This window comes from Convolutriloba macropyga, chromosome 9 (genome assembly GCF_964194025.1).
Source record: "Convolutriloba macropyga chromosome 9, txConMacr16.3, whole genome shotgun sequence".
Lineage (NCBI taxonomy): Eukaryota > Metazoa > Xenacoelomorpha > Acoela > Convolutidae > Convolutriloba > Convolutriloba macropyga.
Window position 1 is genome coordinate 37,165,375 of NC_134476.1, and position 276,811 is coordinate 37,442,185.

Below are 276,811 nucleotides of genomic sequence, written 5' to 3' on the forward strand. Positions count from 1 at the left end.
CATAAGCAATTCTGAACGCACGAAAGTCTTGAAATAGACAATTTTGTACGCACGATAGTCTGGACATAGGCAATTTTGAACGCACGAAAGTCTGGTCATAGGCAGTTTTGAACGCACGAATGTTTAAACATAGGCATTTTTGAACGCATGAAAGTCTGGACATAGGCAATTTTGAACGCACGAAGGTTTGGACATAGGCAAATTCGAACGCACGAAAAGTTGGACATAGGCAATTTTGAACGCATGATTGTTTGGACATAGGCAATTTTGAATGCACGAAGGTCTGGACATAGGCATTTTTGTGCGCACGATAGTCTGGACATAGGCAATTTTGAACGCACGAATGTCTGGACATAGGAAATTTTGAACGCACGAGAGTCTGGACATAGGCAATTTTAAAAGTATGAATGTTTGAACATAGGAAATTTTGAACGCTCGATTGTTTGAACGTAGGCAATTTTGAACGCACGAATGTTTGGACATAGGCATTTTTGAACGCACGAATATTTAAACATAGGCAATTTTGAACGCACGAATGTTTAAACATAGGCAATTTTGAACGCACAAAAGTCTGGACATAGGCAATTTTGAACGCTCGAATGTTTGGACTTAGGCAATTTTGAACGCACGAATGTTTGGACATAGGCAATTCTGAACGCACGAAAGTCTGGATATAGGCAATTTTGTGCGCACGATAGTCTGGACATAGGCAATTTTGAACGCACGAATGTTTGGACATAGGCAATTTTGAACGAACGAATGTTTGGACATAAGCAACTTTGAACGCACGAAAGTCTGTACATAGGAAATGTTGAACGCACGAGAGTCCGGACATAGGCAATTTTGAAAGCATGAATGTTTAAACATAGGCAATTTTGAACGCACGAAAGTCTGTACATAGGAAATGCTGAACGAACGAGAGTCTGTTCATAGGCAACTTGGAACGCACGAATGTTTGGACATAGGCAATTTTAAACGCATCAATTCTTGGACATAGGCATTTTTGTACGCACGATAGTCTGGACATAGGCAATTTTGAACGCACGAGAGTCTGGACATAGGCAATTTTAAAAGCATGAATGTTTGAAAATAGGCAATTTTAAACGCACGAAAGTCTGGACATAGGCAATTTCGAACGCACGAATGTTTTGGACATAGGCAATTTTGAACGCACGAAAGTCTGGACAGAGGCAATTTTGAACGCAGGATTGTCAGGACATAGGCAATTTTGAACGCACGATAGTTTGGACATAGGCAATTTTGAACGCACGATAGTCTGGACATAGGCAATTTTGAATGAACGAAAGTCTGGACATAGGTAATTTTGAACGCACGATAGTCTGGACATAGGCAATTTTGAACGCACGAAAGTCTGGAAATAGGCAATTTTGAACGCAAGAAAGTCTGGACATAGGCAATTTTGAACGCACGAAAGTCTAGACAGAGGCAATTTTGAACGCACGAGAGTATAGACATAGGCAATTTTGATAGCATGAATGATTGTACATAGGCCATTTTGAACGCACGAAGGTCTGGACAAGGGCAATTTTGAACGCACGAATGTTTGAACAAAGGCAAGTTTGAACGCACGATAGTCTTGACATAGGCGATTTTGAACGCACGAATGTTTGGACATAGACAATTTTGAGCGCACAAATGTTTGGACATAGGCAATTTTGAACGCACGAATGTCTGACATAGGCAATTTTGTAAGCACGATAGTCTGCACATCGGCAAATTTGAACGCACGAAATTCTGGACATAGGCAATTTTGAACGCACGAGAGTCTTGACATAGGCAATTTTGAAAGCATGAATATTTGAAAATAGGCTATTTTGAACGCATGAATGTTTGGACATAGGCAATTTTGAACGCACGATAGTCTGGACATAGGCAATTTTGAATGCCCGAAAGTCTGGATATAGGCAATTTTGAACGCTCGAATGTTTGGACTTAGGCAATTTTGAACGCACGAATGTTTGGACATAGGCAATTCTGAACGCAGGATTGTCAGGACATAGGCAATTTTGAACGCACGATAGTTTGGACATAGGCAATTTTGAACGCACGATAGTCTGGACATAGGCAATTTTGAATGAACGAAAGTCTGGACATAGGTAATTTTGAACGCACGATAGTCTGGACATAGGCAATTTTGAACGCACGAAAGTCTGGAAATAGGCAATTTTGAACGCAAGAAAGTCTGGACATAGGCAATTTTGAACGCACGAAAGTCTAGACAGAGGCAATTTTGAACGCACGAGAGTATAGACATAGGCAATTTTGATAGCATGAATGATTGTACATAGGCCATTTTGAACGCACGAAGGTCTGGACAAGGGCAATTTTGAACGCACGAATGTTTGAACAAAGGCAAGTTTGAACGCACGATAGTCTTGACATAGGCGATTTTGAACGCACGAATGTTTGGACATAGACAATTTTGAGCGCACAAATGTTTGGACATAGGCAATTTTGAACGCACGAATGTCTGACATAGGCAATTTTGTAAGCACGATAGTCTGCACATCGGCAAATTTGAACGCACGAAATTCTGGACATAGGCAATTTTGAACGCACGAGAGTCTTGACATAGGCAATTTTGAAAGCATGAATATTTGAAAATAGGCTATTTTGAACGCATGAATGTTTGGACATAGGCAATTTTGAACGCACGATAGTCTGGACATAGGCAATTTTGAATGCCCGAAAGTCTGGATATAGGCAATTTTGTAAGCACGATAGTCTGCACATCGGCAAATTTGAACGCACGAAATTCTGGACATAGGCAATTTTGAACGCACGAGAGTCTTGACATAGGCAATTTTGAAAGCATGAATATTTGAAAATAGGCTATTTTGAACGCATGAATGTTTGGACATAGGCAATTTTGAACGCACGATAGTCTGGACATAGGCAATTTTGAATGCCCGAAAGTCTGGATATAGGCAATTTTGAACGCACGAAATTCTGGACAGAGGCAATTTTGAACGCACGAGAGTCTGGACTTAGGCACTTTCCGTCTGGGAGTGTGTGGACAAACCGACTTTCGGTCTTGGATCTCAAACTGGGAACAGTAATCTTGCAGAAACTTTTAATTGTTCTTTATTTTGCTAATTAGGAAACTCAGAGGACAAGGTGTTATTGAAAGTTGAGAAAGATATGAAACTGATTGATATGAAGAATGATGCTTTGATATGTGAAAAAAATATCACAGAACACAATCAACTGAGCGCAGTCGTTAAGTCGGCCCGGTTTAGCAAAAGTGTATAAAAACGCTACGAATTTGCGCCCCCATTTGTCCAAAGCAGCTAGTAGCTGTCAAAACTTTAATAAATTTTGACTCAATTGTTTTTGAGAAAGTCCCGTTAAGGAACATAAATTTCTCAATCGAACAAGTCCGTGAAATATTAAATTACAACGTGTTAGAACCTTAAGAAAGTGAATGAAACATTGTCCATCTGGAGGTAAAGGGATTTACAATAGCTTCCGTGTGAGCGAATGAGTCAACATGGCATTAGAGAACACTATTCAGCAGACAATATGCTCCAGAAACAGCAAGATATACGATGAAATTTCTCTTGAAGCCAGCTGTGACAAATTTGCGAATGAGGGGAATAGATAATTCAATTTGTAAAAAGCATGATCGTGGTGTGGCATAATCAGTTTTCTGGCAATAGTTCTCAAAAACATCGCGAAAAAATCTTTCGTGGACCGTTTAAAGTCTAAAGAGAGATCGTAGTTGAACGTCACATGTCAGCAATTGAATTTTGTCAAGAAAGCAACCGTGAATCACTAATCGTGAAAAAGAGGAGTTGCCTCCACGAGAAAGGACATCTGGTATCACGTAAATTGTCAAAATATCAACGTCAGTTGCGTGTTTCATTTGAAAGACACGGCTTGGTTTTGAAGGACACGGCTCTATATAAAAAATACAAAAACTGAAACGCTTTTAACCAAAAACTCAAAAAATACAAAAACCGAAACGCTTTTAACAAAAACTCAAAAAGTACAAAAACTGACATAGGCAATTTTGAACGCACGATAGTCTGGACATAGGCAATTTTGAACGCACGAAAGTCTGGAAATAGGCAATTTTGAACGCATGAAAGTCTGGACATAGGCAATTTTGAACGCACGAAAGTCTAGACAGGGGCAATTTTGAACGCACGAGAGTCTGGACATAGGCAATTTTCAAAGCATGAATGATTGGACATAGGTCATTTTGAACGCACGAATGTTTGGACAAAGGCAAGTTTGAACGCACAAATGTTTGGTCATAGGCAATTTAGAACGCACGATTGTTTGGACATAGGCAACTTTGAACGCACGAATGTTTGGACATAGACAATTTTGAACGCACAAATGTTTGGACATAGGCAATTTAGAACGCACGAAAGTCTGGACATAGGCAATTTTGATCGCAAGAAATTCTGGACATAGGCAATTTTGAACGCACGAAAGTCTGGACATAGGCAATTTTGAACGCACAAAAGTCTGGACATTGGCAATTTTGTACGCACGAAAGTTTGGACATAGGCAATTTTGAACGCACAAAATTCGATACATAGGCAATTTTGAACGCACGATAGTCTGGACATAGGCAACTTTGAACTCACGAATGTTTGGACATAGACAATTTTGAACGCACAAATTTTTGGACATAGGCAATTTAGAACGCACGATTGTTTGGACATAGGCAACTTTGAACGCACGAATGTTTGGACATAGACAATTTTGAACGCACGAAAGTCTGGACATAGGCAATTTTGAACGCACGAAATTCTGGACATAGGCAATTTTGAACGCACGAAATTCTGGACATAGGCAATTTTGAACGCACAAAAGTCTGGACATAGGCAATTTTGTACGCACGAAAGTTTGGACATAGGCAATTTTGAACGCACAAAATTCGATACATAGGCAATTTTGAACGCACGATAGTCTGGACATAGGCACTTTCCGTCTGGGATGGTGTGGACAAACCGACTTTCGGTCTGGCACCTCAAACTGGGAATAGTAATCTTGCAGAAACTTTTAATTGTTCTTTATTTTGCTAGTTAGGAGACTCAGAGGACAAGGTGTTATTGAAAGTTGAGAAAGATATGATGCTGATTGATATGAAGAATGATGCTTTGGTATGTGAAAAATATATCATGGAACACAATCAACTGAGCACAGCCAGTTTAGCAAAAGTGTATAAAAACGCTACGACTTTGCGCCCCCATTTGTCCAAAGCAGCTAGTAGCTGTCAAAACTTTAATAAATTTTGACTCAATTGTTTTTGAGAAAGTACCGTTAACAAACATAAAGTTCTCAATCAAACAAGTTGGTGAAATATTAAATTACAACGTGTTAGAACCTTAAGAAATTGAATGAAATATTGTCCATCTGGAGGTAAAGGGATTGTACACTAGCTTCCGTGTGAGTGAATGAGTCAACATGGCATTAGAGAACACTATTCAGCAGACAATATGCTCCAGAAACAGCAAGATATACGATGAAATTTCTCTTGAAGCCGGCTGTGACAAATTTGCGAATGAAGAGAATAGATAATTCAATTTGTAAAAAGGATGATGGCGGTGTGGCATAAGGAGTTTTCTGGCAATTGTTCTCAAAAACATCGCGAAAAATCTTTCGTGGACCGTTTAAAGTCTAAAGAGAGATCGTAGTTGATTTTCATATGTCAGCAATTGAATTTTGTCAAGAAAGCAACCGTGAATCACTAATCGTGAACAAAAGGAGTTGCCCCCACGAGAAAGGACATCTGGTATCACGTAAATTTTCAAAATATCAACGTCAGTTGCGTGTTTCATTTGAAGAACACGGCTTGGTTTTGAAGGACACGGCTCTATATAAAAAATACAAAAATTGAAACGCTTTTAACCAAAAACTCAAAAAATATTAAAACTGAAACGCTTTTAACAAAAACTCAAAAAGTAGAAAAAAACTGACATAGGCAAATTTGAATGAACGAAAGTCTGGACATAGGTAATTTTGAACGCACGATAGTCTGGACATAGGCAATTTTGAACGCACGAAAGTCTGGAAATAGGCAAATTTGAACGCATGAAAGTCTGGACATAGGCAATTTTGAACGCACGAAAGTCTAGACAGGGGCAATTTTGAACGCACGAGAGTCTGGACATAGGCAATTTTGAAAGCATGAATGTTTGAACAAAGGCAATTTTGAACGCACGAAAGTCTGGATATAGGCAATTTTGAACACACGAATGTTTGGACATAGGCAATTTTGAACGCACCAATGTCTGGACATACGCAATTTTGTAAGCACGATATTCTGCACATCGGCAATTTTGAACGCACGAAATTTTGGACATAGGCAGCAATTTTAAAAGCATGAAAGTTTGAAAATAGGCAATTCTGAACGCATGAATGTTTGGACATAGGCCATTTTGAACGCATGAATGTTTGGACAAAGGCAAGTTTGAACGCACGATAGTCTTGACATAGGCAACTTTGAACGCACGAAAGTTTGGACATAGACAATTTTGAACGCACAAATGTTTGGACATAGGCAATTTAGAACGCACGAAAGTTTGGACATAGGCAATTTTGAACGCATGAATGTTTGAACATAGGCAATTTTGAACGCACGAAAGTCTGGACATAGGCAATTTTGAACGCACGAAGGTTTGGACATAGGCAATTTTGTACGCACGATAGTCTGGACATAGGCAATTTTGAACCCACGAAAGTCTGTACATTGGAAATGTTGAACGCACGAGAGTCTGAACATAGGCAATTTTGAAAGCATGAACGATTGGACATAGATCATTTTGAACGCACGAATGTTTGGACAAAGGCAACTTTGAACGCACGATAGTATTGACATAGGCAACTTTGAACGCACGAATGTTTGGACATAGACAATTTTGAACGCACAAATGTTTGGACATAGGCAATTTAGAACGCACGAGAGTCTGAACATAGGCAATTTTGAAAGCATGAACGGTTGGACATAGTCAATTTTGTACGCACGATAGTCTGGACATAGGCAACTTTGAAAGCATGAATGTTTGAACAAAGGCAATTTTAAACGCACGAAAGTCTGGACATAGGCAATTTTGAACGCACGAATGTTTGGAAATAGGCAATTTTGAACGCACGAATGTCTGGACATAGGCAATTTTGTAAGCGCGATGTTCTGCACATCGGCAATTTTGAACGCACGAAATTTTGGACATAGGCAGCAATTTTTAGAGCATGAAGGTTTGAAAATAGGCAATATTGAACGCATGAATGTTTGGACATAGGCAATTTTGAACGCACGATAGTCTGGACATAGGCAATTTTGAATGCCCGAAAGTCTGGACATAGGCAATTTTGAACGCACGAAATTCTGGACAAAGGCAATTTTGAACGCACGATAGTCTGGAGTTAGGCACTTTCCGTCTGAGAGGGTGTGGACAAATCGACTTTCGGTCTTGCACCTCAAACTGGGAACAGTAATCTTGCAGAAACTTTTAATTGTTCTTTATTTTGCTAATTAGGAAACTCAGAGGACAAGGTGTTATTGAAAGTTGAGAAAGATATGAAGCTGATTGATATGAGGAATGATGCTTTGATATGTGAAAAAAAATATCACAGAACACAATCAACTGAGCACAGCCGTTAAGTCGGCCCTGTTTAGCAAAAGTGTATAATAACGCTACGACTTTGCGCCCCCATTTGTCCAAAGCAGCTAGTAGCTGTCAAAACTTTAATAAATTTTGACTCAATTGTTTTTGAGAAAGTTCCGTTAACGAACATAAATTTCTCAATCGAACAAGGCCGTGAAATGTTAAATTACAATGTGTTAGAACCTTAAGAAATTGAATGAAACATTGTCCATCTGGAGGTAAAGGGATATACACTAGCTTCTGTGTGAGCAACTGAGTCAACATGGCATTAGAGAACACTATTCAGCAGAAAATATGCTCCAGAAACAGCAAGATATACGATGAAATTTCTCTTGAAGCCAGCTGTGACAAATTTGCAAATGAAGGGAATAGATAATTCAATTTGTAAAAAGCATGATCGTGGTGTGGCATAATCAGTTTTCTGGCAATAGTTCTCAAAAACATCGCGAAAAATCTTTCGTGGACCGTTTAAAGTCTAAAGAGAGATCGTAGTTGAACTTCATTTGTCAGCAATTGAATTTTGTCATGAAAGCAACCGTGAATCACTAATCGTGAACAAAAGGAGTTGCCCCCACGAGAAAGGACAACTGGTATCACGTAAATTGTCAAAATATCAACGTCAGTTGGGTGTTTCATTTGAAGGGCACGGCTCTATATAAAAATTACAAAAACTGAAACGCTTTTAACAAAACTCAAAAAATACAAAAACTGAAAGGCTTTTAACAAAACTGAAAAAATACAAAAACTGAAACGCTTTTAACAAAACTCAAAAAATACAAAAACTGAAAGGCTTTTAACAAAACTGAAAAAATACAAAAACTGAAACGCTTTTAACAAAACTCAAAAAATACAAAAACTGAAAGGCTTTTAACAAAACTGAAAAAATACAAAACTGAAACGCTTTTAACAAAACTCAAAAAATACAAAAACTGAAAGGCTTTTAACAAAACTGAAAAAATACAAAAACTGAAACGCTTTTAACAAAACTCAAAAAATACAAAAACTGAAAGGCTTTTAACAAAACTGAAAAAATACAAAAACTGAAACGCTTTTAACAAAACTCAAAAAATACAAAAACTGAAACGCTTTTAACCAAACTGAAAAAATACAAAAACTGAAACGCTTTTAACAAAACTCAAAAAATACAAAAACTGAAACGCTTTTAACAAAACTCAAAAAATACAAAAACTGAAAGGCTTTTAACAAAACTGAAAAAATACAAAAACTGAAACGCTTTTAACAAAACTCAAAAAATACAAAAACTGAAAGGCTTTTAACAAAACTGAAAAAATACAAAAACTGAAACGCTTTTAACAAAACTCAAAAAATACAAAAATTGAAAGGCTTTTAACAAAACTGAAAAAATACAAAAACTGAAACGCTTTTAACAAAACTCAAAAAATACAAAAACTGAAACGCTTTTAACAAAACTGAAAAAATACAAAAACTGAAACGCTTTTAACAAAACTGAAAAAATACAAAAACTGAAACGCTTTTAACAAAACTCAAAAAATACAAAAACTGAAAGGCTTTTAACAAAACTGAAAAAATACAAAACTGAAACGCTTTTAACAAAACTCAAAAAATACAAAAACTGAAACGCTTTTAACAAAACTGAAAAAATACAAAAACTGAAACGCTTTTAACAAAACTCAAAAAATACAAAAACTGAAAGGCTTTTAACAAAACTGAAAAAATACAAAAACTGAAACGCTTTTAACAAAACTGAAAAAATACAAAAACTGAAACGCTTTTAACAAAACTCAAAAAATACAAAAACTGAAACGCTTTTAACAAAACTCAAAAAATACAAAAACTGAAACGCTTTTAACAAAACTGAAAAAATACAAAAACTGAAAGGCTTTTAACAAAACTGAAAAAATACAAAACTGAAACGCTTTTAACAAAACTCAAAAAATACAAAAACTGAAACGCTTTTAACAAAACTGAAAAAATACAAAAACTGAAACGTTTTTAACAAAACTCAAAAAATACAAAAACTGAAACGCTTTTAACAAAACTGAAAAAATACAAAAACTGAAACGCTTTTAACAAAACTGAAAAAATACAAAAACTGAAACGCTTTTAACAAAACTCAAAAAATACGAAAACTGAAAGGCTTTTAACAAAACTGAAAAAATACAAAACTGAAACGCTTTTAACAAAACTCAAAAAATACAAAAACTGAAACGCTTTTAACGAAACTGAAAAAATACAAAAACTGAAACGCTTTTAACAAAACTCAAAAAATACAAAAACTGAAAGGCTTTTAACAAAACTGAAAAAATACAAAAACTGAAACGCTTTTAACAAAACTGAAAAAATACAAAAACTGAAACGCATTTAACAAAACTCAAAAAATACAAAAACTGAAACGCTTTTAACAAAACTCAAAAAATACAAAAACTGAAACGCTTTTAACAAAACTGAAAAAATACAAAAACTGAAAGGCTTTTAACAAAACTGAAAAAATACAAAACTGAAACGCTTTTAACAAAACTCAAAAAATACAAAAACTGAAACGCTTTTAACAAAACTGAAAAAATACAAAAACTGAAACGCTTTTAACAAAACTCAAAAAATACAAAAACTGAAAGGCTTTTAACAAAACTCAAAAAATACAAAAACTGAAACGCTTGGACACGGATTGGTTTTGCTCTACAAAAAAATACAAAACCTGAAATCTAAAAATAAACAATTACAGAAAGATACTTGGAAAATGCCAAATGAACTAATTCTGGCGAGTCAGCAGAACCAATTATGCGAGTCAACTTTAATTGTCCAAGAAAACCAGAGCGAGTTCACAATACAGAAAGTTGATCTAAATGATAATCTTAATTTTTGAATGTGCAAATTGAAGTAGGTAGCGATAAGATAAACTGTAACTGGTACCAAAATCGACTGAGACGATGGTTCCACTAGTTTTTCCTCAGCTCAATTTAGCACAAACATATCTTTAAAAAAAAACTGTTCATCAAGTTTTCAAAAGTACAAGCGCATAAGCGGCTTTTAATGAAGTAAGCACAGCAATTATGGTTTGATTTTGACAAAAAATAATTATTGTCGAGACTGGACATCAAGAACTGTTAATGAAAAACTGATAACCCCGTTCTTTCTCCAGTACAGGTAAACATTTTTTAAACTTCAAAACAAACCGTCAAATTCTTGTGACATTTCTCCGAATTTCACTACACGGAAATTGAGAACCCGACTAACCTCAGAGAAGTCACCTCTTGGAAACGTTCTAAATTATCACGTAACAAATGAAAATAAGTGGTAGTGGGCAAAATTACAGACCGCTCCCCTGAAGCGGAACGGCTAATGACGATTGAAGCCTCGAAACATAACAAGCGTAATCCAGTCTTCAACACTTTCAGACATTTGACCTTTTCACCTCATTCCAACGAGTTTTGTATATCAATTTATTTTTTCGTAGACTGAAAAAATAAAATTCAGATAAATGATTTTGTAGAATCGTAAACTTGGTGCTGAAATTTACTTTTTTTAAATTAATCACTTGTATAGTTTTAATAAAGCATTCCTGATGATGCGAGAAAACGCCCAAGTGTTCCATTTGATAATCTAATATTGTGTTCATTGACGTTTTACTATGATTATAATAATAGCATGAAAATTAGAGAAGTGGTTGTTGTTACTAATGGAAAAGCACATTTTGAGATATACTTTTTGGCTGTGGTCCAGCTCTCAAGTTTGCAACTATTATACTTTCGTCATTGGATTTATGGCAACAAATTTCAAAAACACGGACATTCAGTGTCTTTCTTCATATTACCACATGGAGCTTTGGAATTCTTGATAATTATTGGAAAAACCTTATGAAATTCGATCAGCACCCAGCTGTTTTGTGATGTTTCTTTTTTTAAAAAAAAGTTTGTTATAAAATACTAGATTTGATTAATCGAATATTGCTTGACTCGGAGAGCTTCTCCTGTAAGGTTTTCTGCGTTGATCAATAGACCAAATGAATTCCTCTCCAAACTGCATCACTAGCGATTTTCTCTAATTTGATGATCTCCGGATTAAAATTTTGCTTCACTCTCTTGATGAGGTTCGAATAGACAAATGCTATTCACATGGAGACCTAACTTCATGCAGATGTGGTACATACAAGTCTGAGAAGGTTCTTCGGTGAAAAAAATTTGTTTTGGACTGAGATTGCTGTTAGGTTAACAAAAATTTTATCCATTTTCAAATCAATGACGTTTTTAAACAATATGTATTATGTACTCATATTTGCAGTCAAGTAAAATAAACTGAATCTACCAAACGATTTTAGAGTTTGTTATGTATGTTCGACTTGACTCAGCAATACCGGCGTGACATCATAATAAAAAGAATCATTTTGAAATGAACATAATGATTTCTTCGATGGCGTCAGAAACTTTTTGGTATGCATGGAAAGTGGCCATTAGTTTGAGATTTTCTACCAAAGGAACCAAAACAGTTTGTTAATACTCCACTCGAATTGCCAAATTGGAGCTGTAACGTGACTAACGTGGTCAACATTTTCAAGGTCCTTTCACAATATAAGTCTTTGGAACGTCCCTTTGAATTGCATCGAGCAACATTAGTAGCACTTGAGCTCTATAGAGAAATAAGTTTAGAATTCTGAGGAGTTTTGCGCTCCTTGCCCAAAGTCTGTCATCGGTTTTTTATACAATCTCTTCTGTGAGGTGGTAGTGGGTGTATTGTCAACTTATGCAACCTGCATATCTGTAGATAGTTATATTTCGTTATGAAATACTTCGTGACAGTTCTTTTATTCTTCAATTGTTGTGCCTTTCTCAATAGTTCTCATCTCATCGACAAATTAAATATTAACAACGATGTTGATATAGACGTTTTAATTAACGGGGTAATTTTCAACGGGTATTTTTTAAGCTTTGATAAAACTTTGAAAAGTTAAACAGTTGAAATTGTAGAAATGTAATAAGAGTGCTATTTTTTGTTCATGTACATAATCATTTGTATAGTTTTAATAAAGCAACCCTGACGATGCATGCAGTTGACAAAACGTTCGGTTTTAAAATTCAAATGTGATTTTATTGTCTTTTGTACTAAATTTTACCATTAAAAGTCGGGGAATTGGTGCTCGGTACTCATGAAAAATTGCTGTTAATGCTAAAGAATAACTTCTTACGTTCATGGTGCTTTACCGCCTTTTTTATAAATTGATTTGTTGTAAAACCGGAAATTTTGTTCTTGCTTAAAATGCGTAACTTGAAACAAAACATGTGCAACCCAACTAATTGAAACTTAAAGCTAAGACTCAAGATAGATAGCGACCTACCCCGTTTCCAATGCGGACCAGCGGAGCCATGGCGTTATCATTTTGGCGCTTCTTGGGAACTCAGTGAGCGAACCTAGGACCTCTTGCTTAAGTTATTTTGAGTGGTATGTGCTACATGGAAATGAACACAGATGGACAACCATTGAGATGGACAAAAATTAAGATGACAAAAAGAGATGGAAGAATTGATTTGAGCACCTTCAACGACAACATCACTGAGGGCTGTAATTCAGATGAGATTATGCGCAATCTCAGAGAATTGTTATAGTAAATTTTTTTTGTCCCCCGGGTCCTAAGTTCTCCAACCACCAGGGATAAGGAGCTATCTGATTATTTTCCTTTCAAATGTTTAAATTTAGCCAAATACTGAAATTTGAAACCTTACATCAGTGCCGTTGTTCTAAATTATTTGAGTCCCATTGATCAACAATTCTTAATTGAAACGAACAATCACGCGAAGTAGATCTTCCTGGTTATTTTTCAACAAACAATTTCGAAAAAGTTTTGGTTAGTAGCAACGTTTAAAAACAATTCAACAACCACGCGTAGCAGCTTGTCAAGTTTAGTTTTTGTCAAACAATTTCAAAATTGATTAGTTGCAAGACCCGATGAAAAATTTTACCGAGTTTTTATCAACAAGCAAAACGAAGAGGATGTCGACAGCCCGCTCAGGCCAAACTGAGTCAGCAGCAGCTGCACGAAACAACCTCTAGTGTTCTGCCGGAAAAACCAGCTTGCACTAGAGCCCCACTACAGCCCTTCAACAGCAAGCCATTAACAAATTGAAAAAAATTCTTTGCTACCGCATAAAAAACCAAATTTCTTTTTTCTATAGTTTCTGCTAAAAGGAGCTCTGGTTTTAAAATCAGTTATCAAAATAAAATTGCAACTGAAACTTTGAACCTTGCCATTTTCAGTCGGCACTAGACTATTTTTAATTACTCTGGCAAAACAAAACAAGTTGCCAGGGACGTTTAGCTTAGAACAATTTTTGTATGAGACAGAAAAATCAATTTTCTTTAAACTTCTTGCAAGAAAACAAAATGGTTTTCTTGCAAAATTTTGGCAGAAAGCTAGTTATCTCGTAAGATTCTGACAGAATGAGCGGTTATGTTGCAAGAGTCTGGCAGAATGTTGCATGATCATTCATAATCTTGCAACATTCAGGCAGATTCTGACAGAATCCTGCAAGATAACCAATCCAAATCTACTGATGTTGACACAAATTTTGCCACTAAACCACAAAATATTGGGGAAAGCAGCTCAGGTTCACTCCAAAAAAGAAATAAATCTTTTGAAAAGTTTTTTTTCTCTTTATTCATCGATATTACGTATGCCAATTACTTGATTTTTTTTGAAAAAGTTGTGTCTATTTATGTTGCAACTCCACGTTACTTGTCATTTTGGATAGAACCTTGATACAATTATCATTCATATAAATTTAATATGCCTTGTAGTTAGCTGTTTTTTGTTCCAGAGGATAGTTATACTGTCATAGTTATTTTCAGTTTCTAAGAGCGTAAGTCACTCCCACAAAGAGATATCCTTGCTTATGCTCCGAAATTGATGTTCAACTAGAAAAAAAGTTGTTCATTTTTGTTCATTTTTTTGTTTTGTAAATAAAAAAAGACACCGGAGAAAAAGACGAAGTGGAGTCATAAATGTCAATTTTTTTTTTGTCATTTTAAGAAACGATTACTTTATATTAAGTAAAGTTTGTCAGAACTATTTTCTTTGCCAGCGCACCCAAATTTAGCGCAAATTTTGCACACACAGGCTAATTGAATAACTACATACAGAGATAAAGAAGCCAAAAACAATACTAGCGTCACAGGAAAAAAAATTGACAACTTTAAATCTCTTTTTGGAGAATAAATTTAAACATACACAAAGAAATTAACAAGGGTGATAACTTACTTGGATCGAGAGTAAGAATTTTATGGAGCACCGAAGAAAATATGTATTTCTTCACAAAATAGAAATTTGAAGTTTTTCAAAGTTACCAACTCTGACTATTAATTATTTTTCGGCAGACTGGATTTTAAAGTTAAAGTTCTTAAGACGATCGAAGCCAACTGACTTCAATAGTTCTCTCTGGTGACCCGTTCTATCGAGAGTTCCTAATTTTTCCTAAATTTCTATCTCCGTTTTTTCGAAAAAGTGAACCCGGCTCTTGTAACCACAACACTGCTCAGCCATTGTTATCTGATTCTTCACAATAATCTGTGACAGAGACAAGTATAATTTCATTCTGTTTTCAAGTTTATGGAATCAGGGTTATACATAATGTTGACAAAGCCCAATTCGTTCACTTCACTGTTGTATCTTTTTGAAAATTAGATTCCAAGTGACGGAAGAATTGATTTTTCAAAAAAAAAACCGACTATCAGTTTGTTATTACAAAGGTCGAAAACGTAATTATCGTTTATAGCAGTTCCAGTGTCCCCGTATTGTAAAATTTTTCATACAGTCAGCTTTTTCTTAGCTTTTTAGTTAAGCACAAGCTTGTGGAGTTCATTTTACCAGTGCTCTTTTCAACCCAGTCGAAAATAGTGGAGGATTTACAAAAAAAATCATCACACAAGAGATAGAGACTTGAAGCGCATGTTAAAATAAATTGTCAAGTCCCGATTTTGAAAATATGTTTTTCTTTTCGTCTCTGTTAGATGGTCTACAGTTTTACTAAGAGTTTCAATTTTCTTCCTCTGAATGGCAATTTGTTTCAATTAGAGTCTTTCATTCTTCAAAAAACTAATGCATGACTTCCTATAATACTCTTTGGTGTCAAAACATTTATGAGTTGAATAGCGCCCTAGATTGAGAATCTCGGCTGATCATTTTTCTCGGTCTTGTTGAACATCTCCACTTTCCTTAGCATCAAAAAACCCTGCAGTAACTGGTCTTTTTCCAACTTCAGGCTTTCAAAACCCACTTACATTTCCCTAAAATGTATTCGACGTCTGATAATTTCTCTTTTTCCAACTTTAAGTTATCTATTTTTAACTAAAGTCCCCGAAGAATTGTTTCAGTTTCTTAATGAGAGGTTATCAGCTGACTGGCATTTTGTCAGTGGGAATAGCAAATGCAGTATTAGCATTTTATGGCACCGATGTCCGAGCAATACTTCTCTCCTGCCGTATTAATTATCTATCTTTCTCTGGATCACGAGAGTCAAGTTTCAAAACATTAATACAATGAGGTAAATGTACGTATGATAGCACCAATTCATTCGCATCACCCCCAAAAGTGATGACTAATCTCTCGTTTTGCAAGATAGTCTTTCAAACAAAGATAAAGTTGTTAGCGGCTCAGCGCAGGTTATAACTTAAAGTCCGTATATACGTTGTGTTATGAAATTCCTTCTCTGCTCTCGTCCCCGTTGAATTTGAAGTTGGTTGTCAAATTAGTTTGTCAAATTAGGCACTCGTTGACCACTCAACCCACCATCAAGAAGAATACGTTTCGTTTGGAGTGGTGTCATGCTCAGTTCAACCTTTCGAGAGGACGGCTATCTCTCCCTCTCTCTCTCTTTCTCTCTCTCTCTCTCCATCTCTCTGGAAGTCTTTTTCGTTTTATAAATGGAATATATTTTGACAGTGTTTGACTTTCGTTGTCAAACATTTTAGTTGACTCTTTATTTTGCCGATGTTGACATTTTTGGGTGTATCATTGTCAGTTGAAAATCAATGGTTTGAGAATCCCGGAAAAATACTTTTGTGTTCACACAGATCAATAACGTTTGCTTTTTCCGTTGGCAGCATCTCAAAAACTCTAAGACCGTTAAGAGTGTTTAGAAAATTTTGGAGTCTTCAGATTAAACCTCTTTGCAGTTGAATGGAAATCAGAAGCAAAAATGCGTGTCAACTCTTTAGTACAACAAACTTTTTTTTATCCCTCTTAGGGATTAAAACAACCTTATGCGTACGTTGACTACTTTACCTATGATGATGTCATCGTTCCACTGCACCTATGAAGACATTTCAGTAAAATCAAACCTCAACCTTACATTCGCTCCTTTTGAACAAACTTTAAAAAATGTATTCTTAGAATTTAAATACAAAGAATAAGAGTTTTGAAACTTGAAAGGCTGGTATGCTTTTTTAAATTATCAGACTTCAAGCAAGCGGTGGAGTAAAATCTACTTTTTCCGAGATGGAAGTATTGTTTTTCAGAGAAATATTGAAGAGATGAGCGAATGAAACTGAAGTTGGATAGGGGTAGCCTGCATGCTGGATATTTAAATTCCGCACAAATATTTCGTGGCGTGACTGCACATTCTTGGTATGCCACGTGCAATCTCTGTGATCACTAATGTAGGCCGACAATATTTTGCGAAAATTCCCTTTGACAATAGCAACACATGTACTATTCCTGATTGTACTGGTTATGTGCCTCAAAAGTTTTGCAACATGATAAGAGAGTTTAAAGGTTGTTTTTATACTAATGCTTGTAGGCAGAAGAACTTGAGTGCTTTGGAAGAGAACGGAAATATTTTTTCTCAACTTGGAGAAAGCAAGCGGAGAAGGATGTTGGCTGAACGTCAACAACCACAAAAGTATCAATTCCAATTTGTCAGCTACCGTTTTGCTGGGAACAAACTGCCGTCTGCATACGTTCGTCTATATTGGTCTAACTGAGGACACTTTTTGGTTAATAAATTGCATGCATAAAAAACAGAATAAGTCCGCCCGCATATCAAGGCACAAGCTAACCAACGTAGCTTTGTGTACGTCATTCTATGAGAAGGAGCACGAGAAGTCGTAATCGATCTTGCATTTGGAACAATGTTTTAATCCTTGCAGACAGGGCCAGCAAAATATTCATCAAGGATGTTCTTTTTTTATGTGGAAAACAAAGCTTCTATAGCAACAAATAGTTTATACTTCTTATGGTGAAAAACTGAGTGGTGTCATTGTAGGTTCACAATAAAATGGGCAATAGGGAAAAGTGTAAACTCCCTAATGATTGCGGTCATTCTGAGCTATTCATAATCGAAAGCCAACACAACACACTTCTTGCATGCAGCCTGTTTTAGATTTCGATAAGCATAACGGCCTTCTTTGTTGAGCATAAAGGGCAGTAGAGAACAAATCCGTAATTTTGGTGTTTTATATCCTAACTGATCAAGAGTCTTTAGGAGGATTTTTATTGAAAAGTGGTGAAAGATTTGTTGAGCTTCAGGGTATACCGTGAATGTCAACTTTGGCTAGGAAAAATCCCCTTAGAGTTTATCGGGGTACACAACTGTTCTGTTATCGACAAATGTAAATTCTTGACACCAGTCATTGACGGCAATCATCAGAGGGAATTTTTCCAATATCTAAAAAACACCTCTTGAGACGTGCTATTTATATATTTTTCTATTAATACAAAAAAAAATTGGTAACAGCAAGTTTTAAAGGTAATCAAAAGAATGGGGGACTAAATCTGGCGCGGCATCTAAGAAAACAAAAAAATCAAATTGCTGAGTCAGGAATTACATGAATAAAACCTTCGTGGGTTAAAATTAAAAAATCAAAGTAAACAATAATGGTTGTGAAACATGATTTTTTGTTGGGTAAAAAATTGAATAGATTTTTTGCACGTGGGTTATGGCAATTTAGGTACCATGGAATTTGAATATAATGGCAAGAAAAATTGTTTAGTTATAAGGACTTCTGATTTCATATGGTGGGCGAGACAACAGTGTTTGTTCAAATAGAAAATAAAAAACCTCGATTAAATCGAACTGGGATAAAAAGACATTTCACCAAAATTTTCTTAACCTATGGAACAAAAATTAACTAAATTAAAAACTTGATTCCGGCTTTGCTTTGAACGTTATTTTGGAGCCAAAGAATTCAACAAATGATTATTCACATTTAGGCACATTCAACTTGTGCATATCTTTGCAGCAGGTTATCAAATTTATATAAACATAATTACGCTATAAATATAATTGCTCAAAGGATTAGGAAGAAAAGCAATGTTCCAAGGTGCTAAAAAGCTAAGTTTGCGAATGCGGAAATGTTCACATTAAAAAAAGATAATAAAGGTATAGCATGGAAGCAACAACCAAAACTATTGTACTTAATTTGATCTTTAGAAATTTATTGGAAAAAAAATAGATTATTGACAATATAAGGATAATTTGATAGAAGTAAAATATAGGAAAACAGCGTTTTTGTAATAGATTTTTTCAAGATGTTGGATTTGAGACTCAGGGACTCAGGGAAAAATATCATTCTGTTTATAATACTTATAACGGAAAACTGAAAGCAGAGTCGGATTGCTAATATTGCAACAAAAAATGCAAACACACAATTTCGGTAAATTTTTTTAATTTTAGAAAAACATTCGGAAATTTTTCAATACCCAGGAAGGAGTTCGTTTAATTAGGAGGGGATGCATTGAAAAAAACTAAAAAATCAATGTTAGATATAAAATTTGACTCCTGATTTCTTTTATTCTGATAGTATCTCACTCTTAGGGTTGATAATTATTGAATGTTTACAATTTGATTTTAGATTAAGAATTAATTCCTAGTGAAATCTTAGTAAAAACGCTTTCAAATTTGAATCAAAATGCAGTCGGATTCCAAAAGTTTTATTAGCAGATCAAATCTGGCGTTCGATGCAAAAACAAGGACGTCGCAACGTTAAAATATCTTTCACTGATAAATTTTACCCGTAGATGAACAAGATGTTCTGAAAGATGGATATAATATGACGAGACATTAGAAACAAATTTCAACAACCGCACATATTATTTGGCAGATGGACGAAGGAAAGTAAAGGAAGCAGATGGGTTAAATCCATTAAAAAAAGAACTTTGAAGGAATATTGGGCCAATGGGCATTTTTCATCAGCCTGAGTTCTTGATTCGACATGAAGTACATTTTCACTAAACTTATCATGTTCTTCGTACAAAATTAGTTCGTAAAAAGTTTCTACAGTTTGTTTTGTTTCAGAACAAAAACCGAAGCCTAGTTTAACTTCAACAATTAAAAGAATTGAGTTTCTTGATGAGGGAAGATGAAAGGAGGCAATTTTGTTTTGATAATTTACAAATTCAGCATCAAAATCTAAGGCATAAACAGGAGTAGAAAAGCCGATGAGCATATGACCATTTGCTGATTTGTTGTGCCTTTTGGAGTCGTTGAAGAAACTTGGAAGTTATCGTCGTTTTGAAAACAAATTTAGTTCTAAATTGTGCTATGCGATGTTCATAGAGCATGACTGTGACTCCTTAATCGTTTCTCGGGCAAAACGTCAGACGGATAACCGTCATTTAAGAAAATCGAAGAAGAAAAAGAAAAATCAGATGTGGTATCATTAAAGGAGCAATTTGACATTGATTCTCAACATTTACGTCTTAGGTACAATATCTTCGTGCTGCAAGTATTTTTCAAATTTTAAAAGTTCTCTTTACTTCATGGTACAAATACATTTTTGGGTTCACGAAAAAAATTACTCACAAAATTGTGGAAACAGCGGAGTCTAAGTTGATTAAGACTTCTATTTGGACGTATTTTCCCAAGGGAGGTATAAGCAACAATACTACCGATAAATGAGCAGATACAGAGAGCAAACTTTTTAGTCAAAGATGTTAAACCGATGTCCCTGATAACCCCCATTAACCAATGAGGTGAGTAATCTCCGACATTTTGGGTAACTGAATCGAGAAGATAATTTTTATGAACTAACAAACTGAAATCGTAATTCATCAAATATTAGAAGTTTTAAGACTTTCAGAGTAACCTTTTCTGATGATTAAATTTTTCTCTGACGACTGGATTTTAAAATTATTGTTCTTTAACCGTTCAAAGCAAACCTGACTTCAATAGTTATTACTGTTGTTCTGCTCTACCATTTTTGCTTCTATATTTCTACTTTCGTATTTAGAAAACTGAATCCAGTTTTTGTAATCACCACACTGCGCAGCAGTAGTTATCTGATACTTCGCAAAAATTTGCGACACCGACAAGTCTCATTTCATTCAGTTTTCAAGTGTATGGAATCACACTTATGCTTGATATTAACCAAGCCCAATTCGTTCAGTTCACTGCTTTATCTATTTGAAAATAAGATTCCAAGTGACAGTAGATTTGATTTTCTAAAAAAAGTCCGACTATCACTTTGTTGTTACCAGGTCTAAACCGTAATTATCGTTTATAGCGGTTCTAATGTCCTCGTATTGTAAAGTTTTTAATGCGGTCAGCTTGTTCTTAGCTTTCTAGTTCTTTTTACCCGTGCTCTTCAGTAATGTGTACATGGCTACCTCCGCACCACGGCGCTGCAGAGGTAGCCATATACACAATAATCCATTACTGAATTTCCCTTCTTATATATAATTACATATATATATATATATATATATAATATATATATACATTTATATATAATATATATATATATATATATATTATATATATATATATATATATACACATATATATCCACTAATATAGCACTCTATTTTCCCTTGAAATATTTAGTGCTGAAGGAAAGGATAGTGTTGAAAATATTTGAAGGGAAATTAGAGTTCTATATCAGTATATATATATATATATATATATATATATATATATATATATTTATATATATATATATATTTTATATATATATATATATATATATATATATATATATATATATATATATATATATATATATATATATAAGAAGGGAAATAGACTAATGTGTACATGGGTACCTCCGCAGCCCGGTGGTGTGGTGGAGGCAGGCATATACACATTATTCTCTTCTCAATTAGAGTTTCGATTTTCTTCCTCTGACTTGCAATTTGTTTGAAATAGAGTCTTTCATTCTTCAAAAACTATTGCATGACTTTCTATACTGTTCTTCAGTGTCAACACATTTATAGTAGAATAGCACTCTAGATTGAGAAGCAGTGCTAGTTTCCTCTTGTAAAATCTTAATCTGGTCTGCTTGTTCTTAGTTTCCTAGTTGAGCGATGGCTGGGGGGCGTTTTACCCGTGTACAAAAAGACAAATAATTAACAGAAGAATTTTTTGTCATTCGGTAGTTAAGTCTTATTACTTCACGTCTTGTGCAACCTCTCTTGAATCTTGAAATTTATAACTGGGTTTAGTTTAACGAAATTTTAAAAAGACTGATTGCAAGCTAAGCACCAAATCAAAATTTATTTTTGCCTGCGTTCAGATTGGAATCAAATGCCCACAAAACTAATAATAAAGAAAGATTGAGGACCAATGTTTTTGTCAACACCATTATTTTGCAGTAATGTTTTTGTGTCAAAGTGCAGGTGATGATAATCAGTCATCTGAGATCATTTTCTCAGCTAGTTCACTAAGTTTAAAATATTTCGGTTATTTACAATTTGGCTTCATCATTCGAAATAGCTCAAATAGGATCCGATGCAGAAGCAAATGAGTCAGAGCTTTTCTGAATTTGAGTCAGGATATTTGGTTCTATGAGTCAAATTACCGCTTCTTTGCCCAAAATAGACGACTTATGTTTCAACATATCGGGATTATGACTCGAATAAAAGCGACATTAATTTTCGGGTCATATTTCAGCCACAGCTCTCAGGGTAATAAACGGAAGGGGGTGTGGTTCTCGACAGCAAACCATTCAATAATCATTTCTTAATTTTCTGAAGTATACAAATAAATTTTAGAAAAGTTTTCACATATATTAAATTTTTATAAATACAAAATGATTCCCGACTTTTAATTACACCGATAAAAATAGTTTTAAAAGTATCACTGGTTCCAGCAACAGTTGTCAACCGTGCAGCTGGCCGCAATCTCCGTTCTCCATTATAACCACCACGGACATTCTGGCGATCCTATTTTGTCCCACACTTCTGAAACAAAGTCCAGCTTTCACTTAAATGTCACCGCTATCGATCATTTTCCTTCACTTGACTCTGATGCTGCGGTTGTAACACTGGTTTATGCGTCAGAAAAATCAGCTAATTGTTTGGTGAATGAAGTACAAAACCAAGAGGTGATCTATGATCAAAAAAAGTTGCAGTGCACGCTAGCTGAAAAAATCTGACGGAATTGGAACATGTGATCAAACCAATTGAAGAGAGATTTTCCGCTGATTGTTGATTGTTTGGATGATTACGTGATTATCCATTGCAAAGTCTTCTATGTCGTTCGAAAGCAATATATACACACATACTCACTCACCTCACACACACACACACACACACACACACACATATATATATATATATATATATATATATATATATATCCAAAAGCGCAATTGGCTGGTCTGCTACCTAAGTACAAGTCGGCCAGGTGATATTTCTTCTTCTGGATCTTTTTCTCCCTCATCATCTTGAACTGGTAGTAGTTCTGGTCCACCCAGTCTAGCTCACAATCTCCATTCTCTGGAAGTTTGACCCCGTCATTAAGGGCACTATTGTAGATTCGCATGTTTAGGGCAAACACATCACGGTCTGACAACACAGCATAATTATTCATTTAACATCATAATATATTTCACTGACGATTTCCGAATGTCCTCACTTAATTCCTATCCCGCAAGGACTCGCTGAAAAAAATGTTGGCAATAATCTTACAAAACAATTTGCTTAATTTGTTCACAAGCGCTGTAATTATGAAAAACATTCAAACATAAGAAATTGTCAATTTTCCTTGATTTTAATTCAACAAAAGCGTTTAAAACTCTTAAGAGCTTTTCGTCGCTTCACGCGCTTTTCTTCGTTTTGAAAATGACAATTAACAGTTTTTGTGGGCTTTAGAATGTAAGAAGTCATATCCAGTTCTCTGAAAAAACCTGACCGCCAAGAAGAGAGTCGCTTGCTATATGACAATAAAACTAAATTTTTTAGGCTTTCAAAGAGGGTTAAAGGATGCAAGACTGGGCCAACAGCAAGATATTTCAAAAAAAGTTTTCAACCAATTTTCTCTGAATTTTTTTTAAAAAAAGAGGATCTTTTCCGTTTGTGCCCCTCCCCCTCCCCCCAAGCTTACTGGGTGCAAATTATTTGCACCCCCAGACGCACGTGCCATATTTTTACCTAATGATTTACCATGAAATAACACGTGCTCTGTAATTGGGGGGAGCATAAGGTACTGGGGGGGGGCACAAACGGAAAAAATTCAAAAAAGCATTCAATGAAGCTCGTTGAACGAAAACTGGATATATTGTGCTAATATTTATGCCCACAGTCTGGGGGACGAAACAAAATAGATCCCATTTTTTTACAATTCTGATTCGGTGGCTTGCAATGAGGCCCTGTTGCTATAACGAGCATTTTAGAAAGAAATGAAAATGATCAAAATTAGAGCAGCTACTAGCTCGTTAGGTTGATTCTATGTCAACCCAATTATAGAGATAGGAAAGTTTGGAAAGTCTTACTATGCTCTCTTATGTTAAGCTAGCAATTCAAGCTCCAACTTGCAATCACGACTTAATAACTAGAGTTTATAGTCTAACACACACTCGCTAACTGGTCCAAAATGCAAGACTCTGACTTAGTTCTCTTATATAGAGCTATTCTCTCAAGTTCCATCTTATAATCGCGGCTTGTTTACTAGAGTGAAAACTCGAATACAAACCTAAAGCTGTGCATCGTGTCTCGACACTTAAATTTTATGGTTAAAGTTTTATGCCGGTCCCAAACCCTATATGGGTAACTCCTAGCTTGACATGTTGCTTCTATGTCAACATCGATTAGATGATAGTAAATTTTGGGACTTTTGTGGGTTGCGAGCTCCACAATCTAATAACTGATTGCAATCTTGTGCTCACCGCTGAGCCAACTGCTCTCAGCAGCGAGTTTTACTATGATCTTTCATATTCAGCTATCATTTCAAGCTCCATTTCTTGATTACAAATTACTGACTGTTACCTATACGCTTATAGAACGCCTGAATTTGTGCATCATATCTCCTCACTTAAAACTTCTAGTTAGAGCGTTATGCTGGGCCCATATATTATTAGAGCAATTACTAGCTCGTTATGTTGTTTCTTTGTCAACATTATTTTATTGAGATTAAAGTTTGGGACAGTTATGGGTTGCGAGCACCACAATCTGTTTTCATTGTACTCCTGTGCTCTCCACTGAGCCATTTGATCCACACTGCGAGAGTCCTACTATGCACTTTAATATTAAGCTACCATTTCAAACTCTATCTTATGATCACAACTTACTTACTACAGTGTATATTCTAAACAAGTGTGTACGAGTGTATACTCCGATATTGTGCATCACATCTCCTCTTCTAAAATTTCTGATTAAAGCAATAAGCTGGGCACCGAAAGCAGAATGAGCGTGTGCTGAATGATTTACGTTCAGCACAAGTTCTTTTTCACGTTACGGTGTAAAAAAACAACAAAGTTAATGTTTTTAGCGTGATTTACCACTCAGTACGCTCTTGTTCTGATATCACACTGTCTGTTCAATTTTTAGACAAGGTTTACTCTGTTTTAACTGTGAAACTTTGGGTTTACTCAAAATTTTCCTTGGCTTTCAATATTAGAATATTGTCGCATTCCTTCGATTACACAAGACAAAAGCACAGGATGGTAAAGATTATTCTTGATGGCAAAGTCTCTAAAAATTTTAGGCTCTGCGTCCTTCGCCAGAAACGAATAAAAACGAATAAACGAATAATCGTAAGAAACACATTTTTACAAAAAAACTTATTACAGGGAAAACGAGTAGCAGAGCTCCCTAAATCTATAAAACTTAAATTTGGTAAATTCAATTTTAGCTTGAACGCCATAATCCATTAATTTCTAAAGATTGACTTGTCTATGTGCGTATTATGCAACTATTGAAGCCCAAAGTCATTATCCAATGACCTCTATAGACTGACACTACATATTGATAGCTTGTCCGAATCGGCTGAATTTGAACAAGTTTGGAGGACAATGATGACTTCCGTGAATGGCTCTAGGCCCTCACAGAGTAATCGCTCAAATGATTCTATGTTAACACGGAACAATTAAACGTCGCATTTTGAAGAAACCTCTAACTTAAGGTTAATGGATTCAAAACACGGTCAATTTCAGAGTTACATTTTCATTGTGTAGTGTTATGGGTTAATGAACAAAATTCTAGCAAGAAAAGTAAAGCACTAATCAGTTAGTATCTGTTTCCAAATCAAAAGCAAACAATTGTATTCAAAGTTTATTATATCAGTTGGTTATGTATCGCTAGTTATAGCCTAATTAGTAATTAAATTTGAAACTAGCTATTAAAGTTTTAGATTTCAGCGAGTAAAGAAGAAGAAGAATTTATTTCTCCAAATAAAGCAAAAATAAGTATATCACATACACTAACAAAAACAATTTTGAAAAAAAATTACACTGACAATGTGACAATATGGAGATAACAACGGAACCACTGTGGCTCTCAATCGTTTTCCCTGAAATAATTTAATAAATGAACTATTTATATATTTTTTAAAAAATTAGGGGAAAATTTTACTAAATGTTTTTGATATCATGGGCCCAAAAACGCCAACAACTCGAATTCTAGAAGGCTTCGGACGCTCTTATTTTGCATGAAAAAATTCAAGTAAAAAATTAGTGTAGGCCCCGAGGGGCCTGCACCGCCAAAATAACATTTTTTTTAAATGTAAATTTTACCAGCTGACGATTATCCAAAATGTAGGAGTATTTAATTTGATGATAAAATGAAGAGATAAATTGTTGTGATACGCTTGTTAGATCATCAGTAATAATGCCTTGACGTTTCAGGATGTTGTACAGTCGGGTTGCTCTATACGACATGGAGTATCTTTTGATTTTTGTTTTATAGAAAGGCTCTTTAAGGAGCTGCATATTTACGAATCGCGTTACACGAGATAGACTTTCAAAACAAAGCATATCTTTAAGGTAACTCTTAGAACGTAGATTTTTTTTTAATGTCTTGAGGGTAAAATTCAAGAGATCGCAAATGTGCATTTCATATACCGTAAGTAACTGATTAGTAAGGAAAAGCTCCGACGACGAATCGAGCCGTTTTCTGAAAAAATCAGTGTAACTATTTTTTTCTGAAGTATATGAAGTCACTTCAAGCGAAAAAACCTGCAGCAGCCGTACACCAGGATAGCGTACTGTATAATTGAGCTGAGTGCTCAACTGCATACAAAGCCCTCAGAACAGTGTTAGTTGAGAGACAAAAACATGAAATCTTATATACTTCGCGAGACTAAAGACCATAGGCTGACCCATCACGCACTTTCCGGTTGACTTATATTTGTTGAACACTACACAAATTCATCTTCAATATATCGTGATCCAGAAATTGTATGTTGACCAATCACTGTAGAACATTTTTTTTCACTACAAAAAGGAGAAGGGCGAATTTGACAAACCTCCTAAAACGGTACATGCAAAAAATGCATAGTTCAGAGGAGCATATTGTCTGGCATAATTTCATAATTTCACATATCTTTTGCGTGGGTCGGGCAAAAGATATTGCATTTTTGGCCTGAGCAAAGTTCATTACATCTTTTTTGGTTGGCTAAAACTCGGCTCAGGGAAAAATTTAAAACCTATTGAGCCAAAAAACATTCAGAAGTGTAGTTTGGCTCAGGCATAACTTCTCCGAGCCAGTTTTTACCAGCGCCAGTTTTTAAATTCCCATCAGTTTTTTCACGAACTAATGTTTTCAATGGCCTGTCGTTTTGGTTAGTATTCTCCACTCTCTATTTTAGTTTTATCAAAAAATCTTGCCATGATAGAGGAGGTTATGGTCCATTTCAACGCTTAAAATGTCTGTGCGTAATTCGAATATCCAGACTTGTGTATGTTCAGGGTTCATTTGCTTAAACCCAATTCCACGTTTATTTCACTTCATTTCACTTTATTGTTTCCATACTTCTTGAGAAAAAAAACGGAGAACTTTTATGCTAGCCCCACTTTTTTTCAGACAATTTTTTCAGAGTTTTTTTAGGGCATCCCAAGTCAACCGTATGTGGTATCAATTTGAAGCTCTCTGCGTCTATGTTTTCAGCTAAGGAAGAAAATTCAGGAATTTTTTTTTAGAAAAAAATTTTACAGCATTTTCTATCCATAACTTCAGCCAAATTAGCCTAATTTTTGATCAAACTTAACAAAAAAATGGTCGAAACACAATAAATTACAACAACTACCGGTTTTTTTGACGGTGAATTTTAAAAACAAGTTTTTTATTGTCTCGTCAATGTCTCCAAATAGTACAGAACTAGAATAATAAAAAACGTTTTTTTAGAAAAAAGTTGCGACAATTTTTTATTCGAAACATGCATTTTTATGAAAATTTAGGCAATCCTTCGCCTTTGTTCGCCATACCTTTCATCCAACGCTCAGTTTGTTTCAATTTCTTGATAACGTTTTAATAAGCAGGGAGAAAATCATTTGAGATCTGTCTATTGATGGTTATTTACAAAAAAATTTTTGTAAAATTGAAAAGTTTTTAAGATAATTTATATCGAAACCGAAAAACTAATCAATTTTTAGGTTTAAAAGATAGCCTGTAATTTGTATGCAAGCACAATTGCTTGAATGCTATTCAACAATGACTCATTCTGCATTTTGGACTGTCTTGGACTACACAGAGATTTGAGACGAAATAAGATATTTTTTCGTCCATTATTAATTTTTGATCAACTTTTCTAGCCCTAATATTAATATTTTCATGTTTGCGTTCTGCATTGAAACAGCAACTTGTGGATAGCTCCACGTACTCAGTGAACTCTTATTGAGTTCCTTTTTTGTAAAATACATATTGCTTTGGGTGCAGTCTATTTTGAAGAACTCTTCACAGTTTTTAGTGACCTTGATGTCAATTAGATGTCCAATTTGAGGAAACAAATCAAACAGCAGAACGTGAATTCACACCGAAAACATCATTCTTCAGGGCGTGGACGGTTATTTTATTGAATTGCTGGGCTTTGATGACTGCTTTCAATCCTTTTTCAATATCAGAGTTCTTCACGAATGATATTAAAAAGCAACAAGTAATTTCCATTACTGATTAGCTCCAACTACATGAATCAGTTTTTATGAATCTGAAATTTTTTTTTGAATTTGAAAATACTTATTTTGAAAATAACGTTACCATTTTTAATTTTAGTACTCCTAATCATTGTCTTTTTCGACAATTTGCCTGATTATCATTAATGATGACAATATAAATAAAACACAGGCAGTTGCAAGTGATTCAGTGTTTCATTTATGATCAAGCAGATCACATGCTTTCAGAAGATACGTTCTTCAAAACAGTACATTATACTTTTTAAAATCTGTTGACTTGTGTTCTTTCTATGGTTCTGTTGTCCTGAGTGCTGCTGATAGTTTTGTCGAGTTTCAGATTAAAAACAGTTTAAAACAATTCTATCCTCCACTGTCCCCACTCTATACGTTTTTGCTAATTCTAACGTTGTTACTTCAGTAATCGAAAATTAACTAAGGTTAAAAAAATTAGTTGGCTATTGGTTAACGTTTTATCCTTCAGTCCGAAACAAAATGATTTGAATAGTATTAGATGCTGTCTGGTATAAAATATCGTTTTTTACCCATCTTGTAGGTAGCTTATGCTTCTATCAAACTAGATATTTTTATTTTGAGAATCTGAATTTTGTAGATTTGATGCTCATATAATAATAGTATATTCCTTCTCGGAGTGTTGAAGCGAAAACTAAATCATAGAACTTTTACCATTCATTAGAGTTCCAAAAAAGATTTTTAAGTTTAACTTCAAAGGCACATAAGCTACCAAAACCTTCTTTGATTTCAGTGTTGTCACATAGAGAAACATCTCGCAAGATAAGAAAAAGAAAGCTGAGATTTCTAATATAACTAGTATATTTTCTGCTATTACTTTCTTCCTAAATTAGTTTCATATTTTTTTAAATTTCGTTTTTTCTCACCTTTTTGTCAATTTTACAGCTATAAAACTAGCTAGTTCTAGAATAAGTGAATTGCCAACTGTTTTGAAATTTCAAATCACATTTGCTAATTTTGCCAGCTCTTCGCCTCTCCACGGTATTTTTTTTGTTCTAACTATTTTATCAGGTAATGTGATTGAATTATTAGGGTTCTTAGCTTTACCAATGTATAAATTTGGTTTTTTTAAATTAATTTGTAACCACATGTTTCAAGCAGGCCTGACATTTATTTCCCAATTTGGTAAACCCCTTCTGTTTTATCGTTAGCAGAACACTTCAGTAGTCATGAAACCAATTAGTTAATCAGAGCTTTATTTTTGTTGTTTTTCCTTGCTGGGATTTTATTCTAGGGCATGTCCTGCTAGGTTGATGAAATTCTCAATCTGATGGATTCTTTTAATCTGTTTTCGCCGTTTGTTTATACAATTGCCCAAAATTTTGACTTGTGCGTGTTGTTTTATACTTTTGTTTTAGCACACCAACGTATAGGGATGTTGCAATAATAAACTTGGGAAAAATTGAGACACTTTTGTCCCCTTGATAATGTAAGCCAACAAGTCAAAGTAAATGCGACAATTATTTAACAAAAGTTTCAGTTTCGTATTTTGCAAAGTGTTACGGTACGGCTAAAGCAAGCTTGATAAGTGAAGGGTCTTACTGATTACATCTGACTTGGAGCTTTTATTATTTAATGAGTTCTGTTTTTTCATTAGCTAGATAAACCATTTTTTGTTAAAACTATTGTAGTATAACTTCTGCAGCCACATTTACTAATGTTTTTGACGAATATGTTCTTGCTGAAAACAGAAAAGTGTATGGAAAACAGTTAACGTTGATTTATAAGTCATCACTTTGACTTAGAATTGTAACAAAATCATTAATTTATCAAATAGTTATAGATAAAAACTGTTGAAGCTCAATCAAAATGGTATATAATGCAAAACAGTTCAAACTTAAAGGTTTAGTGTAAGTTACAACACGTTTTACGAAAACTCTTTTGATAATTTTTGTCATAATTTAAGTGCAATTAAGTAGATCGTAATTCAAGGTTTGTTAGTCAGGTTTTATGCTTCCTCTGAAAACTCAAATATTTTTCCGTTGTGTTTCTGTTTCAAACTTCAGCTAAATAACTTTAACCTTTTTCTTGGCAGCTTGCTGAAAACAATGTTTGGTGTTGAAACAGACGTTTCTGAAATATTTATTTCGTTATATTGATTTGATATATATTATGATTTCAATTGCGAATGTATGCGAACATCCTGTGCCACGCACAGAACAAGCGAACCTTCTTGTTTCACCTTCGTTTTACAACCTTCTCTCTTTCCTTTCTTTTCATATTTTTTAACGGTGAATATCAAGACTCAGAATATCTACTAAAGAACGCTGAGTGCGCCTAATGCAACGTTTTTCTGCATATTCTGACAATAAAGCCGAGAAAATTATCGTCCTCGCCTAATCTCTGCCTATATTGCTTTCTTCGTGGCATGTATTCAGTAGGAAAAGCAGGATTTTAAAAAATTCTGCTATTCTCGACAAGAAAACGAGCAGTTTTACAGAGAAATTGAAGTCTGCTGTTAGTACTGCAAAAAGGACACAAATTTTATCATGACAATTGAAGCGCACTGTGGTTCAATTGAGCTTACGCATGCATATGATCCAGTGAGGATGGGCACATGGATAGTCATCCAGGCCATTGCCCTTCTTCAGATGGGTAGTCCCAAACTCCTTCCTGCACAAACATGCCTCTTCTCCACTCTCACCCAATACTAAACACAGAAAAATGTTCAGAATGTAAATATAATATAGAATGTTGGTGGACTGGGTCCTGCCCGTCATTCTGGGTAACAAATATCAGAGCTAAAACTATGAAAGAATGAATGAACCATTATGTGTAAATTTGCACCAATTCTCCTCTATGCTAAGTTTCAGACATTGCTGTGAGTTTTAACAAAAATGCGGAGAAATCAAAGTCTGGTGAGCAAACAATTCCTAAAAAAGAGAGAGAAAATGGTGAAATGTAAATTAATGTTTCCTGTTTAATCACTAAAACATGTTTGTTAAAATTAGAACAGCGAATTCTGAATTATTATCTTTGGTGTAACGAAGCAAATGATTTTCGTATTTGGTCCTGCAATGCAATGAGAACAACGTTCACATACTTAACGTACTTAAATACGTTCACGTACTTAACGCCAGGGCAAAATCAGTACTGGGCTATTGCATGTCTTGGTATTAGAAGATTAAGAGCTATGATCATAACATTGCGGTCACACGTTTCCAAATTCAAATCGTTTTTTAAAAACTATTTCATAACCATTCTTTTTAATTGTTAGTGGATAGATATCTGATCTTTTGTATCCAATAATCTACATCACTGCAAGCAAAACTGTCATTCATACCGACTATCGCGTCAACAGTTTGCAAAAAACTGGGTGTGACGTCAATTGTCCAATAAGAGGTAGTATTTAACAGTTGAATTTATCGTATGATGACAAAATTGAGGACTCCAATAATTTTTAGTCCACTGTGTTAAGTTTATGTGATAATCCTACAGACAAACAATAATGTCACTATATTCAACAAAATTGCTTCGTTTTTTGACACCCAAAACACCCAAAACTGAAAGAAATTAATTTGGGACCGAAAATCTGTACACCCCCTCCCAATTGTCGAAGGGAAACCCGGAGCAACCAAAGTTGTTCCCACGTGGTTATGGCAACCTCTAAGTTATCCATGAACCCAACGAATATAAGTGCATCACATCCACAAGTGTGGCTAATAGCACTTATATGGTGCGAAAGTGGACTTTTCCAAATTTTATATGCTTAAAATAAAAAATCAAAACGTGTTATTTTTATGATCATTCAGGCATTCGTTTACAGTCAAAGGCCACAGAGACGATTAAACAAAAGCCTTGCAAATACCATCAACACAAGGAGCACTTGAAGTATTTGGCGAAGTTACTTGACATTTGGTATGAAAACAATGACTTTAATTAACCAATCAGCCATTAGTTAACATTATGTTAGATATGATTTTTAAAAAAATTTCACTTTCAGCGAAATGAACGAACAGAGCGCAAAGATTTTATCTAGAGTAAATAGAAACTGTTAAAAACAGTTGGATCTCAGATTGATTAAAATTTGGTTGTGAAAAAACTGGCATTTTTTGTGGTAAGTTTTACCAGATCGTAGTATTGTTCCTAAGTTAGCTGAGCTTTCTTAGAAAGTTCCTGCAACAATATTATAGTTAACTGAAACTTAATAATTTTTACAACGAGTTTGAGCGTAGTTCATCACTCAGGTTATTACTAAATTCAATTAGCTAAGGTAACAGTCCTTTAATACGTCCGACAGACTAATGGCTTGACTAGATGATTAGTCAATTGGGTTTAGTAAAGAACCAGGCAGGCGTGAATCTCAACAACCAGGCTGTGAACATTGGTTTTCACCGCGACTCTGCAACAGCCGCAAGATTTGAACCCCAGACCTGGACATCCACATCCATACGATTAACAACGAATCTTCTATTCGATTTGCTGGACCGAAACAACACAACAGCCCAAAGATCAACAATCATCCGGACATCAATTCGGACAAATTTGAAGCGCAGCAACTTTGGAAAAATAATTTAGGAGAAACAGAATCAACGAAAATTAACATCGAGATTTTTATGGTAAGAACCTACCAAATATCTCTAGAAATCAAAATGTCAATAATAACCCGGAAGCAAAACGATTTACGCAAGCAAACGATAAAAGTTTTGGGCCAAAAATATTACCCCGATTACTACTGTCATAACAAGTTCAGAAGAGAAATCGAAAACAAAACAGATTGAAGCAAGGACCACCGCTTCAATTTAGTGAGCAACGCTTTAAAGCAGCATTTACTGAATCCAACAAAGAATTACGTACAAAATTTGAGAGCAATCAACTCCTAAATTTAGCCTAGTGAACGCCAATTTGCAAAATGAAGCAAACCACTTTTGACTCAGAACAAGTGCAAAATAAAACAGTTTTCTTCACAAAATGGTTTAAGATTTTTAAAACTTCCCGTTTTAAAGAATGAGCTTCAGAAGCTACAAAATCCGTCAATTGTCGCTAACAGTCAGGAACATGTTTTTGATATTCTGCTGGAACATAATGTTCTTGCCGAAACAAGACAGAAGGATGTTCAAAAGGAACGCAAAATCACTGTGGACCAACAGTCAAGCAACTGCGAAACATAACGAAAAGTGAGTCCATAGAAGAGCAGATTGCCTACCCTGTTGTCTGCGTATCTCGGAAACCCATCTTATGCATGAGAGAGAGAGAGAGAGTATGGGTTGATTAACCACTTCATCTTCACTGTGATGAGTGAATAACAAGACTTTCAGAATGAAAAAATTATAAAGCAACATTGTTCACCAGAACCAGTTAAAAAACCATTGCGGAGAAAAATGAAACAATTTCTGCAAGCAGTCCCTATAAATATTTGATGCGAGTTTTGAAGCCAGAAGAAGTTTCCAAAAATGAGGAATATACGGTGGAAGGAAGCTCATAACCGCAAAGAGGGCTACATTAAACCAATTATTGACTTTTGAGACAATATAGTGAATCCAAAGCAGAGTCATTCCGAAAGACATGAACTCATCAATGAAAACAATATTTCCAAAACGGAAAAAAATTGTTTTCCGCTACGAAAACAATATACCAGAAGTTCGCAGTGCTGGTGACACCCTGTCAATTGCTGGTGGTTGTAATTTGTTACTCTTTAAAAAAATATAGCTCAAAGGACGGGCCGGCGTCTATATTAGGCATAAGACATCAAACAGCAGCCACATACAAAATTTTTTTAAATAGCTTCATGGAGGCCCCCTTTTTTAAATGTACTTGCAAACCAATCGAAACTGCGAATATATTTGAATTTTGAAACAAACTGCTTCAAGTGAAAACTACTTAGATCTGGAAGCTTCTTCCAAAAAGACCCTATCATATGCCGAAATGATCTGGAAAAAAATGGAATTCGGATTATTCTCCACAACGGAATCAGAGGTCAAAATGGTCGCAAAGAATGCGCAACCAAGAATGCGAATTATTGAACAAAAAACTTGGATTTTACGAAAACTCGAAAGAAACACAGAACTAAAAAATTCTAAAAGTTGGGACCGAAGACACCTCGTATTTTTGGAGGGGAAAGCCGAATCGACGAAAGTTATTAATTGATTAGGGTTACCTCCAGGCCAACCATGAACCTAACGAACAAAATTGCACAGTAGTGTGCACAATTTCCCAAAAGTGTGGAATTATCTCTTGATATGATGCAAAAGATGACTTTTTTTCTGTCCTTCAGAAAGTTTTTTCAGTCAAAATGTTTATAGTGTTATCTTTGTGATATCTTAGACGTTTCTAGCAGTCAGAGGTCATTTATAAGTATATACATATATATATATATATATATATATATATATATAAATATAAATATATATATATATATATATATATATATATATATATACATATATATACATATATACACATATATATATATATATATATATATATATATATATATATTTATGCATAAATAGATATGTATAATATATATATATATATATATATATATATATATATATATATATATATATATTTGTATATACGTTTATGTATATATATATATATATATATATATATATATATATAATGCACCTATACCTTAGCAGTTAAAATCAATGTTTAAAGCCCTTGAAGTATTTATATGGCGTACATGTATTGTACTTAGAACCATTCGCAGATGTTACAAAGAGTATTTGGTTATCAGCTCAGCATGACCATAATTTGTTCCCTAATCGGGTTTGGTCTTGTGGTGTTAAATATTGATATATCATGGTTTTGGCGAAGTTGCTATGTTATTTGCGTTTTTTTTCTAGAAGTTAGCATTATTGCTATCGTTACCTGAAGCCCTAAAAATTTCAGTACGAGATTGAACTTTATTTATCACTTAGCAACTTCGCCAAAACTTAAGGTACAGTCCTTTAAAACGTTCGAGCGACTAATTGTTTGGCGGGATTATCAGTCAGTTGGGTTGAGTTAAGAACCAGACCAGCGTAATAATGGCAAACCAGCCTGTGAAAAGTGTGTCCCTCCGAGATTCTTTTGCAGCCACAATGGATGATGTTCTTATTTTGAGGCACATTCGCCGTGAGAGTAATTTCTTGTTCGTCGGAGGGAGTACTTAGGTGATAACAAAAAGTAACCACTTAGTAACCCTCTAGCGTGAGTGTTCTACAGGTCGCGTTTCAATTTTTCAAAATCTTGTTCTATCGAGAAGCAGTAATCTAATATGCAATTACAAGCCTGATTTGAAAACACTGGAATTTGGATAAAACTGTACGAAACACTCTTAATCAGGTTAACAGTTTTTAGAGCAAAAATTTTTCGATATTTCTTTAAGTTTACAGATGGCGTATACTTTGTATTCGTTTATAGAGCAGTGCAATGACTAAAAATAGTCAATATTACTAAAATGACGTCAAAAATCTCTGAACTGTTTCTGGATAATTTGCTATCAATCAAATGATATGTAATTTTACTGGACAGTTTGCGTATTCTTCACTATTAAAGAGCAGTTTTGTTCGTCGGTCAGTGGATTGTGTTCTTTTTAAACTATCGAGAATTTTGAGTAGCTTCCATCCAGCTCTTGCTTTCCCCCTCTCTCGTGACTACCTCAACCCCCCCCCCCCCCCCGCGACTCAATTTGATCTGACCAGAGCTGGCTTCGGTCGCGTGCCTCAGCCTGGGTACTGCTTTTGACACTTTGAATTAGTCTTTTCACTCAGCCGTACATAAGGGCATCGTTCCAATACATAAATAACTTGGTGCTCAATAGTCTTATTTTTACTTAAACACTGGTTTTGAAGAGATTATGATTTGGTTCAGGACAAAGCCCTCGATCCTAAATAACTGTGGTTTTAGGGCAAACGCAAAAACTGTTGAATTTTTAACGACTGTTGTAGATTTCAAAGTAGCAATTTGCATCAAAGCCAAACCTACATAAGTTATTTGGCTGCGAGTGTCGAAAGAGACTTTTGTCGATCGCATCTCCGGAGTACATGTTCACGTAGGAGTCCTTAGCTGACCCGTACTTTCTAATGTAGCCAGTCCAGAAACCCAAGGCATCCCAGTACGCCGAGTCATTCTTCATTTGTTCTCCATACAGTTTGAAGAAATGGTTTCGAAGAATTTGCTGAAAATAGCAGATATAGCCTTGAGTTATGTTCCACAAATTTTTATGTAATAAGACGCATCGCAAAAAAGGCTTGCTTATCCAGGCTTGCAAAGGCTTGCAAAGGCTGACTTCTCATGGTAGACCGAAAAGTAATAGATTCAGTTACCAAAAAGTGTGAAAAATGCAAATTCATTTCATTTGAAATTTACTTTAACTTTCTTAGAGTTCTTTTTTTCCATAAAACTTTGTTTGTTCAGTATTTTTTCAGGGAACATACACCTGCTGATTGCTATACCACCACTAATTCTGGTATTTTATCGCAAAAGTAAAAAAAAACCACCGAGTGTCTCTAAAACTGGAAAAAAAGTAAATTGTCTTTTTTTCAAAAGCCTGTCTTTTTTGTAACCTTAGCCCAATTTAAAGTCTTTCATTTTGAAGAAAAAAAAACTAACATTGACTAACTTTACATATATGAGCTGCTTTGCAGAAATTTGATATTCATCACCAAAATTCTAGTAATTTCTCTCGTAAAATTATGTTAACTCCCAAAGTGAAGAATGATTTTTGCAGCAGTACCATTTCACTTTGCATACAATTTTTATATATGTCCAAAAAATAGCATTTAGTATGGAAAACAAGGGACAAAGGAAACTGAAAAAAAGGTTGAAAATGGATGTTTTTACAGGTATTTTGTTAAATTTCTACTCACTGCCCTAAATTTTTTTTAAATGAGCAAAATTGGACAAATAATTATGACAAAAGAGTCTTACATATGATCAACGTTAAAAACTATTCTCAAATTAGTTTTGCTACCTTTTCAATCAGAATATTGCTGCATTTTCTGCACATATATTACAAAAACAACATCAACAGTGAGAAAATGTTAAATTTTAAATGTCATAAAAGGAAATTTTTCATGCGTTGGGTTAAGAGATTATTGTAATCAGGAAACCATTTGCTGACAATAATGGGCTATATGTTGAAAAGCTGAATGGAATCAATTGACGCTCTCATTAAAAAAAAGCGCAAACTCTTTTGTCAGATTCACAAAAACTATCAAATTATTGAACATTCTTTGAAATTTATCTGCAAATGCAAATGTTTCCTAAGACCCAACAGCAGGATTTATTTATTTCTTCCAAAAGATTAGAAATCATAAATAACTGTTCCTCAGACAAAATATGGGAGCCATAGTAATCATACATAGTATTTTATGTCAATATCAACGAGGAGAAACAATTGCATCAAAAACTGAACATATTTTATAGAAAACTGACAATTACTGGAAAGAAAATCAACTCACTTTGAATGCTGATAAAACAGAACTACTTTATTTTTCTACCAGGGACGAATTAAAACCAAAAGTTATTTTTAACTGAATTTTAATGAAATCTGCTGAGAGTTGTCGTTATCTAGGAATACACCTTGACTCAAAATTGACCTTTGAAGCACATCTAAATGTAGTTCTAAGAAAATGGCGACCGCCATTCGCTCAGAATATCTGGTAAGAAACCATATACTTTTGGAAGTAAGGCTGCAAGTTTTCAAACCTTTAGTCCTGTCTCATTTGTCGTTCAGTGGAGTTTATTTACAAACATTGTCAGCATAAAGCTAACAGCGTATAAATCGACAAATTAATTGGGGAATAAAAGTGTGTTATATGCGTCGTAAATTCGATCCTTGTCAAATCGCATGTCCTACCAGCTGAATTAATGATTTCAAAGTTTAGTATTTTCAAACTCCACCTAGACCTGAATCAGAGGATAGTATCAGAAATAATTAAAAAATGTACAAACCACCTACAGTTAAAACAGAACAAACGGACAAAACAGCTGATAATAAGAACGCAAAACTATACAAAGCAGAGTAAAAGATCTTTGATCTTGAAGAGCATACAAAAATGGAATAAGTTACCCTTTAAAGTAAGAGTGATGGAGAACAAAACTCTTTTAAAGAGAATTTTAACAGAGTTTTTTCAACGTCAGCATGAAATTTTTCCAATAGCGAGACAGTTAGGATCATTCCTGTCTTATTTTTATACATAGTGGAACGAACAGCTTCATGGGTAACGTCAATTAATAAACAGAAGATTAATGTATAATTTTTGATTAATTCAATAAATATTCCTGACTTTTCTGAAGGCACGTAAACTTTAACCCTTCGGTTATATTATTAATTTACATGTTTGAGAAAAAGCAATTTAAAAACAACAGCAACAACAAAAAAAATTAATCCAGTTCCGTCTACCGAAAATTTGATTTAAGAAAATTAATATGTAACTCCAATTACACATTTTTTGACGCCTTGCATGAGACTTAAAATTTTCCAAAGAAAATTAATCCTATGATATTATTCACATATGTTACCATTTACTCAAGTTATTCCTCTATGAATAGAGATATGACATTACTGACAACAGCAAATATATTTCAAAACAATCTTCAAAAACTTTACCTCACAGCCCGGGCAACAAGCACGAACGCTTGGAAACTCCTAAATATTAGGGTCCTTTTCAAAACAAAAACATTCAATAACAAAAGATATCAGTAAAGACAGTGTTCTGTTCAAACTTTGCCAGACAATTTTTTGCCGAATGGATTAAAACAGTAAAAAACAACAAAAAACACGTCAGATTAAAAATTGAAAAAATTTAAATAAACATGTTTTGTGAAAATGTTTCAATGCGAGTTTTAACTAGTTCGTATAACAGTTCACCATTGATAAGGCCAAAATTGAAAGTTTAAAAACTTTTACTCTGCTAACCAAACCTAACGCAAAACTGAGTTTTTAGTCGGTATAAGGTCGTGTCTTGAAAACAGAACAGACACTTAACAGATAAGATGCAGTAAATTTTGTACACCCCAAGTGGGTTACCGAATTCGTGGAAACCATTTTTGTTTAATTTATTAAAATTTTGTCTAGGTACAGATTTTCTTTACTTTCAGATTTTAAAAGAATAAACAATATTTGAAGTTAATATACTACAACAATTATCAACTTTTTTACAATGTATATTCGACACTCAATTATTTAACGTTCGAAAAACTCATGCAATGTCAAACCTTTTTGATACCTGACCTGCGTGATTATAAAAGTAATTTTCTATATTGTGGAATTTGGGAAATCCTACTTTTCTCACAAAAATGTTGCAACAAAAATGGATTAAACTTCAAATTTAAAAATCGGTCCGCAACAAGTTGTTAGCATGTATATTGGGTGGCGTTTGAACAACATTTGGTGAACCAAATGTTAGTGAGACAAATAGATGTGGATCTAAAGGTTGAGTAGGAAAGAAAATTTGTTTCTCGGGAAGTTAGTTTTATAAACCTTGGCTATCTCCCAGCATAAACGGCCAAAAATGTGTGCAGTTTTCAATCACTGATGGATCCTTATGTTGAAGAAATTGAGTTGGAGGAGGAAACTAGTACACGGGCAATTGTTCATTTTGAAAGTAGCAGAGGCATAGTCCAGAGATTCCGAGGGAAAGATGGCCAAGATAGATCTCAACTATCTTCGAGGGGTTATGGAGAATGTCTGTATTGGGATACAGCACGAGTTTTTGAATTGGACGAAACAGACACGTCGACTGCTGACCGGAACGAGGTGTTTGACAAAGCACTTCACTTCGAGAACGAGGGCAGCAACACGAACTGAGGCTCCAATGGTGTTGTGTCGTGGGAGACAGCTGAGGTGTTCAAGATACAAAAGCCAACAAAATAGAACGCCCATTGGATTTAAAAGCTTGACCACTGCATATCGCCAGAAAAAATTACTCAGAGGACCATTAACGAATTACAGAAACGACCTCAATTGGTTTCGATGGCGAGAACGGAAAACTTTTAAAGAGTGTTTGAACATACGGCACCAGCGATCAGGATCGAATTAAAGTTGGGCAAGACTCGTTATTTGTTTTAAGAGATAAGGGCACTACAGCTTTAAACGTGTTTGAAACAGTTGATTTATTGAAAAAGATCCAAAACAGGCAGAGCTTGAGATACCATTGTGATTGGGAGTGTACATTTGTTTGTCCTCGAGTTGAAACAGCATTGGCGTTGGTTAATATGTTGACAGACATTTTTCGCAGCTATAACGAAGTAGTAGACACTATTAGTCAAACGCATCTTGGGGAAGGAGGAGGCAGTGATGTCTTGGATGAGCGAGTGCGTGTGGAGTCTTGGTATCATTTGTCGGTTTTCAGACATCAGTTGAAAACGTTTAGAGTTGGTTAGAGTTCGAAAAAGTCGAAAAAAGTTAATGATTCACGGAACCCAGCAGCAAAATCGAAAAATTGGAATCAGCAAGACCAAATTTTATGATGTTCTTTGGTAGAAACAAACGAGTTGAGACAAGAACCAGATTTGAAGGAACTCAAGCAAGTGTTTAAAGATTGCGTTTCAAGGTCTGAAAAATGTCCATTAGTTCCGGAAAGTGCAATAAACATATCAAAATTTTCTCTGCGTAGTGAAAATATGCAGTGGAAAAATGTCCTCAAGAAGACAAAAATGTTTAAAGTTCAGTAAATGCCGAGCATACAAAAAGGTCCTTGCGGAAGTGTGAGAAGTTGAATGAAACAAACAGAAAGCAGATTGAGCTAGGCAAAAGAAGGGAACACTCCAGTACTGAGGAATTGATGGACGATACAGAAGTAGAGGAGGCGCAACCAGACCTGAAAACCCGTGTGTTGTATATGATCACAACCGAAGTGTTGGACTTTTGATCTACTCTTGACAGTGAAGCTGGAAGTTCCGTGGAACAATCAAGAACCATTAATGGCATGACCTCAGATAGAGGGGAGGGCAGATACGCGGAACCGAAATTGAATAACGGAGTCGAGGGAATAGAGGAATGTCAGTGAATTAATGAGGGAGATACAAGGCACAACAATATGTGGATGGTTGAAAGAGACTCCGATAACCAATGGTTTCAATTGGGAGCGACGTTTAACTGCGTTCGTCAGGGCCAAAGCCATAGAAAATAATGTAATCAATTCTCTTTGGGGTCTTCAATCGACTTTGAAAGCAGAAGCGAGGAAGTCAATGCAATGCCTATTATGTTGTCCCCACCTGTTGATAGCACACAAGATGTAGTCTACAACAGAAGGGGGACTCTCAGTCAGTAGTCGATTTGATTTATGCGTTGATGGGATCGACGGGCGATGTCCACAGCAGAAGGGAGGAGCTCTGTCAGAAAGGATTCTGTTTCAACGATAATTGAGACTCAATGTCACAAGGGACAATGTGGCTTCAGACAATTTGGAAGGAGAGATGGAGCAGGACATTCCTTCAAGCATCGAAGAAAGAAATATTTTGAAAAAGTACAAACAGTTTCCTAATCTTCAGCACAATAGCTTAATAATTTAGTATCTAGTTTTGTGTTTCAAATTAGTTTCTGTGTCTAACAAATGGTCGTTAAAGTGATAGAGTTAGATTGAAATATTAGTTAATGGTAGTAAGATTGTTTAGGTGGCGAAAAAATTGCTGGGTATTGTAATCCAAACTATAACGGGTAGAGGTTGCATGGAGTATCAGTTGTTAAACACAAAAACTTGGTTTTTGAATATTAGGTAGAGCTCATTAGTTGCATAGTTTACAATATGAACTTCTTGACACGTCTAGATAAGTGAGTTGAACCAATTTAATTGAATTTACAGTTACTAAATCCTTCAAACAGAATTCTTGTTGAGATGGCCGGAGTAAATGATGAAAAGATTCGATGTTTCAAATAACCAGTTATTGTGTAGATAAGACGTAACAGAAAGTTATATTGAATTGCCTATTTATTAATTGTTATTTTTGTTTTATCTATAAACAGAGACAAATTTTTGACTTGCGTAATCCTTCTGGTAGCTTTAGCCATTTTTGTTCATTTGAAAACAATTGATGTAAATTTGATAAACGTTCTAGAGTAATACGTTGGTGCACTATTCACATTTAATTGTAGATAACGACTGTTCAAAAATTGTTCTATTAGGCCTAATAATATTAGACTAATTTAAGTGAATAAGTCTGATGTGATGGGTTGTGGAACTAATAAAGAAAAAGTAAGGTATGCATGAGGAAACATCTACTGACAAGGGAGACTAGAAGTATCAAAAGGACAAGTAGAATATTTTTAAGATTAAGGTTGGTTAAATTTATGTCAAATGCCAGTTAGCAATTATTCGGGTGAATAATGATCTAGAAGGCAGGCGTGCAGAATTTGGCAAATCCTACTTTTCTAAAAAAAACGCAATAAAATTGGATACAAATTGAAATCCAAAAATCGGTCCGCAACAATTTGTTAGCATGTATATTGGGTTGCGTTTGAACAATTTTTGGTGAACGGAATGTCAGTGGCACAAATCAATGTGGATCTAAAAGTTGAGCAGGTAAAATAATTAGTTCTTCAGGGGGTTAAATTTTATAAACCTTGGCTATCTCCGCGTTTTTGTCGTAGCGTGTTTCAACATAGTAGAGTATTAGGCCATACATAGGAGTCATATTATTCGTTGTCACTTTTGGAAAATTTTTTCTAGAAACCATAGGGGACTTAAAACTTCCAAATAAGGCTTAAACTTTTGATTTGAGTGGCTGACCGATTAATTAATTGGTAGCATCGCAAGTCTGATACTGCTTTTGTTTTAGTTTGAAAAGCTTGAGTAGAAGTCAACAATGTGTATAGAAGGCGATCAAGCCATTCAATTGTTCTTTTGAAGTTGTAATAAACACTACTTCAGAACGTCATAACTAATGTGGTCCACAATGCGAATTGAATAGATACGTTTGTTAGAAATTTCTTGTACGTTGTTGCTTGATTAGTTACTAAGGAGTAAAACAACTTCACAAAAACGTAACCATAGAAACAGCTGTAGCTTAGGAGTCGACCTGTAGAGATGTTGTGAAAGCAAAAACATTGTTGAGAGAGTTGAATTGACTTGATAAAACCAGAACGCAGGTTTGCGCCACTGGAAATCAGAACACCGAGAACACCAGAGAACCGCAGTTAGATCAAGTGTCTATATTGAGATCTGGTAGAATTGAGAGAATGGTAGCTCTTTAGTTGTGAGTTTGGTTACAAAATTAAAGTTGAGAACCATCTTTCATAATAAAACCCTGATTGATTTTTGATTTGATTTTGTGATCTTTTACATTTCTTGTTCATTCATTTGATGTTATTTGATTACTTGAATCATCTTATTATTGCAACTAGAGTATCTTACAGTCGACAAGAGCAGAGTGGGGACAAAAGAACCCTTTGTTAGAGGTCTGAGAGCCATGAAAAAATCCCTTTCAATTTGCTAGAGTTTTGGGCGCTAGGCAGTCCCCAGCTAGTCAGCCTAAGCGAAGTACAAAATTCTACATATATTAAAACCTATCCCGAAATGGTAAAACCTGTCCCTTTTACACTTTTCAGCCTTACGGTGAAATTTTACCCAAAAGCCTCTAGAGTAAAAAGCAAAAATTGGACCGCATAACATGTGCATTAGAAACAGGACACGCAGGATCAACACAAGCTGCATTTCCGTTCTTATAGTCAGAAGTTACGCCGTTATGTGAAAAACTTAGAAAAAATTAATTGTACGGGGAGCAAAAAATTCACTATTAACTATGAACACAGACAAATTTTTGACTTGCGTAATCCTTCTGGGAGCTTTAGCCATTTTTGTTCATTTGAAAACAATTGATGTAATTTTGATAAACGTTCTAGAGTAATACGTTGGTGCACTATTCACATTTAATTGTAGATAACGACGGTTCAAAAAGTTTTCTATTAGGCCTAATAATAATAGGCTAATTTAAGTGAATAAGTCTGATGTGATGGGTTGTGGAACTAATAAAGAAAAAGTAATGTATGCATGAGGAAACATCTACTGACAAGGGAGACTAGAAGTATCAAAAGGACAAGTAGAATATTTTTAAGATTAAGGTTGGTTAAAATTTAGGTCAAATGCCAGTTAGCAATTATTCGGGTGAATAATGATCTAGAAGGCAGGAGTGCAGAATTTGGCAAATCCTACTTTTCTAAAAAAAAAACGCAATAAAATTGGATACAAATTGAAATCCAAAAATCGGTCCGCAACAATTTGTTAGCATGTATATTGGCTTGCAATTGAACAATTTTTGGTGAACGGAATGTCAGTGGCACAGATCAATGTGGATCTAAAAGTTGAGTAGGTAAAATAATTAGTTCTTCAGGGGGTTAAATTTTATAAACCTTGGCTATCTCCGCGTATTTGTCGTAGCGTGTTTTAACATAGTAGGGTATTAGTTCATACATAGGGGTAATATTATTCGTTGTCACTTTTGGAAAACTTTTTCTAGAAACCATAGGGGACTTAAAACTTCCAAATAAGGCTTAAACTTTTGATTTGAGTGGCTGACCGATTAATTAATTGGTAGCATCGCAAGTCTGATACTGCTTTTGTTTTAGTTTGAATAGATTGAGTAGAAGTCAACAATGTGTATAGAAGGCGATCATGCCATTCAATTGTTCTTTTGAAGTCGTAACAAACACTACTTCAGAACGTCATAACTAATGTGGTCCATAATGCGAATTTAATAGATACGTTTGTTTGAACTTTCTTGTACGTTGTTGCTTGATTAGTTACTAAGGAGTAAACAACTTCACCAAAACATAACCATAGCAACAGCTGTAGCTTAGGAGTTGACCTGTAGAGAAGTTGTGAAAGCAAAAACATTGTTGAGAGAGTTGAATTGACTTGATAAAACCAGAACGCGGGTTTGCGCCACTGGAAATCAGAACACCGAGAACACCAGAGAACCGCAGTTAGATCAAGCGTCTATATTGAGATCTGGTAGAATTGAGAGAATGTTAGCTCTTTAGTTGTGAGTTTGGTTACAAAATTAAAGTTGTGAACCATCTTTCATAATAAAACCCTGATTGATTTTTGATTTGATTTTGTGATCTTTTACATTTCTTGTTCATTCATTTGATGTTATTTGATTACTCGAATCAACTTATTATTGCAACTAGAGTATCTTACACTCAACAAGAGCAGAGTGGGGACAAAAGAACCCTTTGTTAGAGGTCTGAGAGCCATGAAAAAATCCCTTTCAATTTGCTAGAGTTTTGGGCGCTAGGCAGTCCCCAGCTAGTCAGCCTAAGCAAAGTACAAATTTCTACATATATTAAAACCTATCCCGAAATGGTAAAACCTGTCCCTTTTACACTTTTCAGCCTTACGGTGAAATTTTACCCAAAAGCATCTAGAGTAAAAAGCAAAAATTGGACCGCATAACATGTGCATTACAAACAGGACACGCAGGATCAACACAAGCTGCATTTCCGTTCTTATAGTCAGAAGTTACGCCGTTATGTGAAAAACTTAGAAAAAATTAATTGTACGGGGAGCAAAAAATTCACTATTAACTATGAACCAAAGCGTAATTATTTATTGTATTCAACCGATCCCGAAAAGTAACTTTTGACTAAAGACGAAAACGGCTCAGAAAAAGATAATAGGAAGAAGAAAATTGGTTAGAAAATAAATGTGATGAGTAAAGTTGCATACATCGTCTCCTTTATGATCGAAAGTGACGAGAGTGGCACCCTTCTCGAATCCACAGGCAGCCACACCCTTGTCATGACTCACAGGACCCAAATCAATTAACAATCGATAGCAGTGCTTCAGACCTAAAGGGCAATCTAATATGAAAACTACAACACATTAGATTCACGGTACAGCGAGAGAATTCACACTTATTTTGAGCCCGGACCCAAACGAAATTAAAATTTTTTAAATTTAAAACCTCGTACTTCAGGATCCTAAAAGTCGAAACAGTGATTAACTAACTGCGCACGAAAATCATCCGAGTTTGAATTTAAACTTTTGGATTAAGTCCGGATAAATGTGAGTTAATATAAAAAAACAAGGGGGCTCGGTAACGTGCGATTGCACATAAGGTTCCGACCCCGCTTATCCACAATTTTGGCATAATTGTCTAACAAATGAGGAACAGATAGAAAACCCTAAAAATTCAAGTATTTTTCGAAAAAGAAAATGGTGTATGAACGAAAAATAGCCTCCAAAACAAATAACTCAGTTGAGTAAAAAATGATACATTAGATCGATGATATATGCCAATATTAAGAAAACGAGTCAAGACGACACCAAATTCAAACAATAACAGCAAACATTAATTGCATCGAAAAGATATGTCCGTTTTAAAAACAAAACCTAATAGTAAAGTCAAAATAGCGTCAGATAAAACTGAAACTAAACAAAAAAACTTGTAAATCACCAGAAAAGATATGGGACCAGTCGATAATAAAGCTTGGTAACAGTTAGATAATAAAGAACAAAAACAGTAAATTTGAAAAACTCGCTAATTTTTTTAAATCAATTAAATTCAAAGTAATGAAAACCATTAAAAATCAACCAAAAAACCCCATAGGGTTACAATTACCAGTGTTTCTAAAGATGGGAATTGAGAACTGTCGGTATTCAATTTTTATGCGGTTACAAAAAAAACAGTAAATAGAAAACAAACAGTAAACAGTTAATTTTTTCCAGAAAACGATTTCGCAGCCGTAAAGCCATACTTTGGCCCTCAAAATATGTTCGATTGCACCTTCTTCGAACACCAATAATTTATTATGTGACCTCTCATTAATGAAACCAGGTAACAAATAGACAAAAAAGAAAAAAGGCAAAAATAAAAAATACTTGTTTTTTTTTTTCAAAAAAAATTCAATTCCAAAGACATGAAAGCCATTAATTACAATATGAAAAAATTAAATGGATTCGTTTATTCTTCTAAAAGAAACCCTTGAGACTATACACTAGATACAACAATCTGGAGCCATTTAGGAAGCGAATTGGAACTATCACTAGTGAGCTTTTTAATTGTTCTCTTATTTAAATAATATATAAGAAAGATCGAATTATTTTTATAAAAAAGACCGACTCATTACAATTCGAATTGTTTTTGGATTGTAACAGTCCAAGATTGGTCCAAAACTAGCTCTGCTAACGCTGTTCGTCCATTAAGAACACTTTATTTTGTGAATGTTATTGATATAGATATTTTGTTAGTTAAAAAATAAAATTATGCTGCGTTTTTGATAATCAACAAGTAAATTTAGCAAAAAACGGCAAAGTTTTAATTACGGAGCACTCCTAATGGAAATTGAAGTAGGAATAGCCCATTTGTAGCCTACAAAGATTGTTTTAATGGTGTTTGGGTGTGTAGTTTCTGCAAATTTAATCAAAGTGGACTGAGAGAAACTTATTTCGTGCTGTTTTTGATGAAAAAGTCTGAATTTTGAAATATTTAGCCAGAATTTTTGACAAAAATATTTTTTAAAAAAATAGCCGACAAAATTTTTTAGTCTTTAACAATAAGATTAACAACACTTTCTTAAAAAAATTTAACAGACTTCAGCAAAATTAGAGAAAATTGAGTCAAAAATTCCGGAAATTGTGAATAAAATCAACGGAATTCACTCTATTTTCTCAAAAATTTAAACCTCGACAACTCCCTTTTAAAAAACGAAAATAAAAAAAATCTTTTTAATTCCATATTCTACGCTGGACAAGCTTTGTAATGATACCAGTCTCAACTCTCTACAATTAATATATCGATCGGCCAAAATTGACTGAACAAAAAAAACATTTGAGTATATAGTTCCTCCACCCCTCAAGAGGGGTCGGAACAATTAGTTGTTCCGGGACAATCGTTTTATTTGAAAAATGACTAAATAACCACATTTACGGTAAAAAAAAGCTACCAAAACAGTGATTGACTACCCAAAAACATCATCCGAGCTTGAATTTTAGCTCCCGGATCAACTTAGAAATTTTATTCCTTTCTGTAAACAACATGAAAACTACTATTACGACAGATGGCTCAAACAATCAGCTGAATTAGCAACAAAATGGCAACAATTTTGCGTAAAACTGATCCGTAGCTTAAATTCCGTTGAGTAGGTTACCCACCATGAATTACTTTTCAGACGATTTCGGGCTTTCCTAAGCTACAACATAAACTAGTTGAAGATCACTGGGTGAAAAACACTCAAATTTAAAGAGAGAGAATTTTCAGGAAGTCAATTTGCTAATTTGACAACAGTATAGTGACAGTAAGTGAAAACTTTAATTTGAAAAAAGGTCTGCAATTGCAAGTTTTTTGCAATCAATTGGCAAAAAGCAACAGTTGAGTATACAAGTTATAAACACACATAAATGTCAGCATAAACTTTTCGTCTTTAAAATGGTAACAAAAACACATGATTAGCTAGCAGATATCTACTTCATTCAGAACATGCGCTCTAAGTACATTTCTGCCTTAGTTCTAAACATGTCTCATTGAAATTTGAACCACTTTTTCAATTGTTTTTCTTACCAGGTTTTATCACAAACATTGTAAAATATATAAATTTTAAAGTACATTGCAATAATCAAGAAAAGCTGCCACTGGTTTTAAAAAGAAGCAAAATGGTTGAAAGTTGTCAAATTGAAGAATATATTAGCCAAAATTGACCAAAAATGAGAAAAAACGCACAATACTTTTTCAAAAACTTTTGTTTTTGATTTTTCATGACTTTGATTTTTTCAGAGAGCAATAAAAAGGATGCTACATATTTTAATGCAAAAATTGATTCAATTTTGATTTGAATTGGCCGAATTTATATCGAAGGAGGAAACAAATCAGAAAATTGACGAAATGAATGCAGCAGTAGTAATCGATTTATTTTTGTTTCTGTGGCCAGCAGTGAAAAATGGGCAACAACTTATCCATAATTTTATCACAGTTTTTGAGAAAGGTTGCTTATGCATTCCCCTGTTTTTGACACAAAGTCAATTGCTCCCCAAAAATTAAAAAAATTTAAAGCGTTTAAGCGAAAAAATTACGTGGCTCTCGAAGGCCAGTTAAAGCATTTAATTCCCATATTGAATATAAAAAAAAGAAGTTAATCAAATTTTGAAAAGCGAAACATTAAAAGATTCTTTATTGCTGGTAGCAACATACTTTTTCACATTAAAAGATGCTGACACAAAGTGTTCGGAACATATTATTAGCGCTCTTTGAGATTGCAATCATATTAGTTTTCAGCATTGTTTTTTTTGTGGAAAGAGGAAAAGTCACAAAATTGAGAAATTTAGGCAGAAGGAAGAAACAATTTTATAATTTATTTTGTTTAAATAATTGCATTTTTTAAAAAATGCTCGTTTAGTTCAATGCTCAAAGAGTAAATGGTACTACTTATATTGGTCCGGGATGCCCTCAGAAGCCGAAAATAGTTGTTCAAATGAAGCTACTTTTTTCTCAGAACAAATTCAAAAGACGACATTTTAGCCAAATATCTTACAAACAGCAAAAATGTCCGTAAAACACCGAGAGCTTTTCCAAATTGGACCGAAATTGGACGAAAATGGTCGACAAATTATGTTCATACTAACTTTTTCAAAATAAAGGTTTCTTGAAAAATCTCGCTGTGGTGAAATTCTACTGGAAAATCTTTAAATTAATACGACATTTTTGGTCTGGAAAGCACTCCAACAAAGCGAGAAGTTTTCTGTACAAAAATGGGGGGAGGGGGGTGGGGGTTGGCAGTTACGAAATATTTGATGTTGATATGTAAGCTGGTGGTTACTTTACTCACCATGGACACGTTGGAAGCCCAGTGGACATTCTAAAAGAAAACTGAAGTTACCGACCTCATTGAATTGATGATAGGATAATAATTTAATTGATTAACAATATTATAAGTGTATACAGTTAAGAAGCGAAAATATGATGAAGCTGATAGAGATGCACCAGCGCTGTTTTACTGTTCTGAACTTTTTATTTTTTCGGCAGCATCAACTGTCTTTTGTTTGAATTAAATATTTGGAACCAAACCATGATTGTTTTCAATGAAATTAAGCAATTATTAATCTCACAACTCAATTTAAAATGAAGGCAAGCGTAACATAGGCGTTAAACTCACTTTCTTTGCAGTCCTTTGCGCTCCTGAAATAAATCTATGGTATTAATTCTTCCCATTGGAGCTTCTATCAAGAATTTGGAAACGTGGGAAAAAAATCTTGGTGAACTCAGATGAACTTTTCCAAGAATGTACATAATCATAACTATTTTTGAAAGAGCAGCTTGAACTGTATAAAAAAATCTTGATGAGCAGACTCCAAGGTCATGATAAGGCTTGAAAAGTTGTCTTCAAGAAGTATTTCAAAAGAAATCTAAAAATCGTTTTAGCGTAATGAAAAGCTGAAGCCTGCAGCGTGCTATAAATGCTTAAAATGCTATAAACCAAAATGCGTGAAATGCTATCAGTTTTTATCCCACCTCCACCCCAACCCCACACCCAGCCCTATCTAGCCGTTATTTTAGCAACCCCACAAAATCTAAGTTTTTGCGAATTGTAAAAGTGGTAATTGAGTTTCATTGAAACAAGAGTGTCCAAGTAGATTGAAGGCACTATTAGAATAGTTCCCTTTAAAAAATGAGAAAACCGAGCCCTTCTTGCATTCGGTAACGCAAAAAAAGATATAATACAGAAATTTTTATTGATGCTTGTATTATTATATCGTTAAAATATTTTCAAACTATAGCTGAGCTACTTTTCAAAAAAGCACATTGCAAATATATGTTTATGTAGACCTACGTAACTATAACAGTATGTTTAAACATGCATAAATGATGTGTGGAATACTAAGCGGCGGAGCGCTAGCAGAAAAGATCCTAAAATTGTTTCTCTCCAAAAACCATCAACTTTGAATGACTCTTTGCTTAATTTTCATTAGTTTATAGCACCATTGGAAGCGGAGTATAGGAGAAGTGTTTTTAGGAGTATAGAAGACTCGAAGAGATGTTGAGCTTTTCTGTTTTTACAACTCGAAGAGGTGCTATGGTGTTCTGTTTTATTTTGTAAGTGAGCGAGCTAAAAAAGGAAATTCAGGGAGAATATGAATTCAAGGAATAATATGATCTAGTGGCAAAGTCTGAAGAAACGAGATAAAAACGATTATTTTGTTCGTATCTTTTGTTCATATCCTTTGTCCGTTGAATCAGAGCAGTAGAATTTAGATGCAAAAAAAATTTGCTAAGCGAATGAATTTATTTTTTCACACGACAGTTTCAGAGTTTTTATTTTGTGGTAACAAGTTAACGTAACGTAGACTGAAAAAAATATCCAGGATGTTTGATACCTTTTTCTTTTATTTACTGGGAATTTAAGTCTAATTTGACTCTTTTTCAACTATTTTGCAGCTTTCTATGTCTGTTTTTGCGATATTTGGCCCATTGCATCTTTTATTGAAATCATTGGTAATTGAATTGAAATCTAATATTAGTTACACTGTTTAATACAATTGGATAGATTTTTCGGTGCAAATTTTCTTTTTTTCTGTGAAATTTGAATTTTTCATTACAAAAAATTTGAATTTTTTAATACAATTTTTGTTCAAAACAGATCTCTGTGAATTCAATATGTTCGTATATTTAGTTTACTTTCAACATAAGAAAAATGAAATAAAGTTTCCACACTTTTTATATTAATTTAGTTTGGCTAAATTTTCTTGGGTTATTTTTCTGTCTGCTTTGATGCCTTTTGCAAAGAGATATTAGCTCATTGAGAAACCATTTGTTCGCGCAAAGAGAACTTTGGTTTGTTTTCGAATTTCTTTTTTGCGAACGAGCAAAGAAACCGAAAGACAGGGAGTGAATAAAGTTCGCAGAAGCTGTTATGTTGAAATTTGAACAGCAGATAAAAAAGGACTGGGTCTTTTGTACAAACCTTCATTTGAAAGTGCCAGAAATGTAAGTGTGCAAATTTTACGCAATGTGAGTGAATTTTTTAAAGCTGTTTTTTGGTTTTGAATTTCTTGTTTTATCTAAAAATTAATTGTATTATGTGGTGATATTACTCCGTTTCCTTTGATTGCTTTTCCAGTTTTTTCGATAATTGAGGGTGCTGTTATTGTAATTTGGAGACTTCTCTCAAATGATTTTTTTTCTAGGCAATTTAACCAATATTTCGGCAACCACCTATTTCTATTGCATTTTTTGCAAATAACTTAATATTGCTTATTTTTTATTAAGCTATTACAGTACAATTGGATTTATGTTTTAAACGGTTTTTATAAAAAATTTGTCTAAAAATTTTCTTTTCAAAGTTAGGGTTGTTAGCAATCTTATAATGAATTGCGTATTATTGTTTAGGCAATTTCGTAAGTTTTATTAAATGAAAGAAAAATGATCGTTTAGGAGTTTAACACTACTGTATAAAAAAAAACAAATGCTTATAAGTACCTTTAATTTTTGGCTATTTTTTATTTGATTTGAAGATTTAACCGTTCGTGAAGATGTAACTGATTTCAAGTTAATTTTTAGGAATATTTATAGAAAACTGAGACAAATATACTTAAACATTTAGAGGTTTATCCATGTTTCTTGTTCGCTGTCCAATTTTCAGCCATTTTGCGGTGAAGTTTCTTCTACTTTGATCAGTGTAATTCAAATTTTTTAGTATCACTTATCTTAGGATAATTTACTATTGTAATAATAAGATAAAAACATTTTTAATTGTAGTTGCCTAAACCTTCACAATTATCATGTTTATTAAAAATCATTTTCAAGCTTTAAAAAATTTCAATATGTTTCAATATTCGACTTGAAGCAGTTTTTTGTACACTTACAAAACTTGGTTGTTCTTTGTATTTTTGTGCAATTTTTTAAAAAAGAAAAAGACTCGGTTGACAATTAGGCAATAGTAAGTAGTGTGCGTTGAGAGCTTATGGATTGCAAAATTATTAAAAATACTGCAAGACATTGTTTCTCTTCGAAATGTAATTTACTTTCTGATCGTTACATTCTCTTGAATAAAGAACAGACTATATGGAATGGTTTGGCAACAAAATTTTCGTTTTCAATTGTCAATGTAAAACTGATTTAAAATAAAGGAGATTACTTAAAATAAAAATGCATAACTCTTGAAAATGAAATATAAGCACGATAATTTTGCACCATTTTTTAAGTTTTTGGTATCGAAATTTAACATCAACAGAATTGTCATTTTTTCATTATAGTTGAATCACAATAATGGTCCATTTTTGAATTTCCCTTAAAATGCCTGTCCTCCAACTATCTAACCATATGTTTTTGGTCTAATGTAGAAAATTCCAGATTCCAGGCTGTTTATAGAGGTGACTCATGTTTTAAAAATTTGATACGAATACGACTCTTCTTAGAATGAAGGTTCCGATTTCTTTGTATACCTGAGCAATACTTGAAAAGCAGAAGTTAAAATTCTTGTTATCAGTTTGTTGTGCTAACAAACTCATTTGAATGCATTTTAAATAGACGTGGATTTGCTTTTAAAATTTGAATAATTCAAAAAATTATTTGAGTTGGAAACACGAGTTCTCGTCAAAGACGAGAGAGTGGCTATGAGAGGTACTATCAGCTTGGCAATATGAAATCTATTTTCTAGTGCCTTTTGGGCTAAAACATTTGACAAAAAAGTTATTTCTGATAAACCATTCAGCGTGCCGTTGTGAGTTCATCCAGCTAGGTTTATTTGTGTATTTAGGAAAACGAGAAACCTTTTTTAATAATCCATAAACTGACTAGAGCGCCTGTGTAATCGCAGCCAATTTAGACAAACGGCGAATATGGGGGGATTTCATTTCACAATGATTTATGTTAATTTCTTGCCTATGCAATTACTTTCTGTACTCATTTAAAATAATTTCTATATTTATTTAATATAGCGTAGCCATTGATTAGCATGAAAAGAGAACTTACGTGATCGCCGCGTCCAACAACAACACAAAGAATGCTGGAATAATTTTGAAATGTAGCATTTTTCCAGGAAACAAAGCTAGTTAGACAAAAGTATCTGTCCCGTTTTTCACTACTAGATTTTAAATTTCAAAGTTTTTCAATCGAAAAAGCCTTCTAGTTCTCATCAGTGCAAAAATAATTATGGTCTGAGCTCTATTTAAACAGATGTGAAGTCCTTCAATTGCCAGCTCGTCATTATAATGAATACGATAAATAACCGACGTTTATAACCATTATAAATATGTCTGATCAGCTTGTGCCGCCTATCGAGTGTAGTTTTCTTGGTCTATAAACAATGCACTACTTTTATGGCCCGGTGAAAAAAGTTTATCAAAGTAAACTTATCTAACCTGTCTAAAAATCGGGGCACTAAAGTCCAAATTAACGCGTTTCTGCCGTTACATCAATTCTAAAGACCCCTGCATACTTCACTTAAAATACATTAGCAAGTTCGGTGATATATAAATATAGTTGCTGATTCGTCCAGGATTCATTTTTCAAAGAACTGGCTAGTCTTAAGTACTCTTGTTTTCTAAAAAAAATTAACTTTGAAAACAGTATTATTATGGAGTGCAACAGAAGAGGCCACCAGACGTTTTTTGCTTTATCCCATTAAAAGTTTTGTGATAATCGAAGACAGGATCGCAGATGCTTATTTTTTGAATTGAGATTTTCTTTAAATGCACCAAAACCTTTTAGCGCACCATTAGTTATAGCTGTATTTAATTCAGTTTCCTGATGTTGCCTATACTACACGCACTCAGGAGGCAAAAAGTTTTATTACTAAAAAAATTTAAATCTGTGCAGTTTTAAAACTTTAACGAGCGTGCACTGTAATTAAACGCAGATGTAAAATATGGCAAACAAAAACAACGGTTGCGAATTCGACGTCTTATTTTTTTATCGAATTCACATCTTTGAATTAAAAAAAAACCACGCGCTTCGAGCCTAAAGTGTAAATTAGTCTGCAGTTTTTTTTTATGTATCGAGTTCTCTGTGGGTTGAAAGGAGGCCGCAATAATCAACAATGAGTTCAAAAAACAGTAGTCTATCTAATTCACAGACGTACATGATCAGACAGCATCCAATAACTCAACTATCCACCATAAATTAACAACTATAAATTAACTGCCCAATAACTCAACTACAGTAGATCTACAGTATTTTAATAGATTTTGAGCGCTTACTTTTGTCAATGAATGCCTGTATCTACTAAAAAAAGTCGCGTACAGTAAAATGCATCTGTAAAATAATTGGAATTAAACTACAGATGCACCTGACGTTTATATTAGTTTGACTACAAAACTTTTGGCAACTTCAAACCCGACGATATACGTTCATGTCTGTCAAAATAGGGGAAAAAACTATGATCCGGAATTAACTCTGGAAGACTTGAAACGGGAGCGATTCTCCCCTAGGCGAACACCCCTGAACTCTGTAGTGTTATTAACTCTATTGTTATGAGCCCGCATGTATGGAACACGTGCCATCGCATAATAAATCATCTTAATAAATCATCACATAGCAGTCATAATACAGCCCAAGAGCTGGGGTGCGATTAATATGCGCACTTACGATGTAATTGTGAAATAGACTAGGTTTATTGGTAAAAATCTCCTTGCGTGAACCTATATTGACCTTGAAAAGACTTAGAGTAACCTCGTCGCTTTAATATTGGTGTTAAAAGTTGAGAGATGTCGCTGATGGTCAAAAAATCATCACACAATTCAACTAAAACGTACTTCTAATGAGTGTAAGAAACACAATCACGAAGAAAAACTCATTTGGAGAGCGGCATAAAAACATGATCGAAATAACTGTCTCGAGGTTTGCGGCGTAGAGCAATGTAGTACGAAAAAATAATCATGAGACGAAACAAAAACCAAAACAATCACAATTTAGCTACACTCAGCTTATAACTCTAAGAATAGCTTGGAAAAGACTGTTTTCACATTCGCTAATTGTCTGAATCACAATATATAAGGATTTTTTATGATATCTTACCTATAAATAGGTCTCTATTGTACGGAACGCAAGCAAATAAAAATCGCAAACAAATAAAATCGCAAATAAATATCGTATACCTTAACCAATTAACGTCGAAAGAATTAATCTCTAACTACTAGTGAGCTTGTAAAAAATCGATCGGAGCGTTCTTTAGTGGGAGGGGGTGTAACTAAAGTCACTAGGGGCTTCAAATTACGTCATTAGAGGTTATGATATATCACTTTAAACAGTAATTAATCTTAAACTGAAAAATCAACATCAATTTTGGCGCGCCTTTCAATTGACTTTTAGTAGTGAATTGCCGCCACATGCGTCTTGCGGTGACACTTGTCGCTGGTGACACTTGTCATTTAAAAAAATGTAGATAACGCAAAACCAAAAAGTCAAGAGTAAAAAACACATGAGGATGAGTCAAAATCACTTGTTGAGTCAGATTTGTAAAATCTGCAATGTCTGCTTCAAGCTCATCGTCACTGTAAACACGCTGGTTGAGACCGGGATCAGGCGGAGACCAGACTTCTGCTGACATTGGGGGACCTGTGTATTGAGTGGTTGACTTTCTGGCGTTAGTGACTCGGCAACGAGTACAACAGTTTCTTCCTCATCACTCGAACCCCAATCTGGATCCTGTACTACGTTACGCATGAACATTTCCTCGCGCAGAGCGTGGTGGCCAAATGGTAGAGTTGTGATCTTGTCGTTTAAAATAAACCGCTTGTCATCGTATCCCGAGAGTGACTTCTTGTTGCACACAACTGTCATTAGTCGGTGTTTGCTCGAAGCAATTCTGGTGTTGATAAGTCGAACAGTTTCTCCTCCTGTGAGAACCTGTTTGTATAATTCATGTGTCATCATGCGCCTGGCGTCTTGCGTCACACCTTTGGCCGACTGCTTTGCAAGACCTAAAATAGAAGTTCGTGCATTCTAGTTTTTGTTTCACCTTTTTTCCCTTTCGTTTTTTCTTTTAAATACTTTTGGAAATTTAATCCTAGGTCTCTTTTTCTTACTTTTTATCCGGTTTTTCTTTAATCATTCTGCTTTTTGTTGTTTTCTTGACTTTTTTAGGTTTTGAAAAAAATTGACTAACCATCTGCCAGTTTGATGAAATACAGCTTCGGCTTCAACCCCACAAACTCTGAAATCGTCTTGCCTCCCGTCTCATCTTTGAATTTCAATGTCACCCTTGCGTTGCTTCGGTCATACATGTCGTGATTAGTTGGAAAGTTCGAGAAATCAAGAGGTCCTTCTCTGCGGTCTTCCGCTTCAAGTCTGCGAAGTCGTTTGAGAAAATTTCATAAACAAACGAGTCCGTGTCCGAGTACAATAGTTTACAGTTGAAGTGTTTCTTCATTTTATTGTAGTGGAAGTCATACATGAATTTCTTCGAAAGATCTAAGATCCATGCACCTTCGATAGTTGGTTTGCGCCACTCTATTTCAGTCTGAGTCAAGCTGATCGTTGCGAAGTTCTCATCAATGATTTTGAACGAGTTCAGCCGTGGAGCGCTGGTCCATTTCAATGTCTCCTCTTCACTGCGAGCCAGTTTTACTTTTAGGCGATTACGTTTCCCCTCGCACGTTTTCCCGAATGCGCTGTTCACAATTAGTTTATAAAAGTTTTCCTCGAACTTGTTTTTGGACTGTTTCCGCTTCTGAGTGTTCAATCTTACATATGGCGCTAGCCATTTTGACTGGTTAAAAGCGAGTGATCGAGGTAATTTTTCGACTTTTAACCCCAACTGCACGTAGAGCTTCAATGTTTGATAATGTAAAATATAGTTCTTTTTGGGGAACAAGGTCTGGATCAATTTGTTACTCGAAGGCGGCGCATTCATCCGCATATCATTCAAAAGCTCCTCCTGATAGTCACCCAGCCAGCATGCATCAACTTTGTTTTGTTGGGGCCAAGGGAAAATCTGAATGAAGATCATGAAGTTCATCTGGGTACGACAATTCCACTTCTAAAAAAAAGAGTATACTATAGTATATATTATACAATGGTGCAGTATAATCCTCTTGACCACCCTGATTCGGTCGTTGAGTAGTTAATTTGAGTCTCCCCGCTCATTGGGTGAGACAAGGAAACAAAATTACTGATTGCTTTTTCGCTTCATTTTCGACTAGATTTAGATGATTCAAAACTCTCCTCTTTGGTAGAGTTTCTGTGAACACAAATAGGGCTGTCCTTGGGCTCTAGCGAGCATCATGAAAGCAGTTCCGCGGATACAAATTTTGGAAATTGACCAGTTCAATTTGTTAAGGGCAACTGACAGACCCTTAGAAAAGCACCATAGAAAAAAAGCACCTCAAAGACAATGCGTCTTTCTGAACAATTACTTTAATCTGCCCATTATTGCGCTCGTCTGCTGCTTCAAGAGCATGTACAGCATTCAAAGTAGCATTTGCATTTGAATTGGTTTGCAAAGATAATTCGAAGTCAAGTCGAAGGGAGACGGCCTATTTGCTTGCCGAGATGAATCATGGATGTTTCCTCGTCATGAGTTGTTGTTTATTTTCAATTCGGGGCCCAATTCTGCGACGCTAGCTGCAAAAACATTGCAAATTCTATCATGCCCGACAGTGGCATCGCCACATCCGTGTCATGAAAAATATCCAAATAACGTCGGGCAAATTGCTCTCAAACAACCGACGAGCGGTTCCGTCGTCCGTAGTGAGCAACGATTAAGAGAGTCTAGCTTTAGCTTTATTGAAGGGACCTGATGTGAGCCTAGCGGGGGGGGGGGTTGGGGTGCACCGGAGGATTCATAGGGGCAATGGGTGGTGGTGGGGGATCTTTAGCTGCACTCGGACACATCCTGACGGCCTGAACAATGCGCAGAGGTGAGGATTGGGGGGCTGATGTGGGAGAAGGGTGAAGTGGGTGTACGGGGGAGTCAAAATCTAAGAACCGCCCATCGTGAGTATATCTCACCAAAACTTTTTCTGTGAATCGCATAATTTGAAACTTTTCAACTGAAAGACTCTAAAAGAACTTAATTCCCTCTAGGCGCTTCCTGGTCATCCGGTTTTTGAGAGCGAAAGTCAAATGGGTCCGACGAAAAATCGGTCAAGCAAAAAATCACATTCAAAAGACCACAACACTATTATGAAAGCTAAAAATTTTGTTTGAGAGCAATTAAACAGGGTGGTCAATATGAATCTCCAGTATCCCAGTTTTGCGGTACGGACAATTCCTGGCTCCATTATAAACAGGCACACCTAATCCGTACTATCCGCATACTGGAAATTCATTTGCAGTCAAGCGAAAACCGAGAGCGTGTATGGGTGGTGCAGATAATCATGCTCCCGAATAACATAGAGACAATTAATGCAGTCTGCTTTTCAATTAATGCTTCAAACTTATTGTCGAGAATTTCTCGAATTTTCTTCAGAGATATTGCAAAAAATAAACATAACCGACTAACGTCGGGCTAATTGCTCTCAAATGATCGGCTGGCTTCGTCAGTAGCTAACCAGGGTTTAGTGATGCTAACTTTAGCTTAATATAAGGGGCGTGAGATGAGCGCAGCGAGGTTAGGGGGTTCACCGGGCTGATGGGGGGTGGGGCGGGCAGCAGTTGTGAGGAGCGGGGGGGGGGGGGGGGGGCAACGGTTGGAGGGGGGTCTTTGGTTGCACGGGGCCCTTACGACATGAACGATGTGCAGGGGTAGGGTTTTTTTGAGGGGGGTGAGAGGGGTCAACTTCCAAGGACAGCCCTTCATACCATAAGTATAAATCTCCAAAACAGTTTGTGAATCTCATACTTGGAGACTAGTGAGCTCAAAAGCTCTAAGGGCACTTACTTCTCGCAGTGCGCTACCTGTTTATCTCGTTTTTGAGGACGAAAAGTCAAATGGTTGAGACGAAAAATCAGTCAAGCGAAAAATTGTAAAAAAAAGACTGACAGGACTTGTATAATTGCTACAAACTTCGTTTGAGAGCAATTAAACAAACTGTAGGTATGTACCGAAACGAGCACAAAGTGAAGAATATTTTAGAATCTTGAAGCGCCAATAATGACACATTTCTCCGGATCTCAAATAATGACACATTTTTCCCATTGTTCCCCTTTACCCAGAACACTTAAAGTCATAATGCATCACATCAATGTCCGAAAACATTGTGCCTTGCGAACGAAAAACGCAGTCGAAGACTCATTGCTCCTCTTGAAGCAGTAAATATAGCGTCAAAGACAACTAAATGATGGCAGCTATCTCTTGGTTGCTTTTAACAGAGGCAGAATCTTTCTGAGTCAACGTCAACTTTTTGCGGCAACATATCTCCGTAAAAATTTATTAGTAAATACCAAATGCAACAGTATCAAAGTATCATTCTATAACTGTACTCATCAGTCCTAAAAGTCCATTATTACAGCGAATGTTTCAGTTTGATTAACCGTATATTTGGTACTCATAATTATTAGTTTTCCATCCATTATTTTTTGTTCTTGTTCAAAGTATACACGTGTCGTGAGGTTAATGTCCGTTCGTTCAAGTACTATTGGAGTTTTATTGAATTGGTTAAGCCCTTCTAGATTTGTATGTACCCCATCCTACAATAAAACAGGGTAGGGATGAGACAGTGGCGCAGAACAGGCAAGCCTTAGTTAGCATTCCCCACTTGCTGCCAGTCTTGAATGGCAGTGTTTCGTTAATACCATCAAGGTAAGCCATGCCTCGTCTGGTTCTAACTACTCCACCGGGTGCTCGTTTAGCAGAGGTTGCCAATAGACATCTACGGAATCCTTGAGAGCCTATCATCGTCGCTTTGAACAACTTCCGTCCGAATTTGAACAATTTGATCTGAAATTATAACTCTTGTTTATTTCAAATTTATTCATTTTATCTACAATCAATTTATCGGAGAACATTTAAACAATTAACCACCTGGATATATTTAACCAATTAACCACCTGGATATATTTAACCAATGAATCTGTCACATCCTACTCTTCTGCACAAAACTAAACTTTTAGGTTAAAGTGCACAAGCAAATACAATTCTAAAATCTTATCTAGAAAACCGTGTGCAAAAAGTCAAATTCTCGAAGTATGAATCAAATTGGATAGCACTTAACCGTGGAGTACCACAAGGTACTGTGCTAGGCCCACTGCTTTTCAACATATATGTAAATGATATGAAAGATGATACTGATGTGAATTCTAATATAATCCAGTACGCTGATGATACTTTTATCTTTTGCAGTGGAATTATCTTTTGCAGTAGAAAAACTATTTCTGAATCAACGTTACATCTTGAAAAAGTATTGCTAAACTCATTCTCTTTTTCAGGAAAAATGAGTTAAATGTAAATGAAAGCAAAACCGAATTCATTATTTTTAAAGCCCCTAAAAGAAACAAAATCGAAGAAATAGTTGCTAACGGATGTACAGTTCTCGAGCAAAAAGTTGTGAAATACTTGGGAGTTCATATTGACTGTAATCTTTCTTTCGATGAAGAAATAAAAAATGTACTAAGAAAAATGGCTGTTGGCATAAAGGTCATTTACTCCATCAAAAATATATTTCCTGAAACTATATCTGCTTTACTGAACGCTCTTGTTTTAAGTCATCTGCATTACCCAATTGTTCTGTTCTCAGGTCTTAAAAAATCACTTCGAGTTACTCTAAATAAACAATTGAACTGGGGAATAAAGGCATGTTTCAATAGAACCAAATTTGACAGGACCACTGATCTCAAGATCAAACAAAATCTTACCAGTAGAATACCTCATAAAGTATCGGGTAATTATATATTTTATAAAGCTTCTAAAAGCAGATCTACCAGCTTTTGATGAACTCAAGTTAGCCACCCTAAGTGCTAAAATGAATGACCGTACAAACAAGCTGTCATTTGGAGCAAACCAAAAAACAAATATAATGCAAAACAATGTTTTTCAAAAAAAGCAATTGACTGGTATAACGATTTGCCTCTCACCTTGAGGCGCAATATCCCTAAAAAGCGGGCTCTCAATACTACAATAAAAAATCATTTCTGGAATGAGTTTCTAAAAGACCCAACGGTTTCTGAATTGAATTCTAATCTCAAATCTTTCAAGTTCAAATCTTAATTTGATTTAGTTTTAGGGCGTCTTTTGGTCTTCTATGAAATGTTAATTGGAGGATTAGCATTTTTAAAAATATTCTCTTTTCTCGAAAATGTTAATTGTAGAATTAGCATTTTCAAAATTTTTCTCAATTATAATTCATCTCTCTTAATTTGTCGATATTTTAGCACATTGTAAATTTAATACAATTTAAAACTTTCACAATATGTGACGTTTGTTTCATTTATACTTCTTAACACTACAATGCCTTTAAACTATGTTCTGTATTTTATAGTTCATACTCAAAGGAATTAACAATGTTTTCTTTTTTTTCTGAATTTACATGTTTGGAACCAAAAAAAAACCTATTATTTAAGAAATGAAGTTATACTCATTGAGCAAGCTGCGCACACGACAAAGAAGCCTTATTGATAGCAAATTGTCAGAAAATAATTAAAGAGAGCACTAAAGAATCAAACAAACCAAAATAGCAAGAAAAATTAAATTTCTACCCATATTTATCTGTAAAACACTCCAATACTTTCGAAAAAAAACACGAAAATATTCCTCTGACTCATTTTTTAATTTAACACTGAATAACGGGTACATATTTGGTCTTCTTTTATCCATACATTCCAATAATACAATCAGCGTCAAAATCTCTAGTTTAACGAACTCTTTCTAACGCTACCTTAACCATTTACAATTTCCTAAACCAAAACACAAATATGTACAGAGAAAACATCGAGCAACAGCAAGTCTTCTCGATTTAGCGCTTGAATATAACTGAGAACACACCACCAAAACAGACGTCTTGCATCAAACAAACTTCAACAATTTTCTCAATGATTCCACAAATAAGTGTTCCAGAAATGATTCCAGAAACAAGCAAAATAAAATTGCTTACAAAAAATATCTCGAGTACCTGCAATTTTGATTGCCCTGCTTCTTAATAAGATAGACGGAACAGTATCGAAACCAATACCAACTAGGGATTATGGCTTTTTAAGGTTTCAAGTCGGAAGATAGCAGCGATAGATTCCCATGACGCCACCCCGTTTGGGATAGAAACAAGCAAAAATAAAATTGCTTCTTACAAAAAATATCTTGAGTACCTGCAATTTTGATTGCCCTGCTTCTTAATAAGATAGACGGAACAGTATCGAAACCAATACCCACTAGGGTTTATGGCTTTTTCACGTTTCAAGTCGGAAGATAGCAGCGATAGGTTTCCATGACCCCACCCCGTTTGGGATAGAAACAAGCAAAAAAAAAATAAAATTGCTTCTCACAAAAAATATCTTGAGTACCTGCAATTTTGATTGCCCTGCTTCTTAATAAGACAGACGGTACAGTATCGAAACCAATACCAACTAGGGTTTATGGCTTTTTCACGTTTCAAGTCGGAAGATAGCAGCGATAGATTCCCATGACCCCACCCCGTTTGGGATAGAAACAACAAAAAATTAAAATTGCTTCTTACAAAAAATATCTTGAGTACCTGCAATTTTGATTTCCCTGCTTCTTAATAAGATAGACGGATTAGTATCGAAACCAATACCAACTAGGGTTTATGGCTTTTTCACATTTCAAGTCGGAAGATAGCAGCGATAGATTCCCATGACGCCACCCCGTTTGAGATAGAAACAAGCAAAAAAAAAAATAAAATTGCTTCTTACAAAAACTATCTCGAGTACCTGCAATGTTGATTGCCGTGCTTCTTGATAAGATAGACGGAATAGTATCGAAACCAATACCAACTAGGGTTTACGGCTTTTTCACGTTTCAAGTCGGAAGATAGCAGCGATAGGTTTCCATGACCCCACCCCGTTTGGGATAGAAACAAGCAAAAAAAAAATAAAATTGCTTCTCACAAAAAATATCTTGAGTACCTGCAATTTTGATTGCCCTGCTTCTTAATAAGACAGACGGAACAGTATCGAAACCAATACCAACTAGGGTTTATGGCTTTTTCACGTTTCAAGTCGGAAGATAGCAGCGATAGATTCCCATGACCCCACCCCGTTTGGGATAGAAACAACAAAAAAATTAAAATTGCTTCTTACAAAAAATATCTTGAGTACCTGCAATTTTGATTTCACTGCTTCTTAATAAGATAGACGGATTAGTATCGAAACCAATACCAACTAGGGTTTATGGCTTTTTCACGTTTCAAGTCGGAAGATAGCAGCGATAGATTCCCATGACGCCACCCCGTTTGAGATAGAAACAAGCAAAAAAAAATAAAATTGCTTCTTACAAAAACTATCTCGAGTACCTGCAATGTTGATTGCCGTGCTTCTTGATAAGATAGACGGAACAGTATCGAAACCAATACCAACTAGGGTTTACGGCTTTTTCACGTTTCAAGTCGGAAGATAGCAGCGATAGGTTTCCATGACCCCACCCCGTTTGGGATAGAAACAAGCAAAAAAAAATAAAATTGCTTCTTACAAAAACTATCTCGAGTACCTGCAATGTTGATTGCCGTGCTTCTTGATAAGATAGACGGAATAGTATCGAAACCAATACCAACTAGGGTTTACGGCTTTTTCACGTTTCAAGTCGGAAGATAGCAGCGATAGTTTTCCATGACCCCACCCCGTTTGGGATAGAAACAAGCAAAAAAAAATAAAATTGCTTCTCACAAAAAATATCTTGAGTACCTGCAATTTTGATTGCCCTGCTTCTTAATAAGACAGACGGTACAGTATCGAAACCAATACCAACTAGGGTTTATGGCTTTTTCACGTTTCAAGTCGGAAGATAGCAGCGATAGATTCCCATGACCCCACCCCGTTTGGGATAGAAACAACAAAAAAATTAAAATTGCTTCTTACAAAAAATATCTTGAGTACCTGCAATTTTGATTTCACTGCTTCTTAATAAGATAGACGGATTAGTATCGAAACCAATACCAACTAGGGTTTATGGCTTTTTCACGTTTCAAGTCGGAAGATAGCAGCGATAGATTCCCATGACGCCACCCCGTTTGAGATAGAAACAAGCAAAAAAAAATAAAATTGCTTCTTACAAAAACTATCTCGAGTACCTGCAATGTTGATTGCCGTGCTTCTTGATAAGATAGACGGAACAGTATCGAAACCAATACCAACTAGGGTTTACGGCTTTTTCACGTTTCAAGTCGGAAGATAGCAGCGATAGGTTTCCATGACCCCACCCCGTTTGGGATAGAAACAAGCAAAAAAAAAAATAAAATTGCTTCTCACAAAAAATATCTTGAGTACCTGCAATTTTGATTGCCCTGCTTCTTAATAAGACAGACGGAACAGTATCGAAACCAATACCAACTAGGGTTTATGGCTTTTTCACGTTTCAAGTCGGAAGATAGCAGCGATAGATTCCCATGACCCCACCCCGTTTGGGATAGAAACAACAAAAAAATTAAAATTGCTTCTTACAAAAAATATCTTGAGTACCTGCAATTTTGATTTCCCTGCTTCTTAATAAGATAGACGGATTAGTATCGAAACCAATACCAACTAGGGTTTATGGCTTTTTCACGTTTCAAGTCGGAAGATAGCAGCGATAGATTCCCATGACGCCACCCCGTTTGAGATAGAAACAAGCAAAAAAAAATAAAATTGCTTCTTACAAAAACTATCTCGAGTACCTGCAATGTTGATTGCCGTGCTTCTTGATAAGATAGACGGAATAGTATAGAAACCAATACCAACTAGGGTTTATGGCTTTTTCACGTTTTCATTTATAATTTTGATATTGACTCAGCTCTCCTTAAATGCTTCGCTCAGCAACAGCTTTTTAAATGAAGGCTAAGCAAAATAACAAAATGCCTGAGACAACGCAAAAATAATATAGGACAACTATTCAATTCATTGTACTCTAAAATTCGAAAAAAATGACTAAATAAAGATTTTCGTGATAAATCTCCACAATTTGCAACTCGAAATCAACTAATCTTGCAAATCAACAGACCTTACAAAAATAGACAAAAAGAAAACATTCAATGAGATGAAAACAACAGACCCAGAAGATAGTATTCATATCAAAGTACGAACATAGAGAACTCTCAATCTTATCTCAGTCAACGATAAAAAAAAGCTTACCATAAAACCTATTCCAATCACAAAATTAGGACTGCAAAAACAGCCTGTTGAAACTGATGAAGAAACTGCTAATAATACATGACTGACGTTGTATTTAAGGGGTAAAAATTGTTGCATACTTTTTTAGCAGTATTGAGGTGAATTGAGACTAACTTGACGAGGGAGCATAAGCTTCAGAAGGTGATTATATAAAGGAGATTATATATAAAATTTATTTTAATCGGGTATGTTTTGAAAACTTTTAGCACTAGTAAAAAAGTTTGATTTAGCAGTTGTGTTCAGTAATAAGATTTATATCACGTCAATTCAAGAAATCAAGCGTATATAAGGACAAACGGAACAAGTTGAGTGGAGCACTTAAATGATTAAAAGCCGGAAGTAGCCGCCATTCCCATAACCCCAATTGGGATTGAAATAACATACAAGAAATTTTAATTGTTGTACAAGCAGTGCGAGATATTTGATCAGACTTTGTAGTTAGACATATTCCTGTTTCTTAAAGAGATTATCAAAAGATTAGTATCAATACAAATAACATCCTTTCATTATGATTTCATCCTTTCATCCCAAATCTGTCCATTTTAGGTTAATTTCTGCGCAACTGCTCTTTAAAGCACTTTAAGCAACTTGAGCGAAGAATGAACCTACCCTAGAGAAGTCAAAACGATATCGCGAAAAATGTTGAACAAGCTGTGAAAAAGGTGCAGAAAGCCAAAAAGATTATTGACGACGTAAAAAAATCATTACAGCAGAAAGTACTGAAATAGTGTCCAAAGCACCGGATGAAAACTGTTACACGTCTCGGCCTAGTCAACCGACCGACCCAACATTACGAGACAAACACAGCTTCAAAAATTGAGAAAAATATACTAATAGATCTAAAACGTATATACTTTTACAATCCGCGTGTTGAATACCAAAGCAAGAACAAAAAAGTTGACATCTAAGAACTCGCTTGAAAAATAAAAGCCAAGCAGGGGCAGGCGAAACAATAACATTTTAAAAACGAGAAATTACGCAAAAAATAAATCTCGAGATCCGCAAGGTGTCAACCTCAAACCAAAACTGCAATGATTAAATCTAGTTATGATCGCAACACCAAGCTCAATAAATGCTTTACTGGCGAGTAGATCGAGAAAATTTCAAATGACACAAAAAACTCCGAAAACTTAAAAACACTGAAACAATTGAAAATTTGTCTAGTATTTTCTTCCAAGCCTATTCAGACCTTTGTAATCTGCATAAAAACACATTTTCAAAAAAGAGACAAACACGACAAAAATTATTAACGTATTTGCAAAAATCAGCCGAAAACTAATAAAAAAAAAGTTTATAAAGTTGAAGCTGATGTCAAGACTAATGTTTGCGGCTCAAAACTGAGCTTTAACCCACGCACAAAGACCCACGCACATTGGCCTCTAAAAGCAGAAAAGACCCCAAAAACATACCCGGAAGATTGCCGGAAAATAGCGGCCGTTGATTCCAATAAGCATGATTGGGATTGAAATAACAGAAGATATTGAAAAAAAATGATTTTTGTACAAAATAATTTTTTAAGTCCGATTTATTTTGATGGCATTTCGTAGTTGAACATACCTCTCTTTCTTAGAGAGAGGCTACAGGGGCTACTGTCAATAACAATAAGCATTAGAGATGGTAAAAAAAACTTATAGGAACGACGTTCAAATAGCGGGCCTCTAAAATTGGGCTTTATGGGTTTATCCTTTTTCTATTTCTGACATCCATTTTTGTACTAACTCTGTTCATTTTGAATTGCTTTGCTGAGCAACTGATGTTCAAAATCACTGTTAACAGAATGAGAGAAGAGAGAAACTAGCCTAGAGAAGTCAAAAAGATTTCACGCAAAATGTTGAAAAGGCTGCAAAATGAGGTAAAGCGAAACATTTTTTAATTCGACGAAGTAAAAAACATAGCAGGACAAGTCCTGACGTACAATTCAAAGAATTTTTATTGACTTAACAAACAACAAGACCTAGAACGGACAATGAGTGAATTGAGAAAACCAATTTAAAAAAATCAGATGAATAAAAAAACAAAAAAAAAACAGAAAATCAATGTCAAAATGCTGCTAGGGAGAACAAAAAACCACTAGTGAGATATGTAATTTTGATTCTAACAAAAAACTAGGTCCAGAATGAGCTGTGAATGGATTGGGAAAACTATTTAGAAAAAAATCCGATCCAAAAAATCGAAAAAACAGTAAAAATCAGAGTGAAATTGCTGCATGTGAACAAAAAACCACTACCCAGAACCCTAATTTTTGTTCAAACACCGCTTTCTCACTCTACTTTAAAATTAGAGCAAAAAAAATTCAGGCCGCAAAACCACTCGCTTTTTCGCTCCATTTCCTGTTTCGGCGTGACCAAAATCACCACTCCAATTTGACTTCAAAAATCATGAAAACGTGTGAACAGATCTTAAAAAAAAACATAGCCGGCAGATTGCCGGAATAGCTGCGAAAGAATAGACCTGCATGCCATATAATAGAGATAGAAACAGATACAGATCTAAATTGAAAAAAAAAATCGACGCCGCGCAAAAAACTAGGTAAAAAACATTCAGCGATAAATTAATAAAGCTTATTAAAATTCATTCCGCAGAAGCCTCTTATTAGGGACCTTTACTGCACAAATGAATTCCTTTGACCTTAAACAAATTCAATTTAAACTTAATTTTTAAAGTGCAAAAGTCATTTTATTGAGTGAGGTAAGTCACGTATGATCAAAATCTAATCACGCAAATAACCTAAAAACTTTTGCTAAAGCGATTGAGAAATGACGTCACGCGCGCAAATGCCGTTAGTGAGAGGAAGAAGTCATTCAGAAAATTTGACTTTTTCAGCTTTGCTGTGTGAACAAATGTAAAACGAAAAAAGAGCGTCAGACGACGAAACAAAAAAAAAATAGCCGGAAGAATTCCGGAAGCGACTCGAAGCGTCAAAAATTCACAAACAAAACCGTAATTGCAGCGGTAGCCATTATCTTTTGTATTAAACTAATAACTCACTCTTTCAACAGGTCTGCTCTAAAAATTGCTGAAACTTAAACCGCTGTCACCAAGAGAACCAAAATGCAGCAAAATTTTATATTTTTGAAAACGTTTGGTAACGTTAAAAAATCCGAAATAATCTGGTCAAAAAAAACTGATAGTCTGAAAAAAGCCATCAATTGCCCTCAAATAATTCATGATTCTAATCAGGAACCCAAAAGACCAGACATCGCTGCGACAGCTGAACTGGTTTTTGGTAGAGAAAAAGATCGAGAAAGCAAACGGCAGATAATAATCTTAGAAACTAAGTTAAATCTTTTCAAAAGAAAGCTCAAACTTAAGAATAAGAAAACACCTATAATTACACTTCTAACAACTGCAACAAAGACAAAAAACAACACACACTTGTTCCTTGTTGTACATATGCTAGACAACATGATTTCATACTAATTCAAAAATTAAACTGATCATAGAAAACACATCAGCAGAAGAATATTGAAAGGCAAAAAATCGTTTAATATAATACCAAGGCCGGGAGAAAGTAGCAGTAAACAGTCATAAGCGGAAATTTTGGAAAGGGCTTGCTATCAAACTCTCAGTACTGCCTTATGTTGAAAGAAATCAATTGCAAACCTAAGAAATGACGAAAATTTAAGAAAAAGCTGAAATCATTCATTTTATACAACTGAAAAAATCAATTTACCGAATATAAATGTAGGTGCCAGGACAAAGCTGGAATGATACTAACTAGATGGTGAAGAATATGGGCACAATGTAAGGAACACCGTAACAAAAAGACATTCTTGATTTTTGAAAGTTTAAAATCAGTTAAAAATCAAGAAAAACAAAAAAAAATTTCTTTGTTCAGCATTCCAAACATAGAAAAGATAAACAGTCATCCGATACAATGAATCATCCTTCTGAAGAGAACACAAAAAGAGGAAAAAAAGAATTCAAGCATACGAATCATTAAAACAATTTGCAAAAACATGGTCAAAAAACTTTGAAGACTGCATTTATTAAAAAGTTTTGACTGTTTTTCAAAAACTTAACGCCAAAAAATGATTGAGTTTTGCTAAAGCGATTGAGAAATGACGTCACGCGCGCAAATGCCGTTAGTGAGAGGAAGAAGTCATTCAGAAAATTTGACTTTTTCAGCTTTGCTGTGTGAACAAATGTAAAACGAAAAAAGAGCGTCAGACGACGAAACAAAAAAACATAGCCGGAAGAATTCCGGAAGCGACTCGAAGCGTCAAAAATTCACAAACAAAAACCTTAATTGCAGCGGAATCCATTACCTTTTGTATCAAACCTTTAACTCATTACCTCCCTAGGTCTGATCTATAAATTGGTGAAACTTAAAACACTGTCACCGAGAGAAACAAGATGCAGCAAAATTTTATATTATTGAAAACGTTTGGTAACGCCGAAAAAAGTCCGTAATAGTCAAAATGGTCAAATAACTGCTCAACTGAAAAAAACTAACAAGGCCATCAATTGCCCTCAAATAGCTCATGATACTAATCTCAAAAAGATCGCGAAAGCAATCGGCATATAATAATCAAGAAACTACGATAAATTTTTCAAAAAGAATGCTCAAATTTAAGTACCAGAAAATCACTACAATTAGATTTCTAATCACTGCATTTAAGACAAAAACAACACAAACTTCTTGCTTGTTGTACATATGCTAGACAACATGATTTCATACTAATTGCAAAATTAAATAGATCATAGAAGACATAAGCAGCAGAATATTCAAGGCAAAAAATCGTTTGAATTATTACCAAGGCCGGAAGAAAGTTGCAGTAAATAATAAGAAGTGGAAATTTTTGAAAAGGATGGCTAGCAAACTCTCAGTACTGCCTTATGTTGAATGACAACAATTGCAAAACAAAGAAATTACGAAAATCTAAGAAAAAGCTGAAATGATTCAATTTTTTAACAACCGAAAAAATCAATACACCGAAAAAATTTAGGTGCCCGGAAAAAACTAGAATGATACTAACTAGAATGTGAAGAATATGGACACAATGTAAGGAACACTGTAATTAAAAGACATTCCTGATTTTTGAAAGTAGAAAAAAAAAAATTTGAAAATCAAGAAAAACGAATACATTTCGTTGTTCATTATTCGAGACATAGAAAAGATAACGAGTCATCCGATGCAAAGATCTATTCTCCTGAAGAGAACAAAGAATAAGAAAAAGCAGAATTCAAACATAAAAAAAAATTGAAACATTTTGAAAAAACGGTCAAAAAATTTATAATACTGCATTTACGAAAAAGTTTTAAGTGTTTTTCAAAAACTTAACGCCAAAAAAAGATTGATACTGTATTGAAACAAAATTAAAGTCCCTCATATTGTACAAAAAGATTATTTCTTGTGATTAAAACCAAAAAACAAACAAAAAACGGACAAAAATCGGGAAAAAAACTACCAAAATCGGATTAGCAAATGTACAATTTTATAAAACAAAATTACATCGAGGTAGAAAGAGGCGTTGAGTATATGAATTGTCAAAAGGAAGTTGCCATATTATCTGATTTTTGACAAAAAGACGGTTAAAAGATCCAAAAATGAAGAAATTAATAGAAAAAAGCCAAAAACTAACAAAAAATCAAGAAATATGTTCCAATTTTGAACTTGAAACTCATTTTCGGAATCTGCAAAACACTGTGGTATCAATTTCTGAGATTGAAATTTCAATATAGCATCGAATAAAATTTATTTCTACAAAAAACCAAATTACAGGCAAAAAAACTGGGCCACTTAGACGAAAAAACGGCTAAAAACGGTTATCTGTATGTGCCATTCAGTCAAAAACTACTTTTTAAAGTCAAAAAGTCATTCACTAAACGCGGCGCATGATCAAAAAACTTTTCTCGCTCAGAAAAAATTAGTTCACACGGCAATTTTACTCACTTTTGCTTTTAGGTCAAAACAGCGTCTGAACGAATAGCATTTCCGGTAAAAAAAAAACCTTAAGAAAACCAATACTCCTCTTCGAGTCGTAAAAAACCAAGAGCACCGCAATATAGCTTCGCTCAGCTCACAGCTATAAAAAAGAATAGGAGCGCTATAATAGCCGGCTGAGAAGATGAGGGCGGCTATTAATAACAAAAAAAATTGAAAACAGCTTAAAATCAATTTAAGACCGAGCGGCTTAACAATGACAAATAATTGTAGCAAACTACGAGTTCGAACCCTGGTGGAGCATCAAACCTACATTCGGCACATAGAATAGAATTTTAAAAACTTTGTTCAGTAGTTTCAACTTGAATTCGACTTCAAGCTTCGATCCTGCATGCTAACACCAAAAGCAAAACAATTTCAATAAAAAGATTAAATTAATAGGTAAAATTGGGATTCGGTAAAAATTAACTTAATATATCAGCTAAATCTAAAAATAGGAGGCAAATAATTTTCTCTATTAAATAACATCGTGCAAAACACTCAATCAATCAATTGACCAATAAATCTCCCGAACATTTTAGAAGACACAATTAGAATTTTCATTCAATCATTTCAATCTTTTAACATCGTTGTTCAGCATAATCAGTAATAGCTTCATCCATTATACCATTGCTTAATATTGACAGTACCGACGTTGCATAATTACACCCCTCTTCTGCACATCGTCTCAATTATGAAACCCGCTGCTTTTATTTAGGACATCAGGCATCCTCCCGTTCGTAATCCTTTACGTATTATCAGCTGTTTTTACATAGTAGCGTCGTCATTATTGCCGTTAAATAACTCCAAACAGGTCAAACACCCAAATAATCAATGAATCGGATGGTATCTTCCAACTTCAAATTTCCGAACCAGCTGCCTGCATTTCCTTTAACTAACTGTATTTTGAATAAAACGTTTTATTTCAGAACATGTTGATAAAGCCTTTGATACAGACGAATGCAAATCGTTATGGCGCCAGTGGTCCAGCTCCCGGAAGCAACACTGGGAATGTCTTGACATGCGTTGGCCACTGTGTCGACACCTAAACACAAAATACAAGTCATCATCGTCGTATATCATATTCATAACAAACCAAACGCGCCCTTTCTCTCCATATTCGAAATTGCGGTAAAGTCAGCATACTCTTCTTTGTTATTTACTGTTGTTACATTACTGTGGTTTTTAAAATGGATATTTTAAACTCATTTTTTAACAAAAAATATAGCCCACAAATTGCAGGAAAATAGCCGTTGATCCGCTTGAGGCACATTAGATTTGAAACAGAAAAAGAACGAAAGAAGAGATGGAAATTGACCAAATTTTTAGCTGCCAGATTGCCAGAAAATAGCCGCAATAGCTTCATAGATCTGCAGTCTAAAAAACAGTAAAAAGACAGACCAAAAAATTAGTCTTTCCTTTGAAGGCCGAGATGTTAAATTTTGATAAAGAATCTGTATAAGTTATAGCTACCTCTATTAGCTAGTCTCATATAACCTTCAATTAGAACGACACGAATTCACTTGACCTTAACTCTTTGAAAAAGAGTAAAGAAAAGTCAACTTCAAAGTGAGGAAGTCATTTTTGAGAGTGAGGTAAATGGCGTGTGACCAAATATTTAATCACGAGAATGAACAAAAAAATTCAGTCCACTAAGAGCGCAAAATGACGTCACGCACGCACTTCAGCTGCAATTGCATGAACGAATGAACAAACAGCGGATTTGAAGTGGTTGTGACATCATATGGTCGTAACAAAAATCATTTAGAAAAAAAACAATCCAAAAAATTGAAAAAACATTAAAAATCAAAGTGAACTTGCCGCATGTGAACAAAAAACCACTAGCCAGAAAGCGAACTTTTGCTCAAACACCGTTTTGTCACTCTACTTTAAAATTAGAGCAAAAAATTTCACGCCGCAAAACCGCTTGCTCTTTCACTTCCCGTTTCGGCGTGACCCAAATCACTACTTCAATTTGACCTCAAAAATCACGAAAGAGTGTGAAGCGATCTTTAAAAAAAGACAGCACCCATATACAATTCAAAGCCTTTCAGTTGTAAAAAACCAAGAGAAATCCGATAATAGGTCCAGCTATCGCTGTGCGGCTATTAAAAAGTGTTCTAAAGAGGACTAACTGTACATCTCGTAAAAAAGAGAAACCGATAACATTCTCTAAAAACTGAGAAGCCTCAATAATTGTTAGACGTTAAATAGTTAAGTCAATTATAAAATTTAAGGTAAAATTATTCTATTTACAATACAAACGTTTCAGCTAAATCTAGCATCATCAGGTAATATGCAATTTAAAGTTATTCTATTTAAAGTAAAAAACGATTTAAACTCATATAATAAAATAAAACAGTAACATAAGAAGTGCTCGGTATATCGTTTATCGGTAAAAAACAAAAATTTCTGAAATTTCGTTTTCCAGTTCGTTTTGAAGTTTTTATTCAAGATTGTCGAATTTGTATTTTTTGAAGTTCTTAATGATTTTCTAACGTTTCCGCTGGCTCTTGGAACATTTCAATGCTTTGATTCGCTAAAATGTAATTTTCGAATTGAGCAAAAAGACAACTCGGGACCAGTATTTCAATGTCAGCTCTTGGCTACGGTAATCATCGCGCGTGTTCAACATTGGCTTCCTTTGTGCTATATGTAACGCTTCGAGAGTCATGAGTTTTGTGGCACATTGCACTGATCTAGTATACGCCAATCAAACACGCGTGACAACATTCGCTTACATGCTGACCTACTGGTGAGTCCTTTTTTTAATGTTCTGCCGTCCGCGTGGTTATACGTCTGCCAGTTTGCCCAACATAGGTGGAATTGCATCCACTACATGTTATTTCGTATACCAAGTTCGATTTTACATGCTGGTCAAAACTGAACTGAACAGATTTTCAGTTTCCGTGTTGTGTAAATCACTGAAAGAAACGTTATCTTTTGCAGCATTTCCTTGAGTCTAATGCCTAATTGGCCTCTATACTGTAAGAAAAACGTAGGTATGTCCTTCTGCTTAAGCTTATTGTTTGACTTGTATTCCGCTGCTGTCTTCGGTCTTTTTATGGTCACCTAAAATTTTTCCAATTGTGTGATTAACAATGCTTGACGACCAATTTTCCGGATTTCTAGTTTGGTTATCAGTTGTTGAGTTTTCACAATCAAAGAACACCCCCCTTTTTTTCCTATTGCTCCTTGCATTTCCAAACAACACCCCCCTTTTTTCCTATTGCTCCTTACTGATATTTTGATATTCGATGTGATACCAGTTCTCATATTTTTCACTTTCGACCATATTGCTATTGCAAAACCCCTTTCTTATGACAGACGGGATATTTTTGCTTAGAGTTTTTTGTTTCTCCCAAGCTCCAAAATAAACCGACAAATAATGAAATTCAAAACAGAAAACTAAAGCAAAAATTGTTCAAACTTAGCCTATTTTCTCCAACTAAAAAAGGCCATGAAAACAACAAACAAAAACTCAAACAAAAAATACCCCAGCCACTAAAATCAAACATAACCGACTAAACGTCGGAAGAATTGCTCTCGAACTAGTGGGAGCCCTAATCAATTGCAACCTGCTTCAGTCGAGGGGGGGGGGGTGAAGGGAGCCTAAATGGGACTAAGAAGTTCAATAGTGGGCTTCAAATAACCATATTAGAGGTTAAAATATATCACTATTAAGATTCAAAAAGAAAAATGGCACCAGTTTTGGAGCACTTTTTATTTGACTTTTAGTATCAAATTGCCGCCAATTGAGTTCAGCTTCTTGAAATTGTGATTGAGAGAGAATTTTAGATCACGCGAAACGCAAAAAGTCAAGGGCGTAAAAGTCACTCAAAAATTCAAAACCGTCGAGCAAAAATTTTGCATAAAAAAGACACACGTTTACAATAATTGCTTCCTACGAGAGCAATTAAAAAAAAGAGTACAACCGCCGCTAAAAGAACTTTTAAAACCGCAAAATCGCAAAAATAGCTCAAGATTGCATTAAAACTATTATGACTCATATGGTCAAAATTCTTCCAAACGTACAGTTACTTTTTAACAGGGTTTAGACAAACCACTTTACACAAAACATAAACGGACTAACGTAGGACGAATTGCTCTCACACGACTGGCGAGGCAAGCAATTTAGAAGGGGGCAGAGGCTAAAGTAACCTTTATGGTGCATAACTCATAGCGAAAGGGTTTCGAACCCACGACCGCTCGGACAACCGTTCACATTAACCGCTACACTACAAGTGATTTGCATGCTTATAGCCCACAACTGGTTTTACTCACCAACATACTCAAAAAATCAGAAAGTCAAGCGTGGAAAATTCACAAGAATGCAAATCGAAAGAATGTTCAAGAAGAAAACGGTAAAGCAAAAATTTTTCATAAAAGATACACACGCTTACAGTAATTAAGTAATTACTTCAAATTTCCTTCGAGAGCCATTAAAAAGTAAAGTAAAATTGAAAAACTGAGTGTTTACGTGACCAAAAAGATTTGCTCGCTTAGCGAAAATCTTTTCACACCTCGCTCTCTCTCTCCAAAACGCGGCATGAACTGAAAATCACTGCCTTATTTCTCTCCTCATTAATTCGTCCAGCCGTTTGACCTTAGTCTTTTACTTAGTTTTCACGCGCGTCATTGACTTTTACATTCTGTTTTAAATACGCTAAAAAAATTTATCGATCAAAAACGACGCACATAAGACTTTAAAAATCACAAGAGCAGTAGTGTAACCTGGAAGAATTTGATCATAGGGTACTCATTGGTGGCAGTGGCATCATCATCAATGACCACACTCATGGCAGCAGAAGAGGGCGCTTTGCATGAACAGAGTAGCCTGGTTACACCCTCAATCTCCACCACTCTGTCACTCTGTTTCTCCCTCTCCTTCTCCCTTTCTTTGTCCTTATCTTTGCTTTTCTTGATCTTGATCCCAGAGATCCCTCTCTTCTTCTCACGAGTTGAGAGTTGGACTGAGAATCCACTGAGAGATACACGTTGAATGTGCAGCGCCTGCATCAAAAATGAACTACGCTAAGTTTAATTAAATGACAAAGCAGGCAGATTGCCAGAAAACAGCTAACATCGCTTGGCAGACCTGCATTGCAAAAACTCGAGATAAAAGATGATCAAAAGGTAAAAAAAATAGTTTTCCGGTCAGGTTTTACGATTTCTGAGAGATTGGCTGATGCATAAATGATTTCAATAACGTGTCGTCAAATGCCTCTTTTCAAAGCAAACTCTTCATTTTGAAAGTAGTTTGTGATCGCTGATTGAAGAGAATGAACAAGTCTCACTCCACTAAGTATGACATTACCAAATGCCAAGAGGAATGATCCCGAGCAAAGTTTGATTGGAAATGTCCATAATTAACAATAGTTTATTCATTTTGTTTAAAGAGAGTGATATAATAATGTTTTGATGATGCTTTGTTATTTGTGATCACTTTTGCCTTTCTCTCGCCACCACAACACAACAACAGGCGTTAGCTTTAATTCAAAACTTCGTTAGAAAACTTCTCTTTCTCTCACTTGCAGCAAATGAAGTTGCGCAACAATCCGAAGATTAAATAATTTAAACTGCGAGTGTTTTTTTATATACATATATCTTACATCGTGAAAAGCAGTGAAGCCAAACCTGCATTCGAAACTAACGCAAAAACTGAAACTGCAATGTGGGAGAACTTACCGACCGGTTTACCAACCAAAGCAAAAGAACTCAATTTCAAACTTATGGGTATTTTATCATGTGACCAGTGCTACAATAGTGTGTCTTCTGAAGAGTTTACAGGGCGGGGAAATGAGGAAAAGCAACCTGAATGGTTTCTACCGTAGCTTTCCGTGCCAACAACAGCAAATAGTTAATGAATTCCAGAGCCCTATTGTCTGGAAGACCATGGACTATATTCATTTGGAGAAAATGGAAAATTCGCGCTCGGTGCTCTAAAACTGGAGGGGAAGTTTTTTAAGGAGGGTTGTATGACATTCTCAAATGTCAAGAGTACTGATCCCGAGCAAAGTTTGATTGGAAATGTCCATAATTAACAATAGTTTATTTATTTTGTTTAGAGAGAGTGATATAATAATGTTTTGATGATGCTTTGTTATTTGTGATCACTTTTGCCTTTCGCTCGCCACCACAACACAACAACAGGCGTTAGCTTTAATTCAAAACTTCTTTAGTAAACTTCTCTTTCTCTCACTTGCAGCAAATGAAGTTGCGCAACAATCCGAAGATTAATTAATTTAAACTGCGAGTGTTTATATATATATATATATATATATATATATATACATATACACACACATATATATATATATATATATATATATATATATATATATCTTACACTAAGAACAAAACCTAGCTCACGGGCGAAATCCCAAGATAGAACCCGAAAGTGATTCTACGCTGCGACAACTATTACCATACTGTCAACGATACCCCCAAAATATCTTGTCATCAAAACTTTGAGCTCAAAACTAAAACGAGGGGGAAACAGACAAAACAAATTCTTCAGAGAATTGAGTACAGCCCAAAAGTGAGAGCACTGTGATTGATACATAAACAAGAGCAGATGCACTCAAGAACATATAGAACATAGCAGAAAGGTAAAGATTATTTGTGTTCATATCTTCAGAAGTAATGCTCAACAGTAATGCAAGCTACTTAATGCCAAAAATGACAGAACCCAGCCTCTAGCTAAAAGTGGTTTGGACAACATGAACTCGAGAAAAAACAAAATAAAAAACATAAATGCCAAAATCATTGCTAACTTTACTACTTTGATACTTTGAAGATTTCAAAACAAATTCACTGCTAGCAGAACCCAAAACAAAGCCAAGCTAACCTACAGTTGAACAGTACAAGTTAAGAAAATCAGAAGAGGTCACCAAATTCTTTTATCGCCATGGAACATGAAGACTCAGACTAAAAGAAAACAAAATAATTGCTATCTATTATTAGAATGAACTCAATTTTGATTGGAAAAGTTGCTGCAAACCGATAATCTCTCAAAGACAACAAAAAACATATCGAAACATACAGAGAAAGCAGCGAAGGGCCAGCTAAATAATAACACAATGAACCACAACGCAAAGTATTGGTTTCCAACCCCAGAGACAACTGAAGATCCACCAAAACTCACAGGAATAGAAAAACGAATTCACGAAGATTTCATTCGCTTCAAGAAGAGAGAGTCCATTCGACCACTGGTCCACTCTTGGAATCCTTTAATTGCCACGGAAGTGTAATAACAGACGAAAAAAAGATAAAGACAGAGAATCTCCTATTGGAGCTCAACGATATATTTTCAAGACATCGCCTTGACATTGGCTACACCTCATAATTCTCAGTAAAACTCACGCCTGATACTGATACACCAGTATATTAAAAACCAAAGAGTTTCCATCTACCTCAAAGACAATCTCCTAGTAGAACTCGCCTTGTTACAATACTACGGCAGGATTACAACGTTGATATTCAGTATAAATTGATCACCAATCTTCGCAAACCGAATGGAAAACTACGAACATTAATAGATCTGCGCGAAAATCAACCACCTGATTCGAAATGACTCCAACAACAATTTCCCAAAAGCAACCCTGGCTGACACAGGAAGCCATCTTGCAGGCAAAACGCTCTTTTGCAAAATGGATAGAAGACATGGATACTACTCCGTGCCAATGGCCCACGAGCAATCCATTCAACTGATCGCCTTCAATTTTTCATCGCCAACAAACGCATTTAAAGATAAGCACAAGAACTGAGCAGAAGTGTTAGCGCTTTCAGCTCATTCATGCGCCAAAATCTTGATCCCGTAATTACAGCTGAGAAATGTTTTCAATATGTAGAAGATATTGGAGTAGCTGCCCATGATCTCCAAGATATGCTGGAAAAACTATCAGCAGTTTCTACGTGCATAAGAGAATCCGGAACGAAGCTAGCTACAGATAAAAGCGCCTTTGGTCTGAAGGAAATTCAGTTCTTGGGGAAAACGTTAACTTCAGAGGGATTGCTCTCCAACAAACAGAAAATTGCGACGCTTCTCAAAACATTCAATATGCCGAAAAACATTAAGCAAACAAAAGGATTGATCGGTTTCTTCAACTTTTATGACGCTTTCATATTAGAGCTTGGAGAAAAGCTGCTACCCTTTAATAGATTACTTAAGAAAGAAACAGCCTTCAAAATAAACGAGGAACACAACAATGTTAATGAAACTAACAAAGGATCCAGAATCAGGCTGCGAAATATCACTGAGATTACCGATAACCAATAGACAAAAAGTCATTATGACCGATGCATCAATCTATGCTGCCGGATTTGTATTAATGATCGAGGATTACACCCAAACGGCAAGCGGAACGTCTGAAAACAAAAATTATGCACCTGTAAGTTTCGGTTCACGTATTTTCAACCGAATCAATTCAAGATGTCAATCTACGCGAAAGAATTTTTTTACCGTTCATTTAGCCCTTGATGTTTGCAAACATCCTTTGGGGATGCGAGAAACTAGAACTAATCCTACGAGACAACAGAGCTCTCACCAGATTCTTTCAGACAAAGACCAATCCACCAACGCTGTCCAACGCATTGGATCTCGTCTTGACTTTTAATATAATACTAGGACATATCCCAGGAAAAATCAATCTCGAGGCAGACAACCTCTCAATGATACACATGAACCCGAAAAAAAACCCTCAATTATTACACTTCTGCTCGAAACATCTGAGGAAAATACAAGGAAACACTACCTCTTTCAGACAGTCAACGAAACAGATCAAACAGATATCAAAGAAGAGGTTCATATCCAACAAATCAGACCGGCGCAACACCAGGCAATAGACAAACACAATCCAAAGGATGACTTTAATACAACCGGACACTCACAATTAAATCTATGAGCCCACTGTCAACTGGCCAATTTCTCTCAACAGACTTGAAAAATACGTGAAACAAAACCCAAGAGTCGCTATGTTTAACGGAGTGCTACACAGAATGTTCTACAACCATACAAGCAACAGCTTTATCAAAAAATTACGTGTTCCAATTCACTTGCCAAAAGAAGTACTTTTCCGCATTCACAACAGTGTCTGGAGCGGACACAGAGTGTCGCGTACCATAGCCGGATTTCAAAACGATTCTATTTCCCGAATTTCACAGAAACGCTCACTAACTACATCCGAAATTGCGTGACCTGTTTACATACAAAATCTAGGCCAACAGCAGCTTTAGGACCACCCCAACAACCAATGTCTCCCTTAAAAAATTATCCTGCAGATGCACTGCTCATCGACATTGTCGGAAAAAAAGAAACCCTCATCCTTCACTTACGTATTATCGGGAATAGACGTCTTCCCAAAATATCTATTCGCAATACCTCTGATGATAGGTGACGCGAACATTGTAGACCCGGGCGCTTATATCTATCTTCTGAAACATTCATACATTCCATTACAAATAAGCTGCGACCTAAGGACGGCTTTTACATCACACTTAATGAGCGAACGAACTTGAAAAAGTACGTGAAACAATACCCAAGAGTCGCTATGTTTCACGGAGTGCCACACAGAAAGTTCTACAATCATACAGGCAACAGCTTTATGAACAGAAGAACTCTTCTGCATCCACAACAGTGTCTGGAGCGGACATAAAGGAGTGTCGCGTACCATAGCCGAATTTCGAAAACGTTTTAATTTTCCAAACTTCACAGAAACACTTAATGACTACATCCGAAAATGCTTGAGCTGTTTACAAACCAAATTTAGTCCCATAGCAGCCTTAAGACCACCTCTACAACCAATGTCTTCCTTGCAAAAATTTCCCGCAGATGTACTACTCATCGACGTGTTTAGAAAAAGCACCCCTCAACCTACACTTACAAACTATCGGGAATAGACGTCTTCTCGAAATATCTATTCACAATGCCTCTGATGATAGGTGACGCAGACACTGTAGACCGGGCGCTTATATCTATCTACTGAAACATTCATACATTCCATCACAAATAATCTGCGACCTGAGGACGGCTTTTACGTCACACTTAATGAGAGAACTCGCCACAATTCCTGAGACTCAGCTCAGACACTGCACATTGAAGAACGCACAAACAATTAGATTAGTGGAAAAAAATCACGCTCCACCCAAACAAATTTTGCTAATCAACGAAAACCAAACGTCTTCACACTGGAATAGAAACGTTGATATTGCAGTATTCATGCACAACACTATCTACGCTCCGGCACTAGGGTGTACGCCATCAGACATATTTCACGGACGCAAACCAGTCATTTCACTTAGACCTACGCTCTCAAAACCAAAGTCTCTGGCAACACAAGCCAAAAGTGGAATGCATAAAGGAGATCCAGGATAAAGCATTTGAGCTATTCGCTTTAGTGAAAAACCTGATCCATTACCTCAAATACAGGAAATATTACGACAGGAAAGCCAATGCATCTCCTCTGAACGGACAAACTTACTGCCTCATTTTGGACCCAAAAAGTACAAAAATCGCAATTATGAACAAACAACAGAGCAGATGGATTCCTATGTACCGAGTTAAAAAACTACAAATGCCAACTATATCGTGCAAAAAATTAACACAAACTATACACAATGTGTAAACAGAATGTGATTGCGACCAAAAAACCACAACATAAAATCAATCGATCTTAGTAACTTTGAGGCCCATCTTGCAATCCCAGAAAATGAACGAGAAACTCAGTTCTTTGATAACCAGATCGAGAACCACATCAAACAAGAAGCAATTACTCTACCCAGAACAGTCCCAGAAACGAGATCAATCAGTCTTAACCAAAATGTACAAACAGCGAGCTTCAATAAACCATCAACAAATACAACAGGAACCTATATACGATGAAAACGCATTCTTTGTGAAAGGCTCAGTCCCGTCTGAAGCCAGAGAAACACTAGAAATAAAAGATGTGCGAGACTACGACTTTTCTGCAAACAGTAACTTCCCTCAGACAGATGCCCGTACTGGCTCACAAAGGCCCTACAACCTGAGACGCGGCGACAACATTTTATTGGCAAGAGAGCACTCAGTATATAACAGCTTACAAGCCGCCGAAGAAGATCCTTAAGTGAAAGTGATCGCTTACTTCCCACTCAGTCATTACCCGAACCTGACCTCTCAATTGCTTTCAGTGATGTGGACAATAGCGAAATAAAACATTTTCTTTTCAAAATCGCAGCAACGACTCGGCAGAAAATAACCGAACGAGATTAAAACAAGGAAGAACTGTCTAACGATTCAATATTAGACACAACAGAATCCGACCCAGATTTCATCTCCCCAGATCCAAGGCAGTCATCGCCACTAAGGCATCGGGTGCCTCCCAAAGAATTTGTAGAAGTAGGTCCGAATCTTACCGAATAGAAGGCGGGTCATTCCACTTACTCTCCACAGACAACAAATTGGTGGTAATCTCCACAAAATCTGGACTATGCAGCAGGCAAAAATTTTTCACTATGACGTCAATACCTTACTGCTGCTTCCTTATTGGTTATAACTTCGTCCAATGACAATCGATTGCACTCACTATATAAACCACAAAAATTAACCAAAAATTCATTCTTCAATTTTAAATACTTCAAAATCAGCAGCATTCCGAACTTGAAAAATAAACCAATTCAATCATCAACAATGTTCAGCTACCTCCCAAAACATGCAACAGCCAGCGTGAAATTTTACTTGTTGACAAATACCCGCAATGGCAACTAAAGATGGTGTACTTTTTAACTTACATCAGAAAGATTTGTAAAAACAGAAACCCTGGTCCCTTACCCAGTCTACAATAAAACAGTAGAGTCAAAACTTACTTATCTAACTCGAGAGCTGGCAAATATGAGGACTTCAAATAATTTTGGTTGCCCACTCAATTATACTAGCATGACTGAACCAACATCTGACTTAAAATGGATTGCAAAACAAGCTATTATGGAAAACGAACTCCTACAAAAAACATCGAATCGTAAAAAATAGGAACGTCACAAATGCTTCGCTCACATGCCGGGACCGACGCAACCTTTTCTTGCAAGCCAAGAACTCTGCCGATGCAACAGCAGCCGCTGCAGTGTTGGGAATAGGCGCTGGAGAAAAATTACTCTGCTTCATCAAATCAGTCTTTGGTGGGTGCGCCCAAAGAAAAAATGAAACCAAAACATTAGACCAGCTAGGGCTTATCTCAAATACCTAACAGAACATGTCGAGCAAATCACCAATAAAGAAACTAAAGTTCTTTAGAGAACTTAAAGCCATAAAGGAGGCGCAAGATGAAATCATTAAAACACAAAAACTGTGAGCTAGCCGAGGACCAGTTAACTCGGCTTCGTCAAAATGTACACCATATGAAAAACTGTACAGTATCTCTATGTGCGGGAGTAAATTAAACAACATAGTCTTGTTTTAAGCAACATTTTTTAAACAATCTGGGCCAACATCAAAACCTAGCGAGCAGCATTGTACACCTTTCGCATTAATGCCCTGAACTCACTTAAACCACAAATGAATCCGCTGTTACCGATGTCAGCTGTTCCCTGTCAGCAACTCCATGATATTCTCACAATGGAAAACTTACAACATAATGGGCTACAGGACCGATTGTCTTCCGCCGTACCGATCCACGACATTCTTTCGTAGTACAAGACAAAATTAATCACAGGTTGAAGCAATTGAATCAGGTCTAATCTCGACACTGGCCATACCGATGGCATCAAAAAGGCAGTCAAAAACTGCTACATGCCATTCCTATCCCCAAGACGAGGATACAAGCAAAGCAATAGTTTGGCGCCTAGAAGCCAGATACATGACCCTCTCCGACGACGGAGAGGAACTCGCGTTCATCGATTACAAAGAGCTCGAAAATTGTATTGGATCCCCGATACACGCCAATTGCACAAAAGCCACACCTTCCGAGCAGACTTATTAGTCCTTCATGGCTACAGGTTTATACCACGACGACGAGCTACTTGCATTACAATACTGTCAATTGGATGTAATTGAATTGCCATTGACTGAAAAGGCTTGCAATCTTCGCTTTGGTCGTTGGTTAATTACGTAGGCAAGTGACGAGTATACACTCATCGAGAGCACAGGTAATGGCAGCAATCCTTTAGAAAAGATTGTGCACCCTGGATGCAGAGTTTGCATCATCACATTAGTTATGGAAAACAATAACGTGGATCAAACATTCACTTACGATCAGATCTTACCGCTTGTGATACAGTACCGGCAATACGACTTCCAATTACCTGACCCAGTGAGTACCATTTTAAAACTCCTCCCGCCACTTACTTGAAATTTTACCAAGTTTCTCATCAAGATCAGAAGCACATATTCAAAATCTACATCAGATGCAGCCACAATTCCAACAATTTGATCCAAGGAAAACCAACACACAAACAATCGGAAAGATAGCGCAATCAATTCTGGTGAAAAATCATGCACTGCAGCCCAAGCTTCAAAACAGACTGAAGGAATACATTCCATGGCAGATGTTATTATCATTATCATATCTTTCATTCCTGATAATTGTTTTTCTACATCTCACATACCCACAATTCTTACATTAATGAGCAAAACTACACCGCAACTTTCCTTTCCGGAGTGAAAAGGATTAAAACAAAGCCAGTGCAAGTAGTTGCAATCAATGACTAGGAATATCTACAAGCGCATCCTGAACACCCACTCTTAAAAAGCTCACCTGTTCTGCCTTTGGAAATTAAAAGAAATTGACACCCCATCAGGACACCGATAGCTCAAGATTACGCACACCGTGCACCTTTTTGAGGGACTACATCAAACAACAGAAAAGATTGGAAGAGCCCATACTAACGTTTAAACATATTAACAGACCTCCACCCGTAACTTCCCAACCAATTTACACTCATATACCAGAACATGCACAACCAAAACATCGAAGTCCAGGAATTTCCCCTTGGAAAGACTATCTTTGAAAAAAAATTACTAGTGTCAAAAAAATTTTAAATTTAAAGTGCGATATCTCGAAAACTGGAAGAGCTACGACCCTCAAACTTTCAGCCGAAAATCGGACTAAAAAATAACGGTTCCCCGGGCTCCTCGTGTCAAAAAATGAAACTTAAAAAAACAAAAGAGAAACTATTACATTACATTTCCAATCACTTTATCCTCTATAGTGTGGTTTAATTATCAGTTCAAGCGCCAAAGAAGTTAACGCCTAACTAATCGCAGTCCAGCTTTCGTATAAAAACCAAAGGAAAAACACGCGAAACAGAAATTAACAACACTCTTAAAGTTCGAGGATATGAGATCTATCAGTTTCCACAATTTTCGAATTCCAAAAAGAGGATAGCAGGGACCATCAAACTCTAGCACCGAAACAAAAACCAAGGAATCACTGCTATATACGGGAAAAAATGATAATTCAACTTACCTTCCACGAAAAAGAATCAAATAATAATAACTTAAAACATAACGAAATCAAATACAGTATTAACCTCACCGAGGGAGCGAATTTGTGAAATGCAACACAATTTCAGACCCCAAAACCGAAAAAAATACACGAATTACAAAAAGTTAAAGCGAAAAGGAACTGAATTCTCAACCAATCACAATACAGAAAAAAAATTCAAAGATCTACATACTGAACACACACAAATTTAATGTTCACCTGTTCTGCCTTGGAAATTAAAAGAAATTGACATCCAACAGGACACCGATAGCACATGAGTATGTACACCGTACACCTTTTTGAGGGACAACATGAAACGACTGAAAAAAAGGAAGACCCCACACTAACGATTGAATATATTAACAGACCTCAACCAGTAACTTCCCAACCAACTTACACATGTATACCAGAACACGTATAACCAAAACTACCAACCCATTACGGGGCTTACCCACTCAGAAGCATGAACACCGCAGTCCAGCTTTAGTATAAAAACCAAAGGAAAAGCACGCAAAACAGAAATTATGAACAATATTTTTATTGATCGAGGAAATGAGATCTATCAGTTTCCTCAATTTTCGAATCCAAAAACCAGGATAGTAGGGACCATCAAATTCCAGTACCGAAACAAAAACCAAGGAAGCACCGATAAATAACGGGAAAAAATGATCACTCAACCTACCTGCCACGTAACAGAATCGAAAAAAACTTAAAATAATGGAAAATTTGTAGACAGAAACCCTAGTCCCCTACCCAGTCTACAATAAAACAGTAAAGTCAAAACTTACAAAGCTCACCCGAGAACATGCAAAAATAAGGAATTGAAAGAATTTTGGTTGCCGACTCAATTATACTAACATGACTGAATCATCATCCGGCTGACAAGGGATTGCAAAACAAAGCAGTTATGGAAAAAGAACTTATGGAAAAAGATAAGACATCGAATCGTTGAAAAAAGAAATGTCACAACGCCTTCACTCACATTCCGGGGCCAATGCAACCATTTCTTGCAAATCAAGGGCTTCCGCCAGTGCTGCAGCTGCCGCTGCAGTGTTGGGAATAGGTATTGGCGCTGGAGACAAATAACTATGCTTCATCAAATCAGTCTTTGGTGGATGCGACAAATGAAAAAATGAAGACAAAACATGAGACAGGCTATGGCTTATCTCCAATACCTAACAGAGCATGTCCAGCAAATCACCACCAAAAAAAACGAAAAATTCTTTAGTCTCTGGCGAACATAAAGCAATAAAGGAGGCGCAAGATGAACTCATTAAAACACAGAAACTGTGAGCTAGCTGAGGACGTTAACTTGGCTTTGTCAAAATGTACACCATATGAGAAACTGTACAGTATCTCTATGTGCGGGAGTAAATTAAACCACATAGTCTTGTTTTAAGCAACATTTTTTAAACAATCTGGGCCAACATCAAAAATTAGCGAGCAGCATTGTACAACTTTCGCATTAATGCCCTGAACTGACTTAAACCAATAATGAATCAGCTGTTACCGATGTCAGCGGTTCCCTGTCAGCAACCCCATGATATTCTCAGAAAGGTACACTTAAAACAAAATGGGCTACAGGACCGATTGTCACTCGCCGTACCGATCCACGACAGTCTTTCGTAGAACAAGACAAAATTGGTCACAGGTTGAAGCAAATGAATCAGGTCTAATCTTGACGTTGGCCATACCGATTGCATCAAAAAGCAGTCAAGAACTGCTACATGCCATTCCTATCCCCAAGACGGGCATACAAGCAAAGCAATAGCTTGGCGCCCAGAAGCCAAACACATGGCCGTCTCAGACGACGCAGAGGAACTCGCGTTCATCGATGACAAAGAGCTCGAAAATTGTATTGGATCCCCGATACACGCCAATTGCACAAAAGCCATACCTACCGAGCAGACCTATCAGTCCTTCATGGCTACACTTTTATACTACGACGACGAGCTATTTGAATTGCAACGCTGTCAATTGGATGTAACTGAATTGCCATTGACTGAAAAGGCTCGCAATCTCAGCCTCGGTCGTCGACAAGCGACGTGTATACACTCATCGAGAGCGCAGAGAATGGCAGCAATCCTTTAGCGAGGATTGAGCACCCTGGATTCAGAGTTTGCATCATCACACAAGGTTGTGGAAAACAATTAGGTGGACCATACATTCTCTTACGATCAGATCTTACCTCTTCGGATTCAAGACCGGCAATACGACTTGACTTCCAATTACCTGACCCAGTGAGTACCATCTTTTCTTTAAACTCCTACCGCCACTTGAAAATTTAGCTGACCCAGTGAGTATCATCTTTGAACTCCTACTGCCTCTTGAAAATTTACCAAGTTTCTCATCAAAATCAGAAGCACAAATTCAAAATCTACATCAGATGCAGCCCCAATTCCAACAAATTGATCCAAGAAAAACCAACACAAAAGATCGGAAAGATAGCGCAACCAATGCTGGAGAAAATTCAAGCACTGCAGCCGAAGCATGAAAATGGGCTGAAGGAATACATTCCATGGCAGATGCCATTATTTGGATTTCTTTTATTCATGATAAGTGTTTTTCTGCATCTCACATACTCACAATTCTCATATAAATGGGCAAAATTACACCGTAGGTTTCCTTTCTGGATAACAAACGAAAAAAATGACCAAAACAAAGCCAGTGCAAGTAGTTGCAATCAATGACTAGGAATATCTACAAGAGCATCCTGAACACCCACTACATAAAACCTCACTTGTTCTGCCTTTGGAAATTAAAAGAAATTGACAACCCATCAGGACACCGATAGCTCAAGATTACGTACGCCGTGCACCTTTTTGAGGGACTACATCAAACGACAGAAAAGATTGGAAGAGCCCATACTAACGTTCAAACATATTAACAGACCTCCACCAGTAACTTCCCAACAAGTTTACACTCATATACCAGAACATGCACAATCAAAACATCCAGGAATTTCCCCTTGGGAAGACTATTTTTGAAAAAAATACAAGTGTCGAAAAAAATTTCAAATTTAAAGCGCGATCTCTCGAAAATTAGAAGAGCTACGACCCTCAAACTTTCAGCCGAAAATCAGACTGAAAAAATCACGGTTCCCCGGGCTCCTCGTGAACCCGGATCAAAAAATGAAACTTAAAAAGACAAAAGAGAAACTCTTACATTACATTGCCAATCACTTTATCCTCTATAGTGTGGTTTAATTATCAGTTCAAGCGCCAAAGAAGTTTACGCCTAACTAATGGCAGTCCAGCTTTCGTATAAAAAGCAGTTTCCTCAATATTCGAATCCAAAAAACAGGATAGTAGGGACCATCAAATTCCAGTACCAAAACAAAAACCAAGGAAGCACTGATAAATAACGGGAAAAAGTGATCACTCAACTTTCCTGCCACGTAACAGAATCAAATAAAAATAACTTAAAATAATGGAAAATTTGTAAAGACAGAAACCCTAGTCCCTTACCCATTCTACAATAAAACAGTAAAGTCAAAACTTACAAATCTCAGCCGAGAACTGGCAAAAATGAGGACTTGAAAGAATTTTGGTTGCCCACTCAATTATACTAACATGACTGAATCAACATCCGGCTTACAAGGGATTGCAAAACAGAAGAACTTATGGAAAAAGAACTCGCATAAAAAACATCGAATCGTTAACAATAGAAATGTCACAAATTCACTCACATTCCGGGACCGACGCCAGCTTTTCTTGCAAACTAAGAGCTGCCGCCGTTGCTTCAGCAGCCGCTGCAGTGTTGGGAATAGGCATTGGCGCTGGAGACAAATTACTCTGCTTCATCAAATCAGTCTTTGGTGGATGCGACCAATGAAACCAAAACATAAGACAGGCTATGGCTTATCTCCAATACCTAACAGAGCATGTCCAGCAAATCACCACCAAAAAAAACGAAAAATTCTTTAGTCTCTGGCGAACATAAAGCAATAAAGGAGGCGCAAGATGAACTCATTAAAACACAGAAACTGTGAGCTAGCTGAGGACCAGTCAACAGGGCTTTGTCAAAATGTACAGCATACGGGAAACTGTGTACAGTACCTCTATGTGCCGGAGTGAAGTAACCAACATAGTCTTGTTTTAAGCAACATCTTTCAAACAATCTTGGCAAACATCAAAATCTAGCGAGCAGCATTGTACACCTTTCGCATTAATATCCTGAATTAACTTAAAGCACTAATGAATCAGCTGTTACCGATGTTAGCGGTTCCCTGTCAGCAACTCCATGATATTCTCACAATGGTACACTTACAACAGAATGGGCTACAGGACCGATTGTCACTCGCCGTACCTATCCACGACTTTCTTTCGTCATGAAAAAATTGGTCACAGGCAAAACACATGGCCGTCTCAGACGACGGAGAGGAACTCGCGTTCATCGATGACAAAGAGCTCGAAAATTGTATTGGATCCCCGATACACGCCAATTGCACAAAAGCCACACCTTCCGAGCAGACTTATTAGTCCTTCATGGCTACACTTTTATACCACGACGACGAGCTACTTGAATTGCAACGCTGTCAATTGGATGTAACTGAATTGCCATTGACTGAAAAGGCTCGCATCATCACTAGGTTGTGGAAAACAATTAGGTGGACCAAACATTCACCTACGATCAGATCTTACCTCTTGGGATTCAAGACCGGCAATACAACTTGACTTCCAATTATTTGACCCAGTGAGTACCATCTTTAAACTCCTACCGCCTCTTGAAATTTTACCAAGTTTCTCATCAAAATCAGAATCACAAATTCAAAATCTGCATCAGATGCAGCCCCAATTCCAACAAATTGATCCAAGAAAAACCAACACAAACGATCGGAAAGATAGCGCAACCAATGCTGGAGAAAATTCAAGCACTGCAGCCCAAGCTTGAAAACGGGCTGAAGGAATACATTCCATGGCAAATGCCATTATTATTTCGATTCCTTTTATTCCTGATAAGTGTTTTTCTGCATGTCACATACTCACAACTCTTATATAAATAGGCAAAACTACACCGCAAGTTTCCTTTCCGGATGACAAACGAATAAAAAATGATCAAAACAAAGCCAGTGCAAGTAGTTACAATCAATGACTAGGAATATCTACAAGCGCATCCTGAACACCCACTCCTAAAAAGCTCACCTGTTCTGCCTTTGGAAATTAAAAGAAATTGACACCCCATCAGGACACCGATAGCTCAAGATTACGTACACCGTGCACCTTTTTGAGGGACTACATCAAACGAGAAAAGATTGGAAGAGCCCATACTAACGTTTAAACATATTAACAGACCTCCACCCGTAACTTCCAAACCAATTTACACTCATATACCAGAACATGCACAACCAAAACATCGAAGTCCAGGAATTTGTCCTTGGAAAGACTATCTTTGAAAAAAAATTACAAGTGTCGAAAAACTTTTTAAATTTAAAGTGCGATATCTCGAAAACTAGAAGAGCTACGACCCTCAAACTTTCAGCCGAAAATCGGACTAAAAATAACGGTTCCCCGGGCTCCTCTATAACCCGGATCAAAAAATGAAACTTGAAAAAACAAAAGAGAAACTATTACATTACATTTTTCAATCACTTTATCCTCTATAGTGTGGTTTAATTATCAGTTCAAGCTCCAAAGAAATTAACGCCTAACTAATCGCAGTCCAGCTTTCTTATAAAAACCAAAGGAAAAACACGCGAAACAGAAATTAACAACAACACTCTTAATGTTCGAGGATATGAGATCTATCAGTTTCCACAATTTTCGAACTCCAAAAAGAGGATAGCAGGGACCATCAAACTCCAGCACCGAAACAAAAACCAAGGAATCACTGCTATATACGGGAAAAAATGATAATTCAACTTACCTGCCACGAAGAAGAATCAAATAAAAGTAACTTAAAACATAACGAAATCAAATACAGTATTAACCTCACCGGGGGAGCGAATTAGTGAATTGCAACACAATTCAGACCCCAAATATGAAAAAATATACACGAATAACCAAAAAGTTAAAGCGAAAAGGAACTGAATTCTCAACCAATCACAATACAGAAAAAAATTTCAAAGAGCGGAAATATTTGGGAAACGCATAAAGTTTCTTATTCTTGATTTCACTACAGCAAACAGACACTATTAGCATCTTGCCAGATTGGGACAGAAAAAAACTTCGAATTGCTGAACCAATTGAATTCTTTATTGAAATACCAAACCCCATTTTTACCTCCTTCAACCATTAAAATGCAATCATCGACCGTAACAGAATTTAATTTTTTTTTAAAATTAAGAACCAATTATTCAACTTAATATCCGCCAAGAATTCATCATTAACGAAACTGTAGCCCTCCACACGTACACTGTAGTAATTGAAAACTCATCAACTGTATGGTCTGAAATTCATATATGTATAAACACAAACACCCAAAATGCGAACACAGATTTCACACTGCACACCCCCATCCCCCAAATCCCATCCCTGACACCCCAGAATCTTCTGATGCACATTTCCGACGCACCTTTAACCCCTTCCCCAACAACAAGTTACCCCTTCAGCAAACCCCCTTCTTCGCTATAAACAACTGCAAACCACCCCAATTACATCAATGTCCAGGTCCTTTACTCCTGAATTTCTATCCCTAAAACACTTTGAAGAAACCATCCCTTATTTTGATTTTGTACTCAAACGATTTACCTTAGAATGCACATATAACATCTACAAATAATAAAACCTCAACTCCCAAAAAGCCCAAAAGCTCCCCTGCTAAACCAACTGAAATGCTCTCGAAGACAAAATCAAAGAGCAAGAGTATTTTCACGTAAAATTTCGGGTAAACAACAAAAACATTGTCTTTTCTCACGGCAAAACCGTCAAACTTTCTAAACAAAACTTTAGTACTTAAAACAAAAATCCATAAAAGACAAAAAGAATCACTGTTTCTCTTTACAGGAAAAAGTAATTCAACATTCCTAACAAAAAGACAAATTAACAATTTCTAACAAATATTTTTACCCAACACCCCAAAACCATTAAAACACCTCTTTTGCACACCTCTTATGCACATTAGTTTACCTCTTATGCACATATACTTTATTGTTTACCTAGAAAGGACAAGAGGCCACGGGGCAATTATTTATACAAATATCCTACATCAAACCGGGTAAGTCGAATTGAAAAGATCGATTTCATTTCAAAATTATTATGCGACTGAATTTGTATCAAACTATTATTGTCCAACCATATTTGTACACGTACATCACAATCTTAACTCGGAATAACAATCTCTAAATGGTCGGGTAATTACTTTTACATCAACATTCACACCTGCCGTAACCCAGACGATTGGAACTTCTTCCACCTCGTCCACGTTTCTCGTTTTACCCAATTCCTTAGACTTACGCGCACCCCCCCCCCATTTAACCCTTTTCTTATATGGTCTCTTAGTCATAGTGAATTCTTTTTTTTACTAAAGATTGTGTATGATCCGTAACATCCGAGGAGCCACCGACGTCCTTATCTCTTTCACCGACGTTCTTTAACCATCGACGTCTTTAATGCCATAATAAAGCGCCGCTTCCTTGCCTTTGAATTTCAAAACGTTCTCATCTCCTTGCTCATTTCGTGCCCCTAACCCAAAAGAAGTAAATGTCCTTTAGGCAACTCTAGAATTTGGTAAATCATGTGCTTCCAAGCCAGTAACTAGGGAGACTCTCAATGACATTGTTAAAACGGCATAAGCACAGAGTGATGGCTGACATAAAACGCTAGACTTGTTTGATAGATAGAACCAAATATCACTCGGTAGCTCACTAGCTTTAGGACCACGTCTAATTAACTCTAAGAAATACTGGGGTGTTCCTACAACATTATCAAATGCAATGGACGTCGTGTAGCTTCCACAAATGGGAAAAAGTTTTTCTCCTACAATTGTCTTCGATTTACTATTACTTCCACCTATTTCTATATGTGATCGTGTCCACCAGGAACCAAACTGAATTATTGCATCTCTCCTATTACAATCTAAAATGGAGGGATCTTCTCCGCTTAAAACTCTTTCAATGTTAAATGTCCAGCCGACTGAGCCATACAAATATTCATAGACTGATACCTTCGTAAAAATGCGTGATTCATCAGGGTAATTTGGCATATCAATAAAATTTTCAACTTGGTTGATTTCAGCAAGCGCTTCCGTTTCTCTACTAAAATCTTCCGTTAACCCGACTATTTCTTCATTTCGAATCTCGAAAGGCAACTTCGGCCAACCGTTTCTAACTACTATTGACCCCCTCCCCTCTTCAACTAACTTAGCCCTTAACTGATGCCAACTCTTCATCCCAGAACCGTCAACCCAGGGAACTTCTTACCACCAAAGCTCTTCTAACTTACCTTTCTTTAGATACTCCTTAAACTTATATATATCCCCCAATAGATCACCTTTGCCGGGTACGCCTAAACAAGGCCATATTAATTTTTTTTATAAAATGAATAAAAATCAAAACTATACAAAAAACAAATCTTTCTGGTTGTGTCGATAGAATATTTGTCACCTTAACCCAGTAAACTGTCGAGCCATAACACTTCTCTGAAATAATATTTATAAACTCGACAAACAAAACAGTCGAAAAACATCTAATTAAAACCCAGCAAACAACCCAAAAAAGAAAGAATCTAACCCCCAACAAACTTGTATCAAAAACTCCGTTAGCAGTCAATCGAATTAATATATATTCAAAAGAAAATCTTTGATGCACAATCACCGTTCCCATTAAAATTTCCCCAGTTTCCGTCAATCAATTTCCTTCTTATCCCACAAAATATAATCAAAAAAGACACTTGGCAATCCCATTATTTAATACTATTCAAAAGGCTCAAAGAAAAGTTCCATTAACTCAGCTTCTAGTCTTCACTACTACTACTGCTATCGCTAATGCAATCTGTCGTGGTATTCTCTTCCTGCACTATAGAACTATCAACGCAATTACGAAGGGGATAATTGAGAATCTAATCCCTGGGGCACCTGATGCATCCACCCACACACCACAAAGAGAGTGAGGATAAGCCGTAAACTGCCGTTGCGTCCCTCAACGATAAAAATTGTATTTCATTGGCAAAAATGACAACAGACTCATTCTTATGAAGTCTTTCACAAGCAAAACTTGCACATACGAAAACGCCACCAAAGCAACGAACTTCAGCATTTCCCCACTGAAAACCTTCAAAAAACTTAAAACCAGAACTCAAATTCACCAGAACTCCAAACGCTTTTCTAGATAGTCGCAGTATCGAACATGAAGACTCAGACTGAAGAAAACTTATAAAAAATTTACTATCTATTAATAGGATGCCCTCTATTCTGATTGGAAAAAAATGTAAAACATACCCGGCAGATTGCCGGAAAATAGCCGCCGTTGATTCCAATAAGCATGATGGGGATTGAAAGAATAGATATCGAAAAAAAGATGTTTGTAGAAAAACATTTTTTAAGTCCGATTTATTTTGATGGCATTTCGTAGTTAACATACTTCTGTTTCTTAGAGAGGCTACAGGGGCTACTATCAATACCAAACATACCCGGCAGATTGCCGGAAAATAGCCGCCGTTAATTCCAATAAGCATGACTGGGATTGAAAGAATAGAAGGTATTGAAAAAAAAAGATTTTTGTACAAACATTTTTTAAGTCCGATTAATTTCGATGGACTATATATATTTCGTATTTGAGCAGACTTCTATTTCTTAGAGAGAGGCTACAGGGTTACTATCAATACCAATAAGCATTAGAGATGGTAACTAAGACTTATAGGAACGATGTTCAAATAGCGGGCATCTAAAATTGGGCTTTATGGGTTTATCCCGTTTCTACTTCTGATTTCAATTTTTTATACTGACTCTGTTCATTTTGAATTGCTTTGCTGAGCAACTGATGTTCAAAATCACTTTTAGCAGAATGGGAGAAGAGAGAAACTAGCCTAGAGAAGTCAAAAAGATTTCACGCAAAATGTTGAAAAAGCGGCAAAATGAGGTAAAGCGAAACATTTTTGTATTCGACGAAGTAAACAAAAAAAGGAGCGCTATAATAGCCGGCTGAGAAGATGAGGGCGGCTATTAATAAGAAGTATATATAAAAAATGCATCGCACTATTTATTCATTCTTTGTCAAATTGATTCTTGACAAACTCAGAGCAATTCTTCATCATCAGAACTTTAAAAAAATTTCTTCTAAGCAGAACACCGGACGATTACGAACCTAAACAATTAGAAAATATTTTGGAAAAGAAACATAAAAAACGTACTTGGAACCAAAATATTAGTAGACAAACTCCTATTAGAATCACTCTGCAGAGAGTTACCATAATCGCCATAATCCTTTATCACCAAAATCAAGTCCAAGTCCCATAAGTGAAACATAACTAGAAAATTGAACCAATGTAAGAAAACTGAGGAAGAGAAAGTACACAATTATTCAAAAAAGACAGCAGAACACCGAGACGTAACGTAAATTTTAAATAGCAACAGATAGAGCATTGATTTGATGGAGTCGCTGATGCAGCATATAATACCCTCTTAACAAACGACTTTTTAATCAGGCTCAAATTGTCTATTTCATTTTCTTAACCGTGCTATATTATTCAGATTCTTCATTATGTACGAGCTCGTTATTGAGCTGAAAGAATTCTTAAGTTGCCGTAGGTGACAGTGTTGAAAAGTCATTTACTGATTAAGGTAACCGATACTATAGTGATCTAAAGAGAACTTACAATTGGCATCATAGCCGGCATATTGACGGATAATAACCGCCGTACCCCACTGACCGACAATGGGATTGAAACAGAAAGGAAAGAATAACGATAAAAATTAAAGATCGTCTAAACGGTTTTAAATTGATCCGCAGTTTCATTAGATTCGATAAATATGACGAATTCAGCCTCTAAATTGGAGTATGCCAGTTAGCAAAATACTCTAAAGGTATTTGATAACTGAATGCAATGTCTTAAGCAAAAAAAATTTATGTGCCCGTGCTTTATCGGCTTATCTCATTTTTTGCCTCTTGAAAATAAATGTATTGGCGTAATTTTGCTGAAAGAATTCTAAATTCCATTTAGTTGAAAAAGCGATTGAGGTAAGTCAGATGTCAAACGTGAAAGTCGTGACTTATGTAAAACGAAAAACGTGACCGAAAGGTAAATTGAATTAAAAAAAGGGAGCACCTAAATGATAGCCTTTGAGAGGGTGACGGCGGCTGTTAAACACCAATAATGTTGCTTGTTCTTTTTTCTCATTGGAAGTGTATTGACAATTAGCCTATAGTCCAACAACAGGAGGTTATTATGAATCTAATTTGCACAACCGCCTAAAACGGAGATTTGTATTATACGCAAAAAGAATAACCTGTATTGACAAACATGACAGGGGATTGCCATTCATGTATGTAATAAAAATCGATGGACCAATACTGAATCTGGAGGGCCTCCACGTCATAAGCCATTTATGACTTATGATTTGCCATTAAGACGCTGCACCGTTTAATTCAAGACGTTGCTGAGATTTTGTTATTTAAGGTTATTATGTTATTGATATGATTTTTGATATTTTACTTTTGAACATTAAGGCATTTTCCATTTAATAAGTTCTGAAGACATTATTATGTGTCAAAGATCTTTTTAGGTCTAGAAAAAAAAATATTTCACTATTATGGGTGCCAAATCGCATATATTCAAAATAACAGCCAGATGAGGCCTTATTGCAAGGCCGATATTTTTTGTGGTACTTCGTTTGGGGAGACTTGATAAAGAAACATGGATTACTTAACATTATCTAATAAATTTTTTGAAAGTTCCCTTTACACCCCTAATTTACAGCTACACAATAATTTTGGGGAGAGCAGGGAGCGTAGCGCTGCCGGGCTGGTGTTGCGGGTACGCAGGGGTGCTTGTGGTGGTAGCAGTGGGGTGGGGGGGGGGGTGAGTGGGAGGGGATGGGGTCAAACTGTAAGAATAGTCATTCACAATTTCACAATATTAATTTATGTCTCCTCAATAACTTCCGAGAATCGCATCGAGAACAGAACGGCTCTCGGAGAAAATTCACGAAAAATTTGCTGGTAAGGCAAAATTTTATGAGAGCAAAAAGTTGCATTAAAACTTTGTTTCAGAGCAATTCATCAGGAATAGAGCCAATTAATCAGGAATAGAGCCAAAAACTTCAATTCTTAGACCACGAAAAGCGCAATTCTGATTTTGAATAATAGTCGAAATCTGACGGACGGACGAAAAACTCTAAAGAAGCAACAAATTATACAACATAGCTGGCAGATTGCCAGAAAATAGCAGCAATAGCTTCGTAGATCTGCAGCCTCAAAAAAACAGCGAGAAAGACAGACCAAAAAAATTCGTCTTTTCATTGAAGGCTGATATGTTATATTTTGATTAAAAATCTGTAAGTTTTTGCTGCCTCTATTAGCTGCTCTCTAATATCCTTCATTTAAAGTGACACACACCCATTTGACCTTATCTCTTTGAATTAAAGTAAATAAGTCAATTTCAAAGTGAGGAAGTCATTTTTCAGAGTGAGGTAAGTCAAGTGTGACCAAATATTTAATCACGCGAATGAGCAAAAAAACTCGCTCCACTAAGAGCAAAAAATGACGTCACACACGCACTTCAGTTGAAATTGCATGAACGAATGAACAAAAAGCAGATTTCAAGTGGTTGTGACGTCATATGATCGTAAAAATCGCGACGACGAAATAAAAAACATAGCCGGAAGAATTCCGGAAGCGACTCGAAGCGTTAAAACTTCACTAACAAAACCGTATTTGCAGCGGAAGCCACTACTTTTTGTATTAGACCATTAACATGGATTGCTTAACATGGATATTTTTTGTGGTACTTCGTTTGGGGAGACTTGATAAAGAAACATGGATTGCTTAACATTATCTAATAAATTTTTTGAAAGTTCCCTTTACACCACTAATTTACAGCTACACAATAATTTTGGGGAGAGCAGGGAGCGTAGCGCTGCCGGGCTGGTGTTGCGGGTACGCAGGGGTGCTTGTGGTGGTAGCAGTGGGGTGGGGGGGGGGGGTGAGTGGGAGGGGATGGGGTCAAACTGTAAGAATAGTCATTCACAACTTCACAATATTAATTTATGTCTCCTCAATAACTTCCGAGAATCGCATCGAGAACAGAACGGCTCTCGGAGAAAATTCACGAAAAATTTGCTGGTAAGGCAAAAAATTTATGAGAGCAAAAAGTTGCATTAAAACTTTGTTTCAGAGCAATTCATCAGGAATAGAGCCAATTAATCAGGAATAGAGCCAAAAACTTCAATTCTTAGACCACGAAAAGCGCAATTCTGATTTTGAATAATAGTCGAAATCTGACGGACGGACGATAAACTCTAAAGAAGCAACAAATTATACAACATAGCTGGCAGATTGCCAGAAAATAGCAGCAATAGCTTCGTAGATCTGCAGCCTCAAAAAAACAGCGAGAAAGACAGACCAAAAAAATTCGTCTTTTCATTGAAGGCTGATATGTTATATTTTGATTAAAAATCTGTAAGTTTTTGCTGCCTCTATTAGCTGCTCTCTAATATCCTTCATTTAAAGTGACACACACCCATTTGACCTTATCTCTTTGAATTAAAGTAAATAAGTCAATTTCAAAGTGAGGAAGTCATTTTTCAGAGTGAGGTAAGTCAAGTGTGACCAAATATTTAATCACGCGAATGAGCAAAAAAACTCGCTCCACTAAGAGCAAAAAATGACGTCACACACGCACTTCAGTTGAAATTGCATGAACGAATGAACAAAAAGCAGATTTCAAGTGGTTGTGACGTCATATGATCGTAAAAATCGCGACGACGAAATAAAAAACATAGCCGGAAGAATTCCGGAAGCGACTCGAAGCGTTAAAACTTCACTAACAAAACCGTATTTGCAGCGGAAGCCACTACTTTTTGTATTAGACCATTAACTCCCTATCTCTCCAGGTCTGCTCTAAAAATTGGTGAAACTTGAACTACTGTCACCAAGAGACAAAAAATGCAGCAACATTTTATATTATTGAAAACGTTTGGTAACGTTGACAAATCCAAAATTATTAAGGTGGTCAAAAACTTGATAGTCTGAAAAAGCTGACAAGGTTATCAATTGCCCTCAAACAATTCATGATCCTAATCTGAAAAATTTAAGAATCAGAAAACACCTATAATTCCACCACTAATCACTGCAATTAAGACAAAACAACACACACCTGATCCTTGTTGTACATATGCTAATCAACATGATTTCATGCTAAATCAAAAATAAAATTGATCATAGAAAAGACATAAGCAGCAGAATATTCAAAGGCAAAAAACCGTTTAAATAAATACCAAGGCCAGAAGAAAGCTGCAGTAAATAGTCATAAGTGGAAATTTTGGAAAAGGCTTGCTATCAAACTCTAAGTAGTGCCTTATGTTGAATGAAATCAATTGCAAACCAAAGAAATGACGAAAATCTAAGAAAAAGCTGACATCATTCATTTTTTACGACTGAAAAAATCAATTTACCGAATATAAATGTAGGTGCCAGGACAAAGCTGGAATGATACTAACTAGATGGTGAAGAATATGGGCACAATGTAAGGAACACCGTAACAAAAAGACATTCTTAATTTTTGAAAGTTAAAAATCAATTCAAAAAATTCAAGAAAAACCAATACATTTCATTGTTCAGCATTCAAGACATAGAAAAGATAACTAGTCATCCGCTACAAAGATCTATCCTCCTGAAGAGAACAAAAATAGGAAAAAAGCAAAATTCAAAAATACGAAACATTGAAACATTTTGCAAAAAAATGGTCAGAGATCTTTTAAGTTAAGACTGCATTTATGAAACAGTTTTAACGCCAAAAAATGATTGAATTTTTATTGAAACGAAATTAAAGTCCCACATGTTGCACAAAAAAACTATTTCTAGCAATTACAACCAAAATACAAACAAAAAACTGACGAAAATCGGAAAAAAACTACCAAAATCGGATTAGCATAAGTACAATTTTTTGAAACAAAATTTTATCGAGGTAGAAAGAGGCGTTGAGTATATAAATATTAAAGAGAAGTTGCCATATTCACTGATTTTTGACAAAAAGACGGTTAAAAGACCCAAAAATGAAGAAATTAATAGAAAAAAAGCCAAAAATTAACTAAAAAATCAAAAAATTTGCGCCAATTTTCAATTTGAAACGCATTTCAGGCTCTGCAAAACACTGTGGCATCAATTTCCGAGGTTGACATTTCAATATAGTATCGAATAAAATTTATTTCTACAAGAAACCAAATTAAAAGCAGAAAGAATTGGGTCACTTAGACGAAAAAACGGCTAAAAACGGTTATCTATATAGGCCATTCAGTCAAAAACTACTTTTAAAAGTTAAAAAGTCGTTCACTAAACGCAGCGCATGATCAAAAAACTTCTCTCGCTAAGCGAAAATCTGTTCACCAAGACAGCTTTTCTCACTTTCGTTTTTAGGTCAAAATGCCGCGTGAACAAATCTACTTCCTGTAAAAAAACGAGAGAAAACCAATGCTCCTCTTCGAGTCGTAAAAAAACCAAGAGAAGGCCAATAATAGCCCCAGCTATCGCTGTGCGGCTATAAAAAAACCATGAGAAACCAAACAGTTACTAATGCTTTGATAGAGAGCACTCAGAAATCAATACTCGTCTTTGAAAGTCGTATAAAACCAACATAAGACCAATGCGAGATCCACTCAGCTATCACAACTAGTAATCATTTAACCTCATTCAAGCTATGAACCTTGTAATGACGTCTATTTTCAGTTAAAATTCGTAAATTTGCAAATTTTTCATGTTTACCGTGACGTGGGCTTTAATGGTCTGCTGTTCATTCTTGATATCCCAGATGTCGATTTGAAACTCGCTGCCACTGATTCCGGCACCTCCCCCAGACGATGCAGGGTTACCTCCTGAGTTTCCAGTCTGACCACTTGCTTGATTTGGTGTTTGAGAGCTCCCCGTCAGTTGCGGCGCTGAAATTATCCGATTAAAAAATCAATGCAGTCAATAAACCTGTTTGCGATAAAATTTCAACTCGTTCAGTTTTGATGTTCAACGAAGGAACAAAGCTTAATACCACCTAGCGGTCGGATGCTAGAAACAGCAAATACAAACATACCCGGCAGATTGCTGGCAAATAGCCGCCGTTGATTCCCATGAACAAGATTGGGACTGAAAGAAGAGAAAAAACTAAACATACCCGGCAGATTGCCGGAAAATAGCCGCCGTTGATTCCCATTACCGAGATTTGGATTGAGAGATAGCAGATAAAGAAAAACATAAACCGACAAATGTCGGAAGAATTGCTCTTGAACGACAGGCGAGGCAATTTAATTCAGGGGCTGTAGCCTAGATCAAATTATGGGTGCAAAAAAATTTTTCCTCCGCCTGGATTCGAACCACTGCCCTCCCGATCCACAGCCACAACTACTAACCACTGCGCTACAGAGCACATTCCTCACTTTTTCTGCAACCGAATTTATATTAGCTTTACTTCAGAGCAATAGAGATCACTCAAAAATGAAGAACGAAAGCGTGAAAAAGTCACTTGAGAAGTCAAAGAATGTTCTAGAAGAAAAGCGCAAAACTGTCAAGCGAAAAATTTGCATAAAAAAAGACACACACGTTTACTATAATTGCTATGAACTGCGTTCAAGAGCAATTAAAAAGGATTTCTGTACAAAGTGTGAACTATTTTGATGTCATTTTGGAGCTGAACGTACTCCTGTTTCATAGTGAGACCACACCGGGACTAGTATCATTACAAATAAGCATTAGAGATGGTAATTAAGAACAAAGTTCGAGTAACGTGCATCTAAAATTGGGCTTTATGGGTTTATCCCGTTTCTATTTCCGATTTCGTTTTTTGATACTGATTCTGTTCATTTTGAATTGCTTTGCTGAGCAACTGCAGTCTAAAAACACTTTTCGCAGAATGAGAGAAGAGTGAAACTAGCCAAGAGAAGTCAAAAAGATTACCTGCAAAATGTTGAACAAGCTGTGAACTAAGATAAAGCGAGAAAATTTTATTCGACGAAGTAAAAAACAAATTAGGAGCGCTATAATATCCGCCTGAGAAGCTAAGGCGGCTATTAATTAAAAAAAATGATTTTTGTACAAAAACAATTTTGAAGTGCGAACTATTTTTATGTCATTTTAAAGCTGAACATACTCATGTTCCGCAGTGAAACAACACAGGGGCTAGTATCATTGCCAATAAGCATTAGAGATGGTAACTAACAACAAAGTTTGAGTAACGAGCATCTAAAATTGTGCTTTATCTCGTTTCTATTCCGATTTAGTTTTTTGATGATGACTCATTTCATTTTGAATTGCTTTGCTAAGCAACTGCTGACACAAAACACATTTAACAGAATGAGATCAGAGTGAAAGCAGCCTGGAGAAGTCAAAAAGATTACACGCAAAATAATGACACTAGACTTTTTGGGTTAGATTCGGACTCTAGTCATTTTTAAGACAAATACGCTCTATAAGGAAAGAGTTCTAAGAGCTTATTCAAAATTAAAATTCGAAATCAAAAACTCAAAACTCCAATACTCAAGAATCAGGCCATATACGTTTGGCAGTTTTTAGATGCACACTGTTGATCTTTAACTAGTAAATGTTAATAAAATTTAAAGTTGATTAAGTGAGTTGAGAAGTAATTTTTTAAGTGAGGTAAGTCACGCAATTGACCTAAGAGCAGAAAAATGACGTCAAGCGCACAAATTTTAACTGCAAAGCAGTAGAAGTCACCACTGAAATTGAAAAAATCAATTGTCACAGGAACCATCGATGGAGACGACGAATAACATAGCAGGGCACGTCCTGTCCGACAATTCAAAGAAATTTCATTGATAAAAAAACAGACCGAATTTATATTAGCTTTACTTCAGAGCAATAGAGATCACTCAAAAATGAAGAACGAAAGCGTGAAAAAGTCACTTGAGAAGTCAAAGAATGTTCTAGAAGAAAAGCGCAAAACTGTCAAGCGAAAAATTTGCATAAAAAAAGACACACACGTTTACTATAATTGCTATGAACTGCGTTCAAGAGCAATTAAAAAGGATTTCTGTACAAAGTGTGAACTATTTTGATGTCATTTTGGAGCTGAACGTACTCATGTTTCATAGTGAGACCACACCGGGACTAGTATCATTACAAATAAGCATTTGAGATGGTAATTAGGAACAAAGTTCGAGTAACGTGCATCTAAAATTGGGCTTTATGGGTTTATCCCGTTTCTATTTCCGATTTGTTTTTTGATACTGAGTCTGTTCATTTTGAATTGCTTTGCTGAGCAACTGCAGTCTAAAAACACTTTTCGCAGAATGAGAGAAGAGTGAAACTAGCCAAGAGAAGTCAAAAAGATTACCTGCAAAATGTTGAACAAGCTGTGAACTAAGATAAAGCGGGAAAATTTTATTCGACGAAGTAAAAAACAAATTAGGAGCGCTATAATATCCGCCTGAGAAGCTAAGGCGGCTATTAATTAAAAAAAATGATTTTTGTACAAAAACAATTTTGAAGTGCGAACTATTTTTATGTCATTTTAAAGCTGAACATACTCATGTTCCGCAGTGAAACAACACAGGGGCTAGTATCATTGCCAATAAGCATTAGAGATGGTAACTAACAACAAAGTTTGAGTAACGAGCATCTAAAATTGTGCTTTATCTCGTTTCTATTCCGATTTAGTTTTTTGATGATGACTCATTTCATTTTGAATTGCTTTGCTAAGCAACTGCTGACACAAAACACATTTAGCAGAATGAGATCAGAGTGAAAGCAGCCTGGAGAAGTCAAAAAGATTACACGCAAAATAATGACACTAGACTTTTTGGGTTAGATTCGGACTCTAGTCATTTTTAAGACAAATACGCTCTATAAGGAAAGAGTTCTAAGAGCTTATTCAAAATTAAAATTCGAAATCAAAAACTCAAAACTCCAATACTCAAGAATCAGGCCATATACGTTTGGCAGTTTTTAGATGCACACTGTTGATCTTTAACTAGTAAATGTTAATAAAATTTAAAGTTGATTAAGTGAGTTGAGAAGTAATTTTTTAAGTGAGGTAAGTCACGCAATTGACCTAAGAGCAAAAAAATGACGTCAAGCGCACAAATTTTAACTGCAAAGCAGTAGAAGTCACCACTGAAATTGAAAAAATCAATTGTCACAGGAACCATCGATGGAGACGACGAATAACATAGCAGGGCACGTCCTGTCCGACAATTCAAAGAAATTTCATTGATAAAAAACAGACCCAGGATGACCAATGAGTTGATTGGAAAAACTATTTGCAAAGAAATACAAATAAATGGAAAAAACGCTGAACATCAAAGAGAAAATGCAGCACGCTAACAAAAAACCACAAGCCAGTAAGCGAATTTTTGTTCAAAAACCGCTTTCTCACTCTACTTGAAAACTAGAATGCAACGAATTCGCGCCGCAAAACCACTCGCTTTTTTGCTCCACTTCCTGTTCGGCGTGACCAAATCATCCCTTCAATTTGACTTCAAGATTCATAAAAATGTGTGAACAATAGCCGGAAGAATTTCGGAAGCGACTCGAAGCGTCAAAACTTCACAAAAAAGCTGAAGACACTACCTTTTGTATTAAACCATTAACTCATGACCTCCCCAGGTCTGATCTAAAAATTGGTGAAATTTAAACCACTGTCACAAATAGAAACAAAATGCAACAAAATTTTATATCATAGAAAACGTTTGGTAACGTTAAAAAGTCCGAAATAAATAGGATGGTCAAAATACTGACAAGCCAAAAAAGCCGACAAGGCTATCAATTGCCCTCAATAAATTTATGGTTTCAATCTCGAAAAGATCGCGATAGCAGACAAACAAAAATTTTAGAAACTAAGGTAAATACTTCAAAAAAGAATGCTCAGAATTAAGAATCAGAGAACTACTAAAATCAGATTTATAATCACAATAAATAAGACAAAAACAACACATACTTCTTGCTTGTTATAAATATGCTAGACAACATGATTTCGAATTAATACAAAAATTAAATCAATCATAGAGACAAAAGCAACAGAATAATATTCAAAGGAAATAAATTGTTTAAAACAATACCAAGGCCGGCGGGGTGGGGGAAGCGGTGAAAAGGGGTCTTTGGCTGCACGGGGCCCTTACGGCCTGAACAATGTGCAGGGGTGGTGATTGAAAGGGGGGACTCACACTTTAAGTTTAAGTCTCCAAAACAGTTTCTGTGAATCGCATACTTGGAGACTAGTAAGCTGAAGGCTACTCTGGGTGCTAACTTTTTATCCTCTTTTTGCAACCAAAGTTAAATGCGTCAGACGAAAAAATGGTCAAGCGAACAATTGCATGAAAAGACCACAGGACAATTAATTTTATTGCTGCAAAATTTGTTTGAGAGCAAAAAAACTTTCCATTGTTTTAAAATTTGTTCCTCAAAATAAACCAATTGGGCCGAATTGCTCTTGAACGACTGCTTTAATTAGTAATATCTTGGTCTGTCGGGAAAGGGGATAAACTGGGGCTGGTAAGGAGGTGGGGATCACCTAAAATTGTGATCAAGAGCGAAAATTAGATCAATTAAGTTTTATTTTGAATTTGAAGAACCGCAACTTTTGAAAAGCTGGATAGCTTAAGAGGATTGTACGATTACTCACGCACAGCTAAATTCATATCTCTATAAAAAGAAGTTGCCTAAAAATTGACCAAAAACTTCCGTTGCAGCTGATTATTTGCATCATTACAAAGGTCAACCTCATTTGTGTTCTCCTGATTTAATCTGATATTTGTTTCACTTTAATTTTAATTGGTTCCAAACGGACGTTATTGGACAGCACTGAAAAGTCAAGAGCTCTGAAGCAAAAAACATAGAAGACTCCAGAATCTACTCGAAAAGAACTTGACCCAGCCAAACGTTTCTCACCTACAAAAAAATGGTTTTCATCTTCCTGCCAACTTTTTTATAAATCAACTTTACTACAAAAAATTGAGGTAAAACAAAGAAGTACAGTCTAGTAACATTTTCATGAAAAGTTATCACAAGTTGCAACACAAAGCCATTACTCAGAACAGATTCTGCAATAAAATTGGTGCTCAGTCAATGACGTGATACAGATAAGAGAAAAAATTATACTGATCCATTTCAATGGATAAATCCGGTGGATAAAGGAAGATAAACAAAATGTACAAAACAAGTTTACAATCCTATTACAATAGTTTAAAATTTGCTGCAAATTTAAAGATCCCAAAACTTGTTCTAGAGAAATCTTGTTATAACGTCTCTCTTCCATCGATGACTACTAATGTGACCCACAAAACAACAAAAATACTTATCTGAATAAAAAAGAGAAAATTAATTCATGTGTTTCAGTAAAAAACTGGCCAATCAAATTTTAAAATTTCGCTTGCGGTCCCACACAACCTAAGTATTAGTTCAAGATAAACAAACTAGTAATCATTAAGCCCATAATGTATTCAGAAAACCAAAAAAAAATAGGCAGAAACTTCGAAAATATTTGTCTAAATTGAATCAAATTTTTAATACAAAAAAACATCGCCAAAACAAAAAGCAATTGAACGAAATATGTAGAAATTACTTGAATTATCTACTTTAACCAAACTGCTCTTCAATTAAATAAAAGTTACAAAGACTGCAAAGAAAGCATTAGCCCATAAATGCATCTAAAAGTGTAAACTTTGCTTGCACACTTCCAAATAAAAAAACAATTCCAGACAAACAATACGACAATTACGGGTCAAGATAATTTTGAACACTACTGGGCCAAAGAAGAAGTTAATTGAAATAATTAAAACTACTCAACTACTTTGAAAATCCACACGTGATAAAAAATTGCTCTGTCGAAGCAAAGTTTTCACATCTCTTTTTCTCGCTTATCTTTTGAAAACCAATATGACCACAATCCCCGCTCTCTGCTCTCCCTACTTTTTAATTTTGTTCCACAACAAACAATAAGTTTTAACACGAGACATTGAATTTTACATCCTGTTTGAGAACAACACGACTTAAAAAATAGCCTCCGGAAACGACTCGAAGTCTTATTCCCCGAAGGAAATGGTTTTTTAAATATCTCTTCGCAGATCCTATCAATGCATAGAAAACAAAAATTTTCGGAATAAAAACAAAAGATAAAGCAGCCAGATTAAAACATACCCGGCAGATTGCCGGAAAATAGCCGCCGTTGATTCCAAAAAGCATGATTGGGATTGAAATAACAGAAGATATTGAAAAAAAAAGATTTTTGTACAAAAACATTTTTTTAAGTCCGATTTATTTTGATGGCATTTCGTAGTTGAACATACTTCTGTTTCTTAGAGAGAGGCTACAGGGGCTACTATCAAAAACAATAAGCATTAGAGAGAGGTAACTAATACTTATAGGACCGACGTTCAAATAGCGGGCATCTAAAATTGGGCTTTATGGGTTTATCCCGTTTCTATTTCTGACTTCTATTTTTTATACTGACTCTGTTCATTTTGAATTGCTTTGCTGAGCAACTGATGTTCAAAATCACTTTTAGCAGAATGAGAGAAGAGAGAAACTAGCCTAGAGAAGTCAAAAAGATTTCACGCAAAATGTTGAAAAGGCGGCAAAATGAGGTAAAGCAAAACATTTTTTTATTCGACGAAGTAAAAAAAAATAGGAGCGCTATAATAGCCGGCTGAGAAGATGAGGGCGGCTATTAATTAACATGGAAAATTAAGAAATTTCTATTTATTTTCCACATAGTACAGGCAAGCACACAAAAGAAAAACGTTGTTTCTAGCAACGAAACATATTAATATAGTCAAAAAATATTAGCCAAGCCCTAATTAGCTCACGAACATCTCGAGATAAAGGAGATGGTTGAAAAAAACAATAAATTAGAAGTTTTCGCATGCAGAAAATATGAGAAAACGAGAAAAGGAGCAAAAATTGACAGAAAATGGGAAAAATTGTTTCAATTTCTCAATGGTTCTTGAGAAGGGGTCTCTGGCTGCACGGGGCCCTTAAGGCCTGAACGATGTCCAGGGGTGGTGATTGATAGGGGGGACTCACACCATAAGTATAAGACTCCAAAACAGTTTCTGTGAATCGCATACTTGGAGACTAGTGAGCTGAAGGCTCTAAGAGAACTTACTGCCCGCTGGGCGCTACCTGTTTATCCCGTTTTTGAGGACGAAAGTCAACTGATTTAAAAAGCTTAAAACAGCTTAAAAAATTACTTAATAGAAAGCTGATGAGACCTGTCAGTGTTTCGCCAAAGCAACGGGACATCAAAAGAAAAAATATAGGCAAAACTCAAACAATTCACTAAACTTCCATAAAAACAAATAATGTCTAAATGATAAACTTCATTACCTGTCAAATAAAACGCCCTTAACAATTCATTATCATTTCATTAGAAATCCAATCAGACCTGTTATTATTGAGCTTATGCAATATATATTTTAAGTAGTGTTAAATTCAAAGATCAATAACTATAAACCAGTAATAAAATTCATTTAAGCCCCAGTAGAAAGCCCATTAGAAAGCCCAAGACCTGTAGTTAATGACATTTAGTTACAGGACAACAAAAAGAACCTTACAAAACGGCTAAAACTTAAAAACAAGAAGTCTGGAAAAATCAGTAAATCTTCTAAAAAAACATCTTTCTTTTACGAGCAAAACAAAAAAAATTCACAAATAGTCGGCAAATAGCTGCCGTTTACCCACTCGACAAACATTGTGATTGAAACCAAAAAAATAAGAGAGAAGTGTCAAAGTGTTCTAATTTGGAGTAAAATTTCAATTAGATGCAAAATTATACTTAATTCAGCTTCTGAACTGAAGGCTGTCAGGCATAATAGTTGTGTAAGCTAGCAATCACTTAAATGAACCTTGGCAACTTAATCCACTATGACTTACTGGCAGGGCGTTATATGTTTATCCTGTTTCTTTGATATGACATAGCTCTTTTTGAGTTTGATCTTTAACTTAGACCGTATTCACTCCATTGCGTATTTCAAAGCGTGAAAGAATTTTTAAATCCATTTAGTTGAAATAGTGAGTAAGGTAAATCAGAAGCCAAGCGTGAAAATCGCGACTTATGTAAAAAGAAAAACGTAATCAAAAGGTAAAGCGAATTAAAAAAACATAGCAGGACAAGTCCTGACCTACAATTCAAAGAATTTTCCTTGACTAAACAAAAAACTGGCCTAGAAAGGACAATGAATGATTGGAAAAAACCGATGCGAAAATGCCGCTGGTGAACAAAAAAACCACTAGCGCGAAAGCGAAATTTTGTTCATGCAGTTTTCTCACCCTATTTAAAAATTTTTAAGTTCACGCCGCAAAACCACTCGCTTTTTCGCTCAACTTCCTGTTTCGGCCTCACCAAAATCATCGCTTGAATTTGACTTCAAAATTCATGAAGTGTTAACAGATGTTAAAAAAAATAGAGAACATTTTGAGTTGTAAAATGAAAATGTGAATTGCAAAATGTAAAATGAAAAAAATGTTAAATGAAAATGTGTGAATATCTTATTGAATGCAAACTTATAAACCACAGCTTCTCAGAAGGCCCCTAAAAATGTTATTCTCTTAAAATGGTTTAAACATGGCACCTTTATTAACCGTCCGTCGCGCAATTAATGTACAGCATGGTATTCAGTGCGCTTAAACATGTCACCCTTAAAACCTCTACTAACATTGAAGAGAATGAAACCATTTTGGGTGTTGACTTGTTCAGTTGATTTTCAGTAGTAAAACGCCACCAATTAAATTCAGCTGCTTAAAATTCTGAAGGAGAAATTTAGATCACGCAGAAATCAACAAATGACAAAAAAATCCGCTTAACCGTCGATTCTGTCAAACGAACAATCGCATAAGACCACAAGTGCCCACTTATTCAGTAACAGCTTGGCTTGAGTTTAACTGGACATACCTTGATTTCCTACAACACTTGACACATTAGAACTGGTAGCAGACTGCGGGGGACTTCCAGCAACGTCTCCGGAGTGCCCCGAGACACCCATAGCAACATCTGACCCTACAGCGCCAGAGGAGACAGAAGAAATGTTTGCACTGGCAAATGAATTATGAATCTGCTGAGAGTGGGACTGGCCAAGAAAGGGATTATTGTCTGGGGGACTCGGGGGATATTTGTCCCAGTCCTCTTCATCTACTATAGAGGGAATCGCTCCAGGCACATCACTTCCACCCTGTCAATAACACAGGTATGACACGACTCTTGACAAAGAGGCCCCACTGCTATTCATTATCAGAGAACAAACTTTATTACTCAAAACAAGCCAGTGGATACTTACTTAAACTAGTGACAAATTTTTAACATAGCACTAAAAATGCCATTCTCAAATAACCTAAGATTAATTCACTGAATTGCTGAAATTTACGCTTCAACTTTGGATTTTAGTCACACAAAAAGCAATGAAAATGCGCTTCTATTCAAATTCAAATGTAAACATAGCCGCCAATCTGCCGCAAAATAGCCACCGTAGGCCTGCTTGACGCCCATCTGTTTATGTTTCAGAAAGTGTTCCAATGAACGCGCAGTTTCAGCCAGATTATAAAATTATACTCAATTCAGCTTCTACACTGAAGGCTATTGAGCCTAATACCAAAGCCAGCTTTCTCGGTTTATGTCGACTTTCTTTTATTTTGGGCTTTTGAACTTGATGGTATTCACATCGCTTCATATAAGATAAGGAAGAACTTAAAATTCATTCATTTGTAACAGTGAGCGAGGAAAGTCAGGTGTCAAAGTGAAAGTCGTAAGAAAAACGTGATCGAAGGGTACAAATTTTTAAAAACCTAGCCGGAAGAGCCAGAATCTACTCGAAGTAAATGTTCACTTAGGCCTCAGCCAACTATTCGATGAACAAAATGAGTCCATACTCAATTATATCATAATTTTCAAACAACAACAGTAAATAATAACACGAGAAAAGCAAAATCTGTTCAAAACTGAAAAAACATCTGAGAAACTTTTCTCGCAAGTTGCAATTCTAAAACAACTATTGCAATAAGTTTTCATTCAATAAACGACTAACAACTGATAGAAAAATATGCGGTACATACAGAAAATCGAGAACCAAAAGGAAACAAAATTTTAGAAGTTTTTCAAAAAACTGCAAAACAGTGATTCCCCACAATTATTCAGAAAAAAATGAAATCTCTGCTCGTTGTGACCCCGCTCAATGCCTGTCACAAACACACTAACCAACCGTTTAAAGGGGTCTTTTCCTTTTATGCACCCCAGCTTTGTGGTTCCATATTATTAGCACCCCAAGCACACGTTTGATAGACATTTTTACTTAATGATTTACCATTTAATAAATTTAATGGCACATGCTCTGTATCTTGGGGGTGCACAACGCACTGGGGGCACAAACCGAACAAAAAGAGAACCATAAGGAAAATTACAAAATTGCACAATTTATTTCAGTAAAACTGTCCCTCATAACCTTGAAATTGTTGCCTCTTAGTAACAAAGTCTATTGAACAGCTCTCGCCAAATTAGACTATAAAGACTGTTCTATTTTACAAATACAACTCACAATCACGCGAATAATCAACAAAACCACACGAACAACTAATTGAAAACAAAGAAAATCCCCAAGTGCATAAAAATCATTGAAGAAAGAATTGCTAAAAATAACTGTCACACAGGGCAAGATGGTGAATATAAAATTACATCTCAAAGTCTAAAATTTGCTTCACATGATCAGAAAGGCTTCCAACCATACGAGTGCCAGCTAAAATAATTCAGACAATCTTTTCTCGCTCTCTCTTTCTCTCAGAATACTGCATAAACAAAAACCACTCTTTCGTTCTGCTCTGGACTTTTGTTCAGCAGAATAAACATAACCGACTAAAGTTGAGCGAATCACTTGAACCAGCGGCGATCGGTCAGAACCAGAGGCTCGGTGAAAAATCACCGAGCAGAAAATCGCATAAAAAACCACTGGACTAAGATAATTGCCACAAACTTTGTTTGAGAGCAATCAATAAATCTAAATCAAGATTTTTATTGAATTCGTTGATTTAGCTTTGAAAACTTTGAAACATAACCGGCTAACGTCGGGCGAATTGCCCTCAAACGACAGGCGAGCGGTTGGCTTCGTCAGTAGCTAGCCAAGGTTAAGTGAGGCTAGCTTTAGATAAATTGAAGGGGCGTGAGCACAGCGGGGGCAAGAGTGGGGGATCAATTTCTGAGAACCGCCCTTCAAACCATAAGCATAAGTCTCCAAACAAGTTTCTGTTAATCGCATATTTGAAGCCTAATGGGCTGAACGGCTCCAAGGGAACTTTATGCAAACTGCACGCTACCTCTTTATGCCGTTTCTGAAGACGAAAGTCAAATGGAACAGACGAAAAATCGGCCAAGCGAAAAACTGCAGAGACAAACAGGATTAATATATTTGCTAAAAATTGCTTTTGAGATCAATTAACAATAAAACAATGATTTCCTAAAAAGTGCCTGTTAAGTCATTCATGATAAAAACAAAACCGACTAAACGTCGGAAGAATTGCTCTTGAACGACTAGTGGGAGCTCTAATCAATTGCAGCCTGCTTCAGTCGGGGGGAGGGGGAACCTAAATTGGACTAAGAAATTCTATAGTGGTCTTCAAATAACCACAGAGGTTAACATATACCACTATTAAGACTTAAAGTAAAAAATGACACCAGTTTCGGCGCACTTTTCATTTGACTATTAGTATTAAATTGCCGCCAATTGAGTTCAACTGCTTGAAATTGTGATTGAGAGGGAATTTTAGATCACGCGAAATGCAAAACGTCAAGGGCGTAAAAGTCACTCGAAAAGTCAAAATTGTCAAGCGAAAATTTTGCATTAAAAAAAGACACACACGTTTACAATAATTGCTATGAACTACCTTCAAGAGCAACTAAACATTTCTACTATAACTCATTGTTAATCAGAGATGATGACATTACGCCACATAAAAGCAGCTGAAGTGCGACACCAACAAGAGAGAGCGTGAACGAAAAAGAAAAGGAAAGAAACTCCAAACGACGGAGAGAAAAAAGAGAAAAGACTATTTTCCATGATGGGATTCGACTCAGCGACTTCTAGTTTTCTAGCCTTATTACTAAACAAATCATATAGAAAAAACTGAAAAATGGCAAAATAAAAAACAGAAGTTTTTAAATTCGCAGTAAAAAAAACTTTAAAAACATATTTGTCTCAAACGTTCTTTCAAGTAACCCATCTCGAAGATTTAAAAAGTTTCGTTGGCCAGTATTGGTCGTTAAACTCGAAAAGGAAAAAAATTAAATTTTGGAAACAATTGCAAATTTTAACAAAATCTTGCCAAAATTCAATATATTAACATCTTAAGAACTATTTCATTGTCTCAAGAGACCATCCAGTATGCCTGCTTCACGCCTGAAATAGTTTCACTGACTCATAAAGATCCCTACATTTGGAACAAAAATTTTCCGAAAACTCGGAAAAAATTTAAATTTTATCCAAAAAGTACTGAAACTGGTAGTCATAAAAATGATCCCCATTCCTTTAGCTCTAGAAACTATGCAGCAGCTTATTATCAAACCTTGGAGGAGCTTATTATGCAGCAGCTTTTTATCAAACCTTGGAGTATCAAACTCTGGGCCCCTGGTGCCGAAAAAAATGACAAAATAGGATTTCAAAAAATAAGAATTGGAAGTTCTATTAAAAAAATTGCTAAAACTAGTGATATTAAAAACTTGAAGAATAATCCATGACCGACAAAAATTTTCCAGTAAGTTATCATCAAACCCTAACGGAGGAACTTTGACCCTTGAGGCTCAAAAGACCTGAAGAATGACTACAAATGTCAAGAAAAAAAATGGAAAAAAAATGTCAAAAAATGCTAACATTCGTGATCTTAAAAATTTGCAACAAATTCATTAAAATTTGAAAGAATTCATTAAATCTATCAATTAAACAAGAACCAAATTTCAAATCCAAGAGGAGGTTCCTTGGCTGAAAAAAAACCTAAAAATGACAAAGTTTCAACACTTTTGATAAGCTAGTTTTATCAAAAAATTGCTAAAATTTGTGAGATTAAAAAGTTGAGAAACTAATCCATGACCAAAAAAAATTTGTCAATAACTTATTATTAAACACCTTAGGACGTTTTCCGGCCCCTGCGTCTGGAAGAACCTGAATAAGGAAAAATAAATGTCAAAAAACTTGAAAAAAATGCACGTTTTGTCAAAAAAAGGCTAAAACTCGTGATGTTCAAATGTTGAAACCATTCCATTACCACTAGAAACTATACGGAAAACTATTACTGAAACAACCTAGAGGAAGTTCCTTGGACCTTGGGCTAATAAAAATAGAAAAAATGTCAAATACTTTCAAACATAGCCGGCAGTTTGCCGGAAAATAGCCGCGATAGACGCTTGGGGCCTTCCATGAATTGAAACAACTAAAGAGATTAGATAGACAGATCAACCACCAGTCCTTCAATAGACCACTAGCACTAGATTTTTGGGTTAGCTTTGGACTTTCATTTTTATGAGACACATAAGCTCTAAGGAAAGCCCTAATAGGGCTTTTCAAAATTAGGATCTTTTCAGTTTGTGCCCCCTCATCTTAGTCGGCGCATATTATTTGCACCCCTCAGATGCACGTGCAATAATTTTTACATAATGACTTACTATGTAATGGCACGTTCTCTGTAACTGGGGGCACATAACGTACTGGGGGTACAAACGGAGAGGATCCCAAAATTAAAATTCAAAGTCAAAAACTCTAATAATCAAGAATTAGGGCAAATATGTTTGGCACTATTTAGATGCACATTATTGAGCTTTAACAAGTAAATGTTCATAAAACTTAAAGTTCCATAAGTGAGTTCAGAAGTCATTTTTTGAGCGAGGTAAGTCATTGAAAAAGTCAATTCCAAGAAGTCAGGTTAAGACGAAACAAAAATCTGTTAGACGAAGTAAAAAAAATTAGGATCGCTATAATAGCCGTCTGGAATTGGAGACACGGCTATTAAAAAGCTTGGAAAAAATTGTGCGAAATAGTATAAATTTGCGAGGTTTTAGCGAGCAGTTGTTCGTCAGTAGCTACAAACGGGGGGTGGGAGGGGTGGGGTTGCACCGAGGGCTGATGGGGGGGGGGGGGGGGTTGGGGCAATAGTGGCGGGGGTATCAACAGTGGAGGGGTCTTCAACCTAAGAACCGCCCTTCACACCATAGGTATAAGTCCCCACAGAGCTGAAACAGAGCTGAAAGGCTCTAAGAGCACCTAATGCCCGCTGGAAGCTACCTTTTGGTAACGTTTTTGAGGACGAAAAGTCAAAAGCGTCAGACGAAAAATTGGTCAAGCGAAAAATCGCATAAAAAAGACCGTCAGGACTAATATAATTGGGATCTATTCTGTTTAGCCCCCCCCCCCCCCAAGCTTAGTGAGCATAAACCTTTTATGACCCCCAGACGCACGTGCTATTTTCTTACATAGTAACGTGCTATATAACAACATAGAATTTAACTGGGGTTCATAAAAAACACTGGGGGGCCGAAACAGAATAGATTCTATAATTGCTACAAACTTCGTTTCAGAGCAATTAAGAGCAATAGCTTAAGTAAGCGAAAACGAACCGGGAAACATAAACGGCAGTGGGGAAAACATAGGCGGCAGTGAAATTTAATAGCATTCAAGAGAAGAAACCCTTGGATGAAAGTCAAAAAGGCCAGACGAAAAATGGCATTAGAAAAGATCACAGGGCAATTCGTGCGTCATTTAACTTTGCATCCTGTGAAAAGAGAAGTCATTGATTTTTTTAAAAAAAGATCACCATAACTCTTGGAGTGGTAAAAAAACGGGAGCTCCCAAATAATAGCCGGCGAGAAGCTCGCGGCGGCTATCAAAAACCATTCTAGTTTACGCTTTTACTCGCATATATGGTATCTGGAAACTGTTCGCAAGTACTACTTGGTTGGGATAGGCTGTGTTGGGCGGACTAGTGGTTGTAGTATTGATATTCTGCGTATTTGCTGACTGGTGATGCTGTTGATCTTCAGCGGGAGTACCAGTGGTGGTGTTTCCTGCAGATGCAGATGCCGGCCTGCCTCCAAGTCTGAGGGAGTTGAGGAAAGGGACAAAAAGCTGCTTGGTCGTGTTGTCCTCATTCGCAGCAAAGTGCAGCAAAGCTTCGCTAAACAAACACAAAATCAATAAGTTTGAGCCGCAATTGTTAAACAAGCAGCAGTTCATAAAAGTCAAAAACAAACTCAAGGAAGCAATCAACCGTATAGTCTTGTAGAAATTTGTATCTTGGCCGTTAGAAGGTTTCTAGATAGAGACTGATTAGCACCCAAAAATCAAACATAACCGACTAACGTCGGGTGAATTGCTCTCAAACGACCGGCCAGCGGTTGGCACCGTCAGTAGCTAGCCACGGTTTAGTGAGGCTAGCTTTAGTTTAATTGAAGGGCGTGAGTTGAGGGCAGCGGGAGGTGCACCGCAGCGCGGCGGGAGGGTGCAACAGTGGATTGGGGGGACGGATATGGGGCGCTGGATGAAGTGTGTGGGATCAATTTCTAAGAACCGCCCTTCACACCATTAGTATGTCTCCAAAACAGTTTCTGTGAATCGCATACTTGAAGACTAGTGGGCTGAACGTCTCTAAGTGAACTTTATGCAAACTGGGCGCCACCTCTTTATCCCGTTTCTAAGACGAAAGTAAAATGGGTCAGACGAACAATCGGCCAAGCGAAAAATTAAATAAAAGAGACAAACAGGATCAAAATGTTTGCTATAAATTGCTCTTGAGAGCAATTGTAAATGATTTCCCAAAAAGTACCTGTTAGGTCTTTTATAATGAAAACATTTCTACTATAGCTCATTGTTAATGAGGATCACAGATGATGACATTACGTAACATAACAGCAGCTGAAGTGCGGCATCAACGGAGATAGATAGAGAGAGAGAGAGAGAGAGAGATAGAGAGAGAGAGAGACAAAACGTGAACGAGCAAGAAGGAAAAAGCCCCAACCGATAGAGATAGGAATATTTTCCATGAAGGGATTCGACTCTGCAACTTCTTGTTTTCTAGCCCTGTTAGTAAATAAATCATATAAAAAAACTGAAACAGGCAAAATTAAAAAAAAGATGAAAAAAAATTTTTTGTCTCGAGAGTTCTGTCAAGTAACCCATCTCCCAGACTTAAAAAAATTTTTTTGGCCAGTAATGGTAGTCAAACACAGAAAAGGACAAAAAACATCGAAAGTTTGGAAAAAATTGCAAATTTTAACAAAATCTTGCTAATATTCAAGATATTAATATCTTAATAACCTTTTCATTGTCTCAAGAGACTATCCAGTAGTCCTGTTTCAAGCCTGAAATAGTTTCACTGGCTCATAAAGATCCAAACAAATGGAAAAAAATTTTCCGAAAATTCAAAATTTTAAATTTTATCCAAAAAATACTAGAACTGGAGTAAAAAAAATTGATCACCATTCCATTAACTCTAGAAACTATGCAGCAGCTTGTTATCAAACCTTGGAGGAGGTCCCAGGGCCCGTAGTGCCGGAAAAAACTCAAAAACATGAAAAAAAGCAAATATTTTTAAAAATTGCTTAAATTCTTGATATTAAAATCTTGAAAAACATTCCGTTACATCTATAAACTACGCAGTAACAAATTATCAAACCCTAGAGGAAGTTCCGGGCATCTTGAGGCTAGAAAAACCTAAAAATGACAAAATTTAAAAACTTATAAATTTTCATTACAAAAATTGCTAAAACGTGATATTAAAAAGTTGAAATATAATCCATGACCAGCAAAAAATTTCTCATAACTTATTATCAAACCCTAATTCAGGTTTTCTGACCCTGAGTCTCAAAAACCTGAATAATAACTAAAAATGCCAAAAAAAAGAAAAAAAATTGGCAAAAATGTCAAAAGAAAAAGCTAAAAATCGTGATGTTAAAAAAATGCAAAACAATCCATTAAACCTAGAAATTACGCGGTAATTTATTGTCAAACCCCAGAGGAGGTTCCTTGGCTGAAGAAACCTAAAAAACGACAAATTTTGAAAAAACTTAGATAAGCTAGTTTTTTGAAAAAATGCTAAAATTTGTGACATTAAAAAGGTGAGAAACTTCCATGGCCAATAAAAATTTGTCAATAACATATTACCAAACCCCTTAGGAGGTTTTCTGGCCCCTGGGTCTAGAAAGACCTGAATAGAGAAAAATAAAAGTCAAAAAATTGAAAAAAATTGAACTGTGGGGTGGAAAAATAACAGCGCGAGGGGGCAATAGTGGGCGGGGGTCAACAGTGGAGGGGTTTTTGACCTTCACACAATAAGTATAAGTCTCTAAAACATTTTGAGCTGAAACAAAGCTGAAAGGCTCTAAGAGAACTTAGTGCCCACTGGGCGCTACCTGTTATCCCGTTTTTGAGGACGAAATTCAAAAGCGTCAGACGAAAAATCGGTCAAGCAAAAAATCACATAAAAAGACCGACAGGACTAATATAATTGTATACAAACTTCGTCTGAGAGCAATTAATCCATTTCCGAAAGAATTGCGTAGTAGTTTCTCTATTTGTTGGGAGTGATCCCTTTTCTCACCAAAAGTATGCTCTGTTGACTGCTTGAATACTGCACTTTAGAAAATTGAATTGAGAATCAATGAACATACACCGACTAACGTCGGACAAATTGCTCTCGAACGAATTTAATTCAAAGACTGTAGCCTAGATAAATTTTTGGTTATAAATTTTTGTTTGGGTGCAAAAAGTTCAGAACAGGGTGGGATTGCAACCCGCGACGTACGGAGTCCTCGGCAGAATCATTTACCACTCGGCTATCAGGCCCGTCTGTTTTGCTTTGCTACAATCGCTTTTACTTTAGCAACCAACTTTACTTCGGAGAGAGCAATTGAGATCAATCAACAAAAAATTGAAAAAATACACCAATTTCCGCGCACTTTTCATCTGACTATTAGTAGTGAACTGCCGCCACTTGATTTCAGCTGCTCAAGTGTGAAATTTAGATGACGCAAAACGAAGAAGTTAAGGACGCAAAAGTCACTTGAAAAGTCAAAACGATCACGGAAAAATTTTGCATAAAAGACCTACACGTTTACAATGATTGCTTCAAACTTCGTTCGAAAGCAAATGATAATAAATAACCTTAAATAGAATTTAACCTCTATCCTCAATGATTCCGAACATCCAATGTTTCTTTTAGAAATAATGATCAATTTTGTGTTATTTAATCGCCTTCCACAAAACTAATAAAATACACAAAATACACTGCCTGGAACTATACATAAGACTGTAGGTACTCCGGTAATTTAGTGTTTTTTTTTAAAATAAAATTCACATAGCTCGTATTTAGCGTTTCTATCCTTGTTTACGTTAATCTCTTGGTCACAAAATCTAAAAATGACACAAAAAATGTCTAAAAACTTGTTTTAAATAGCCTCTTCCTGCATTTGGGACTTCTTTCTTTGTCCAATATACCAAGCTACACTAAAAGTTTTCACCTATAATTATCAACAGAGGTGCCACTTCTGCACTTTGGGGGAACCCGAGCCGATATTTATAAGTCATCATTCTGCTCTAATACTTTTTGGTTGGGAATGAGCTTCAGTCATAATTTCACTCAGTTCTACATTTGTGAACCCTCGCATACCAGATCTATTCAGCCATTACTACGGTTTTCCCGAGGATTCATGCATTAAACTTGGCGGCATTCACAGGAAGCGTGAACTGTTTTTCTTTATTAGAGAGGAGATTCCAATATTTCCAACAGTGGTCGGATCTCACCTTCGCGATCTCGTCGAGCATTTTCAAAACGATTACTGAAGCCAGCAAAAAAAGAATGGCTATTGGACATACCTTATTGGCAAGTGTACGATAGAAGTGCTTTTGGGCATCTCCATGTAGCTGACCACGTTCTCCAGCAAACCGGCGGACAAAGCACTCTCTACTTGACCCGCACCACTCCCTTCTGAATAACCCGAAGCTGCAACCAGACCAGACATCACTGAATTTGAGGAAACAGTATTCGGAATTGAGTAGGATGAGAACTTGTCGAAGAAATTCAGCTTATCACAACCACTCTCTCTTGCCCTCAAAAGGGCAAACTGATTGCCAGGTAACAGGAGAAACTGCACTTGTTTGGGCAGGTCGGGGCTTTTTTTGGAGAAGAGATTGACATAGTGCTGAACCGTCGCAGCGAAAAACCTGAAACATTTATTCATTACTTGAGAATTTTCAGCTGAAATGCACATCAAATCCGACACCCAGTCCATTGAAATTAGCGAGTACTACTTCTAATTTCATCATAATGTCACCAAATTGACTTCTAAAATGTCTAAAAATGTCGAATCATTTAAACTTTCCATTGCACGTACGTATGTATTCAGGGCCTTTTTCTGCAAGTCGTTTTCTTACACATTGATACTTAGGTTAATTGCTCTGTTGTCAGTAATTGTTCACATGTCTGACATGACACGGCCGAAAAATACCAAGAATAAGACTACAATTCATACCCATGACTACACAGTGATACATGTGGGTTTTGTTTTTGTACAGACGTGATGCGGGTGAATTGATTTCAATTAAGGACATAGCTGGCAGATTGCCAGAAAATAGCCGCAATAGCTTCGTAGATCTGCAGTCTCAAAAATTTTTTTTAAAGACCGAAATTTACTCTTTTCATTAGGGGCTGATATGTTAAATTTTGATAAGAATCTGACAAACTTATTGCTGTTGCTATTAGCTGCTCTCAGAATAACCTTCAATAAAATGACACATTCACTTTACATCATCTCTTCGTAAGTGAAAAGTCAATTTCAGAGTGGGGAGGTTATTTTGAGAGTGAGGTAAGTCACGCGTGAACAAAAACTTAATCAAGCAAATGTGATCACGCAATCACGCAAAAGTGAACAAAAAACTAGCTCCACTAAAATTTTTTTAAAAAAATGACGTCACGCACGCAATTCAGTTGAAATTGCAAGAACAAATGAACAAAAAGCAGATTTGAAGTGATTGTGACGTCATATGGTCTTAACAAAAAATCTTGGCAACGAAATAAAAAACACATACCCAGGAGAATTCCGGAAACGGCTCGAAGAGTAGTCTTAGTGAAAGAATTACATTTTAAATCAACTGGTACCTACTAAATTGACCACTAAAAAAATAGTTGAAAAGTAAAACATACCCGCAGATTGCCGGAAAACAGCCGCCGTTGACGCGCTTCATGCACATCGATTTGAACCAGAAAAACAAAAAAAGAAGAGATGAAATGACCGAATTTATTCTATTTTCGTTTCAGTGTCAAAAAGTGTTCTAGTTCGGCGTGAAGTTTCAGTTGGATTCTTAAACTATACTTGATTCAGATTCTATACTGTATGCTAATAAGATTAATATCGATGTCAGCTAGCAAACACTCTAATGATCTTTGATAACCTAATTCTCAATGACTTAATGACCAAGGCTTTATCGGTTTATCCCGTCTCTTTTGATTTTGCTCTTTTGACCATGACTGTATTCACTATGTTGCGTAATTGATTGAGTGAATCGATTTAAAAACCATTCAGTTGAAACAGTGAGTGAGGTAAGTCAGAAGTCAAACGTGAAAGTCGTGACTTATGAAAAACGAGATCAAAAGCGAATTAAAAAAGGAGAGCGCCTAAAAAATAGGAGTTGAGAGGCTGATGGCGGCAATTAAAAAGAGCTTTAAATAGCAAAAATTACATAACGCCTGTATATAAAACAAGCCAAAATTTTTGTACACAAACTAATAACATCAAACCTCGCGAGCAGCAAAAGTCAAGCCGTGTTAGGCTCCCAAAACTTTATTTTTGAAGAAAAATTTGAATACTCCAAAAAAATGGCCAAAAATTGTTACAAATTTTTTTCAATTTCCCTAAGTGCTCTTAATCGAAACACTTTTTTACAACATAAAAACCGTAATCAATGAATAAATGTTGCATTTTATTTGTCGCTGTAAACCACAATGAACACGATAACACTAAACAATGGTCAAAAAACTAAAGAGAAAGAGCAATTCAAACGCAAAAAATCGCATATTCACAAATCCAGCCCTTAGAATATTGGCAGCACAAGTGTCGCTCAAAATTTCGAAAAGTGAAGCTAGCAAAATCTCTGTGCCATATGAAAACATAGCCGCCTAGAATTGAGGACGCGGCTATTAAATAGCCGGCAGATTGCCGGAAAATAGCCGCTTGTGGCGTTACATGAAATGAAACATCTATAAAAATAAAATAGACAGATCGACCACCAGTCCTTTAATAGACCACTAGACTTTTTGGGTTAGCTTCGGACTGTCATTTTTATGAGACACAAAAGCTCTATAAGGAGAAAGCCCTAATAGGGCTTTTCAAAATTAGGATCTTTTCCGTTTGTGCCCCCTCAGCTTAGTGGGCGCATATTATTTGCATCCCCCAGATGCACGTGCAATATTTTTTTTTTGGGGGGGGGGGCACAAACGGAAAAGATCCCAAAATTAATATTCGAAATCAAAAACTCAAGACTCTAATATTCAAGAATTAGGGCATATGTTTGGCACTACTTAGATGCACACTATTGACCTTAAATAAGTAAATGTTCATAAAATTTAAAGTTTCATAAGTGAGCTCAGAAGTCATTTGTTTGAGTGAGGTAAGTCATTGAAAAAGTCAATTCCAAGAAGTCACGGTAAGAAGAAACAAAAATCTGTTAGACGAAGTAAATAACAAATTAGGAGCGCTATAATAGCCGCCTAGAATTGAGGACGCGGCTATTAAAAAAATCAATTGCAAACAAATAATTATAAAAAAATAAATGGAAAGACAAAAACTATTAGTTCAATTCGAAAATTTCAAATTTATTGAAGGCAGGGTGAATAAAACTATAGGTCTCAGAAGAATGTTAGAAAACAACAGGCTAGAATATGGAAAAAACAAACTATGAATATAGCTGGCAGATTTCCAGAAAATAGCCACAATAGATTCGTAGATCTGCAGTCTCGAACAAACAGTAAAAAAGACAGAACAAAAAAAAATCGTCTTTTCATTGATTTAATCTGCAGCTATTAAAAAAAGATCAACAAAAACTTATTAGGAAGACCTAAAAAATCAAATTAAAAACTAAATTGGAAACTGTATTTAAAAGAAATTGATGTTAAAAACATTTTTTCGTAATTAACCAATTGAGGATTAAAAAATTACATAGACATCTCCCTGTCTCAGTAAGAAGTGAAAACAGCTCGATTGCGAAACGGTAAAACAGTTTGAAAAAAATGTTCAGAATTTGGTAAAAATTTTCAAAAAATTTCGAAGAGTTGCCGCCAAAAACAAATCATTTAGCAAGCAAACAATACTTAAAAAAACCGACGGTGTGCCAAAAGACTTTTTATGGTAAATAAATAACTGCAAACAACAACTTGTACAAACTTGAACGAAAACCACCAAAATTGGATTAGTATGTGTACAATTTTATAAAACAAAAATACCTCACTTCAAAAAGAGGCATCCAAACCAGGAATTATCAAAAAGACGTTACCAAATTTATTAATTTGGTGAAAAAAGTCAGCGCAAAGATGAAGAAATCAATGAAAAAAGCCAAAAAATGAAAAAATGTGGCAATTCTGCACTTTAAACGCATTATTAGGCTCTCAAAAACATTTCGATTTCAGATAATTAAATATTCATGCGGCATGGATCCAAATTTACTTTTACAAAAAGTTCTAATTAAAAAAAAAAATTGGGCCAAATGGACGAAAACACGGCTAAAAACTATCATCTATATGCGCCCATCTCTCAAAAACTCTTCAAAGTCAAAAAGTCATTCACTCAACGCAGCGCATAAACAAAAAACTTCTCTCGCTCAGAAAAAGTTAGTTCACACGGCAAATTTACTCACTTTAATTTTTAGGTCAAAACGCCGTCTGAACGAATAGAACTTTCCGGTAAAAAAAATACCTTAAGCAAACCAATACTCCACTTCGAGTCGCAAAAAAACCAAGATAAGGCCAATAACAGCCTCAGCTATCGCTTCGCGGCTATTAAAAAAGACAAAAAATCAAGAGTGAACACATCCGAGCTTCTTTGAACAAACCTCTCTGGCCCCAGTAGCATAATTCTGATAGTTGGAGGACCAGTACTTCTGGTCTGATGGTGATGATGGTGTAACAGTGACGTATAAGCAGCTGGAGAGTAAACAGCTGTCTTGAGCCACTGTAGCACTCTTTCCAGTACTAACCCAACCTCATTGTCATTTCGGATACCTCGCAACACACGCACAGCTGACGATGTCGAAAACCTAAACGCAACAGCTATGAAATGCAATTAAGTTGATGTCACACTTTTACCAATAAAATCGCACAGACAAAAATTATCTTTATAATTTTTATATGATACTACTTGATTTGAATCATATGGATTGGTGCTAAATGTTTAACCTTTGATTCCAGCGGTGAAAGCTACAAAATGCAATTAAAATACTTGCATGCCAAAGTATCAAACATAGCAGTCAGATTGCCAGAAAATAGCCGCAATAGCTTTGTAGACCTGCAGTCTCAAAAAAAACCAGTAAAAAAGACAGACCAAAAAAATTCTGTTTCGTCCCCCCATTGTTTTTTATGACCACCAGTTAAAAATTTTATGCTGTTATATAGCACGCTACTATGTAAGAAAATAGCACCTGCGCCTGGGGGTCATAAAAGATTTATGGTCACTAAACTGGGGGGCCGAAGCAGAATAGATCCTTATATTTTAATTAAAAATCTGTTTTTGCTTCCTCTAATAGCTCCTCTCAAATACCCTTCAATTAGAGTGACACACACCATTTTACCTTATCTTTTTGAATTTAAAAAAAGTCAATTTTAAAGTGAGGAAGTCATTGTTGAGAGTGAGGTAAGTCAAGTGTGACAATTGATCACGCGAATGAACACAAAAACTCGCACCACTAAGAGCAAAAAATGACGTCACGCACCATTTCAGTTGAAATTGCATGAACGAATGAACAAAAACCAGATTTGAAGTCGTTGTGGCGTCATATGGTCGTAACAAAAATCTTGACGAAATAAAACATAGCAGGACAAGTCCTGACGTACAATTCGAAGAAATTTCATTGACTAAACAAAAATTTGACCAAGAACGGACTAAGAGTGAGTTGGGATAACCATTTCCAAAAAAATTAAAAAATAAAATTGAAAACCAATGTCAAAATGCCGCATGTAACAAAAACCACTACCGAGAAAAAGAAAACAAGTTCAAACAAAAAAGTAGGCTTAGAATAAACTATGAATGCATTAGGAAAACCATTTAGAAAAAAAATCAATCCAAAAAATTGAAAAAAAAACAGAAAAAACCAAAGTGAAATTTCCGCACGCGAACAAGAAACCACTAGCGAGAAAGAGAATTTTTGTCCAAACAGCGTTTTCTCACTCTACTGTCAAAAAATTTCACGCTGCAAAACCACTCGCTTTTTCGCTCTATTTCCTGCTTCGGCGTTACCAAAATCATTACTCCAATTTGACTTCAAAAATGTGTGAAAATGTGTGAACAGATCTTAAAAAGACATCGATGTGCAGCTATTAATCAGTTAATGCAACACAAATTAATTCTGCACAAATATATGCCAAAACTGCTTAATACTGAAAACTAAATTTTATTGAGTTCGCTACATTGAAAGAGGCCACTTCATTCTATCACCAGATTAGACAAAAACCAAATTTTTATTTTGTATTTATTACTTCTGTCTCTATTATCTAATTTCAAGCATGCACAGTCTCCTAGCTAAAGTACCTCTGCTGAAGAAGGTTCAGCAACCGATCTCCCTCCTGGCCAATAACAATACACTTGGGAGGGGGTTGTGATTGGGCCAGCTGTTGTGGCAGTTGACCAGGTGAACTAGCAGCTGCTGATGATGAAGGTAGTGTTGTCACTGCACACTGTCCACCGGTAGAACCTGATAAAGGGATTCTACTGTTCGTGCGTAAACTAATTCTATTAAATTTTTTATTCCAAAACCCTTTTGGCAATACAATCTTCATCCATCCCTGGAACATATATTATCCAGTTTGATGGGTTGCAAAACAACAAAACGAGCTCTTCCCAGACAAAAGTGCAACAAAGTTGTCAGTTGTCTTTCTCGGTATATGTCATTAAGTTGGATTAGAACCTACAGCCCGCCCAATTATCCTTAACATATCATAATTGAGACTGTACTTTCGTCAGCGGGTTAATCTAGAAAGGCCACCAAAACTAGTAAAATAGCCGAAAACGACCATCACCGAATCCTACCGGGTGAAGCAGTGTTGGATGTTGGTTGATGCCCGTGATGTGGTGGAAACAAGCTATTGAGCTGATTTTTGAGGAGGTCTAAGTCATCCGCATTGTTAACTCCTTGTCCTGTTGACACCGGCATGAGTTCATGACCTGAAGGGTAAAATCAACGTACATTCAGATCAAAATCTGCTCATGCATTTGATCAGCAATACAAAACATACCCCGTAGATAGATTCGCAGAACCTAGATTGGGATTGAAAGAACAGAAAATTGAAAACAAAAATTACTTACAAAATATTACTAAGTGCGCGTTAGTTTGATTGAATTTCATAGATAGACATACTCTTGTTTCTAAATGAGAGGATACAAGGGCTAGTATCAATACCAAAAAGCGTCTGAGAAGATAACTAAGACTTATAAGAGCAAAGTTTAAGTAGCGCCAAACTAAAACTGGGCCTTATATGTTTCTCTTTTCATTTTCTCATTGTTTTTTATACATATTCTGTTTATTTCAGATTAGATTGCCTTCCTGGTCAACTGCTGTTTAAAAGCACTCTGAGCAGAATGCGCGAAGAATTGAACAAGACTAGAAAAGTCAAAAAAGATGTCGTGCGAAATGTCGTAAAGGGGAACACAATTATATTCGACGAGGTAACAAACAAAAAACAAAGCAGGACAAGTCCTGACGCAATTCAAATTTTCATTGACCAAACAAAAGACTACGCCTAGAATAGACAATAAATTGATAGGAACAAACATCTAGAAAAAAAAGTGACACAACTTGTGACACAAAAAAAGTAAAAAAATATCCAAAACTGAAGTCAAATTGCCCCATGAGAACAAAATTTCACACTCAAGCAAGCGAAATATTGCTCAAACACCGTTTGCGCACTCTACTTTTCAACTGGAGTGAAATAAAACTAGGCCGCAAACCCTATCGCTTTCTTTTTCGCACGACTTCCTGTTTCGAGGTGACCAAAATCGTGTGTGAATGGGTTTTTGATTCCGTCTCTATTTTTAATTTACTTTTCTATGAGTAGGTCCATTTTAGACTGCTTTGCTGAGCAACTTCTGCTTAACAACACGTGAGCAGAATCAGCGCAGAATGACTTATTAGAGAAGTTTAAAAGATTTCACGCTAAATGTCGAAAAAGCCGGAACAAACTTTAATCGACGAAGCAAAAAAAAGTTAGAAGCGCAATAACAGCCGGCTGAGAAGATAAGGCCGGCTATAAAAAAGCACAAAACATAGCCCGTAGATTGCCGGAAGATAGCCGCCGTTGACGCGTCTGATGCACATCGGGATTGAAACAGAAAAAAATAAACATAGCCGGCAGATTGCCGGAAAATAGCCGAGATAGACGCTTGTGGCCTTCCTTGAATAGAAACAACTTAAGACATAAGATAGACAGATCGACCACCAGTCCTTTAATAGACCAGTAGACCTTTTGGGTTAGATTCGGACTGTCAATTTTATGACACATACGGTCTATAAGGAAAAAGCCCTAAGAGTTTTTTCAAAATTGATATTCGAAATCAAAAATTCAAAACTAATACTCAAGAACTAGAGCATATAGGATGGACATTACTTAGATGCAAACATCAAGTTTGGCACTACTTAGATGCACACTATTGATCATTAATTCGTAAATGTTCATAAAACTTAAAGTTCCATAAGTGAGTTCAGAAGTCATTTTTTAAGTGAAGTAAGTCACGCAATTGACCTAAAAGCAGAAATGTCGTCACGGACACAAATTTTAAAAAGCAGTAGAGGTCACTAAAGTCGTTGAAAAAGTCAATTCTAAGAAGTCAGGTCGTAAGAATAATCGATGGAGACGACGAATTAAAAAAAACCACGATGTCCCCAATAATAGCCGCTATCGCTTCGCGGCTATTAAAAAGATAAATCGACCAATTTTTTCTGTTTTTTCCGGTGTCAAAAAGTGTTCCAATTTGGAGTGCAGTTTCAGTTGGATTCTCAAACTAAACTCAATTCAACTTCTAAACTGAAAGCTAAAAAGCTTAATACCGTATCACTACTCCAATTTGACTTTAAAGATCATGAAAATGTGTGAAGAGATCTATAAAGACAGCGCCCCGATACAATTCAAATTCTTTGAATTGTAAAAGATGAGATCGACTAAATAATAGCCGTTGATAGGCTGACGGCGGCTATTAATCTGGACATTTGGAAGACCTGAAAATTTTCCTTCAAAAAATCTCGGCATCAAAAATCCCTAATTCCTTCATATTATATAATCTTACAGAGCAGCTAACACTGTTTCCTAATTCTCAGTGTTTACAAATAGATCGAGAGACAAAATACAATCAAGGCTAGTGAATAACAAAAACAGAAGGCAAGATTCGAAAAATTCACTTAAAATGCATTTAAAAATGATCCCCTAGTTTTAGCAAGAAATTGGAAAGAACCCCATCAGGCGGGCGCTGAATCCTGTTATTATTTAGACTAGAACCTGTTTGTTAAGACAAAAGCGCAACACTTCAAAATCAAACGTCAAATTATTTTTGAGAAAAAAACGGTATGAAAGACGAAAACTAATTGATGAAAAATGCAAAGCCCGAACAAACATTATTTTAAAGCGCAATAAAACCATTCTACGAATGGCGGGCATTTTAATGATGGCACCTACAACTCTATACGATAAAATATCAACCATTTAAAAATCACTGAACAAAAAACCCAATTGAGCACTAATTGGTATCGAAACAGTTATGCGGAAGTGATCTCCCTATTTTTTAACAACTGATTTTAAAATCATTGATAGCAAAACTAGTTACGGATTGCTTAGACAAGCTCGCTAAGTTCAGGCGGAAACCAAGTAAAACGTTCACTGCATACATCCAGTTCGGCTTTTAGCTCTTGATAAGGTTTTGATTAGTTTTGAAAATAAGTTCAACTGCATGAAATTGTCGAAGAGAGAACAAACTAGATCACGCAAAACTCTAAGGATGCAAATATCACTAAAAAAGTCAAAAGCTCTCAATCAAAAATTTGTCAGAAAAACGTTTCAATTTTGGTTCGATCCAAGTTTAAAAATCCAACCAATCGTTTTGCACTTATCTTCTGACTTACTGAAATTCTGCCATCACTTCAGCTGCATAAATTGTTAACGAAGGAGCATTTTTTTCACGAAGAAATTCTTACCGGTTACAAATTTTTCTTACTTGTTCGAGCACAATTAGTAAAACGCCAAAAATAACGTCGTTCGAATTGTTCCCAAACAACTGGCGAGTAGCTGGCTTCGTCAGTCACTAGCTTCGCCACAGGGAGGTAAGGTTAAGCTAAATTGAGGGCGGTGGACGTGAGCGGGAGGAAGAGGAGTGTGCATGTTAGAGGGTGGTATGAGGTGGAGGGTGGAGGCAAGAGGGGGTAGGGCCGGGGTGGAAATCTGAAATCTACAAACCTTCACCATAAAATTTTGCCTCCTCGACAGTTTCGATGATTCGCATACAAATATAGACAAATAAGGCGTAAGGCTCTAATAGAACTGCTCGCCGACATAATACCCTTGAAGGGCGACTACGGGGTGGAGTGAGGAGTGGCCACTTGGGTGTGGAGTTGACGGGTTGAGGGAGTAGGGGACCAAACTCTAAGAAACTCCCTTCACACAATGAATGTATCTTTCAACACTTGCGGTGAATCGAATTCTTAGAGACTATTCGGGCTCTAGAGACTAATCGCGCTCTAAGAAAACTGTTTAGCGACTTAATTCCCTCGGGGTGGGGTTCTTCTGATAATCCCCTGTTGGAGTACAAGCACTCAAATGGTCAGACCAACTAAGACTAAGAGACAAAAAGGCAGTAGAACAAGAAACAGCAGAAAAAAAACAGCAGCGCTAATACGATGGCAAAAATTATAGTTGAGAAAAACTAAACATAGCTGGCAGATCGCCAGAAAATAGCCACAATAGCTTCGTAGATCTGCAGTCTCAAAAGACAGACCAAAAAATTCGTCTTTTCATTGAAGGCTGGTATATTATATTTTGATTAAAAATCTGTATAAGTTTTTGCTGCCTCTATTAGCTGCTCTCTAATAACCTTCATTAGCTGCCGTTTACCCGCTCGACAAACATTGTGATTGAAACCAAAAATAAGAGATAGAAATTGACATAATTTTTCTAAGTGTCAAAGTGTTCTAATTTGGTGTAAAGCTTCAATTAGATGCAAAAATTATACTTAATTCAGCTTCTGAACTGAAGGCTATCAGGCATAATAGTTGTGCAAGCTAGCAATCGCTTAACTGAACCTTGGCAACTTAATCCACTATGACTTACTGGCAGGGCGTTATATGTTTATCCTGTTTCTTTGATATGACATAGCTCTTTTTGACTTTGATCTTTAAAATTGACCGTATTTACTCCATTGCGTATTTCAAAGCGTGAAAGAATTTAAAATCCATTTAGTTGAAATAGTGAGTAAGGTAAGTCAGAAGTCAAGCGTGAAAATCGCGACTTACGTAAAAAGAAAAACGTGATCAAAAGGTAAAGCGAATTAAAAACATAGCTGGCAGATTGCCAGAAAATAGCCGCAATAGATTCGTAGATCGGCAGTCTAAAAAAACAGTAAAAAGACAGACCAAAAAAATTGTCTTTTGATTGAAAGCTTATCTGTTATATTTTGATTAAAAATCTGTAAAGTTATTGCTGCCTCTATTAGCTGATCTCAAATAACCTTCATTTAGAGTGACACACACCCATTTGACCTCATCTCTTTGAATTAAAGTAAATAAAAGTCAATTTCAACGTGAGAAAGTCATTTTTGTGAGTGAGGTAAGTCAAGTGAGACCAAAAATTAAATGACGCAAATAAACAAAAAAACTCGCTACACTAAGAACGAAAAATGACTTCACGCACGCACTTCAGTTGAAATTGCATGAACGAATGAACATATAGCAGATTTGAAGTGATTGTGACGTCATATGGTCGTAACAAAAAAATCTCGATAAAAACAAAAAAATCTAAGAGAGGGCCAATAAGAGTCCCAGCTATCGCTGTGCGGCTATTAATAAACATTCCCAGCATATTGCCAAAAATAACCACCGTTTATCACCAAAACAACGATTGGGATTGAAAAAACAGAAAACATATCCCAATTACGTCAGGCGAATTGCTCTCAAACGACCAGCGAGCTGTTGGTTTTGTCAGTAGCTAGCTACGGTTTAGTGAGGCTAGCTTAAGCTTGATTCGACTCTGCAAATTTTAGTTTTATAGCCATGTTAATTAAATAAAAAACTGATATTTTAAAAAATTTGCAAACAAATTAAAAGAAAAATTGCACAAACTAAAAGAAAAATTGCACGAATTAAAAGAAAAATTACCAGATTCCGCAGTGAAAAAAAATTCAAAACAATTATTAGTCTCTGGTGTTCTGTCAAGTAACCCATCTGCAAGAATTAAGAGGCTTCGTTGGTCAGTAATGATCGTGAAACTCAGAAAAGGACGAAAATAATCAATAAATTTGAAAACAATCACAAATTGTAACAAAATCTTGCTAACATTCAAGATATTAAAATCTTCAAAACTAATTCATTCTTTCGGCACACTAACCAGTACCCTATTTCAAGCTTTTTTTAAGAGTTTCAAAGATCCATAAACATGGAATTTAAATTTAAATTTTATCAAAAAACTGCTAAAGCTGGAGTCATCGAAATCCTGATAACCATTCCAATAACTCTAGAACATATGCAACAGCGTATTATCAAACCTTACATGAGTTCCCTAGGAACCTGGTGCCAAAAAAGATCTAAACGGTTCAAAAAACTTGAAAATATTTTTTTTAAAAAAATGCTAAAATTCGTGATAATAAAATTATCAAAAACATTCAATTACATCTAAAAACTATTATCACTGTCCTATCATCAAACCATAGAGGAGGTTATGTGGCTCTTGAGGCTTGGGAAACCTAAAAAATGAAAAATTGAAAAAAATTGGAAAATAGCAAGTTTCATCAAAAAATTGCAAATATGTCAAAAAAAATTAAAACTATTCCATGGCAAAACAAAAATTTAGTAAACTATTATCAAAACTTGGAGGATGTTTCCCGGCTCCTAGTGTTCAATAAGAGAATTAATGATAGTGAGTGTTAAAAAATTTACAAAAATGAAAGAAAAAATGCTAAAATTCATTATGTCGAAAAGTTGAAAAAATTCCACTGCCAAAAGAAGCTATGCAGTTACCTATTATCAAACCCTAGATGACGTTAGCTAAGACTGATAAAAATAAAAACATAAGAAATTGAAATTTGAAAAGAATTGTGAAAATTAGTATAAATTTGCGTGCTTTTAGCGAGCGGTTGTTCTTCAGACAGGGGAGCTGATTGGTGGCGGGGCGCGGTGGGGGGGGGGGGCAAAAGTGGGGGGTCAACAGTTGTGGTGTCTTCAACCTCAAAAAACTGCCGTTCACACCATAAGTATAAGTCTCCAAAACAGTCTGAGCTGAATCAGAGCTGAAAATCTCTAAGAGCACTTAATGCCCATTGAGCGCTACCTGTTTATCCCGTTTGCCGGAAAATAGCCACCGTTGACGCACTTAATGCACATCGGGATTGACACAAAGAAACAAATCGAACAGAAAGAAAAAGAAGAGAAATTGAGCTCACTTTTTTTTCAGTTTTTCTGTTTCAAAATGAGTTGCAATTTGGCGTGCAGCTTCAGTTAGATAAACTGAAAACTAATAAGCAAAATACCAATGTCAATTAGCAAACACTCTAATGAATTTTGATAACCTAATGCACAATGACTTAATGACCGGTCTTCATCGGTTTATTATGTCTCTTTTGATTTCGCTCTTTTGACACTGACCGCATTCACCTAATTTCGTAATTCAATGCGTGAAAGAATCTAATTTCCAATTATTTGAAACAGTGAGTAAAATAAGTCACGAGTAACACGTGAAAAATGTGACTTATGTAAAATGAAAGACGTGACAAACAGTTAAAGTCAATTAAAAAAGACCATAAATAACAGCGGTTGAGAGGCTGACGGCAGCCATTAAAAATTTAATTTTAGTACAAAAACAGTTTCGAAGAGCGCACTTACTTGATTGGATCTGGTAGTTATGCATATTCCCGATTCTTAATGAGGGAAAGCAGGGTCTAGTATCAATTCCAGAACGATTTAGAGATGTTAACGAAGCCTCATAAGAACAAAGCTCAAGTAGAGGACATCAAAAATTGGTTTTTATGAGTTCACCCCGATTTCATTTTGATTTCAATTTTCGATACTGACTCTGTTCACTTCTGTTTGCTCTATTCGACTTTGATAACCTAATGCACTATGACTTAATGACCCGGCTTCATCGGTTTATCCCGTCTATTTTTCTTTTGCTCTTTTGACACTGACCGCATTAACCATATTTCGTAATTCAATGCGTAAAGGAATCTAATTTCCATTTAGTTGAAAAAGTGAGTACGAGTAAAACGTGATAAATGTGACTTATGTAAAACAAAAACCATGATCAAAAGGCAAAGCGAAATAAACAAAACCTTAGCAGGAAATGTCCTGAAGGAATTGAAAGAATTTTCATGCACTAAACCAGTAAACATGGAATTTAAATTTAAATTTTATCAAAAAACTGCTAAAGCTGGAGTCATCGAAATCCTGATAACCATTCCAATAACTCTAGAACATATGCAACAGCGTATTATCAAACCTTACAAGAGTTCCCTAGGAACCTGGTGCCAAAAAAGATCAAAACGGTTCAAAAAACTTGAAAATATTTTCAAAATGCTAAAATTCGTGATAATAAAATTATCAGAAACATTCAATTACATCTAAAAACTATTATCACTGTCCTATCATCAAACCATAGAGGAGGTTATGTGGCTCCAGAGGCTTGGGAAACCTAAAAAATGAAAAATTGAAAAAAAAGTTGAAAAAAATAGCAAGTTTCATCAAAAAATTGCAAAAATATGTCAAAAAAATTGAAAACTATTCCATGGCAAAACAAAAATTCAGTAACCTATTATCAAAACTTGGAGGAGGTTTCCCGGCTCCTAGTGTTCAATAAGCAAAATTAATGATAGTGAATGTTAAAAAATTTGAAAAAATGCAAGAAAAAATGCTAAAATTCATTATGTCGAAAAGTTGAAAAAATTCCACTGCCAAAAGAAGCTATGCAGTTACCTATTATCAAACCCTAGATGACGTTAGCTAAGACTGATAAAAAAAAACATAAGAAATTGAAATTTGAAGAATTGTGAAAATTAGTATAAATTTGCGTGCTTTTAGCGAGCGGTTGTTCTTCAGACAGGGGAGCTGATTGGTGGCGGGGCGCGGTGGGGGGGGGGGGGGGGGCAAAAGTGGGGGGTCAACAGTTGTGGTGTCTTCAACCTCAAAAAACTGCCGTTCACACCATAAGTATAAGTCTCCAAAACAGTCTGAGCTGAATCAGAGCTGAAAATCTCTAAGAGCACTTAATGCCCATTGAGCGCTACCTGTTTATCCCGTTTGCCGGAAAATAGCCACCCTTGACGCACTTAATGCACATCGGGATTGACACAAAGAAACAAATCGAACAGAAAGAAAAAGAAGAGAGAAATTGAGCTCACTTTTTTTCAGTTTTTCTGTTTCAAAAAGAGTTGCAATTTGGCGTGCAGCTTCAGTTAGATAAACTAAAAACTAATAAGCAAAATACCAATGTCAATTAGCAAACACTCAAATGAATTTTGATAACCTAATGCACAATGACATAATGACCGGTCTTCATCGGTTTATTATGTCTCTTTTGATTTTGCTCTTTTGACACTGACCGCATTCACCTAATTTCGTAATTCAATGCGTGAAAGAATCTAATTTCCAATTATTTGAAACAGTGAGTAAAATAAGTCACGAGTAACACGTGAAAAATGTGACTTATGTAAAATGAAAGACGTGACAAACAGTTAAAGTCAATTAAAAAAGACCATAAATAACAGCGGTTGAGAGGCTGACGGCAGCCATTAAAAATTTAATTTTAGTACAAAAACAGTTTCGAAGAGCGCACTTACTTGATTGGATCTGGTAGTTATGCATATTCCTGATTCTTAATGAGGGAAAGCAGGGTCTAGTATCAATTCCAGAACGATTTAGAGATGTTAACGAAGCCTCATAAGAACAAAGCTCAAGTAGAGGACATCAAAAATTGGTTTTTATGAGTTCACCCCGATTTCATTTTGATTTCAATTTTCGATACTGACTCTGTTCACTTCTGTTTGCTCTATTCGACTTTGATAACCTAATGCACTATGACTTAATGACCCGGCTTCATCGGTTTATCCCGTCTATTTTTCTTTTGCTCTTTTGACACTGACCGCATTAACCATATTTCGTAATTCAATGCGTAAAGGAATCTAATTTCCATTTAGTTGAAAAAGTGAGTACGAGTAAAACGTGATAAATGTGACTTATGTAAAACAAAAACCATGATCAAAAGGCAAAGCGAAATAAACAAAACCTTAGCAGGAAATGTCCTGACGCAATTGAAATAATTTTCATGCACTAAACCACGAAAACCACTTACAAAGAAATCAGAAAACAAATAGAAAAAAAATACCAAAAAAAAAATCCAATTGCCGAATGTAAACAAAAAACTACAATCGAAAAAGTAAAGTTTTGTTCAAAGATCGCTTTCTCACTTTACTATAGAATTAGAGTGAAAAGAATTTACGACACAAAAATCACTAGCTTTTTCGCTCCACTTCCTGTTTCAACGTGACCAAAATAATTTCTCCAATTTGACTTCAAAATCATAAAAATGTGTGAACAGATCTTTAAAAAGACAGGGCAATTCAATTCCTTTAAATTGTGAAAAAGACAGCACCAATACAATCTCATTCTTGGATTGTAAAACAGGAGAGCGCCTATATTATAGTCGTTGAGAGGCTGACGGCGGCTATTAAGATTGAAGTCAAAATTCACGTCATGAACAAACTCGCTTCAGCTAAAAAAACCTGTTGAACACCAATATTCCTCTTCGAGTCGTGTAGAGACCACAGGACTAATATAATTGCTACAAACTTCGTTTGAGAGCAATTAAAAATTACTCTCTTTCTCTCTACTTTTTTTCAGCAGATTGAGAGCAATTTGAAGACTCGGATTAATTGCGAAGAGTTTACTTCATGGTACTGTTTCCCTCAAGTGATACAGGTTAAATACAAAATCTAAGCGATTTCTCACACTAGTGAGAGTGGTACAGTGGGCAGTACCGTTCAAATGTTATCCTCAAGATATTGCATAAAGTATCTCTCATTACCTGCAACAGGGGGTTCTGGACTTCCTCCTCCACCAGTTCCAGTATTAGACTGGGACATACTATGACTATACTGCGGATTCTGATAATGGTGCTGGTTTTGTCCATAACTGGCACTAGGGGCAGTGTTCGCTCTGCTGGTTCTCATAAGAACAACATTGGATGTTGGAGTCAGGTTGTCGTCATCTGAGCTGACTCGGGTCTGCTGATTGTATCCGTTTTGATGTTTGCCATCAGTGCCCACAGGCGGACCTTGATGCACCTCTTTAACACGAGAAAACCATTTTGGATACCTTTTTTTTTGAAACAGATGAACAGGTCTTTTTCTTCATAAACAGATCTTTTTTTCATGAACGATTTTTTTCCAACCCGCAAAGAAACAGATCTATTCTAGTTTTGAGGGGTGAGTGTATATTTTGTAACTGGAGGTCATGAAAAACAATTGGGAAGCAATCAGAAACGAAAAAAGCAATGAGAGTTTTCGATGGTTTGTGTAGCAGTGATTTGATTAGTACAATAATGGATGATACGTCAATGTGGTCAACAAGTTGCTAACATAGCTGGCACATTGCCAGAAAATAGCCGCAATAGCTTCGTAGATCTGCAGTCTCAAAAACAGTAAAAAAGACAGACCAAAAATATTCGTCTTTTCATTGAAGAATGATAAGTTATATTTTGATTAAAAAACTGTATAAGTTTTTGCTGCCTCTATTAACTGCTATCAAATAACCTTTATTTAGAGTGACACACACACTCACACATTTGACCGTATCTCTTTGAATTAAAGTAAATAAAAATCAATTTTCAAAGTAAAGAAGTCATTATTGAGAGTGAGGTAGCTCAAGTGTGACAAAAAATTAATCACGCGAGTGAACACAAAAACTCGCTCCACTATGAGCGAAAACCAACGCCACGCAGGCACTGCAGTTGAAATTGCATGAACGAATGAACAAAAAGCAGATCTGAAGTGGTTGTGACGTCATATGGTCGTAACAAAAATCTTGACCACGCAATAAAAAAACATAGAAGGACAAGTCCTGACGTACAATTCAAAGAAATTTCATTGACTTAACACAAACTGGACCAAAAACGGACTCTGAGTGAATTCGGAAAACCATTTCTAAAACAAATGAGATCCAAAAAAGAAAAAAAAACAGAAAATCAATGTCAGAATGCCGCATGTAACAAAAAACCACTACAGAGAAAGAATAAATTGGTTCAAACAAAAAATTAGGCCTAGAATGAACTATAAATGGATTGGGAAAACCTTCTAGAAAAAAAATCCGATCCAAAAAATCGAGAACATAGTGAAATTGCTGTATGTGAACAAAAGACCACTAGCGAGAAAGCGAATTTTTGTTCAAACACCGTTTTCTCACTCTTTTAAAATTAGAGCGAAAGAGTTTCACGCCGCAAAACCACTCGCTTTTTCCCTCCACTTCCAGTTTCAGCGTGACCAAAATCACTACACCAATTTGACTTCAAAAATAAAAATGTGTAAACAGATCTTAAAAAGAAACATAGCCGGAAGAATTCCGGAAACGACTCGAAGGAGAAAATTGCCCATACTTATGACTAAAACACTAGAACAACAATTGTGAACCCTGACCCTCAACAAATGCCATAAAAACTTAAGGAAGAATAGAAACGGCATTCAACAACAAATTGAACAAAAAACTAGAAAAACTTGTTTTTTTGAACTCGAGTTTTTTAATAGTACAAGGAAACATAAAGCCGAATAAAATTCCTTTGCAATTACAGCAATGAAGAGCTCGCAAAACAATGGGCAAGTCATATTAGGCTAAGAGTAAAAAAGAGAAAAACCTAAAAAAACAGAAGAAAAATGGTTTAAAATGTCTCAATTTCTGTCAATTTTCCTTAGAAAAAATTGATTTATACCAAGAAAGCTTTAGTCAATTGGTATATGAATACTCCTTAAGTAACAAGCTTCTAATCAAATCCCACTTAAAGCACTAAAACAAAAAACAGCCCAATATCATTAAATTTCGTCTAGAAAAACCTCAAAATTAGCATCAAACTCAAATTAACTGTTGAAACCTTCAATTCCTATCAAAACAAGCCTTAAACTAATACCACATCATAATCAGGCCCCATAACCATCAAAAGTTGCAAAAAACTGCTTTTAAAAGTTATCCGGAAGCAACTCGAAGCGTCAAAAGTCCACAAAAAACTGAAGCGATCACCTTTTGTATTAAACCATTAACTCCCAAGGTCTGGTCTAAAAATTGGTGAAAATTAAACCAATTTCAAAGAAACAAAAATCTCATTGAAAACGTTTGGTAACGTTAAGAAATTCCGAAATAATTAGGATGGTCAAAACACTGTTAGGCTGAGGAAACTGACAGGGATATCAATTGTCCTCAAATAATTCACGATGCTCATCACAAATACGAAAACAAACTGCAGATAAAAATCTTAGAAACTACGTAAAATTTTTCAGATAAGAGTTCTCAAATTTACGAATCAGAGAACCACTACAATTAGATTTCTAATCACAGCAATAAAGACAAATAACACCCACCCCTTCCTTGTTGTATATATGCCAGACAACATGATTTCTTACTAAATCCAAAATTATATTAATCATAGAATAAGAGAAGCAGCAGAAAAATATTCAAAGGCAAAAAAATTGCTTAAAAACAATACCAAGCCCGAAAGAATCATGCAAATAATAATAAGAAATATTGGAAAACGCTTTCTAGCAAACTCCTAGTATTGCCTTATTTTGAATTCAATCAATTAAAAACCAATGAAAGGGCGAAGATCAAGAAAAAGCTGAAATCGTTTATTTTTAACAACTGAAAAAATCAATATAACGAATATAAAAGTAGGTACCAGAACAAAACTAGAATGATACAAACTAGAATGTGAAGAATGTGGACACAAAGTAAGGAACACCGTAACAAAAAGACCGGGTCTTTCCCATTATAGCCCCCCAGCTTAGTGGTCAGATAATCTATAGCCCCCCAAACATGGTAATTATACCATAATGGGAGGGCTATAATTTCATGGGGGGCTATAATGGGAAAGACCCGCAACTCAAGACTCTATTACTCAGGAATTAGGGCATATAAGTTTGGCACTATTTAGATGCACACTATTGACTTTTAATTAGTAAATGTTCAGAAGTAAAATTTAAAGTTCCGTAATTGAGTTCAGAAGTAATTCTTTGAATGAGGTAGGTCACGCAATTGAAATAAAAGCAGAATTGACGTCACGAAGACAAATTTTAACTGCAAAGAAGTAGAAGTCACTGAAGTCATTGAAAAAGTCAATTCAAAGAAGTCAGGGTAAGACGAAACAAAAATCTGTTAGACGAAGTAAAAAAACATAAAAATACCGGGTCTTTCCCATTATAGCCCCCCAGCTTAGTGGTCAGATAATCTATAGCCCCCCAAACATGGTAATTATACCATAATGGGGGGCTATAATTTCATGGGGGGGGGCTATAATGGGAAAGACCCGTAAGACCAACTTTCAAAAATCAAGAATTAAAATCAAATTTAAAAAAATCAAGAAAGACGAATACATTTCATTACATTCCATACATAGCATTCGAGACATAGAAAAGACAACGGGTCATCCAAGACAAAGATCGATCCTCCTGAAAGAACAAATAAAAAAAAAAACAATTCAAACATACGACAGAAAAAACATTTTGCACAAAAAATGGTCAAAAAATTTTTAAGACTGTATTTATGTTTCAAAAACTTAACGCCACAAAATGATTGTATTTTTATTGAAACGGAATTAAAGTCCCACATGTTGCATTAAAAACAAAAAAAACTGAGAAAAATTGGAAAAAAAATATCGAAATCGGATTAGCATATGTATAAATTTCATAAAACAAAATTACATCGAGGTAAAAAAAGAGGTATTGAGGAAAATAATTATCAAAGACAAGTTGCCACATTAACTGATTTTTGGCAAAAAGACAGCTGAAAGATCCAAAAATGAAGAAGTTAATAGAAAAAAAGCCAAAAATTAACTAAAAATTAAGAAATATGTGCCAATTTTGAACTTAAAACGCATTTTCAGGCTATGTAAAATACTGTGTCATCAACTTCCGAGGTTTAAATTTCAATATAGCTTTGATTTAAAAAAATTTCTACAAAAAATCATATCACAAGAAAAAAACTGGGCCACTTAGACGAAAAACGGTCAAAATCGGTTATCTATATGTGACATTCAATCAAAAACTACTTTTCAAAGTCAAAAAGTCATTCACTAAACGCAGCGCATAAACAAAAGTTAGTTCACACGGCAAATTTACTCACTTTCGCTTTTAGGTCAAAATAGCGTCTGAACGAATAGTACTTCCGGTAAAAAAAACCTCAAGACAAACAATACTCCTCTTCGAGTCGTAAAAGAAGACAGCGCCCCAATACAATTCAAATTTTTTGAATTGTTAAAGCCAAAAGAAGGCCAATAATAGCCCCAGCTATCGCTGTGCGGCTATTGACAAGAAAAGGAGGGAGGGTGAGAGGAAACATTTTCTCAATTGACCTGCACGTTGGGGTCCTGTTCTCCGGATATGTATCAGTGATATCACTAATTAGAGTTCTTTCACTACTACGCATTACAACTGTACATGAACAATTGACAATAGAACATTGCTTTTAGTATAAATTAGTACGGCTAGCAACCGTACGCAGCGGTGCCATGGTGTAGTGGTTATCACGTCTGCTTTACACGCAGAAGGTCCCCAGTTCGAGCCTGGGTGGCATCAAGTACTTTTTGGCAACAATATGGCGAGTGAAAAGAGGAATATATTATAAGTAGAAACACATTTTGCCAATGAAACAAGTGAATAATTTTTGATCTACTACCCCAATTTTACTGTTTTCGATCAATTGTCCACTGACCACATTATCAAAGCACCACAGTCTATAATTTTAATCGATTGTAGGAAGACTTCACCCCCCCCCCCCCCCCCCCCCCTCAATTACCCATAACCGGAAATATACCATAATAAGGCTACGATTTCACGCTGGGGTATAATATGGAATGGAATTGCAATAATTGGCAATTAGTTTTTTACAGTAATCGATTGGAACGATACAATTGATTGCCATAATTGGAGAAAATCAGGTATTTCTATCGCAAATTGTAGTTAAATCGACAGACTAAAGGGTGAAAGCGTTTCTGTCTGTGATGAATGCAGCAGACCATAAAATTAATTTGATCAATAATTGCCATGACAATAATTGATTGTTACGATTTGCCAATTTAATCAATTGATTGTTCTCCGTTTTCTCCGGGCAATTAATCGCAATTAATTTTTCAAATCCCTACCCCGAAACATGTAATTGTAATTGCAATGTAATTATTTGACTCAAACTCAGAGGAAACCGACGTTTAAATTACCTTTTGATTGTTCATATCCATAACAACTACCCCCATCAGTTGCAGACGGACCTAAATGTCCAGCAGTGACGTCACAAGTGGCTACCTCTCCATCGTCGCCAACAGATTGTAACACATCTTTATCAGCTGGCACAGTCGATTGGTGTGGAATAGAGGGCTGGGTTGAGGCAAAGGAGGTGGCGGTTAGTTGTGATTGCTGTTGTTGATTATTCTGTGGCAGGTGGGCGGATGGAGGTGGTTGTGGATTGAAGAAATTTAGGCTGTAGCTGTAGCTGCTTTCTGCTTCTTCTGAATATTGTTGGTCCAACCTTTAACAAGAGCAGAAAGCTGAAGTGAATTTGCGACAGGAAAGTGTATGAATCTATTACAACTCATCAAGTTATCTCAACCAAGCCTGAATGTATAAACATAGCCGGTATATTGCCGGAAAATAGTCGTGATAGACGCTTGTGGCCTACCGTGAATTGAAACAACTAAAGAAATAAGATTGACAGATCGACCACCAGCTTTTTAATAGACCACTAGACTTTTTGGGTTAGATTCGGACTGTCATTTTTATGAGACACATTTGCTCTACAAGGAAGCCCTAATGGAGCTTTTTCAAAATTAATATTCGATATTACAACTCAAGATTCTATTACTCAGGAGTTAGGGCATATAAGTTTGGCACTATTTAGATGCACACTATTGACCTTTAATTAGTAAATGTTCAGAAGTAAAATTTAAAGTTCCCTAATTGAGTTCAGAAGTAATTTTTTGAATGAGGTAGGTCACGCAATTGACCTAAAAGCAGAATTGACGTCACGAAGCTAAATTTTAACTGCAAAGAAGTAGAAGTCACTGAAGTCATTGAAAAAGTCAATTCAAAGTCAGGGTAAGACGAAACAAAAATCTGTTAGACGAAGTAAAAAAACATAGCAGGACAAGTCCTTACGTACAAGTCAAAGAATTTTCATTGGCTAAACAAAAAACTAGACCTAAAACGGACTATGAGTCAATTGGGAGCACCATTTAGAAAAAATCAGAAAAAAACGGTAAAAATCAAAATGAAATTCCCATATGCGAACAAAAAACCGCAAACGATAAATGGAAATTTGGTTCAAACAAAAAAACTAGGCCTAGAACAAACTATGAATGGATTGCGAAAACCATTTAGAAAAAAATCCGATCCAAAAAACCGAAAAAAAACAGTAAAAATCAAAGTGAAATTGCCGCATGTGAAAAAAAAACCGCTAGCAAGAAAGCGAATTTTTGTTCAACCACCGTTTTCTCACTCTACTTCAAAATAAGAGCAAAAAAATTCACGCCGCAAAACCACTCGCTTTTTCACTCCACTTCCTGTTCCGGCTTGACCAAAAATACTACAATTTGACTTCAAAAATCATGAAAATTTGTGAACAGATCTTAAAAAAAGACTTAAAAATTAAGCGCAATAATAGCCGCCTGGATTTGCTGACGTGCTTAATTAAATAATCGATTTTGATATACTGTCAAAGCCCCGGATTTGTCTTATATTTAGAACGATGCGGATGTTCTTGTGATTCAGTGTTTAGTTCTGTACAGCAGAAATTCTTTAAAAGTTGATTGACGAGAAGCCTGAGCACCTGACCCACACGAGCCTGGATAGCTATCATGCTAGATTCTTGGCAGCAAATTGGCAATGAAGAAAGATCGGGGAAAAAGACTGCTGCACAAAATCTGACAGGTAAATGAACATCTTGAGAAGTTGCAACAATTTCTATGTGATTCAGAGAACTATATCCCGTACAGGACCAAAACTCCTACTTAAACATAGCCGGAAAAGTACGCAGTTGAGCCGCTCAACGCTTATCGGGATTGAAACGGAAAGATAACAACCTATTAACGTCGCGTGAATTGCTCTCAAACAATCGGCGAGAGGTTGGATTTGGTAGTAGCCAGCTAGGGCTGCCATGCTAGGGGATTAGAACAGCCCTTCACCAAAATTGTCTCCACAAAAAAGTTGCGGTGAAAGGCATAATTAGAGACTAGCTAAGGCTGCTCAGCCACTTGATACCCTCCAGTTTATCCCGTTTTTGAGCTCGAAGTCAGAAAAATCGATCAAGCGAAAAATTGCACAAAAAGTATCAAGGACTAATACAATTGCGGACTAATATAATTGCTACAAACTTCATTTGAGGGCAATTAAAAAGACGAGTCAAAATTTGACCAGAACTTGTATGTAAGCGCCAACAAGCGCTCTAAATTGCTGGCCAAATCCAGTAAGTTCTTAAATTATACCTAATTCAGCTTCTAAACTTAGGGCTATTAAGGTACCAATACCAACTATTAATCGCTCTAATGAAATTTGATAACTCAAAGCACTGACTTAATGACCGCGCTTCATCGGTTCATCCCGTTTCGTTTGATTTTGCTCTTTTGTCATTTACCGCATTCATGACATTGCGTAATTTAAACATAAACCAACTAATGGCGGAAGAATTGCTACAGCCTAGATAAATTTTTCTTTATGGGTGCAAAAATAGTTGACCACTCCGAGATTCCAACCAAGGACCTCACGATCCCTCACCAGAAGCACTGCCCACTCGTCTATCAGGTCCTCTTGTTTGCTGAGGTGATATCGATTTTATTTTAGCAACAAGGTTTACTTCGGAGTGAGACTAGAGATCACTCAAAATGACGAATGAAAGCGTGAAAAAGTCATAAGAATGTTCTAGAAGAAAAGCGCAAAAACGGCCAAGAGAAAAATGTGCATTAAAAAGTCAAACACGTTTACAATAATTACTAGAAACTTCGTCCGAGAGCAAGTAATGGGTTGAAGAAAAAAAACATAACCGACTAACGTCGGGCGAATTGCTCTCAAACGACCGGCGGACGGTTGTCAGCACCTAGCCACTGTTTAGTGAGGTTAGCTTTCGCTTGAATGAAGAGGCGTGAGGCTAGGGTAATAGACGATATTATCACGCCACATAACAGCCGCTGAAGTCAACAAAAGAGTTAAGGGGAGAGAGAGAGAGAGAGTGCGAGGTAAAACGTGAGCGAGAAAGAGAAGGAAATAAACGCCAACCAACACACACACAGAGAGAAAAAGAGAGAGCTAGAAATTTTTTCCATGAGATTCTAGCCTTGTTAGTAACTAAATCATATAAAAAACTGAAAGTGCAAAATTCAGAAGAAAACTTTCCACATTTCACAGAGACGAAAATGTTCAAAGAACATTTTTTGCCTCTGGATTTTTGTCATGTAACCCATCTGCAAGACTTAAAAAGCTTTGTTGGCCAGTATTAATCGTTAAACTCAAAAAAGGACTCAAAAACTGCAAATAAAATGACAAAAATTTCAAAAAAAAATTTGAAAAAATCATAAGTTTTATTAAAAAATCGATAAATTTTGTGATATTAAAAAGTTCAAAACTATTCTATCGCAAAACAAATTGTTTAGTAACCTATTATCAAAGCCTATACAAGGTTTCTTGGGGCTGGAAGAACTTAGATAATGACAAATTTTGAAAAATTAAAAAAAAAAAATTCAAGTTTTATCCAACAATTGCTAAAAATCGTGATGTTCAAATGTTGAAAAACATTCTATTACCACTAGAAACTATTCAGCAACGTATTATCAAACCCTTCAGGAGGTTGTCTGAACCCTGAGGCTGAAAAATCTTGAATAATGAAAAAATATGTCAAAAAATTTTAAAAATATAGCAATTTTTGTCAAAAAAATGCTAAAATTCGTGATGTTTAAATCTTGAAAATGATTCCATTACTTCTAGAAACTACATAGTAACCTATTATTAAACCCTCGAGGAAGTTCTTTGGCTCTTCAGGCTGGATAAACCTAAAAAACGACAAAAACTTTCAAAAACTTTGAAAAAATTTGCAAAATTTATCAAAAAAATGCAAAAAATTCGCAGTGTTGAAATGTTGAAACCATTCTATTACCACTAGAAACTATTCAATAACTTATTATCAAATCCTAGAGTGGATTCCTTGACACCTAGGGCTGCTAGGGCTGAAAAAACTTAAAAAACTGACAAAAATTTTCAAAAATCGTGAAAAATTGTGAAAATTAGTATAAATTTGCGTTTTTAGCTAGCGGTTGTTCGTCAGTAGCTAGCCACGGGTGGGGGGAGGGTGCACGGTGGTGCCGATGGGGGTGGCGACAGTCGGGTGGGGGGGTAACAGGGCGGTGGGGGGGGTCAGCAGTGGGGGGGGGGGTCTTCAACCTCTAAGAACCGCTGTTCACGCCATAAGTATAAGACTCCAAAACTGTTTGAGCTGAAACAGAGCTAAAAGGCTCTAAGAGCACTTAATGCCTGCTGGGCGCTACCTGTTTATCCCGTTTTTGAGGACGAAAAGTCAAAAGCGTCAGACGAAAAATTGGTCAAGCGAAAAATCGCATAAAAAAAAGACCGACAGGACTAATATAATTGCTACAAACCTCGTTTGAGAGCAATTAAAAAGCGTTCAGCTGAAACACTGAGTAAGGTGAATCAAACGTGAAATTCGAGATTTATATAATACAAATTAAAAACATAGCAGAAGTTCTCAGCTACAATCTAACATATTCAGTTATTTAATGACATGGCAGTTAAAATTTTTACAGTAATATCAAAATAAGACATCAAAAAGCCCCTGAACCTGTTTACGCACAATTAATCAACGAAAACAAAAAATAATTCGAAAATTAGATTTTGAGATCCTACCTTTTCAAAAATTGCAATCAAAAACATATGCAGAAAATTTGGACACCTCGCACCCTTAGAAATCGTACAAAAACAACCCTGATGGAGTCAATGACTAAGTAAAAATACAAATTGCAAAACAGAAACTTTTTGAAAGTCGCAGGCATCATAGTAAGCAAACCACACAAACACAAGCCAATATCCTTAACATACAAGAAAAATTTTAAATTCATAACATATATCTTAGGAGTTCTAACGGCTGAAAAATGCACAGAGAACTGCAAATGAAGGCAAGGCTCACAAATTCACTTCAACATTTCCAAAAAAAACGAAAAATCAGTTAGCATTAGCTAACTGACATGAATAAATTGACTTAAAATAACACCACAAGAGAAGATAAAAAAACTGCATATTTTTAAGTTTAGGCAATACCTCCACAAGAAAACCTACAAATAATACAAGTATTAAAAATGAGTTATCTTGGACCTTCTTTGAAAGACAAGAGGTAGAATAATCAAAATGATTGCAATGAGCGAAAAAAGATATGTATTAGGTTCAGTTATGCCTGACTAACAACCAATGAAACCTTAATGGGACTAAGTCATAATACAACGCAAAATCCAGCCAATTTCCTTAAAAACAAAAAATTGATTATCATTTTTCGAGACAAGTTGTGTTTAAGTTAATGAAAACATTGGCTATCAACTAGAACAATTAGTTCGATCAACAAAATTCTCACTGTCAGTCGATGAAGCCTGTAATCAGAAATAAAAAAAAATAAAACCGCAACTACTGCTAACAAAACTTTTTAAAAAATCGCTAATATTTTCTGGAAAAGAAAAGGAGTACAAGTCAGAGATAACATTAGATATGAACTGACAAGATTAAATTTGGCATTGATAGCAGCTACTCATTGATGATATCAAGAGATAAGACAACAAATAAAACAACAAGAACTCGCGAAACTCCAAAATTTGATATTTCTTTGAAAAGAATTAGCGCCAGTCATAGAGAGCATTAGTTCCTTGCCGAAACAAAAACAAATACAACACATAAGCCCAATTATCAACCGACAAGACTGCCCTCAATGAGCTTGAATGATGAGACAACAGAACTACAACAATACTCGCAAAACGCGAAAGTCGAAAAAAATTGGTTAACAAATATTTTAATATTGTTAAAGTCATGCAAACCACTGGCTATGAACTCGCACCATTATTAGAAACAATTATAACTCATTAGCACCCCGTGAAACCTTTCATTGATGACTTTAAGCAAAGAGACAACAAAAATATCAAAGTATTGGCCGAAATAGAAACAAAGCCAACAGATTGCCGGAAAATAGCCGCGATAGACGCCTGTGGCCTTCCATGAATTGAAACAACTAAAGAAACAAGATAGATAGATTGAAAAAAGTCCTTTAGTAGTCCATTAGATTTTTGGGTTAGATACGTACAGTCAATTTTATGACACAAACGGTCTATAAGGAAAAAACCCTAAAAAAGCTTTCTCAAAATTGATATTCAAAATCAAAAACTCAAGACTAATACTCAAAATTTAGGGCATAAACGTTTGGCACCACTTAGATGCACACTATTAATCTTTTACTAGTAAACGTTCATAAAATTAAAGTTCCAAAAGTGAGTTCAGAAATCATTTTTTTTGAGTGAGGTAAGTCACGCAATTGAGCTAAAAGCAGAAATGACGTCACGATAAGACAAAACAAAAATCTGTTAGACGAAGTACAAAAAAATAGGAACGCAATAATAGCCGCCTGGAATTGCTGACGTGGCTATTAAAAAATCACTAATAATTTATGACAAAAATATAAAGTCATAAAAGTATTAGCTGCTTGCTGAAGAGCTCCAGTAATTGTTAAAAAAACAAATGCACTAGATTTTCAACATACTGATAGCACTCAAGAAGAGAAACGATGGAAACCGAAGTCAAATTGACGCATATACAAAATTCATTCACAAAACCCGAAAATTGTCTAAGTACCAATTTCTCACTCCACTTTAACGGTAGTTTGAAAAAACTACACCTCGCATTTTCGCTCCTTTTAATGTAACTTCTCTTTGACTTGAATCAGCCAAACAATCTGTAAACAAGTCTTAAAAAACAAACCAATAAACGTCGGAAGAATTACCCTCGAGCGACTGGACTGGCGAGGCAAAAAACTAAAATGAGTGAATAGGTTAGCGAAACTTATGTTGCGAAAGCTTCCGACAAGGGTGGGATTCGAACCCTCGACTTCTTGGTTGAGAGTTAGCGACATTATCTACCCTGCTATGCGCTATAAACCGCTGCTCTCACGATTTCATTTAAGCAACAGACTTAAATTATTAATGCGCGCAACTTATAAAGAATCAAAAACTAAGGCGTGAAAAGTCAATCAAGAAATGAAATGGAATGAATGTTCTAGATGAAACCGGCCAAGCAAAAATTTGCGTAAAAAAGCCACACGTTCACAATAAATGCTTCAAATTTTGTTTGAGACCAATTAAACAGCGCATCAATACAATCAAAATCTAAATAATAGAAGTTGAAAGACTGACGGCTATTAAACATCTCCGATAAACGTCGAAGGAATTGTTTTCAGACGGCAGGCGGCAGCTCGATTGCTTTGCAGCCTGATCTCAGAGCAGTTGTGAACGATAGAGCAGTTTAGATCACGCAAGACTGAAAAAGTCAAGGATGTAAAGTAAAAGTCACCCAAAACATATAACGGGTCAAGGCATGTTCATTCCCAAAAAAGAACAAATAATTAATTGTAATTCAATTGCCGTTTTTGTTTTACTTCAAGTCCTCATTGACTAGACGGCAATGCTTAGAGTAACCTCGCGTAACTTTACTGTTCGATTTAGAAGTCATTTAGAGGAAGAGTGATCTCATTTCAGATCAAAAACAAAATTCATCTTAGAGCAATAAAATTGAATGCACTTAGAGACGGCACGCACATGACAGCAGTTGAAGAATGAACATGTGAACAAAATTGCTCATCAGATTTATGGAGCGGAAAAAAATATCGGCAAAAATTGAGCGTGCAATGACAAGAGATAGCCGGAAGAATTTCGGAGATGACTAAGCGGCGGCACGTCGCAAAAACGCTGTTTTCGTTTGTCACATTGTAGATGATAAAAAACCCTAACCCTCTGATTTATTGCGCAAAAAGATATTTTAATTGGAAGAAAAAAGTTAAGACCATTAACACCACAAAAAAACGTTAAACAAAATCAAAAAAAATCAGCAATGATATCAGGGCAGTAGCAAGAACTGCAAAATAAAAATAGGAACAAAAAGTAAATTTAATTATTACTTTACAGGCAAAAAGCTAACATGCAAATTTCAGCAATGTATTACAGCAATTAGAAAAAAAGAAAACTACGCGATTAGATCTTAAAAAAGGACTGTATCACTAACAAACCGCACAAAAATCAAGATGTCAAGAGTAAAAATAGCCGGCAGATTGCCAGAAAAAAAGCCACCAATGACTCCCATAAACCGGATTTTTTTTCGTACAGAAAATTTTAAAAGGCAGAATAAATTGATGTCAATTCGTAGTTGGACAAACTCCTGTTTCCTAAAGAGGATACAAGGATTCTAGTCAAAGTACCAAAAAACGTTAGAGATGTTAACCAAAACTTATACAAACAAAGTACAAGTAGCGGGCAACTAAAATTGGGCTTTATGGGTTTATGTCATATATCGGTAGTGACTCTGTGCAGTTAAGAATGCTCTGCTGAGCAAATGCTATTTACAGGCTCTTTGAGAAAGACGCAACAAGATTAAAACTAGCCTAGAGAAGTCAAAAATAAATGAGGCAAATGTTGCACAAGCTGTGAACAAAGGTAAAGTGAAACAAATTCATATTCAACCAAGCAAAAAATAGGCCCGCTATAATAGCCGGCTATCAAATCGGTCAGACAATGAAACCAGGATAGCTATCCTGTTAAATTCTTGGCAGAAATTGGCAATGAAGAAAGATTGGGGAAAAGTACTGCTGTAAAAAATTTGACAGGTAAATAAACATCTTGAGAAGTGGCCAAAATTTCTATGCAATTCAGATAAAACATCCCGTAGAGGACCAAAGCCGACGTAAAAATAACCGAAAAAAACGCCAGTGATTGTAACTGGAAGATAACAACCGACTAACTTCGAGTGAATTGCTCTCAAACAATCCGCGAAAGGTTGGATTCGGTAGTATCCAGCTAGGGCCAAGATGCTAGGATTGGGGGGTTGGGTTGAAAGGGCTGGACGAGATGGGGGTGGAGGAGGGACTAGACGATGGAGTATTGGGAGGTGGGGATGAGGAGCAGCACCTGAAAACCGAACAATCTGAGAACAAGTCGTAAAAACGGAAACCCATAAACTTCGGACGAATAATTGCTCTCGAACGAATGGACTGACGAGGCAAAAAACTAAAATGAATGAACAGGTTAGCAAAACTTATGTTGCGAAAGCTTCCGACAAGAGAGGGATTCGAACCCTCGACTTCTTGGTTGAGAGTGACCGATATTATCCATTCCACTACAAGCGCTATAACATCAGCTCTCACTATTTCATTTAAGCAGCACACTTAAAACATGAATGCGCCCAACTCAAAAGAATCAAAGAGTAAAGCGTGAAAAAGTCCCTAAAGAAGTGGAATGAAATGAATGTTTTAGATGAAACCTGCCAAGCAAAACAATTGCATAAAAAAAACACACGCCCACAATGAATGCTTCAAATTTCCTTTGAGACCAATTAAGCCTAAATGGGACTAAAAAGTTCAATAGTGGGCTTCAACTAACCACATTAGAGTTTAACATATACCACTATTAAGATTTAAAGTAAAAAATGGCACCAGTTTCGGCGCACTTTTCATTTGACTTTTAGTATTAAATTGCCGCCAATTGAATTCAGCTGCTTGAATTGTGATTGAGAGAGAATTTTAGATCACGCGAAATGCAAAAGTCAAGGGCGTAAAAGTCACTCGAAAAGTCAAAATTGTCAAGCGAAAATTTTGCATAAAAGAAAGACACACGTTTACAATAATTGCTATGAACTTCGTTCAAGAGCATTTAAAAATGAAAACTGTGCGATTAGATCTTAAAAGGGTTGTATAGCCAACAAACCGCACAAAAATCAGGATGTGAAGAGTAAACAAATATACCCGGCAAAATATATTGCCGGAAAAAGCCACCATTGATTCCCATAACTCGGAATTTTTTTCTACAAATTTTTTTAAAATAAATAATGTCATTTTGTATTTACACAAACTACTGTTTCCTAATAAGAGGGAACAATGATACTAGTCTAAGTACCCGAAAAACATTAGAGCTGTTAACCAAAACTTATATAAACAGAGTTCAAATAGCGGGCAACTAAAATTATTGAGCTTTATCGGTTTATGCCATATATCGGCAGTGACTCTGTTCAGTTAAGAATGCTCTGCTGAGCAAATGCTGTTTAAAGACTCTTTGAGAAAGATCAGACTAGCCTAGAGTGGAACCAGCCTTGAGAAGTCAAAGATTGCTGCACAAGCTGAACAAAGGAAAAGTGATACAAATTCACATTCAACGAAGCAAAAATAGGCCCGCTGTAATAGCCGTCTGTCAAAACCGGCCGGACAATGAAACAAAAGAAACTGCATAAGACCAACTTTACCCCACATAAACACAAACATTATTCGAGAGCAATAAATAAAAAATAGGGTATAGGGTTGGTGACGACTACTGGCGGATGGAGCGCGTGCAGCTGCGGCGATAGAGGTCCAACGTGTGTGGTTACGGTTGGACAGAGGTGGAAAGGTGGGTGACGATGGAGTAAGGCCGTGGACGAGGGGAAGTCGGGTCGGCGTGGTTCCAGTGGGAGGAGGAGAGGGAGTCAAATTCTAAGAACTGCCCTTCATACCATAATATTATATCTCAGCGTTACTTGTTAATCTCATTTTTCGTACGAAAAAACGATTAAGTCAGCAGTACAAAAAACAGGACTTATATCGTAAAAAAACAAAAAAAACTATTTGAGAACGTACAAAAAAACAACTTTGTTTGAGAACCGTTACAAATAATAGGTGCCGAATTTCATTTAGAGTTTACAGTCTCGTCGTTAACTAATTCAAAAGATTGCAAAATTTATGTTTTGCGCTTGTTAGAGCACTAGGATTACTTATACCTAAAAATACGTAAAAATAATAGCTTGCATAAGACCTCTATGTACAGGGGCCAATGTCAAATGAAGACAAAAAAAATTGAGAAATACTCAATTTGGGGCTCATAACTTCGAAGTCACCTTTTCACTTTGAATTGAGGCCTTCCCAGCAACTTCAGGGCAGTTAGCACTTAAAACATACCCGGCAGATTGCCGGAAAATAGCCACCGTTGATTCCAATAAGCATGATTGGGATTGAAATAACAGAAGATATTGAAAAAAAAAAGATTTTTGTACAAAAACATTTTTCTAAGTCCGATTTATTTTGATGGCATTTCGTAGTTGAACATACTTCTATTTCTTAGAGAGAGGCTACAGGGGCTACTATCAATAACAATAAGCATTAGAGATGGTAAATAAGACTTATAGGAACGACGTTCAAATAGCGGGCATCTAAAATTGGGCTTTATGGGTTTATCCCGTTTCTATTTCTTGACATCCATTTTTGTACTAACTCTGTTCATTTTGAATTGCTTTGCTGAGCAACTGATGTTCAAAATCACTTTTAGCAGAATGAGAGAAGAGAGAAACTAGCCTAGAGAAGTCAAAAAGATTTCACGCAAAATGTTGAAAAGGCGGCAAAATGAGGTAAAGCAAAACATTTTTTTATTCGACGAAGTAAAAAAAAAAATAGGAGCGCTATAATAGCCGGCTGAGAAGATGAGGGCGGCTATTAATTAACATGGAAAATTAAGAAATTTCTATTTATTTTCCACATAGAAAGCACATTTCAAATTAAAAAACATAGCTGGCAGATTGCCAGAAAATAGGCGCGTAAATAAAATATAGCTTCGTAGATCTGCAGTCTCAAAAACAGTAAAAAAGACAGACCAAAAATATTCGTCTTTTCATTGAAGAATGATAAGTTATATTTTGATTAAAAAACTGTATAAGTTTTTGCTGCCTCTATTAACTGCTATCAAATAACCTTTATTTAGAGTGACACACACACTCACACATTTGACCGTATCTCTTTGAATTAAAGTAAATAAAAATCAATTTTCAAAGTAAAGAAGTCATTATTGAGAGTGAGGTAGCTCAAGTGTGACAAAAAATTAATCACGCGAGTGAACACAAAAACTCGCTCCACTATGAGCGAAAACCAACGCCACGCAGGCACTGCAGTTGAAATTGCATGAACGAATGAACAAAAAGCAGATCTGAAGTGGTTGTGACGTCATATGGTCGTAACAAAAATCTTGACCACGCAATAAAAAAACATAACAGGACAAGTCCTGACGTACAATTCAAATACTTTTCATTGACTAAACAGAAAACTAGACCTAGAACGGACTATAAATGGATTGGGAAAACCATTTAGAAAAAAATCCGATCCAAAAAATCGAAAAAACTGTAAAAATCAAAGTGAAATTGCCGCATGTGAACAAAAAACCACTAGCGAGAAAACGAATTTTTGTTCAAACACCGTTTTCTCACTCTACTTTAAATTTAGAGCGAAAAAAATTCACGCCGCAAAACCACTCGCTTTTTCGCTCCACTTCCTGTTTCGGCGTGACCAAAATCACTACTCCAATTTGACTTCAAAAATCATGAAAATGTGTGAACAGATCTTAAAAAAAAAAGCGCCCCAATACAATTCAAATTCTTTGAATTGTAAAAAAATTTGCTATAATAGCCGGCTGAGAAGATGAGGGCGGCTATTAAAAATTACTAAAAGCAGCCTAAGGACTATAATGAAACTGAATGCCTACTGAGTTTTACCTGTTTATCCTATTTTGAAAGAAGTCATCGAAAAAAATGTGTGGTTATATCTTGCTTCTTTGGATTGTAAGAAAGGAGAGTACCTAAACAAAAGTCTTTGAGAGGCTGACGGTGGCCATTAATCAAGCTGAAAGGAAACATAACCGAATAACGTCAGAAGAATTGCTTTCGAACGACTGGGAGCTCAAATCTGATACAGCCTGTTTCCGTCGGGAGAGCGACTAAATTAAGTTAAAAAACCTACACCAATTTTGGTGCACTTTTCATTTTACTTTTTGTAAGGAACTGCGGCCACATTAGTTCAACTGCTGACACTTAGATTTTTAGATCACGCAAAACGAAAGTCAGGGCAGCCGGGCTATAATTGCCAAAAAACTTTGCTTGAGAATAAAAATGATAGGAGCAAAATAAAAGCCTCTTTAAATTGCCGAGGGAGTTATTAAAAACATAGGTCCCTTTTTGCAATAATTGCTCGTTTTCTATACGGTTGCTACTCTGTTTGTTAACAATTGACTTACTTCGGTTGACTCGTGAAGAATGGTTTGATCTCAGGTTTGCTCGGCTGTAGCAACATCAGTGAGTCAATTGAGTTCTCGTCGCCAGCTCCTAAAAACACAGTCACTGCTCACTGGCAAAATGGGCAGCTTGCCATTAAGATATCTCATCGGCATTTACTAGAATCGAGGGCTGGAGCGAGAGGAGCGGGTGCGGGTTGGGTGGAGCCGAACAATTACAAACTGAACCAGAAACCATTGACGAACTCAAAAATTCAATCATTAGCTATTGAAAAAAACTAAAAACGTCCAATTCAGTCTTATTGGAAAGCCAAGGGAACTTGGCTTTAATACAACTACGTGAAAAGAAAACAAGGAAATAAAAAATAGAAAATGCAGGCACATTTTTGAAAACATGTAATATTAAAGTAAAATAAAACCAAAGCCTGCGGTATACTTGTACAACTGAAGAGTCAAAAACGCCTCATTATTACACGAAAAGACGTGTCACTGAGGATACTAAGTGCTAAGACAGCAAAGAGAACACAAAAACAACATATACGGGCAAAACTCAAATATTCGCAATATTTTTTTGCAAGCCGGTAGTGGCAAAATCAGTAAATCCAAACATTTAAACAGAAACAGTAAATGAAACTTATCTATGCTTCATTTAAAGAAACCGATAAAACTTGCCATCAATGATACTAAGTAACGAGACATCAAATAGGACAACTGATATGGGCAAATACAAAAGATCACTTAAAATTTTTGTTCACAAATACAAAAGATCACTTAAAACTTAAAAAGGGTGTGTAAAAAATCACATTGAGAAAAAAAGAAAAAAAACACATGTATAAATAATGGTACCGTGCTTGGAAAATATCATTGGAAACAAGTCACATTGCCGCACATGAGAACAACTCAAAATCAAAAATTTGTTCAATTATTAATTCTCCAGATTTCACGCTTTTAAAGTACTCGTTATTTCAGTCCCGTTACTACTCCAGCGTGATTGAAATCACAAACCCACTTGTGACTTCTTAGTGAAATCAGAATATTGTGAGAAAATCTTTAAATTATAGGACGAGTCCTGCAAAAACTGAAGACGTCACTATCAACCTCCGTAAAAGTACAGATTCTGATGATTAAAACATATATAAAGACATCTACGAAAATGAAAAAAAAATTTTAAGGAAATAAGGTTATCAGAGTTATCAGATCTAACAACGTCCACGTAAAAGAACATGTAAAAGATTAGAGGTTATACAGAAAACACAAACTTTTCAGAAAACCACCGACACACAGTGAATAAAGCAAATACCATTTTGCAAAACCGGTTTTTACTAAAGTCTTCAACTAAATGGCATAAAAATTATTGGAACAAAAATCTGAGACATGGAATTGTCAACATCAATAGCGCTACAATTAAGGAACAATGTAAAAAAGTAACAGAAAATGCTGGCAAAAATCAACAGTTGAAAATTTTCCACTGTAGCGTTTAGGAGGCTGATGGCGGCTTTTAAAAGCAGATTTTGTCAAGGGCACTAACACAATTAGTACTAAACTGAAACCCATAACAGATCCAATTATGCTTAATTAGAAATTAAATGAGACCTGTCATTAATAAAACTAACGAAAAACCATCAGTTTCAAAAGAAGCAGAATCTAAAAAATAACTCGTATTCTAAAAAATCACAATTTGTGTCAAAGTTGTTAAAACCGTTTAATTTGAACACCAAACTAACTCCATTTAACACTAAAACAATACCGAGCCAAAGAGACCTGTTATTAATGAGACTAACTGAAGGAAAAATAAGAACTAATAAAACAGGCTAAATCCAGAAAAACAATATAAACTTTTGAAAAAACTCCTGTCAAAGTCGTGAAAGTGTTACTAATGAATAAGTAACTAAAAATCAAATATGACTCATTAAAGATCCCACAGTCTATCAATTAGTGTCAATAAACCGCAGAAAAACAAAAACAAGAAAAAACAAGTTTCAAAGTCTCTAACAAGAGGTCAATGAGACCTATCATTAATGGCGTTAATAGCTGAACAACAAAACCAGACAATCTAAACAGAGTCGGCAAACTGTCAAAAATAGCCGCCGTTGACTCGCTTGATGCACATCAGGATTTAAACAGAAAAAAAAGATGATAGAATATTTTTTTTTGTGTGAAAAAATTCTAATTTGGCCTTTCATTATCTTATGCTCTAAAAACCGGCTTTATCGATTGATCGCAATGCCTTTGATTTGGCTCTTTTGAAATTGCTCGTATTAACTAAATTGCGTAACTCAGTGCGTGAAAAAAAATTAAAATCCATTCGTTGAAACAGTGAGTGACGTAAGCCACGAGTAAAGCGTGAAAATCGTGACTTGAGTAAAACGAAAAAGTGATCAAAAGGTAAAGTGAACTTGAAAAAATGAAAGCGCCCAAAAAAGCCGTTAGGACGCGGACGAAGGGTAAAATAATATCAATGGTATTTCATGAAAACAAATAGACAACCTCTTAAAAAGCTTAAGTTGCCTTTTGAGGCAAGTTATCCTAAAAGCCTGCACATCAGATGAAATAATGCTTCTTAGAGTTGCACCACAAGGAAGAGTACTTGGCCCGCTTTTATTTAATCTAAAAATTAATGATATGCCAACACGAGTTGACAAAGAAACTTAACTTATACAATATGGTGACGATACTGTTGTTTTAACTTTTAGTACATCCATTGACAAGCAAGGCCAAGTTAGAACAAAATGCAAACAAACTAATTCAATATTTTCATGAACATCAACTCACAGTAAACACCTCAAAACCTGAATTGAAGATATTTGTTTCGCAAGAACAAAAGGAGACTTTAATGAACAGATCAATAAAAATTCATATTTTAGACAAAAATTTGAATCTGTTCAAGATATTGAACGCAGTCGGAATCTACTCCCCGTTAAACTACTTTTGCGAACAATTATTTTTGCTTTTACACCACCAACTGGATGTCCATTAGTCACTTGGAGTCTTCATGAGTGTAACAGGATACAAAAAATGTTCTGGAACCTGAAATTTGTTTCCAGCAAAATGCGGAATTTATTTGAGAGATTTGCAATACTAGATTGGAATGAAATTTAAATCAAACAAGACAAAAAAGTCCCCAAGCTGCTTAGAATTTTCTTCTGCTCAGTTGAAACCTTGTTTGTGGAAGGTTACTTGTTCAACATGGCGTGAATTTCAATTTAGAAAAATGAACTAGATTTATTGTTGTTGGGTTGACGTAAAAAAAAAAAACGTAAAAACTTAATGCGTTTTTTTATTTAATATTCCACGAAAATGCAATTCACTTAGATTTTCTGTTGCAATGTTAAAGTAATTAGTACTTTGTAAATATTTACATTGCCGGACTAACATCAGTTGGATACTCCTCGACATGGTTCGGAATTCAGTGTTCTTTTCTTGAACAAGCTGTGAACTAAGGTAAAGCGAAAAATTTTTTATTCGAAGAAAAAAAATTAGGAGCGCAATCATAGCCGGCTGAGAAGCTGAGTGCCGCTATTAATAGAGCAAAACTCATCAAAATATACACTTTGCCAATACTCTTCTTCGAGTCGTAAATAAAGACAGGAATCCAAAAAAATTCAAATAATCAGAACTTTTAAAATACCGCGCACCTATTCAATCTATATCTTTTCAATTGTAAAAGGGAGAGAGTCTAGATAATAGCCTTTGAGGCTGGCCGCGGCAGTTAAGAAATGTGAAAACTCATTGCGTGCCTTTTAACTTATCCGTGGCAGGGTTCAAAATCATATTTTATAAATTCCTTATGAGTATTCTATATGCTTTTCAATTAGAGTTCAGAAATAACAGACTTAAACTACTTAAATTTATCATTACTGACCAAAGTTGCTCTCAGGATCTGAATTGCTGTCGTATTCATCGAGATCGTCAAACTCGTCCTGCATGAGCATCATGTCATCGTCCAAATCAACCACTCCGTCATCCACTACTCCCATCATTATATCATCCTCTTCCTCTATCTCACCTGTGGACATGAAGTAATTATCGGCTGCTGCAGCTGCAGTGGCCACACTTACTTCTTCCTCCTCCCCATCCCCGCCCTCTTGTTGCTGCTTCACTTTCTTCAGAACCCTGCAAAAATCTTTGCTTATTAAACATCGACATTTTACTTAAACAATTTTGTTGGAAAATCATAGATATGATTGCTCCAAAATCATATCCTAAAAAACTGCAGAATACTGAATGAAGAAACATGATCAACCACTCGCAATTTGCCCATTTCAAGAGCTATTAGCCAATTGAAATAGAAAAAAGTCGAATACGGCATGAAATACGAGATGAAAACCAACAAAGCAAAACACAAGATCCTATTTTCTTGCTTTCATACTTATTATTTAAGTGCCATTCTGAAATCAATTTATCCTTTCTTCATATGTCTCAAGCACAATTGGGGTGTAAATAGTTTGAAAAAGATGAGCATTCATCAGTAATTCAATCTTAGTCTCTCTGGATTTAAGGCCTACCGGAATTACATTTACAAAATTTTTACTGAACGTCAAAAGTTAGTTATCAAACCTAAACTTAGTTTTAGGAAATTTTCAATTTATGAGCATTATTACTTCAACTTATCAAAAACAATTATTAAAGTGTTCTTGCCTACTTGTGAAATTCAAACAATACGTACAAGGTAACCCATCAAATACTCCAATGTAAAGTGGACGAACTTCGTCGTAACTTTACTGACGAATTCCATTAAAAAGAAACACAGTGGAGTACGCCAGATGTCTAAATTGTAAAAGTAAAAGCTAACAACATGAAAGAAAAGTGATGGGAGTTCAAAAACATATTTGAAAGACTGCTGAACCAAATTGAAGTCCAACTGGGATCAGAAAGGCGAAAAAAGTCAACTGTATCTAATGCGGGGCGTAAAGCACGCTTTTAGAGCCTATTTTAGACCACTGCTAAGTTCTAAAGTTAAACAAGGAGGCTTGGCAATGTGCGTTCGTTTGCACATGATGTTCCGACCCGTTCAACCACATTTTTGACTTAATTGCTTATGAAGAAAAAATAACATCACATTTTCTTCGAAAAAGCTCATGTAATATTGTTAAAAAATGTAAAGCCTCAAAGCACCAAAAGAGTTAAATTACACCACATCGGAAGGCCACTGAGATCTGCCATTAATAGGCTGCGAGACCAGACAAACAGCAAAATCAAATATATAAACGACAAGCATTATTTACGACCAAAATTCGATATCTATTTTTAAAAATAACACTTAATAAACTACACTAATTAACTTGTACCTCATTAGCAAAGATACGGGACCTGTCTTCAATTCTAGGTAACAAGTAGAAGAAAATAAAAGGGTCAAGTTATCACACAAGCTTGTAATTTGAAAATAACTTAAGTCATTAACACGATTAGCTAACTACTGAATACAGATGGGTTCATTTATACCTAAATAGGTAGCGACTAAGACGTTTCACTATTCAGAATATACTACACGACTACAAAATGAACTCAAAAAAACTTATGTTGCAAAAAGAATTATGTTGCGAGATAACGTTGTCCAATCCATTAAAATAATAATCTATTTACTCAAAAAATAGATGCCTTCATTTGCGCTTCTTTTTTACACTAATAATGTGATATGTGACCCCTCATTGATTAGGATAGGTAACAAGTGGACAAAAAAGAACAAAGGGGCAAATAAAATTATATTTTTGAACAGTTATTTCTAAGTCATCAAAACCATTAGTTAATAGCTGAACTCGTTAAATAAATCATTTATTCTCCTACAAAAAGCAGTGGGACTTGTAATTATCCAAAATTTGCTCTGAGACTACAAAAAGAAAAACCTAATATACATTTGTGAGAAAACAGTGTCTAAGGCGTTAAAAAATTAAGCTATTCGCTAAAAATTGTTTAAATGTTCAATTGCAGCTTCCTGCTACACAAATAATGTCATAGGTGATGTGTCATTAATTAGGCTAGGAACAAGAACAAAAAATGCAAACAAAATGGAAAACATGCAAAATTTTTTTAAAACAATTAATTTTAAAGTACTGATAAACATTGCCTAATCAATGTAAGTCTCATGTTTATCTCCATTAAAAAAACAATTTCCATTGAGAACTGTCATTATCCAGAGTATGTTGTTACGCACTAACTTTAAGAGTTACTATCTCGGTGTTTTGAAAGCTAGTATGCGGCAAATTTTGCAGATATAATTTCAATACAATTAGCTAGTAGTATGATTTTATTGAGCGGTTCAGATGCGTGATATATCCGCTAGTTACCTTTTAATTTAATAACTTTACACTGCTATATTCAAGTTCTGTCACTGTCTATTATATTTTATAATTTGGACAAAGTTTTCCCGTTCAATATTTAATTTATCCAACTTTAAATAGAACTTTTCTAAGTAAGAACAAGAAGTTTTAAAATTATTATCAAGAAGTTTCACTTTCGACTGATAATCAGACTGGCTCTCCGGTGTTCTAAAGATAGCAGATTCCGCATAGTTGTACCTAAAGTTGTATTGGTCCCTCGCAAATATTTACTGATGTTCAGTTTGGGCGATTTCCGGGGTTTGTACGTCTCTTATTTTAGTACACAAACAATTTCCGTATTAGCACCTACTTTATCAGCATAATTACATAACTTCTCATGATTTATTTACCAATTATATTAATTAATCTTCACCGAACTCGATACGTAAATATTGAGGCTCTTGGGTACGTAATATGTTTATCAAGGATTCATCAATCTGCGGTTATTTTTAAAAAAACGAACAAACTAGAGGTTGCAGGATTACATGGAAATACGGGCCAGATTTGGCCTTGAAAATATCAGAATGTGAATCAATTCATAGCACTTTGCGAAAATTTAAGGAAATCATCACGTAAATTTGAAGCAAGAAATAGGTGCGTGAAATGTCATAAGTCTACAAAGACACGATAAACACAGAAAATCAAAAACAAAATTAAATTATACAAAACAGTTAAAAATATCATCGATTAACTAAAAAAAATTAGATACGTTCAATTTCGCATGCTTTCAACTGCAATAATAAGGCTTCTGACCCTCCATTAAAGATACTGGATAAAAGTGGACAAAAAAGCAAAGACTGCAAAGTTAATGCATAAGAATAAATTCCTTGAAAACAACTAATTGTTTGTCTTCACCGGAAGCGATAGTCGTCATCCAAAATATGCCCATGAAGAAAAACTTAAATTTTGCAAGAAAACAGTGTCGATACAGTTAAAGTAATAATCTTTTCAATAAAAACATTCTAAAATGATCAATTACAGCTGCATTCAATCAATAATGTGATTTGTGAACTGTAATTTAAGACTGAAATTATCAAACAGAAAAGAAGAGTAAAGATATAAAATACGTATGTTTTCGGAGAAATTCATTTCAAAGCCATGAAAACAAACCATTAGCTGTCAACTGAGAAATTAAAATATTTTAATTCATGCGTTCAGAGGAAGCTATTAAGACTTGTCATTATGCGGAAAATGTTACACGTCTACCAAAACAACGGCAAATATATACAAAAATCCAAAACTCAAATAAACTCCGCGAGAAAATTTCGGGGCCGTTAAAGCCATAATCTTATCACTAAAATTAATAGATATTTGCAATTAAGCTTTCTTTCAACACCAATAATCTGATATAAGACCTCTCATTAGGTCCAAAATTGGAAAAGCACGGAAAAAGGACCTCAAAACATTTCAAAGGTCCACAAATTAACAAAATTTGTTTTAAAAGCCAAAAGGCTTTACAAAAAACAAACTGCAATTATGATAAAAATTTTTTTCAATAGAAAACATATGACCGGTTTTTGCTGAGACTAAACTACACGTTGGTTGATAAAAATAAGATTTAACAGTGGAAAAGCTCAAAAGTTTACTTTTAAATTTTGGAAAACCGCAAAATTTTGTCTCCAGAACACTCTCAAAGGAGGCTTGCGGAAAAAGTTTTTTTTGGAGTTGCCACAGTGTCAAAGCTTGAGAGAGCATTTTTTTAAAATGAATTTAGTATTGCTGAACTGTCTGATTGAAGTCTTAAGCTAAAACATTGGCTTAGTAGAAAGTAAGCTAAAGATGCATATCTGGTTCATTTTTGATGAAAAAAAAGGTTGAATTTAAAAAACAAAACTAAGCCAATGTTTTAGCTTAAGACTTCAATCAGACAGTTCAGCAATACTTTTATATCTTTAAAACTAAAACCAAATGTTTTTAAAATTTAACAAATTTCAAGCAAAAAATGACAACAATTTCTAGCAAAAATACAGAAAATCTTAACAAAAACAGTCAATCATGTAAGGATATCAGTCAAATGTTCACAAAATTTCCAACATCGATAACTCCGTATAAAAAATTTCATAAACCTTTTTAATTCTGTATTCCACGCTGGACGGTCTTTCTAATGATAACACTCGCAACCCTCTACAATGAATATACCGATCGGGAAAATTCACCGAACAAAAAAAGACTAACGTCGGGCAAATTGCCCTCAAACGACCGGCGAGCAGTTGGCTTCGTCAGCAGTTAGCCAGGGGGTGCACCGGGCGGCTGATGGGGACAACAGTGGGTGAGGGGGCGCTTCAACCTCTAAGAACCGCCCTATACACCATAAGTAAGTCGCCAAAACAGTTTCTGAGAATCGCATGCTTGGAGACTACTGGGAAACTTAAGGCTCTAAGAACACTTAATGCCCGCTGGGTGCTACCTGTTTATCCCGTCTTTGAGGAAGAAAAGTCAAATGAGTCAGACGAACAATCGGTCAAGCGAAAAATTGCATAAAAAAGACCAACAGGGCTAATATAATTGCTACAAACTTTGCGAACAATTAAAAACCCACGAAAGTGGATCGGACCAAGAAGTCTCGATTTCACGACTTGTCTCGTTGATTTCTGTTTCAGCTATAAATAGCCTTTACGGTCCTTTAAATTTTCAAACAGCTTCAAAATAGAGTGAAATGTAGCAGCCGCCGAGAAACTGCTAGCCGTTACGTCAATCTCTTTTCGTAACAGTCTTCCCCTCTTTCCCATCAGATTCCCCCTCAAAAACTTATGCAGTAACAGGACTCTAAATTCAAGCCGCTATGTGGGCCATACAATGAGGATATGTACAGCGTTTTATTTAAAGTATTAACAATTTTCAACCTGATGAACTTCTTCTTGAGATTATTGGTTCTCTGTTGCAACTGCTGCCTGTGATGTTGTCTCCTCTGGTGGTGATCACTTTGCCCTCCTCCTACCGACGAGCTCTCGTGATGTCTGCTGCTTTTCTCACTTCCTCCACCTCCCTTCTTCCTCCGTCCAGACGGGGCCATATCCTAAACAATTCATACATTTACAAAATTCTATCAGAGCTATTAGGTTATGTGAACGCAACGGCAAAAAATGCAATTGATTAACAAATGTGAGCATCAAAAACACAAAAGACGTGACAGTTCAATCATGTTTATCACCCTTCATCCAAACATACATTAACTCTGAAGTCCTTCAATTGAACACATCTTTTGCAGCTCCAACAAAATTCAACAGAAAAAACGAGACAAAAAATTATACCAAAAAAATTATATATTTACCTGCGATAGCAAAATGAAGGCATCAGGACGGTTAAAATTCCGATTTTAATCAAGGCTATGGGTACCGTAATTAACGTTTATGGTCATTCAATATTACACAAAATATATGAGCAATATTTATCGATTCCACAGAGAAACCAGCACCCGATTCTCGCGTGCGCTAGATTGACAAAAATAAGAAATTATAGGCAATTCATTTCCTACGAGTTGATTGACAGGACAACGAAAACGGATTGGTGAATGTAACTAGTGGTATTATCTCCAATTGGAGCACAGACACCATCAGAAATAGATTTATAGAAATTATCGTCAAAGCATTCAGCAATGAAATTAGACTCTAAATGACAGGAGGAACTATTAACTTAAGTTACAGAGGTCTGTTAACAAACTTGAGCAAATAGCTAAGACCTCAGTTATCAAAATTTTGGGAAGACGGAAAGCCTGAAGATTGCCGCTATATAGCCAGAAAATATCTGAGACTATCTTAATTTTTAATGTGGGTTGTTTCGTTTATTTTTTTAAAAACTAAAACGTTAAAGGTTTAGCAGATTTTAAGTACAGCAAAAACTAACAAAAAACTTCACGTCCTGTACAAAGAGCAATTCCTATTTCTATCCTGTCATCCAAAGCGCTGTTAATTTGGGCATCTGATGGAGGTTTAACTGTTAAAACTTTATTCAACCATGATTTCACCAAATTAAGATTCTCTGAATTTTAAAAAGCCTCTTATTAGGCAAAGCTGAACAGCAATCAATCAGTACAAAGTTTTTTGTGAAAAATATAATTGGCAATGACACAGCTATATAAGGAACATCATCAACTGAGTTAGCGAATAAAGCCTCATTGGTTAATTGAAGCGTTAGCAGAGGTCAAAATCCGATGCACAAGCATACGAATTTGATTATGAAAACGCTGAAGTATGCAACCACCACAACCATTCACAGGAACCCAGATGAAAGACCTCCCTAAAACATGTGACGATTTGTGTCAATGGTGGTCGTTCAAGGTACATGCAATGTACTTGATACAATCATGAGTTTACTTGCAGTGAATGAAGAAGAGATTCAGTCATATTGATAGAAATGTAGAGATATCTATAGTTCGTACTCGAATTAACTAGCTCAGGAAGAATATTAACTACCAATTAGGCAAAAATATAGCATTGTAGGTTACTCTTCGCCTCATTTTGATTTTTAAACGTTCATTATTGCTGTAAAAGCTTTCAGGCCACTATTGAGAAGTTATATCGCAAAGGAAGTAGCATTATCGCATTAATAACATATAATGGTCATAGTGATAAAATGTTGGGGAGGGGATAAAATGTTAAGGTGAGAAAAAATATCAAATTATCTGATTGTTTGTGAGGCGATCCGTTTGCAGTGATAAGGCAAGGCATGGAATGCTGCAGTCCACGATATTTTGATTGAATTGAGTTGAGATGCGAGTATATACAAATATACTAACCAGCATTTCCAGGAAACTGTGTCCACGCGACTGTAAACACATCAACATAAACAGCCCACCATAAACAAAATATCGCTAAAAATAAAGTATTGAAAACAGCCGACATTAAATGGCGACATAATCAATATTACTTTGTTAATGATACTTGCCAGAGCAGCCGAATTTATAATACAAAATTAACAAGGCAAAAAAATATCGCACTCTAATTTTAATTTCGCCTGGTTAGTCTGAGTTCAACATAAACTAAATGAATGAAATAAATGAAATGCATAAAGTACGTTCTTATGAAGCGTACTTGAATCATTGTAAGTTCAGAAACCTTCCTCAAGTGATGGTATGGAAATCTGACACTGAAACAAACTAACAGAGTGCTTTTTAATTGTGAGAAAAATTCGTCAATAAACTGAAGACGCAAACAGAAGTCAAGCTGGTGATATTGATTATGCAGATGGAAATAGGCTCCAATCAATTTGGATCCTAGCTTTTAAGACAGAATTTGAGCAAATTGCAAAAGGCAGCTAAATTCAGAAGAAGCAGCTCTCAATCAGTTAAGAATCAGGAATCGTCGACGACAAACCAAATTAGCGCAAAGATGCTAATAAGTTTTCACCAAACGGAGATGGCGAAATTGCTCAGACGATTTTGATTAGAAGATAATGTTGCAATTAAAGTTTCTTGACATTTAATTCCTCAGAGTTCAAATAAATTTATAGTTGATGATCGTGATTACTCGAATGGAATAATAAATCTGGTTATCAGCCATATAAATTATGGCTACGGATGAGGTCGCAATATTTTGCCCAAATTTAGCCACAGGGGTATTTTTATGCGACCTTCATTCAACCGCACATTGAAAACCCAATGACACAAAAGCATATCGCATTCGGGTAATTAAACCTCATAATTCAATTCCGTCCAACAATAAAACAATAAAACCCTAGTCAGCAATAAAAAATACCTCATTAATCCGAAAAGATACCAAGACAAAAGCCAATTCAGTTTAAATCGTTCCACCTTGAATTCAACAGAGAGATACAGTATAACAAATCAATTTAAAACACCAATCTTTGTCTATATAACTAGATTCTAAAGTGAGACAGAGATTTAATGTACTTAGATTTCTATTTTTAGCTTTTCTCTTCAAATTACTTATATATCAATCCTCCAAGACTTCAGTTGCTGGAGGCGCTTAAAACTGATAACTGTGCAGCTCCAAACACAAAAAGAAGATGCAAAATGCACAAAAATAGTTCAATAAGAGGAAACAAAATGCGCAAGAACCATTTGTTTGTTCACCGAATGAGGGAGTAAGAATGACCGTAGCAGTAAAAGAAAGAAATGAAAAGACTGTTGACGAGTTACACCCACGGAGAAGACAAAACCTATCCGACAATATTCCGACGAATTGCTCTCAGACGAGAGTCGCGGGGTCTGTCGTATGAAAATAGGCTCATATTATAGCATGCTCGAATAAATGGTTCAATTACTTTTCTATGAGTAAGTTTGAACCATTGAGGAAGCTCAAACGAGTTCTGAGACTGAAAACTTCCAAAAGATTTTTCGAACGATTTATGGTAAGAATAAAATGGTTCGTTTTCTGAACGTGCCGCAAAACTGGAATAAAACCACGGAGTCCAAGCTCCCATTTTAATTCCTTCAGGCGCCGTGTGCCTCCTGATTGACATTATCGGACCAGATATAGATGCAAAAAGCCATAACAGTGAATAACTTTTTCCAAGCAACCAATGTTTGTCAGAAAAAGGAGAACGGTATGTCCGTTTTATAAGTCATTTATGTGACAACTATAGTTTCATTACTAACCCTAGGTTGGTAATCGTCCTCTGCCTCACTGAGGGAAGTGGCAGCCTCTGAATAGTCATACTCATCAGACAGATTCCCTGCTGCCACTCCACTGCCACCTCCTCCTCCAGCAGGCACTCCCACATTTCCCACTCCACCCGGAACAGGCACTGAGGTACCACGGGTGCGCCTGAAAACGATACATTATACAAATTAACAGCCAAAATTGAGCGTGACCAATACACAGTCTCAGTGAATTACCACACGCCAGCTTTCAATATATGAGGCTAAGTCGACGTGTTGAACTTTCGAGAGGGCGATAACAAGGGGCAATGCTTTAATCAACTTTTGTTGCAATTCCAACAGTTGCTTCGACCTCAATTTCGCAACATAACCGACTAAACATCGGACGAATTTCTCTCGAACGACTAGTGGGAGCTCTTATCAATTGCAGCCGGCTTCAGTCGGGGGGGGGGGGAGTTCAATAGTGGGCTTCAAATAACCACATTAGAGGTTAACATATACCACTATTAAGATTTAAAGTGAAAAATAGCACCAGTTTCGGCGCACTTTTCATTTGACTTTTGGTATTAAAAAGTTGGGGCGGTGGGGGGGGGGGGGGTTGGGTAGGTAGGCGTTGGGGGGGGGGGTAGGTAGGTGTTGGGGGGGGGGGGTAGGTAGGTGTTTGTAGGGGGGGGGGGGGGTTGTGCGGTGTAGTTTAGATAATTAGGGGTGACTTATATAGGAAAAAATCTCAATATGACCTCTTCACCTTGAACATTACCAGCAGTTCCTAATTACTATACATTACAAACGAAGCTACTGTTAAAGTCCAATGCTCGAAAACAGAAGTCAACAATCAAAAACAGAGGTAAATGCTCGAACAGAAAGAAGTCAAAATTCAAGTCATGAACAAACTTGCTTTCTGCTAAAAAAAGCCTGTAGAATCTCAATACTCCTCTTCGAGTCGCAAAAAGACACACACGTTTACAATAAATGCTATGAACTTCGTTCAAGAGCAATTAATCAACAATAAAGTTAGGCTCGATCCCTAATTTTGAAAGTTGATCAAGCAAGAAGTCATTATTTTATACTTTTTCAAGCGTCCCACTTTTTTCAAGATTTCACGTTTCATATCACACAACACTTTGAACTTAATCAGTTTTTGGCTAACTTTTCACACTTGTCTCGAAGAGTTCAACCTTGCAAAATGGTATAAAATGGGCAATCAACTGAGCAAACTTCTTGGAAAAAATTCTTGGAAAACTTAAGGCATGTTTCTTGGAAAAATTAAGCCCAATTTTTCTCTTCAGACAAAGCATACAATTTTCAAGGATAATTAAAGCGGATAATTGAAAACAGGAAACAATCACAAAATATAACTTCGGCAAAGAGGACTCTTAAAGGTCTATTATTGAGTCAATATAAAATATTTTTTATAAATTGCTCATTTTTCTAAAAACCATGAAGAGTGACAATGAGAGTGACACAAATGAGCCGGCTGATGACCTCTGCAATCTACTCACTTCTACAATAATATCATGGAATTCAGAAAAAAATATTATTTGGGTTGAACGATTATTCAATTGTTGGATTGATTCGCTGCACGAGAATTGCAATGTTACCATAAATTTTAATTGAATTCTCTTTGAGCTTTGAACAGCAAAATTGGGGTATAAATAAATTAGAGTATAATTCTGGGAAGCCTTCGGCAATTCGAGCTCAGCCCCGGCCGCAAACGCCCTCGGTTTTGAGCTCTAATTACCTTAGGCTTCCCAGAACTATACTCTAACTTATACATAATTAAGACACTGTGTTGCAGATAAGAACTCGATGTGTCACCACTCTTTAGACAGAGACAGTGGCGACAAGAAGTTGCCGAAAATTGTACCCTTTTCTCAAACGTACTGTTCATCCACTAATTTGGGATTTTTTTTCTGTATTATCCAGGCGTTAGCAAATGATTCTACAGAAATTTTATCGCAACTGTTGTTAATCGCAATAATCGACTTCGTCAAATTTTAGATTTGAAGCGCAAATAGATTATAAAAATAAATGACGCAATCCAACCACATTATTACCTTAGACCAATGGGACAGAGCTTAGACTTGTCTAAAACAAAATTACAACAAGATTGATTAAAAAAAACCAAACATAACCAACTAACGTCGGAAGAATTGCTCTCCAACGACTAGTGAGAGCTCTAGTTCTAATCAATTACGGCCTGCATCAGTCCGGGGGAGGGTAGCCTGATTGGCACTAAGAAATTAACTAAGGGGCTTCAAATAAACTCATTAGCGTTATTGTATACCACTACAGTAAGATTTAAATAGAAAAAAATAACACTAGTTTCGGCGCACTTATCATTTGACTTTTGGTACAAAATTGCCGCCAATTGATTTCAGCTGCATGTGGATGAGACAGAACTTAAGATGACGCAAAACGAAGAGAGTCGAGGGCCCAAAAGTAAAAACAAACGGTCAAGCAAAAACTTTGCATAAAAAGACACAAACGTTTACAAAAATTGCTTCTCTTCGAGAGCAATTACATAGCTTATCATTAAGTCTCCTCCCGTCATAAAATTAGGCGCGCAAAAACAACCTGTTGATGAAATGATGAGCAAACGGATATTAATAAACTGATTGACGTTGTATTAATTGCTCTTAATAAAAATCCAGCGGTCAAATTTGCTTTATATTTTTTTTAGCAGTATTGAGTTAAATTCAGATTTCTTTGGCTATGGAGCATAAGCTTCAGAATTGGAGGCTATATATAAAATCTACTATAATCGGGTATATTTCGATAAGCTAGTAAACAGTTTTGATTTATCAAGCGCAGTTGAGTTCAGCTGCTAAGATTTGTGAATAAGACCTATAGCACGTCGCATATAAAACTAGTCTTTATTGGTTTATTCCATGTTTTTGGTTTCGTTCTTCAATCCCAAATCTGTTCATTTTAGGCTTTTTCTGAGCAACTGCTCCTTGAAGTACTTTAGGCAGAATGAGCAGAGAATAAAACAAGCATAGAGAAATCAAAAACATCACAAAAAATGTTGAGCAAGCTCTTAACAAAAAGGAAGCCAATTAGATTTTTGACGAAAATACATAGTAGCAGAAAGTACTGAAATACAGTCCAAATCACCAGATGAAAACTTTAATACTTCTAGACCTGGCCAACCGACTGACCCAACATTAAAAGACAAACACAAACGGCTTCAAAAATTGAGAGAAACAAAGATAATAGCATTTAAAACGTATATACTTTTGCGATCCACATGTTGAATACCATTTAGGTTTTTGATCAAGAATTCCAGAACAAAAGAACAAAAAACTTGACATCTAAGAGAAAAATCGCTTGAAATATAAAAATCAAGTAGAAGCAGGCAAAACAAACAAACATTTTAAAAACTAGAAATTAGTAAAAAGAATACTGACCTAAAACTATTCGCAAGGTATCAACAAAACTGCAATAAAATCAAGTTACGATTGCAGCATAAAGCTCAATAAAAGTAGATCAATAAAATTACACAAAAAATTAAAACACAAAAGAGACAAACACAGCAAAGATCATCTACAAATTTGCACAAATTTAATAACATAGCTGGCAAATTGCCAGAAAATAGCCGCAATAGCTTCATAAATCTGTAGTCTCAAAAAGACGGTAAACAAAGGCAGACCAAAAAAGAAGCTTATTCTTTTCATTAAGGGCTGAGATGTTAAATTTGATTAAGAATCTGTATAAATTACTCTGCAACTTGCTGTCTCTATTTGCTGCTCTATAACCTTCAAGTAGAGTGACAAGCACTCATTTGACTTTATCTCTTTGAATTAAAGCAAAGAAATGTCAATTTCAGAGTGAGGAAGTGATTTTTAAGAGAGGTAAGTCAAGTATGACCAAAAAATTAATCACGCGAGTGAACAAAAAAACTAGCTCCACTAAGAGTGAAAAGTGACGTCACGCACCCAATTCAGTTGAAATTGCATGAACGAATGAACAAAAAGCAGATTTGAAGTGGTTATGACGTCACATGGTCGTAACAAAAATCTTGACGACGAAAGGAATAAAAGAAACCAAGAGAAGGCCAATAATAGCCTCAGCTATCGCTTCAGGGCTATTAAAAATGATTGTAGAGTTGTTGTCAAAACTAATGTTTGATGTCAAAACCAATGTTTGCCTCCCAAAACTGACCATGAACCCACGCACAACGTTTGAAGAAGCTTCACTGGCCTCTAAAAGTAGAAAAAACTAACATAGCCGACTATCGTCGGGTGAATTTCTCTCAAACGACCGGCCAGCGGTTGACACCGTCAGTAGCTAGTTTAGTGAGGCTAGCTTTAGTTCCATTGAAGGGGCGTGAGTTGAGGGCAGCGGGAGGTGCACCGCAGCGGGACGGGAGGGTGCAACAGTGGATTGGGTGGACGGATGTGGGGCGCTGGATGGAAGTGTGTGGGATCAATTTCTAAGAACCGTACTTCACACCATAATTATGTCTCATCGCATAATTGAAGACTAGTGGGCTGAACGTCTCTAAGTGAACTTTATGCAAAAGTTTTCTTCAAAAAACAACCGGCAGATTACTGGGTAATAGCCCCGAAATATACTGTAGAAGCTCTGCAGTTTAAAAGATCTCCAGGACCAGACAAAAACATTCATAATGAGATTTGGATTTCAAAGTTCGTTCTGGCTTTCGAATCAAAATTCAAAACTAACCTCAACTTAACCTTAAAGAGGCAGAAGTCTTTGAGTGAGGTAACTCATATAACAAAACTACAACAAAAATAGTCTAAAACAAAAATACAACAAGATTGATAAAAAAAATAAAACATAACCAACTAACGTCGGAAGAATTGCTCTCCAACGACTAGTGAGAGCTCTAGTTCTAATCAATTACGGCCTGCATCAGTCCGGGGGAGGGTAGCCTGATTGGCACTAAGAAATTAACTAAGGGGCTTCAAATAAACTCATTAGCGGTTATTGTATACCACTACAGTAAGATTTAAATAGAAAAAAATAACACTGGTTTCGGCGCACTTATCATTTGACTTTTGGTATAAAATTGCCGCCAATTGAGTTCAGCTGCTTGTGGATGAGAGATAATTTAAGATGACGCAAAACGAAGAGAGTCGAGGGCCTAAAAGTAAAAACAAACGGTCAAGCAAAAACTTTGCATAAAAAGACACAAACGTTTACAAAAATTGCTTCTCTTCGAGAGCAATTACATAGCTTATCATAAAGTCTCCTCCCGTCATAAAATTAGGCGCGCAAAAACAACCCGTTGATGAAAAGATGAACAAACGGATATTAATAAACTGACTGACGTTGTATTAATTGCTCTTAATTAAAATCCAGCGGTCAAATTTTTTTTAGCAGTATTGAGTTAAATTCAGATTTCTTTGGCTATGGAGCATAAGCTTCAGAATTGGAGGCTATATATAAAATCTATTATAATCGGGTATATTTTGTTAAGCCAGTAAACAGTTTTGATTTATCAAGCGCAGTTGGGTTCAGCTGCTAAGATTTGTGAATAAGACCTATATCACGTCGCATATAAAACTAGTCTTTATTGGTTTATTCCATGTTTTTGGTTTCGTTCTTCAATCCCAAATCTGTTCATTTTAGGCTGTTTCTGAGCAACTGCTCTTTGAAGCACTTTAGGCAGAATGAGCGGAGAATAAAACAAGCATAGAGAAGTCAGAAACATCACAAGAAATGTTGAGCAACAAAACTGCAATAAAATCAAGTTACGATTGCAGCACAAAACTCAATAAATGTAGATCAATAAATTTCTATAAAGTAGTCACAAAAAACTCAGAAAACATTAAAAAACACTGCAAACAAATAAAAATTTGCTTAAGAACACATTTTAACAAAAGAGACAAACACAGCAAAGATCATCTACAAATTTGCACAAATTTAATAACATAGCTGGCAAATTGCCAGAAAATAGCCGCAATAGCTTCATAAATCTGTAGTCTCAAAAAGAAGGTAAACAAAGGCAGACCAAAAAAGAAGCCCATTCTTTTCATTAAGAGCTGAGATGTTAAATTTGATTAAGAATCTGTATAAATTACTCTGCAACTTGCTGTCCCTATTTGCTGCTCTTAAATAACCTTCAAGTAGAGTGACAAGCACTCATTTGACTTTATCTCTGAATTAAAGCAAAGAAAAGCCAATTTCAGTGTGAGGTAAGTCATTTTTAAGAGTGAGGTAAGTCAAGTATGGCCAAAAATTTAATCACGCGAGTGAACAAAAAAACTAGCTCCACTAAGAGTGACAAGTGACGTCACGCACGCAATTCAGTTGAAACTGCATGAACGAATAAACAAAAAGCAGATTTGAAGTGGTTATGACGTCACATGGTCGTAACAAAAATCTTGACGACGAAATAATAAAAAAAACCAAGAGAAGGCCAATAATAGCCTCAGCTATCGCTTCGCGGCTATTAAAAATGATTGTAGAGTTTTTGTCAAAACTAATGTTTGATGTCAAAACCAATGTTTGCCTCCCAAAACTGACCATGAACCCACGCACAACGTTTGAAGAAGCTTCACTGGCCTCTAAAAGTAGAAAAAACTAACATAGCCGACTATCGTCGGGTGAATTGCTCTCAAACGACCGGCCAGCGGTTGACACCGTCAGTAGCTATTTTAGTGAGGCTAGCTTTAGTTCAATTGAGGTGGCGTGAGTTGAAGGCAGCGGGAGGTGCACCGCAGCGGGCCGGGAGGGTCCAACAGTGGATTGGGGGGACGGATGTGGGGCGCTGGATGGAAGTGTGTGGGATAAATTTCTAAGAACAGTCCTTCACACCATAAGTATGTCTCAAAAACAGTTTCTGTTAATCGCACAATTGAAGACTAGTGGGCTGAACGTCCCTAAGTGAACTTCATGCAAACTGGGCGCCACCTCTTTATCCCGTTTTTAAGACGAAAGTCAAACGGGTCAGACGAAAAATCTGCCAAGCGAAAAATTAAATAATAGAGAAAAACAGGATCAAAATGTTTGGTACAAATTGCTTTTGAGAGCAATTGTAAATGATTTCCCAAAAAGTACATGTTGAGTCATTTATAATGAAAACATTTCTAGTATAGCTCACTGTTAATGAGGATCACAGATGATGACATTACGCCACATAACAGCAGCTGAAGTGCGGCATCAACGGATAGAGAGAGAGAGAGAGATAAAGCGTGAACAATAAAGAAGGAAAAAGCCCCAACCGAAAAAGATAGGAATATTTTCCATGATGGGATTCGACTCAGCAACTTCTAGTTATCTAGCCTTGTTCGTAAATAAATAATATAGAAAAAACTGAAAAATCAAAACTAAAAACAATAGTTTTCAAATTCGCAGTAAAAAAAAATTTCAAAACCATTTTTGTCTCGAAAGTTCTAACAAGTAACCTATCTGCAAGACTTAAAAACTTACAATCTGGGTGAGCTAACTCATATAACAAAACTACAACAAAAATAGTCTAAAACAAAATTACAACAAGATTGATAAAAAAAATCAAACATAACCAACTAACGTCGGAAGAATTGCTCTCCAACGACTAGTGAGAGCTCTAGTTCTAATCAATTACGGCCTGCATCAGTCCGGGGGAGGGTAGCCTGATTGGCACTAAGAAATTAACTAAGGGGCTTCAAATAACCTCATTAGCGGTTATTGTATACCACTACAGTAAGATTTAAAGTGAAAAAAAATAACACTAGTTTCGGCGCACTTATCATTTGACTTTTGGTATAAAATTGCCGGCAATTGAGTTCAGCTGCTTGTGGATGAGACAGAACTTAAGATGACGCAAAACGAAGAGAGTCGAGGGCCCAAAAGTAAAAACAAACGGTCAAGCAAAAACTTTGCATAAAAAGACACAAACGTTTACAAAAATTGCTTCTCTTCGAGAGCAATTACATAGCTTATCATTAAGTCTCCTCCCGTCATAAAATTAGGCGCGCAAAAACAACCTGTTGATGAAAAGATGAGCAAACGGATATTAATAAACTGCCTGACGTTGTATTAATTGCTCTTAATAAAAATCCAGCGGTCCAATTTGCGTTATTTTTTTTAGCAGTATTGAGTTAAATTCAGATTTCTTTGGCTATGGAGCATAAGCTTCAGAATTGGAGGCTATATATAAAATCTATTATAATCGGGTATATTTTGTTAAGCCAGTAAACAGTTTTGATTTATCAAGCGCAGTTGGGTTCAGCTGTTAAGATTTGTGAATAAGACCTATATCACGTCGTATATAAAACTAGTCTTTATTGGTTTATTCCATGTTTTTGGTTTCGTTCTTCAATCCCAAATCTGTTCATTTTAGGCTTTTTCTGAGCAACTGCTCTTTGAAGCACTTTAGGCAGAATGAGCGGAGAATAAAACAAGCATAGAGAAGTCAAAAACATCAAGTTACGATTGCAGCAAAAAGCTCAATAAATGTAGATCAATAAATTTCTATAAAGTAGTCACAAAAAACTCAGAAACCATTAAAAAACACTAAAAACAAATACAAATTTACCTAGTATTTTCTTCAAAGCCTATTCAAAACATCTAAAATTTGCATAAGAACACATTTTAACAAAAGAGACAAACACAGCAAAGATTATCTACAAATTTGCACAAAATTAATAACATAGCTGGCAAATTGCCAGAAAATAGCCGCAATAGCTTCATAAATCTGTAGTCTCAAAAAGAAGGTAAACAAAGGCAGACCAAAAAAGAAGCCCATTCTTTTCATTAAGAGCTGAGATGTTAAATTTGATTAAGAATCTGTATAAATTACTCTGCAACTTGCTGTCCCTATTTGCTGCTCTTAAATAACCTTCAAGTAGAGTGACAAGCACTCATTTGACTTTATCTCTGAATTAAAGCAAAGAAAAGTCAATTTCAGTGTGAGGTAAGTCATTTTTAAGAGTGAGGTAAGTCAAGTATGACCAAAAATTTAATCACGCGAGTGAACAAAAAAACTAGCTCCACTAAGAGTGACAAGTGACGTCACGCACGCAATTCAGTTGAAATTGCATGAACGAATAAACAAAAAGCAGATTTGAAGTGGTTATGACGTCACATGGTCGTAACAAAAATCTTGACGACGAAATAATAAAAAAAAACCAAGAGAAGGCCAATAATAGCCTCAGCTATCGCTTCGCGGCTATTAAAAATGATTGTGGAGTTTTTGTCAAAACTAATGTTTGGTGTCAAAACCAATGTTTGCCTCCCAAAACTGACCATGAACTCACGCACAACGTTTGAAGAAGCTTCACTGGCCTCGAAAAGTAGAAAAAACTAACATAGACGACTATCGTCGGGTGAATTGCTCTCAAACGACCGGCCAGCGGTTGACACCGTCAGTAGCTATTTTAGTGAGGCTAGCTTTAGTTCAATTGAGGTGGCGTGAATTGAAGGCAGCGGGAGGTGCACCGCAGCGGGCCGGGAGGGTCCAACAGTGGATTGGGGGGACGGATGTGGGGCGCTGGATGGAAGTGTGTGGGATAAATTTCTAAGAACAGTCCTTCACACCATAAGTATGTCTCAAAAACAGTTTCTGTTAATCGCACAATTGAAGACTAGTGGGCTGAACGTCCCTAATTGAACTTTATGCAAACTGGGCGCCACCTCTTTATCCCGTTTTTAAGACGAAAGTCAAATGGGTCAGACGAAAAATCGGCCAAGCGAAAAATTAAATAATAGAGAAAAACAGGATCGAAATGCTTTTGAGAGCAATTGTAAATGATGTCCCAAAAAGTACATGTTGAGTCATTTATAATGAAAACATTTCTAGTATAGCTCACTGTTAATGAGGATCACAGATGACGACATTACGCCACATAACAGCAGCTGAAGTGCGGCATCAACGGATAGAGAGAGAGAGAGAGAGATAAAGCGTGAACAATAAAGAAGGAAAAAGCCCCAACCGAAAAAGATAGGAATATTTTCCATGATGGGATTCGACTCAGCAACTTCTAGTTATCTAGCCTTGTTCGTAAATAAATAATATAGAAAAAAACCGAAAAATCAAAACTAAAAACAATAGTTTTCAACTTCGCAGTAAAAAAAATAAAAACCATTTTTGTCTCGAAAGTTCAAACAAGTAACCTATCTGCAAGACTTAAAAAGTTTCCATGACCAGTAATGGTCGTTAAAAAAATGAAAAAATTTGGAAACAATTAAAATTTTTAACAAAAGCTTGTTTAAAATTTCAAGATATCAATATCATAGGAACAATTTCATTGTCTCAAGTGACTATCAAGTATCCCAGTTTCAAGCCTGAAATGGTTAAACTGGCTCAAAGATCCATACAACTGGAACACAAAAATTTTCCGAAAAATTGAAAATTTTTTCAAAAATTACTAAATTTGGAGTCATAAACATACTGATCACCATTCCATTAAATCTAGAAACTTTGCAGCAGCTTATTATAAAACCTTGGAGGAGGTCTCAGGGCCCCTGGTGCCGGACAAAATTCGAAAACATGAAAACATTGCTTAAATTCGTGGTATTAAAATCTTGAAAAACATTAAATTACATCTATAAACAATGCAGTAACATATTATGAAACCCTAGAGGAAGTTTCGTGGCTCTCGAGGCTAGAGAAACCTAAAAAAAATGACAAAAAATTTCAAAACTTGAAAAAAATGGCAAGTTTAAAAAATTCCAAAAAATTGTGATATTAAAAAGTTGAAAATTAATCCACGAACAAAAAAACTTTCCAGTAACTTATTATCGAACTCTAATGGATGTTTTCTGACCATTGAGGCTCAAAAAACCAGAAAAATGACAATAAATGCCAAAAAAGGAAAAATATGGCCAAAATTGTCAAAAAAAATGCTAAAATTAGTGATGTTAAAATCTTGCAAGACATTCCATTACATCTAGAAAATATACAGTAACCTATTTTCAAAGCCTAGAGGAGGTTCCTTGACACCTAGGGCTAAAAAAAATTAAAAAATGTCAAACATTTCAAAAAGCTAGAAAAAAGTGCAAAACAGTATAAATTTGCGTGTTCTTAGCGAGCGGTTGTTCGTCAGTAGCTAAACGGGGACGGGGGTTCACCGAGGGCTGATGGGAGAGGGAGGAGGGGGGGGGGCTGGGCAACAATGGAGTGGGGGGTAACAGCGCGGGGGGGGGAGGCGCAATAGTGGGGGGGGGGGGGGGGGGGGGGGTCAACAGTGGAGGGTTCTTCAACCTCTCAGAACCGCCCTTCACACCATAAGTTTAAGTCTGTTTATCCCGTTTTTAAGGACGAAAAGTCATAAGCGTCAGACGAAAAACCGGTCAAGCGAAAAATCGCATTAAAAAGACCGACAGGACTAATATATTTGCTACAAACTTATATTTACTACAAGTTCTGAATTACAAAATTTCATTGATTTAGCTAAAGAAGTAGAAGACCGCTATGACAAATGGACGTAAGAAATCACACCAAAGAATAAAAAAAACAAGTGAAACGGGAGTCAAACTAACGGAGGTGAAAACACATGATCGAAAAAGCCATTATTATTTGTTGAAACAGTATTCTCAGCGGTGTATAAAAATGTCTCACACGGTAAGATCGAAATCATCACTCCAATTTGACTTCAAGATCATCAAAAAGTTTAATGAAACAGACTATAAAAAACATAGAAGGACAAGTCCTGAATTAAAATCTGACGGAAAAGCCAAACTAAGGACCTATTCATCCCGCTGATTAGAAACACAAACAATAATAGCCAACGAAAAAAGGAATAGCAACAAAGAGACCACCAACATGAGCAGAACTCGAAAATTTACTTACATCAATCAAAGACATCATTGAACACATATCGTCTTAAGTTCACTGAACACATACCAAAAAAATGAAACACTAACATATGTTTATCATATTATTATACTATGTTATTAGACTAAGAGACAAGACAATATTAAAAACCTCCAAAACTCCCAAACTAAAAAATAGCGGGCAAATTGACAGAAAATTGCTGCGATAGCTTACTAGAACTGCAGTCTCCAAAAGAATAAGAAACGGCCGTTCAGAAGAAATTTCTTGTTTAACTAACTGCTGCGATCTCATATCTTGATTTCAAAAAAATCTATATAACCTATGTGATGTTTCTGTTAACTGTTTTGAAACAACCTCAAATGAGATTAAAATACCCCTAGTTGACTTCAACAGCTCCAACTAAAGACAGCTAATTCAATTTGAAAGTTACGAGCTTATTTTTGACAGAGGAAAGTCACATATGACCAAAAGTAATTACGCAAAATAACGAATAACTGGTTCCACGAAGTGCAAAAACTGACGTCGAATACGCAAAATTCAGTCTACATTGCGTGAATGAATGCAGGAACAAAAAGAAATTTAACATAGCCGGCAGATTGCCGGAAAACCTGGGAAAGAATAGTTGCGAGTCGTATTATAGAGATAGAAAGATATTAATCTAAATTGAAAAAAAAATCTCCACGCCTCTAAAAAATAGATGTACAAAAACATTCCGCGATCAATTAATAAAGATTGATAAAAATCAAACTCAATCACGCAAAATAAAAAATATCTGGTTCCACAAAGTGCAAAAACTGACGTCGAATACGCAAAATTCAGTCTACATTGCGTGAATGAATGCAGGAACAAAAAGAAATTTAACACAGCCGGCAGATTGCCGGAAAACCTGGGAAACAATAGTTGCGAGTCGTATTATAGAGATAGAAAGATATTAATCTAAATTGAAAAAAATCTCGACGCCTCTCAAAAATCGATGTACAAAAACATTCCAGGATCAATTAATAAAGATTGATAAAAATCAAATTTAATCACGCAAAATAAAAAATAACTGGTTCCACGAAGTGCAAAAACTGACGTAGAATACGCAAAATTCAGTCTACATTGCGTGAATGAATGCAGGATCAAAAAGAAATTTAACATAGCCGGTAGATTGCCGGAAAACCTGGGAAACAATAGTTGCGAGTCGTATTATAGAGATAGAAAGATATTAATCTAAATTGAAAAAAAATCTCGACGCCTCTCAAAAATCGATGTACAAAAACATTCCGGGATCAATTAATAAAGATTGATAAAATCAAATTAAATCACGCAAAATAAAAATTAACTGGTTCCACGAAGTGCAAAAACTGATGTAGAATACGCAAAATTCAGTCTACATTGCGTGAATGAATGCAGGAACAAAAAGAAATTTAACACAGCCGGCAGACTGCCAGAAAACCTGGGAAAGAGTTGCGAGTCGTATCATAAAGATAGAAACAGATACCAATCTAAATTGAAAAAAAAAATTGACGCCTCTCAAAAATCTATGTACAAAAACATTCCGCAATCAATTAATAAAGATTGATAAAAAATCATTCCAGAGAAGCCTTTTTATTAGGGACCTTTATTACACGTATGAGTTCCTTTGACCTTATATTAACTCAAATTAAACTTAAGTTTTAAAGTGCAAAAGTCCTTGTAATGGGTGAGGTAAGTCACGTATGATCAAAATCGAATCACGCAAATAACAAAAACTTTTGGCGGAGAGGGTGAACAATGACGTCACGCGCGCAAAAAGTATTAGTAAGATGAAGAAGTGATTCAGAAAATTTGACTTCTTCAGCTTTGCTGTGCGAACAAGTAAAAAACAAAAGAGCGACACGTTATTACAGAAAAAACCAAGAGCACCGCAATATAGCTCCGCTCAGCTTACAGCTTCACATCTATAAAAAGGATCATGACGTCATATGGTCGTCACAAAAGTCTTGATGACGAAATACACAAAAGTACGACAAGTCCTGAATTACAATCAAAACAATAAAATTAACCCGATACTTTAAAAACAAGCACATCAGACGAACAACTCCTGTTAGCTATAAAAGCATATTACCATACGTACAAGAAAATGAAAAAATCTTAAATACAAATTGCTTTCCGCTCCTTTTAGAAAATTTTTAGCGTCATTACATCCAAGAACAACAGTTGAATTAAACATACCCGGCAGCTTGCCGGAAAATAGCCGCCGTTGATTCCAATAAGCATGACTGGGATTGAAAGAATAGATATTGAAAAAAAAGACTTTTGCACAGAAACATTATTTAAGTCCAATTTATTTTGATGGCATTTCGTAGTTGAACATACTTCTATCTCTTAGAGAGAGGCTACTATCAAAACCAATAAGCATTAGAGATGGTAACTAAGACTTAGAGGAACGACATTCAAATAGCGGGCATCTAAAATTGGGCTTTATGGGTTTATCCCATTTCAATATCTGACTTTTTATACTGACTCGGTTCATTTTTAATTGCTTTGCTGAGCAACTGATGTTCAAAATCACTTTTAGCAGAATGAGAGAAGAGAAAAAACTAGCCTAGAGAAGTCAAAAAGATTTCACGCAAAAATAATGAAAAAGCGGCAAAATGAGGTAAAGCGAAACATTTTTTGCCCGACGAAGTAAAAAAAATATAGGAGCGCTATAACAGCTGGCTGAGAAGATGAGGGCGGCTATTAAACACATTCTATTATTCCAAATCAAAATTCTCATCCCATGAGATCTGTCATTAATACGACCCAGTGAAAAGTAAAAACAAAAAACAACAATGGGCAAAACTCTCAATAAATTTAATATTATATCACAGGAAACAGCGTGGAAAACCATCTGCAATTTTTTTTATAAAATCATTATCACTAGAAAGCCGAAGAAACTTTTCATTAATTACATTTGTGACTAAACAAACAGCAAAAAGTCAACTTCTAGAAAGTCAGTAGATATCAGCTAAAAGAAGGCCGATGAGATCTGCCAGTGTATTGCGCAAGCAACAGGACATCAAAAAACAAATAAGAGCAAAATAATGTTCGAGTCATAAACAACATTTCCTGTCAAACAAACCACTCCAACAACTTGACTATTATTTCATAGCAAACCCAAACATAGCCGGCAGATTGCCGGAAAATAGCGGCGATAGACGCTTGTGGCCTACCATGAAAGAAAACAACTAAACAAACCCGGCAGATTGCCGGAAAATAGCCACCGTTGATTCCAATAAGCATGATTGGGATTGAAAGAATAGAAGATACTGAAAAAAAAAAGATTTTTGTACAAAAACATTTTTTAAGTCCGATTTATTTTGATGGCATTTCGTAGTTGAACAAACTTCTGTTTCTTAGAGAGAGGCTACAGGGGCTACTATCAGCACCAATAAGCATAAGAGATGGCAACTAAGACTTATAGAAACGACGTTCAAAAAGCGGGCATCTAAAATTGGGCTTTATGGGTTTATCCCGTTTCTATTTCTGACTTCAATTGTTTATTCTGACTCTGTTCATTTTGAATTGCTTTGCTGAGCACCTGATGTTCAAATTAACTTTCAGCAGAATGAGAGAAGAGAGAAACTAGCCTGGAGAAGTCAAAAAGATTTCACGCAAAATGCTGAAAAAGCGGCAATATGGTAAAGCGGAAAAAAGTTCGATGAAGTAAAAAAAAATAGGAGCGCTATAATAGCCGGCAGAGAAGATGAGGGCGGCTATTGAAGATATTATATATATATATATATATATATATATATATATATATATATATATATAAACGCTCGAAACTTAAAATACATGTTCTAAGTAGTGCTAAAATCATAAAGACCAATAGCTACAAACTGAAACAAGAAAATTAATTCGTGGCCCATTAGAAATTGGAAGACTTGTCATTAATGACATCTAAAACAGGACAACAAAAAGAACAACAAATACAGCCAAAACTGAAAAAATCAAGACAATAAATCTCCAAAAATCGTAAAGAATCTTTTTTGAGAACAAGTAGCGTTAAGGTTCAAAAGTAGCAGCTATGAAATCTTATGAACAAACCAACCCTTAATAAACTTCATTTATGTTTCAAAAGAAAGCCAGCGAGACCTCTAACTAATGATTCTAAGTACAAGACAATGAAAAACAACAACAAAAACGGTCAAACCTGAAAAATTCCACATTAATTTTGAATACAAGTAGCGTTAAAATCATTGTAATGAACTTTGATAACCGAATGCATTATGACTTAATGATCGGGCTTCAAATGTTTCCCGTTTCTTTTGATTTTGCTCTTTTGACTTTGACCGTATTCAATACATTACGTATTTCAACACCTGAAAAAATTGAAATCCATTTAGTTGAATCATTGAATGGAACAAGTCAGATGTCAATTGTGAAAAGCGTGACTTATGTAAAACTAAAAACGTGATCAAAAGGAAAAGTAAAACTAAAACAAGAAGAGCGCCTAATAAAAATTTATAAAAAAATCCGGCAGATTGCTGGAAAATAGCCACCGTTGACGCGCTTGATGCATGTCGGGATTGAAACAGAACAAAAGAAGAGATAAATTGACAAAATTTATTCTATTTTTTTTCAGTGTCCAAAAGTGAGCAGCTAGCAAAAAATCTAACGAACATTGATAACCTAATTTTCAATGACTTAATGACCGGGCTTAATCGGTTTCTCCCGTCTCCTCTGATTTTGATCTTTTGACATTGACTGTATTCACTATCTTGCGTAGTTCATTGAGTGAAAGGATTTAAAAACCATTCAGTTCAAACAGTGAGTGACGTAAGTCAGAAGTAAAACGTGAAAGGTGAGACATGCAAAACGAAAAACGCCATCAAAAGGTAAAGCGAATTAAAAAAACACTAGCGCGAAATCGAATTTTTGTTCAAACACCGTTTTCTCACTCTACTTTAAATTTAGAGCGAAAAAATTCACGCCGCAAAACCACTCGCTTTTTCGCTCCATTCACTGTTTCGGCATGACCAAAACCACTACTCCAATTTGAATTCAAAAATCATGAAAATATGTGAAAAGATCTTTAAGACAGCGCCCCAATACAATTCAATTTCTTTGAATTGTAAAAAAGGAGAGCGCCTAAATAATAGCCATGAGAGGCTGACGGCGGCTATTAATAATTACTTCAAACTTAATTCGCGATCAATTGACCAGACTCGGCGGATTGCCCTAAAATATCCACCATATATTTTACATTACCCCAATTGTGATTTAAAGAACAAAAAATGAAAGCTGATTTAAAATTAATTTAGAAATATTTTGCTGTCAATTTGTAGGGCATCTAACATTGGGCTTTATCCCATTTCCATTTTGAATTTCGCTTTCCGATACTGACTTTGTTGATTCTAGATAATTATTCCAAGAAGCTGCTGCTTAAAAACGCTTTCAGAACCTTGAGCAGAGTGAAACCAGCCTACGTCAAAAAGCTTACACACAAAATATTTAACAAGCTTTGAACTAAACTAAGGTAAAAGCGAAACAAAAGTTCGACAAAGTAAAAAACAATAGGACCGCTATAATAGCTGGCAGAGAAGAGGAGGCCGGCTATTAATTAGTATTGAATTAGTATTTAAGAATGTCGTCAAGCAAAATGCGCATTTCAATATTCCGTGAATGGAATAAAACAAGTCAATAGGCAAAAAATGCTACAATAGCCTTAAAACCCTCAACGCAGCAGAAAAAGCTTCAAATTGGCACACAACCCATATTAATTACCCATAAACTTCAAGATTCTATCTCTATCAAACCAAGCCTACAATTATTATTACAGCCAATACAATCTGTTAACGGAAAAGTTAAAAACGAAAAAGCTGCTTGAAAAAACTTCACGAATAAAAAAAACCAGCTGACTAAATTTTTTTTCCACAACTCAATTTCTTTCTCTCTTCATGACAGCGGTATGAACAAAAATCCACTCTTTTCGATCTACTCCAATTTTGTCGGATATCACTCGAATAAAATTGATTTAAAAAGACGCTTCTCCAATACTCTTCTTCGAGTCGTAAAAAATAGGTCCGCTATAATAGCCGCAAGAAAAAGAGTTCAGCTTTTAAATACTGACCGACTACCGCCTAATGATGCACTTCCACTCGTACCCGGTCCACCAACTGCACCCACGCCACCTCCCCCTCCACTTGTAGGAGGACTGGAGTCTCCTCTTCCTAAAGCAGTTCTGCGCAGTACCTTGTCCGTGCTGCGTCTGGCTGCTGTGGCACCTGCTCCACTGGTTGCATCTCGACCACTTGTAGACCCGCTCTTCAAATTATTATTGCTGAAATATATCTATTGCTTGAAGGCAATTTCGGCAGATATAAACAAATATCTCATAACCATTTGAGTTAGAGCGAGAAAAAAATAGAAACTTCCGCTGTTGAGATCTAAAGATTCGAAGGAGATGTATGATAAAGAACCAAGATTTGCAAAAACTGTTCCCTAAGAAGAAATTTTGCCTTGTTCTCAAATCTTACAATTTTGTACATGATTTCACTTCGCAAAATGAGTGAAAGAAGGTATACTCCCAGAACTCAACAGCAAAGTTTTAGGAGTACAAATGGTTTTCTACATTTAATTAGCTGAACACTAGTTTTCTCTCCCATAAACGAACATTCGAAAACTTTAATTTTGTTTTTCTAAGTTTTTCTATTTACCCAAAAGGTTGGGTGCTGAGGTGAGAAAGAGAGATTCGCCCGACAACTTCACTGTTCCAGTTAGCCTGTGGTTGCGGTTGAGGGGCAGGTGGCTGTTGGCTACTACCACTGTTGTTGTGAGAGTTGGATCTGTCTTTCGCACCAGAGGAAGATGAGGATGATGATGGACTGAATAGATCGTACTCCAACTGTAACATGTGCAAACTATAATGACAAGTCTCATTTGTAATATCACTGAACACATTGTTTCGCCATCTTCCAATCACATCTCCGGGGCGTTTTAAAGTTCAAACAAACAAAGAGTTACTTTTGTTGCCTAATTTTACATCTGAGAGGCAAGATTATATCAACCTATATCAACATAAAGCAATATGTTTTGCTGTAGATTTTTTTCCCAAAGAAAGTTTTAACGAAAGAAATCTATTTTCTTCCTGACTATAATAGATATAATCTAAATACGAAGTAACATAGCCGGCAGATTGCCGGAATAGCTGCGAAATAGACTTGCGTGCTGTAAAATACAGATGGAAAAAGATAAAAAAAAATGAGTTGAAAGAAGTTATCGCCGCCGCCTATAAAACTTACAAGTTTAATTCAAAGGAGGTTGTTTTTGGGTGCAAAAAATGTTTCACTGCCGCGGCTCGAACGTCCGATCTCCTAATTAACCGCCAGTCGCCTTCACAACTCGGCTGTCGGAACATACAATATTACTTCTTACAATCAACTTTGTTTTAGCAACCGACAACTTCTAAATGACCGCAATTTAGGTCACGCAGAAAGCGTAAAATCAAGCGCGAAAAAAACCATTTAAGCAATGACGAGACAGTATGTTCTAGAACAAATGTAAAACGAAAATGGAGCGTGAGACGACAAAACAATAAAACCAAGAGCACCGCAATATAGCTACGCTCAGCTTACAGCTTCGTAGCTATAAAAATGATTTAATGTTATAACGGCAAAAAAACGTCCGAAGAAATTACGAATGCAAATATTTTTTTTAAAAAAAAACTTTCCTTTACATCCAATTCTCAAATACTATAGAAGGTTCGAAAAACCAGGAAATTTCAATTTTTTTCAGATAATAAGAGAACAGATATGTTCTCTTATTATCTGAAAAAAAATGAAAATGTAATCAATTGGTATTCTTACATACCTTTAAGCAACAGATTTCTACTCCATTCCCAATTTAGACAATAAAACAAAATGGTTCACAATTGGCAATAAATAGTCTAAAAACCCACAAAACAGTCGCAAAACCTTCAAAAGTTCAAATTACAAAAAAATTTTAATATGCAATCAAAACAATATTAATATAACTATCAAAGTCTATTAAAAATTTAAAAGTAAATAAAGAAATACTGATTAAAAGAGGGAGACCAGAACAAACATTTCGCTCGCTTGAATTTAGTTCCTGGCTCTCTCGAAAACAGCGGTAAAAAAAATAACCAATGTCACTCCGCTCCGCCCTTCAACTTTGTTCAAATACAAATTTAAGCACATAGCCGGAATCAGTCCGAAACAAAAATTGGCATGGAACTCACCCAAATACACACTTAGCTAAACCATTTAAATTGATTATCTTCAACAAATAAATTCTTAATTGCAAAGGAGGTAAAAACCCTCAATTTTAAAGGAAGTTAATAGCAAAATCTGATCATTTTTTTCGAAAAAATTCCAATATCAAAAAACTATGTTAAACTCAGGAACACGAGGCAATGACTGAAAAAATGGAGAAAATAATAAGGAAGATACATACCGAAAAATCCAAGGGAACGGGAAAAACGATTAAAAAGATGAAAACTTCAAAATCTGCACACCACTTTCTACACAAATACTCCAACCTACAGCCGCGCTACATTTGCTCAATAAAGACCTTGACATAATGTGTCTCTAAGTTCAGTAACAACAAACATGACATAAAGCACACTAAAGAACAATAAAATTTCCAATAATCAAAGAATCGAATTTAAAAAAATTAATATAGAAAACAAAAGATTCAATTCTGTATCAACAGGCGAATTTAAAAAATTTATGTCTCCTCTTAGTAACATTACTCCGAAAAAAATTCAAAAACAGCATTGGATTAGAAAAACTATCCAGAATTACTAAAAAAAAATAGGAAAGAAATCTTCAAAGTTAGACAAAAACATGCCACAGCCTGACACCATTTTACCAGATCTATTGACATAAACAACGTAAAAATGACTCCAATCAAATCAAAAGATCAACAGAGCCACTGTAAGGACTAACTCCGAACAAAAATTTCCGGTTCAATCAAAATTACAAAAAATGCTAAAAACGAAAAAGCGAAATGACAAAGTCGAATATATAGTTAACGACAGTGAAACATTAACGCTCTTTAATCTGCCTCCACTCTTTTGAGACAGTGCAGCAAACACAAAAATTAAGGCTCATAAAAAATTCGCTCAAAAATTAATCGTACCTGTCCTCATTCAACAGAATTGTTCCAATAAAACATGATTAACCGACAATACTGACAGAAACGACAGCTAAGAGACTAAAAACTTTTAAAAAACGACAGAAAATTATTAATGAAAAATGAAAACAGCGCCGCCGCGATAGAAACCCTTGATATTCATTGAAATTCAGAAAATGAAAACTAAAGAGTGGTAAATTAACCGCCTGTTATTTTCGAGAAATCCAAATCTTATACACCGAGTGTCATTGCTAATTGACTTATGAAGGAAAAGTCTCCGTGTAGAGCTGTTAAAATTATATATTCAAGATTATAAAAACATAAACCAACTAGCGTCGGATGAATGGCTCTCGAACAAGAGACGAAGGCAATTTAATTTAGAGGGAGTGTAGCTTAATAACGTTTTATGGGTGCAAAAATCTTCCTCACAGGGGTTCGAAACCGTGACTTCCAGGTTGGCAGTCTGACCTCTTAACCACTCAGCTACAATGGCTTTGAGTTCCCTTTCGCTCACAATCGCTTTCACTAAAGAACTGTTTTTCAGAACGAGAGCAACTTGATCACTAAAATAGAATAACTTAAGTGTAAAAAAACTCAAGAACTCAACAAATAAAAAGCTTGCACAACAGCGCAAAAACGGTTGAGTAAACAGTTTGCATAAAAAGGCCAACACCTTTGCATTAATTTCTTCAAACTTTGTTCGAAAGCAATTATTCAAACACGAACTAAGTATTCAAACACGAACGATTCAAGAGATAGATCAATTAAGTTTGCGCCACCTTTAGATACACTCTTTAGATACACAATTATCTTCACTTAAGAAAAAATTTTAATCTTTAAAGTTCATTAAGTGAATGCAGAGGCCAATTTGTAGACTAGATAAGTCGAAGACTTATCACACAATTGCCATAAAACCTGACGCAAAATTGAGCAGCACGTCACGCACACAAATGGAATCGCACATCAGAGTCACCCAACAAAAAAAAAATTCAAACGGTGACCAAAAGCAGTACTCCAGTTTGACGGCTATTAAAAATTCTCTGTGCGGCTATTAAAAATAGAAACTACGTGAACTCTATGTATAAAAACCAGAAAATTACAAAAACTGCTATAAAGCGTTTAAAACGGCAACACGACAAAAATGAAGCCAAAATGTTTCTTAATGACTATTAAATGTTCAAAAGTTTAAATGTTTAAAAATGTCCCCAAACTCAAACTAACTTGATAACATGCCAGATACTACTTGTTTGAAAAAAATTGAGTTAAAACTTTAAAAAAACTCCAGTATAAATAACGCGTTTTCGCGAAAAAAATGCTGGCTGAGCACAAATTTTCTCATGCCAATTTTTCTCGCTCTGACTCATAGCCGGTAGAATACCGGAAGCGACTCGAATCCTCAAGCAAAATAATCTCTACCCTAACTGGGAATAAAGCGTGAAGAAAAACATCTCCAATTTTCTCACTTCTTTTGACTCTTGCTCAACGATTGTCATAAACGATTGTTTTCACTTGCAGAATTGACTTTATGTCCTGTTTCAGTGACAACTGAATCAATTAAACAAACCCAGCAGATTGCCGAAAAATAGCCGCCGTTGATTCCAATAAGCATGATGGGGATTGAAAGAATAGAAGATATCGAAAAAAAGATGTTTGTAGAAAAACATTTTTTAAGTCCGATTTCTTTTGATGGCATTTCGTAGTTGAACATACTTCTGTTTCTAAAAGTGAGGCTACAGGGGCTACTATCAATAACAATAAGCATAAGAGATGGTAACTAAGACTTATAGGAACGACGTTCAAATAGCGGGCATCTAAAATTGGGCTTTATGGGATTATCCGGTTTCTATTTCTGACTTCAATTTTGATTCTGACTTTGTTCATTTTGAATTGCTTTGCTGAGCAACTGATGTTCAAATTCACTTTTAGCAGAATGAGAGAAAAGAAACTAGCCTAGAGAAGTCAAAAAGATTTCACGCAAAATGCTGAAAAAGCGGCAAAATGGTAAAGCGAAAAAAAGTTCGACGAAGTAAAAAAATAGGAGCGCTATAACAGCCGGCTGAGAAGATGAGGGCGGCTATTAAAAAACCAAGATCAACATAATTCTTCGAGTAAAAAATCTCGTACTTCTCTTCGAGTCGCGCCCCCAATACAGTTTACATGCTTTGAGTTGTAAAAAAAAGGAGCACAATAATAGCATAACTAATTACGAAATGCACCTTTCAAATAAAAAAGATAGCTGGCAGATTGCCAGAAAATAGCCGCAATAGGTTTGTAGATCTGCAGTCTCAAAAAACAGTAAAAGAGATAGACCAAAAAAATCGTCTTTTCATTGAAGGCTGATATGTTATATTTTGATTAGAAATCTGTATAAATATTTGCTGCCTCTATTAGCTGCTCTCTAATAACCTTCATTTAGATTGACACACACCCATTTTGACCTTATCTCTGTGAATTAAAGTAAATAAAAGTCAATTTCAAAGTGAGCAAGTCATTTTTGAGAGTGAGGTAAGTCAAGTGTCACCAAATATTTAATCACGCGAATGAACAAAAAACTCTCTCCACTAAGAGCGAAAAATGACGTCACACACGCAGTTAAGTCGAAATTGCATAAACGAATGAACAAAAAGCAGATTTGAAATGGTTGTGACGTCATATGGTCGTAACAAAAATAGCGACAACGAAATAAAAAACATAGCAGGACAAGTCCCGACGTACAATTCAAATAATTTTCATTGACTAAACAGAAAACTAGACCTAGAACGGACTATAAATGAATTGGGAAAACCATTTAGAAAAAATCCCATCCGAAAAATCGAAAAAACAATCAAAATCAAAGTGAAATTGCCGCATGTGAACAAAAAACATAAAATTAGAGCGAAAAAAATTCACGCCGCAAAACCACTCGCTTTTTCGCTCCATTTCCTGTTTCGGCGAGGCTTAAATCACTACTCCAGTCTGACTTCAAAAATCATGAAAATGCGTGAACAGATCTTAAAAAAAGACAGCGCCTCAATACAATTCAAATTCTTTGAATTGTAAAAAAAAATAGGAGCTTAATAATAGCCGCCTGGAATTGCTGACGCGGCTATTCAAAATTCACTAATATTTTATGACAAAATTTTAAAGTCATAAAAGTATTAGCTGCTTGCTGAAGAACTCCAGTAATTGTTAAAAAACAAATGCACTAGATTTCCAACACAATGATAGCACTCAAGAAGAGATACGATGGAAACCGAAGTCAAATTGACGCATATACAAAATTCATTCACAAAACCCGAAAATTGTTTAAGTACGCATGTGAACAAAAAAACCACTACCGAGAGATAAAAATTTAATTCAAACAAAAAACTAGGCCTAGAATGAGCTGTGAATGGCTTGGGAAAACCATTTAGAAAAAAATTCCGATCCAAAAAATCGAATAAACAGTAAAAATCAGAGTGAAATTGCCGCATGTGAACAAAAAACTACTACTGAGAAACCGAATTTTTGTTCAAACACCGTTTTCTCACTCTACATTAAAATTAGAGCGAAAATAATTCACGCCGCAAAACTACTCGCTTTTTCGCTCCACTTCCTGTTTCGGCGTGACCAAAATCACTACTCCAATTTGACTTCATAAATCATGAAAATGTGTGAACAGATCTTAAAAAAAACATAGCCCGAAGAATTCCGGAAACGACTCGAAGAATGGTTATAACTAAACAATAAGAAGAACTATTGTAAACCCTTAACCTCCACAAACGGCATTAAGAATTTAAGGAAGAATAGAAACGGAATTCAAAAATAAATTGAATAAAAAACTAGAAAAACTGAATGAGTTTTTTATAATAGTACAAGGAAACAAAGCCGAGTACAATTTCTTTGCAATTAGGGTAATAAAAAGCTCGCAAAACAACGGGAAAGTCATTGTAGGCTAAGAAACTTGTCTAAGACTAAAAAAAAGAGAAAAACTGCAAAAAGAATAAGAAAAATGGTTTAAAATTTTTCAAATTTTCTGTCAATTTTCCTAAGAAAAAAATGATTCATACCAATAACACTTTAGTCAATTGGTATCTGAATATTCCTTAAGTAACAAGCTTTTATTCAAATCCCATTAAAGCATTAAAACAAAAAACAGGCGAAAAATCATTAAATTTTGTCTAAAAATCAGCAAAACTGATCAAAAACCGCCAAATTAGCATTAAACTCAAATCAACTACTTGAAACCTTCAATTCCTATCAAAACAAACCTAAAACTAATACAATATCATAATCAAACTTCATAACCATCAAAAGTTGCAAAAAAAACTGCTTTTAAAAGCCGTACGTGAACAAAAAAGTTTCGCTCGCTTATAGAAAATTTTTTCACACATCAATTTCTCGCTCTCTCAAAAACAACGGTATGAGCAAAAACCCCTCTCTTTTCGCTCCGCTCTTCACTTTTGTTCAGCGCCAAAATCACTTCGAATTTGTTCACGCGTTTCATTTCCCGCCTCAAAAATCACTCCAATAAAATTGATTAACCTCTTCGAGTCGTAAAACAAGACAGCGCCCCAATACAATTCAAATTCTTTGAATTGTAACAAACTCTTTGAATTGTAAGAAACCAAGAGAAGGCCAATAATAGCCCCAGCTATCGCTGTGCGGCTATTAATAAGCAACTAACCTGCACAGTGTTTCCTCTTTGCAAAACGAGAGACATATCAATAGAGCAAGCAGCCACGGTCTTGTATCCAAACACGGTAGTACCCTTGATACGATTGCGTCTTTGGATTAGGAGAATCAATTGGTTCCCACTTCCTCCTCCCCTCGAACTCATCATGGAGGACGATGCTCCGCTATTAGCACCAGAACTCGCAGTCCCACTGGCTCCTCTTTCCTTCTTCACACTGTGAGAGTATACCATCTCCACCTGTTACAATAATTTAATTTTAGAATAAAATTTCTCTCATCACTCGAATTATTCTAGTGTTTGCCATTCTTGATTCTTGAATCGCTGGCAGAGGGATTAATGTTTTGAAAAATTTTGAAAACAGGAAAATAAAAATATGCATGGATCAAGGAAAAGATTGAAGAAAATTACAGCAAAAAACAGCAGGACAAGTCCTGTCGTACAATTGAAAGAATTATCATTGACTAAAGACAAAACTAGACCTAGAACGAACTACGAGTGAATTGGGAAAACCAATTCCAAAACAATCAGATCAAAAAAAGAACAAAAAACAGAAAATCAATGTCAAAACGCCGCATGTGAACAAAAAAACCACTGACCTGAAAGGGGTTAGAACCATCGACCTCCAGCATAGCAGTCAGACATCTTAACCACTAGGCTACAATCACGTTGTTACTGAACCTCTAGCAACCACTTTTATATTAACAACAAGATTCATTTCAGAACGATAGAAATCACGTGAGGCCTCAACTGGAGCTTGAAAAAGTCACTTGAGAAGTCACAAAATTCTGGAACAAAAGCGCAAAAATGTTCAAGGGAAAATTTTGCATTTAAGAACATAACCGACTAACGTCGTGCGAATTGCTCTCAAACGACCGGCCAGCGGTTGGCTTTGTCAGTAGCTAGCGACAGTTTAGTGAGGCCAGCTTTAGCTTGATTCGACTCTGCAACTTTTAGTTTTCTAGCCTTTTCAATAAATAAATCAAAAACTGATATTTTGAAAAACTGCAAAATATTGCAAAATTTTAAAAAAGCTTCCAGATTTCGCATTAAAAATGTTCAAAACTATTTTTTGTCTCAGGATTTATGTCAAGTAACTCATCCACTTGACTTGAAAAGCTTCGTTGGCCAGTAACGATCGTAGAAGGACAAAAATATTCAAAAATTTTGAAAACAGTAGCAAACTTTACCAAAATCTTGCTGAAAAATCAATATCTTAAAATCTTCGAAACAATTTCATTGTCTCAAGAGACAATCCAGTATCCCTTTCAAGCTTCAAATAGTTTCACTGGCTCATAAAGATCCAAAAACTGGAAACATAATAATTTTCCAAAAATTTGACAAAAATTAAATTGCTAGAAAACTGTTAAAGCTGGAGTCATTAAAATATTGATAATCATGCCATTAACTCTAGAAACTATGCGACAGCCTATCATCAAACCTTGGAGGAGAACTAGGACTATGGTGCCGGAAAAAGGATGAAAAATTCAAAAAGATTAAAAAAACTTGAAAAAATTGAAAATATGTTTAAAATTGTTGTTATTAAAAACTTGAAAAACATTCAATTACATCTAGAAGCTATGCAGCAATAATCACACGCTCGAGGAGGTTCGCTGTCATTTTTTAGTTTTCTCCAGGTTGGAGAAACCTAAAAAATGACAAGTTTCCAAAAAAAAACTTGAAAAAATTGCAGGTTTTGTAACCTATTATCAAACCCTGGTGGAGTTTCATCAAAAAATTGCTAAAATTCTTGATTTTAAAATGTTGAAAACCCTTCTATTACCACTAGAAGCTATGCAGTAACCTATTATCAAACCCTGCAGGAGGTTCGTTGGCCCTTGAGGTTGGAGAAACCTAAAAAATAACAAAAAAATTTAAAATAGAAAAATTGAAAGTTTTATCAAAATTTTGCTAAAATTTGTAATAATAAAATGATGAAATCCATTCCATGGCCAATAAAAATTTTTGGTAACCTATTATCAAATGCAATAGGAGACTTCCTGGCTCTTGGGTATCGGAAAACTTAGATAATGATAATAAATTTTATAAATTTGAAGTCAAGTTTTATCAAAAAATTGCAAAAATTCGTGATGTTAAAACGCTGAAAACCAATCTATTACCACTAGAAGCAATGCAGTAAGCTAATACTAAACCCTGCAGGAGGTTCACTGTTTCTTGAGACTGAAAGAACCTAAAAAAATTGAAAAAATGCAAGTTTTATCAAAAAAAAATGCTTAAACGTGTCATATTAAAAAATGAAAGCTATTACTTAGCAATTAAATTTTTTTCAGTAACTTATTTTCAAATCTTAAGGAAGTTTTCTGCCCCTAGCGTCCGGAAAGACGTGAATAATGAAAAATCAATGAAAATTATTGAAAAAAATTTGCACGTTTTGTCAAAAAATGCTAAAATTCGTGATGCTAAAATGTTGAAACAACTGCACTATCATTAGAAATTATGCAGTAGCCTATTACAAAACCCTAGAGGAGGTTCCTTGACACCCAGGGCTTAAAGAACTCAAAAACTGACAAAACTTTTCAAAAAACTTGAAAAAAATGCGAGAATTAATATAAAATTGCGTTTTTAGCGATCGGTTGTTCGTCACTTAATGCCCGCTGGGCGCTACCTGTTTATCCCGTTTTTGAGGACGAAAAGTCAAAAGCGTCAGACGAAAAATCGGTCGAGCGAAAAATCGCATAAAAAAAGACCGACAGGACTAATATAATTACTACAAACTTCGTTTGAGAGCAATTAACCAACACGTTTACAATGATTTCCTTAAATTTCGTTCGAGAGCAATTAAAAATAGATCACCATAACTCCTCTTCGAGTCGTAAAAAGACAGCGCAGTAATACAATCTAAAAATTTTGATTGTAAAAAAAGAGAGTGCCTAAATAACAGCCGTGGAGAGGCTAACGACAGCTTTTAATAAAATGTTGCAGCCCAATCAGCAAATTTAAGCTAATCTTATTTTTGTGCTATTAACTGCCTCCAAAATTTAATGTCAAGATAAGTTTAACAAACAAGTTTTCTTTAGTGCTCGTTTACTGCTACACTATCTGTTGCAGTTTTGTACAGTTCTTTGATTTCAGCGCTGTCAGAGAATTCAATGAAACCCATTAGTTTATAGATTAAAAAGGAAACTTTCGAGTTTGATATACCATCAGAAATCGTCAGATTGCAAAATTTTTGGGCAACCAATTTGGCTATATTACACAAATTTTAGATTATCTTGACTTCGAATCAATGCTTAGATTTCAAGACACAGTAACAAATTTCTAACTCTCCTGATCCAATTTTGCTGGTCATTTTCAGTTTGAGTTTACAATTCTGCTCTATCTTATCGTTGATCAAAATTCTACGAACAAGCTCTACCAATTGCTTCTTTCAAGTCAATATTTCATGGAAAATTGAGAAAAACTCACGCTCACCGATCAACGCACGCTCTCTTGGAACAAACCTTTTGTGTGGTTGCTTTCAATACATGCTAAGAATCGTTGTTTTGTCAAATTTGAAAACTCTGTAAAAGAAAATTTCTTAGGAACAAGGTAAAACAAAATTTTATTTCATCTTTTTGACTTTCCTTCTTTCAATGGGTTTTGAAAGTTTCCTTCCAATTTTGCATTTATAATAGTAAAATATGATCCCGGATTTTTTTCAAATGTCTTAAAATAACTCACAAAATTTTCCACTGGCATAATATTTTGTTACAAAATTTTTTGACAACGATTGCCTTTGCGTTTTCATAACTCTTTGCCAAAAATTTATGTACCTTTATTTATGATTCTATCTCGCGTAATTGTAAGAGCATTGTTAAATGGACTGTTTTTTTTTAGGGGAGGGGTGCAACAAATGTCCAACGTTTTGAAAATACGTATTTGCTGTCAAATTTTATCAGTAGCATTTGCCGAGCCTGCCATCGGCATCCAATGCTTATAGTTGAGAAAAACGATATTGTGACATTTTTTCCAGGTTCATATCTCAATTTTTCAATCTGAAATGAAACCATGAAATAATCGCAAGAGAATGGTTTCAATATTTTCTCCTCACCGAGTGCTAACTTCCTGCATTCCGAGAAATTGCAACTTCAGAGAAATTGCTCTTTTCAGAGAAAAACGAATGTTAGGCTGTCAAGAGACTTAAAAAACATTATTTGAAATAAACTGCACTGACGGAATTCAATTTTTTCAAAAAAAAATGTTTCCTAAATTATACTCCTAAAATTGAAATGTCCTGAAAACATTCCAATACAAATTGACTTTTCTAATTTGTCAATAGTTCTGCACTAAAGTCATGAGTTTCGCTGAAAATTACCTTGAGGGAAATTATTTAATGCTGCATTCATTGATACTGTTTCAACTTCATTTTTTCATTGCTTTTTATTAACTGCTGGTTGTTAAGTTGTTCTGTAAGTTGGTAAACAAATTTAGGTATCAGATTCTGAATGGATCTTTAATTATTTGTCTCAATTCTCTAAAAAGAACTATTGCCTGTCCTTACTGGGCGAGCAATCCACTTACAAGTTGCGAATGAAGAATTCATTAACCTTTTAACAACAATTTCCTATTGGTCTTTCATTTCCGAAACAAAGCGGGCAGATAGCCAGAAAATAGCCGCAACAGCTTTGTAGAACTGCAGTTTCTGAAAGGTTATAAAAACAGACCAAAAAAGATCTTTTTTTTTTTCATTAATTGCTGATATAATTTTTTATTAGGAGCTTTTATAACTTATTGCTGCTTCGATTAACTTCCCTCAAACAAACTTCAATCACAGCGACATACTCATTTTAACTTATCTCCTTGAATTAAAGTAAAGTCATTTTGAAAGTGGGGAAGTCATTTTTGAGACTGAGGTTAGTCACGAGTGACCAAAAACGCTAATGAACAAAAAAAAACCGCTCCACTAAAAGAAGAAAACTCTATGAATGAATGACCAAAAATCTTGGCGACGAAATATCAAAAAATGCCCTGAGTTACAATCGGAAGAATTGAACAACCGAATGCCATGAACTGCAAAATATTTAAAGCAACATCAAATTTTGATAGTCAGCAAAGCAAACCTAAATGCGCAACAATAAACAGAAAAAAATCTAAAGCAAATGATGAAAAACAATTATTTTTTTCAAAAGCCAGTCTTGTGAAAACCAGCGATATACATCAACACAAACCTTTATATAAAAATTCACACTGCGCATCTTTAGAGTGCTTACACAATACAACAACTTTACTGAAACCAATGAAAGAAAAAAAGGGCAAAAAACAAAGCTGGCAGAACTCAGAATCCCTTGAAACTAGTAGCCTCAAAATAACTAAAAACTAAATTCGTTTACTACAGCATACCATACAACTTTAAACGCAAAAAAACCAAATTCTATAACGCAAATTTAAACGCAAATTCTATAAGGCGAAAAAGGACACCACTCCCACCAAATAAAAAAAGATACAAACGTTTATTGAAACAATTGAACAACGATTGGTATATACATCAAACATAGCAGCAAAGAACCGTTACCCATAACTTTACCAAAATTATACAATAAAAGGCCTATTAAAACTGTTATCATTGAGACTAAGCGGCATCACAAAAAAGCACAACAACACAGGCAGAAAAGAGAAATCCATTTATTAACATAGGCAGCAGATTGCCGTAATAGCTGGGAAATAGACTTGTGGGACGCAGAGCACAAATAGAAACATATACAGAATTGAAGTGAAAAAGTTATCACCGCCGCTTAAAAAGTGCGAGAAAAACTTTCGGTGATAAATCAATATCGCTTATTCCAATTCACTAGGCAGAACCTTCCAATTCATTACGCAGAAACCTTTCTTTTACCTTCATTTGAGTCACCAAAAGAAGCTCTACATACATCAATTATCAAAAAGCAAGTTGCCATATGCACTGATTTTTCAAAATTCCACTTAAAGATCCAAAAACAAAGAAATTAATGAAAAGCCAAAAAAATCAACTAGAAAATGGGAAAATATGTGCCCATTTTGAGCTTAAAACACAATGTAAGGCTCTCAAAGGCACAGTAGTATGAAATTCAGAGAGTTACAATAATAGCGCATCGAAGAATTTTTGTAGAATATTTCCACAAAACAACCAAATTGTAAGCAAAAAAATTGCTCCAATTGGAGGAAAAACGATTATCTATATGCGTCATTCTGCCAAAAAACCCTATTTCAATGATGAAAAGTCATTCACTGACTTAAGCGCATGACCATAAAAACATAACCGGCTAACGAGACAGAGGGGGTCAAACTTTCATGTCTGAGAACCGCCCTTCACACCTTATTGTCTCAAATCAGTTTTGGTGACTCGCATAACTTAGAAACTTAAGGGCTGTAAGAGCGCTGCCCGGCCACTTAATGCCCTACGAGCGCTACCGGTGTATCCCGTTTTTGAGGACTAAAATTCAAATGGGTCAGACGAAAAATTGGTCAAGCAAAAAATTGCATAAAAAAGGCCCACAAGACTATAACTGTTACCAACATCGTTTGCGAGCAATTAAGCACCGCAATTAAGCTAAACTCAGCTTACAGCCTCGCGCCTATAAACATAACAGACTCACGTCGGGCGAACTGCTCTCAAACGATCAATGAGCGGTTGCCTTCGGTAGTTGGCAGCTCAGGCTGAGGAATGCTAACATTAGGTGGTGACAGAGCGAGAGCGTGTGTGTGGTGGGGAGCAAGCGTAGTGGGGCGTTGTCAAGTGATCGGTCGTAGAGTTGCAAAGGCCAGATGAGAGGGAGCTTCTAATCGACAGGCGGACAGGTGGAGGAGGGTGGACAATGGCAGTGTTGGGAGGGGGTAATGGGGGCTGATGGCGGGAGGGGGGGGGGTTACTGGGGGGGGCAAATTTTTAGACTAAGAACCACCCTTCACACCATGAAGTTGTCACCTCAAAACCGTTCTGGAGAATCGCATTCTTTAAGAAATCGCATAAAAAGACCACAGAACTAATTGCTACAAACTTCGTTTAAAAGCAATTGAAAACAAGTACCAACAAAAACATTAAAACCACTGCTATGAACTCAGCCAACAATTAATAAGAAAATGAACAACAAATACAGGCAAAACTGAAAAACTGGCTCAAAGTACACAAACAAATCCACTAGCTATGAACTTGAGTCAATAGTTAGTTTCATTTATTCCTCTCTGCAACCCATGATAACTACCCTTAATGAGACCAATTGATAAGAATACAAAACTCAAAAATTCGCCAGTATTTTTTGAAAACAAAAAGTGTTAAATTCATAAAAAGTCATCTAAAACTAATATTCTAATTCACTTATGCCTCCTTTGCAACAGATTAACTGTACATAAATGAGACTAAATAATAAGCGAACAGAAATAAAAAATACAAGCAAAAAAAAAGAATTCACTTATACTTGATGACGACAATTATTCGAAATCATAAAAAACATTAGCCGCTCATTGATGGATTCAAGCAATAGCATATTGCAGCAATTATAAAAACACATTCAACCTTTTAATAGCACTCGAGAGAAACAACACTGAAAACAGAGGTCAAATTGCCGCACGTGAATAACCATTCACACGCAAACATCGAAAAATTTTTTTGAACACCGAATTCTCACCGAACTTTAAAAGTTGTTTTAAAAGACTCACAATTCAAACTTACTTGGTTTTTCGTTCCCTTTGATACTCCAGTGTGACTAAAATCAACTATTTTGACTTCCTATTGGCACCAAAAAGTCGAAAAAACTGAAAAGATCTGAACATAGCCGGCAGATTGCCGGAATAGCTACGAAAGAATAGACTTGCTTGCCGTATGATAGAGATCGAAACAGATACAGATATAAGTTGAAAAAGTTGTCGACGCCGCTAAAAAAGCTATGTAAAAAATTTAACGATAAACTAATAAAGCTTGTTAAAATTCATTGCACAAGCCTTTTCATTAGGGACCCTTATGAGTTCCTTTCACCTTAAACTAATTCAAAATAAACTTAAATTTTAAAGTGCAAAAGTCATTTTATTGAGTGAGGTAAGTCACTTATGATCAAAATCTGATCATGCAAAAAATTTTTGCTAGAGAGAGTGAGAAATGACGTCACGCGCGCAAAAGCAGTTAGTGAGAGGAAGAAGTCATTCAGAAAATTTGACATTTTCAGCTTTGCTGTGTGAACAAATGTAAAACGAAAACAGAGCGTCAGACGACGAAACAAAAAAACATAGCAGGAAAAGTCCTGACGTACAATTCAAAGAATTTTCATTGACTTAACAAACAACTAGACCTAGAACGGACAATGAGTGAATTGGGAAAACCATTTCTAAAACAAATCAAATGAAAAACCAAAAAAAAAAACAGAAAATCAATGTCAAAATGCTGCTAGGGAGAACAAAAAACCACTAGTGAGATATGTGATTTTGATTCTACCAAAAAACTAGGTCCACAATGAGCTGTGAATGGATTGGGCAAACTATTTAGAAAAAATCCGATCCAAAAAATCGAAAAAACAGTAAAAATCAGAGTGAAATTGCCGCATGTGAACAAAAAACCAATACCGAGAAATCAAATTTTTGTTCAAACACCGTTTTCTCACTCTACATTAAAATTAGAGCGAAAAAAATTTACGCCGCAAAACCACTCGCTTTTTCGCTCTATTTTTGTTTCGGCGCTACCAAAATCACCACTCCAATTTGACTTCAAAAATCATGAAAATGTGTGAACAGATCTTACAAAAAAAAACATAGCCAGAAGAATTCCGGAAACGACTCGAAGTGAAAATGCAATTAAACGCCATCCAACTACTCATCAAACAAAACGTGCCTTCACTAATTTATGATTATCTTGAAGCAAAACCATGAAACAAAAAAGTAAAGACAATAAAATCAAATCTGTTAAAATATAAAAAATCTGATCAAATTTTGTTATAAATTGAGATACCGAAAAAACTATCTCTGCAAAATAACTTCATCAAAACAACTAGTACTTACTTAAACCACCTATGTGAATTTTAAAAAAATACTTTAGGCTAAGTTATGAAAAGAAAGCTCTTAAAAACAACTTTCACTGAAAAACTGGAAAAATTTATCAATTTTTTTTTAAATTTCAAAAGCATATAAATCCAAATAAAAATTCCCATAGCCAATAGGATATCCAGTTGCTCGCAAAACAATAGGCAAGTCATAATAGGCTATAAAGCTTAGCTAAAAACAGAAAAAAAAACGAAACATTGGAAAAAATTTAAAATAATTCCAATTTTCGCTATTTTTTTGTCATATTTCTCAACAAAAAAATGATTTTTACCCACAAAATTGTATCCAATTGTTACCATAAATTTGCTCAATTAGAAGGGGTTACTTCAATACCCATTTAAGCCAGTAAAACAAAATAATCGTCAAAAAAACGCAAAAATTAGCCCGATAATCAGAAAAATACATTAAAAACCTCCGAATTATCATAAAATTCACATTAATTTCAAAAAACCTTCAAATCACTACCGAAACCAGCCTAAAATTTTTTTTAAAAAACATACCCGGCAGATTGCCGGAAAATAACCGCCGTTGATTCCAATAAGCATGATTGGGACAAAAATGATTGGGACAAATTTGTACAAAAACATTTTTTAAGTCCGATTTATTTTGATGGCATTTCGTAGTTGAACATAATGTACTTCTGTTTGTTAGAGAGGCTACAGGGGCTACTATCAATACCAATAAGCAGTAGATATGGTAACTAAGACATATAGGAACGACGCTCAAATAGCGGGCATCTAAAATTGGGCTTTATGGGTTTATCCCGTTTCTATTTCTGACTTCAATTTTTTATACTGACTCTGCTCATTTTGAATTGCTTTGCTGAGCAACCGATGTTCAAAATCACTTTTAGCAGAATGAAAGAAGAGAGAAACTAGCCTAGAGAAGTCAAAAAGATATCACGCAAAATGTTGAAAAATGAGGTAAAGCGAAACATTTTTTTATTCGACGAAGTAAAAAAACATAAGAGGACAAATCCTGACGTATAATTCAAAGAATTTTAATTGACAATTACAATGAAAAACTAGACCTAGAATGGACTATGAGTGAATTGAGAAAAACCATTTAAAAAAATCAGATGAAAAGACAAAAAAAACAGAAAATCAATGTCAAAATGCTGCTAGGGAGAACAAAAAACCACTAGTGAGATATGTAATTTTGATTGTCACAAGAAACTAGGTCCAGAATGAGCTGTGAATGGATTGGGAAAACAATTTAGAAAAAATCCGATCCAAAAAATCGAAAAAACAGTAAAAATCAGAGTGAAATAACCACAAAAACCACTACCGAGAAACCGAATTTTTGTTCAAACACCGTTTTCTCACTCTACTTTAAAATTAGAGCGAAAAAAATTTACGCCGAAAAACCGCTCGCTTTTTTGCTCCATTTCCTGTTTCGGCGTGACCAAAATCACTACTCCAATTTGACTTCAAAAATCATGAAAATGTGTGAACAGATCTTAAAAAAAAAGACAGCGCCCCAATACAATTCAAATTCTTTGAATTGTAAAAAAAATAGGAGCGCTATTATAGCCAGCTGAGAAGATGAGGGCGGCTATTAATGATAACCAAACCTCTTGACCAAAATAAATAAAAAAAACTGCTTTAAAATGCCGCACGTGAACAAAAAAATTTTGCTCGCTTAGAGAAAATTTTTTTACACATCAATTTCTCGCTCTCAAACAGCGGTATGAACAAAAACCACTCACTTTTCGCTCCGCTCTTTACGTTTGTTCAGTACCAAAATTACTCCAAATTTTTTCACGCGTTTCATTTCCCGCTTCAAAATTCACTCCAATAAAATTAATTAAAAAAAAGGACTTCTCCAATACTCCTCTTCGAGTCGTAAAAAGACAGCGCCCCAATACAATTCAAAATCTTTGAATTGTAAAAACCGATAGCACCGCAATATAGCTCCGCTTAGCTTACAGCTTCGCAGCTATAAAAAAAAGACTACGCAACAATACAATCCAAATCCTTGGGATTGTAAAAACATACCCGGCAGATTGCCGGAAAATAGCCGCCGTTGATTCCAATAAGCATGATTGGGATTGAAATAACAGAAGATATTGAAAAAAAAAGATTTTTGTACAAAAACATTTTTTTAATTCCGATTTATTTTGATGTTTCTTCGAGACTTGATACTTCTGTTTCTTGATACTTCTGTTTCTTAGAGAGAGGCTACAGGGGCTACTATCAATAACAATAAGCATTAGAGAGAGGTAACTAATACTTATAGGACCGACGTTCAAATAGCGGGCATCTAAAATTGGGCTTTATGGGTTTATCCCGTTTCTATTTCTGACTTCAATTTTTTATACTGACTCTGTTCATTTTGAATTGTTTGCAGAGCAACTGATGTTCAAAATCACTTTTAGCAGAATGAGAGAAGAGAGAAACTAGCCTAGAGAAGTCAAAAAGATTTCACGCAAAATGTTGCAAAGGCGGCAAAATGAGGTAAAGCGAAACATTTTTTTATTCGACGAAGTAAAAAAACATAGCAGGACAAGTCCTGACGTACAATTCAAAGAATTTTCATTGACAAAACAGAAAACTAGACCGAGAACAGACTATAAATGGATTGGGAAAACCAATTACAAAAAAATCCGATCCAAAAAATCGAAAAAACAGTAAAAATCAGAGTGAAATTGCCGCATGTGAACAAAAAACCACTAGCGAGAAAGCGAATTTTTGTTCAAACACCGTTTTCTCACTCTACTTTAAATTTAGAGCGAAAAAATTTCACGCCGCAAAACCACTCGCTTTTTCGCTCCACTTCCTGTTTCGGCGTGACCAAAATCACTACTCCAATTTGACTTCAAAAATCATGAAAATGTGTGAACAGATCTTAAAAAAAAAAAAAGAGAGCGCCCCAATACAATTCAAATTCTTTGAATTGTAAAAAATAGGAGCGCTATAATAGCCGGCTGAGAAGATGAGGGCGGCTATTAAAAAAAAATAAGAGAAAGCCAATAATAGTTTCAGCTATCGCTTTGCGGTTATTAAAGAGATGAGCCAAGAATGCGAACACTGTAGGCAAACACAGCAGAGAAGAGTAAGGTTAATGAACCTGAAAGTTAGGGTAGATCTCAATCAGCGGTGGAGGTAGCAGTTGACTTTCTGAGGGTACAATTCCAGAAGATGACACAGTGCCAGTAGCAGCCACCGTCTGTGGAGACATTCCCAAACCCAAGCCATACCCCGAGACGAACGACTGTGACCCGCCTATCAACCCCCCAGACGCTTCATGAGTTCCACCAGTTAATGATGATGAGGATGCCAACCCAGACGTGGCGACTCCAGACGAGCCGCTGTTTTGCTGTAGAGCTCCAATGTTAGACTGGCTGTTGCCACCACTTTGATTTGAGACACCCTGCGTGGCAACAGCGCTTATTGTATTAATGCTCGAGGTATTGGGATTGTTATTGCTAGTTGAGGAGGCCGTGATTGCCTGTTGCGGTACCGGAGTAAGTTGAGTGGAGGTTGAGTTGTGCTGAGCCGAGGCATGTGTTACATTTCCGATCCCCGAACACGAACTATTGGCATTACTAGAACTGCTGACACCTGTTGACGTCGTCGTAGCAGTTGCAGCAGTGGTGACAATTTCTGGACTTCTGTACGTTTTCTTGGTGTTTTGAAACTGTACTGCAATGTAAATGGACGAAAGCGAACCAGACTGTACTTGTTTACTAAACAAAACATAACTTGACTGTAAAGGAAAGGTGTTCAATCTCCTCGAAAAAAAATGGTCGAAATATATCAACCGAGAAGCAAAAATTTGCTCATGCATTTTATTGAGCGCACACAAGAACGAAGGTCTAGGTTATTTGTCAAGCGGAAACTAACTTGAGCACTAATTTGGCGACGGTGAGCCTACAGAGTCGATGCAAGCTACGAGGTCCTCTATCATCCAACTGGGTGAATACATTGATCTGCATACTCGGGTTCCCACCGCCCACTGGAACATCTAAAGAACACAAAAAATTGATTTCGAAGATTCATTACCTGTGAGCTGTGCAACAATTATTACCGAGTTGCCCGAAAAAAACTTTCCAGGCTCTAACACTCTATAGGAACTTTCATTATCCTTTAAATTGGCACATTTACAGAGAAACCTATCAATCTAGTCAATGATGAAGAATAAAATGTTTGCAGTCTCCCAAGTGAACTCCCCGAATTATTTTAGTCAACCAGTGACTGAAAGAAGATATCCAGCAACCAGAACAGAAGGAAAACATTCTAAAATGGAAAACTAGAGCACCTGATGACAAACTTTCTCCTACACATTTTGAAATCGTGACCAAGTGGTCTTTCAAAGAGATCAAACAAAATGTTAAACTATTCAAAGCTCACAACTAAACCTTCCGAGACATCTAAAGACGAAGAAAGACTTCCGTCTGCCAAAATTTGTTATCATGAAAAAATGTATCACAATATTTGTGAAGCAAACTTATAATTTTAAGTTACATAACGATATAACTTAAAATTCCACCCCACAATCAAATCTCTTGATTGCTATATATTGCTCAAACGATTCAAACCATAGAGCAAGAAAATACGACGAAAAATTGACCCCAAACAACAACGAGGTTGACACGGGCAGACTACCTTAAAAAAGTAATAAAAATTTAATTTCGATTAGATTATAAAATCTAAATTTAGATTTATAAGTGAGCGCAAAAGTCAATAAAATGACCTCTGCACTAACTTTTAAATCAAATTTGAGAAAAGAAGTTTGGATTAAATTTAAAAAGAGGTCAACCAAGCTAGATAATCACATGGTAAGTCAAGAGTGAAGTAATTCAGGTTTGCCTGCGTAACTCATCAAATGATTGATCTAAAAAAATTTGTTATCAAATCATAAACCCACATGCGAAAAATAACAGCAAAACAATTCAAAAAGAGAACTCCTTATTGAGATTCAGAAAAATCACCAGAAAAGTTAATATAAAGAGCCTTTCGGTCAGTAAGATTAGCTAAAAAATGTAACCACTAACTATTTGAATGAGTCATCAGAAATCTGATCAGACTGGATATTATTGATACTCAGAGAAAAACTGTAAAATCAAGATTCATTTTATTTTAAAAAGAAATCAAAGTTAAAAATCAATACGAAAACAAACAACTAAATATACCCCCTTTGCTCCACTAAAAAGCAGCTATGACTTCTTGTCAATGAGGTTAATTAACACAACTATTAATTCGCCAAAAAACAAAAGTGAGGGGCAAAATGTTTTTGAAAATAAAAAATTCAAAAAGTTTAAATACTATTAGCTGCCAAATGGACACATCAAATTTAAGGCAAAATTCAGAAAACTTGAAAAGACTGTTCAAACACATAGCTTTTCGGTCAGATAAATTAGCTACAAATTAGATTCATTAACTAATTTGACTGATGCTTAGCGGAAGGCTGATTACACTTGTTAAAATTGATAGAACAAGAGATAAATCAACAAAAAACAGCAAGCACTAGACTTTAACGACAAAGAAATTTCAAAACAAAAAAAAAACAAAACATTATTTAAGTTCAATTATTTTTCGTTAGGATTTAAATGAGACCCTGTCAGCAAAACTTAGACTCAGAGAACAGAGACTCAGAGACAAAGAAAAAACGGCCAAAATTCAGAAATTTCGGAATTCAAAATTCAGTTCAGCAAAAACAGAAGTCAGATGACCGCACGTGAAAAGAAATCGACCCAAAAATGAAAAAAAATGTATTCAAGACCAAATCTATGCAGTTCTAAAAACCACGATGAGACCACTAATATCCACGTTATCACTACAAAATTTCAACAAAAAACCGTTTTAATTCTATACTTTACGCCTGACGGTCTTTCTAGTGATACCACAACCCATGTGGAAAAAACTGAACAAGACATAAACCAGGTAACGTCGAGTGAATTTCTCACGTAAGACAGAGGACTACAATTTATTTTGGAGGGGAGGTAGTGTATAAATGCTTTACGGTGCAAAAAGACAACCCCCACAATGAGTTTTAACCACGGACCTGCAGCATGTCAGTCAGACATCTGGACCACTAAGCTAAAGCGGTTTTGACTCTTTCGCTCACAATCGCTTTTATACTAGCACCAAATTTTCAGAAGAACAGCAACTTCGATCAATTAAAAATGAAGAACCCAAGCGTGAAAAAGTCACTCAAGACCGCAAAAACTGCTAAGTAAAAATTTTGCGCAAAAAACCCGTACGTTTATAATGAATGCTTCAAACTTTGATAGTGAGCAACTAAATAACACCCTTAAGCATATACCTGGTTCCTCGCCAACTTAAAGTGGGGTCAGACCAAAAAAAGTGAAAGGCTTAAAATAAAATTCTAAACAGTACAAATCTAATAGTCATGCAGCCTGAACGTGGAAGTGCTTGAAGTAGTTTTGTCTTCTCATTGAAAATGAAAAAATACTACTGCAAAAACTAATCTGTCAAAAAGACAAAAACTAGAACAATTTTCAAAAAAGTCAAAAAGAATAAAGACAATAACGCAAAAGTAAAAAACCAGCGAACAAACAAGAACTTGAGCAAAATTCAGTTCTTGAAATGCAAATTTAAAAAGATCTTACAGTATTCTATGAAAATTAAAAATAGAAAAGTAGGCGTTCGATGCTGACTGAAGACACAAAACACCCCAAGAATTTCCCAGGGAAAATAAAACATTTGCAAAGCCCGTTCACCAGAACATAAACTTTGCGCCAAAAAAACTTTTATGAAAGCGATTTTTTTTTACAAATCTAAAGCTTCATGTCCATTATTTTAAAAGATTAACCGAATTTGCAGGCAACCGTGAATGACTGCCATTGAGCAATTAAAATTTCGATTATTAAAAATTAAATTAAAAACAACCGACTAAACGTCGGAAGAATTGCTCTCGAACGACTAGTGGGAGCTCTAAATGAATTGCAGCCTGCTTCAGTCGGGGGGGGGGGGGGGGCAGAAGGATGGAGGGAGCCTAAATGGGACTAAGAAGTTCAATAGTGGGCTTCAAATAACCACAGAGGTTAGCATATACCACTATTAAGATTTAAAGTAAAAAATGGCACCAGTTTTGGCGCGCTTTTCATTTGACTTTTAGTATTAAATTGCTGCCAATTGAGTTCAGCTGCATGAAATTGTGATTGAGAGAGAATTTTAGATCACGCGAAACGCAAAAAGTCAAGGGCGTAAAAGTCACTCGAAAAGTCAAAATTGTTATGCAAAAATTTTGGATAAAAAAACACACACGTTTAAAATAATTGCTATGAACTTCGTTCAAGAGCAATTAAAGATTTTACAGTATTCTATAAAATTAAAAATAGACAAGTAGACGTTAGATGTCAATTGAAGACACACAAAAAAACACAGGCTAAGAATTTCCCAAGGAAAATAAAAACAATTGCTAAGCCCGTTCACCAGAACATAGTCTGTGCGACAAAAAAGTGTTCATTGAAAGCAAATTTTTACAAATCTAAAGCTTCATGCCCATTATTTTAAACGACTAACCTAACTTGCAGGCAACCGCGAATAACTCGAATAACTCCCATTGAGCAATTAAAACTTGGATTGATAAAAATTAAATTAAAAAGTCCCGGGAAAACAGCATAAGAAATCGGGAGATAGAGAAACTTATTGAACAGTTTTAATCGTAACGTTTTGTTCTTCCCCAAACGCGACAATTATTTTTTCCAAAGCTTTGTTTGAAACCAAAAGCCATTGCTCAGCCTGCTTTCAGAACATTTACAGTTAAGTCCTTTAGTCGACAAGAAAATGCCAAAATAACAAAAATCTGAACAAATTATATGGAGATTATATAGATATGGAGACAATTGATCCGATGAAGAATGTTTTACACAAATATAGTAGAAACAATCATGTAAAGTTATTTTTAAAGTTCTGAGATAATTTTAGTTAATGAAATTTGTTTGAAGGTGATTAAGATAACATCTTTCCTGGTTAATTCAAAACTGATTATTACAGTGTAATAAATGTGACTAAAATCTGACATGTTTTGCGGTAAAAAAAATGTTGAATGTTTCAGCAGCACCTATAAGAACCATAACTTTTGATATTCTTCTGTTTTATTCTCTAAATCTAGGCAGCTTAATTTAATGCAATACCAAAACGAATTCATTACCTTGTGTTGTTGGGATAGAACTGATCGGTTCATTCACATTAACTGATTGTGAAGTCACATTTACAGACTGCGTCCACCCAGTGGAAGTCGAAACAGCAACAGAGGGTTGCGCCGTTGTCACGCTTTGAGTCGGAGGAATTGTTGCAGTACTATCATCAAACGTTATCTGTGAATGTCCATTATGATGGGTAGTCACGTGATGAGGGATAGCGTTGTTGTTATTGATACTATTGTTTGAGGTGGGAATAGAAGAAGCAACAGTAGTCGCCATGATGTTCTCACACTTCTCAGATACGGAACTAGTACCACTGTAACGCTGTACTGTATCACTTGAAGTTGATTTATCGATACCCACTAATTCCTCGCTTTCCTCAAGCGAACAATCCAGCGATACATTTTCAGGTATATGAATAGCGAGTTCGTTTGTCTGAAGAAATGATTCCGATAAAGGCCTGCGACCGCCTCTAATTCTGCGGATACCACTGCTTAATTGCGTAAAGCTACGCCTCTCCTTAAAACTATTATTATCAGAGGTGGACGCTGATCTATTATAGATTTGACAATTGTCTACATGAGTACTGGCACAAGTACAAAAGTCTTTTCTAAGTGACTCTACTAAACAACACTCAGGTGTATAATTTTGACAACCGTTCTCTGTATTTGCTCTTCTAATCTGTTGATTTTTTCCACTCAAACTCGAACGTTCCTTTTTTGGTGTTGATTCAAAGCTATTATTTGAGATTCCTTGAAATTTATTTGGATATGCCGAGTTTGTTGGAACAAGTGGTTCTTCAAAACGATTGCTAGAGCTAAATGACCCAAAACTGCCCTCTGGATCACAATTATTTTCAGTGTCTCCGTTTTCAGAGCCAGTAACGGTATTTGATCTTCTTTTCAGCAGTAAGACATTGGTACTTCTTCTATTGACAATTTTGTTCTGCGCCTTATGGCTGCTTGATTTCAATTGACCTGTTGGTAAACTCTGAACAAAATCGATTCTGTGATCTCCTGAGAAATTACGGACAATTATACCACCAATGCCAAAAAGTTGTCACAAAAGTCTTTATTAGCAGCATGTAATATACCTTTGTCCGGCTATATTATTGCGTTGAATTTGTTGAAGTAATGTTTCTCGCTAGTTTAATTAACATCTTAATAACATAACTTTTGTCTCTTAAATTATTCTTTTCACGTGATTGTTCAGGGCCTGAGCGGGTTTTCAATTTTACTTCGGAGCAGGGCCGAAAGCTATTAGTTTTGTCACTAGAGAAAAGGGGGTTTCAATCTAAGACTGAATTACTTGTCTGCTGATTTATAACTTGACAATCTTGGTTGTGTCGCTTAAATTATTACTTTTTAAGACCTGAGGGCCGTATTTACATTTGAGTAATCACTTATACAAATACATCAAGATTAACTCAAGATAAATAGAACTTCTGGCGCGTGCTGACACGTGCCAGGCAAATAAGATGAACATAGTAAAGTGTACATTGTAAATATAAATACCGGTTAGCACTATCACAAATTCCTCTGTTATGGGTAAATCAAATAACAAAAGATAATTAAATGGTTTTTAGAACAAATATACTTGAGAAAGTTTACAGGATATTAAATAAAGTAAATATACATTTTCTCATCTTTAGGAACAAAACGTACTTTAGGACGTTACACTACCCACGTTTAATGAAAAATTTAGATATAAATTTTTTGATAAAACACACAGATAAAGATGTTAATAAGGAGCCACCCTTAAGTTTCTGTCGCGTTTTCGTCAGTTTCCATAGAGTCGTTATTAAGTTGAAGAAATTCGGGATTCACTCGGTTGGAGAGCATAGAAATTGTCGATTTAGTTCGTCTAATCGGCAAATGTGGCTTTTGTGTAGTTGCAGAGACATCATCTTTGTGATAGGTCATTGTTTTAAGAACGCATATTTCATTGTCAAGGTATTGAATTTCTTCCTCAATTTTCAGTAGACGTGCATCTATATTGTTATCAACGTTTGTCTCTCCAACAATAGTCATCAAATTTTTCATTTTGTGGTCAAGGGACTGTATCTTTGTCAAATCACTGTTTGCAACCGAAACTACTGGTTTGAGAGGGATTTTTCCATCGGAGAATTTCATAAAATTAGGGGTTATTCGTTGGAAAAATTTGATCTTATGATACAGATACATTACTAGAATGTGAAGAAGAAGATTTCCAATGAAGACTGTAATTGTCAGAGTTAGGGAAAGCTTTATTGGAACATAAGATTCTAACTTATCAACAAGAGATGGCTTCAGGAGTTGCATTTTGTGGACTAAAGGGGCTGCTATTTTGTCTAAATCGGCTTGTTTAAGAGTATCAGTTGTACTGATCATTTCTACTCGCAATTGTTGAAACAATTCAATATTAGCATCTGTTTTCGACGTAAAGTAGGGAAGCTTCTCAATTTCGGGTAACGATGAAATCAGGTGTTGAAGAGGGTCAGCAAGTTTAACATCAATTCGAGTGGCTGGAATTGTTCGGCAACTCGAGAGGTCCGGCCGGATTTTAATGTGTTTGCTGATCAATTGAATTCCGCATTGGAGAGTTATTATGCAGAGTCGACATCCCTCCTTCTCTTCACTGGTAGGCAACGAAGCATCGTTCAAATTGTATTCTCTCCACGTAAATGGCTTTGCACTCATGATTAGCCAAATCCCGTAACCGAGATTTCTAGCAGTTTCAGGCGTTGGGAGCATTACCTTTTCGGTTTGGCATACTGAAAGTGCAACGACTGTCGCGTGAAAATAGAGTGTTGCTAAGCAAGATGATTGTGCTAGATGAGTCTCCATTGTTTCGTGACATATACGATAAGTTGAAGATCCTAGACAGTTATCGAGCTGTTGTTGCGTCAATGTAGTCGTCTCCATGGAATCCTGCGAAATTGCCAAGTATGGACCTTCAATGATCCACTGAAGGGCTTCTTTAGGATCCTGTTGGGGCATTGGGATGACGTGCGCACTATAGACGTGAAATGACGTTTGACGGGATGCAAGAGGAATTGCTAGAGTCAAAAGTAATCCTTGTTCAACGGTGGCAATTTCGTAAACAAGTTTGGCATCATAATATGACATGAGATCCTTCATGGGTATTGCAAGTGACAAACGATCTGTTGAATGTTTCTGGCTATCATGAACTGAGTCTAAGACGGCTAACAATGATTCGCGGGGAACTAATGACATTGGTAATCGTTTATCTAACTGAATGGGTATGGAATTTAACAAGTTTATACTATAGGCATATAAAGCTGAACGATAACTTTTGATGTCGGCGTATAAAATTGATAACAGCGAAGCTACAGTATCAAAATTGAAATTTAATAACTGATTCGAGAAAAGCATTTGTGTACAATCTCGTAATAAGTGGAAATTTTTCTCGAAAATGTCGAATTGATCTTGTACTACTTTCCAGTTTTTATTTTGATTATCTTGCATTTCCTGTTGGATTTCCGAAATTTTAGCAATTTCATTAGAGATAAGAAAGAATTTTTCGTTGCTGGCTGACTCAACTTCGATTACATAATCAGTAAGAACTGATGCGTATTCATTAAGTCGTTCAATGTTTTCCGCATTTTTGTGTCCATAATTTTGGCATTTTCCGAACAATCCAGTTATTCCGCATCCTTCCGAACCTGCCATTAAGACTCCGAGTGATCCAAAGAGTGCTATTCCAGCAACTGCGGCAGCTGCTGCTACTGGTGCTGCACGTTTTCGTCTGCTTCTTTGACCATTTTCTTCTTCAGGACTTAAAAATTTCGCGGTAACGTTGCGCATACGTTTCACTTCGTTTTCTGCTGATTTTGTCTCATTTGTGATTTTTGAGAGCATCCAATCCAAGTTGAAAGGTTTATTAGAAGAGTTAAATGGCGCTGAAAAGTTAACTGGGCACAAAATTGACGGTTCTGTCCACATAGTTGCTAATTTTTTCAGCATTTCTTCAATTTGTTTTTTCATTACAAAATCTTACTGCGGAAAAGGAACTAAGAATTCTACGTTAAAAAACTTTTCTGCGAGTAGAGTTTGAGACTCCTTGTGAAATAAAATTCCTTTAGTAAGCGCTTCGTATTTTGTTGGTGTCTCTTCATTAATATTTTCAGAAACCAAGCAGAAAAGAGAAAGAATCGAACAAATTGTTGTTTTCATCGTGAGAGAAGAAAAGTGTACTGTAAGTCGAAAGTCAAACCAAGTGATGTTCATTAGACGCTTACAATGTTGTTCGACTAATATTTGCTCAAGTGTTGACTTTACCATAATGAGATGTTGTTTATTGTATGGTAAATGTTTGCTCTAAGATTGTATACATTTGTTTCCAATTTTGGTGATGTAGATGATTTTGGTGATCTATAAATAAATATAGTTTTCCTAGCTGCGCGGGTCGAGGCAGCGAAAATTGATTATATTAAAAACGCCCAGGTAGGCCACTAGGGCCGGAACTCGACTTCGTGGTTAGTTTATTGTCAGTCTCCAGGAAAGTTATGTTGCAGATTGTTACAGTTTTTCTTTGAGTCTTTTAGATTGAAGCCATGTGTTTTAACATAACTATCTCTGGCAATTTACTAAAATGTTGTTCAAATGGAACGTTCTTCCCAAAGTTCAGTGTGTGGGTTAAATCAGTTATTCCACAATGCCAGGATATCTTAATCAAAAGTGATGTTAAAGATGTGGAAAATTCTGGAGTAGCAGTATTCCTTATGGTTTTGGTTTTGCTGGTAATGCTAGTTGCCGTGCTGATTGGGATGTATTACAGTGAAGGGTTCAGGAATTTGATGTATAGAGCTTTTACAGTTGTTTCCAATTTGGGGAGCTATTTTCCTCGTATGTCATAAATCCTTGCTGATGAGTTATCGGGTACTCCTGCATTCTCAGATGTTTTACAATACTGAACTACATAATTGCATACTCAGATGTTTTACATTACTGAACTACATGACTGGTTCACAACTTGAATGATTGTTAAACGCGTAGCTTTGTTCGGACTTTAAGTGAGCTCTAGACGATGTTAAGTACGCTACCAGTTAATTAAATACCAGATTTGCTCTCTTTCTCTTTTGCTGCCATTTTCTTGTTACAGTTCTGTGTGTTTTAATTTTGTGTAAACATTTTACGTGCATTGTTAACTGTTAAAATAGGTCACTCATTGATTGTTGTTAAATTAATTCGCATGTTGTTCGACTTAAGGTCTTTTGGTTCGTCTGTGACATAGTTATTTTTTCTTTCAGTTGAAATGTCAAGTTTAAATGCTTTCTGTGAGTTATTTAATGATGAAGATGTTTGGACTGGAGTTGGCTGGAACAGAGTGAAGGTATTCTCGGGCGCTGGAAAGAAGAGTTGGGAATCGATTTGTAGTTCTGTTCGTGGAGCTGGTTATGGAAATGTTGTAACGGAGTCAGGTGATTGGTTCAAGGAAGTGATTGTTATAAAGGAGCAAGAATTGTTTTCGATGGACTCGAAGTTTATGTCTGGTATATCGAAGTGCAGGAATACCGATACAATGGTGCGCTTGTGGGGTAGCAACGTCAGTTCAGCTGTCAGAAAGTGCATTGTTAAAGAACTCCATCCTCATGCTGATAGTCGTTTCAGTTCCTCAAAAGCATGGTCTTGTAACGTTGAACATTTGAGCACGTTCGAAGTGCCTTCTAGCCTTGAATTTCGCGTAGTTGCTGGTATTTTGTGCAGTGATAGGTGGTTTACTGAAGCCCATATTGAAGTTTGTGCAGATCATTCAATTTCAATTACTTCTTTCGGCAGGAAGGCTTTTATATATGCTCATGGTGTTAATGCGTCAAAGTGGCTTGTACGAACGGTGAAATCAGTTGAATCCTTCATGGATCTCGTGCAAAAAGGAGCGCCAGCGAATCTACAGTCTACGCTCTCTTTCCATCTAACAGAGCCTGGGGACTTGATTGTACAGCCTTCGATGTTCGGACACGCAGTTCTTACTTTTACCGGACCTGCTTTCGTTGTTGGTTGGGAGGCGAATTCCAAAATGACAAAAGTCGAGGCCTCATGTGCAAACCGGAATATCTCCAGCGGTGTAGGAGTGGAAGAGCAGAGAATTGTCCGAAATTTGTCTCCAGTTCGACAAAAGGCAGTTTTGCATGAAATTCCAAATGATGCAGGGGAGGCTCTTCGGCGGGAGGCCGAGACAGGACCTCTTGTTGCCGGTACTTCAAAATTTGGGCGGAACCCGAAGAAGACCAGGAATCTGTGGGGGCACAAAATTGCTCAGAGGAGGAAGGAACAGGAGAAAGAGGGTAAATATTCACTTTCTTTCGCGGTTTCTTATCATTTGGATAATGTATCAATATTCTTTATATTTGGTGTCTTTTAGATTTTTCGCTTTTATTTCGTTTATTTTCTCTATCCTTTTGATTTCAGATCGCAAGGAGAAACTGATGAAGAAATTCAAGAAGAATTCTGATGACGACGGACCCGAGAAACCTGGGACAAGTTCCGACTTATGACTAGGTATTTACACATAAGCAGTGCATTATTTGTTTCCACTTATAGCGTATTGCAGAGCACCAACGTCAATTAAGCGTGTTTGCTAGTGTAGGTTATTAGTGCAAATAAGCGGGGGCTATAATTATAATAAGAAAGCTCACTGAGTAGTATAGGTTGAATTTTATGTTCACATTCGTCTACTTTAAGTATGGATTTTTGGCATAAATTTTTTCAAGAGGTCTCCGAAAATTTTCATTCGTGCTAGGGAGCTGAGAGTAGTCGCAAATTGAAGGCCATGTACTGGTGTATAACCCTACATCTCAGATTTTTGATTTTCGTCCTAGTATTTGAGTTGTAAGAGTTCAAATTTTTCACAATGATTGGCGAAATTTGCAAAATTTTCCAAAATTTGTTCAAAATGATTTGGGTTCTATTTTCTTTCATTTAAACTGACCACTGCTGCTTTTTTTTGTTTCACATATATAATAAGCCGCATTTGGGCTAATTTTTGACCAGTGGGGAGGATCTTTTGGAACTCCATAGTTTTTGAACGTTTTTGTGTATCTTGGCCCACAAAATCACTTGGACTACGAAATCAGTTTTGTCGAGTTTTGATGGTGATCTTTACCGGTTTTTTGGGCTGACTGGTTGCTAATAACATCTTAGTTGTTGGTTTGCAGGTTATTTTTTCTCGGTTATCAATATTGCGGGCACCGTAACTTCGTTTGTCCAAATTTTTGATGTTTTTGGGAGGTCTGAATCATGTGATTTCGTGTCTGCAGTACTTTCAATTTATTGACCTGGGACTCGTTCCTGGGGCACCTGGGGCCTAGTCTGGATCAGTGGAGGTTCAGGAAAAGGTTTTCGGGCCTCTAGGGGCCTTTTTCGAGGCTCTAACTCAGCTATTTTTGAGGGTCACATTCGTGGTATCAGTTTTTGGCTATTTGTTGGAAAAAGTCCATTTTTCTTTCAACATATCGTAATTTACCTTCCTTTCTGGGCGTTCAACATCATTGGCAACAGATGTTCAAGCTATGGATGAACTTTGTATCATCTAGGGTTGATTTCTGTAAATAACATTGTAAATAAACTAAGTGCACATTTTACAATTTTTGGTTATTTTTGGAATTTAGACGCTGTTTTTGGCTCTCTGGTGATTGAAAATATGCATCAAATGCTTAGTTGGCCACTGCAAACTATCGGTTTACGTCTGTGCTGTAGCTGTAGAGGTAAATTATTACAGGAATATCCGAGAAAACTTCAATAATTTGTCGTACAACACTTTTTTCTGAAAGTTGATCGAGACCGTATCCGGGTTTTGGTAAACTTATCGAACGTATGTGGTACTTCAAAATGACGAATCGTAGTGTGTGAAGGGCAACTGAGAAGTAGTAATAAGTAGATTTATCATAATAGTTTTCTTTCCTGACCAGGCTGAAGATATATCGATTTAAAGTCGTATCATAAAATGATAAAACTGAAACTATTGGCGGTTTTCGCGCAAATGCTTGACTCTGCGGTATTTCTGTGTAATAGTAGGCAATTTGCCGGGCAAAGCCTTTACGCATCTTCATATCACTTGATACACAATGTACAAAAGAGCTTCTGGAGTTAAGTATATCACCTCTATGATAGAAGAATTTGGCTCTTGTTTTTCGAATTTCAATTACAATTAGGTTTGAAGTAGTTTGTTTGCTCTTTGACTGGATTCGGGTTACTTGTCTGTTCTCATCAGTTGAGCCTCGTTTATATCTCTCAATGCTAGATCGTACTTGGTCTAGTTTCGTTTCTCTAGTTGGAGTTTGATCCCTTCTTGATCTGCGCGAAGATTCTGTAATTATTTGGTGTTTTTGTTCTTTTGTTAAGATTGGTGGCTGTGTAGGAGATTCGGGCAATCGTGGCGTTTGTGAACGTGAACCGTAGCGTGCTACAGGTTTTCAGGATTCAAATTTTCTGACTCCGAGCCAATTAATCTTTTGACCTGTTTAGTTGTTCTTGGCATCGTAATCTTCTTTGAAAACTTTTTGATTTTCTCTGCTTGTGGAGATATTCCCTCATTTGTAATTGTGCTGCCCAGAAATTTGATTGACTGTGAGGCAATTTCACATTTTTCTGGTGACAATTTCAGTCCAGATCTTCGGATGCAGTCAAAAATTTTCCTTAGACTAGTAAGTAGCTGACTAAATTCTGTTACTGCACTCCCAATATCGTCCATGAATTGTGTGCATATACAGGCTGCTAGACAAGGGTCTAGATAATGGCGAATGAATGAACTAAAACCAGTGACTGATTTGCTAAGTCCTTGAGCTAGACATTTGTACGCGTAAGTTCTTGATGAGAAATTGAAAGCTAAAAGTTGTACTGAGGTGTCGTCCGCCATCTGTACGCAATGATAAGCTTGTGAGCAGTCAAGTTTTGTGAACAACGTTTTTCCTGCAAAATGACTAGTTGCATCAGCCATGTTTGAGATTGGGAAATGAGTGCTGTGGTAGTCATTTTTGAGTAGGTGGTTGACTCTTCTCAGGTCAATTAAAATTCGCAGTTTGCCTGATTCTTTTCTATGTGCAAATAATGGACTACTGTATTTAGACTGTGACAAAGTTGTTATAAGTCCATAGTAGTGCATTAATGCTAATTCAATATGTAGTTCGTCACGTAGATGAATTGGGGTTGGTGGTCCTTGTACATATACGGGTAGGTCATGCTCTGGGGTTAACTTTATTTTTAGTTCCGTATTGTATCCAACATCAAATCGGTGTTTGGCAAAAATGTCACAATATTCAATTAATAAATGCTCGCATTCTTCGATTTGCTTCTGGTTTAATAACGAATTTTCCCAGTTAAATTTACTGAGAGAAAATTTTTGGTCTTCCTCATTACTTCGTGGATCGACCTTCTCCAACTTTTGGAATTTTAATATTTGGTCATAAATTTCTTGTTGTAAGAGCGGCAAATTACTTGGATCCTCGCAAGTTTCTGGTGTTGGAAACCATAGTTTACTATATTCGGGTGGAGGTCTCCTAGTTTGGCCTGGTTTGTGTTGAGTGAAATCTTGGATAAGTTGGTTCAATTCCGCAAAATAATCATCTTTGTTTCTTGATTTTGCTAACGTTATCAGTTGTGGGTCAATTTGTATCAATTGGTCGGCTTGCTCGGTTGAGAGGATTGAGAATCTGCCCACCACTGTTCGACTATTAATTGTAATAGGGTGCTCAGTTACGTTCAGAGCAGAAACGTACAGTGTATTGTTGTTTCCTACAGTACTTAGCGAAGAAGTTAGTGCGATTTCCGTTTCTTTTTCAAGAATTTCATTGGGAGTGATTACTCCACTTTTGTTCTCAAACTGATCGGTTTTGTCTGATAGATAGCATTCCAGGAAAATTTGCTCGTTGGGCTGTATTGTGTGCTTCTTGTTTGTGTAAATGGGAATTTTCTTATGTCTTACTGATCGTCGTTTTTCGTTCACAGGCTTGATTTCATTAATTTGAACTGTCAGATCGGGCAATTGAATAAAGGCTTGTTTTGGGCTAATTAAAATATCATGCTTGACAAAGAAGGGGTTGCCAAGGATGACCGAGTTTGTTGAGGAAAGGACGAGGAAGTCTTCAGCAAACTCTCTGTGAGCGAGTTTAAATTTAATTTCAGCTTGTTTCTCTATTCAGACTAGTTGTCCTCCAGCCATTTTAACTGAAGTGCAATCTGGTTGCTTCAATATGACTGCATTCTTGTCAGTTTCGGTAATTTCTAGGAGTAATCTGTTGCTTATGACATTTGCACAAGCGCCGGTGTCAATTAGTGCTCGACGGCTTATTCCGTTATTAAATTTAATTTTGACATAGGGAAGAAGGGATGATCTCATATTTGAGTTTATATTGTAAAGATTAAATAGTTTACTAGACTGCTCTGTAGATTTGGAAGACTGTTTGCGACTTTTGGGCGTTAAGGGTGGCTTTATTAGTTTTTTGATTGGCGATTAAATGGAAATGAGGTTCCTCTATTATTAGTTCTACCTCTCTGAGAACATTGACTTGATCGATGATTTGGATAACCACATGTATAACAGAAAGTACCGCTAGATCTAGGCACAGGCATATATGGGCTGGTGGGCATGCGAAATTGTGACTGAGATATGAAATTTCGAGGATAAAACACTTGAGCGTTAGTGTTTGGGAATCGGGGTCTCGGATTTCTATTAAGGAAGCTTCGACCTCTAGGATTGTTTCCTCTGTAAGAGTTCTGATACAGTTGGCTTGCATAGTTATTTCTGGGCGTGTAGGGCACTGCGGGAAATTGCCCCTGCCTACTAAATGATTGCTGGGGAGAGTGAGTTACGTCTCTCTGTGTTGTTTCTATCTGTGCCGCCGTGATGCGGTCGTCAATTGTTTGAAGCTTTTTGTCTAGTGAATCTTGCGTCTGGTTCAATTTAGAGAGCGCATTGATCAAGTTTTCGGACATGGTGTTATTAATTTCATTGAACCCATCTTCCGGATAGTCATCTTTTCTGCACATGTCTCTAATTGTCATCTGTTGTCGAGCAGTGGTGCAGAGATCGGTAACAAGCGTGGCTGGTGGTTGTTCCATCAATTTTGATCGCAGCCATCCCGGCATGGCTGCGATGAAGATTAGTTTTACTTGTTCGTTCTTATTGTCCTCCGCCGCTTGCAATCTAGCAGCTCGTGCGGCTGTTTCTCCATCGAAGCGTGCGTGCTCTGCTCTATCCCCTGCTCCTCCATCTCCTGGAAGCGCTAATGCTGCAACTGCTGGCAGATTTGGCGTTGGATACGCACGCTGAGCCTTTGTTTGTAGGTTCACTAGGAAATTTTCGGGGCTGTCTGTTTTTGGGTCAAATCGCAGTTGTTCTAATTTAAGAACGTGTACTTCTTGCAAATCTTGATTCGCGAAGTGGTCCCTGAGTGCTGTGAGACTTAATTCAAGATCATTTCTGGTTGCTTCGGGCAACGTTTGAAAATATCTTAACGCGGCGTCTCGGAGTTGGAGTTGCAAAAAATTTGATTGTTGGTTGGCAGGAATTGCTGCGACACCAATAAAACCTCGGAAAAGGTGCTCAAATTGGCGGAAACTTTGATTTTTGGCTCCGCTATAGGGCTCTACTGTTATTTGGGCGTTTGCGGCCATCTTAGTTTCTTATAATTTTAAAACTGCACTGGATGAAATTAAAGGTGATGATCTGGATGGGCTGGGAATGCAATTATTCAGAAATTACGATGAGGGGAGATTCAAAATCATCTAAATCAATGTCATAGCCATGGGTCATGAGATGTCTAACTTTAGAAAATTCGCGTGCTTTTTGTCGCAAGGTCTTGGGGATAAATATTAAGGCGCGTTTGTCAATAGAATTTTGAGTTAAAAGCAACATTTGTTTTGGTTTGTCAGATACAAAGGCACTAACAACTGTTGAGATAATAAGGTTGTTAGTTTGGGGGCTAATGAATTGTATATAGTTACAGTCTACATATTCCACAAAATGATTTGAGTTGCGGCAGTTATTAATAACAGGGAGTATTTGGGTATTATATAAATCGCGGGAAGGCATTTTAATTTAGCACCAAAATTTATATGTTCTAACTCACAGTTTCCAAATTGACTCGATTTGGTTGCCAATAAGGGGTTTCACTCTCTCATTCTGTGTGTATGTGTCTCAGTGTGACGTCACTGTCATTTGGCGTCACCTTCTTTTAGACTCCAATCTCTGTTGCATTGACAATTGATAATTGGAACGAAAAGCTAATGGCGCTGTTTGTCATGAAGAGGTAAATGAAGAGTGCTGTGATCAGATAATAAGCAATGATGGAGAAGATAAAGAATGCTGCAGTAAAATATAAGCAAAATTTGTTGAGAGACATCGGTAATAGGACAACTATAAAGTACTAAGTTTAATTTGAATCTCCGCTTTCGCATATTAATTGAGTTTTCAGGCTTTCTAAGTGGAGATGCATTTCCCTTTTAATGTGCCTAATTGCTGCTTTGAATTCATACTGATTGTCGAATGATACTATTGCAATGAGCCTGTCTCTATAGTCTTCTGTAAGTCCAACAATAAAAATAATGAAAATTTTATCTTCAAGAAAGATAGAGTACGTTTCTGCGGAGGTATTTTCGATGTTGGGGCTTCCGTAAGAAAAGAGTGTTAAATCAAATTTGTGCAGTTGTCTAACTTCATCTGAATCGTGCAATTAACTCAATAATGTTTTGAATAGCAATGGCATTAGGAAAAAGAAACATTTAAAAGATAAACAATTTTGTTTTTTTTGAAGGAACTAATTGGAAAAGCTGTCTACACTCCTGTCACCATGTAATATACCTTTGTCCGGCTATATTATTGCGTTGAATTTGTTGAAGTAATGTTTCTCGCTAGTTTAATTAACATCTTAATAACATAACTTTTGTCTCTTAAATTATTCTTTTCACGTGATTGTTCAGGGCCTGAGCGGGTTTTCAATTTTACTTCGGAGCAGGGCCGACAGCTATTAGTTTTGTCACTAGAGAAAAGGGGGTTCCAATCTAAGACTGAATTTTTTGTCTGCTGATTTATAACTTGACAATCTTGGTTGTGTCGCTTAAATTATTACTTTTTAAGACCTGAGGGTCGTATTTACATTTGAGTAATCACTTATACAAATACATCAAGATTAACTCAAGATAAATAGAACTTCTGGCGCGTGCTGACACGTGCCAGGCAAATAAGATGAACATAGTAAAGTGTACATTGTAAATATAAATACCGGTTAGCACTATCACAAATTCCTCTGTTATGGGTAAATCAAATAACAAAAGATAATTAAATGGTTTTTAGAACAAATATACTTGAGAAAGTTTACAGGATATTAAATAAAGTAAATATACATTTTCTCATCTTTAGGAACAAAACGTACTTTAGGACGTTACACAGCATAATCAACAAGAGACGCTATAGATTGTTTCAGTTGACCCAAATTCTGATTATATTTTCATCTAAGCAAAATAATTATAATTTTCATAGATTTGCAAAACGATGATAACCTTTCAAAGAATTAATAAAAATCTTTTATTGCTAGGAATTCCAAAATACATTACCCCCAAATTAAATGACCTATGATGCGCATTATTACTAAGTAAAAAAACGATGGCGGAATGTCTAAAAACTACAGCTTTAAATTTTGGTCATAGCAAAAGTGGAAACTCAAGCAAAATGGCTCGCATGATTCTGTACATGGCAAAGAAAGTTCCCATACTTTTGGCATCATTCAGAGTATTATGTCACTACATTGGGTGGGCTACAGCAATAACACTTGCATTCGTAACATAATTTTGCTTTCAGTAGGCCACCGATCAGATTTTTGCTTCAGTAAGTTCCCAAGACAGGGCGCCAAATCAAAAAGATGGATATAATCAAAGATATATCAAAGATATCAAAGATCAAAAGATATCGAATTACGTTCATTTTTGATTGAAACTGATATCTACGCCCAATCCTTATCCCAACGTCTACAGCGAGGTGCAGTGAATTTTTACTGAAAAATAATGTCAATGCTCTACAGTATCGCGTGAATGAACTTCCAAACATTAAAAAGAATCAAGGTTAAGACGATCATGAAAAACACTTGATGGTTGAAGGATGCAAGGAAATGAAATTGGAGTCCTAACAAGCCTGCATTATCTTCACAAAGCGAAAGCAACCACAGTTGAGTCATCTTGTAAGAAATAAACAAAATCTCTCAAAACTACTCTTTCAGAATGACATGAAATTTTTATTCCAAGTCAGAAACCAGTCGGTTCCAAAAAGTGGTCAGACAAATCGTTTCAAAAATACTGATACACTGACGTTCAGAGATGACAATAGAATACTCAGCCAAAAACAAAATTAGGCTCCATAGATTTTTTTTGTTGGGATATCACAAGCCCAGCTTTTTGGTCGACAACATTCAAAGAGAATGTAAACATTCCACAAAGGGATCTTATCTTTCAAGTAAGTAAAGCACCCCAAGTTACAGAGCATGTGTAGTTAAAAACGAACCGTTTTGTAAAAAAAATGACAACCCCTAAAACTGGGGGTACAAAAGTAGAGGATTCAAATAAGCGATGCGTAACTTCAACAACAGGAAAAAAACTCATGCAAAATTTGGAATTCGCTCATAACAACGCGAAGCTTTATCAGCGCATCAATTGACCTGAAAGTATATCGGCCGCAATAATACATTGGAGCAATGCCTCTGGTATAATTTGTATATATTATATAATTAAGCTGAAAAGCGTCAGAATTGGCCAACCAGTCAAAATTGTTGCCAAAAAGAATAAACAAAAAGAACAAGAAAAAGAACAAACAATTTTCAAAAACTTCAGCTTCAATCCGCTGGTCACCCAAGAAAAAAATCAATAAAGCGAATCTGACCTTTGGAAGCTTCACAAAAACAGCCTTTCAAAGATTGACAAAATGACTGCCGCATTGTCAACCTCAAAAACATTGCAAAAAATTAACTGTCACCCCATAAAAAATCTCATTAAAGAAATTTGCCATTTACACCAGGAAGCTTCGCTAAAACAGCATTGAAATGATTAAAATATGATATAATCTATGCAGCAACATTAAACATCAACAGTGATTTCTGGCATCATGTAGGATACTTTGCCTGCATTATCACAATAATATGCAAAAAAACTTAAGCCGCCAATTTTTTTCCACCTTTTAAAATAGTTAGTGAAACTAAAAAATTCGAAAATTCTCCCCACTTCATCAGAAATAGTAACTTTTGAAATTGCAATCTGCTCTGAAACTTTATGGTCATTGAAGACACAATTAGTTACATAAATTAAGATAAAAACTCTAAGAACGATGCAAGAAGGGTACTCAAGAAGCTTAGATAAAACTTTCAATAAGCTTAGCGAATCGTTTAAACGTGATTGCACAATAAATAAAGAAGGCCAATCTGAAAGAGTCGCAACGTCATCGAAGTATGGTCTCTTAATATTAGTGAAGTTAAAAAGATAGATAACCAAGTTGACGAAATTTATTTAATGCAAGCTGAGAAAAATAACAAGAAGGCACAGTAATGTGAGTTTGCACCTAAGGTATCAAATAAACTTTAAATAGGTTAAAGTTCATTCATATCTCCATATAAAGATATTGAGACCTGTCATTCAGAATATGTCGTACGTCTACAAAAACAAGTGACAAAGACGAAAAACAAAAAATCAAATAAATTTAACGAGAAAACGGTATCGAAGCTGTTTAAGCAATAATCTACTCCATTAAGAAAAGATATAATCAATTGCTCCTTTTTTGAACAAAAATAATGTGATATGTGAACTCTGATTGTGGAGACTAGGTAAAAAGTAGACAAGAGGAACAAAAAGGGTGAAATTTAAAAATACCTTTCTTATTTTTTGAAAACAATATCAATGTCAGAAAACAGCACCTATCAACTGAATCGTAAAATTGGTTCAACTATCTCTCCAAAGAAAGCCATGGAGATATGTCATTACTCAGAATATATACGTCTACAAAAGAAACAACAAATTTTTGCGCAAAACTGGTGTCGAAGCCGTAAAAAAAGTAAGCAATGCAGCAAAAATAGATATGTTCAATTATGACTTTCTTAAACACCAATATTCTGATATCCGACCTAAAGTTAATGAGACTAGGTAAGAAGTAGAGAACAAAGAACAGCAAAATGTACAGTTAAAAACAAGTCAAAATTTTTTATTACATTTGATTTCAAAGACAAGAGAAATTTCAACTGAAATCAGTAAAAAGGTTCCTTTTCTCATCAATAGGAAGCCACTAAGACCTGCTAATATTTAGAATTTTCATATGACTACAAAATGACAAATAAAGACAGCAATAAAACTCCATTAAATTGGGTCGACGCCGTCAAAACCAAAAAAAAATTAGTATGTTCAATTGTGCCTTCTTTCTGAACGCCAATAATTTGGTACCTGACTTGTCAATAATGTGATTATACGACAAAAACAAAAACCTCAAAGATGCGTAAATGTACAATAATCAAAAATTTCTGAAAACTCGAAGTAGCAAAGCGGACAAAACCATTAACTAAAACGTAAAACCGCTATAAATATTAAAATTTAATCCAAAAAAAGACGATGCGACCTTTCTTTGCTGACCTTAAGCTACCAGTAGACAAAAATGTCAAAGCTCGATTATTTTTTTTAAATGAAGACGACCATAAGCTTTCGACTAAAACTAGACAGGTTTCCTTGAAATAAGAAGGGAATTTGATCTGTCAATAGTAAGCCTCGATTTGAATTGTTTGTTCTGTTCTATAATTAACATGAAAAAGGCAAAAATGCTAATATAATTTGAAAAAGACAGCGACTGACTACAAACCGAATTATTTTTTGACTGTAAAAAAACCAACGATTAGACCAAAATTAGCCTTGCTATTGCTGTCTATCCATCAGGAACATATGCTTGCTCTGAATACAATGGATATGAATAATTTGACGAAAAATGTCAATACAGTAAAAAACAAATGATATATTTTGGATAATTATTGAGTTAAATTAGCAAAACTGCGGCTAATTTTAATTCAAGAACACCCTCAAAGGACGCGCAAGTAAAACTGGACCTCTTTGAAGTTAACAAAAAAATTGATCAAACAGTTCAACAACACTCTTCTATCATTAGAGGTAAAACCAACAACACTATCGTTAACAATTTTAACATTGTTTAGCAAAATCGGCAAAAAAATTACGTAAAAGTACGAAAAAAGTGAACAAAAACTTCGAGAAAGCAGGCAAAATTCAAATTTTTTAAAATAATACATTCTACGCTTGAGGGGCGTTCTAATGATATCACTCACAACCCTCTGTGATGAATATATCAATCGGGCAAAAAATGTACTGTACAAAAACATCCATTTGAGTATGTCGGTAGGAACAAAGGAGTCGGAACAATAAAATGAATAAAACATAGCCGGCAGATTGCCGGAATAGCTGCGAAATAGACTTGCGTGCCGTAAAATACAGATGGAAAAAGATACAGAAGTGAGTTGATAATAGTTATCGCCGCCGCCTATAAAACTTACAAGTTTATTTCAAAGGAGGTTGTTTTTGGGTGCAAAAAAAAGTTTCCCTGTCGCGTCTCGAACCGGCGATCTCCGGATTAACAGCCAGTTGCCTTAACCACTCGGCTGTCGGACCATACAATCTGTTTTCTTACAATCAACTTTGCTTTACGAACAGATTCTGTTTCTGAATAACCGCAATTTAGGTCACGCAGAAAGCGTGAAATCAAGCGCGAAAAAGCCATTTAAGCAGTGACGAGACAGAATGTTCTAGAACAAATGTAAAACGAAAATAAAGCGTCAGACGACGAAACAAAAAAAAACCAAGAGCACCGCAATATAGCTACGCTCAGCTTACAGCTTCGCAGCTATAAAAACAACACTCAGATCTCTGAACGGATATATACAAACATTTACAGGCGTACTTAAATGTTTCCTACCAATTAAAAAAGAAACTCTCGTTTAACTTGTTTTTCTTATCTTTACATATCCATCCCACTGAGGTAAACAACATCATAATCAAAGACGACGGATTTAAACCACCAAAAATTAATTTCAGAAAATCTAGGGGAATGCAATCAGGGTAGTCATGAACGTAGTAACGAAATCAGGAAAAAAAAAGGACCGGCTGCTAAATGTTTCCTACGTTTCGCTCCTATTCTAAGCCACATCAGAGGTTCAATCAAATTTCTTGTTACTGTAGTGATAACAAAATCGAACTGTCTTTAAAGTCACTTCACAAAAAGTAAATTGCCGAGACATCAAATAAACACAATAACTCGACAAAATGCACTGAATCTGAAATTTTCAGGAATCTTGAAGGGAACATGCTAGCCATTTAGAACAAAAAATATTTGCCGGAGATTTGCCTGTTGTCAGCAAAGGTTAAAACAAATAAATCAGTGAAATTTTGAAGTGAAGGTTAAGCTGAGCTACGTTTGTAGTTTTTTTCTGTTTTTTCCAAAAAAAAAATTACGACTGAAGCAATTCAGAGAGCAGAAAAATTACCAAAATTGAGCGGAATGAATAAAAATTTGGCTGAAGTCTAGATTTAATTTCTAGATTAAATTTATTAAAAAAGAATATTGCTAAAAACCATTGAAGCGCTTCAACTGTAGATGCAGACTGCTTCCATTTATATCACATGCGGGATGCCCAATAAAAAGGTCGAAAATTGTTACGACTATTTAGATGCTGTAACCAAGGGCAACAGTAATGCTGTGAACAAGTGACGCCAGGAGCAAAAAACAGTGACGAGATCTTGTCACTTGTATGTGCTAGTTCAAAAACAGTTATAGTGGACAAATAAAAAGAATATTTCCAATTTTGAAGCAAATCTCAACTAGTTTACAACTAGAATCTTAAAACATGGTCACTTAAAAGAGTGACATAATCGAGTAAATTTCCTCGCTAAAAAGAACTATTGTCAACGCAATGGCAGACTTATAATAAACACGATATATTGGATATGGCATTAAATATCGTTGGCATTAGCGGTAAGTCCTGTCATTTACCCCGATTATTCTGACTGTCATCCAAAGTTAATTGGAAACAACTGCACTGTTCGCAATCTTTGCTAAACGACTGCGCACGTTTATATTCACTACTCTGGTCAAAAGAGGATGGACTGGTCGGGCTGTTAAATATGTTCAAACTGCTTTTCTTTCTCTTCTTTTCCTTTTTGGGAGCTACAACATTACTATTTTTGAAATTCTGCTGCTGATGAAGATGGCAAGTTCCAGTGTGTCGTAGGTGATTCTGACAAATATTTGACTCCTCCTCAAAGTGTGATTGGGGAAATGGCTCACTTAAACGCGGCAGGGTGGTGGGAGGGTGTCTCGGTTGTTGCAGTTGAGGTGATTGCTGATTCTGGGGCTGCTGCTGTTGAGCAAATAGCCATGCAAATGGCAGCGAGTGGGATCTGTGTCTATTCGATCTGAAATTCATTCATTCAATATCAAAAAATATTTCTGCAATCAGAACTCGCATAACCGGCGATGTTGTGACAAAGAAAAGCCCACTTAGGTTCTAGTGGCCACCTTTGGTGATCGACAAAGTTCAAGTTGTTATCGCAGCAGAACATTTGAACGATTACAAAAAAAATTGTGCCGACAAAAATTCGGAATAATCAATGCCCGGACCCAATACCTCTTTTGATGACATTCCGCAAAAATTATAGCCGGATACAGACCGTGCGGCTGCAAATGTGTAATGAAATCTTGACGTGTCCTAACCAACCATTCGAAAATTTTCCGAAGAAAATTTAGTTAACAGATGCCGATTATGTTCTCAATGAAAAGTATTTTGATCATTGCCAAAACCTCTGGGAATCACTAAAGGAAATTTTTAGCAATTTATCTCAAAAATTTTCTCAAAAAAAAGATTGTGAAACAAGTTTCAAAAATTGCAGCTCTTAATTTTTTTTTACATGGAACACGGTAGTAACAAATATTTGAACAGTGAGCAAAACAAATTTCATAGTTACGTAGACACGATAAAAAAAATGATTGAAAAGACAACGAAGAAAATTGTGAGTTCAAGTTAAAATTTCAGCTCCTGCATTTTCTCCAGTGGCAAAAATGAGAATCAATTTTTGTCCAGTAAGTATATTAGATCCCATACTTATATAGACACAATCAATCAATCAGAAAAACTGCTTAATTTTATTTATCAATGACAATAATTTTTTTGTAATTCGTTAAAAACAATATTGTAAAAAGTGACCACAAAATTATTCCCAGCCCACTTTTAGTGGGGGATGGGGGAGGAACACTATGCTTAAATGGTTTTTTAGTTGTCAATTTTGGCCGATCGGTATATTGTTAGTGGCATCACAAATCACTTTTCACACTGAATTTTTTCACATTTAACGGCGATTTTCGGGCAGTTCTTAATTTTTGATTAATTAAACTAAATATTACCGTATTGTAGCGACATGACTTGAGAATCCTGGTATTTTTGGTCTCGTGGTTTTTAGAATAAACAGATTTGTATTTGAATATAGATTTTTCGATTTCACATAAAAGCGCAATTTTAACGTGCGGCCATTTGAGTTTTGCTTGCGCTTTTTCTCGCGGCTCTCCCGCAAATGATACAAAAACGTTGTTCAAGCTTTAATGGTGCATAGATTTTATTGTCTACATTAGTCTGTGGGATCCCACTGAAGTTCTAACGAGGCCTAAATGAAATTACACAAATTTTTCAGTTAACATATGGAATTGAATAGAAAATGATTATTTTTGTTAAATAAATTCTTTCTGAATGAAAGAGTTGTTAATCTCTCTGTAGTTCGTATCATTTTCCGAGTACTGATAACCTCATTGATTGCAATAGTCATATTGGTGATTTGTAAATAACCGATGATTTTTGCTGACTTGTCTCCCGGCCTCGAAAAAAAACAAGTCTGATCAGTCTTCTGATGCAGCATTATTCAAATCAGACAATTTATTTATTGAAGTTTTTGATTTTCTACAGCATGCCTTAAATTTGCTGTTAATAATTGTATTGGTGTTAGTGTTGTCCAGAAATTGACATCACAAACACCAATGCAATATTAACAGAAAATTTAAGGCATGATTTAGAACAATCAAAAACTATTCAAATACAAAATAGCAAAAAAGGGATCACTGTCTAATCTGAATAATGCTGCATCAGAGCTGACTGGTTTTCATTGACGCAAAGAGACAAGTCAGCAAAAAACATCGATTATTTGCAAATCACCAAAAATTGGCTTTCAATTTAAACGAAAATCAGAAAACCAATAGAAACCTGGGTAGACTTTCACTTTGAACAAAACTCAGAAAACCAATAAAAACCTGGGTAGACTTCTGAATAGATGCTTTCGGTTTCTGAAATAATTAAGTGTGTAACAATTGAAACATCATTGTTTTTTCAATTTCGACCCCGTAAATTTTCAGAATGTGATCAAATTATCTCAAAATTAGGTTTTATTTCGGTTAAGCGTTCCGTTAAAACTTTTGAAACTTGTCACAGTGTCCTAAAACAAACACATAATTTAAATTTTTGCCCATTTGGGATTTGTTTTACAGATTATGCATAATTTTTTTTCGCAAAAACTGGATTTCTCGTTTTTCAGCATTTTTCCTTTTTTTGCATATGTGGGGGCTTATATGACTTGATAAAGAATGCATTAGATCTGTGGTACCCCGTGGTATCCACTAACAACCTAACCTATCATTATTGCAGTAAATTCATATTCAGTGAAATGCCGTACATTTGTAGCCTTCTGTTCTATGCGCCTCTCAATCGTACCACGATTGATTACCACAGTGACTGGTAGTTGTAACCTTCAGCTCAACTATCACGTTGGCAGCGAATTGCCTAATCGCAGTCTGCCTTAACGTTAGTAATCAACAGTTGTCATTGAACATCTTTTGAATCACCTTATTCAGCATACCAGGCTTATCGAATAGCGCAACACTTTCCGAGCACAACATGGCGCAGTCAGACAAAATAGGACGCACGGCGCTAGGACTTGAACCCTTCTGGAACAAACCTAGCAGTAACCCACCAATATCATGGGAGAAATGGAGGAGTCAACTCAAAATGGCCCTCGTCGCTAAGACAAACATCGAACTAGATGAACTACTCGAAGGAGACCGACGACAGTCATTTACCCCCCCCCCCCGAACCGGTAGAGGAACAACCCGCACAGAATCCAACACAAGCAATGGAAAGAGAACGAATAACGAGGTACCACCAGGCAATAGCCAAATGGAAAAACGAATGTAATCAAATCGATGGAATAGGGGTCCAATGCGGCGACAAACCATGGGACATGGCAGATAGAAAAGCCAAACCTCTGATCTACCTTAGCCTCGGAAGTGAAGGACGAAAGATGCACGCAAGAAAGTTATCCCACACAAACGTGGAATCAAAATCAACAATGGAACTATGGGACGAATTAGAGCAAACGTTCATCCGCCCAAGAAATGTAACGTTCGATAGATACCTTCTGTTGACACGCAAACAACACCGAGGGGAAACAATGGAACAATTCACTGTCAACTTGCCGATTTAGAAGATGAACTCCTAAGGGATATATTCAGCGCAAGCATGATAGATCAAGAGATACAAAAAGAACTGCTAAAAACAACCCTCACCCCAGAAAAGGCCCTCGAACTAGCAGTGAGTATCGAATTAGGCATCAGAAGCCAATTAGCCATACAGGCAGGGCAACCATTGGATGCTTCGGCAACACCATTTAATGGACGAGAGGAACCAGTCATGGAAATCTCAAGCTCACGCTTCCGGGGATCACCACCAACAACACCGCGAGGTATGGGTAGAGGAAACGGCAGAGGCATGAACAATAACAACATAGCATCCACTCACAACTGCAGGAACTGCGGACAACCCTGGCAAGGCGGACAACCCTGGATAGCAACCACCGAGCAAGGTGCCAAGCAATCGGCCAAACGTGCCGCCGATGCAACAAACAGAACCACTATGCGAAGGTTTGCAGATCCAACCTTAATAGACCCCAATCCGGAAGATCTGTGAACGAAATCGACAACCAGTGATTGGACCAACAAACACAGGGCATAAACATGATCTCACTAAACCCGGACACCCACTCGTCATACAAAGACTCAGCGGACGAATACTCAGTTAACATGATGGAAACACCGGACGACCTCACAACACCATCAAAACTACAAATCCAATATGGTCAGAGTAAATTCTGGGTAATGGTTGACTCAGGAAGTTCCACTAGCATCGCCACGGAACAAATGGCGAAAGATATAGAGGCAAGAGACATCAACACGTGGTGGAGCAGAACAACAAATCCACTGAAACTAAAGAGCTACACCGACACCCCTATAAAAACCCTGGGAACCCTCTACTGCGACATTGAGTGCAACGGCTGGAAGGCAGGACGCGTGGACATCATAGTGGTCCCGGACAAACACCGAGCGATTGTGGGAAGGGACCTGTTCGAACCCCTAGGAATACAACTAAAACAACACGACTCCCCAAAGTCCTCAGGTAAGAACGTCAACTCAATAGACACCCCTCAAACCCCCTCAATCAAGGAAGAAGTAGCAATTAAATACAATAACCTAACAACCAGAATAGGACGATCCATACACCATAAGGTAAAATCACAATTTAAGTCAAACTACACCCCCGTCCATCAAAAAGGAAGACGCGTACCACTACACCTCGAAACACAAGTAGAAGAACTAAAAAATTTACAGAAAAACAGACATATAACCAAACTAGAAAAATGTAGCGACGAATTTTTCATATCACCTATCATAATAACAGTGAAGAAAGAAATCAATAAAACGAGCAATGGAGTCGAAAACAATCAACAAATCAATTCACAAAAACAAATATCAGATGCACAACATCGACTGCCTAATGGACAGCATCGCACAAACCATCACTCAATCGTCCGACGAAGGAGAAGTCCTATTCTCAACAATAGACCTACGCTACGCATACAGCCAATTACCACTCGATGACGATACAGCAAAAAAAATGCAATTTCAATATCATAGGCGGTCAAGCCAAAGGAACATATCGATTCAACACTGGATATTACGGACTAACAGATATGCCGGCAGAATTCCAAAAAGCCATAGACAAAATTTTATACAACCTATCGAATACATTGTTTTCTGGACGATATCATTATTGTTACAGGAGGTGGTTTACAAAACCATAAAGAAAAATTGTTCAAATGCCTAGACAGACTAAATGAAGAAAACCTGGCAGTAAACGTTAATAAATGCCACTTCGCAAAAATAAGATAACTTGGCTAGGCTATGAAAAAGACCAAAAAGGTATTAAACCAATCGTCTCTAAGACACAGGCAATACTTAATCTGAAGCTACCCTCATCCCATAAACAACTCAAATCATTCTTAGGAAGCGTCCACCACCTAACGAAATTTATACCAAATCTAGCACCCCTATGTCGCGAATTAAGAAACTTACTACAAAAAGATACGAAATACGTATGGACAAATCACCACCAAACAAAGTTCGAAAACATAAATAAATGCATACGCAACCTGACAGAAAACACACATTATGACACAAAAAGAAAGACCGGAGTTAAAACAGACGCATCAAGATCGGGCCTAGGGGCAGTCCTCGAACAAGAAACTTGCAACGGGAGGAAGACAATATCCTACGCCCCAAGATGATTAAATAAAGCAGAAAAAAATACAGTATAAACGAATTAGAATTATTAGGAGTTGTATGGGCGTTAGCACACTTTAAACACTATTTATTAGGTTACCATTTCACAGTACAAATCGACCAGAGGGCTCTTCTATCAATGCTTAAAGAACGATCAAGTAAAATCCACCAAAGCCGCCTAACCAGGTGATACGATAGATTAATTCGATCCAATTTTACTATAGAACACATAGCCGGAACAAAGATGGGACTAGCAGATTACATGTCCCGAAATCCATCCGAACCTGCAAAACCCCCGAGCACTTATGACGAAAATTTTATAATAGCTCAAATAGACGTCATAAAAAAACACTAGAAATCATACGTAAAAGAGGCAGACCAAGGAAACTAAACAATAACAAAACACAGCACAACACATTAACGACGCACAACGATTCCAATGACACAAACAAATACAATGGAATCGTCCAACGATTCCAACCATTCCCTATATTGCCAAACCAAACGACAGAGATGCAGGCCCAGAAAAGCAAACGTGGAATCGTCGACCGATTCCACACTAACAAAAAACAATACCGACAAACGCGGTATGACTACAAACAACTCACCAAAGAATAGAAAACACAGCCTACGCAGCAGTCACAAGACATTCCAAATACAACAAAAACAACGGATAATGACGTCACTAACAATACGCAAGACAAACAGCAAACGAATACACACGCGCATTTGCCAATTAACACAGCTATACTCCAACAGCATAATTCAAACAAACAACACAATTTAACAAATCAAATGGAGCACACAACAAATAACCCAAATAGCGCCACCGCGAAATCACCAGTGCAGAAAACATCCTTCTCAATGAGCAACTACCTAAGCCCTACCCCAAAAGCATCGCCTCCTAAATCAGACGACCAACTCTCAAAACAACTGGAGAGCGTGTTCAATCAACAACTAATTGCAGCAATGATCAATAGAGATACGGTGCAACGGGAGATCAGAGACTGCATAACCAATGAGGACCAAGCTCGATGCAAAAGCCTGAGCAAGCAGATATACGCAAAATGGGGAAACCTAAGCGTCAACAACGGCTGCATACTGGTGGACAACAAATTAGCAATACCCAACATCCTGAAGGAATCTGTAATGAACGTCCTCCATGCAACGCATCCAGGAGCGTGGGGCATGACTGAACTAGGGCAGAGATTATGGTGGCCATTCATCAACCGAGATTTAATCAATAAATCCAAAACGTGTCAACCCTGTACCGAATTTGGTAAGAATCTTAAAAGCTTAATACGAAAGTCCGATTGGACACAAACAACAAATACACAATAGACAAAAGTCCGATAAACAAATACATAACCCAACACGGAGTACCTAGAAACATTAGACTAGATCAAGCCAGATGCTTAAAAGGTAATAAAATACAACAACTATGTAAACGATACAACAATGAATTATTATATGCCCCAGCTAACGACCATCGCCCAATAGGACTAGTAGAACGTCTAGTACAAACCGTCAAACGACGATTGGGCTGCATAAAACTCGACCCCAATCAGAAACCGTTCAATATTAAGAACGCCCTACAAAACATATCATTTGAACTACGCACATGCAGAAAGAAAAATTCAAAACTCTCCCTTATCGAAGCCCACTATGGAAGAAAAGCGAACACCGCACTAACAAACATAACATCTAAACCAAATATCAAAAACTTAAATTGGTCAAACACTTTAAATACTATTTAGATGACAACATCATAGGAGAAGAGGAACTCATCAGTCAGGAAAAATGGTATGACGAGGATCTAGATAGTGATGCCGAAGTAAAAGCAACGAAACAACGGAAGCTACAGGAGGCCAAAGATGACGAAGGTGAAGTACCCCGAATCATCAAACTCCCAGCCGCCAACTTCGAAGAACCATTAGCCAGAAACAGCCCTCGACTCCAATTAGCCCGCAAAACTCTTGCCGCCTCGCGAAACAAGAAGCAACTGCAAGGACTCTATGAGGCCATTCCGGTGGGGGCAGCACTCGTCAAAACAGCTGACAGCACAGTAACGATCAAAGTACCAGGCCAGCAGGACACCTCAATAAATCTGATGTCGCAAAATTCGGCACGCCAGAGCAACGCCACATTCGTCATTAATTTCGCCGCCAGAAAGACCGTGCGCAATCATCATGCAATGCTCATACAGAGCATGGAATCACACGCACAAGACATCAAAAACAAGATCGTCGGCCAACGAGCCATCCGCAAAAGAGCACCCCAAGCGTCGGATTTAGACAAAAAGGCAAAAGCCAACCTCGCAAAGGTCAACCGCATCAGAATCCCACCTAAAAGAACCTATCAGCCATCACCCAGAAAAGGATCTCCCAAAAAGAGAAAGCTCTCGACGGCATCATCACAAGAGTCAGCAGACGAACAGGGCGACGAACTCCACGAGTCCGATACTAGCCGAGATTACAAAGCCGCACCCAAACAACCCGAAAGTACATTACTAGTGGAAACAACTGGAGCATCCACCCGACGCAGAGCACGAGACAAAAAGAAGCCGAAACGGTACGGTGATCTCACAGAAATGTCATCCTCGGATGAATCGTCGGACAATGACAAGCCCCAAAACATCGAAGAGGAATAAGCATCGCTTCCTATTTTCCACCCAGAACAACCCTTGCTGAAACCACGTCACTGCCGCCCCACAGCGTAATACCTTTGACCTTATCCAGCCATATCCACCCGGCCGAAAACATTGGAATCGCTCCAAGACATCAGCGAAGACCGAACCCACGGAGATATGCTTGCGATCTTCAAACAGGACCAACCTGAACGCTCCCTTCAACCCCACAAATTATAGTCAACAAAGTTAAAAACTCAAAAACTCTGATCATAGTAAAACTCCTAGCTCAAACTTATTATGTTGCCCTGTCATATTACTTGAAAGTATCTGTAACCATTAATTGTAGTTACAATAGCAACCACCAAACCTCTAGTGCTCACATTTGCAACCCACCACCAAGACATAACCATAGTTGTTACTAGTTCTCATCGCCCTAACGCGCTCAGTACTTTACACTGTTAACAACCTTTCAATTGTTACTAAAAGTTCATCAAATTGTATTCATACTCAATCATCACTAACCTTTATGTTATTTTGAAATTTTCTCTAGAGGGGGAAATGTGGTACCCCGTTGTATCCACTAACCACCTAACCTATCATTAGTGCAGTAAATTCATATTCAGTGAAATGCCGTACATTTGTAGCCTTCTGTTCTATGCACCTCTCAATCGTACCACGATTGATTACCACAGTGACTGGTAGTTGTAACCTTGAGCTCAACTATCACGTTGGCAGCGAATTGCCTAATCGCAGTCTGCCTTAACGTTAGTAATCAACAGTTGTCATTGAACATCTTTTGAATCACCTTATTCAGCATACTAGGCTTATCGAATAGCGCAACACTTTCCGAGCACAGCAAGATCAATTGATAAGTTCGATATGTTCCAGTGATTACCACAGTGACTGGTAGTTGTAACCTTGAGCTCAACTATCACGTTGGCAGCGAATTGCCTAATCGCAGTCTGCCTTAACGTTAGTAATTAACAGTTGTCACTGACCATCTTTTGAATCACCTTATTCAGCATACTAGGCTTATCGAATAGCGCAACACCTTCCGAGCACAGCAAGATCAATTGATAAGTTCGATATGTTCCAGTGATTACCACAGTGACTGGTAGTTGTAACCTTGAGCTCAACTATCACGTTGGCAGCGAATTGCCTAATCGCAGTCTGCCTTAACGTTAGTAATTAACAGTTGTCACTGACCATCTTTTGAATCACCTTATTCAGCATACTAGGCTTATCGAATAGCGCAACACTTTCCGAGCACAGCAAGATCAATTGATAAGTTCGATATGTTCCACAGGCAGAACATGACTTATTCCACTCATGACTTACCTCGAGATTATCTAACTCGGATAAATTCTATTTAATATTGATTCATTTCAGTCCCTTCTGCGCACTCACAAATGTAAACTGTACATTTATATTCTGATCAAAATTTAATAGAGGCCACATAAGCTTGATAATAATCAAGTTGCCACTAATAAGTCAGTACTCTTTGTCATGTATTTTGAAAAGAGGTTGATTTCTCCTTTTTTTGTTGTTTGGTATAACTGTTTACTTGATAATTTTTTTTCTGCAGAAAAAGCTTTTGAGTTGATTTCGTTTCTGTCGTTTCGTTTGTTATAGTTTTCGTTTTTGTGAAATAAAAAAGATTTATCTGAGTTATTAAACCATTTTTGGCTTACGCTTCGGTCACTTTTTAAGAATCTATCGAAATTGAATTTAAAAAATTTCAAATACTATTTTGAAGGTAGTCTATCTGTATTTCAATGGGTAGACGATAAATCCAAGATTGAGCCAACTAAAAAATTTCCAGCCTGAGTGTACGGTTACTGCTTTTTGGAAACATATAATGTTGCTACTATGAACAGCCAGTTTTTCTCTTCAGAAAAAGGATCTTACGTATCTTTGTGGTGTTAGAATTGCAAAACAAATTCGGGTTTTTTCCTAGACCAGAGCGCTTACCCCCTAACTTTTTGCTCTCGTGACGTTTTTAAATCATCTACCGTTTGAGAATAAAAGTTGCTTCCTTAAGCGATATTTTTGCGATATGTAAAAAATTGATGGAAAATTTCATCTAGCCACAAAAACTGTCAAATATTCTCCAAAATAATTCTACAGCCCCTTTTCTATATAAGAAGTTAAATTTTGATTGAACGAGGTCAAATAGAACAAGCTTAAAAGGCAACAATGGCATAAACTTGAACTTCCTTTACCTTGATGAAGTCATGATAATTTTCATACACAACACAGCGAGACAAATAACAGAAATATGTAAAACAGCATCAAATGAGAACAGTTTGCAAGTAAATGAAATGGGTAGCTAATAATCGGGACACTTAAGACGCAAATGACAGATTGCATAGAAATGTAACTTATCACTTCAGCTATAAATAACAATAATTTAACAGCTACGCAAAGTTACTAAAGAGCGAAAGAGGTGAAGTAAAACGTGGTACGCAAAATTAACAATTTAGCTCTTTCAACCAATTTTGCTGCTGATTACCATCTAACTCGACCTCGAAAAGTCAATATATGCAGAATAGTGATGCGTAATTTGATTCAGGCGGTTCAAGTTATCGAAAGGAGCAAAAATAGCCGCACTAAAAATAACCACCATTTAATAAGATGATTGCAGCTGAGGCAAGTTGGTATAAAAAGTGGTACAGAACGCAAAGAGAATTGACAGGAATCAATTAAGCGCTATAGACTGCAGATTGATAAAGAATTGAGCACAGAACGTATAAGGCGCAGACTTCTGTGGCAGCAAACAATTTTATCATTTTAATTATCAAACGTCAATCAATAAAAGGGAGGAGGTGGTAATACGAATTATAGTTGAACACTTACTGTGGAAACTGTCGTATACGAAGTGGAAATTAAAAATTAAATCGAAGCTATAACCACTCAAAACAAGTCGAAGGGGTAGAGGTTAAAATTATGTTAAAAAGTGTGAAATTTGTTAATTTGACTACAAGTTTTGGTTAATTAGTTCGCATCTGAAACAATTGTGCGGGGTTGTTATCATTCCAACGGTAATCGACATTAAAAACTGAGAGAAGACGTTTTTATATAATTAGGATTTGGGGAGGAGCTTAGTGTTAATGGCATATCAGACTGCATTTTGAATGAAAAGTACTTTTTGGAGGAAATAGCAGTTGGTAACGTGATCCGCTCTTAAATGTCACATACGTAGTATGTAACATTATGTAACGAGTGTAAATTAAAAACTGACACTAAAATAAAACACCAATGGCACTCGTTACATAAATTATCTCACATTTCTGAACGTTGATGAATCTATCTCTTACCTCACTTATTACGTTCCCCGAAGTGAAAAATTTCAAGAGATATCCAAAAAGGAGCAACAATCTGAATCTCTGTTTACTTTGAGCTGATTTATTATATGTGGTAAATATCAGCATCTCAATTCAAATAGTTGTTGTCGAAGCACATCAGAAATCGATATATGAGATCCATAGAGTAAAAAAGACAACAAATTTTTGACAAAAAGAAGCATGTGATCAGAAGAGAGTCCAAAACCGATAGCAGAAACTTTGCATAACTAGCCTCTTTATTTTTTTGATACAAAAAAAACAACGAGATTTACCCAAAACTCTAATTTATCACACAAAAAAACAAAAGCGATAACTTAACGCTGAAGTGTCTAACATATCTTTGATTTATTTCAAGAGCTCAACAACGAGCCACAAATGTAAATCAAAAACATAGCCAGAAGAATGCCGGCCCGGACCCTAGTCCGATAGTATATCAGTACTGAAGCATTGTAGTCCAATTGTATATCGTCTGCCCAGTACTGTATCAGTGTATCCCAAGAGTATATTGCTATCTCATTAAGTGCAGTCTATTCGCATAGATGCTTTTTTCTGAAAATAGATTGAGCATTCTTGGTTTTGATTCCCATGATGTTCATAGGAAAATCATAGAAAATTGTGCAAATTTCGAGACAAAAATTAAATTTTGGACGATACACTTTTTGAGCATGACGATGACTTACAATCTTAAAACGTTGCAAGAAACATATTAAGATTAACAAAAAAACCACCCAACCAGCAAATACACGCCGAAACCAGTAAAAACGCGCCTAGAGCCTAGAAACTGACAAATTTGGCCCAAAATTTCAGATTTTTATGGTTTTTATGTCAGATTGTAATAGACCTTTGTATGAACGTCTTAGTTTTATCTCAACGAAAACGGAAACAGTTCTGGGCCGACGATACACAACTGGAATACAATGTTTCAGTACTGATATGCTATGGGACTCGCGTCCGGGTTAACATTAAAAGGTTTAACATTTTGGGTGTGCTTTGAGCACTGCCAAGTTGTCGGTACTGGGCATTTCCGGAAGAAATAAAGCCTTTTTTACTCTGATTTTTTGTCTGAACAGGGTAAAAAGTGACATGATCATAATCTGGTCATAGTAAAAATACAGACTGAGAAATACTATGATTCAGCGCTGATTTACAATGTTACTGTAATCCGGGGGACAATAACTGCCTAAATAACTGTGGAGAACCTAACACAAAAAATCAAGATTCTGATTTCAAATTCAGCCCACATTTTCAATTGCATCATAAAAATTAATGTTTTTTAAACCTTTAAAAACAAGAAAACTTAACTTTAAAAACCTGATAATTTGCTCTTCAACTTCCTGGTGCGTAAACAAATGGTCACCAGGACAATTAGGGAAGACTAGGGAAAAAACAGTACTAGATTAAAACTTCGAATGGTCGGAACCAAAAACAGGACACGACAAACAAGTGACAAGGCATGGACTCAGAGAACCATTTGGAAGAAAAAACTCTTAAAAAAACCAGCCAATGACAGAAATAGCCTCGAATCAAAAAATGATCATTATCGAAAATGAATTTTTGACAGAACATTTTCTCATTCTACATTAAAAAAGAATTTCAAAATTTCATGAATCATCACTAAAAATTGTCTCCAAAAATTCACCATAACTTGAACGGATATTAATTAACAACAATGATATCATGAAAATTAATTGTAGTGATTTCTGCATCTTTCTGTAGTGTTATCAATAACAAAACAATCTATCTCAAAACTCCATACAAAATGATAAAATTATTAAATATGCTTAAAATCAAAATGTCAAAATTGAAAAACTTCGAAACAATCGCTATAAAGATTTTCCAACTACAAAAAAGATAATTACCAATGAAAGAAGATATTAGGGATAGGACAAACCAAAATGCGCTCGAAATCGTAATAATTGTAACTATATACCCAGGTTTGTATTCAGGCATTATGTGATAAATTAATAGTGACAATCAAAACTCAATTTTTAAAACAAAAAAGTATGAGAAATTGGCAATTGCGCAAACTCACTCAAAATGAACAAAAATCTAATTGACTAATATTATCTTCAAAGATGACGAGCAACGTATCAATATATGTACAAAAAGTACTCATCTTTTGCCTTAACAAATAACTAATTTTCAAACAAAGACATGTTGCAACGATTATTAGAAGAAAAAGAGTCTAGCTGAGTTTGTATTAGAAGCCAAATTATTAAAGAAACGGTTATATTTATAAGCATTTTTAAAAAAATGCATATAAATAAAAGATAGTCTTCAAATTACTTTAGGATAAAGTCAACAGCCAATAGTCGCAAAGGTCATATTAAAATACAGTAATCAAAACCAAAAGGTGAACCAAAAAACTTCCAAAAACAACTCAAAAAGAGCAATTTCAAAACAGAAGAAAAAAATCTCACGTGTTTCTCTTGCTGAACACAACATTGTGTCTTGGTTTGATGCCAGAAAAACATTTATCTGCAAATTGACGAAAAATAACTCAAAAACTATGTTACGATGATGTAAAACACTATTCATATAAAAAACCACTTTCATAAAAAAATTGCGTCAATAGCAAAAGATTAGAGTGATCAAAGCAGCTTAAAAATTTTAAATTTTTCAAGAAAGTTTTAAGTTTGGAGGCTCAAATTATGCAAAGAATTTTTCATTTATTAACGCCTAAAATTACCATGTGTGCAGTTTTTTTTTAAAAATTAATTTTGAACGCATCAATTTGTAAAAAATAGTCCTTACTTAATTTAACACTTCAAACGATGCGTGCAAAACACCAAACAAGGTTTCCATATTGACATTTTTTGAAGTTAGATATGCTATTATGTGAAGAGCTATCAAGAAAAAAATGCAATATTAGTCCTGAAACACTGGAAAATAAATCCATGCCAAAATTAAACAAAGTCGAAATAAGCGGACTATTGCAATCGATTAATTACGGCACCAATGAAATTTTCAACCCACATCTCGATATATAACTTGAATCATTTGATTGCTTTACTAAAATTTAGTTAAAATCAAATAAATGAGAAAATAATGAATCTAATATAATAAATCCACGCAGCCAGTCAAGTCAACTCCATTTTGATTTGATAATTGTTTACGAACGGTAGAGTTCAAAATGCGAGTTGAGCGCAATCAGTTCGACGCTGTCAAATCAGTTAAGACGACAGACGTTACGTACTACTCGCCATTTGAAGTCATAGCAAACATTGCCTAACGTTTCAGGGTCATAAATACAAGTATCAAACTTAATTGAGACTACAAATAAACGTAGAACATCTCAGAATTTGATCACTCTGACGTTGCGAAATACAAAAGAATTAGTTCATAATTGTATTAAACAACAAATTCAATTCAGTCCTAGGTTGGTAAATATTTAAAGACTTAAGTTTGAACTGAAAACGATAGAAATTGAACCACTTCAAGAAGGTAGAAGAGCTATCTAATCTTGTACGATGCGAGCGATAAAATCGGGGAAATTCAGTAAATCAAATGGAGATAGAAATGCACTCAAGTTTATCCGTAAAGGTCAACGAGGTCATATCAGTGAAGAAAACCTCTGCGTATGAAGAGGGTGTGATTGGTTTTAAGTACGGGGGTCTAGCAGACTACAATAAGACATGTAACATATTGGATCAGAGGAGAATAGGGGGATAAATTGAGCGACAACTCTCAGCGAATATAGTAATCCCCCAAAAGCGGCGGCAGACACATATACCATGACCTTACTGGTTGCTAATGTAGTTTGCAGAACAGGGAATAATAGATACTTCTGCTGAAAACGTGAAAACAAATTTCAGCTACAACAGAAAAAAGCATTTCTGCATTGTTTAGTTTGAAGACCACTTTTATCTATGAAATACAAAACAATGTGCGTTCCAATTTCAAACTAATACATAGTTTATTAGATCAATTCATGTACGGAAAAAAATAATGCGAACGGAAATTTGTAACCAATAAAGGAAAAACGTAGCCAAACAAATAGCCAATTGCACTAAATAATGAAGGTAGTGTATTCGAACTAATATAATGCACATCACAATTCAACATTGCAACAATAAAGGCAACACAATTAAATCAAACGAACCATCCCACAATAGTCAATTCAAACTATATTCCAATAAGTTCACCCCACCTCGACAGGGCTTGTCTAATTTGTCTATAGTTTGCACTTGGCTGAATTTACCAATGAAATCAGGCTATAAATTAAAAGGGTGAATCAACTTGGAAAACCAATCTGATTTTCCCTATCGTCTGTACATGTTATTTTCTCTTCTATTTTCCAACACTGCGTGATCTATTTTTTCCTATTTTCCTATGCACCTCAAACAGTTGAATTCCACACAACAAACAGCCAAGTAAATAAATAAATCTGTGCCTGTTTGATCACAGTCATAATATCACAAATTTGTCTCCCAAGTGAATAGATAATTGCAGCTTGGCCACAATCAGACGTTACAACACACAAAGCGATACAATAAAAGGCAATGAATCCATTACCATCATCAATAAAACAACCCATCAATTCTCCTCTCATCTACCGAGTCATCAAAACATCCTTCAATTCCGATAGCAAGGTAAATGTAAGAGACAAAGAGTGTGTAAGAGTTCACAAAGAACTTTTCCAACCATACAGAAAACCTTTTGTGAAAAAAAAGTTGTGCTATAGTTAAGAAGCTATAGTCAAGACGTGGCGTGATTGCCGAGAGATAAGTTGTGAGTCACACGCCAAGGATTGAACGTCCAATACCGTGCCTCCGTCAACCTGTCTGTGCGAGGATGCGCTTTCACTTAATCAAAGCTTCAGCTTGACCATAGCCTGACGGATCTTGGATATCACGCAAATGTTTCAGACGCAAAAAAGTGGCTATAGTAAAAAAAAAAGAGCAAAATAAGCCACATGAAAAGAACAGTCTGAAGAATTTTGATCGATTATTTGTTTCAACATACGCAAACGAAGAAAAATAATTACCCGTGCAATTTTCCTCCAAAGCAAAGGGGTGCAATTTCTCTCATCTTACAAAGACAAAAGTGGCATCATATTAAGTCTTGTTTCCTCGTCAACAACATTCATCCAATTAACCATCAACATTCTGCTGGCGTTGATAATATAACGGGTCGGGCCAATGTACTTTTAGCTGTAGTTAAATGCTAAAAGCTTTCTACAAGGGCTAAAAAACGAGAACAAATCGCGAAACATCAGACGCACAAAATATGTACATGTTCATAAAACTATTTCAACACATGGAGTCACAATCCAAAATCTCTACATCCAGATTTTCAGTTCAGGGACTTGAATGAATTATGGATGGGCATAGCATACTGTTGCGCAGCATCTAAGTCTTTTTCTGAAAATCGGTATCAACTTTCACTTTCGAAAAAAAATTTATTCAGGCAATGAAATTCCCGAAAGCAAACAATCAATTACAGAACAAAATTACATGCACAGAACAAAATTACAAAATTCTGATCTTGTACACCGTCTGTCAATTTTACCCCATAATTTAAAAGGCACTTCATATAAAAAGCACTTCGGCGATCACAAATTGGCAAAGCAGACAGATCAAAGATAAACCAGCATCTGGACACTCTGCTTTGTACATCAATACTTAGATAACTTTTTTGAACGCATCAAACCAACTGGATCAAAAAATGATGTTCAATCATCACTGTCTGTCTACTCATTTTTATGAAGTCACACATCTGTCTACTTCCCTCAATTTTAAAATTTAAAATTCCGAGACAGCTCCTTCAGACAACATTAGACAACATTCTAGCTTCACAAGTATTCCAGAAATACCCTAATCTATCCTTTCGCAGCCTAGATAAATTAATCCGCATTATCCTTTTTAGCTGAAGTCTTCATTTACGAAACTTATTTGTTACGAATTAATAATGATCAAAAACTGGTATCCCAAATTGATCAAGAAAGATATTTCTTGATAAAACACATTTGCAAACTTTTTCTGAACAATTTTCACACTATACATTTTAAGACCATGATGCTGATTCAGTCAGGCCACGTACATGCATTGTTCAGAATTCCATGAATCACTGTGGTCAAGAATCAACTCTGTAATTTGTTTTTTTTATGTATATTCAGCTCTATCTGAAAGCTACAAAAACTTTGTTGTCAGACAATGCAATTCCATGACGATTTCCTCTAAATCAATTTCGGCTCACCAATAAGTACTAAGGCCTCAGAGTGTATTTTCTGAATGCCTGGGCTGGGCTTTTGGTGCCATCCTGCTCTTGGTAATTTGAATTTTTGTCACTTTGTTATTTCCGAACACGTATCGAGCATTTGTTACTTATTCAAACTTGAGCCAAGGAACTCCTATCTAGAGATTTTCAAAAAAATAGTAATATAGAAAAAATAAAACCAATTACAGAAAATTAAACAACCTTCAATACATTTTTCCTGTTTTCACAAAATTGTTTCTTTTGCTACTGACAGATAAACAACTGTATTTGGAGATTTATTTATCAGAATTTATCAGTTGTAAATTATCTTGAAAATAGATGATCAATTTCGGTTGAAAGTGAGGATAAGTCTTCCAAAAATTTTCAGAAGCCATTTTAATGCAACGTATTCAAACAATAAATACTCTTTTCAGATATCTTATTTCGTACTTGCTATAGTCAATGCTTCAAGCAACACTGCCCCAATTTTTGAAAAATAAAACTAAGGCTTAATCGTTTCACAGCCAATCTGGGCAACAATAAGCATATAATACGGCGTTTTAATTTTTTTAAATCTACTTTTTCAATTGTTTTTGAGATATTATCTGTAAACTAGGCATCTAATTTAGGCCTCTGTTAATTGCTCACAAAATGCCGTCTTCAAAAACACAATTAAATTACTTCAATTAGTTTCGATTTTTTTTATCACTCACAAAATTCCGAAAAGCTGACATCTCAGGTGACATTTTCCTGATAAAATCTAATGTAAGCAACCATTTCTTTTCAAGCGCAACTTCAGTCTTGATGCATAGAAATTTGACTAATTCGTTAACTCATAATCACACTGATTAATCTGAGCACATTTATTCAAATTGTCTGTGGCTAACGACGTTCTAGGACGAGAGTTTAAGAAAATATAACGATGACCAGCTCTGAAGAATAAAAAGTACATGAAAACACTAATAATTATTTTTCTGGCATTTTGTAGAAAGCAAATTATTTGGCTGTTCAATCAACTTTTAATCAATTTTCTGTCAGTGACTAGACAGCTGTCGGAGTTGATTGCCAGTGATAAGGCAACTAAAAAATTTATAATTAGCAAAGATAACGGACAGAAAAAATTTAGAAGACATCTCAGCACAATTTTCAGTCTTTGCAAGAATTTGGCATCTTATTCTATTGCTGAGAGCAAATTTACTGTTGTGTTTATACGATATTTGTAGTTTTTTTAGTCCACTCATTGTGGGCCGGTGCAATTATTCATTGTCCCAACTCCAACTTTGTTTCTTGCTCAGTCAACTTTCACCAAGCAATATTTTCATTGAAGGAAGTTGTAAGTTCTTTTTATCTTCACATCAAAAATAGTTGATGGTTTCTTAAACACATTGCAATTATAGGCTTTGCATAGAAAAGTGTACGCTTGTTAAAGAAACAATTTTCTATGAGAACTAAAATAACCCAACAGCAAAAAAACACATTTATCCACTGCTATTTTCTTCTATAAAGAGGCAACGTTAACAAATATTGAGTGAAACCTAACATTTTAACCAGATACAGTTATGCTTAGTCAGGAAGCATTTAAGACCTGTTATTTATTAGAATAAGTGGCAGGGCAACAAAAAACAACAAAAATAGAAAATCAACTGACAATCATGAAGAAATCGAAATTTCAGAACCAATAGAAGTCAACTCAAAACATTTGATTAGTTTCTCTTACGTCTCCATTGAAAAACATAGCAACCATTCTTTTCTCAAACTACGTGATAAGAGAATAAAATATCTACAAATACGGACAGACCACAAAAATTCAGAATTGTGTAAAACAAATGTTTTAATGTATAAAACAAATGACTTAAAGTTGAAGAAAACTGAACAATCAACTGAAAAAATTATAAGCTTTTAATGCTACATTCAAAAAACCAAAGACACGTGATGCAACTAAATCAAATTACAACTAAAAGAACGAAAAAGACGGGCAAAAAAATTCACGCGTAAATTTACCCGCTTATTTCTCTTTTAACTATACTCGCAAACGATACAGATTAAAGTCACCAATCTGAATCGACTTCTCATTGACATGTAAACAATAAAAAAAATGTGAACTGATAAAAAGACAGCGCTCAGTAGTGCTATCCAAAATCTTTTGCAGCTTTAATGGAAATAGTGATGTAAAACGGCGGAAAACAGCTTTCTAACTGCTGCAAATGGAAGAAATCCTTCTGAAAATCTGTTTGAGCACTAACTCCACGCCAGAAGCAATTAGAACAATTTGCTTTTGACGTGGAGTTACCAAACCTCACGTCATTACCAAACCTCCTTGTCAAATATGCACCTTGAAAACCAGTATCATAAATATATAAGTCCCTGATAGCTTTATTTGCCTAACTCTTTGTCTTGATGTTATTTTCTAGTTATCAAGATGTACACCAAATTCGATGTACACAAAAATGAGCTTCCATTAAGAAGAGCTCTTGAATAGCTGGCAAATTTTGGCTGTCGACAGTAAAAAAAAAACAAAAATCAGATTCAACCTCACCTAATCCTTGTTTTGCTTAAATCGTAAGGGTTGGAAAATTTCTGCAACCATTTCACAGCCTCCACGTTTATCAAATCTGTAGAGTTTCAAAAAAATGGTCTGACTTCTAAGGACTGTTGAGATACTGCAGAGTCAGCTGATCGATCTATAATTGCTGTCAGCTGAGAGTGACTTCAAAAGGTTTGGAAGTTTTTTCAAGATAAGATTTCCCAAGTTGTCGGGACCGCATGCTTTGTTTGTGTGTAGTTTTTCAAAGATGTTTGATTTTTGCTCCATCAATTATCTTATTGTTTTTGCAAAAACACTTGAAAAATTCACAGAAAAACTTCGCTTTTTGTTCATCATTGTTAGCTGTTCGATCTTTGTAACGCATCGTTTCTGGGAATAAATATCAGTGTGTGTCCACCAATAAATCTTTAGTTGTGTTTACGATGTTTTAATCTGAATTTTTTTAAAAATAATTAAAATGATAACAAACTGCTTTGCTTTCATCAACCAAAGCTCAATTACAGCCAATGTATTCTCGCAGACCAGCCTTGTCTCTAATCAAACTGAACTGTTCTAATCGAAACGACAGCCTTAGCAGTAAACGTGCATTTCATAATCTAATTCAGCCGCAATAAAGTAAGGAAAGTAGAGTCCAGAGAGGCGAAGGTAAGAAACAAATATGTGCATAAACCTCAAGACAGCAGCACAATAGAATTGGGAAAATTGGGAACGAAAAAGGTGTGGCGCCAACTTATTTCAGCCAAACAAACAAAGCCATCGACAGAAACAAACATCACCAAGGCCGCGGGATATCACTAAAAGCGACAGCTAAGCGATTTGACACTTTGAGGCAATAAATTTTTTGCATTTGGAAATTTTGGGAAATCAAAACCAGAAAAAAGGATGCTACCAAACTCATTCCTCGCAATGGCAGCAATTGATGACGAATCGCATCAAGCAAAAATAGCACTAAAATGTTTACTTGAAATATTAATTCCATCACTACGGCTTCTTTTGATGCTTATTATTACTATGATGAAAAAATGATAAGCGTTTGATATAGCAAGTTCAATACCATGCCGAATGCAACAGATAACAACATGCGACACTAAATAAAGCATTGATGAGACAGAGAGAAACTCATCAAAAAACAAAACGCATGTAACTGCACTTTATTTTCCGTAAACTATAGCATACATATATGCTTCCGCACTATTTATATACTCAAAACTAATTATTCCAAACATGAAAACCAAAATGCATTTCTTCCTTTTTGAAAAAGTTTCGCTCTACAAGGGTCGTCGGTCAATTCGAGGGCAACATATCAACACACTCCTATATACAAACAAAATCTGACAGCCAGCAAGAGCGAAGGACGTCGTATGAAATAAGTACTCAATAAACGCAGTTGGAAGAAATCAAATTGATCAGAAAACATTTAAGATTTAACCACAAAAATAGAAAAGAGCGTTCATCGATGATCGTCCGAATTGCTAATTCGACTGGAAGGCGCACGAATAAGAATCTTATTTCGAAGTAACATCGAAAAACATTTGTCAGCAACAGAAATTGTGTAACTTCAGGCAGCCAAAAAAACGTTCTCAAATTCTACAACTCGCTTAGATATCATGAATAGCATGAAAAGGTTTTCGAAAAGAAACGCCTCTCCCCAACACTCCAACACTCGGTGAATATTGGCTGGTAAGGGGCCCTCCCCGCTCGACGCCTACTGTTCTCACCTCTACTACAAAGAAGCTGTCAAAAATATCAATAGATACCTTAAAGATCTTAATACCTTCTTCCATAGAAAACAGTCGTTTCCCTCGCCCTGGAAGTGCTCTGCCATTCTACTATCCACCACCCACTCAGACTGGAAAGATTTAGATGTTGTTCTGGGTACGGACCGGACAAAAACAGTCAATGATCATTACTCGTTCCACCTTCAACTACGCTGCTCCTTGCTGGTCTTTGAATGTTTCCAAAACCAATTGGAATAAGCTTGAAAGTAAACAAGACAAAGAATTGAGAGTTGTAACTGGATGAACAAAAATGACCCATATTGACTACCTTCGCCAAGAAACGAGACATCTCACCGTAGAAAATCACTGCAAAGTTTGACAGCCCAGTTTGCAGCCTCAATTCATGAACCCAACCACCATTGCAATGATCTATTGACGAAACCCACCTATAAATGGAAGGAAACGCTTTTCAGTTTTGCAAGAAATTGTGAAGAACGTATGAAGTTGAAATGGAAATTCCAAAGGCGCAGAAGACCCCACACAGCAAAGTCGTTGATTTTACGATGAGAAACAGTGAACCCAACAGATTACTTCACCCCATTCCCAGCCTAACCCCGAAGAACTTGACAGAGGCGAGCCAGGACTCTTCCGAGAAGAAAGAAAATTCCTCTCTGAAATGAGGTCTTCCTATTGCCCTCTGTTAGACTTCAAAAACAAAATCAACAGCGACGAATCAGATACTTGCAGGAAATGCCATAAAGAGCGTGAATCAGCAGCGCACGTTGCTGAACAAGTTGGTGGAATCAAGTGCGAAGATCGTTGGTGGTCCTCCGAAGAATCGATCTCGACGCTAGAAGAAATCCTGGTCTAAACAACAACACAACAATACTGCGACGTCTTCTTCGAAAGAAAGGGAAAATAATCTAAGGCCACATTAAACCATATCAACATTAGCGAAAAAGTAGAACAAGTCAAAAAGCATCAAAACATTAAAAAAGCCTGCGGCCTAGACGAAATTGAATCATTGTCTTTAAAAAGGCAGCAATACAAAATCTTGCATTAAAGCACCAATCTGCAAAGTTGGACAAGGCGGAGATCTCAAACTACAGTCCAATTGCCCAGCTAGTTAACGCTTCAAAATTATTTGAAAGAGTGTAGGGAAAAGAGATCAAATGTACTGAAGCTGTTAATCTACCTCGAGTAAGTCTAGGGAAAGCTCGACTTGAGGTACCCAGAAATTGTTGCCATTAATTCGGACTTGCTCAAAATTTTCGATGAAAATGTCGCCTGAAAAATTGATACATAAAATCAGTCAAATTGGAGTTTGGGTAAGCTTCTGTAGCAACCTGCTAGTTAGTTAACAGACCGTAAACAAAGGTTTACAGTGAGAAAAAGTCTTATCAAGTGCATCAGTTATTACTTCGGGCGTACCACAAGGTTTATAATCGGGCCACTCATGTTCATAGTGTTCACCAATGAATTGCCAGAAAACACATGATCGTTAATAAAATCGAATAGGCCAACAACATGCTGTAATTCACAAAACAAAACCCAGCCAGATGAAAAATGAAAAAACACAGCAAAATTGAAAAATCTGCTCCAATCTCGAGACGAGGCAGAACTGGAATAAAGCAACTATACAGAATTTTTATAGCGGTGACAAAAATATTATCAATATGCACATCGAGCTACAAGACCATCCAATTCAAAATTTATGCATCAGAAGACAAAACTCTTAAAACGACCAGAACGATGCTGCAAACGGAGCTATAACGAATTGAAATTCCTCTTGACACGTCTCAAAAAGTCCAAAGAAAACTTCTGAATCCTTGCACATTGAGCTAAAAGACCTTCCAATTCAAAAATTACGCATCAAAAGACATTTTCTATAAGTACCAGAACAATGCTGCTAAGGGAGCTATAACGAATTGGATTTCTTCTTGAAACGTCCAAAAAAATTCTGGATCCTTGCATCAAAGCTTTAAAACAACCAGAAAATGCTCGAAAAGGCAAAAATGAAAACGAACATGATTACAAAATTCTATATCACCTAATTTCGACGGTGCTACAACGATCTCGACACCTGCCCGCGGCAAAAGTTAAGTTCCCGCAGAATATTTTAATCATGTTGAATTGAAAGATTGACATTAATTTCGAATTTTTTCAACAACGAGGTCTCATGTCTTAGAGGTCCTCAATACAAGTTTTTTTGCACTATCAGAACCAACAACACTATCTAATAGTCTATAACCACCAACTATTTCAACTTATTTTTAAATGTTAACACAAATCCACTGTGATATTTCAAAATGATGTTTTTCGGTAATAAAATTGCACTTGGTAAGATGACAAACGAAAGCAGGATCACGCTTTTTCAACGAGTCAAAAAAACTTTTCCAACTATCAACAAATCCGACAGCAACATCACAAAGAAAATCTCTGGATCCTTGCACCAACGCTACGAAACAGCCAAAATATCCTCAAAAAAGCAAAAATGAACAAGCAGATGATGATAAAAATCTATCTCAACTACTTTCGAGGGTGCTGCAACGATCGCAACACTTGCATATGGCGAATCTTAGGTTCCTGCAGAAGCTGTAGCCCACAAAAAAACCAAGCCAGATTACAGTTGAAGAATTCATCACCACCCGTGCATTACGCAAAAACCACTACTACTGCTGCTAGTACTAAAAAACTTTGTTTTCCTAGTGACTCTCAATAAAAAAACAAATACACATAGATATCAGTTTTAAAAAAAAGCAAAACAAAAGATATACAACTATTCAAAACAAAGAAAATATTGGCAAGCTACACCGGTCAAACTAATAGCTTCCCTTCGTCAACATCAAGGCCCATTGGGGCATCAAAAATCTCAGGGCGCCTAAGTGTCATAGAGCCTCGAATGCAGAAGATGGAGCTCCTAAGAAGATCAAGCAGATATTTGATCTGAGGTATAACATGATGTAAGCGTCGCTGTTGTTTTCTTGTGGAGAGAGCGAAGGAGGTTGTATAAGTACTCAATAATCGCGGTTGGAAGAAAACAAATTCATCAGGAAACATTGAAGATTTAACCGTAAAGTTAGAAAACTTCGTTCATCAATGATGGTTCCAATTGCTGATTCCACTGGAAGGCGTACGAATAAGAATCTTATTTCGAAGAAGCAGAGAAAACCATTTTTCAAAAACAGAAAATGTGTAACCTCAGGCAGCCAAAATGATATTTTTTAGATATCATGAATAGCATGAAAAGATTTTTGAAAAAAAATAAGAAACGCCTCTCTCCAACACTCGGTGAATATTGGCTGGTAAGGGGCTCACACAGCACAACATCTTCATTGAAAGAAAGAAAAATCAAAAGCCACATTAAGCCATATCAACATTAGCGAAAAGGAAGTAGAACAAGTCATGAAACATATAAACTTTATCAAAGCCTGCGTCCCAGACGAAATTGAAACATTGTCTTGAACAATGCAGCTATACAAAATCATGCACTAAAGCACCAATCTGCAAAAATAAAGACAAGGCGTAGATCTCAAACTACAGGCCAATTGCCCTGCAGGTTGACGCTTCAAAAATATCTGAAAGAGTGCTATTCAACAGGCTGTATCCTTTGATAGAAGAGGCTCTCCATCCTTCCCAATACTGCTCGAGGGAAAAGAAAATAGTTATACTGCAGCTGGTATCCTACTTCTAGAAAATCTAAGGAAAAATCGACCCGAAGAAGCCAGAAATCGTCCCCCTTTATGTGGACTTAGGCAAAACTTTTGATAAAAATGTTGCCTGAAAACAGTGCATAACCTCAGGAAAATTGGAGTTGGTGGTTAGCTTTTGCAGCAACCTGCTAAATGGTTAATTGATTGATGAACAAACGATTAGAGTAGGAAAAGTCACATAAAATGCATCAGCTATCACTTTGGGCGTATCACAAGGGTTTATAATGGGGCCACTCATGTACATGGTGTTCTTTAATCATTTGCCAGAAAAAAAACCATCGTTAAAAATTTCGATTATGTTGACAATATGTTGTAATCCACAGAACAAAACGCAGCCAGATGAAAATTGTTGTTCAAAAGCAGAGGAGAAACAAGCGCATCACTCAAAAAATTGACTGCTTGAGCATCAAAAATGACAGGTAAAAAAACAAACCAAAAACGAAGAATCTTTTGCTCCAATCTCGAGACGAGGCAGAATTGAAAAGCAACTCTACAGAACTCGATCGCAGTAACAAAAATAATGGTTACAGTAATTAGTTACAACCTTCAATGTACTGAGAACTTTGCAAGGTGAGCGGCAAACTCGCTTAAATGTTTCCAATTTATAAAAAGAAATACTTCTCCAAAAGTATTAATATCTACAAAACTAAACGCATACATCAGTTACGTAGTCCATGTAATCACATATGGATTCCAAGTCTGGCATCCTTCCAAACCTGATATGAGAAATATCGATATAATAAAACACAGTACTGCATGGATTCGCAGGACAAGATCAGATTACAAAAATACGCTCATTGCTCTAAACATCCTGCATTTGTCCTTGCACATCGAGCTACAAGACCATCCAATTCAAAAATTATGCATCAGAAGTCAAAACTCTTAAAACGACCAGAACGATGCTGCTAACGGAGCTATAACGAATTGAAATTCCTCTTGACACTTCTCAAAAAGTCCAAAGAAAACTTCAGAATCATTGCACATCGAGCTAAAAGACCTTCCAATTCAAAAATTACGCATCAGTAGGCAAAATTGTTATAAGACCAGAACAATGCTGCTAATGGAGCTATAGCGTATTGGATTTCTCCTTGACAGGTCCCAGAAGTTCAAAAAAAATCTGAAGCCCTGCACCAAAGCTACAAAACAATCAGAAAATACTCCAGAAGGCAAAAATGAACACGAACATGATTAAAAAATTCTATATAAACTACTTTCGGCGGTGCTAAAACAATCTCGACACCCGCCCATGGCAAATGTTAGGTTCCCGCATAAAATTTGAGCAGTAGTAGTAGTAGGAATTTGGCCCTTCGATGTCGTCGGGCGCGGGGACCGTGTCCCTTTTCTTTATCCATGGTTGCTGTTAAATTTTCCACGTATCGCTGACTAGTTCATTGTAACTCGTTTCAAAATGATGCCACAGGAAATTGAGCAGTCGACTTTTCAAACCCGCTGCATTTCCAAATTGTAAACTGTGGAAGTCTATTCATAAGAGCACAAGTTCTATAGAAGAAGCATCGCTGGCAAATTTCAAGATGTGGTTTTGAATGGTCGAATTTCAGATCGTTGTCACTCCGATCTGAGTTATCCACAAAAGAAAACCAAACAAGACGACACCAACCGTTCATAGGAGACTTCAATATTAGGGACTCGAGGAATTAAGAACTTCAATTTATGCCTACATGATGAAGCGAATATTTGAAACATGTTAGGTGAAAGAGTGGTATGAATTTCTAGCTTTTCAACAAAGACATCCCCTGTCTCAGAGGTCCTCAATACAAGTTCTTTTTGCACTATCAGAACTTATAACACTATCCAATAGAGTATAACCACCAAATATGTCAACGTATTTTTAAATGTCAACAAAAATCCACTGTGATGTTTCAAAATGATGTTTTTCGGTAATAAATTTGCTTTTGGTAAGATGACAACCGAAAGAAGGATCATGCATTTTCAACGAGTCTAAAAGACTTTTCCGGCTATCAATAAAGCCGACAGCAGTATTATAACAAAACTTCTGGCTCCTTGCACCTTATCTAGAAAACATCCAGAAAAACCTCAAAAAAGCACAAAAGAGCAAGAAGATGATAACAAAATTTGGTGTTAACTAATTTCGACGGTGCTACAACGACCTCGACAACTGCACCAGGCAAATGTTAGGTTCCTGTAGAAGCTCTTTTCCGCAAAAGAACCAAACCAGATAGCAGTTAAAGAATTTATCGTCAACCGTGCATAAAAAAAACTTAAGAACTTTGTCTTCATTAAAATTGTCAAAAAAAACAAATACTCACAGATATCAGTTGAGAAAAAAAGCAAAACCAAAGTTATCCAACCATTGAAAACAAAGAAAATAATGGTAATGTACATGAGTCAAACTAATAGCTTCCTTTCATCAACAGCAATACCCACTGGAACAACAAAAAATATCGCAAAGTCTAAGTGTCTTAGAGCCTCGAATGCAGAAGATGCAGCTCCTTAGGAGAACGAAGCTGGTATCTGTTCTGAGTTATAACTTGATGTAGGCGTTGCTGTTGTCTTTATGCGGAGAGAGCTTCAATGCTAGTTGCTTCACCTCTCATATAGCTGTTGGGCCCACTCCACCATTTGAAAGAAAGAAATTTGTTTTTTTTAATAGTATTTTCTTCATGCTCGTAACTCCCGCTATGGTTTTCTTGGAAATTTCTGCTAGCAGGATGATAATTTTTAATTGAACAAAATGTGGGCAATAGACGAACAGCATTAGAGAACGTGAAAGCCTCATGCCCATCATTGCATGTTGCCCTACAGAATTCCTAGAGCCATCCGTCTCATCTCTACATCGGTAAGTCGACCATTCTGTCTCAGGAAGGTACGACACAAGGTGATCCCCTTGCGATGGCAATGCATGGAATCCGAATCCTACCCCTAATATCAAGACTTCACAATGACTCCTTGACCTAAAAATGGTATGCTGATGATGGTAGCGTCGTCGGTAATTTGAAAGATATCAGGGCACTCTTCGACAAGCTCACTCCGCTTGGTCCCAAGTAGGGATATTTTGTCAATCCTCCGAAGTGTCAGTTGTTAATTAAGCCAGGAGGCAGGCGCCAAGCGTCAACTGAGTTTGCAGGCACAAAGGTGGAAATTACGCAAGGCGCTGGAGTCCTGGGATCAGTAATCGGTAGCTGTGAAGCCAGTAAAATTTTCCTGAAAGATGCAGAAATACACAAAAAGTTTGGACAGACTTGGTCAATTTGCTCTCACCTCTCCCCAGAACGCCTATGCATGTTTGACGAAGGCGTTCAACAGAAGTTGAGCTTCCTCTCGCGTACTACACCCTGCATGGACGGGGTTCTGGACAAGATAGAGTACCGGTTTGGCCGAGTTATACCGAACGTCGTCGGCAAAGAAATAATCCAAGAGGAAAGAAAATTTTTTTCTCTCTTTCTCAGAATGGGTGGGCTTAACATCGCCTTCCCACAAGATCTGCATAAAAAACTTGAGAAATCAGTTGAATTCTCAACTCCTTTGGAGTCATTTAATAATGATTCTTTCGATATTCAACAATGTGAATTAGAACAAACCAAGATCAGTCTCAGACAGAAAGCAGACATGCAACGTGAACTCATCTCAAAAAAATCCAGAATAGGAAACAATCACTAGAAATGAAGATACCATCCAGCTGGCCTCAGAGAAAGGAGAATCTAGCTGGCCTAACGCGCTTCCGTTATCAAAACATGGTTTCGACCTCACGAAGACTGAGTTCCGTGATGGATTAGCACTCCGCTACACCTGAGAAGCGAAGAACACGCCAGCTATATGCCCATGCGGGAAAGAATTTAGCCTCACCCATGCCCTTCATTGCGCCAAAGGCGAGGCGGGTATACGCACCTACGTCACAACGAAATCAGAGAAATGTTTGCAAACTTGACAGATGACGTTTGCCACGATGTCCACATAGAGCCAAAACTTCAGTCGCGCGATGGAGAAATTTTCTCGAGTAATTCCACCCATAGTGATGATGACGCTCTACTGGACATCAAGGCAAACGGACTATGGGGCTCCCGCTTTTATAGCACTTTCTTCGATGTGAATATTTTCAACCCTCACGCGAAGAGCTGCCCTAAGACCATAAAAAAGCATACAAATATCACGAGAGCATCAAGCGAAATAAATACGAAGAGCGAATCCGCGGAACCGAATACAGCAGTTTCAACGCACTGGTTTTTGCTTGCTCGGGCGGTGCTGGGCTATCAGCATCGCGCGTTATGAAACAACTCGCAACTATGATTAGCGAAAAACGCGGAGAGCCGTACGCCGACACTATAAGCTACATCCGAACGAAAATCAGCTTCGCACTTCTGAGAAGCTGTGTTCTCTGCTTGAGGGGATGTCGCGCCCTCAAGCCTCGTGTTCTCAGTGAGATTTCGATTAGCGCAGTCTTGGAGGAGGGAAGGCTGCACCGAGTGTATGGCTGCTTAACTTTATTCCTTTGCTCCTTCCTTGATATCCTATTTTTATTTTAATCCTTCCTTAACAGTTCCTTATCTGTGCTATTTATATATATATATATATATATATATATATATATATATATACATATATATATATATATATTGGTGCTTTCCTCTCCACTTGTTAGTTATTTTTGTGACTGGGCCGTCTTTACACTGTCTGGAGGGGAACAGCTTGGAGTGCAGCATCCGGCTAAGTGCTACTCATCATCCCTTATGTTCCAACCTACATCAATCGTTGCCGGATGGTGTACACGGTCCTTTTTATAATTTTTTTATTCAATTTATTTTGTTGAATCCCGATTCCTAAAAAAATTTGTACAAAGAAAAAAATTTGAAGCAAAATGAAGGTTGAGTTTCAACTTCATGACACACATCACTTAATATTTTTGCAAAGCAATTGCGAAGTTCTTTTTTTCTCATCTGGTTATATTCTCCTTTCAAACAATGGAGGGCATGCAGTACACTGAAACTTTTTCTAAATACGCATAAGGAAGACAGATTTACTGACAACAACTTCTCTCATAGCATCAATTTTTCTTTGTTCGTATTTGTTTTTTGTTCAAGTTTCTCTGAAATTCATTATGTCTTATCTGATTGTATTTTGCCCTCAGACACAACATAGTGGTTGGCAAGTTTGATAATTCTCTTATGGGTGTATCCGCCTTTCGGTCATTGGAGCAAAGTGACAATTTCATTACATCCACACAAGGAAGGTGTATTTACTGGGACCCAACCATAGCGAAGGGCAAAGCCATCACAAAACTCAACTTTCATTATGTCAAAAAGATATTGCTTCTATAACATATATTTCAACCGGCTTGATGCACCTTTTTCGGTAGCTGTTGGGAAAGCCAATTTTCTGCTCAAGCTGCTTTTATTTTTTGTATTTCTCCATTTGATATTCATCTATCTCTCTCTCTCTCTCTCTCTCTCTCCCTTTTCATTACGGTTGGCTTTTAGTTTTTTCTGTTTTGGCAGGGATAGTGTCAATGAAAGCAAAAGTTGAACAGATCGTTCGTATTCCTTAAAACGGTCTTCAGATTTAAGAGTTTTTAAGCCACCCTCCATTATCGGCCAAAAACAATATTCCATTTTTTTGCAGATCTGACTCTCAACTAGATTCGGTAATAGCTTATCGTTGATTGATCTTTCTTTTTTTAAATATCTATTTTTCAATATTGGGGCTGTACAGATTAAGAAAGTCAAAATTTTCTTAACCGAGGCAGTGAACGAATTGTAATTAGGTTGAAGTGAAGCATTGGTGTAAAAAGCCAGCTTTTTCGACAGAGGATTCTGCTTTCTTTTTGAATTACATTTGTTTATAATCAGAATTTTTAATATTACCTAATGCTCTACAAGCAACTGTACTAGAGCTCAGCTTACTACTATTAACGTGGTGACAAGTGGCGCATGAACAAGACCAAACACCTCCACCCCTAACAGGGCTTAAACAATCTGAACGGTGTCACTGCTCGAACAATAGTGAGCAGCAACTAGATTGGTTGCTGTGAAGTGGACATAAGTGCTTCCTTATAATTTTAAAGTTATAGCCGTTAATTCTGAAAAATAAAAACAATTAAGTTACAAAACTAACCGACTGCCACCTAATTCATTCAAAGATAAATTAACAGCTCCAGTTTATTGAAAGAATAACAAAAACGATGCTCCGCGATTTTGGACAAATTGGTTGTTCAAATCTAAATTATATGAAAAATTATGATGATAGAATACAAAAAGCAAGAGCTGGTTTCTTTTCAACCAGGAGAGAAAGAGAAAGACTATATTATTGTATAAGGATAGATGGCAATAATTCCCGGGCCGAGGAATTTGGCCAAAATTATGTAAGATCAGCGGCAACTAGCGTTGACAAGTCGGAAAATTCACCGCAATTTTCTTACATAATTTTGCGTTGAATGCGTTGAATTTAAAGACAAAAATTCAACGCATTCAACGCAAAATTATGTAAGAACTGGCGGTGAATTTTCCGACTTGTCAACGCTAGTTGCCGCTGATCTTACATATTTAGCGTTGAATTTAGCGTAGATCTTACATATTTAGCGTTGATATTAGCGTAGATCTTACATATTTTTGCGTTGAATTTAGCGTTGATCTTACAAAAAATTTATGTAAGATCTACGCTAAATTCAACGCTAAATATGTAAGATCTACGCTAAAATTAAACGCTAAATATGTAAGATCTACGCCAAATTTCAACGCAAAATATGTAAGATTGGCGTTGAATGCGTTGAATTTATGTAAGGTCTACGCTAAATTCAACGCTAAATATGTAAGATCTACGCTAAAATTCAACGCTAAATATGTAAGATCTACGCCAAATTTCAACGCAAAATATGTAAGATTGGCGTTGAATGCGTTGAATTTATGTAAGGTCTACGCTAAATTCAACGCTAAATATGTAAGATCTACGCTAAAATTCAACGCTAAATATGTAAGATCTACGCCAAAATTCAACGCAAAATTATGTAAGATTGGCGTTGAATGCGTTGAATTTATGTACGATCTACGCTCAAGCGTAGATCTTACATAAATTCAACGCATTCAACGCCAATCTTACATAATTTTGCGTTTTTTAGCGTTGACACCTCGGCCCGGGTTATACAGTAGGTGAGCGAGGTTAATGAAGGTGCATAAATTGTTTTAATAAAGTTTAAGTTCATTTGAAAGTGTAAGTCACACCATGTGCCAGTTCATTGAAAAGTAATTGTCGCGGAATCGGCCCTTGAATTTTTTCAAACTTCTCAGTGCCTGTAAACTTATCTTCGATCTCGGAGGTATAATGCTAGTAGGTTTCATTTCAACAAAATGATTAAAAAGATTATATAAAAGAGAATGAAACGTGCTGATTGTGTCCTAAAAATATTTCGGTTATTACATTAAATAGATATAAAATAAGTAGACGTTGTTAATTTTAGCTAGTGATGGCTAGCTCTTTTCATATTTCTGTTGTATTGGCAAAGGTACGCTTTCAATTTAATCAGCTGCTATATGTTGATTACATTTTTAGATTTTTGAAAATCCTTTGACGACGAGGAAATAGAGATTTTAACATAGTGCGGGAATCGTTGCAAGCATGCAAATATCATGCTGATGTGCACAATTAAAAATATGATCACCACAAAATTGTGTTATGAAAATGGTTCAAAAAACCGGAGTGAGTTTTATAAAAACCACAGCATAAATCTCACGCTACAGAAACATTCCTAATTTTTTTCACTATCAAGGATTTGAACTGCAGTGCATCATTGTTCAAGTTTGAACACCATGTTGCTGATTTTGAAACCTCTGAGTTGACTTTTAATTTAATTTATAGGTTGCCTGGAGAAAATAGATTGAAGTTGTCGTATTGATTTTTGTCGTATTGAAGGTATTTTTTTGCCGGATAAATTCTCTTGAGGTAAAAAGTTGAGAATGTGTCAATTCTCTAATTCACCCGAATTGCCAGGTTTTAATCCTAAATGGCTCAATGATGTGCAATTTGAGCGAAAGAAACATTTTTAGACCCCAGTTCATTTGCTTCAAGTTAACGCGACTCATAAATAATTAACGGCGATCAATTGTATTCCCTAAATAATGCAATTCATCGAATTTCTTAAACTACTTCCTCATCTAATAATATCTAAAATTGTGTGCAGGGAGCTGTTTCTTATTTTTGCTCGAGCAAACGAATTCTGTTTTTGATGAAGTCATATTCAATTTACATAAGTAATGTAAAATCGTCAGGTTAAAACTGTTTTATAAATTGTTAAAAGATAAAATAAATATGTATTTACATTTGTCTGAGACCACACTTAAAACAATTCTAGGAACTATTCTAAAAAAATCAATCGAAAATTGTTCCATAGGTACAATATTTAGCCTATTTAAAACTCATATTTACATCCGTTATCAATTTATTTAAAAACACTCCTATTCCAGATTTTTGATTCGGCCATGTTCTTGTATTTTTAGGGTTTTTCCGAATTTGCCCTAAACTTAAGTATCCCTCTTGTGGAGGTTTTGCAAATTTCGTTTTGTCATGCACAAAATGTTTTTTGCCCTATGTATCCTCATCTAGTCAAAATTATAGTTTGAACTAATATTTTAACGTGAGTTCCCTCCCCCTATATTTATCGCTTGTGTTTAGTGCCGGCTTCAGCTTGCTGTATATAGCTTTGATAATCATTGGTCAGTCGTCCGGAATTTTCCATTCAATGTCATTCGTGGCACCACGACTTTCAACCGGATGTTGACCCACCTTTGAATCCTTTTTTGATATTCTGTTGTCCTTGTGGTAACATGCCGGCTTGTTTGCCCAACATAGATGGATCCGCATCCATTACATTTAATCTAATATACCACGTGCGATTTCTGGTCTCTATCGAAAGATGATTTCAGGGTGGGAGGCATGATCTTAATTTCCGCGTTGTAAAAACCACTTGCAATTCGCATAGTTTCTTCAATTTGCTTGCATAGTTTTGAGTAAGGTTGCGTCTGTATTGTAGAAAAATAGTTGGCTTATCATAAGATATAGTCTTGCTTTTTTGATGCTATTTTGGTGTTGTTCTCATTTGGTCTTTACCGCAACTTACTATCTTTTCTAGAGTCTGGTTCACTTTTTTTGAAGACCAATCTTCTGGATCTTGATTTTTGGTCCAGCAAGTTTTGTTCTCATCAAGAGCCTGATCGAAGGCCAACCAATTAGAATTTGCATTGAAAACCCTATGAACCGTCCCTTGAATCACATTTGTCTTATGCTGAAGCGGTGCACAGCTGCGAAAATTCAGTATTGTTCCAATATTATATAAGTAGGTCGCTCATAAGTAGCTTCTAAATTTTGTAAGTTTGACTCCAGTGCCTTTTCCGCTATTGTCTCATCCTTACTAGATTCAAAGACGAAGCAATCATAAGCACAACGGATCAGCGTTAAATCAGTATCAATAGCTGTGCAAATGTCGTTTTATTATTCAGTTGAACAAGAGTGATCCCTATACGGTTCCTTTGGGTAAAACCTCTGACAATTTTTATCCATTTAAAGTAAATTGAATCAAAACTTAAATGTTGAATAATGCCAGAAATGAAAGATTTCATAGGGTTCTTTGCATTGTTATCAATTCCATTTTTTATTTTGTCATGAGATATAAAATCGAACGCTTTGGAGAGATCCAAAAATGAAGTTTGTACAATATTGTTTGAGTCAATAATTTTCAAAGTTGGTTTTATGAAAAATAGGGCATTTGCGGTAGAAAAACCACTTTAAATACATATACTGAATCGGATTCATTACTTCAATTCTTTAAAAGTGATTGATTATTTCTTGATGCATGATTTTTTCAAAAATAGTTGAAAAAATGCAAAAGAGAAATATTGAGCGTTAGCAGGTTGCAACCATTAGTACAAATTTTGTCCAGAGGACTGATGTCTGCTTTCTTAATGCGTCTGTTGTTTAATGCAACTTGCAGAAAAGTTAGTAAGATGAGGCACAAAATATCCATCTTCTTTTATAGCCTTGACAAGAACTGCAGAAAGAGATACAGGAAAATAAGGAAATTACCCAAACTCAAATTTGTTAGTTAGTATGCTGTTAACAAAATATTTCACCGAAGTTACAGCGTTGAAAGCTTTTTTCCCTCTGGTTGAACTACTCAAATTCTAGCTTTCTCGTTGGTGTCAAGAGATTCAAGAGGATGCTTTCAATATGCTGTTTTTTTACTAAATATTAAGTTTGCTAGAAATGGCCGCTTTTTGTTAAAAAAATCCAAGAAAAGAGACGTTTCATTTTGAATATATTTCCTAAGTATGTGTATTTTTCTACGTCCATACATTCCTCCCCAAGTCAATCAGTTTACAACATGTTCTGGTGATTTGCAAACCGTAAGGTAATATGATGCTTTTCAAATTGTTTTTCTCACTTTCGTTTGAACAATTTAATTAAAAGTCACCCATTAAATGTACGGTGTTGCATTGTCCAAAGGCGTAGTCTAATTTGTATGAGAAGTCATCTAATCGTTGTTCCTGCTTTTGTTTTGCGTGATGGTAAGTTCAATTGTGAACCTTTTCTTCCTCAATTCTATCATGGCTTCTATCAATCTTTACATGCAACCCAAATTCACTCCAATTTTTTTTGTCAAACATGAGTAAATTCAGCCAATTTTTGGTGCTATTAGTTTTAGAGCAAGTAGGCAACACGTTCATTTTTATGTTGTATCTTTTTGAAAAAGAACTTCAGTATTGTTTGAAATGTTCAAAAGATTACAGAAACTTTTTCAAGGTAACCATGTTTCCTTTAGTCTAATAATTCTGTTTTCCCCAATATTTTGGAAAAGAACTTTGAGGCAATCCGCTTCCTTAAAAAAATTTTGCGAAGCCAAATGGAAAAATTCAAAATTTTGAGAAATTTTGTATGATCACCAAAGGAGATTTTAAAGAATTTTTGGGTCCTAGATCTGACTTTTCGTCGCCACTTAGCAAAGACTTGTCAGCAACATAATTGCTAAGGTTCGTCTTGTTTATAACAGTTCAAGAAGTGACACTGTATTCAATAATAATTTTGTTTCTTGCGTTGCAGTGAAGGTAAAACAAAAGAGCATCGAGCATCTTACTACAAAATTAAGACCCCTAAGGTGCAATAAAAAACACATAGTTTTAAAGAAAATGAATCGCATCATTTTGACAAAGTCTTGATAGCTCTCAATTTTGTTTCGGTCAAATAGATTTTCCAAAATCGCTGATTTCAACATTTAGGAGTATCACATTGTTGCAAAGAGACTTCACGAAAGCTTTACCTTAGTATTCAGAGGATAAGAGGCCACCTGTGCTTGAATATAATCACGTTCTTTTCGAAATCCTCATTCAAATCAATCAAGTTAAGCATTTTGGGCTAAAGGTCCTTCACGTTTGATATTCAAATGGATGGATGGTTGTTGATCTTGTTAGCCCTGACGTTATTCCTTTTCCAAAGCCACCAGTTGGTAAAAAGTAAACATTTAAATTCTTTTCCAAGTATTTTCCTGGCACAAGTTTAATTAAGCTTCATGCAATCCGTAATTGGTTCTTTAATTTCAAAATTAGCTGATAGACAATCACTGATTCCAATTAAAAGTGTTTTTTGTTTCACTTTTTCGCTCTGGTGTTTGATGTCTTTCTAGCAGTTCTGAGAACGTAGGCCGAGGGCTCTTTCTAAATCATTTTGTCCATACTGCCTGCCCTCAGTTGTATTGTTGATGAGTCTCCGATTTCTATTGCTTTGGTAGTGCCGTTCTTTGTGTTAGATATGAGTAGTCTATAGGCATTTCATTTTTAGTCATCGTTACTTGATGTAGGGACTTTGGTTTGATATCCGTATGTTCTCGCCTCTCGTCGGCTGTCTGTTGGAGTTACTCCGCTTGACGTTGCAGTTCTAGTCTGAATTCAATCTCCAATGAAAAAGGTTTCTAATATACTTGAATTTATGTCGACTGAAAATTTCGGAGTACTATTAGTTTTTAAAGATTAACTCGGGAGTGTCAAAATTTTCAAACACTCTGTCAAATTTGTCAATCATCTTCGTAGATAATAAAATTTCTGCTGGTTGAGGTTGCAGATGATGGTATTGATTATCACCAGACAGCGTAGTAAAGGCGTTCAAACATAAGAACAAGCTCAAAAATTTCAAGTTTAAAGTAACATTTACAAAACAAAATTTGTAAAAGCAACCGACCGACCTTCAGACTGTTTTCTGTTTTGTGGAAAACTATAGCGACTGTAAACTTGAACATAAAATTGAAAATAGTCAAAGCAGAATACTATAAGTATTTACTGATAAGTGCGTGGAATTTAAATTCAAAACATTTGTGCGTTCTCTGGTTATGCCGTTACTATCATCATGTAGTACTTTTGAGCCAGTTTACCAAAAACAACATGAAAAAACATAATCGACTACCGTCTCTCGAAACATCTGAAGTTTGTCTCGCTTTGATTGTTGGAACTATTTTCAGCTTAAGAAAGCTAGCCTCAATTGAAGAGAACAGTGCTGAGTGAGTAGAAAAAAGACATGTGGACATAAAGACAGTGTGGACATAGAGTCATACGGGTCATCAACATCCTGAAGGTCGTCAAATTTAACCAGTTTTTGCAACTCCTAAAAACGGGAAATCACAAAACTGGTTTGTCAGAGACAAAAATAGACAAAAATTCCAAAAGGAAGAACATGATGGCTGAACTTCGTCTTACGGAAATCAGAAGAAAAAAATTGAAAAACTGCCAACTATATTCTTAATATACATAACAAAAAGTTGAAAAATAAAACATTGAAGCCCTGAGATAACTCAGCCAGATCCCAGAAGAAACAGTCAGATTTATTATACAAGATGTATTTATTATTCTAGGAGGAACATAAAGCACATTTAGTTAAATCATAGTGATATTCAAAATATGCATGTAAAACTGAAAAGCAAATGAAAAAAAAATTGATCAACAAAAACGCATATGGACTCGAAGTATTCTAAAAATGAATCAAAATAGATAAACTGTAGTCGTTAACTTATTAAATAATTACCAAATCGTCATCTATGTTCCTAATAATGTTAACTAATAAATACAAATGAAAGCTTTCTTGATTTTGGATAACAACCCTAAAAAACTTGGCCTAGGCAACTCAGACAACAGTTTGTACCTATTAAAAAAATCTTTGTTATTTTTATATATCCATTAACAATTTTAGCTGGAAAATTTGCTGCTTTCTGTAAGCCTTTCGCGTCCCATCAATTTAGGAAAACATGGACTGCTTATTCATGCTAAAACGGATGCTAAGGTGGTCCGAGAGACTTTTTACAGGGTCCTGGAAGAATAAACCTGGATCCCAGAGCTGTGCAGCTGTGAAGTATTTTGTCCATTCGTACGGATAAATTACCCTGAAATTATGTTCATTATTCTTTCGGTTTAGTGCTCTCGAAAGCTGAAAAGCGTTGTTAATTTTGCAGGTTTTAACGATCAGAGAAGTTCCACCAATGAAATAAGAAGGATTTAATAAACATCAAGTTTAATCCCTCAAATGTTTTAGTGCCCAATAGTAGCATTTTAACCAATCTAAATTAAACAAGAAGCTACGGCCGTCCTGGGTTCCATCGATCACTTGGCTGAGACTCATAAAAGAACAACCTTATACTCAAAGCTGAGTACGCTTAAAAGTTCTAGATGCAGGTCATATTGAAGATCTCCACGCTGCACTCGACAGAGTTCTTCAGAACACATAACCGTGCATCAAAATTCCATCCAATGATAACTGGGAATTGGTGCCCGACATAAAAGAATAGATTGAAAAACTGAAATAGGAGTTTCTCAATGCAGACTAATTTTTATTGTTCTCAACAAGAACAAAGAGGGGCAAACTTTTTGCCGATTGTTTTGATCAAGTCTTGAAGCCTTTTGCTGAAAAGCAATGTTTGCAAGCTTATGGTTATGGCCGCAGAAAACTCTCCACACTTAATTCTCCCATATGTGAAAACTGAAAAAATAGTCCTGTTACAAAAAATTACCGAGGCAGCTTGAACTGTGGTGTAGAGTCAACTCTGAAACAATTTAACAAATTCAAATAAAAGCAAAAATGACAAACCCAACTAAGTTACCAATAAAAGACCTTCCATCAGAGATCCTCGACTAAGGACACAAGGAGTGGACACTGTTCATGGAGTTTAGACCCCAACGCATAAAGACGAGTTCTGCCATTCTTTATAGAGAACCCAGCCAACATTTCGACATTTCGAAAACTTTGTCCAACATTTCAATCAGATTGGTCTCCGCAGAAATTCATGACAACCATTTGGCTGCATACAACACTTCTCGCTTCATACCTTACAGAAAGTATTCTGGCGTTCAACCAAATGGCGTTGAATGGATCTTGTTCGTGGGCGCCGTATAATAGAGAAAAGTGTCATAAAGCGCACTAAAATTGACTTGCGTTTTCTTGTAGGCAACAGCCAGCTCCATCGGCCAAAAATGTTGGATTGAAAATGCCAATCGTTCAATGCGGTCAACTTATGATGCTTCCGGCGATGAAGCAGTATTAACGGTCGGTAACAGTTTGCATTCAAGTACCTCAATCGACATTTAGCTCAAAAGTATTCAAAAACTTGTCGTGCTCGAAGCTAATTGGCTCCAATTTCATAAACAGCTCCATCCGACTTGTTTGTTGCCGGCCCCAACGCATAAAAGACGAGTTCTGCCATTCTTTACAAAGAACCCAGCCAACATTTCGACATTTCGAAAACTTTGTCCAGCATTTCAATCAGATTGGTCCTCGGAGAAATTCATGACAACCATTTGGCTGCATACAACACTTCTCGCTTTATACCTTACAGAAAGTATTCTGGCGTTCAACCAAATGGCGTTGAATGGATCTTGTTCGTGGGCGCCGTATAATAGAGAAAGGTGTCATAAAGCGCACTAAAATTGACTTGCGTTTTCTTGTAGGCAACAGCCAGCTCCATCGGCCAAAAATGTTGGATTGAAAATGCCAATCGTTCAATGCGGTCAACTTATGATGCTTCCAGCGATGAAGCAGTATTAACAGTCGGTAAAAGTTTGCATTCAAGTACCTCAATCGACCTTTAGCTCAAAAGTATTCGAAAACTTGTCGTGCTCGAAGCTAATTGGCTCCAATTTCATAAACAGCTCCATCCGACTTGTTTGTTGCCGGCCCCAACGCATAAAAGACGAGTTCTGCCATTCTTTACAGAGAACCCAGCCAACATTTCGACATTTCGAAAACTTTGTCCAACATTTCAATCAGATTGGTCCTCGGAGAAATTCATGACAACCATTTGGCTGCATACAACACTTCTCGCTTTATACCTTACAGAAAGTATTCTGGCGTTCAACCAAATGGCGTTGAATGGATCTTGTTCGTGGGCGCCGTATAATAGAGAAAGGTGTCATAAAGCGCACTAAAATTGACTTGCGTTTTCTTGTAGGCAACAGCCAGCTCCATCGGCCAAAAATGTTGGATTGAAAATGCCAATCGTTCAATGCGGTCAACTTATGATGCTTCCAGCGATGAAGCAGTATTAACAGTCGGTAAAAGTTTGCATTCAAGTACATCAATCGACCTTTAGCTCAAAAGTATTCGAAAACTTGTCGTGCTCGAAGCTAATTGGCTCCAATTTCATAAACAGCTCCATCCGACTTGTTTGTTGCCGGCACAAGCCTACAATCATAAGAAGGCTACAACCGGGGAGACTCACTTGCCAAAGTAATGTACGGCATAGCCGTACCTCCACTGGTTGAGCTCACGCGCAAACTGAAGGCAACGTAAATACGTTAAGCAGACGATGGCAGTGCTGTAGGAAAACTGGAGAACCCACAAAATTTTTCAACAGTTTCATCAATCAGGGAAAGATTTTTGGATAAATAATAATTGCTGCATTATGGTAATTGATTGCAAAGCATCATGCGATATCCAAAGCATCATGCGATATCCTAAGATGTTTTAAGAAAAATTGAAATCGATAAAGCAAACGGTTGCCATACTTTTCAATCGCAGCAAAGAGTCTGGTTAATCCTTCCAAGCAACAGCACAGCAAAACTCTCAACATACTTCAGAATCTTCTACTGGTGTCTCACGAGAGGTGTTAACAAAATATTTTGGATTCTCGCTCGAACGACCCCTAACGCTCAAAACATTTTGTTCGATGATCAGAACAGCATTCAAAATACTTGCTGTCACCGTTCCTTGACCCGCTTGTCAGCAAAAGAGCACGCTTGATGTATTCGCTACCAAATCCATATAAGGCGTTCAACCTCGTGGGTTCATTGGATTACGACATGGGCTACACTGCGTCATCTGCCGCTGTTGAGTTTCCTGGGAATAAAGATCAGTAAAAATTGACCTCATACAGGAGAGCATTACTATCAGGTGTTGCCTGATTGGAATTGAATTAACAATAACCTATAATTGGCTAACTGCCTTGCCACTGAAACGTAATGTTCGTCAAAACCAAAATGCCGTGACGGTTTTTACATTCGATGAAGTGGTAATGCAAAAGTGCTCCTGTCTATAACCCTCGTAGCGACAATTTCAATCCGAAACCTGCTATAAATTGTACAAAGTCGATTATTTCAACATGAGTTTAATGACGACACATTTGCAAAGTAATGTATAATGTATACAATGGCGTTGAATTTGAATCATCATCTGTTCAGATGCCGGAAAAGCCAAAAAGTGGAAGTTTTATAAGAAACCTACAACCATTGATGACAACGCTAATACAATGACTTGACAACACCTTTAACAACTGTTATGACAACAAAAAAATCTCTGCATGTCTACATTCAGCAAAACTTTCTTCAAGGTACAATTTTTTGCCCGAGTCAGGACCACAAAAAAACAAAGGAGGCCCACAACATAAACATAGGAAGCCAACATAAACAACGCGTTATGAGAACTGAAGACAAACAATTCTGTTTCAATTCTTGTTCTAGACTCGAACATTCAGGGCCTTCTGCAACACACACTATAAAAAAACTAGCATCAGAAATCTTCAGAAAGAAACACCAGACATACTCGGCTGCAAAAACATATATTCAAATGAAGAGAAAATTTTCACTCCTGTGCAGCGCCATTTAATGTCTTGGAGGTTGCCATGGTATAAACATTTAACTGAGGTTGGTGATACCTGTAGCATTGTATTGTGGGAGGGAAATATAGAAATGTAAATATTATAAAACAAAACTATCCTTCGACGCGGCTCCTGGAGCTTAGCATATAGCTCCAAGTTTGAAATACAACAAACTCTTGCGGTGAATTTAGATACGCTGAAGTGATGTATCAAAGTGAAGCCTCACTGGTCTGTCCATTGGATAGATCACTACTACTGCTAGTACTAGAGCAGCGCCAACATTATATGCTATTGCTGTAAAAATTTTTGCAGTTGAAGAGTGTTTTTCATACATAAATCGATCCGAAAACACTTCAATAAGAATATTGTAATGGCACAGCAAGATGCCTTTGAAGACAAATAATTATTCCAGATTATCAAATAATCACAAAAAAACCTAACTAAGGATGAAGTTTGAGAAACGTATAACGGCTTTGGGTTTGAAGAAGCTGAGAAAGTAATGAATGTGGTGTGTGAGCTGTACACTGTAACCTTATTAGGAGGGGGCAGTTTGAGCACCACACGTATATAAAAATAAAAATAGAAAATCGGGGCCTGAGGATAAATATATAGTTCAAATTCTATTTTAATTCCATATATATGGCTTACAAAAGATGGACAGGGGACAAAAACTGAGAAATGAAATTTGATATAACAAAGCTCGCACATCGAGCAATATCATCAAAACTGGCATATCAGTGTTGACTAAGGTAAACTACCTGGGGGACAGAACCACTATTGGTATGGATCGAATGTTCGACATTTATTCAGTCACTAAAAACTTTTAAATCACGCTTTTTTTACAAATTTTTTCTGCTGACACTTTCTGGTAATTCAATTTTGTTCTTGTATTTTCGTCAGATACCAGGCTCAACCATTTCAATGTTAGCAGGCCAATTTAAGGCACTTTTCGAAGCTCGACAAGACATTTTTCAGTCGCCTTAGCTTTAGCATTTTGATTTCTCAGCAATTTTTTTTGCCGATCATTAAGTATCTATGTTTTCATACACTCTGTAAAATCTGTAGTTGTTCGTCGTAGATGAAAAAAATTTCTGCTAGTTGAGGTTCAAGATGATGGCATTGATTATCATCAGACAAGGTAGTAAAGTCGTCCAAACATAAGAACAAGCTCAAAAGTTTTGAGTTCAAAGTATCCAGAACCAAACTTTTTTCGCAAATGCAACTGAACAATCTCAAGACTGCCTTCTGTTTTGTGAGACACTTTAACTACTGTAAACTTGAAAATAAAAATGCAAACTTTGAAGCCCAATTCATCTGTTTCTCCAAAGAAAGCACTAAACTGATTTGTTGAACTGATTTGAAGTAGTCATAGCAGATTACTCTAATGAAAATACGTCGAATTGTAAATCAAAATATTTGTTCTGTCACTGGTTATGCCGTTCCTATCATGAAGTAAATTTTTTGAGCCTGTTTACCAAAATTAACATAGAGAATTCAATTCGACCACTGTCGGACGAACTGCTCTCGAACATCTGACGTTGTCCTCGCTTTGATTGTTGCAAACATTTTAAGCTCAAGAAAGCTAACCTGACTGAAAAAGAACATTGATTAGAAAAAAGTGTGGGACATGGAGGCACTGGAGCATATGGGTGGTCAACAGCAACTGAAGGCCATCAAGCCCATCCAGTTGGTTCAACTCATAAGACGGGAAGTCACAAAACTTGTTTGTCAGAAAGTAAAATCAGACAATAATTCCAAACGGAAGAACATGGTGGCTGAACTTCATCTGATAGGTACCAGACACTGGAAAAAATGGAAAATCTACCAATTGCAATCTTAATATACATGACGAAAAACTCAATCCAAAAAAATGAAGCCTTGAGATAACTCAGCCAGATTTCAGAAAAAAAAGTCAGCAAGACAGAGCAAGGTTAAAATATCCAATAAAACCACTACTGAGAGAAATCTGCGGAAATTGTTTCTACAAACAGAG

At 36.0% G+C, this 276,811-nt stretch overlaps 2 protein-coding genes and 1 non-coding gene across 5 annotated transcripts; 1 reads left to right on the forward strand and 2 right to left on the reverse strand.

Moving 5' to 3' along the window:
- Positions 1 to 22,546: 22,546 nt before the first annotated feature.
- Positions 22,547 to 55,092, reverse strand: LOC142345368 (uncharacterized). Its single transcript, XM_075397400.1, has 8 exons — positions 54,795 to 55,092; positions 50,980 to 51,002; positions 50,653 to 50,682; positions 46,559 to 46,680; positions 36,873 to 37,065; positions 31,486 to 31,608; positions 23,212 to 23,391; positions 22,547 to 22,785 (listed from the first exon to the last, which is right to left on the reverse strand). The coding sequence occupies exons 1-8, from the start codon at positions 54,851 to 54,853 to the stop codon at positions 22,739 to 22,741; spliced, it is 777 nt and encodes a 258-aa protein (XP_075253515.1). The 5' UTR covers positions 54,854 to 55,092; the 3' UTR covers positions 22,547 to 22,738.
- Positions 55,093 to 73,312: 18,220 nt separating this feature from the next.
- On the reverse strand, positions 73,313 to 243,479 carry LOC142345764 (uncharacterized). Of its 3 annotated transcripts, none has more exons than XM_075398080.1 (24): positions 242,440 to 243,479; positions 231,931 to 232,352; positions 212,928 to 213,935; positions 208,652 to 208,772; positions 207,876 to 208,494; positions 195,798 to 196,043; positions 188,716 to 188,903; positions 188,130 to 188,339; positions 170,320 to 170,488; positions 168,499 to 168,528; positions 166,607 to 166,779; positions 161,309 to 161,559; positions 157,450 to 157,537; positions 144,352 to 144,659; positions 138,967 to 139,227; positions 128,732 to 128,866; positions 128,234 to 128,396; positions 126,543 to 126,746; positions 122,316 to 122,663; positions 118,398 to 118,620; positions 112,373 to 112,649; positions 103,246 to 103,418; positions 77,671 to 77,949; positions 73,313 to 73,981 (listed from the first exon to the last, which is right to left on the reverse strand). In XM_075398080.1, the coding sequence occupies exons 1-24, from the start codon at positions 242,463 to 242,465 to the stop codon at positions 73,907 to 73,909; spliced, it is 5,997 nt and encodes a 1,998-aa protein (XP_075254195.1). In that variant the 5' UTR covers positions 242,466 to 243,479; the 3' UTR covers positions 73,313 to 73,906. The 3 variants fall into 3 exon arrangements, with proteins under 3 accessions (XP_075254195.1, XP_075254197.1, XP_075254196.1); XM_075398082.1 differs by having other exon boundaries at positions 144,403 to 144,659; positions 242,440 to 243,478; XM_075398081.1 differs by lacking the exon at positions 168,499 to 168,528 and having other exon boundaries at positions 242,440 to 243,475.
- Trnav-uac (transfer RNA valine (anticodon UAC)) lies at positions 143,641 to 143,713 on the forward strand. The gene has a single exon. It is a non-coding gene; the product is annotated as a tRNA-Val (tRNA).
- Positions 243,480 to 276,811: the final 33,332 nt, after the last annotated feature.

Excerpts from the sequence above, each read along its gene's own strand:
- LOC142345368 (XM_075397400.1), bottom strand. The coding sequence starts at position 54,853 with ATGCTACATTTCAAAATTATTCCAGCATTCTTTGTGTTGTTGTTGGAC. Across the intron at positions 46,681-50,652 it reads GGGCTTCCAACGTGTCCATG|GTCTGAAGCACTGCTATCGA; the intron begins GTGAGTAAAGTA and ends ATTGCCCTTTAG. Across the intron at positions 22,786-23,211 it reads CCTGGCCGACTTGTACTTAG|AAGTGTGGGACAAAATAGGA; the intron begins GTAGCAGACCAG and ends ACTTTGTTTCAG.
- LOC142345764 (XM_075398080.1), bottom strand. The coding sequence starts at position 242,465 with ATGAAAATTATCATGACTTCATCAAG. Across the intron at positions 208,495-208,651 it reads GTCGCCAAATTAGTGCTCAA|TAAACAAGTACAGTCTGGTT; the intron begins GTTAGTTTCCGC and ends TGTTTTGTTTAG. Across the intron at positions 103,419-112,372 it reads AAGTGTTGTAGGAAATCAAG|CGCCGCAACTGACGGGGAGC; the intron begins GTATGTCCAGTT and ends GGATAATTTCAG.